Source organism: Grus americana, chromosome 15, assembly GCF_028858705.1.
Source record: "Grus americana isolate bGruAme1 chromosome 15, bGruAme1.mat, whole genome shotgun sequence".
Taxonomy (NCBI): Eukaryota; Metazoa; Chordata; class Aves; order Gruiformes; family Gruidae; genus Grus; species Grus americana.
In genome coordinates this window covers 15,451,859-15,695,651 of record NC_072866.1, presented here as the reverse complement: position 1 = coordinate 15,695,651, position 243,793 = coordinate 15,451,859, and the positions used below count along the sequence as shown (strand labels likewise).

The following is a 243,793-nucleotide window of genomic DNA, read 5'->3' as shown; positions in this document are numbered from 1 at the left end:
AACTGCACACTGGGCAACTATGATGGTGATGCTCTCCTTCAGATTTAGGGATTCAGGACTGCAAAGAGGCAGCACGCTAGCTCGCAAAGCCTTATTGTTGCAAGGAATAATTACTTCTTTTTTTTTTTCTTGGAAGATTTGCATACTCTCTTGGGCTACTAACCATGAATCAAGTCAATTGCTCGTTTTCACAAAACATGACAATAGCTATTAAATATCAACTGCTCAACTAGCCCAACGTCTGATGGCAGAATTACACGGCAATTTCTCTCTCCCATTCATTCTGGGCGCTTGTTCCAGTGACAGCCGTCTGCCTGGCGCTGGGGCCGGGAGGTGCTGCCGGCAGGAGCCGCTCCTGGCTGCACAGCTCTGCTTCCTGCCAGTTAACAATCAGTCTCCAATGTATTCATCTAAAAGGTGCTTCTGAAGAGTTTAAGGCAAAAAAGGGACTGTGGCCTACTCCGCCCTGGCTGCCGGCCACCCTGCGCGGGACCCGAGGCGAGGACTTCACTCCTCAGGGCCCGGCGGAGAGCCAGGCCCCGCCGACCCTGGGCCCAGCCCTGCCAGGTCCGAGCCCGGGCCGCTCCCCTCGCAGCGCCGGGGGTAGGAGGGCTGCGGGAGGCTGGAGGGCCCTGTGGGTCCCCCCATCGCCCAGGGCCGGGGCTCGCCCCAGGGCTCACCATTCCGCGACCCCCGCCGGGAGGCGGTGCGGCCCCAGCGGCGAAGGGGCGGGGCCGCTCCCTCCCGTTTCCCAGGGTGCACCGGGCGCGGTGGCTGTCTGGCCACGTCCCCGGGCCACGTCGCTCGGTGCCCGCTGAGCTTACGCCATCTTCGCTCCCCGGCTCCGGGCTGCGCTGCCGCCTCTGCCGCCGCCATGAACATCTTCCGCCTCACCGGGGACTTGTCCCACCTGGCGGCCATTATCATCCTGCTGCTCAAGATCTGGAAGAGCCGCTCCTGCGCGGGTGCGTGCGGAAGGCCGCTAGGCGAGCGAGGGGAGGGCGGCGGGACCGGCCCGGGCAGCTCCGGGCCGCGGTGCCTGAGGGGAGCCTCGCTGGAGGCTGGGCGCCATGGCTGCCTTCTCAACGCGGCGGGAGGTGCTGCGATCGCCTTTGCCGCCCTTTAGAGACCGCTCCCTGAGGAGAGATCAGCCGAGCCGGGGGGGGGGGGGGGCTGGGGGGCAGCGCGGGGGGGTCCCGTCTGCCCGGGAAGCGGCTGTGGTAAAGCAGGGAGAGGCGGGGGCGGGGGATCGTCGTCGTCCCCCCGAGGTGCCCCTGGGGCGGGAGGGCAGAACTCGCCCCGGGCAGGTGAAAAGGGACGATCGCTCCCTTCAGTGCAGGGGAAAGGGGACTCGTCCTGACCGACCTCCCTCCTAACTCGGCCCCCTCCAAAACCAGGGTGTGGAGAAGCGGGTGAGCAGCCGCGGGTGGAGTGGTAGGGGGAACCGCATCCCTCCCCTCCGGGGTGGGGGTGCACTCGTGGGAGCTGCGGTTCAGGTTTAGCGGTTGCCATTATTTGTACTTTTAATTCCTGAGCACCAGTACTCCGACTGTCCCCGGGAGGGTCGCTCCTTATGTAACTGCCCGGCGGCGGGCGAATGAATGGGGAGGCAGGTTTGGAGGTGGGGGAGGAGGAGGAATGCGTCCCCCGCGGGGCGGACAGCCTCCCCCCCCCCCCCCCCGTGCGCCCGGCTGCTGTCGGGAAAGGAGACAGAGCTTATTTTCTCGCCTTTCCTGACAGTGCACAGCCTTCTGTCTGCGTGTTTTCTTGGCAGCTTTAAGCGCCGCTCTAGTGCGTGAAAGGAGGTTTTGGTGCAGCGTTAGGAGTAGCTGACTTGCACTTTGCAGATCCTGAAGTTTCCCTCGCTCTCTCCCTTTCCCTCCGCGCCCTGGTTTGCATTGACGGCTGACTAACGCGCCCTCTCCTTCCCTTTTGTTTAAGAATTAAACTGTGATTCGTGACGTTTATAAGGCTGCTGGGGTGTTTGCATGACCGGCTGCCTTGGAAGGCTGTAGGAAAGAAGCTCCAGGCTGGATGAATAGGCTTTCGGTCGAGATCCTGGCCTGGTCTGACGTGGCAGCGGGAGAGGTGTGGCGGGGAGGGAGCTGGGTCCCGGCCGCCCCGCGGGTTGGGCGCCGGGGAGAAGCCCCGCTCCCGCCGCTCCTCTGCCAGCCCGGATAAGAAAAGCTGGAGCTTCCTCCCGTGTTTTGTACGTGCTTGTTCGGATTCCTTGTGATGTGGTTTGCTTTTTCGCTTCTAGTCTACGGTGTGGTGGTTGGAGGGAATTGCAAGCAGTTCGAACTGCAGCATAGCTGATTTCTTTCAGAAAACTAGGAGTTGTAATACACAGAGCAGCGAAATGCCCATTTTGAATTACGTGGATCAGGCCACTGACCCTAGAAATAGCGTTTTTGGTGTGGACTGGGGTTTGACTGTGAGCTTCACTTTGGCTTCTCTCTGCTGAGCTTCTCCTTTGTCAGTAACAGTGATTATTCTTGAAATTGGTTTGCCATGTGTCGACATGAAATATCGTTCAAATACTGAGTTAACACTGTTGAACGGATGTGTCTGTAAAGTCTTCAGTTAAGAGCGTGAAGAGTTAGTTGAAGCTGCAACATGAAAGAGCTGAGAATGGGGAAATGAAAGGGATTTGTGCTACAGGTAAGAGGAAGTACAGGTTCTGTATGTTTTCATGTCAAGTCACTTTTTGCTAATCAGTTGATAGTGCAAAAGAAAAAAAACAGTAAATTAATAACTTTGGTTTTAAACACACATAAAGTAAAAACTGTTCTTAACTTTACAAAAGAGCTTAAGCAAATGACTCCGTGGTCCAAATGCAGTGGTAGCACAGAACTATTGTTTCTGAGGTCATGGAGTGCAAGAACTCCTTCCTAATGAACTTTCCTAGCTCAGGCTCTAGTGGATCACGAATTCTGTCTGGATCTGGCAGGAGAGGGCCTGGGCTTCTCCAGCTCTTCTGTAGAGTTCCATCTCTGCCTTACTTGAGAAATGCAGTCAAGATTACAAACAACAACAGAGTTAATCTAAAAACTAAGTATCTCTTGCTGTCTAAAGAAGGAAAATGAGACATTCTAGTGCAAGGCTAAAATTCAAATAGGGTTTTAGCCAAGAGATTGTGACCTTTGGACGTGAGGTTATTTACCTGGTATAGTACAATGTAACCTAGTCCCATCTTTGTGCTTAAAAAGTGATCTAATGTTGTCTTAAGTCAGTTGTGATGGAGGATCTCTGTTACTAGGGATTTATTCATAAGAAAGCAGACTCATAGCAATCATTCTCTTTGGTACTGCTTTCTCCAACACAGAAGAGTAAATGGGCCTGTATTACATAGGGCCCTCTACTCTTGCCTTTACCAAATGAGCCAGCATCCCTGAACACAAACATATATGTGTGGGCTCTTTCAGTAGAAAACATCTGCTTCATTCATTTTGCTGAGGAAAAAACATGAAATGGGGATGCATTTGTCTGGGTTGGGGTTGTGTGTGTGTCTTCCAGTTCTGCCTGAGTCTTCAGGAGTAAATCCAGATTCCTGTTACTTCTATGAGATTAGTGTCTGAGGCCTAACAAGTTTATGTAGAATGAGAAGAGCACCTCAAAGGAGCGTGGGATTTTATTTTTGGGGCTCTGTCCTGTTCCTTGTAGTGGTTCATTGTTCTCAGTTGTGGTTTCTACTAATAAAAACTTCATAAATACATATTCGCATAAAATACGTTTGTAAAGTCTACACAACAATAACCCCCAAATAGTTACCAGTTAGTGTTGAACAGCTGCTAAATGCCTCTTATTAGAGGGCTTTATGCAATTCCTTTATATTGTGTGGTTATTAGAGCAGTTTATAAATTAAATAAACTTATACCTCATGGTTATTGGTGACTAAGGAAACGTGGGGAAACCAGCTGCTGCTTTAACTGTGCACTTTTGTAGCAGTAGAAGCTTAGAAAATAAATAAAAGGCTTCTCACTGATTGCTGAGCTGTACACTGTGATCCATGAAGAGCTGGCAAACCACATGGTGCCGACTCCTCTCTTCTGGTTGCATCTGTGTGTGTCTGAAGCCTTTGTTCCAAGAGGAGCTCAGAGGCCTGTAAAAGCAGCTGGAAAGAAGAGGGAGACAGCCTGTGTACCTCTGCTGCAACCTGCTGTTTTCTGGAGACACATCAGTCCCCATTTTGTTTCCTGAGAAGTGACTCCTCTAATTGAGGAAAATAGGTGAGGCTAGGATAATCTGCATTAGGAAGCAGTGTGTGTTTTCAGTGTTTGAAAAACTTAATTATTTTTTTCCTAATTTAGTCAATATGTTAAAAAGAGAACAAGGGGAAGGGAAATCCAGTCGTGATTTCAGAGCTGGCAGGGAAACAATTTTTTGCATGACTGGTTATTTGAGTTTCCAAATTTAGAATTTGGAAAAATGTTTGCCATTCCAAATAACAGCTCCAAAATAATTACTGCGAGCCGTGGAGGATGTAGCAGGTAACTCCATTATTGACTTCATGTCATAATTAGGAAATCCATGAGACTTGAAGAATCCTGTGCTTTCAAACATTGTCATGTTCAGACTGTGTTTTTTTAATCAATTCCAAGTCAAATTAGATTGTTTGCACTGCAAATTACTGCCTGAAAATAGATTTGCTTTTCTCAGTGTCATTTGTCAAGTGTTAAAGGTGACCTGCAATTGCAAGGCTGTCAAATTATATGCTGAATACTGTAAAAAAGTAGTGGACAGTAAATATGTAGTACTTTTGCTAGGTGATGTAGCTGTCTCATAATTTTGTTTATGTATCATCTACTGTGGACCAGATCACACGCTATGTTGAAGACTTCGGATGGTACTTTGCCGTAGGCTGTTGCCAATTTGTCCATGTTTTCTCAAAAAATGCAGCTTTAGGTAGGTTTGGAATTTCTTCTCTGAAGGAAAATTTTGCCTTTCTCAATTGACAAATTTGCGTTTAGAGTTAGGCTGGGTTTTTCTAATTGAAAGTACAGGATTCTTAATGTTAATATTTTACTAGCAAAACCAAAGAAGTTGTGGTTCTGTGGCTGATATGGACTTCATACTGAACAAAAGTACTTGATTAGTAGTAGTAAATACCTCAAAAAGCCTGTGAAGTTTCCATGACAAAGTATGGATTGACTTTCCTTAGAAAAACTTTGGTTTGTAGATTGTATGGTTGTGATATGCAATTTGTAGTCAGTCAGTCATGTACACACTCCACAGCCTGGCTGACTGAATGCCGCCGCTGCTGCCTATTGCTCTTTACCTAACTCACAACAGCAATGTGAAGTTGATGAGAAAGTACTACAATTTTGGCTCTGCTGTCCTCCGTGGCTGTGAAAATCAGCTGAGGTCTTGAATTAAAGTTTCATGCTATTGCTTTTAGCCAAGCTGGAGTGCAGAAGTTGAAGGAGTTTTTCCATGTGTGAGGATGAAACAAAAATGAGAGGTTTGATGCTTTGGAATTTGAGCCTGGAGCTTGGCAAGAAATAAAAAATGTGTTTGTTTAGTTCAAGAACTAAGCAATGTTTGTGGGTGTAAAAGGAGGGGGGAGAAGGGTGAGAATAATGGCAGTGTAGTCTCAATATATTGCAGTTGCCAACCGTGAGCCAAGGTCAGTGCTGTGGCAGGTATATTGATATCTCTCCTATGATCCTATCCTATTGATATCTCCTTTGAAATGCATCAAATTCATACAACAGAGTGTTTACGTGTTTCCTCCTCCTGTTTTTGCTAGTGGTATAGATCTTACTTTCTCCCAGTTTGCCTGTGTCTCTGCAAGTCTTTGGTTTAAACGTTGAACCTTGCCTAGTCTAGCCTACCTAACTTGAAAATTACTTTAAACTTGGCTTTAGGATGTGTTTCAGGAACATTTGACTATTCTAAAGATTCAAAATACATATTATATGCTTTTTTGCTGTTCACGGTTATTTACTAAAACAAAATCGGATGCTAAATAATATAACATAACTATATGCTGTAGCGGGATGCTGTACTGTAATCCATCCAGGTGGATTTCTTTGTCCTGTGGGTTCTGACCTTAGGACAGCATTGCTTGCTGAGAGGTTTTAGTGGCATGAGAGCAGCGCTCTGTCAAGAGTGGTAACGTCAGCAAGCACACCTGGGATGCAACTGAGTGCTGCTTCAGCTGTCTTTGCAATGTAGTTCTAGTTCAAGAAATGTCAATTTTATTTTTTTTTCCCCAAACTTTGGGAAGTGGTCTGTGTGTGTGGTTTTGGTTTGTTTGTTTAGCTGCTGGGGTTTTTAATACTTACAGCTTTTGTTTTATAGCTTTACAGTCTGCATAACTGTAGGTTTTGAGGCATTTGCTGTTTCCTGTAGTACAGTTGCTTATGAGCAGTTATGTTGTTCTGCAGGTAGTACGTTAATTAGGCTCACCTCATAGATAATTCACATATGAAAGTTCCAAACAGAACCCCTTTTTAATTGTTACTATTTCAGCCTTTCCTGTAATTTAGGTATAAACATGAAGTCCCTTCATCTGGGGCAGCTTATTCAGTGTTTCTTAAGCCTGAGTGAAAAAGGAGTTCTATAACCATAGCAGATAGCTTTTCTTTTAATTGCTTTATGGTACTGTTAGTAAAAGCCTTTCTCAGACATATCCCTCTATAAAGGGACAAGGATTTTCAGCCTTGCATCGTAACCCTCTCCTAGAGCATATTTTCCCCACTTGTCTTTCGAACAATATTTGCATGCTTAGCTGAACAGATTGAAGTATTTTCACCCTGGATGACTGAAAACAAGAGTAATTGGAATAACAAGATAGAGGCACAGGCTAGGTTGTTTTGTCCCCCTGCTGTGACGGACCACTACATCAGTATTACGGAGCGATGCTTCACCTCAGTTTCTGAAGCTTTTAGTGACCAATTGTGCAAAGGTTGTGTGATTCTAACTGATCTAGTGGCTGAAGTTAAGTACAAGCAAATGTATTGATGTTGGGGCTTTGGCTTAAAATCGAAAGTTACATTGAAGATGCAATGTAGACATCTGTCACTTTAGCTTGCTTCTCTCATTTTATTTTGTTATAGTACATAGTAACATCTGGTTTTGACTGATTCTGCACGCCCACCCCTGCCATGTGGTCAGTTAAGTTCCTGAATTGAATTAAAATCAGGTTATTGGTGCTAGCATACTTTCTGATTATCACTGGATCTGTAGTATCTATTGCCCTTGTACCTTTCCAGCTATTCAACATCTAAAGAAGGTACTGAGGCATGTGACAGCAGTCTGAGAATTGAAACCTAATGCAGCCTTGCTCCATAATGCCCAATGATAATGCAGAACAGATAGCGTAATCTCCAAAAATATTACCTGCAAGCTATCTGTTCTGAGTAGATTCTAAATCTTGTGTAGTGCTAACACCTTTTCCAGTACAATGGTGTATAGGTAACTTACATTCACACTACTGAGATATATGAACTTACAGTTCTGTTTGTATGGCATAGTTCTGGAAGCCTGGATTTTGTCCTAATTTTGTAATCAACTTGCTTAGAAATAAAGGATTATATCCTTTCTCATCCTTGGCATCAAGTGTTTTAAAGCACATTATCACTTTTTGAATAATTAATTATTTCCTTTATCACTTTAGGTATTTCTGGGAAAAGCCAGCTTCTGTTTGCACTGGTCTTCACTACCCGTTATCTGGACCTCTTCACTTCATTCATTTCATTGTATAACACATCTATGAAGGTAGAGTATACTGAAGAGTTAGAAGAGCTAGTAATGTTGTATGCAGAGTGCATAATTTCATTAATAAAAGCCTCTTTAAATGGCCCACTGCACAGTTATTACAGAATAAGTTCTAGATGGGCTTTGGATAAAGAATGTGGAAAAAGGACTCAAAACCCTACTTCTTTCTACACTCTACATGCAATTTTTAAAAACTGTTTGTATGGGGACTGACATTTAGAACAAATGCCATTTTGGTTATTGAAAATAAAAGCTTTTGGAAGAATGGTTCAAATAAATTATATTCCTCAATTGAAACATTAGAGCTTAAGTAAATCTCTTTTTAGCCACTACAAGGTAAATTAGTATTCAAAATGCATTGCCAGAATTGTAGCTAGTGTCTGGTCAGAGGCTGATCAAAAACTGACAGAAGTATGCTTTTAGGAATGTAGCTTCCATCAGATTATACCCCGTTTGCTTGCCCACTGAATGTTACTGAGCCCAAAATTGTTTTTGTTATTTATTCCTGCAATTTCTGGTGCTGAGTGCAAGAAAATAAAGCAGTGGCCTGGGAGAGTGCAGTGTGTTTGTGGCACCAGTACAAATTGGTGCATTTGTGGCACTGGAGCAGGCACCTTTTTAATTCAGTTCCTTTATTCTTGGATTTTCTTGATGCTCTTCAGCTTTGTTCGGAGGATAGTATAACATTGCCAAGAAGAAAGACTAGATAGTCAATAACACAAAACCTACTGAAGAATTAGGGGAATAATACTGTAAAGTAAAATTTTAGATTTTTAAACCCACTCACACTGTTGTTTTCTGACAAGCCAAACATGTATACTTAAGTTTTAATATTGACAGTCTAGATGAAGAACTGTGGATTAAGTAAAATATTCTTGAGACACAAGCTTTTTTTCTATGTAATTTCAGAGAATATTGAAAGCTACTGTTGGATGCACTAAAGGAGCAGCTAGGGTTTTTGCAATTTATTTACTGGTTGTGATTCAGGGTCATGACCATGTCTTTGTTCTGCAGCCCTCCTACCCAGAAAAAGAATTAATATGGGAAATGACACTTGTGATACTCAACATCATACTAAACTGAGTCTTTCCAGGAATGAAACGAGTGGTCCTCTGTTCAAATCCAATATTAACTTGCAAAATGGAAGCCTCTGTTATGGTTTCAAAGATTACTGCTTAGAGAGACTGTTAGATGTAATTGGCTTTTCAGCCCGTTATTGTAGTGCCAAGACAAAGCTGTGTGTGTCCCAACACAGCTTCTTGGTCTATCTACATATATTTGGGAGTATATAACATTACACAGTTGTAGAGAACATGAACTACTATACAAATAAGCTTACCCAGAGTGTAACTAAATGAACTTTCTAATCTGAGGAAAATGCTGTAATTGGCAGCAAAAAAAAAAGTTTTTAATTTCTGTAGAGTTAGGATTTTCTTTGGTATTTTTGAAGAAATATTAATTAAACTACAGGTGCCAACTTGCTGTATTTGTCTGGCAGTGATCATTCGATATTTAGGAAAATTAGTTTCTTCTGTGTTCAAGGAATATATACAGAAATACACAGATTGGCACTATCTGTCTTTCCTAATGACCTGCAGACTTTAACTTTTGTGATTCGTAGCATTCCATATCTTACAGTTTCTTTTTCCTGGTACCTGTATCTGAGTATTGGATGCATTTCTGCTTGTGCACTCTGCAGTCATTTTTCCACCATTATTCTTTTATTTGTGTATCTTTAAAAATGAAAACTTTTTGAGTGTCCTAAAGCACACTATAATTCTCATGAACAAATCTTTAACAAGAAGTTGTGGTTCATTCACACTTTCTTAGTGTCTTGTATGACCATACCAGTTACAATTAGTTTACACCTGTGGTAGAGATTCCCTATATCTGATACCCTGTCCTGTTGTCCTCCATCTCCAGTCAGCTGGGGTGCTCGTGTAGTAAAGAGTCTTTGGATTCTGAGCTCCTCAATATAGTGTTTGTAGCATTTTCTATCTGTGAATAGTGCTTAGTAGCATCTGCAAACAATGGGTTTTGAGATCGGTTACTTTTCAAGTGTACAGAACCCATATTTAATGTGATAAATGGTTTGGAATATTTAATCTTTGCGATGAAGCTGAGGCAGAAGCTAAACTATTTGTATAGTCTGCTGTACTATGTTGTCTCCAGGACAATGCGAACTCTGGCCTGATGATGGCAAATTGACCTTTAGAAAGTCGTGTATTCGATTCTGTTTTCTCATTTGTAGAATAAGCTGTTCCCTGTGGAATACGCAAATAGCCTGTGAAGTCTACTGTACCATAACAATTAAAACCAGTAACGTTAGACATCAACTGAAATTGCAACTGAATTCTGGTTCAGTGCTTCTAGCAGTCTGTTAGTTTTACAGGTTTTATGTTTAAAGCTCTAAATCAAATCAGCTAATTTGTGATATGTTAAATGCCTGAGTCCGAATGGGGCTTATTGAATAGGTTTTTAATTACCACATAGGCCACACCACTCCCAGTCTTTTTGAGTGTAAAAAGACCCCTTCCATCACTATCGCATGTATGCACGTGCACATTTTTAAGGTAAATGTTTTGGGCCAGCGCTTTCCCTGCAGTAGGAGAAGGGGTATTTCTTCTCCAGTCAGTTCTTCAGTTCTGTCTACTCAGGAAAGGATCTTTAAAGAATCTTGGGACAGTCACTTCCACCAGAGGCAAGGGGATGCTTTTAAAGCAACAAAACCAGTAGAGTCCAGAGTCATTGGTTTTGAATTATTACTGTGCTGAGAAAAGTTAAATACCACCACACAGCCTCGAACTGCAAAAGCATGCAAACAAACAATACAACCAAAAAAGACAGCGCTTATTCCTCTTAGTGCCTGGGAATATCTCTTCAGTGAGTTTGATCTAACCCTGCAACCTCTGTGGGTTGTTTTGTTTTTTGTTTTTTCTTTCCTTGCTTTTTAGCTTATCTACATTGCTTGCTCGTATGCCACTGTGTATCTGATCTACATGAAATTTAAGGCCACCTATGATGGAAACCATGATACATTCAGAGTGGAGTTTCTGATAGTTCCTGTTGGCGGACTCTCGTTTCTTGTCAATCATGACTTCTCTCCTCTGGAGGTGAGTTGGTTGTGGGCAGGAGGTTATACTTTTTTTCTCTAAAATATTTAGAACATGAAGACGAGCACATTTAGGCTGATTGAGGAGTGCTTGGAATATGCCTGTGTTTAGCAGGTTCAGGCTAGCCCTGTTTCCTTAATGCATCTTCACGGTGTAGATTTCTGTGAAAATTTAAGACACTTCAGGAAACTAGCATTATTATCAACATTGATTATTTTATTAAGCAGAAGACTCTCTTTTTCCCAGTATACTCTGATGGTTATATTAATTCAAAAATATCCTTCCTTTTGTTATGTTTGTTAAATAAACGCCCCAGAATGCAGTTTGTGATTAATTGGTGCCACCCGCTGAGAACAAAAGTAATTATAATACTTCTTAAATTTTGTAGAATTGCAAATGGTCTAGAGTATTAGAAAGAATTGCATTTGTATTTGAAATGCAACTATGCATTTTCCTATCCAAAAAATTATAGTTAGAATGTAATTACAGAGAGTTCAAACAGGTGATTTTTCCCACGAAATGGAGAATAACTTTGGATGTTTATTTTAAGTGGACTGAGCTGCATTTTTATATTTATTGGAGTTAAATGATTTTATTAGAGAGTAAAGGAATTTTTATTGCAGCACTTTGAGATGTTATTTTAAATTTTGTTCTGTATTAACTCATTCTTCAAACCGATAGATTAAAAAAGAACATGGGGAAAAAGGACTTCATCTTCCCTGCAGCTTTTCACAGCACCAGCTCTGTAAGCTGTAGTTCATGGTACTGTGAATCCTGAACTGCCGGATGCACATAAGTTTCCTTAGGAGTACACCTATGCCTGCCAGCTCATGAGACGGCTGGTTTGGAGAGTCTGTTGTCCGCCACGAGAGTTGTTCCTTTGTACCATCGCGTGGTGGATTATGAAGCTTTCACTTAGTGTTTCCTGTACCAAGAATAGTTTGCCAGAATACTGTACCTGTTCATCACATCGTTAGAGAGTGAAAAGTCAATCCAAGTCAAATACCTTCTGTGCTTCTGGTATCAGTAAGACAGTTGAATATACCTGTGGCTTTTTTACTTTCAGATACTGTGGACCTTCTCCATCTATCTTGAATCAGTTGCTATCCTCCCTCAACTTTTTATGATCAGCAAAACTGGGGAAGCAGAGACCATCACTACTCACTATCTTTTCTTCTTGGGTCTGTACCGTGCCTTGTACTTAGTCAACTGGATTTGGCGCTACTACTTTGAGGGATTTTTTGACCTCATAGCTGTCGTTGCTGGTGTGGTCCAGACCGTTCTTTACTGTGACTTCTTCTATTTGTATGTTACAAAAGGTAAGTAGGGCAATAACTCTAAGCTTCAGGCTGCAGAATGTAGCAATTAACATGTTCATAGGGATCTGCTATATCGACATTGCTAGGTTGTTAATTTTGTGTGCAAATTATTGCTGAAATCTCCTTGATAGATTTACCAAGTACACTTTCCGCTAGTGTGGGGCACTGTGGATCGTTTTGAGTATGGATAAAATATAAATGTATAAATGATCTGATGAACTTAATTGACAAATTTTAAATAAGTACGGCCAAATACATGTTGCTGTTGTCTTTCATTGATAAGCATGATCCTCATGCTTCTCCTGACAACGTACACTGCTTTGTGCAGATTCCACACTTAAGCCTTTCTCAGCATTTAAATGCCTTAAGAGTCCAAAGGATTGTGGATGTTTCTGTTTCTGCTGAGCGCAGAAGCAGTCGTTTCTGCTGGGTGCATTAGTAACTCTGCCCTTACTCACATTCCAACCTCCATTGTATAACTATAGAGCTGTGCGGGGCTGTGTTATTTTAGTCATAAGTCTAAAGAAACTAATGCTCACAGGCTAGTATATCCTGAGGGTGAGAAGTGAGAATTCCAGGGTGCCACAAGAGGGCAGGATTGGAACAGTTGTTATTTCATCATATTTTACCAGGATGTATTGAAGAGCAAGAGGCAAGCTTGGGAGGACTGTTTCCAGTGCCCCCATTTTGTAACGAGGTGACTCTGTGTGAAAGGTTTTGGTCCCTTTGAAGTTTTAACAGTGTGTGCTTCTCCTAGGTCACATCTTTGTTTTGCTAACTATTTTCTTTCCTACTTTTCCTTACAGTACTCAAGGGAAAGAAGCTCAGTTTGCCAGCGTAAGTGCCAAAAACACCATCACCAGCATCTGTCCTTCTGGATGCTTGGACAGAACAATCCTTATCACAAGCAAAGGCGAAGATGCTTGAGACAGAAAGTCAGAAACACAGCTCTTTATAGTGCAGGTAGTCATCAGCGGCTCTGTAAGAACGGAGGAAAAACAACCAGCAGATTTCTGTTTGATGCATCTTGCCTTTATCTTTTTTATTACTATGTATAAAGATTTTTTACATAAAGAAACTTATACTGTATTAATAAATTCAGTGTATGGTTTCAATTGGAATAGTTCCAAAAGTGAGATTTTTGTGAGATTGTTTATGACCAGGAACAAGTGCAAACTTTTTTTTTTAATTTTCAAGAATTTCTTTGAAATGACTGATTTTTTTCTTTTTTTTTTTTTTAGTGCACAGATATGTGCATCCTTGATGGATGGTAGTCATCTGTTCTTTCCCTTTGATCCAATTTTCATTCCACTATATTTATTTTTTTCCAAAAGGTGAATATTTGTCAACTCTAAATCTGAAACCACCGATGTTTGATGTGATGTGCTGGTGCCCAGTCTTTGTGCCATCTGCTGACATGGAGTTCCTTATTTAAAATAATGTTGGTGCCAGAGGGGGAACAGTCACATTTTGTAGTTGTTCCCTTTCTAAACCAGGCTGATGGCAAGAGGACAGTGAGGAAATCTCGAGGCCGCAGGGATGGGCCCTTTCCTGTTTTGCCATGATGTTTGGGAAGGAAATCCCAATAACGAAAGCACTTGGCAGCGCAGGTTGTGAAGGGTAAGAGATGCGATTGTGTTGCTTAGTGGCAAATGTTGGTGACTGTATTCTTTGTTCAGGAAAAGAAGGTTAAATATCTGGGATGTACAGCCCTGCTACACCATTGCAGCTATAGAAATGGGAGACTTGTAAGTTGTTGATTACAGTAACCTGTAGGTGATCATTTTAAACGGTATCTACATTTTCTTTTTAATGAATGCTTTATAAGCAACTTCCATGTTCAGCTTCAAGTGGTTTTTGATGTCACTTTTGGACAATTAATTTTTTTTATAAACTTTTCAAAATCAGCAGCACCAGTTTACCATTCTTTATCCTTTAAATGATTCCCTTTTTTTACTGAGCTGTTGCATGATTTATCCTGTGTTACCATCCTCAATAAACACTTTATGAAATGGTGAAAATGTTTTTAATTTTTTTATTACTGAATTAAAAGTTTTCTGTTAGCCTGAAACCAGATGAAAGGTTGTAGTAAGAGTGAGTTGCTTAATGTCATTGTTTGCTCTGTTGAAATACAAACTTTTTAAGGCTACGAGGGGCATTATTGCTGAATGAAGGCGATGGTGACGTAGTTCTGCTGGTTTTGTCAGAGGTCCATCTCCAGCCTAGTGCAGATGAGGGTTTGGTGCTTGTGTATGTTTTATCTTCATGAAATCATTTATCTTCTCTAACTTTGTTTACAGTCATTATCTCCCTAGTAGTGTTGGTTATCGTTCCTAACCCCAAAGGTAGAGAGTTGATTTTTATTTGCTGCATGTATGCTAAGATGCTGCAGTCTCCGCTACTCCGCCGAGTATCCCGTTGCTGCCAGAGTTGCCTGAAACCAGGGTCAGTCCCCCTAACGAAATACAGAACCCTGGTGCTACGGGTAGCCGTAGGGCTAAGAGAGAACACTCTTCAGCATCTGGGTGGGTTATTTGCTTCCGTGTTGTCAGCTTTGTCCTCTTAACTCGGTTGCAGCGTCCCTCTTGGATGCGCTGTCTCAGTGTGAGCTCAGAACTGTGCTGGAGGAGCACGGGGCCTGTGGGAGAAGGTAGCAGGGCTGCTGTACCAAAAGCCAGCAGCTGTGGCTGAGTGAGAGCAGCCGTAACGCCTCCCACCTCGAGGACGTGCGCCGATGTGCCGACTTCTCTTTTGACGCAGCTGTTAGGCCGTTTGCCGGTTTTCTGGTGCGCGCCTGTGATGGTGGCCGAGCTGCCATCCTTCGGGTGCACCGGGACGGACGGGGTGCTGGGATCCGCAGGTATTTGGCACAGGGTTTGTTCCTTACCCCCGACCCTCCCGCGCGCATCCCCCTCGCTCTCTGCCTCCTCCTTAGGCAGCTGGCGACGTAACGGGCGGTGTGGCCGTGCCCGGCCATCGCCCCCGCCCCGCCCGGGGCGCATGCGCAGGGTGCCCGAGCGGGGCAAGGCGGGCTTCCCGCCTCCCTGTGGCCGCCGCGCGCGCCTGGGTGCAAAGCCCCGCCCCGCCCAACCGTCTGCGCGCGGGGCGGCGGGAAGGCCGGGGTCAGCCAGGGCGCGTGCGCGGGGCGGCCCAATCGGGGTTGGGGGAGGGGGGGCGTATGGCCGCAGGGCAATTTGGGGCGCTGCGTCGTCACGTCGCCTTCCCGTGACGTAGCGCCTGCCCCCGGGTAGGCGGTGTGGCCTGCGGGAGCGGGCGGGCCGGGGGCTGGCGGCGCTGCCCGCGGGCGAGTGGCCGGCGCAGGTGCTCGGGCGCCCGTGACGGAGCGGCGGCTGCGCGGCCCGCAGGATGCCGGGGCTGGTGGTGTTCGGCCGGCGCTGGGCTATCGGCAGCGACGACTTCGTCCTCCCGGGGGCCTTTGAGCTCTTCGTCAGGCTGGTGTGGTAAGGCGGCGCGCCGGGCCGTTACCTCCGCGGGGACGCTCGCCGCCTCGCCTCGGGGGCCGCTTCCTCCTGCGGCTGGCGGGCTTTGGCGGCCGCGAGCTGCGGCGTTACCTCCCTCAGCTGAGGCGTTGCATCACCGGGGAGGAAAGCGGCGGTTTTGCGATAGAGCCCCTTGCCTCCTGTAATCACGTAACGCAGCAGAATCACCGCGCTGCCTGTGGTACGCACGGAACCGCAATCGCTTGGTTGTGTTTAATCGCTGACTAGTGCTAATGTGGTCTCGTTGCTTCAGGAGTTAACGTGATGGATCGGCCTGGGCTCTGTGGAAATGAGTAGCGCCTGTTGCTCGGTCTGCAAACGACTTTGTTGTAATGACTGCTGAGCACTCGGAGAGTCGTTTCGTTCTGACGAATTCCTTACATAACAGCTCCATTTGTACTAATCTTTGTGGAATGCTTTCATTAAGAGGAAAACTGTTCATCGGGCGATCGCTCTGCAGTATGCGCTTTTCCCTTCCAGCTCTAACCGTTGTTATCTCGCTCCCCTGTAGGTGGATTGGGATTCTTGCTCTTTACACAGTTCATAAGGGGCAGTTCAGCTGTCCCGGGGGAGGATTACTGCACAGCTACTTGCTTGTCCTCCTCATTCTCCTGGCTTTTATCATATGTGCATTATCTGCTCTTGTATACGTCAGTATGCAAGGTAAATAGTTAATATTTTATATTTATCTGGTAGGATTGTAATATATATGTATTGTAATATATATGATTGTAATAACCTGAAGTTGACATTAAAAAAATGCAAAAAAAAAAAAAATCAAGTGCTTTAATGGTAGTCAAACTTGAGAAACTGTCAGCATTAGTGTATTTGCTTTGATAGTATTGCTTCTGTTAGCCAGGAATCTAAAATAATAGATGGACACAATAGCTTAGTGCAACTAACTGCAATATGTTCATTGCTGTCAGAGCATCTTGAAAACTTCCTCTGTGTTCACCATCAGTACATGACCTCGAATGGAACATCGCTCAGCCTCTCTGACAGGAATTTAGGGGAATTTATCCAAAATCAAGTTCTCATCTGCAGTGTCATGTTAGCTTTGCATTGCATAGGCAGATTTAGTCGTATCTTGCGAAAGTTCATTAACTGCAGTGGGTTACTTGAGGGGAAAACCCACATAGGAACGTGATCCATGTAAATGTCATAGTAAAACTAACACAGGAAGTACTGTTAAATACAACAGGACGTAGAGTTTGAAGTGAATGGCTAAACAGAAGTAAGGAACCAAGGCAACTTCTAGTCATTCATAGAAATGCTTCTATGATTTGGGATTAAGTAAAAGAGTATTTAAGTTATTTAAGTAGAAAGAAGCATAAAGACTGCAAGAAGAGAAAGTCTGACAGAGCAGAGATGTGGATGATAATCCTGGCCTTGAATCTAACCACTGGTTTTCCTCCAGTTTCTGGAGAAGGGAAGGTTAGCCAAGTTATGCTATTAATCAAAGTTGAGGAGGTGAGAGATGTAACGGTAAATAGCAGAGAGAAAAGAGCCTTGTTCAGTATAAAAGTACAGCTACGAGGCTGTTGTAACTGAAAATTGGAAGAATTCTGAGACTGAATTTCCAAGAAAATTAATGGTGAGATGTCTTGGACTGTGGTTTTCATGTGTGGATTTGGGAGCAGTGGTTCTTGCATCACCCCTTGCACTGTACTGACGTGAGCATTAATGATGCCAGCAGTGAACCTGACTGGAGAACTCGTACACTGGGTTGTGGTGCTGGGGAAGGGAAGAAGTTGTTTTCAGGAGCCACAGTTCCAGCTGATTGTGTCTGTGTAAGCAACTGTGCTGCTGCGGTACAGGCTACAACCTGGGAATGGGACTAAGCGACCACTGGATCAAAGGCTTTTTAAACAGCTCTGTCACTGGACGTGAACCACAGCTTTACAATTGGAAAATCGTTTCCAAAGTTGTTGTTGCTCTGCAGGGTTTTAAGCCTTTACAAATTATCCTGCCTACACGTGAGCACGCCCACTGCACCACCTCATTACCCTGTGATCAACAAACTGGTTTCAGGAGCTAAGCTGGCCAAAAATTACTCCCTTTTTTTATTGCCTAAGAGTGCTAAGATGGTCCTACTTTTGTTCTCCTAAATAAAAATGTGAATGAATGTATTATTTAGTGACCCAGTATGCAGAACTTCATTGTAGCCCAGCAAAGTACCATCTAAAAATGAAGTATGCGGCCAACTAAAAGCTAAATAGAATAATAATAAAAGCAGGCACCAGAAGTTATAAGGAACTGTAGTAAGCCAACACTCCAGTCTGCAGCTTTGCCTTAGGCCGGGCACAGCGCTACAGCCTCAAGTTCACTGCAGAACTGTTTCTGACTGGAGAGTGATTTTGGGTGTTAGTAGAGTACATTCTAAGAATCACTGCTATAAACCCATCGTTGTTTTTCTTTTCTCAGCTTCAGCGATAGCTTTCCATTAGTATGAAAATATTTCATAGTGTCAGTTAAGTTTCTTACTTTCTGTAAAGCTCAGTTCATATAGCCAGGGAGGATTTTACATACTTAAGATGCATTCATAAGCAGTTCTTATGAATTTCAATTTCTCCCTGTAATTGCAGGAACAATTTCTAATCCAGGCCCAAGAAAATCAATTCCCAAGCTACTTTATACTCGCCTACTTCTGTATTTGCCTGAATTCATCTGGGCTGTTGTAGGAGCTGTGTGGGTGTCAGACAGCAGTGTGCACTGCGAGAAGACTGTGATAAATGTCGTCATTGGGACAGTTATTGCAAGGTAAAGGTGTTTACCTCCAAATCTAAGCTTGGTTGTGTATGTGAAATGGAAAACACTTCTTATGTAGGTTTTGTATGTGTTTATTGAAGGCTTTTCCAGCGGTTGGAGACTTAGGTATTTCTTATAAATTATTGTGGTTTCTCACAGAAGGAATTTCATTGTGAAAGGAGAAGAATTTTTAAATCTAGACAGCTAGAATGAGTTGGTATCCTTTCCTAAACAAGCTTGAGCTACTTGCTTTGAGAGAGCACATGGTAGAGCGAAGGAAAGGAGGTGAAGATCAGAAAGGGTAAGAAGGGTAGATGGGAAGGTAGAAAACTGGATAAATGTGAAGAGGGTAATAAGTAGATCACTTAACTGGTAGTGAAAAATGGAGCCTTTGCACATCTGGGCTTCTATTTCCGAAGCACAGAGCTGTGATTTTGAGTTTGGTGCCTTATGTGAAATGAGCTGACAGCCTTGTTCTTGTGCCTAGCGGATTGAAAGCCCGATAACAAAACATGCACCCTTAAGACAGAAACAGATGGTGTTCATGCAGTATTTCATACCTAACTGTTTTCTGTCTGTCAAGATCTATAGTTGTGTTTTCTTGCATACTTGTCAGAAGTATCTGGTTTTGCGGTCTTTTTATCCCACTTTCCTTCTGTTTTGCAGCTGGGTTATCATCATCTTTACCATCATTGGAGTTGTAATCGTCTTTGATCCGCTTGGGGGGAAAAAGACGTTTTACCTCACCGATAGCGTAAATCGTAACCTGGAAAGCAGTCAGTCAGGACAATTGCTGTATAACGTGAAGAACACTGCCACCAGAGTCTGGGAGAAAAGAATCCGGTTACTGTGTTGTTGTATTGTGCAAGATGATGACCATCGAGTGGCTTTTACGAGTATCGCAGAGCTTTTCCGCAACTACTTTTCAGTAAGATGGAAAGCTTTTACGTTCTGTTTTGACTAACTCTGAATTTGCAGGTGTTGTAACACACACGTACCTTTGTTCAGGCAGAGCTCCCTGCTACCCTGTGCCTTGAAATCAGTTTTTGAATATGCCAGTTTCAAAATTAAAGATGATTCTCATGCATGGTATACAACCCTGATTTTTTCCCTCCCTCTAACAAAGGTTTTTGTCCCTTTGCAAGCATGAAGGGCTGTGAGAAAACAGTATTCTTTCTCCTTAGGTGAGTATCTAGTCAGAAAAAAGGGTGAGTTTCTTCTTGATATGTGAGGATTCAGGCGTTTTTCCTACTGATGAAGAGTAAGAAGTCATACCCCCAGCAAAGAATCAGACTAGTTTCTGACTGTTAAAAAAAAAAAAAAGAGCCCCAGAGTACATTAAGGCAGTCTTCCCACTTCTGAGCACGTACCAGACTAGAGTATGCGCGTGCAGGAAGTTGCTTTTTGCAAACAGAGAGCGTCTGCCAAACCGGAGCCAGCAGAGTGTTAATTTAGCTCGAATTTATGTCACCTACTGCTTGGGCAGTCGTAGTTCTATGTTGACTTTGAAATCTGCTCATGATTTCAAGATGAGTAGTTCTTGTTTATTAAGTGTACTTGGACATGCTGATTTATAGCTACGGCCTACTCAGTGCTTTATAGGGTAAAGGGTGTAAGTCATACGGAGAGATGTCTGCCCCAGATAGCTGAATAAAAACCCTTCAGCCTTCTCTTGTGTAAAATCCTTCTTAGTTGTTCTCCATGTGGTGTTCTACATAGTGGTGTAGAACAGTGACCAATAATGTCTAGGTCATTATTTGCCGTATGGCTGAGCAGGTCCTCTGTCGGGTATTTTGTTAAGTGATGAAATCCATGTGTAGAATTGTCATCGGTCTTATCGAAGAAAACATTCAGTATGTACAAAAGGGATGGGAGGTTTGATGCTGCTGTGACCTGTTTCTCCAATGCATGTTTCTCTGAGTGAGATGTATTTATATAAACTGAAAAAAATACAATTCCCTGTGTATTTTCTTATGAGGTAGCTTTACCGTGTTGAGGTGTGGGATGGTTTTAAGTGCTCTTTCGTTTCTTTGTACAGGACACTGATCTGGTGCCAAGTGACATAGCAGCTGGTTTGACTCTGCTCCATCAAGAGCAAGATAAAATGGAAAGTTGCCCAAAAGAGCCTGAAGAAGTCCTGTGTCATTCTCCATCATCCCTCGTGGTAAGATAGGGTTGTTGCAGCCTCTGGTGCAATTAATCTGGGAGGTCATGCCAGATCAAATTGAAATGCAGTGCTTTGTGCAAGGAGTTTCTGGGTTTGGTTTTTTAACAAAATTAAACAGGACTATAAAAATTCACAACAATTTAAATTATTAGTAAATGCAGTGAAAATATCTTGATGAGTTTGCAGTCAAAACCTTTGCCTGCTTTTGTGTACGTAGAACTTGTATATGAATGGAGAATTAAGTGCAAAAAGGAACCATTTAGGACATTTGATTGTTGTTGAAGAGCTGGGAGAGAAAGGGAACAGGGGGAAAATTAATATTTAGTACTATTTGCATAGAACTGAAAAGTTAGTCTTTTAATATTGTGGTCTGTTTAAATTATGTCTGCTGCAAATATCCAGAAAAGGTAAGAAGCAAAAAAAGCATCTTTTAAATGCTTGCAGATGATGGGTTACAGTTTGCTAATTGACTTTTGCTAGTCTTCTGTAGTAAAATGCCTTTGTAAATTATTTTACCTTCTTTTGGTCTCTGTTTCATAGAAGTATGTAATTCTACTTCAGTGCCTTTCTGTCAACTTCCTTTTGAATCCAGCCAGTATGATGGGGTCATGCTTTAAAAGTCTCTACCAGAGAGATCTGCTACATCTTGGCTACTTCAGCCATTCCTTTGACACCCTTAGTAATGTATTTGGAGTGAGTGGTGTTTTCGGTATTGAGCTTATCAGTGTATAAGTCTTGGAAGAAACTGATTTAATGAGAAATTCTTGAGCTGTGTAGTTATGTAAATAAACACGGGGTTTTTCCTGGAATACGAGTGGCTATTTTTAGTTCCTCTTAGACATTGAGGTTTTCCTTTGGATAGTGCGTATTTCATCATGCCTTGATTTTCACAAGTCTGTGTTCAGGTTTCATTCTGGGGCTGCCTGACGCACCTTTCTTCCTCTCTCTCCTTTCTTTTCTTTCCCTGTGTCCTTTCAGACAGACGATTTGGATATCGAAGTGGAGAATGCTGCTCACTATATGCTGTTTGCTGCAGCTGCTTATGGCTGGCCCTACTACATATACACCAACCCATTTACTGCACTCTGTAAGCTCAATGGTGACTGGTAGGTTTTTGATCAAGAGCTTAAAACCACATAGCTTCCTTTTATTTAACTAGCATTAGCAGAAATAAAGTAGTTTCAATAGCAGTATTTTTGTTGCATTAAATTATATCACTCTTGGGATATGTGAGCTTGACTGGTAGAGTTATCTTTCACAAATTCAGTAGAAACAAAATTCCAGTGTCTTTCCACCCTCAGAAACAGATTAGCTTTTTTTCCTTAAGAAAAGTTTGTCACTGAGAGAAATAAAATTAATTTAGCAAAACGACAAAGGAAGAATTGGAATTAAACCAAACGTGTTTTAAAATGAGGCTTTTTAGAGCGACTTTTTGGGCACGTACATACAGAAATAAAAGTGTATCAACAGTTTTCCCTGTTTTAAAGGAATTAGCAAAAGTTAACCTGTCCCTCCAGCCTCCGTTTTAATCCCTTTGCTCAAAAAAAAATAATGTTTGCAGTCAGTACTGAAGTATGCATAATGCTGTGTAGGATTGCTGTATATCAAAGTGACCACTGACATTTGTGACTGTAACAGTGATTTTCTTAATTAGTAATGTGAAATATAAATAGAACCTACTGAAATATAAATGACTTTAAATTATCACATAATACAATGGATAAAACATGAGATAAGCCTGCTGTACAGAATTTGTTTTGAATTTCCTTTTTGCTTGTTTGTATTTTCTGTCATTGGCCTGTAGTCTTAAGAATTCTCTTCTTACTGCATTGTTTGCTCTGCTGATAGTCCTGTAGCAGTGGTGTATTTGCCAGTCCTTGAACTGAAAATGTATGGCACACTGCTCAGGCAAAACCAGGTTTGTGGGCAGAGGAAACATCTTGTATCAGACTACTGGTACTATTGCAAAAAAAAAAAAAAAAAAAAATTAAAGAGCTTTTGATTCCTTGAAAGGAAACCTAAAAAATTGGAACATGAAAGTTTTTCTCTTCTGTGTTTGTTAGTTGCGGAAATAGACCAACAGATTCTGATATAACTGGCAGTGATCGTCATAACTTTCACTTTGGATCCATCCTAAAAATAACAGGACTGCAGTACAGAGACTTCATTCATATCAGTTTTCATAACAAGGTAAACAATCTGGACAGGCATTCAGCAAAAACCCTTAGTGATTAATTCAGTGAAAGCAAGGGGTGAAGTTTCTAGTTTGCCTTCAGCATTTATAAAGTGCAAGATGCAAAGCCAAATGAAACAGGCCCCGAAACATTCAGTTCTGATTTTTTTTTTTTCTAATCTGAAGGAACAGTCACAAAACCATTGACATAAATCTGTCTCAGTATTGCAAAAAAGGCACTTATAATAACTTCATAAGAAAATAATTCAGCTTCTTTCCATAATACAATAGAGAGCTCAATAAGAGAGCTTTCAGAAGGTGAGAACAAATGCTTATTCTTATAAAAAGTTGTTGTCTACTGATTACATTTTTCCCCTCCAGATCTATGAGATTCCATTTTTTGTTGCTTTGGATCACAAAAAAGAAGCTATTGTGGTTGCAGTGAGAGGAACCTTGTCTTTTGAGGTATCATCCATCTGGTAGAAATAATTAGCTTTATGGAAATGGGTGAACTCCTGGTATCTAGAGGAAGTTGTGTTAACACTGGCACATGTAAAAATAACTCATTCGTGGGTATGAGTCTTCCAGGCTTCAGTTGTAAGCCCTCCTGTCCTTGGATGGGCAATATTCCTGTGCCCTTGGAAGAGAGCAGCAGGGCGGGCAGTGGTAATTCCTTTCCACGCGAGTGGAGTGTGTTTGTAACACATGTGTTTGCAGCTTGGAAGTAGTTGCTGAAATCAGAATTGTGCTTGCTCTGTGTATTTGGGTGGGTGGTGGTTTGTTGCTTACACGCAGTGTGTTGATGTCCCTGTGACAGTGTTGAGTAGCAGAGCGTGACCCGTGATGCACGAAGCTGCAGAGACGTCTCACAAAAGCTGTCTTGTTTACAGGACATTCTCACTGATCTGTCAGCAGATTGTGAGGACTTGACGCTGGAGGATGTTCTAGAGAATGGCTTTGTGCATAAGGTGCGTGCAGTCTGTGGCTGTTTACAAATCTCAGTGGTAAGAAAGCTATGAACTCCTGGCGTCCTTTAGATAAACAGAAGAGTTATTCTTGTGAGATGGCTTGCACAAATTATTTTAGTGACTTGGTTGTTGCATCAAATACTGCCTCTGGAACTGCAAGGTAGAATTTGTAATCCTCTTGTCAGACTTTTTGGAATATTTAATTAAAGGACATAAACTTGTTAACCATTATGTACAAGAACACTTGGTTATAACTCCACCTCTGTCAGGAGCATGTTAAAAGAGAAGACCAGCTTTGCAAAAGGAAAGTTGTTCTGTGATGGTGTCGAGTTTAAAGTATACATGTATCACACTTCAGATTAGATACACCCTTCTCTTCTAACTTTAATTGCTGTCTTGCAGGGGATAACTCAAGCTGCAAATTACATCTATCGAAAGCTAATAAATGATGGAATTTTAAACCAGGCTTTCACAATTGCTCCAGTAAGTTACCTTCTGAATAATTTGGTTTGCCAGAAGAATTACACAAAGCTTTTCCTGTGTCTGTCTATGCTTCAGTCTTCTGTTTCTGTCTATAGGAATATAAACTTGTGATAGTTGGTCACAGTTTGGGTGGTGGAACAGCTTCTATACTGGCGATCATGCTCAGGAACTCTTTCCCAACATTAAGGTGTTATGCCTTTTCTCCTCCAGGAGGACTTTTAAGGTAAGAGGCTTCTGTTGTTTGGTTCCATGTCTAAGATGTAAAAATCTTCAAGGTAGTTGAAGAATAATGTTAGATGGTAACTCTGGGCTTGACTGTGTTCAGAGCTTGTTTATACGTTCTCCACTAGAATTAAATTTGCTCCATCTTGAGTTACAGTCGAGTTCTTGTGGGAATATTACAGAATGAAATATAGTGAATATTGTCAGATACTATAATTAGAGTTTAAAATAAATGTTTTTCGGAAGTAAAATGCTCACCTGACTAGTCTAGCTTGGCCTGTTTGACATCTACACATACCATTATAATCAGCATTGAAATTACTCTGTCATCTGTAGCAAGGGGGCCTGAAAGCCAGCTGAAGAGCTGACTGCAAACGCTGCTGCTGTTGCCACATATTTGTATTTTTATTGAATGATAATGATCATCATAAAACTAAAGCATGCCTGTCTCTTTAGTGTATCTAAAGAGTGTCTTTTTTTTTTTTAAAGCAAATCACTTGCAGATTACACTAAGCACTTCATTGTTTCAGTCATTGTTGGAAAGGACCTTGTTGCAAGGTGAGATGGAAATATTTTTAAACTGTTCTTTCAGGGACGGGTTAGATTGCAGGGAATAGGAGGCTTTGCTTTACTTTGTTCTCTGTGTTTAAACAGGTTAAGTATGCCCAACATGGAGGATTTAAAGAGGAGAATAGTGAGAATTGTGGCAAACTGCAACAGACCCAAGGTAACTAAACGCAGTTCCTGGTTAACAGTCAGTGGAATCATTAGCTGGGTTAAGCCCCAGCTTTAATGAGGTGACAATTGGTGTGTGTGTATTTTTGATCTTAATAATGAGAGTTAGAATTGTGTCTTGGAACAAAAGTGTTTGGTTTTAATTCAGCGACATTCATGTTAGTCTCTTATCCTATAAAGCTGTCTTGTTGGAAATTAAGATTCAAGAAGACCTGGAAGATACCAGTGCACGGCATCCAAGACCTGCAATGATCTGTTTGCTAGTTTTGCTGAGAAAGGAAACTGAAGTTTTAAAAGTGCTGGAACAGTGTGGTGTCAGGCAAGGCGATACTGGAGGTGTAGAGGAATGGCTTAAAGACTCAGAACTGCTATTTCTGAACATCTGAAGTTAAATCTGCCATACCCACAAGATTTCCATGTAGTCCCAGGATCAGGGGTCATGTAGAGGGCCTGGGTGACATTGTAAATACAGAATATGATGATGGACAGTTAGAGGTGCAAGAAAACTTCAGTCTGCAGAGCAGAATCCACACAGAATAATTCAACTGGTAAAAATTGTAATCTTTTCTGTAGCGTTACTGGTGGCTTGGGTTAGATATTGGGGAAATAGATACTACTGTGGGGGAAATTCAGTAAAGAGATCGTACCAAACGAAAAGTTTATGGAGCATGTGCATACAGTCATATGTAATCTTTTAGTTGTAGTTTCAGATTACGTGCATGCAAGCACACAACTAGAATAAGTTACTTGAAGAGACGTCAGCCCTCAATTTGACTGCTTTTCTTTCTGAATTCAGTACCAGATTTTGCTGCGTGGGTGTTGGTACGAAGTATTTGGAGGAGATCCAGATAACTTCCCAACTGAGCTGGATGGCAGAAACCAAGATGCCCTCACCCAGCCACTTCTGGCTGAGGAGAGTTTAATGGTTCGTCGGTCACCTTCGTACAATGCCCTTGATGATGAATCGCACTTAAATTCACCACCTCAGTATCCTCGTCTGTATCTTCCTGGAAAGATTATCCATATTGTAGAAGAATCCAGCTCTAGGAAGTAAGTAGAACAATGAATACTGCTGTCCTGTTTTCCTAAAATCTACTTCAAGCTCCTTCTCCCTTTCGCAGTACGTGTTTCCAGCTCTGCTGCTCATCTGCATCTCCAGTACCCATCCTTGGCTGTTAGGCGTTGGCCAGCTTTTCAGTTTTTATTCTCTGCCTCCCTGCTGCTTTCTGTGTCGCTTTGAGCCCTGGAAACTGTTTCTCTTTATGCCGGTGTAGCTGATTCTGCCTGTATATTGCGTGTGCTCAGGGGATGATTTTAAATCCCAAGATTTGAGTTCAGCTTTGGTATGCTGCAGTTCCTGCCCAGACTGCAGATCCTGCAGCCTTTTGTCCCGGTAGTAGTGAGGTGATAACAAAGTACCTAGTTATTGCGTAGTCATGTGAATATTGATGATGAGAAAGAGGCAAAATATTGGCCCCAATACCAGCCCAGCCAGACTGAGAAGTCCGGTTGCCCCAGCGTGCGCGTGCAGCCTCTCGTTTCCTGTCCTCTGCTGCTTTTTTGTGGTCGCAAGATGGTGAGACAAAGAACAGAAAAGCTGAAACTGCTGGAAGGGTGGGGATGGTGCTTTTGTTGGGGCAGTGTTGTGTTCAAGGGGGTTTTGTTTGTGGTTGGTTGATGTTGGGTTTTTTTCAGTCAAAACAACCTGAAACAGCCCGCAGGCTGGACAGTACTTGATATCCTCCCTTCTTTCATTCTGAAACAGAAATAAGAACATCTGTAACTTGCACAAGACCATCTTACAGATGAAAATAAAATCTTTAACTTACAGAAGAGGGAAGAAAAGGGCTGGAGAAGAAATCCACTTTGTTCCCTCCCATTCAGTAGATTACTATCTTATTTAAGCTTCACATCTTTTTAACGTTTAATGATTTTAATACTGGGTTTTACAAGTTAGATACTTCAACCCCTGTGACCTGGTCAGGTTTTCTCGATGGCTGCTCTTCTACTTTACTTTGAGTTCATTTCTTTTCTTTCATTTACTCTGCAGCACAGCAGTTAATCATGTTTTTTTCTTGACTAGCACAGGGGCCCCCATCATGTACCGTTCTGTAAAATAAAATCTTTAATGCATCATATGTGCAGCATTAAATCTAGTGTCTAGTCTCCTACTGCTACCACTGTGTCTTCTTCCCTAAATTTGACTGTTTGAAGGTGCAGTGCTTAACCCCTCACCTCACCCCCTTTGCCCTGACTGTATCCGTGTTTCTTTGAGCAGGTTATTTGATTGCTCCTTAGCAGTGGCAGCATTGTCAGCTTCCAGTCCAGGTCAGGGCTGTAGCACTTTGGGAGGTCACCTTCCTGCTGGGAGAAGGGTCCAAGGTCAGAGGTGTTCAGGTTGTGTGTTCCAGGCTTGGCATTGAGCACCAGTTCTGACAGTCTGAGCTGTTGTATTTGTGGTGTTTTGTTGTTTTGGTTTTTTTTTTTTAGGTTGTGCTCTTCAGATATTAAATACATGGCAAGATGGTCAAATGAAACAGTCTTCAGCAGCATTTTAATAAGTCCCAAGATGATAACAGACCACATGCCAGATGTTGTGCTCAAAGCTCTGAACAGTTTGTCTCAAGAACGTGGATCATGTATTTCTTGTCAAACACGAGAATGTAACACCAATGTAGTATAACCACAGCTCGGAGACGAGGTGTGGGGTTTTTATTGCAGGTTGCAAGTATTCAGGACACATTCCACTGTCATACCTAAGTGGATTTCAGTACTGCTCTCACATTGCATAAAATAAAGGAGGGTCTTTGGCCCTTCCTTGCCTCTGCAGCGAGCTCGAGTAACATTATGCTGGTGAAAGCACAGATTCTGCACTTACACTGAAGGCTGAGCTTTTACAAAACCGGAGCAGTATGAGAAGACCTAACTCAGCCTGACCCTGGCGCACGAGAGCTGAGGCATCAACTGTGTACTTGACCAAAGGGAGTGTGTGAGGCCAGCCTGGTGGGCATGTTAGAGCAGAACAGTGGCAGACCTCAGAAAAAAAAAATAAAATTAAAAAAAATCTCGGTCTGCTTCAAAGTCCCTTTGGTGTCTTAGTGCCCCACGACCCATCTCTGCAAAGCCTGGAGGGCACCGTGTGAAGGGAGCGCTAGGACAGCAATGCTGCAGTGTGTGGGGGCTGTGCCAGCGCCTGGAGGCGGGTAAGTGCTGGGGCCAGGTGCTGCCCAGGCTGGGTTCCACCAGCCCCCTCTGCCTGATTGCACTGTTTGTCTTACGGAGGGTGGGAGGTGGGGGGGACAGTGTGGGTTAAATGCTGCTTGGATGTACATGTGCAATATTTCTTTATCTACCTGTCTTTTGTATCTGTTGATCCACATGATTACTGTTATTGATTTTTAAACTAACCTAATACCAGAACTGCTTAATGGGGGGGGGGGGGGAGGAATGTTCATGCCCTGGTATCATTTTAGTCACGAGCTCTGACTACTGTCAGCAATGAGCTAATAATTCTGGCCAAAAAAAAAAAAAAAAGTATAACCACTCATACTGATTTTAAAAAAGTCAAATCCTTGTTTCTGGTGTGCAGCTATTTAACTTTTTTTTTTTTTAAGGCTCAGCAGCATTTCTTATTTTAAAAAAAAAATTATAGAATTAAGTACAAGTAAGATGATGTGGTTAAGAATAACTGTGTGGATGTTCTTGCTGTGATACTTAATATGGAGCCAAAATAAACTGTGCTCAAAAACCTGTCTCAGGGTGTCGGGGTGCTCAGTGAGACACAAGTCACAGGTTCAGAGCTGCTGGAATGGCTGGGGCCCTGTGCCCAGCAGCAGTGAGGGCCCAGCTGGGGCTTCCTCCTCTCAGATATCTGTTTCACTGTCTGGTATGTATTTCTTTCCCTGGTTGGCAGCAGCTTTAACCCATTAAGCAGCAGCAGGAAGCAAGCAAGCAAGCGAAAACACCAATGATGAGCAGCCTTACATTAAGAGATGTTGCCAAGCACCATATTTAATTCTGGTTCAGAGCATCGCTGAAAGAGGCTGTGGGTAGCACACAGGAGAGAACACCCCCACACTGCTTGAGAACAGCTTAGCAGTATAAGAAACTCAAACATTACCACACATGTGATTCAAGGATTTATTAAGTCATACATGCAAAACATATTGCTAATTGCATTAGCAAAAGATCAATGTAAAAACTTCACAACTTTGCGACTTTTATTTTTAAATTTTGCTTTAGTGGTTGAAAGGGTGTCATTCACCATTGGATTCCTGCCAGTTTAGGATGTACAGAACATTAGCACTAATTTACAGAACCTCACAGACCCAAGTTACCATTACTCAATCTATGCTGCATGTGTACACGTAGTGACATAAAAGAACACTTGTCTGCATTAGTCATGTTACACTGCTGGGGAGAGCTGGCAAACAGTGATATTTGAGAAGGTTCATAGTTTATAGAGGTTTAAAATACAAAAATTACTAAAATGTGTAAAGCTGCTTCACATGATTTTTACACCTAGTTAATATAGACTAAGAGCTCCTCAGAAAGCATATAACTTACTGGGTCAGAAATAACAGGAAAATAAGGAGCAGATGCTTGAACATTCTACACTACAAAAAAAAAAAACTTCTCAGGTTTTAAAATACAAGTTATATTGCTCAGTAAGAAAAGATTCTAAGAGAAAAGCGTTTACTACACAACAGTTGTGGGAATGACTGGTTGAGAGTTGTACCTCGCTGAATGCCCCCCACAGAAGTCAGAGGAATGTCCCTGTGAACACCAACCTCTCCCTGCCGCACCCCTGGGAACTGGTCGCTGGTTTTAACCTGTGCCAAACACCAATTCAGTTCCAGCGACCCTGGCAGTGTAGTGTCAGTCATCCGTACAGTGAGAAAATACTGTCTGGCACTATCGTTTCATCCAACCCGCTATCTCCTTATCCATCACCGTACAATGCTGTCAAAAGGACTAGATACACTTCGGTAAGAATAGTTATTTATTTATTTTTTTTAAATCACAGCAGCAAGAACTAGATTGCAACCAAGCCCTTACCAACGATAAAGCATTTTACACTGTGACTCGAGGGTGTCAGTCATCATCAAAGATTTAGGTTCAATATACAACGCTACGCAATGACTGGGGGGGGATTTTGAGAAAACACATAATAGTAAAACACAGAGTGCAGTGTTTTGCTAATTATACGGTACTGTTACTTACTGTGAAAAACTAGAAAGTGTTTTTGACTTTCCTACCAGAAATTAGAGTCATCTTCACAAAGAATCTTTAAAAAACAGTTTAGTGCTTAGTGTCCGTAGCACAACAATGCAACTTAGTTTGGCAACACTTAATTGAGCAAGAATAGGATTTTAAAAATAAGGCTTTACATAGGTTTGTCTTGTCAGGAGTTTGCTTTTTAGAAGAATGCAAGATAACTTTCATACTTTAAACAAAGGATACCGTGAAATTGTTGATTGGTTCAAGAATTTATGGAAGAGAACTAATTTATAACAGGAAAACTTGGCATTGAGTGTGAATGCTCCATTGTTCTGAGCAAAGCACAGGGCTTGGACCAGGAGGGGGAGGGTAACATTTACAGCAGCAGACATTTTCTCTTCCTCTTCTTTACAGGAGGGGGGCACAGAACTGCTCGAATAGCTTCATCGAACACTGTCTTGAGGCCTCGCTGCGTAAGTGCTGAGCATTCTAGGTATTTCACTGCACCTGTGGAAAGCAAAACAGCAATTACAAAGCAGTCTTCCACAATTACAGCAGCGCTGCTTCTAGCAAACTCCACAAGAAAAGCCAGGCATTTCTTTGAATTCAGGTACATCTTCCACAAACCACATTTAGCTCAACAATAAATAACCTCGCTGCCATCATACCAATCTCTTTTGCCATGGCAAGGCCCTGTGGGTAGGTGATAGGAGTCAGCTTCTTCTCCTTCAGTTTTTCAATAGTGTCCTTGTCATCCCGGAGATCGAGTTTGGTCCCCACTAAAATGATGGGGGTGTTGGGGCAATGGTGCCGCACCTCTGGATACCACTGCAAAAAAAAGAGCGTAGGTTGTATGGGGGCAGATTTCCACCAAGGCTCTCGAACTTTGGGACCAAAAGGCTCACAGTCCTTCACGGCACTTCCAAGAGTCATCAGGGCGTAGAGGGGAGAACATCAGACCCCGTTAAGGGGTTTACAAAACATTTCTAATGAAGTCACCAGGTATTTTTATTATATATACACACCTTAAAAATTTACCCTATTAAGGGCTGCATTTTCTCCACATACCAGAAAACCCTGATCTGTGCTTCCCTCACCTATGGAGACCACCTCTCATCTGAGGTCTCCCCAGTACCACACTGCAGAGTTGTCCAAGGACATGAAAGACTGTAACAGTAGCAGAGCATGTGCTGGAATGCTGGCTGATGCAAACACAGCCATATTTTTACACACATTTATTTTTTAATACTTTCCTTTAAATTGCCTTAAAAGGAAAGTTCCTGTTTGTGGTCTTAGCACCTTGTTGGCTGAACGCTCTCCAGCTACTGCTATCCTATCGCTGCATCAGGGAACAATTCATACTCAGGGCGCTTCACCTGCCCTGAACTTCCCTGACTTACAAGTTAGGCAAGTGGATTTCTGCCTTTTCAAATTACATTTCACATTGCCAGCCAAAAAAAAAAAAAAAATCCCCTAATATTTTCCAGCCACTGCTGTAAAGTGACCAGTATGTTAAACACTCAGCAATAAAACCATACCAGCTTGTACTTACCTTAGCACGGACATTTTCAAAGGAAGCGGGACTCACAAGGGAAAAGCAGATTAAGAAGACATCCTACAAAATAAGTTGTTAGAAGTTAGCCCAGTAGAGCAAAACAGCTCATGAAAAGGCCGATATCGCCAGCACCTGTATCACACTGTCACCTGTATCACACTTGTGAAAGGCCAGGTCAGTGCTACAGCTGCATGTGACAAGTAGAGGTAGCTTTCCCGGGGGGGGGGGGAATCATTCCCAGGCAGCTACAAGGAGACACAAAGGGAGGGGGAAACCAACAACAAATAGACTGCAGTCAAGTTTAAAATCAACTATTGCAGTAGCCAGCAACCAAGATGCTAATACTGTTGCATTACAAGCTTTTTTCCCCCCTAAATGTCATTTCTTCTCCCTCACTGACATTCAGAAAACAGCAAAAAAAAAAAGCACCACACTTCAGATCCTTGATGAACATGAAGCAACAAAGAGTCATCAAGACTGGCTTCAGAACTGGGGTGGAGGCTCTTTGCAGACCTCTAAGTCATTTAAGCCTTGAAAGACATGGAACTCATCAGCATAGGATGTTGCAAAGGGTTAACTGTTGGCACTAATTTTTTTTAAATCCAAATATACTATTAATGTAGTACTGTAAAGTAGTCTTAAATTGCAAAGGCAAAGTATACAGTATGGAATAAAAAAAAAAACCCATACAACGATGATTTCTACAATTATTACTTCCATGCCCAAGTCAGAAGAATCTTGTAGAGCTGTCACTTCTGCTGAATGTCAGTATAAAAAGATTTCAGAATTTCTCTATAACCAAATTAGGATTGAGAAGGGTATTAAAAACATCAAAGCTCCGTCCTTACCTTTCTAAATTATGAGAAAGCAGAGAGAAAAGGGGATGTTTTCAGGGATCTTACACACCTCGCTTTTCAATTGCGGGCAAAAAAAATTGTAAGTAAGAGCAGGTAAAAATATTTTAGAGCAAACGCTTACACTAACTGCCATACAGCATACACTTCAAAAAAAGAGTGAGCTTCATACATGACACACTGTAGCCTACAAGCATTCAGAATAACCACAAAATTAATTTTTGCAGTCTAACCAGATGAAGATTGTAATCTTGCTGTATGACCCAAAACTCAGTAAACATCTCTCCAACAAGCCCAACTTTCCCCAACCTACCTCTGCATCCGTACTTATTCCAGTATCAAATGTGTTAAAGAATCAGGCATTTCAGAATGTTAGTTGATTGTGCTGCATTTCAAGGCATTTTGTTAGGTCAGCATCTGACATCTGCACTGCTAAGCACTTGCAACCCAGTTGTTCATGCATCACCCCAACGAGTTTCCGTAGCAGCGTCCCAGAAGAAGAAAGAAACAACATCAAATAATGTGATACTATGGCCACTACTTCTGTTTTCCAATTCTGCAGGTTTGTGGTGACTGAAGTTCTGCATGTTACGCAGACTCTCTCCTTTACTAGCTCCAGAGATCAAAAAAAAAATCAGTGTAACCATGAGGAATTATCTGAAGATTTCAGGTGTCTTGCACACTACTAATCTTAGTAAGTAGGAGGAAAAGCTATTTGCAAGAAAAGGTTTAGTCTTAGCAACTCATATAAAGAGATTTGGTAACAGAGTTCTCAGATCTAGCAATTTGATAGTTCCAAGAAAAGTAGTTGTTTAAAAAAATAGGGGCCAATTTATCACTATGGTAAGCAAGACAAGATGACAGAACTTGGAACTGAAGTTTATTTAAAGTTTTACATACGGCAATAGGTTGATCTGTCAGACTGGATGATATATTCTTACCATTGGTTCCTCCAACCTAATAACAGTAGGAGATAAAGTTACTCCTAAAATGGATTTAAGGGAGAACATTCTCTCAGTCAGCGATGTGTGCTCACAAATATTGACAACATGGCTTTTCTTCTGGAGAGAGACACACAGCCCTGGAGTTCAGCACAACCAGCTACCTGCATCCAGAACAGAGCACCAGACCTCCCCATAAACGTCCGTCTGCATTGTCAGGGGAGGCTTCCAAAAGCAAACCTCTATGAAAAGCATCCTCCTAACTTAATTTTCTTTTTGGTTTGGTCTCCTGAGGAAACAAGGTTAAACATCTTTTCTGAACTAACTTCTTCCTTCCCCAAATATTTAAAAATAATGGTAGATTTCAAATATATTCAGGAGAAGGCATTAAATTCCTGTATATTTTAAGGAAGAAAAAAATATGAATAAGGGAGAGAGACAAATTAATGCCTCTGCTATGGCAAAGTTCTTACTGTGAAGTTCTTAACTGTTGAACTGCTGGGTGGCAGATAATTTTGTGGGTTTTTTTGTCCCTCAAGTGATGATGAATCTACATGTTGCACAAGTCTAAAATCTGAAGACTGCTTCATAAGAAGTTCCAGACTTACCACCCTGTCTCATTTTCTGCTGTAAAAACCCATCCAAATACCTGGGAGCACTTCAAACCTTTACTTAACAGTTATACATGCTTGTACAGAAGAGATTTTTTCCCCAAAGTTATGCTTAGACTGACGTGGAATTCTTTTGCAGTCTGTCAGAAAGCCACAGCTATTTTAGCAGGCTGAAGACATGCACATGCATTCTGTCCCTCTGTCACAGGGGAGGAACAATATTCTCCCTTACACACTTTCTCACACTACTGAGTGATCTTTCAACATACCTTTTTCTACCCCGAGATAGTTTTTTTTGAAAATATTTTTATATGAAGCAAAGCCTAAGTTCTCCTAAGTATCCTACAAATATCTAAATATTAGTGAAAAACAGGTTTCCATTGTCTCTCTTCCTAGAAAAGGCAGACAGTTCTGGCATTTCTACTAGAGTTGCCTACAACTGGCAAGTCCATATCCATCTTGGGTATCGTAACTGATGGGAAAGCCTAATTGTAAGAGTTAGTGAGCAGTGAATTAAGGAAAACTGTGAATTAAGGCAGTTTACAAAAAAAAAACCAAAGCACCAGAGTTCATTAAGTAAGATTCACAGTATTGAAGAGAACAGTTATGCTGTAGAATAACTGGAAGTTTTGCATTTTACATTATTAGCATTGAATATATATATTCGACAGTTAACAACAGTAATCAACGCCAAACCCCCCTGCAAATTACCACCTTTCTTTACTTATAGCACAGCTCCACCAGATCAAAGTAACTGCTCTAAGGAGACTAGAAAACCAGTCTCTACAAAGATTAACTGCAGCTGCCGTCGCACTGGGAAGAGCAGAGCGGATTACTTCAGCATTTTCCTTCTAGAAGGAAGGATGCAGCACACGGACAGGACTTAACCAGTTGCAAGCATGAAAGACAGAAGCACGTTCGTATTGATGTTATAGCACAAACTACAGTAAGTAATAAAATAGCCACAGGCTTAAGTATATTTGAAAGCTCCGACCCAGCCTCTGTCAACACCAAGAATATCTTCATTCAGGACTGCCTCTTTCACGTTTAGAACATCTTCAGGGAGACTAAACAATATCAAGTGCTTAGCAGTGACAGTGTCAGGTTGCAGCCAAACATCACGCCTCAAAACAAAAACAAGCCCTGCTTTTGGCAGGCATGCTGACCTTAAAATCAATGGACTAGCTGATGGGACTATTCACCAAGGGGTTCTTTTTGATTTGTTTTGGGGTTTCGTTTTGGTTTTTTCTTCTTGTTTTAAATCAAGCATTCTAGTTGATTCTCAGGCTACAAGTACACAAAAGCCAACGTGTATCAGGCATGCAAATACACAAGCATGCAAATTTTAACATTTGTACAACTGTAGACCCATTTAAGATTATAATATTACAGCTACAGCACGTAGGATGAAGGAAGGTAGCTTGCAACAAGTCACTGTTACTAATAAATACAACTCCAGATGTGACAACGTTGGCCATATGTTCAAAAAGAAAAAAACCTCTATGTTAGACAAAGCTGTACAGATTCTTTCTAGTTTCACGCTGTAGTTCTTACTGTTTGCGGATAGGAGAGTGGACGTAGTCTGTCATAGTCCTCTTGACCAGCTGTATCCCACAAACCCAGATTGACCGGTTTTCCATCAACCATTACATTAGCAGAGTAGTTGTCGAAACTAAAAAATAAAGTTAGCTGCATTAGCTTGCAGTAAAATAGGGCACCCAAGGACTTTCCTATAGGGTCCTACCTGGGAACACTACAAAAGGAAACATTTTTATTGCATCCTTCTGCTCCCCAGAAACAGTGAAGTTGTTCTTTAAATAGAATGGAAAGAAAAAGTATGCACAACAGACTTGGTCCAGTCTGACAGAAGTCATCTTTTTCATTGCTCTTCCAAAGGACGTGTTAATCTCAGTAAGTACAGGAAAGCAATGCACTTAGCAAGCACGTTCTGGTCTTAGTGGGATGTTCAGCAAGTTAATCTGTCTCATTTTGTAAGACTTGGAATAGAAGACACATGAGCAACAACCAAGGAATCCTTAATGAAACAGAAGGTGAGGAAAAAAAGCCTTATTAATCCTGCTAATCAAAAACCCCTCCAATGAAATAGCAAAGTTAATAACCAGGGGCCAGGAGAGGCATGATTTTTATCTCATCACTACTGTAGGTGCAAAGGTTTTAATGACTTGGTTAAAGTAAGTTCACTGGGAACAAAAGCATACTGTAACACAAAAAATCTGAATTTAAGACCCAAAAAAGGAAACAGGAGTAATTAAGACAACAAGGTCTTGCAAGGGTAACTAACATCATCTGTAAATCACATTAGAAAGTATTTTGTTATCTGAAACTCATCAATACTTACAGAGAGCCAGATAAATATAGACACATCCACTAAGGGCAAAGCAGCTGCTTGTGTATAGAACACCTCCCCACAACAAGCCCTCAAAAAGAGAACTACACTAATACTGATACTGCCAAATCCTTACATGCAAGAAAACGGGAAGCACCAAATAAATGAATCCCCACAATCACGCCTGAGGAGCTATAGAGCCATGGCTGGCTTAGCACAGGATTGACAATAGCACAAAAAGGGGAAGGGAAAACAACCAAAAAATCTCTAGCCACATAAACCAACTATTTCTGACTACTATACGATGTTTTACAAGCTGGTCAGTCTCAGGACTGCTTATTATGAATCATATTAAAGATAGAAATAATACATTATTTTAAAAGAGAACAGCATCTGATAAAACGTTAGTAATAATAAGCTAGGCCTTGTGAGCAGAGAGGCACAAATCAGACGGAGCATGAATGCACACAGGTACAACTGTGCTAAGCAGTAAAAGCCCAAGGTGCTTCTCCTTACACACCCCCAGATACTCAGTTAAACATTTCAGATCAAGCTGAGGGGTGCCTGCAGCCAGTTCAAACCATTCAAGTAAGGAATCTGGAATGGAGTAAGAACAGAGAAGTTGACATAAATGAGTTTTTAGGATTTTATAAAAGTACTTACACAGTGGGTATATATTCTCCAGGAAATGCATTGGTTGTGTAACTGATGAGTAGGCATGTTTTACCTACAGCACTGTAAAAAGAGAAAGTTCACATGTAAAAACCATTCATCTTGAATAATGAGAAAAATTATTCCTTTTAGGGAAGAAAATTGATTACATCTAGTCACCTAAGGAACAATTGAGTGTCAGTAGTCAGTGCTGTGCAGGAAAACAGCTGATACACTGTAGCCTTAAGATTACTGGCAATGAAAACACACCTAATATAAACACCCACTTTGTGAAGTGGTAAATTACCAAATTGTGTTCATCTTTAGACAAAAACCCCACAAGTATTAATAAGACTAGTAACATCTGCTAGTCACCTGACTGAATACTCATCAAGACCACCTTATTCCAACTCTCTGAAGTTAAAAAAAAAAAACAAACCAAAAAAACCTGATAATTATTTCCAGATATCCATTACACAAATCCAAAATTCTTTTTTTTTTTTCAGAAACTGGTAAACTTTCACATAAGTAAAGTTTGAAAAAGCTTGAAAAGTATAATTTGTCAACACATCATTACTTTTGAGTATTTGAGGAAAAATTACAAATTATAACCCTGACAGTATTTACTGCTATTGCAAAATGACTCCCCACGTGCATTTGTCAACTATTCAAACATATCACAAACTGATTTATAGATAAATTACATTCCAATATTGGAGAACTTGGAACACCAAACCTTCCCCCACAGACCTAATTCTGAACAGCCTGAAACAGGGGCAGGACAAGGTTCTGTTCCAGGTTTCCTTCAAAACTCTGGCAGCCAGCTCCTTCCCTCTCCACATCTTATCTAGAGTCAAACATTAGATTAATGACACCATTGAATTTTTGTTACAGTTTCAATTAAAGGGTTGAAAAACTTTAAATTGGACCATATTTCTTTTTTAAAATAGACTCTGCAAAGAGTGGTTCCAACACTGCTGCAGACTGGTTCCCATGCCAGCTTCTCACTTGAGGTGCATAATCCTTTAACAATGTGAGAGATTCCAGAGGTGAGCGTGCAACTAGTTCCTCAAAGCGGTAGTATTAGCCCAGACAGCCTTACAGTCTTCCCAACCACTCTTCTCAAACAGACACACTTCCACGCAAGGAAAACTGTTGTCTTGCAGATGTTTTATCACTACAATGATTTGCTCAAAGCGAGTCAGCAGTAACTTTGAAACCTTACTGTACTTACACATATAATCTTACTGTTAGGTTTGACTCATGAGCCTCCTGAACTAAATCTTTCACAAGCTGAAGGAACTCATTAAAGTTTTAGTCTGGAACTACAGTTAATATTGAAAAACAAAACACCAAACCACAAACCCAACCCAAGAACTAAATGCTATTGCTAAAAATATCCTATTATCCTTTAACTTTTGCAGAAGAAAAAACCCAAAACAACTCACAGAAACAAGCTTTAGTCAGGGGCTTACTAGCTCCCCAGCTGCAAACAACTGGAGGCATTTGTATCTGAATTTTACTATGTACCTTTTAAATCATTGCATTTCTTCTCTTGATTTCGAAGCACACGGACTGTCCCTTCGCTTAACAAAGACCATATTCAAAACGTTATTCAAAATGATTTAACACTCAACAGTAACCAACCAGCCTTATCTAGTGACTCACAGTTTAAGGTAAGTTAAGTAGATTTGAGCTTTGTCACAACCGTAAGTTACTGTGTATGTTGTAGCTCAATCTGTAGCAAGTCTCTCCATTAAACTTTACGCAGTTCCATACTGCAGTAGCCGAAGAAGTTATGTGATAGCAGCCTCTGACAACATCACCTTAAATGCCTGAGCTATGAAAGAGTTGCTTCAGTGTGCAAAATTATCTAGTATTTTATCCTACGTGCCCATTTTTAATTGTAATTTTATGTTTGAGCTGACACCTAGCATAATTTCCCATTTGCTGCAACTCTCTCAAATCATACCATGCAGTTTTCCACACTACTTTTCACACCTGCTTCTAAGGAAACAAGATGCCAGCTCCTTGCACAGTCTGAGATTTTTTTTTTTTCCTTTCAGCATGCACACTCTCTTACCAATTACAACAAAGGGGACATTTAATTCTATTCTTGATAAGTGCAATCTCTGAACGTTTTCCTGCAGTAACAGGCTTGAGATCTACTTTTGGGCACAAAAGTAGAAGAGGTATTTACCATTCAAAAACTTCCATGGGAAAGAACCAGGGAGCAGTATGACAACACAGCTAAGCTAATTTAACAGCTGTCAAAAGAGGAGATCCCATCTTATCTCTTGCAGTGGCATTCACTGAGTCTGTAACAAGCCAGAACAAGGAGTCAAGGAAAGCTATTCACTCTGCCACCCCCATAAGGGCCACTTGCTATTTCAGCTCCCTGAGCTATTAGTTAGATCAGCTTGAATATACTGCTGAATTGCACTCACAACACAATCGAGCAGGCTTTAAAGGACAAACGTGAAAACCTTCAAAATACCAAGAGGAGCAAAAGCCAGATTCTTTGGGAAACTTCTTGAGGCAGAGGCTACGTGTTCTCATGCTTCTAAAAACCTGTTTGGTCTGATGTTTCATTTTCCAGTAAGTTCATTACAGGGAATTTAAGCTTCTAACAAATTAATGTTGAACTCAACATTTTCAGCAGCGATCAAGAACTTTGCACCCAGGCTCCCTCACTCACCTTGCACTGAAACTGGTGAGTCTGCTCTGGCTAATCAAAACAGCGCAGGAAGGAGGTGGTGAGAGATTTCATTCCAAGCTTAGAACTGCCTGTAGTGTGTTTCTGCAGCACCAATCAGCCAGAGTCATTTAAACAAGAAAAAACACGTTCCACAACCCTGTTTCAGACTTGCTCCATCTAGGTTTCCTGCTTTCCTTGCCTTTTGGCTCACTGCCCTACAAATCAGATCATTATGGTCACCAGTCTTAAAAATAAACACTAATGTCTACTTTGATTTATAAAGTACATTCTCTAAGTACTTTATCAACTTTTTTAGACTTCTAACTTCTGTATTAAAGCGAGTCCCCTAAAGAGAATTCCAACTGTTTGGCAAAATATAAATCCTTGTACATAAAGGCTGAGACTAAGAAACTAAAATAATACCAAACCAAGATTAGTCATAACAAGATTTCTAGCAACTACTTAATCATAGCTCTGTCCACCCACTGTTACATAAATGAAACTACTAACATTTCACTGTAATTAAAAATATGGCCTACAGAAATCCAGCATTTTAACCACTTAACAATAAATGAAAGATTTACAAAAGACAGCACCGAGTCCCTTATTGCATCTGGGTACCATCCAGGAATCAATGTATGTCTATAACCACATACGTATTAATTCCTGAAAACTAAACGTGTCATCTCTTTCCTGGCCTTATTTACACTAACAAGTTTTATGAAGTTTCCACACTGCATTAGAGCTGCTTGGAGCCATGTTATGTGACATGCACTGAAAATTCCGTTGGAGGACCTGCACCAGCATTTCTTTCACTCTAAAGGCACTGGAGCTGCACAGATGGTTGAGAGTCTCCTGCTTTCCTGCAGCTAAAAATTAATTGTGATAATTTAGCTCCCATTTGCAGGCATGGTAGTGGAGGCCAGCAGAAGTACTTGCTGGTTTAATTCTGGAAGCACTGGTATCTGCAAACAGGTGGCAGCCTTTACAAAAAGCTTTGATTATATCATTTCTTTCTCTCTCTGATCCACATGAACAACTTCCCTAGCAGATATGATGCACAGCAGCCCAGGTCTTCACTCAGACATTTAAGAGTAGCTGAGATTTCCATAGCACCATCCTCAGATCAAAAGTTCAGTATTTTTGCTATAGTAGGTTTAGTCACATACGTTTCTGCCAGATAAGCTGTTTTACTTGCTATGACACACCCTCTCCCAAATATGCTGTTCAGTACCTACAATACTACTACATTTTTTAAACTTTAAAAAAGTTCAGTAACACAAGTTACTAAATTTCAAGTCACTGCACTCCCTACAGATTGCATTGGAGAGATCCAAGGTGTTCAGCATCTTACGCGAACACTGCACTACACTCAGTAAGCAGCCAATTACGCTCCCCCCTTCTCAACAAGCTATCAAATCAAATATAGCATGGCTTTAGCAGACAAGGTCTCAAATTAATCAGAATTCCAAACAGGGACTCTTAATTTACTGCTCTTGTTCTTACAATATTTCTACAATTAAAAAAATGCCTACAGAAGAGCATGAAGTTTGACCATTTCTGTGGCATCTAGTAATCATTTCTCCAAAACGCAGAACTTCTCCTAACATTACACAACATCACTGGAGATTTCATACCACTTAACAGCTGCCTTTTTAGAGTGAAAACAAAAGCCGCTAAAAATAACTGACACCAATGCTTTTTCCTCAAGTGTCAATCAACAGCAATTCTTGCAGTTACTCAAGTGGAGTGCTCTTCATCTGTCCTGCACATTCCTCCTGCTCTATATCATCAAGAAATCAAGGCAACAGTTGCCATTTTCCCCCAAACAATCCTCACAGTGAAGGAAAAAAAAAAGGGCAAAATATGATAGCACAACTAGCATACACGCCATGTTTTTCTTGTCAAATTAGTTGTCTAAACAGATACTAGTCAAAGCTCAAAGAACTGAGTTGCATATGAGAAACAGCCTACTCATTTATACCTTAAAAAAATAATCTCACACATACTTCTAGAGCTTTGTTTGTTTTGCTCCTAATAGATCTTTGCTCAAGGTACATAAAACAATACCCAAGTTTTATATTACATAAGCAAATCTTTAACTTGCATTGTTTTACAGAAACACTAAAGCTTTAACCTTATCTAAGCCAAACATTACACATTTCCTAGAATACCTGTAATGCCTGAACTTTTGAAGCAGCAGCACAGAGAAACACAAATAGTTAAAAGATTTTTTTAAAAACACTGAATGGAGAATGATGCAAAGCTACCAAAAATGAGCAATAGTAGCTGAATGGAACCTTAGGAGAGATTTGCTTCTAACTAAGGAGGAAGGAAAACAAGCTACTGTATTTTGTTCACACAAAACTCAGGTAGAGTTACACCACTTCCATTTCCAAGACAAAGAGCAATAAATATGTTCAGAAGTGGGGTGGTTTACAAAGCAAATTATGAACTGTTTTGTTGAATGAATTCCTGAACATTATACAGTTTGTGCTGAGTTCTCAAGGAGGAAATAGACTGAACTTTTCTCCCCACCCAAACATGATGCATCACATTTATTTACAGCAGTCACAGACAACAGTTCAGTTGAATTAAAAAATCTGATATAATAGAAAAGCAAATTTGTTGGGTTTACAATCAATATAACCAAAGGAACAGTCCATAGTTATCCTATTTAGCATCAAAGAATTACTTTGAATTACTATGAAAAGTCTTCATTTGTTATGATGCCACTTTCGTGTTCATACTACTCAGAATCTTACACAGTAAGTGAAAACAAATTTGTTATACAGAGTAAGTTTATCTTTAAACCATACTTAGCTGCCTTTTTAGGGATTCTACATCTTAAAAATCAAACCAACAAAAAAAAAACCCCACACAAATAACTTGAAAATTAAGGCACCACATGAAATTACAGACAGTGGCTGGACCATTTAGCTACACTTCACTCCTCTGTCATCAACAGAAGTTAGCTGTGATACCAATTATGCTCAGCCTACACTGGGATTTTTGTTTCTCCTAAGGGAAAAAAACCCTCTCAAACTGCATAAGACAAGTCTTGTTTTCCAGCTGGCCTGTGATGTTCCCCTGAGCTCTGACATCCAGTAAGAGAAAGAATGCCTCCAAGTTGATGGGAACAGCATCACGGAGAATATTCAACAGTACCAAACACACAACTTTTTCCCCACCACAATACCGGCATTCCTCACATTGAAATCCAATAGCTAAACTTAAGAGTTAACTCGATTCTAGAAAGCATCCTCAAGTTGTTTCACTTATAAGTGATGCCATATTAGAATGCTGTGGGCGTAACAGTTCTTTACAGACAAGTATATCCTTAATTATTTGTATTTCAAGTGGTTTATCAGTCTCCTTTAGACAGGAGCCTTACAAGCCTAGATGTACGCATGCAGAAAAACAGTTTCTGCTCACAAGCAGTTATGATCTGCTTAGAATTCAGCACATTTCACTTAGTTTTACTGCAAGAATCAGATGTCGAAAATCAAGCTACAAACAGTAATAAGTTTGTTACTTTCACAAAAGATATTTCAAATCAATATTAAATTTCTCATATAGTTAAAAGCATTATAATTTTTTTAATACACTTTGATTACTTCGGTGTGTCTAGCGATAGATGAAACACCAGAAGCGGGAGAGAGCTGCACGGTGAGCCGGGAGAAGCGGCCCACCCTGCCAGAACCAACCCGGGGCGCACCCCCTCCCCTGCCACGGCAGGCGAAGCCACTTCTGTCAGCACGAACAGGGAGGGATTCCTCGGCCCCCACACCGCACCAACCCCCGGAGCACCTTCCCCCCGCAATCCAGGGCTGGGGGAAGCAGGCAGCACCGAGACCCCCCCCCCCCCCGCCGCTGAGGAACACCCCAGCGGGAACCTCGCTCTCCCGTTCCCCGCTCCCGAGGCAGCCACCATTTGCTCGCAGCAGTCATCGCCTTGCCCCACGCTTCCCTCCCCTCCCCCGCCACCAGCAGGAAGCCGCGGCCGCCACCCACCCGCCCACCCCACCGCCTCGGCGCGAACACCCCCAGCCCCGGCGAGCCCCCGCACCCCTCAGCGCCGGCAAGGCCGCGCCTGGGCCCCGCGGCGGGGGCGCCCACAACTTGCGGCAGGGCCCGGGCGGCCCGCGCCGCTCCCCGCCCCACGGGCGGACACCCTTTCCCCTCCCCTCCCCCCCCCCCGGGTGCCGGCGGAGCTCCCTACGGCGAGGGCCCGACCGAGGGGTCCCCTCAGACTTACCCGTCGCCCACCACCACACACTTGATGGCCTGCATCGGGGCTGCGCCGCGGCGGCGGGTCCTGCTGCTGAGCGGGGCGGGGAGGACCGCGCAAGAAGGGAGCCGGCGGCGGTCTCCGCACCGGGTCGCGGCCGCCTCCGCCCTGTGCCTGGGAGCAGGGACGAGGCAGCGGCCACCACCCAAAGCGGGGAGAGGGAGGACTGCGGGGAAACAGGAAGCGGCCGCTCCACTCACATCCGGCCAGGCTGCGCTCGGCCCCCGCGGCCCCGCCTTCGGGCCCGCTCGGCGACACCCCGCCCTCACGGGGAGCCGCTTCGGCGCCGCCGCTTCGGGCCTCTTCGGCCAGACGGCGCGCGGAACCGAACGGGCTTCGGGCCGTTTCGGCACCGCTCGGATTTCTCCGTCGCGGCGGGATGGCTTCGGGCGCGTTCGGCTGCGCTTACCTCCGAGCAGGAGCGGCCGCCATGCTTGTGCTACTAGCCCAGTCGGGGAACCGGGGTCCACCCTCCGCTCCCTCCACCTCAGGACCAGGGAGGCCCCCAGGGTGATCCTTTTTTTTTTTTTTTCCCCCCCCCTTGATCAGTCAGGGCCTTACTGAAATGTGATGTCATGTGCTGGCACTGCTGAGATAAGCAAGCGGCCTCATACTGTGAGCCGGGCTGGCAGCGGTGTGCAGGCCGCAGGAGAGCAGCTCGCCCAGCGGGGAGGCCGTGCTGCCGTCTCCAGCCAGCATCTGGTCCTGGACACGAGTCAGGACATCATCCCACACCAGCCCTGTCCACCTCCTCACTGGCGACGTATCGACCTGCCGCCACGCTGTCATGTCGTGACGAACCTGTCAAACACAAAGCTGTCTTGACACCACCTGGGATCCTGTCTTTCACTCCTGACACGGTCTTAACACAACCCTAGCAGCCATCCACTATTGGGACATCATGCACCAATCTGATTCTTTGCATCTCAGGAAGCATGTTAATGTGACATTACGTTTGCCCTGTAGGTTGACTGAGCGGATATAACTCAAGTTACCAGAGACGTTCCCGATGTGCTGCTGGGGGTAGGTGCCCATTTTCCCCAGCCAGCCACCCGCCGTGGGACAGGACTCTCACTTGGTGTGCCAGCACAGTGCAGAGCCAGAACATTTCCCTTCATTGATGGATCCTCACACCGCCCGCCCTCCTCCTCAGCTGCTATGGCATTAATTAGCTGCTTGCAAGTTTTAGAGCAGATCAGCGCAGAGCCTTTGTAGGATGGGACAGCCCAGGGACTGTCAGGCTACGCAGAGCCTCGGGTTCCTTTTTTCCCCAAGCAAACCAGTTATTTTTAGGCACTGTTGAAGTAAAAGTCAAGTAGAGCAGGTCCAGTGATCCCAGGAGTCTTTTAATTTCTGCAATTAGTTCTTGCCATAATTCTACTTGGCAGAGAAGCTTCTGGCTGGACTGGTGTGTATGAGTGCTATTCCCTTTGCATTGCCATCCATTCCTCAAAGTATGGGGAAAGGGCCTATGCACATGCTGCTTCTGCAAAGTGATGATGAATTCACTGAAAACAATACAGTGCACCACCATGGGTTTTCCAGTCCTTCTATTAATTTTGGAACATTTCTAAATTATTTTGATACCACACAACGCAACCCCATCAGTGGACAGAGCATTCTGTGATATTTATTCTGTTCCATTTTTCTTTCGCTGAGCGAAGATAATTCTCAGATATTTCACATTAGTGGGGAAAACATCATAACTATCTCTGTGAACTGGAAGGCTATTTTTGCAACACTTGTACGTCCATGTTCCCTCATACAGATGGAAACTGAAATGACTTGTCATTTAAGCTAAATATCCTTAAAGCCAAGACTCTGCTGCTGCCAATGACCTGGCAACTGTTCTCTACCCAGCAGCCCGGAGCTGCGGAAGAGAGGTGTGGGCAGTATCGCAGTGCTCCTGCTGTTCTTGGCTGCTACAACAGGTTTTGGGGCCGTTGACATACTGCACAGAAACAGAGCAGACATGAAGACCGTCTAATTTATGTCATGGTCTTGGGGAGACCCAGAACATGAGAAGATTCAAGTGACATGTAAAACTGCTTCTGATTTTCCCACCACCTACCTATTCCTCCACTGGTTCTTTTTTATCCAGTGTAGAACAGATGGATGACTAGAGTTTTTTACATGAAAAAGAGGTACAACAAAATTTACAATATTATTACAAAATAGCTTTCAAAGACAAGGATCAAGGCTATAATAGAGAAAACACATTAGCACAAATTGTTTTTATGATCCTGTCATGAGACAAGCAATATCTTTTTATGTATGTTCTTTTCAGTGCTCCTCCATCCTATTCTTTTGGGATCAATTGTTTTGCATTGTCAAAAAACTACTTAAGTTAAAACACAGGGTATGCTTTGAATATGTTTTAAATTGACAATTTTATACCCAATTTGGTATCTAATTGCCGACATTAGAAAATACCTAGATAAATATTTACTGTTAGTCATTAAAAACAATATTATGATTTGGATAGATGATGATGGTAACAGATTTATACGATTTTTTCCCCACACATTTGTAAATCTTTGTTTCCTCAAAGATGATAAAAAGGAGCCTTTTGGAATTGTTCAAAAATTTGCATTTGAAATCCTAGTTGATATCTCCCTTAAGATAACTTTCCTTATTTGCCTTGGAAGACAAATTGTTGTGTGTATGCTCCTTAGAATACATGATGTGTTAATTATTCTGTTATTAAACTTTACTATATTTCAGCTACATTTTACTTTATTCTGGCATCCTTTTTTGTTTAACAAGCATGTACTGTATTTGTCTTTAAAGAGCAACAAATAACTTACGTGGTGCTACAAATGCTTAACACTCTCTGCAGGTATGTTTTTTTCCCTGACAATGAGAGGAGAGACCAACACAGGGAGCATACTGAAACATTAGTTTGACCAAAGAAAAGAAACTTAGAAAACAGTGTGAAAGACAGGGCAAAGGAGTGAGAAGTTACTAACAACTTAATAAAAAAGTTATCAGTTTGATAGATATGACTGCAGTGCTGAGTTGTATAGAGAATAGTAACAAATGTGCTACACAGAGGAGCATGTAAAAAGAAAATAATGAATGGCAGTAACAATAACCAATTATAAATATTTCCATGATTCTGATAAGATCATGAATCATAAAGCTGAAGCTTAGATCAGTCCTAATATTGTTCCACACTCTATCACCTTATCTTCTCTCATCCATTACAATTGTTGAAAGTCTTTTTCTTAGACATCGAGAGGAAATCATTGTTTAAAATTGTTTCGGATACTGTCTGAATGTGAGTATTGTGTATGTGCTGGCACTGAAGGAGGATTATTCTCCTTTGTGGATGGGGAGTGGCAGGGTAATCACGCTGATGCAATACTGGAAAGTTCTACTCACCATGACACAGACTATCAGCATTACAGAGACAATAATTATTTGCACTTTTACAGTATCTTTCATCCCAAACTATTACTGTGTTCTTTAACATGTTAGTTCATTAATAAAGCCACAAACAAATGCACAGAGAAATAGAGAAGTACCAGTATACACACTGTGCATACAGGGAAACACGTCAGTGAAACAAACACAACACCTAAGAATGATTCATAGATGTATTCTCTTACTCCTGGGTGACACTTCCTGCTGACACCAGTTCTGTTCAATTGCCCTCAGGAAACAGCACGCTTCGATATCTAGGTAAAAAAAAACCCACCCAAAACAACTGAAGAGAGATTTCTCTTATGGGAGAAAAACAGCATTTCCAGATGGTTTTTCATCTTAAAATAGCTGAAAGAATTTTCTTTAAAAATTGTACTTAAGGCTTGATTTTATCTTGATTTGAGTTGGTGGTAAAAGTCAGGTGATTGATGATGTAGTATTAGGGATATAGTAACTGGTAGAAAGAAATTGTAATGCACAGCAGCCAGCAGCCAGAATTCTTTCCTGGACTCTAGTTCCACCTGTGGTGTTATCTGCCTTTGTGGCCTGCACTCTCTGCCTTACCACTTTGAAATCAGGATAGTAGTACTTACTCAAGCTGTTTGGATAGTAGCTAGCACTTAAAGATTCACACCTAATCCAGTTGCCTGAGATTCTGAATTTTTATGCTTAATGATCTTTGAATTCTTTAGTTACATGTCTTCATCAAGCTAACAGAGCCACAGTTTTAATTAGGAAAGTGACACTATCACTGTGGAGGAAATTCAGAGTATCTTCACTGAAATTGGGGAGATACCATGACATAAAATTAATGTTAGAAAATAATATAATCCACAAGTAGTGGTCCACAATTTCTAGATATTCCAGGCAGACATTTTTGGCAAGATTAGTTGCCAGAATGTTGAAAAAACCCATGTACTAGCATGTGATATGTTTGCTGTTCAAATATAGTACTCAGTCTGCTCTAGAGGAACCAAAGCCAGCAATGAAAAGGGAACCACAACTTTTAAATGTCAGCATTTGCTGCATAAGAGAGAACAGATTAAAGGAGCATGAAAATAAAAGCTTAGTATATAAATCTCTGTATTAATAGTAAAGCATTGTAAAAGAAATGCATCACATTCATGTGATATTAGTATAGATGATTTAGCTTGTATATGTATACAACAGAAACAAGCCCTGTATTTTCTTTAGGTAGCTTCTGATAAATATCTCTTCTGTCAAGAATTTCAGTTATAAAACCCACATAAGGCTTTGCATTCACTTCTGCCTACCCTCACGTTTAGCAAGCAGTAACAGACAGGGCTCACTACAGTGAGAACTGTTGTTGGAGGCAGTGGGACTATATACAGTAATCCTTGTATATGACTGCAAGCTTTTTGGAATAGAGACATCATTATATATTTATAAGCAAGGACCTGAGACTTCTCTGTGTCCTGTCAGTTCTTTTATCGCTGTAACTCCCTCAGCAGAAATATGGGAATAGGCCTTTTTGTAACCGTAAGCATCGCATTATGCCCTGAGGCAAGGCGTTTCTCAAGTACACAGATGTATAAGGTGCAACTTCCCCTCAACTTACACCTATCTTGATATCAAGCATTTCACAGAAATGAACCTTAAAATATTAAGAAAAAGGATAAAGGTTTAACCATTATGTAAGCCCATTCACTATTACTAGTTTTACTGCCTTCCACTGTCCAGTCATTTTTCACATGAATAAAGACCGAAGGCTACAAGCTTTGACCTCGCCACTTATTTTAGAAATAATTAATGTTTCTTTTGCTCAAGGCGTGCAGACGTGCTTACGGACTTTAGCAGAGCTGGGACCTAAAAGGACCAAGTTTTCTGCGGTCAGTTTGCCTGAGGACAGATGGAGTGGTAAGAAGCCTACTTCCCTCTGTCATGCCACACAGCTGTGACTCACATCCCAACTCACAGCTTCTCTTGGAGTGGAAAGCAAAACAATAACCAGGCAGCTTCAAAAAACACATTAGATCAAAGCCAGAAATTAAAATCAGTGGTTCCTCATATAGCATGGTCAGCATTCAGAACAGAAATGTACATTTATTACAGAAATAAGACAATTGTCAAAAAGTCATGATATATTCTAGAATCTATTCCTCACTGGAACCATTTGTAGAAATTCTGAAGAACTTACAAGAGGAATAAATATCATAAAGAAGTACAAAATAGCTTATTTTAGCATAAATAGAATATAGTATGAAAAAAATTACATTTTTTTCACTAATGATTGTATACTGATAAGCTGTTAAGTAACAATTTCTGTGAGGAGGAAGACTTCCCAAAATAGGATATTTGATTTATTCTCTGTTTCCTAAATATAAAAATTATAAAATTGTCCTGTCTGCAAAACAATCTAGGTAAATGGTGACATAGGTCAGTCACCTTCTTTCTGTTTTACCAAGAGATGCAGTTTGGTGACTGGTGTTTCTGCTTACTTCGGGCAGCTAGGTATTTTGATTTAGTGTTAGACCCTGCCTTTATTAAACTGATGAAAAATACCTGTTCCAGTGAGGTCTTGTGCCATTTTAATATTGCCTGTGTTGGAGTGCCAACGCTCCTCTGTGCAAGCTGTGTGCAACACTGTGTTGTAATACCACAGCTTCTGCAAGAGTTGCTCGTACTGTTGGTAGCATCACATGTATCTAATTATAGCTTGCCAACACTGGGTTGTTAGAATCCACAGTGTGTTGTACACTTAATTTTCTGAAAGGTTTTGGAGAGAGGGGGCCGTAAGCTCAATGTCATCACAAACCAAGAGAGCAAACTGAACGCTTTTGTCACCAGGGACAATCAACTCTCTGAGGGGCCCCTGGGATTCCAGAATGCCAAGGCAGATGACTGCTGGGGAAGGAGTCAGCAGACAGGCTACTGTAGCTGATGACAAGTTTCCTCACAGTCCTAAAAAACCCACTCACAAGAAGGGGTTTGTTAGGAGCCATCTGGCTTTTTTTAAACTGAACTTTCAGTCCAAAAAAGTACAGAAGATCACAGGAACTGAAAAGAACAAAATGTTTTATTGTTTAAAATATTTGACTTTTCCCCCTTTTCAAGTTTCTGTTACAATCTCGGTCTTTTGCAATCATTTTATCAATCATTTTATGATTTTTTTTGCATACATAGCAGTGGATATAAAAAGCCACCAGAAGGAAAGAACTGTAAGCAAAAATAACCATAAACTCTGTCTCATTTCAACTAAGTGTCCGTAGTTTCTCTGTGTTGTTATCAATTCTTACAGAGAGCCCTGGAGACCTGATCTCAAGCCTAAGGATTGCTCTGTGTCACGCTCCAGGGCGGAGAGAGGTCCCTTCCCAAAAGAGGCCTATCCCAAGCAGGGGACAGGCAGACATTGGTAACCAGTCTAGAAAATATTGGTCTATGTGGTAGGCACATCGAGGGCCTAATTTTTCATTCTTTTGGAAATACGGGAACTTCAGAGCCATGAAGGAGAATGGAGGAATCTTTGCATAAACCTATGAGGAACTACTTCTAAATATAATGGATATATGTTGAGTGTAAAAGGACATTCTGAAAAATTAACAAGTTGGTAATGTTGACTAACAGCATTTTTTCTTTGAATAGAGGAATATTTTCATACTTGAGAAGAAATTTTAGGTAAAATGAAAAAAAACATGCAAAGACTTGAAAAAGTAAGGATGTGCTTGTCTGATGCAACAGAGAAAGACAAGTCAGGGTTAGGAAGCAAAAATGGGATGATGGCATTAAAGTGATGGAAAATGATCTCTGCAGCCATCAGCCACAAATTGCATGTCAATAATTTTGAACTTCTGCATATTAAAGTAATCAGTGTTCTAGCTAAATTGAGAAGGATTTTACCACCATGACAGAGCTGAAATCAGAGGAAGTGTAGGATGGTTTTGAGGTTTAGTTTCACTGTCAAAATAATTAGCTGATTTCCAAATCTTGATGTGACAAAATCTGGTGAATCTCTTCAATTGCATTATCCGCTACATTCTTTGTTGGAAAGCTAAAGAGTGTTTTATCCATCTCACTATTTAATTTAATAATTAGATCCAAATCAATACTGATGTTAACTTGTTATTATGAACTAATTTATTAATTATCTTGCCTGTTTTAGTGTAAAAGTAATTTACAGTTAATCAAGATTTTAAAATTGATACTGTTTCAATGAGCAACATGAGCCAGAACTAATGAGAATCTGGTAGATATCTACCAATAAATATAAAAGTTAATCAGCTTTCTGATTTAACCTTTGTGTATCACATTGCATTCCAGTTTAATCATGGAAAGCTGCTAAATGTCCCATGGCAGCTAAATCACATTTGTGCTTAGCTGTTGGGAAGATGGTCTCAGTACATGTAACGGCAAAGGGGACAGCGACGATAAGGAATTCAAATTACCTTGGAACTCCATAGTAGGGCCTGGACACATCTCAGTTCCAGTGCCGCCAGCACTAATAGGGTTATCAAAACCATCAGATGAGTGGGGAAAAAGATAAACAACTGTTTTCTCCAACTAGACATGCTGAGCTGGCAGAGAAGGGAGGATGGGGATACCCCACACCACACAGCCGTAAAACCACTGCTGTCTGCATTACTTTCCTGCTGGCAGAAGCACTATACCTGTCTTTGGAAGACTTTGTGATGGAGGTTAAGACAATGTGGAATCAGAAGCTATTGCATGAACTTTATGGATAACGTACACAACTTCAGGCTCCTGCCTTTTTTCTTTTTTTTTTTTTTTTTCCCCCCACAGCTTGTTGTAATAATAACCTGAAGAATACTTTTTGAATGAACTGCTGGGGAGAGTGAGGGCTGTTATTTCAAGTTCTCCAAAATGAAAACAGTGCAGATAACAAGTCCTTTGACATTTTCCATCTTTGGAATAGTACAGGTAGGCTCAAGACAGGCAGGCACAGGGAAGAGACGAAATCATACATCAATCCCGGCCTCAGAGAGGATCGTTCATCTTTGATTAATGACCTGACAGAAGTCTGTGGCTAAAGAGGCATCTGAAGAGCATTGAATCTGCTAGGATGCCCTGTGGAAGATAGACAAGTTCCTGAGAAAGCAGGTTTTAAGACACATTTTCTCTGAGACCTTTTTGATCTGAACAAGTGGTGTTTTGCTTTGTAAGAGTCAGTAGGATAATCTTAACTCTGAGACATTTAACTCCACAGCCTGAAATTCAGTCAGACCTGCTTAGAAGACAGCAGTGACCTGCAGCTGTCCAGAGTTGGAGAGCTGGGTCTGAAGGAAGTAGATCAAGGATTTCCATGCTAAGGGGCCAGCTAAAGGCTGAGATCCAAATGAGTTCTTCAGGTCTGCTCAGAGCCTGGGCAGGGTTAAAAATCGCATTAAGGACAGCTCCACTCACTGGTTCTGCCATTAAAACCATGGTGTACCCCTGCTGAGGCCTGCACTCACTCCTAACACCCACAGCTCTCCACACTCCCGCTCCTGAGAGCACAAGCTAGTGCCTGTCATTTCCTTAATCGAACCGTTTGTGGTTTCCAGACACACACAAGTGTTTCCAGGTTTTCCACCCTGTTATGTAATGGATTACAAACAAAGGGATTGCAGATAAACCTGGGAAAGTGTCCGGTTCTGTTCTGGAATTATTTTTCTGCACCAGCATGATTCTGTGGCAATAAAATAGCATTTTACAAGGAGGCTAGATCAAGATATTGATTTTTCTGTTTCATTGAATGGAAACTGTATAGAAGAATTCTGAGGGGAAAAAAAGAGCCCTCTTCATGAGTGGTATTGTTCATCTGTTCATCTTTTGAGGCATTTTGGATTGAGAACAGCCCTGAGAAGAACTTGGGATTATTGATGAGAAACTCAACATGATCAGGCAATGTGTGCTTGCAGCCCAGAAAGCCAACTGTGTCCCTGGCATGTAGTGATGGGACAAGGGGAAATGGCCTTAAGCTGAAAGAGGGTAGATTTAGATACTATGTAGAAATTCTTCCCTGTGAGCCCCTGTGGCTGCCCCTGGATCCCTGGAAGTGTTCCAAGGCCAGGTTGGACGGGGCTTTGGGCAACCTGGGCTAGTGGAGGGTGTCCCTGCCCATGGCAGGGGGTTGGAACCACATGGGCTCTGAGGTCCCTTCCAACCCAAACCAGTCTGGGATTCTGTGATTTTCCCCTATCTGCAAAGCAAGCGATCGATATTGCTGGCCCATGCATTTTTTATCGGGAAGGCTAGAGCGCACTCCCGGCTCAAGCCCTCAGGGTTCTCCTCCCCAGCTGAGAGGGCCTAGCTCGACTGGAAACGGACTTTAGGAATCACAGCAGCTCCCCGTGGGCTCCCGGTGCGGTTTCAACCCCCGGGGAACTCGGCAGCCAGCCGGGCCGCTGCGGGGTCGAGGGACGTGAGGGGAGGCACAACCTTCCCGCTCGCGCCCGCCCAACGGTCGCCCCTTCCCGCGCTCCGCCCTCGGGCGGGCCGTGCCGCGCGCCCGCCTCGGGACGGCCCCCACCCGGCGGGAGGGGGCGGAGCCCGCCGACGGCCGCTGCCCCGCCCTTCCCCGTGGGCATGCGCAGCGGGGAGAGGCCAAAGGGGCGGTCTCGCGCGTCAGCGCGCTGCGGCACTGCAACGGTAGCCGCCCTGACGTAACGGCGTCAGGGTTACGCGCGCCCGCACGTCGCCGGCGGAGGGCTCCTCCCCGCTGGCGACACCCACCGCCGGGCGCGGGGAGGGGGCGGCCGCGGGGCCCGGGCGGCGCGGCGGGGCCGCGGGCGGGGGTATATGGCGGCGGTTCTGTCCGCCCTGGCTGCCAGGCTCTCCCAGTCGGCCGCGGCCAGATCCTACGGGGTGTTCTGCAAGGGGCTGACCAGGACCCTTCTCATCTTCTTCGACCTGGCCTGGAAGCTCCGCATCAACTTCCCCTACCTCTACATCGTCGCCTCCATGATGCTCAACGTGCGGCTGCAGGTGGGCGGCGGGGCGGGGCTCGGGGGAGGGCTCCCGTCCCGGGGTTCAGCCCGGTGGCCCCGCCGCGGGGCCCGCCCGTTGCCGGCGGCTCGGCTGTCCCTTCCCCTGCCTAGCGGTAAGCGCCCCGGGACGCGTCCCCTTCCCCGCGCTGGGCGGGGCAGGCCGCTGCGCTCCCTCGTGTCACCAGGGTCCCTCAGGTCCCGGCGGGTGCAGCCAGCTCTGGGGGCTTGTGTGAGAGGAGTGTGTGTGTGTGTGCCCCCTTGTACCGCTTGAGCTCGGTGTGAGCTGCGAGCGTGCCGCTCCCTCAGCTCACGTTTGTTCACGTAACTAAGCCATAGTGAACTTAAAGACAGGCGATACATTGCGAATGTGTGCATTTTGATGGTGCATTCCTGACACCCTGTAAGGAGCTAATAAAATAATTTCCTACATCAGTTTGGTTTTGTTTTGTTTGTTTGGGTTTTTTTTTAAGTCAAGAGCAAATGTAGCAAGGAAAATGTAGAGGTAGTTTTAAATAATAATGTCATTGCATGAAAATGACAGTTTGGATTTAATTTGCATCTCTCCTGTCTGAAGCCTGTTTCTACAAAACGTGGAACTCCCTAAACCAGCTTTGACCTAAAGACATCAGGAGCTCTCACTCTTTGTAGGGCTGAAGTTTCACTGGTTTTGTGAAAATTAAAGCTTTACTTTTAACTTAACTGACAACAGAAGCAGGCTACGGACTATCACAACAAACATCTGCTCTATCTAGCCAAAGACTGGACGCTTTCTTTCTCCTCATAAACATAGCTGTAACGAAAGTTTTGGCATCTGGCTAGTGGCCAAGTGCTGAAAGACAAGTCTGGTTGCAGTTTGTGACTTGTAAAAGGTAAGTTGAAATGGGAAAAGGTCAAAATGTGGCGTCTCATATTCTTATTTTTGGGAATCATCCTGCAGTTCTGAAGCTTGAAATTGAGCCACACTGCCAGGAGCTGTACATGTAACCTTGGTGGCTAAAAATGTCTTGCCTTTGCTTGTTATCTGTGTTAGTACGTAATCATTCTCTTGTAACAACATCAGCTTGTCATTTGACTACAATATAAGGAATACCCTCTAACTGTGCTGGTGCAGCCAGTCTGACCAGTTCCCGTTGGGAAGCTGTGCATGGCACGTTGTTATTGCCAGCGTTGTGTGTCTGATTTCCACATGTGCTCCTGTTTACACTAAGATTACTTTAATATTTGCCTTTAATGTTAAGCCTCTAACCAGTTATGGTCTGCATTTGTATTGGTTAAGGGAAACGGTACTGTTACACCCTGAACCTCTCCAGCTGCTCCTTTGCTGACTCACTTTGGTGCCTGTTACCAAAAGAGTTTGTAGCAGATTAAACTGAAACTACAGAAGAAACTTTACATTTGAGTGTACTTCCTACCCTTTTGGATGTATGTGCTCAAGCAGGAGACTTGTCTGTTTGGGCTACTGTTACTTTCTGCTGTTGGGTTATTCTTTTTCTTTACATTAAAAATTTCTTTTAGTTTTTCTATATACTGGCCATCAGAAAACTGGGATGTTAGTGTAATAACTTTCTGCCTTCTTTCTCTTTAGGTCCATATTGAGATCCACTGACTTGCGGTTTCGTGTGCTGCTTGTACTGTATGCTGCAATTAGAGTCAATCACACTCTTCTTCAAATTCAGCCTGTCGTGAAACAGCAAAGCTATGCTGGTCTTCTTTAGGACTATGAAGAAAGAAGATTTAAACCAGAAACAAGTATGTGGCAGTGGGCCAGATCATCGCAAGGCAGCAGCTCACCTGACGCACATACGTTCTGTGTTGAACAATTCTCAAAATCATAGTAGCAGTTTACAAGAATTTTATTTTAACACCAGGAATTGTTCTCTCTTTAATACTATACCTCTGCCTTCTATTGGCAAGGAAATGCCTCTGAGTTTGAGTGAATCAGCAGGGAGGAACTCGAGTGCAGCTGCTCCTTGGAAGGATTCATTTCATCTGTGTTTTTCTTCTGGGAAAGACAGTTGTGATAGGGTTTTTCACTGCATTAATAGTATTTCAGTAATGGGCTGGCTGGAGAAAGCTTGTAGTTTTGCTGGAGACTTTAGCTCACGCTGTCCAGGAGACAACTTTGTACATTTTGCACACTTCTGGCTGGGAAACTTGCTGTATAATCAAAAACTGCAGTTTCTGGAATTAGAAGTGAGCAGGAGCAAAAAGCATGAATTGCAGCTTGCATTTCTTAAAGAGTTGGAGCTTGGTGGACTTCCTGATCTCTATTCTATTCCAGTTGCCTCACTGAATGAATATGCTATGGGACTCTTAAACAACCAGAAACCATATTTTTTTCTTTGTTACTTAAGTCTTGTATCTTCAGAGCACACGCTTGGAGACAAGAAAATGCTTTCAAATATACAAGATGTGACTAGTAAATTTTACATCATACAGCTAGTAATTTCTATGCTAGCTTTTGCACTAGCAGGTCTCTGGTATGCAGTAGTGAAGGTAAAAGGGTACTAAGATTTTAATAATTACTATTTTTAACATTAAACTTAATTGACTAAACCGAGACAAGGTTACAGTTCAGGTTTTAGTGAGAAGCAGACAGCTAAAGTAAAAGTTATACTTGTGTAATAGCTAGTAAAACTGGCTGTTAGAATAATAACAACTTTTTTGGTAAGGAATATCTGCCTCTGAGTGGAAAGAACTTCTTAATCTCAAAACTCTTTGGGACTTCTGCAGCTCTGCCATTAACACTAGACTAGAACCCAGTGTGATTGTTTAGCACAGATCCTTTGTTTTTTTTAGGGTTTGTATTAGCTGAGTGTTCTGGCTACTGTTTACAACCATTTCCAGTGAACCTATTTCTTGTAGAATTGAATTCCTGCTCTGAATCCAACAGTAACTAATGTATCAGGCCTTAAAACACTTTGAACTGGAAAGCTGTTGGGAGGGTCGTCTTCAATACAGCGTAATTCTCAGCATTGTTCCTTTTCAAGGATGGTACTGCTCTAATTGAAACAATATCTCATGAGCTTTATTGAGCTACAATAGACACTATAAACAATTTTCTAAAAGAATGTTTTCTTTCCTTGAAAAAGTGATTATTATCACTGAAGTGTAGTAATCATTTCTGGGCCTGTTGACTTTGGCTTTGGGACAGACTCCTGACAGCAGGGTTTGGCAAACAACGGAGTGAGCATGTTGGAATCAGTAGAGCTGCTTGTGAATGAAGATTTGCAGGAATATGCTCCCGTGGGCACTTAAATGGAGAAACTCATTGTGCAATGGGTCAGAATTTGAACTCGGTGTCCAAAATTCCTCGCAAGGGAGTTGGTGTAGGTGGGCTTAGTGTGCTCAAGGGGCTTACCTGAAGAGAGAGGTATTGATGTGGTCGGTTAGGATGTGTTCTCAGCTCACTCCTCACTCTGAGTTAAAAGTGAGGACTTAATGCAGTGTAAAGTCAGGCCGGTGATTCACACACACCAAGTATCTTTTTTCCTAGCTAGCTTACCTCATTTTGGAAACAGAGTAAGTGTTGTTGCATTTAGTTTGAACTGAATTCACCTGGAAAGCCAGTAGAGTTTCTAATGGGATGTTTCTTTGGGTGTTAGCATAATTGTGTAGAGATATCCTTGATTATGAAGATGAGATGCTGGTTATCAGTGTTATGGGGAGAAATGTTGGAATTTTTTAACCTTATTTGAGTGCTGAAAGTACGATATACTACTCCTTATGTTAAATGAGATGTTGTGTTTTTATCATCCCCACGGGTTGGCTATTTCTTTTGGATGTTAGAAGAGATAAAAAGGCATTTACTTTAATTTAGAAACTAATTTTTCCCCTGGTGTGTACTTCTATTAATTGTTTAACTTCTAGACTTTTGACCACATGATTACCTGTTACAAAATTACCAAAACCCTCAAAATAATAATGGATTATGTATTGTAACTGATTATTTTGACAGCAACAGTTTCCTCTCGGTCAAACCATTCATACTATTCACTCCCACCTCCACTGCTGCAATTTATCACCCTTGCAGTGGTATTAACACGAGTGTTTGTGGATCAAGATTGCTGAAGCGATGTGGATCTGAAATCCCAAAGCACCAGAAACAAAGACACTTCTCCAAAAGTCTGTGGCTTATTTGAGTTATGGTGTTAGGCTCTTGTCTGCATACAGCTTGACCCAAAAAACCACTTGGCAGAGCTGAAGGTAGAGGAATGAAGGTGGGGAGGGGTTGGAGCCTGTTTAAGCTGGCTTGATTGCTAAAGAAAGCATTGTGCAACTGCATCTTAATCTCTATAACTAGCTACATAGGTAAAGAAATGATCTTCTCCTGTATGACGAGCTTTTTTTAAGTTGCACATAAACACAATCCTGCATCTGCAATGAAGTGCTTGAACTTCTTAGATAAAGAATCGATTGCCATAGCTGTACCTGTAGTTGTTACTTGAGACCTCCTCTGTTCAGCTGAACAGTTTGGCCTGGAAGATTCTCTGCTCTGCTGTACATCATTTGGGAATGTGTTTAGGGAACCATAGTTACATACAACAAAAACTTGTAGGTGATATTATCAGGTTAATAGAAAAGAGGTGTAGCTAAGGACATAAAAGCATTAATTCAGTTTTTAATGCATCTGTTCTTTGTGGTGATTTTAAAGGGGTGGGGGGAAGGGGGGGGAAATGAAACATGAAAAACCAGCTGTAAATTAGAATTTAAATCTGTGTACAGTGGAGTGCTAAGGGTTGTCTCTCTATTGATGACAACCTATGCAGGAGGGGATCTTGGAACTTTGGATCATGTTATGTATCACAGTCCAGCTAATACAGTCCCATTTTAAGCAAAATTTGCTTTAAGTGGCCTTTAATCACTTCCTACAGGATCACCTTAAATACATATACAATACAGCTAAATGAAATGATGGATTTCTTTGTGTATAATATGTATATTGAACATAAGGTATAAAGAATATGTCTTAAGTGAGTGGATTTAATCCATTTTAAGATAGTTTATGTACATTGCCTTGGATTTTGTTGCTTAAAACCCAAAAGGTAAACTTCTAACTTGAACATTCCTTCTGAAATTCAAATAAAGGATAGTTTGGTATGTTAAAATCTCACGTACTATACTGCACTTTAAGCTTGGGGAGGCCATAAATTGAAAGCGCTGTTCTTGCACTAATAGAACTGCTTGACTGGCAGTGACAATGCCCAAATGGGTTTTACTATCTGGTGGAGAATAAGAAACCAGAAGGATGGCGATCCTTTGATCCTATATATATAAATCAAACACTGTATGGTTTAGGCCACTGTTCTCTTTGTACAAATGTTTTGATATTAACTCATCTCAAAAGATGGAAGGTGTCTCAGCCAAGAACCAGTTTGTATGGTGTTTCGTGGCTTCAGTAAGTCAGATGTGGAAACTGCTTTTCTGAGTAAATGTGCTGTTAGGGCCGAGACGGATGATTATTGTAGTACAGAAAAATAACATTTTTAGTAGGGGTAAGGGACCTTTATACTGAACCAGGAGTTGCCTTCTTATTTCCAGTTCCTCTCTCGTCTTGCTATTCTGTTGGTGTTGGAAAGATGTATTTCTAAGCAAAATGTCAGTGTTCTTCTAAACTCATGCTTTCTAAAACGTCATTGATCAATGTCCAGATCCTTCCCGCACTACATAGCGGAGAGTTCTATTTCTGCTGTTAGAAAACAAATTAAGTAAGAAAATACTCAATATTTAGAGAATTGCCTAGTAGCTTCCCATAAATGTACACTTGAGTGGAAATTTACTATATGGTGTACTGCTTTGAAAAAGAAAATACACTTTTAAATGTGCACGGAGCTCTGCATGTAGATAAAAAGTGTTTTATCACAGTATGATGTTGGAATGCTTATGCAAACGCTTATTTACTTCCTGACATTGCAGTGCAAAATGCAGTAGAGATGGTGGTGTGATGTTAGCTAGTGCAATCTTAGAGATCATTGGTGTGCATCACCATGCACCATGAGACAGTTTTATCTGCAAATGTTTTTTAGCCTTTTGCTTTTTCAGTGTTGGGTTGTGTGGGGTTTTTTTGTGTGGTTTTTTTGTTGTTGTTTGAGGTTTAGTGTGTCGTTGTTTGGGGTTTTTTGGTGGTTTTGAGATTTTTTTTTTTTTCAGGACTGCAAAGACTGCACTTTCTTAAACTTTGCCAAAGTTTGCTTTCTTTCTCCTTTTCTCCTTCCTTGCCCCTCCTTATAGCTACACACACTTCTGATTTTTGGAAGAACCAAGCCTGTATGTACTCTCCTAATGTATCATCTTACTGTCAAGCTGTTCCTTTCGTTTTTACGGCCTGATCTTACCTATATTTTCCTTCTCTCCCCATCACTTCTCAGCATAAGGTGATACACTGTTCCACCAGAAACACTCCCTGTAATTAATTATGCATAACAAATTGACAGAAGCCATGTAGAGATGTAAGTATCCATAGTCAGTCATTAGGGTGTATGACAAGTGGTATATCTGACAGAGCAATAGGTAGTCAATGTGACATATTTCTGCTTTTCCCCTGCAAAACAGCTGCTTTGATTAAAATCTAATATTTAATTCAAATTTGTAGTACCTCTAGCAGCTGAGAATGCAGCTGGAATTTGGGGCTTATCAAATACATTGAGGTCAAAACTTAAGAAAGTTACGCTAACTTCAATGGTCTTCACGTTTTTAAGTCATTAGTATAACTTTCTGAAAAAAAGTGCACTCTTACTATTTTGAAACCTTTTTTTTTTCTTAAAAGTGCATAGAGTAAAACCTGTTCTGACACTTGTTTCTGTGATGCACAGTCAATAACTGGGGAAAAAAACTTCTTAGAATTTAAAAAAAAATCTTTGTGATGAATCCCCTTTCAATATCTCAGACTACAAAGCCTCTAATCCTCAAGGAAGAGCTGCATTTGATAGAACTTTCAAATAAACAACTTCTTGCCTATGAAATTATTAATATTTATGATCAGTTCACGTACTTAAATAGGACATTGATATCTATCTGCTGATGGTGTGAAAACAAGAATAATATGGAAGTGCTTGAACGATGCCATCCCTTACACCCTGCACTAAGTAAATCCAATTGGTGTGTAGTTTGAAATTAATCCTGTATTGTATTCCCAAATCTCAATTCTCTTGGTCTTTTTGGAATTGGTGATGCAACATTCAGACCAAGTAGATGGTTATTTCATTATTAATGATGAAATCAATTTAAAAGTGAAAACATTTTAGATTGTGGCCTGAGGGAATTCCAGAAAGAAAATCTGCCTTGAAAAAGTCCAGTTTATTTCTGTGATCTCAATATATTTATACTGTTTTGCAAATCTCTTTTCTTCTCTCTTCTCTGTGGAAGATCTGTGTAAACCTGATAGCAAACATGGTCAAACCCCAAACTTGTAAAAGTATCAGTGTTCTTCAAGTTTCTGGTTGTAGTCAATTTACCTATTATCAGATATAAAAATACCTAGAAGAATACCTTTGTTCTTAAAAGTAGGTAAATCTAATGCTTAGTGCCTGATTCATCACTTGAAGTTGGTGAGTGTTCCAGGAACTTTCTTGAAAATGGGTTCTGCTACCTGCTGGTGACTAACACTAATTTTAAATGCTGACACTTACAATACTTCCTGTGAACTGTGATGTTTTTATGAACAATTTTAGTGTACGGCCTTGGTCTTTGGCCCTCTTTTTTTTTTTTTTTAATTTTTTTTATTGCAATGTGGGAGATGGAGAAGGCTGGCACAAACCACTTCTGTTTGTACCGGAGAAAGATGTTTACAACTTTGTATGTGTATTAGAAATTTATTGTAACACTTTTTTTTACCTTGTGAGAGGAGTTTCTATAGTAAACTTGAAATCTGTTGTCCTAATGAGGTGAATACAGACTTTTGAATAATAGAGTGCTATCTAAGCTTCCAGAAGCTGTTGATTGTGATGCTGCTTGCTTACACCACAGGAGGGAGTTAAACAGCAGTCTTTTAAATATTTTCAGTTACAGTATCCTTTTTTCTTCGTACAATGCATTTCAGTTTATAAATATGCTGACTTTGACTTGTCTTATGGATTGTCACTGCAAATAGGTTAATGTACAAAATCAATACACAGCAGTAATGTATTGTAACTGTTTACAATTGAACTCTGAATATCAATTGATGGGTTTTATCAAGTTATTTAAAAACAGAAATAAAAATCTTTTAAAAAATTATCTTTTTGTCTGTGCTCAACAAAAGAGCTAGTTTAGGTGATTCTCTTTCAAACTTTTCACTGTATAAATTGTACAGATGTACTCGAGATCATGTTTCTGACAATAGAAAGACAGTGAGTGTCTCTGAGATACAATTTGAGATGTATGTTTACTGCATACCAAATACATTTAAAACCTGTGTGAGAATAAAAGGGCATTTACGCTTGGCCTTGGCAATTTGGTATCTGAGCTCTAGGCTAGCTTCGTCACGTTAGCCACCAATAGGCATTCTTTTTACATACTTTTTTTAATGACACACCTTAACAAACCAGTTAGATTGAATCTAATTCCAAGGTATTTCCTAAGTAGCTCTAATCTTGCAACATAGTTTAATTTTAGAAGGGGAAAGCAAGCCATGCTAAATATGTGGAACAGCCACAGCAACTCTTGCTTAAGTCAGGGTAACAGTGCTGGATGTTTCTCTTCAGGGTTAAAAATTACCTTAGTATTTACAGAGATGTCAGATCTCTTGGTTTTGCTGAATAAAAATTCACATTACATTTCATGTACCTTCTGCTTAATGTTGAACACTAAAAAAAATATTTAAAAAAAAAAACCCCACAACAGTCACCAACCCCAGCAACCCCTCACTTTTCAGATCTCTTCTGAAAGTTGCTATCAGATGACTTTTTGATTCTAGACTCACAAGCCATAATTAGCTTACAGTTTTTGTTTGATGCCCAAGTGATAGGTTTTGAGGAAGGGGGGTGGGGAGGAAAATTAATGTAATAATCTAATAAGGGCCATGAAGTGTTGGGATGTGGTTGGACATCCACAGTTCAGAAAGTGCCACCACCGCCCTCTCTGCGTGTCATCGTAATTCCTTGTTGCTTCAGGAACTGGCATGGTACATATTGAAGTAATAGTTTCTGACCTCCTTTGCTGCCCATGATGTTCCAGCCACCCTACTGTGACAGTGATGTGATGGGATCTAGCCTTAATTACTCATGTTGTCATCACTTTTAGATGATTTATTGGTAGTTTTGCACAAATGGGCAAGATACCTGCGGTACATCAGGAACTTCAGGGAACTCAGAATTCTTTTGCCAATAAACTGGGGAACAGACATGCTACCATGTGTGTATCCAAATCTCTTCCTATTGGGATTTGAAATGTTTTGAAGTCAGATTTAAGTTGGTGGCCTGTGACTTTGCAGTAGTCTGTGTCTTTGTTCATCTCATACTATAGAATTCTGAGAGCAGCTTATCTGCAGAGGAGCTTAGCTTTCCTCCATGCAAATCTGAGATTGCCAGAGGAACCTTTTAGCAGTCTCAACCCATCACGACATTTACCTCTTCAGTATATTTCTTAGCTCTTGCCTTTTCTGGCAGATATGACAGCAGCTTAAAATTAAAATAAACAAAACCTCAAACCAAACACAAATACCAAAGATTCTGCTGAAGATACTTACGTTTCTTCAGGAGATTATTTTTTTTAAAAGTGGATGGAGTGCCTTACCTTCCATTAAAAAAGGAAATACTGGATGGGGTCTTGTTATCAAGAACTGTGGTGTGCTTGTAAAAAGCACATTAGAAGTCTCTTGAAGCACTAGGAAGCGCTATTTCTATTTGTTATCCCAAACATTTTCTAGGTATACCAAAATACTCCTTTATTTATCTTTAACCTCATAGTTCAAAGAAAAAAAAAAAGAAACAATTTTGAAATTCTTTCAAGTATTATGCATTGTTAAAAGTATCGCCAAGGGCGAAGGACCAAAACCAACGCAGAAGTCAAGCGCTCACCTCTTGCTTATTAAACAAAAAGCCAGCAGCAATGACAAGCAGGATGTTTTGAGTGCTCTTTCTTTTGGGCTAGCGGCTGGAGCCCTTAATCACTTCAGCTGGAAGTTATTCATGAACAACCCTTCTGAGCTCAGTAATCCTGTTGTGCCTTGTATGATAAAAAAAATCTTTTCTACAGCAGAGATTCCTAAATCGCCTTTCAGATCTTGGCCTTGCATTCCAAGTAGTGCACGCTGACTGCCCCAGAGTTAAGAGTAGTTACAACATTTATAATTTCTGGTCTCTGCTCCCCTCCTTTGATAGAAAAGCATTTAAGATTAAAAAAAAAAAGAAAACAACCAACAAAAAAATATTTTAATGATACTGTATAGAACCTTCCTAAGGGCTTGCTTTTACACCTTCAGGTGTCTGTCATTTTAGGTCAGGTTTGTAAATGTTGAATTTTCTATCAGGCTGAAAATCAGAGACTACCACAAAAACTAGATTTACTTGTCAAGGCAGACTGAAAATTTTAACCTTTTTCAGAGTTGGACAGCCGCCTTTTATCTTCTGTTCCCTCTAGCTGCTTTCTGAGTGAGAACATCTGTACAGACAATAGCAGGTTACAAGTCCATCACTTTGATGTATGGTGTGTGTTCCCAGCAACCTGCTGGTTAAAGTAAAAGCTGTCTGGTCCGTGTTGTCACTGTCAAACATGATTTTCAGAGCTCTTCCTCACATTTTCTTTCTGGTTTATAATAATTCTTTTGCAGTTGATAACTGTACCTTCTGATTTCTTTCTATTTAGGTAAACTACTTGCCAATGTCAGCAAGCTAGAAGTCTGTAGATATTTTCATCACTGGATGTTTTATTGTGGTCAGTTCATCAAGCTTCTTCGCTACTTGCTCAATTTACAATTCATTGTAATACATTTTCATAAACGTAATCATAAGGCATTGTAGCTGTTCCTGAATGGATTATTTAGGAGTTTCTCATTCCTCCACATAGGAAGTGTTTTTTTGGAAGGCCCCTACCAAAACAGCATTGTCCAAAGGTTTGATTCCATTTTGCATATTGCTATTGTTACTATAGTTACTATAAAAGAATGCTTTTATCAGTGAAAATACCTCTGGTAAATCTTTCTTACTCATATATGCTTGTTAAATCCAGAAGCTGATCTGCCTGGGAAGGAACAGCACTTCTGCCTCCTATCAGATATTCTATCTGTGATAGATCATGACATAGACAAAATGACTCTTCTCAACCTAACATACAAAACCTGAGAGGTAACAAATACACTCGGGGGGGAGGGGGGGGAAGACTAACCAAGAAAAAAAAAAGCTTTAGACAAATTCTTGGTTTAATTTTGATAGGTCATTTTGGCAGAAACACAGGATGAGAAGATGTGAGTGACAACATGAGACAAGAGGCAACATAGATACAATCTGATTGTCCTTTGTAACAGGAACTCTGTCAAATAGTTCAGATCCCACGGAGGGGGTGGGGTTAAATAAGGACTGGAAATGGGCTCAGAGGAAATAAAAAAGCACAAGTATTTCACATCCATTTTATGGAAAAGGAAAATTACACTTCTACTGTTTTCTCCCAGAGTTATTATTTCTGTTGTCCTTCCAGTCCTACATACACCTCATGATAATGCAGAACTTAGAAGGTGAAGTAGTCCATTAAAAATGTGGAGAAAGTAAGCAAGGTTTTGGGTTAGGTTCTTTTTGCATTTCAGAAAGTGTAATCAATAAGAAAAGAAATCTGCTGGTAAGATTTATCTATTTAAGTAACTTAAAGTGGTTTTAGTAGGCCAAAGCACAGCTTCAATCCTGTAATCCAATCACACAAGATCAGTACTGATGTCTAGCCTTGTTGACTTCATCAGAGCTCTGTAAGCATGAGGAGCTCCCCATGTGAAGCGAACTACAAGGTCTGGACTTGTGTGTTTTATGGGAATATCCTCACATTTCAGAGATCTTTTTCTTTTCACAGTTTAAATCAAAACAAATTCTAGTTTCAAATTAATCTGACAAACACTGTTATGTTGTAATAATTTCTTGTTATTGTGAGGAAGAATCCACAGTCATTTTCTCCCAGTTACTCTAAAGGGTGTTGCAACTGACACAGGCATCGGCAGAGTGTCTCCTTGCAACTTCCACTTAAAACAGAAGATACCTCAACTAACAGTAAATTCAATAATTCAGGGAGAATTTTACATGACATGTTTTTAATTTGCTGTTATTAGTGGTGGCTTTATTAAAGAAGTACTACAGAGGTGTTAAACAATTGCCGATTGTTAGCAGAAGGGGAGGAGAAATTATTTTAATCAGGCAGACTCCAAACTCAGGTGCAGTCTACCTCTAAACTTTTGCTAATGGGCTCTGTAAGGAAATCAGAAAAGAGTTCCCGTTATTCAATTAATTATTGAACGTGTGCGGACATGCCTCTGTTCAAAACTAGACTGAGAACAATGTCGTATATTCACAACAGCTTTGTAAGAGCCTTCTGAGAGTCTTTTCCTCATCATACTCCCAGCATACCTCTAATCTTGTGATCTAGAGATAAAAGACCATTTCCTTAGCATAAAATATGAAACTGTAGTTTTCTGACTGCATGTATATAACCATATATAAATATTTACATATAAACACACACATGCATGAATATCTTTGCTTCTTTAGCTCAAGAATAAATTTCTGCTTAAGTGCTTTCCATAAATGATAAGAAGTCCAGTAGCAAAGAATAGAAACACATCCCTAAGTGCTAATTTAAGCATGGTAAAAGCTTACCTTTCTTTTCTATTATTCTGGAATTAACATGGATCTTCCAAAATCCCAGTGTGATAAAGATGCTGCTTTACTTCTTCCTATTGCCTATGGTCAACATTCTGGAATAACATCTTTAATTGACTAGCAGTTTAGGTTTCTGAGAAGACTGCTTTATCTGCATTTATCTGTCATTACTTGCAGTTTCATAATCTAATAAAACCAATATTATCTCCTTTCTAATAGTTTCAAGAGAGCCTTTCATTATTTTAGCTGAATAACTGAAAGAATTTCTCTCTCTAACTCATATCTGTGTATCTCAGCTTTACTAAACCAGAAAGAAATACAACATTTATAGAAAGGAGACCTTTGTACAAATTATGCAGAAAGTCCAGACCATTTCAAGAAAAAGCAGCAGCTAGAAAAAAACCTGCCAGGTGACTGTTCTTCATAAAGAATAAATCTGGAAATTCCATAGAAGCATTCAGGACACTGAAGATTCAAATACAAGAAATGCCTAAAAATACTTCATGGCATGATTTAATCTATGAAGGAGATAACTATTTTTGTTGACAAGTTAAAAAAGTTTTCACTGTGAGACAACAAAACATTATTGAAGAATATAAATAGTACGCAGATAACAGTCTATTTATCTTGCAAATATGATGAAGATATTGAAAAAATTATGTTTGTTTTAATTGTAGTTATCCGCCATCTTGTTTTTCAGGTTTGCAGTCTTCCACACATGCTGAGTTCTGGAAAAAACCTTACAGATGAGAATAAAGAGCAAAGGCCATGATTTTGTTAGTCATGAGACCTTAGCTGTGTTCATTGTTCATCTTCTAGCTGGAACACCAGAATGCATGCCTTACCAGGCCAGAGAGGAGAAAACATCCTTCCAGAAAAGAATTAATTTGTTCTCAGCTGGTACAATAACTGAAGTAAACATCCCAGATTCTCATGCTTTTGAAGTGCTCACTTTTACGTGAAAAGTCTTCCAGGTATAAATGTACTGTTACTTCCTAAAGCTTTCAATTTTCCTCCACAAACATGTAAGGAAATGGAGAAGATACTCTGTTTAAAAAAAAAATTCTTTATCCAGTGTGAAGGATGTCGAGCAGTACACATTTACTTGAATAGCTTTGTGGATTAAAATCATGCAGTAGATATTTTAAATATGTGATCATTTTTCTGTGAAACATGCTTTAATAGTTCTGCCATTCTGAAAGCAAAAAAATTGCTTCCAAAATATATCTCCACCATCCTTAATTTTGGATATTTGGAAATTGAATGGCACGATGCAAACATCCTTAGAGGAGAGCTTGCATCTGTACAACTGAGATTTCTGGTATTTGAAAATATAATGAAGTTTTTAAAGATACACACAAAAAAAGGAAACAAAAAAGTTTAATTGAATTACTTTGTAAGACATTAGTTTTTCAAACCTATCTATTGTATTTTACGTACTAAGTCAAATCTATGTTTACATTACATTGCTAGTTTTATCTGAAGCGTGGCAATTTTCCAACCGTAGCTTTTAGTGATAAATTCTGCTATACAAAGCAAGTTTTTATATCTGAGGCCACTTCCTTCTGCTATTTTATCATCTTCCTGGTTTTGTCTGTTTTCAATAAACGTCTTTGTATTTTCACATCTTTTATATGCACGTATACACAGATCCTTTCCTCTGTATTAAAACTGATAGTTGCAAGTTGGTAAGGATAAAAAAGACAGACTGTTGACTTCCATTTCATTGCAGTAATATACTACATGGATGCCTTTGTATTACCCTATTAAAAGATCTTAACATATTGATATTAAAAGTATTTCCTGAATTTGGGAGTGGGGTGGGAAGGCAGGGGTTGATGTTTCGTAACAAGCTTTTGAAATGGAAATAATCTCTGGGTACAGCTATATTCGAGTACTACAGATTGACACATGGGGGCTGGATTCTCACAGTGAAAATGCGTTATTTTAAAGCATCTCAAATTTAAGCATATTGAAATTTAAAATCTCAAAAGAAATTATAGTGGAGGCCAAACATCTCTCCTTTATCTGTCCCAAGATGTCAAATATATCTGTCTGAAGAGAAAAACCTAGAAACTGCAGCAGTAAGGAGAAGCCACAGAGATCCCTGCACACACAGTGGGACCCAAAGAAACTTCAGAGAAAGGAGAACTGAAACAGACGTGGTCAGGGGAGAAGAATGAGATCAGAGGAAAAAAGTTAAAGTTGCAATGCAGCAAACTGAAGAAAAGCTGTCCCTGATGTCACTGCCCATTTTACAGTCTGTCATGAATTCCTCTTTCCCACAAAAAACCTGTTACTAAGGATGTAAGCTGCAAGTCATCATGTACTAATCTTTTTATGAAGCCGTTTTTGTTGTTGTTCTGTAGACCTATTGTTCTTTTACAATTATATTAATAGACTAAAAATAACACGGGCAGTTCTATCAGACTTAAATTACAATTTTGTTTCTTAAGAATGATTATTTTATACGGTATTGACTGAAATCACAGAAATCCTTTTCTGACCACAGAGGAATAAGGTACCAAATTCATCCTTCGTGTAACTGCACTGAGGTAAATGGAGTTACATAAGGAATTAATTTGACCTGTCTCCTCCATTTCCTTGGAAAAATTCTTTGTTTTAGTGCTTGCCAAGTTTTAGCTTTGACTCTCCCTTACCATCTTCTTGTACTTAGAGACAGTTTTTCTGTCTTTGAGACTATAAAGAGAAATAAAGCAGGAGAAAGACAATTAAGGTGAAGATCTGCTTTTTAAATTGAAAGTAGACTTTTTATGGTAAGAAAATACCAAAACCTTTTTGTTTTGGTATAGAAGTGTATGGGATTATTCTTACATCCATGAGGATATGAAAGGAATAAAATAGTATGTATAGCCATGAGAGGGAAAGGATTTAAGTGATGTTTTTCTGCCTCATACCCTGTGTGTTTCTTTCTAACCCAGACTCAACAGGAACTATGTATTCAAAAATAACCTACATGAGAAGCTGAAGGCATACTCTCACCAGTATACAACTGCAATTTCATGATACAATAAACTTAGATGGTGACATGGCACAAAATTCTTTGCACAAATTCAACACACCAGTAAAAAGTTATTTAAAAAAGCAAACCCCTCACAAAACAAGGAGTGGAGAGTGGTTTTACTCCTGATGATTTTACATTAGAGTTGGTATCATTTGTCTTCCTGCTGCTGGTATAAATCTAGGATAACGCTTTGTCTAAACACTGTAACTCATAGCTGGCTAATCTTGACAGGAATGCAATTACATGCTCATCTTTGACCTTGAACAATTTATTACCATTAGATGATCTAGCATTGAACAGATCAGACATCAAAAAGCATATAAGTCTGACTATAGGCACAGTTTGAGAAGGGCGTAGCATGAGGGATCAGAAAGTGAAATCGATGAAGAGTCTGTGGTTCAGAATAAGGTTAGAATTATGCAGGGATATCGTCCTCACTGACAAAACAACCATCCAGCAGCCTGCCTTCCTTCTTTCCACACCATCTGTGTGGCACACTCTACCAATGCTGCAATTGTGCCAATGCAACTGTTTGTGGGACCAGAGTGGGAACTTAAAAAATGGAATAATTCTGGTTAAAAATTATTGGTTTAGACAGAACTTTTAAAATCTGGAACGAGTGATCTGATTTGCAGCATAGCTTCACAAATGGTTGCATGAACAGCTGAGAGGGCACTAAAAGTCACAATCATTAGTTGCCAGTTCCTGCTCCTCTCTAAATTTATGGTTCCATATTTATTAAAGCCAGATTTGTGCACTGCTGACTAGCCAGCAGCAGGGTTTGAGCCAGCTCATGTGGAGATATGGAATTGCATTTCAGATGCTCACTGGTGAATCAACAAGAGCACCTGGTCTAACCCTTCTAACACTGTATGTCACCAGCAAGGCCAGCTCGTCACTTGGCTGCCATATGTACCGTGGGATGTCAGCCCTGCTACACTGCGGAGTTGTTTAAGAAGGCTTCTGTGGGGGGGGAGGAGGATGGAACTGCGGGGACCTTCCCTGTTATCAGCACTACTACAATAAACCTCTCAACTGCTGCCATATGCATGCAACTAGAGCAGGACTCATTTATGCTTTGCAGCCCAGCTACAGCTCCCAGTGTAGGATGAATTAGGAATTTCAAATTCCCAGGCCTTGGTGAGACTGGAGAGTGGTAGGTGATAACACATTTAATCCTCCCAAGCTGGAGATAGCCAGCAGAGATGAATTCACAGACTGTGGCTACTTCTCAGGGTGGGAACAGAGTCTGGCCTTCATTGGTGCACTTTCCTTTAGAGAATTATTTTACATCAAGCTCTTTCGTTTTTCTGAGATAGATAGAAAAACCCTCTCCAGCTTCATGCAAAATTCCACTCATGATCTGTTTCAGCCCATGTCATTTGAATCCAAGTCTTCTTTTTTCTGTTATTTTAGGCACAGCTTTCATGCTAGAAAGCATCCTGTTTGTGTCTAGTACTATGCATAATTAATACAGGTAGAACAAGTTCTAATGCAAAGTATATTTCAGATCATAAGCATTACAGAGTTGGTGGACCTCCACAGTTTTTAATGCATTTAGTTTTCCTCACCAAACATTCTGGTGTTCTTTACTCAATGACTCACCAGTGGCCCTATCAGTCTTACACAATGGAAACAAGCACTGACTTCCAAAACCAGTAATATTTGATGCTAGGAGTAGATTAAGCTCATTTAGAAGTCTTAAAAAACCCCAACAACCTCCAAATATGTCAAGAATTGGAATTTGAAATAAGCAGCAAATAAAATTCAGGATATGGTTTAAAAGTTCATGTGGAGAAAAACCCATGCAAAATTCTTAGTAGAGAGGCATCTTTAACTTTGGGGGTTTTAACTACTTTAAGGGAATGAGCTTCCTATCCATACAAAAAAGCACCATTCATAAAAGATGTATGACTTGCTAAGCTTCAGCTTTGATGTTCCCCAAAGCAACATAAAATACTTATGTGTAAAATTTTTTTGGACTAAATGAAAGGTGCAAGCACTTTTGAAACCGTTAAGCCAACCAGCAAACAGGATTTTCAATAAATATATTTTTCCAGCTGAGACAAATATGATATGTATGACAGTGTAAACATTTTAAGAAACAATGCATGGCTAAAACCAGTCTGCCAGACAGAGAGGAAGTCAAAGAGTTTGCCTTAGGGGTTTAAGAATACCAGATTATTCAAGTACTGATAAATTAATAAAAAATAGAGGAAAAAAAGACATGATGATGGACTAAGACCTTCCTGCCTGGAAACTATTAGGCAATGCTTCTTAAAAAATAAAAATTGTTTCATCATCTAGATTTAAAACAAAAGTATTCTTCAATACAATGGCTGAGTATTGATGGTAATGATTCTGACTATCAACAAGATACTGCCTTAGGAAATGTAATGCTTGCACCATTTTTCTAAAAATGCGAGCATCTAAGTGAGCAAGTAGTAAAATCAACCAAATAATTCTAATTTACAAAATGTTGCACAACATCTATATTCTTTAAGATGTATCTATATTCTTTGAGATATATTGTATTGGGTTTGTCTGGCAAGGTTTTGGTAGTGGGGGGCTACAGGGGTGGCTTGTGCGAGAAGCTCCTGGAAGCTTCCCCCATGTCTGATAGAGCCAATGCCAGCTGGCTCCAAGATGGACCTGCTGCTGGCCAAGGCTGAGCCCATCAGCGATGGTGGTAGCACCTCTGGGGTAACAGAGTTAAGAAGGTAAAAAAAAAAAACCCACACAAAGAGCAAGTGTAGCCAGAGAGAGGAGTGAGAAGATGTGAGAGGAACAACTGTGCAGACACCAAAGTCAGTGCAGAAGAAGGGACAGGAGGTGCTCCAGGTGCTGGAGCAGAGATTCCCCTGCAGCCTGTGGAGAAGACTATGGTGAGGCACGCTGTCTCCCTGCAGCCCGTGGAGGACTCCGTGCTGGAGCAGGTAGATGCCCAAAGGAGGCTGTGACCCTGTGGGAAGCCCATGCTGGAGCAGGTTTGCTGGTAGGACTTGTGACCGCATGGAGGACCCATGCTAGAGCAGTTCGTGAAGAATTGCACCCTGTGAGAGGGATCCATACTGGAGCAGTTCATGAAAACTGCAGCCTGTGGGAAGGACTCACGCTGCAGCAGGGGAACAGTATGACGAGTCCTCCCCCTGAGGGGGAAGGAGTGGCAGAGACAACGTGTGATGAACTGGCCACAATCCCCATTCCCCGTCCCCCTGTGCCACTGAGGGAGGAGGTAGAGAAATTGGGAGTGAAGTTGAGCTCAGGAAGAAGGGAGGGGTGGGGGGAAGGTGTTTTTAAGATTTGGGTTTATTTTCTCATTACTCTACTCTGATTTGATTGGTAATAAATTAAACTAATTTTCCCCCAGTCGAGTCTGTTTTGCCTGTGAAGGTAATTACCGAGTGATCTCCCTGTCCTTGTCTCGACCCACGAGCCGTTCATTCTATTTTCTCTCCCCTGTCCAGCTGAGGAGGGCAGTGACAGAATGGCTTTGGGGGGCACCTGGCGTCCAGCCAGAGTCAACCCACTACATATATCTATATTCTTTATCTATGTTCTTTAAGAACGTATTCTTAAGACTGTACAGATGTTCGTGCCTTTAACCGTTCTCCTTAAGGATAACTATAAAATCCTTCTTATCAAATCTAACAGAAGTCACAATAAGCCAGACTTGCAAATCAGCGATGTCTTGACTGAACGTGTGAAATGGGGATACCTGCATGTAGGGTGACTGCCTCCCTAAATAAGGTTTCAAAGATTTTCTTCCTTCCAACAGTATGGCACGCTATTCCATCTTCCCGTGTCTGATACTGGCGTCTAGTCTCATGGCACAATGGTAGTTACTTTATTTCTTTCTGCATTGAGAAAATTCAGAATTGTATTTCTTATCTTTGAATACAATGTTACTATCTACTTTCTAATTACTATCCAAGTAACGAACGTGATCATAGCTCATGCTTCTAATCAGAAATAAAAGGTTTATTAAATCTATCATCATAAAATGGAATTTTACATCACTGAAACATTTACATCATTGAAAGAGGAAACTTACCAAGGTAAGATTAAGCTTATTTCTTTCGATAAGTAAATTTAAGATTAATAATGAAGATGTTTTTCAGAATTTCCACTAACCAATAAAAAGCAATCCAGAAGAAAAGGAATCCACTCTTGCTGAGGAAAGGATGTGAAAACCAACAGGGCTTTCCTACTCCTGAATTATTTGATTATAAGGGTAGAAAAAATAAAAAGGGGGGGTAAAGAGTAATTTTAATTTTCAATCACTACTACTTGGAATCTGGTTCAAATTGAAATCCATAGAAATGGATTAATATTTAATGAGCATTTTAGAGCACAAAAATATGACGTAAGGGATTCAGCTGTCTTCACCGACTCTCTGTGTAGGGACAAATGTTGTAACAGATGCGCTCCTGACCCCTTAAAATGAAAAACAACATGACAAATTACTACTTAGTGGAAACTGAATCAAAATGGATACTAAACTATCCAAAGAGGGAAAAAAAGGACAAAGTGTATTACCTGAAAATTCAGCAAATAACCACATTTATCATTAAGGAATCAACCCTGTCAAGAGCAGTTTTTGGAGAAAGCCCAATTTCCCCCTAAAAATAATTTCAACAGACCAGCTATTAGACTATTATTTTACACGAATGACAGACTATGAAGTTCTTCCAACACAGAAGGTTAGACTTGTGGATATAAAACTGGCAAAACATACTTGTGGTAAAAATAGTGCTATGACTACAGAAGGGACTGCAAGAAAGAAAAAAAGATCAAACAATCTTTAGAAAACTGTTGATTGAAACCCTTACTAATATGGAGAGAAAAATAAAATTCTTATGTATTTCAAAAAAGAAGAATGATCAAAATTCCAGAAAACAATGTACATGTGAGAGAATTATTCACATGAGTAGGAAATAGTTTATTGTTGAATTACCAAAAACTATAGAGTAGTTCTGCTGGGGAAGAACTACTATAGCAGCGATGTAGAACTATGACTGTAATTCTTTAGTTGATTTTGTACATTTTCAAAAAAATCTATTCCTGACCTAGTGAGGTTTATAGCCAGACATGAGACAATGAGGTAACAGGCTTGATCTTAAAAGCTTCTATCACACATCTCACCTGAAGATTAAACAGCTTTGTCCAGTAAGTGCCTTCTAGGCAGAACTAATGGGTTTATGTCTAGAACACTTATAGGATCAGGTCCATGTAAAAGTAAGTCTATTTATAATATATACAATATGAATATTATGTGTATATATACATATACACACACACATATATAATGTGTATATGGATGAAAATTCAAGTTTTAAGGAATATCTGCCATCATTTCAGAGACATACAGCCTTGAAGAAGACACTATAATTTCAATACTCTTTTGTACTATGTATCATTAATAAGTTAAGTAATCTTAATAAAATGGGACTAGAAAGAACAGATTTTCCTCGACAGGATATTGAATGACATGTATTTCAAAGTTACAACAGAGTAAGCTACACATTCAATAAGCAAAATACTGAAAATTTAACCGTTTCCTCAAGTTAATAACGAAGTCACAATAAAGAACATTTTGCTTATTTCACAAGTTTGGAATTGTCTGATTTCACTACAAAGTTTATGTAAAATATCCCATCTGATCAATTATAACTAGGACAACCTGTTTTTCATATCTTGGTTGCATCACAAAAGCATTTTTATCTCTGCTATTAACTTGGAGAATTTTAAAACCTGGTATTGCTTCCATGAAGTCAACAGGAATTTTGCCCTGAATTGGTGGGAGAAGGACTGTTCTCCACAGCTCACTCTTCTCTGCTATTAGAGTTAGTGATTGGGCTATTTTTTATTTTGTACTAGAATTTTTCTTATAGCAAATGTATGGGAAGGAAGGCAGGAAGGAAGGAAGGATACCGACAAACAAATGCAACAAAAGAAAGGAATATATATAAAGGTGTAAAACAACACAGATGGAATGAAAGCAAACAATCTGTGATCAATTATAAAATTAGAATTTTTCTCATGAACCAGATTCCCCTCTAAATTAAGTTTGCTCAGTGAGCAAAAATATTCAAAGCCCACTGTCAGTTCATCTGCATTCAGACTTATTTTAAAACTGCAATTGTACTTTACAGACACACATTTCGAAATAAATCTCTTACCAAGGTAATGCTTCTGTTTTATGTAACAATAACCTTTTGATACACTAGCTTACTAAACTCATAACAATGTTTAATTTAAAATATGAAATACAGAGGAGTATTTTAAAGGTTTGTAATGTTTATGATTTCTAGATGAGGTAAAACACTTTATCGCCAGAGCAGCTGTCAGAGCCAAACCTCAGGTCTCAGCAAAATGGGCTGTAATAACCACCTATTAGCAGCGGTGTCAGGAGGTGAGTGCTCCCGACACAGCTTCCTCTATGGTGCTCTGTCCCATGCCAGCCTACAAGAGGAAAATGAAAAACCTGATATTTTCCTGTTGGCTGACCCTTTCCTCCCACAGCTTCCTATCCGAATGAAATTTTGACACCAAAGGTTTTAAAAAAATAAAGAGGGGTGGTGCCTGAGAAGGAAGGAAGGAAGGAAGGAAGAGTGGTGTGTGCCAGCACACTTCTGCTTACCTTTACAGACTTTGGAGGCTGCCAATATCCCAACTCCTGTGGTATCTCACTGAAGATCTTTACTGAAGACTTAAGAAATCCCACAGATACTTTAACTCCTAGGGCAGTAAGTAGGCAAATCCTTTCTGTTACCAACACAAACAATACACACCAACACAAAACCCTGCACTGCATATGGGGAACTTATATGCACTTAAACGCAAGGCTCTTCATGACGCCTGCGGCAGGGGAAGCACCCAGTGCCCCTTCAGCATCGCGCTGGACCCAAGAATGAGGAGCAAGCAAGAATCCCCAGAAAACATGCAGAAATGTCATATGCCTCAGACCCCTTTTCAGAGACTTCGACCCACCTCATCCTCCTTCACGATGCAGCTTCAGGCCAACGGGCCCTCGCCTTCCTGTCACCTCCCGCCCTTTTCCCTCCCTTGACCCCTTCCAAAAGAGTCAGCGGCTCTGTAGACATTTTCTGGCTACCGCAGACCCCAAGAGACAGCCCAAATCGACAGGAAACCCAACCGACTCCCCCCGCCAACTCTCAGCCCCTCCCGCCATCGCCCTCAGGCTGCTCCCCAGCGAGTGCCCCGCAAACCAGGCTCCTCCTGCTCCCCGACCGCCGCTCTCGCCCCCTTCCCGCCGCGGCCACCCCCTGCCCGCCCTAACGGCCCCTGACAACCCCCGGGAAAGTTGTTTTAGGGGCCTCAACGCTGCCAGGCCGCGCCGTGCGAAACCTGCCGGGGAGGGGAGGAGAGGCGGGAAGACGGGAGGGGGAGCTCCCCGCTACGCCACAGGGTACGGCCAGGGAGCTGCCGCCCCCTGAGAGGAGGAGGCAGCACGGCGGCGGCCGGCGACCCTGTGGCGGCGGGGGTGGCGGCGCAGGGCCGGCCGTGCCTGCCTTCCCCCCTCCGCCCCTTCGCAGGTCACATGAGAGGGGCGGGCGGCTGGGCCGAGGCGGCGGCTGCCGCCGGGACTGAGGGAGGGCTGGTCGGGGAGGGACGGGGCGGAGGAGCGCGGCAGCAGAGCGCGGCGGTGGTGGAGGAGAAGCAGAAGCGGCCGCGAGGCGCCGAGCGCCGCGGAGGGGGCGCAGAGCGAGTGGAGCGAGTGGAGCGAGCCCCGGGCCTTCCTCAGCCGCAGCCGTTGCGGAGCGCCCTGCCTGCGGCCCCAACATGGACGAAGAGGGCGGCGGAGGTGGCGGCGGTGAGTGGCGGGGATTGTGCGGGGGCTGCGCGGGGTGAGGGACCCGGCCCCTCACCTGGCCGCCGCGGGCTTGAAGAACGCGCACTCGCGGCCAGGGCGCCCGGCGGCTCGTCCGCCTCTGAGGCCGTGACATTTGCTGCGGCCGCGCCGCGCCCTTCCCTCTGCGCGGAGCTGCTCGCCGGTGCCGTGCCCCCGTCCTGCCTGGCATCCCCCCGGGCGCTGAGGGGCCGACCCGAGCGGAGCGACTGTAACAGCGAGTACCGGGAGCGGGGGAACGTCGCGGCGGGGGTTGGCCCTTTCGTCGTCGGCCACAATGGGGGCTCTGTGCCCCGCGGCGGGCGCCCAGGAAGGGTCAGGCGGGGGCGGAGGGGGGTGAGGCGGGTTTGCGCCGGCTCGGCGGGGTTCGGGCACGAAGGGGGGCGGCAGGGCAGGGCAGGCGGTGGGTCCCCGTCCCCCCGCCGCGGTGACAGCCCCGCGACATCGCTGCGCTCCGTGCGTGCGGCTGCTTGTCCGCTGGGCGGGGGGGGGGGGGGAAGAAAAGTCTGTGTTTTGCAGTGTACGAGCAGTGAAAAGAATAATTAAGCTCTGCGAGGGCTCTGTTTGTGTGTGTCATCTTAATGGAGGCTCGGTGATAATGACGGGGTGGTTCATCCAGTTTAAACAAGGTGAACTGTTTTTAAAGGCAGCGGAGTTAATGTTGCCAGGTACTACTTTTAGAAAATCCGGACTCGCATCTTGGGGGAGCTTTTATTTTTAATTTTTGTCTTTCGGAGACCGGCTTGCGCGCCGTCCCAGTTTAAGGCATTACAGACTTGCAACACGCTTCCCTCCTTTAATTTATAATGTGTTTTGTGAGTGAGCGTGTAAAGCTGCTGCCTGAAATAACCAGTTCTTGTGTATCATCAGCGATAATGGTGGCTGCGGTGGCTCAGGAGCAGCTGATCCTGCCTTGGGGCAGAGGATTGACTGAATGGACTGCCCTATATTCACTGTGTCTGTCGGTGGTGGTGGTACAGAATGAAATGATGAGGATATCTCTTAAATAAAATGCTAAACAGACTGCATTTGAATGCACTGGCTTATTTCTGAATAGGTAAAGGAAGGGCTAAACCTTGTATGATTAATAGTTGCACAGTGCTTGCTAATTCTAAATATAATTACCCAGAACTCGGAAATCAAGTGGGTGTGGTATTTGTTTTGACAACTTGAAAAAAAAAAGCTATGATGAATCAGAAAAATAATTCTTCAAGCAGTCGTCTGGAAATGTGGCCATTTCTCAGCAGGCACTTCTCCTGCTTGTTTTGTCAGTGATAGACCTAACTCTTTAAAAAAAAATCTGAAAAAGGAAAACAAAAGACAAAACAAGCCAGTCCTGAAAAGTTATTATTCAAAACAGTTGAACACTGTAATTGTAAAGAGCAGAAAGCTTATTCAACTCAAAAGATGTTATTTTCACAGTACTATGGACTTGCATCTGTAGTTAAGGGAAATGAATGTACTTGTTATTGGCACTAACCCAGCATAATGTAGTACCTGATCACATGCAAGATGTAAACTAGAAAGTGGACGTATTGCTGAATCAATCTTTCATAAGGTGTTAAGCATTTCAAAGTTGAATTTTCATGAGAGGAAAAATACTCAGGACCTGGGGAGGAGACGGTCTGTATTTAGCTAAAGGCTGGTTCTATAGGGGAAGTCAAATTTTCAGCTAGCTTGCAAGTGAAACTATTATTTATAACTTCATATCGCATTAATAAACATGTTAGGTTTTTTGGGTCAAACTACAGTATAGTTTGTGTTCCTTCTTCCTTGGCTTCATTGTAAAACAACTGTAGACTAATGACACTGGAAATTTTTTTGCAATCAGTGTATTTGATGTTTTACACTGGCTTCTTGTGACTATTACACTTTTTTATTGAACAGAGATCCAGTCTGGCTCTTTCTTATGAACTGCTGTCAATTTGGAACACCAGGATTAGTTAGGTCATTTCCAGCTAATGAATTGGTATTTTGAATTGAAAGGGATTTTTTGTGTGTTTGTTTTGTTGTTTATTTGTTTTAACAATAGAAAGCATGTGGAAAGTGTGGATTTGACAGCCAGTTTAAAAATCCTTCAGTGCCACTGAGTAGTAGGACTGTGGGGTACCAAGGGAGTCTGACCAGGGCAGTCCAGTGTTTGGAACCTCTGTAGGACATTTGCGATCCTCAAAAATTTGACATTCTTGAGTGGGAAACTCATAGAGATAAGCATATTGCTGTGCACAGGTACTTTAGGAAGTATGCAGAATTATTTGAGGACTGCACAGAATCACCCTAATTAGAGACTTGAACTAGATGAGCATCTAAATATCTAGGACATTAAACTGTGATTCAGAAGGCAAACTGCTATTCCCAGTTCAGTTCTGCCTGCTGCCCTGCTCTTCAATTTAATTTGCATCCTATGCTTCAGTTCCCTTATTTGTCAGATGAGGTCAGTTTTTTACCACCTCTGGTAAAAGCTGTGAATGAAAACAGAGCTATGTAAGGTTAGGATTTATTATTTTAGAAGCACTTGATGGAACAGAAATGTTAATTAAGGGAATTGTTCTTACTACCACTTTCTCTTTTGTATGTGGAGCCCTGAATAGGGGCATGCGTTTGTATTATACAATCCACTTATGCACAAGCTTCCCATTGATTTCAGCAGAGGCTCTGTGCATGGATTATTGATGCGATATGATCCGAGTCAGTTGGTGTTTGTCTCAACCTTCTTTTGTGTTCTGATTAAAATATCTCTGTGGTTCACTTAATCCAGGAAATTTCTCCTTCTCCCTCTCCTCACTTGGTTTAAAACCGCATCTTTTGTGATTTGGCTGAGGCTTTTCTTACGTGCTTACTGTTGCGTGGTGGTGGTACCAGTGAACTGAGATCTTCACATTGAGTAGTGCTGTTGGCAGCAGGTGGTATAGTTGCGTACTGCTAAACAGTAAGCAATCTGTATAACGTCGAGATATATCAACAGTCAGCGTGGGTCACTTTGTGCCGGAGGTGCAGAATAGTACTTCTCTTTGTTTTTCTGAATTTGAGTCTAGTTGTGCAGTGGCTTTGTATTCCCCCAAATTCATCTCTGTGCCATTCCTCTTGGAAATGACTGTAAGATTGAGTACTTACCAAGTTCACGCCAAAAGGTTTAAATCCTGCTTCTACTTGATAAAAAGGCAAAATTATAGCACTAATTATGGCAGTGAGGTTTCCCTACTGTTCCCCAAACTCTCTGCTTTATTTCTGAATTTTGAAGCTTTTTTGGAGGGTGAGAGAGCATCTCAGTTGCCAAGCTCTGTTAGTTGTTGGCCGTACTTGCCAGTGATGGTGCCAGGTAGCACGTTGATTCTGTTATGTAGACAGCCGTTCATGACAAACTAGACTGAGAGACCAGATCGTCTCGCAGAGGACTCAGAAGAGTGGATTTGCTGCCAAACCAGATTTAGCAAGATGACTTCTGTTCTTCTGCAGGGCAAAGCAGTTATCCATTTATAGGTAAAAGCTGTTAAATGTAACAAACCCCACAGATTTTTCTTAGAAAAAATGTTTTAAAATTGATTATATATATATCTATCACTTTCAGACATGAGCAGCATGATCTCTTCTGTTCTTTTCACAGTGTAGTATCTTTCAAATGTAGACGTTAAAGATAGGAGAGTCCATGTGGCCGCCTTGTGGTTATAGACATTTGCTCTGCATTTAAGACTAAATCTGCATGTTTTATTTATCATAAAAGAAGCTCATAAAATAAGAAATGTATTTTGACACAGAAGAATGTTAAATATGTTTTGCTCTCTACCCATCAAAGTGGATAACTTGTACTGGTAGTTTTAAAAAGTTGTCCCAAAAGTTCTTTAGAGGATGGTTTGTAGTTTTAAATAACACTCTAGGGAAATGCCAAGAATATAAAAATGCACCTGAGTGTTAGACTAACCACCCAGATTGATTCTAGGGAGAGAAAAAGAGCAGATACTGAGATAGAACACAAAAACCTAAATGACATTAATACAACTGCTATCAGCCAGCAGAACTTCATGCTAAGTCTCTTTTTGCTGAATAAATATTTCTTCATGCTAAACTAATCTTACATTTGTAGATATTACCTGTCAGCTCAGTAGTATGTTAATTGTTAGCCCAAAACACATTTAATCTGTTATCACTGTAATAAAAAATGCCATAGCAAAAATATTAATAATTGTGTTGTAAATATTAGTTTTTGGATGGTATCAGAAAATAGGCTTGTTAATTGCAGTAACACTTTTAAGTTTTTTTTCTTAGCCTTATGTTCAGTATTTTTAGCTGTGACTTGAAAGAAAACATGAAATTTTTGCTGATAAAATTTGCAGAGGTTGTTGGTTGCCAAACTTGATGTATTGTTATGTAATGGTACTTGGTGACTTGTGCTCAGCAGTATAAGCATGCTGTGGATTTAGTGGAACAGTATGCCTATAACATAGCATCTGTGCGCGCTGTTACATCTAGGAAAGAAAGCTGTAGGATTTACTTACGGGAACAGAGTGTACTTTGCAGAACAATGTCTGGGAATCATAGTAATAGCCACGTGAAAGTGGGCTCCCCATGTGCTGCTGTTGCTGAATGGATATTGCAGTCTTGTAATATCGATGGAATTATAAGAGCTTTTACCAGTTGAGGGGCTGCAGATCGTGAGGCAGCACACTTTTCCAAGATACATTCTGCAGTTCGCATTGAATTTCTTAATTCTGTCATATTTATTGCCTCCCCTTCTTTCTTTATAGGATTTTGAACACTTTTTCAAGGGAAAATGAATGAAATAATGTCATGGCTTTCCTCTGGTTTCTTCTGCTTGCCATCTTTTGTTCTATAAGTCTCTCCTTTCCTAGCACAACAGAAAGGTTTTTAAAAGCTTTAAACTGTTTCGCTGATACTGTAGCTCCATCTTATCTGCTGCTATCTTTTGCTTGCTTCCTTTCCCTCCCAATGCAAGCGTGCTTTAGTCTGTTTCTTTTTACACCCCATCTTTGGCCCCATTTACTTTTTGAACTGCCAACCCATCTCCTTTTCATGTTGAAAGTCATCAAGTGAGCTGTTCGCAGTCACTGTCTGAAGAGTATCTCCTCCAGGTTCATCCCAGGTCCCTTCCACACTTGTCCTGACCCCTTGTACTCGGTACATTCCCTTCCTCCTCTTTGTCCTGCCAGCTGCCTCTAGTACTGTTTACTGCGCTTTTCTTTTTGAAATCTTGCTCTTTCTTGGCTTCTTTGACTGTTCTCTCCTCGTTCCCCTCCAATCTTGTTAATCGCTTTTTCATTTGGAGGATGATCTTTCTGCTTCCAACTTTTTGTGAAGATTTGCAGGACCCTGTGCTTGGTTTAATGCTCTCTTCTACATCTCTTTTCTAGGTAATCAAATTTGCAAATAAAAATTGAACTATGGTATTTAAACTGGTGACTCACAGCATATACTGTGTGCTCTGGATCCAGTACCATCTGTCCCGGCTAAAATGTTGGCTTGTTTGACATCTGAAGATTGCGTAATTGTAATCTTAAGCTTAATGAGTCTAAAACAGAGCTCTTAATGTTGTTTCTACCCACTGCCTTTTTTTTTTTTTTTTTTGAAGTTTGTGGACACACACTGACATCCTGAGTGGTTATTGACAAGTAAATAGTTAGATGATAATTTAGTCTTCCTTAAAAAATAGTCTGTAGGAAGTTGTAATAAAAATGGCTGTGAAAGGGCAATCCAAACGTATGGGAACACTTTTGCAATCTCAGTGTTATGAAATAAGTTATGTTCTCCTATGCAATATTAATTTTCCTGTTCGAATGCACAAATAGATTTAATCGGTTATGGGATCGCACACGACACTTTCTGTGGGCTTCTGCGTGGGACTAGTCGGCGTGTAGGATAGTGTTTTGTGATAACTGAATGAATCTATATGAATTTTTTCCTTCTTTTTAAAGTAAAGTGATAGTTAATGATGTCTGCTTCACTTTGTCTCCGTGTAGTTCCTGAGTACTTAAGTATGTACTGAAGGATTGCACTTATTTTAATGAAGAGTTTGGACACATTGACCATGTACTTCATTCACAGAGGATAAAAATAGCTACTTAGCAGCTGGTTTATTAGAAAAACCTGTCAACCTATAGAGCTGTAAGGCAGGAATCCCATGGAAGTGAAGAACACACAGTATTTTACTTCAAGATTTACAGAAGCAAAGGAAAAAATATGTGAGCAGCCATAATGTTGGCATTTCTGACTTCTTCACTGTGTATTCTTTATAGCAAGATGTAGTATAGGAAAGGTATGTGACTTAGGTAGTAAAAGTGTATTTAATTATACCAGTTGTATAACATCTAGCAAATTGTTTTTAATTGCATATGACTTCCTTCTTTTAATTCCAACAATTTCATGGGAAAACTTAGTATTGCAAATTTTTTGGACAGCAGTATTTCCTCTTAGTGGGATAGACACAAAATCCACTAGAAAACCATGTGTTTTGTGGTCCTCTGAGATTTGCCTGAAGAAGGAAATGGCTTGACCTATTTGGTTGCTATGAAGTAAAAACATTCTTTGGTTTTTTTTTTTTTTTGTGAACATCTGTGTCACATTTATTTCATTACTTTCTGAGGTTCTTTAAACCCATTATTTGGTAATATAAAGTTTTATTTAAGGAAAATAAAGTGATACATAGCTGCTTCCACAATTTCATTGAAGTTCTGATATCTGCTTACACATAGGTATGATATAAGTGGGTAGGTTTTCCAATAAAAGTTGACATGATAAAAGGCAAACACAAACATTACCTAGTATTTCCTAGGAAAAAAAGTATTTGACAAATTCAATAGGATCTCATGGAGTTAACAGGAAATGTCGTATGCTGGAAGCTTGCAAAATCCAAATCAGAATCTCATCCAGGATATGGAGTACTAAAGATCTTTGATCTAATTTTTCAACAGGTCGGGCTTCTTGGCATGGTTTTACTAACAAGCCTCATTTTCAGATGTTCTGTTTATTATAAGAAGAAATAGTTACCTTACGGCAGGTATGTGGAAGAACTGTGGACCTCATACTGTTATTTAGCAACCCAATGGAAATTGTACCAATAAGGATAGATTTTACTGCAAGGCTATTAATTAATAATTCTTCTGAATTCCATTAAAAAATTCTTCAAGAATTGAAAATCAGTTAATTTGTGAAAGCTGAATCTGATTTGAAGTCTGGCTTTCGCTATGATATCCAAGGGCTTGGTTGGATTTTGAGGAGCTGCTGCTGTTCTTTGCAGATGTGGGACTTTAATACAAAAGGAGAAACCATTGTTGATTTTTAGATTAAATACCTTGAATTTCTTAACCAAGCAAAAAATGCTGTGTGAAAATGATGAAATGCAAGTCTGCTGACTCTCAGGGTATGGAAGAGGCTGAACAATAACTGTGGGAATTAATTTTAGTGGCTCTTCTACCCAGCTACTGGTTCTCACACAGCTCGTAGGAATATACTCCTCAGTCAAATTAGATTGAAATTGAGTGCTACGCTAGGCACACTTTGGCAGAAGGAGTTGATGGGTAGGAAAAGAAATATGTCCAATCTCTCTTGTGCTCTCTCTCATTCTCACAGACGTGCATGCACAAAAAAAGGCTGAAAAAATTGGCATGTGCAAATAGGGGAACTGCCTCTTACTGTTTTCTCTAAGAGGAACTGTGAGATGTAATCATTCAATGAGTCACCTCTAAGTTTTTATACAACTGCGTCATTAATAGTCGGTGTAACTTCTAGCACAGAGATGTGTGTTTTTACTTATTTATTTATTACTATCTGATTCATATTGCAAAATACTATTCAGGTTGTTTTCTTGTTTAATTCCAAGTATTCAAGAGTCTTTATTTGCTGCTACATTTTTGCTTTCATGTACTGTAGATATCGTGTTCCTTAATAAGATCCTTGTTTATCTCATAGGCAGTGTTGTCTGTAGGGTCAAATTCTGACATAAACAGATCCTGTTGCCTTACTACAAGAGAGGGGGAATTGTCAAAAGGGACATTTGTAATTGCATTGCATATTATAAAATAAGGAATTGTTGTTGCTTGAAGCAGTATTTCTTGTATTCAGTAGTCAGATTCCAAATACGTTTTTTTTCTTTCTTGCTCATGTAAGTTTGGACTAATGAACTTCCTGCCTAGTCATTCTAATACACTGAGGAGGAATTTTCCCACCAGGCTGTGTAGTCTGTCTGAGTACAACTTCGACCACTTGCAAATGCAATTTTTGAATTTGTAAAGCTGCTGCATATTTAGTTGAGGTTAAACCAAGTGGCTGTAAGAAGAGATGGTGTCTCTGTTAGGGAGAAACTCCGTTCCTTGGGAAGAACCCTGCAAGTGAAATGCTTTCTCTGACCATGAAAGTCCTAATGTGTACAGGACAGGGTCTTGGCTCCAGTCCTCCCTGAGAAGACCAAATGGACCTGACCCACGTGTTTGTTGTACGTATAAAGTGCTCAACTGTTTCCGATTGCCCATGCAGGAGCTGCTGGGTACAAGCAGCTGATGATCCATTAGAATAGATCTATGGATGTTATTGCATGGGGTAGGTGAATGTATGTCTATATACTGTTTTGTGGTTCTCCCTTTTTTCTTATTTTTGTTTCCAATTTTTAATTTTTTTCCTTTTCTTTTAACAGAAAAGGTTCTGTTTGGGATCCATCCAAACCAAATCGTTAATATTCAGGCATATACCTTCAAGAGCCTCTATCAGGCTGAAGTAATCCTTGGTTTAGTCTTGCATTTTGTAACCCCGGTATATACTAATTGGGGAAAACTCATTTTGCATGTGGTATCTGTCACATAAATGTGTAAATGGTTAGTCTGTATTATGGAAGTATATATTTATGGTCTCAAAAGTAACTTTTTTGTTTTATAGAACTTTATTATAATTTAACTTGCTCTTCTGCAAGTCAGTTTTGACCTACTGTACCACCATTTCAGTTATTAAAATTATCGTGTCACGTACTTACAACATTTTTAAGCAGTGTCCAACATTCATCAGGGGACAAGGAGAATATCTGTGCTTGTTTTCCCACCATCTCTTATCATTTCTGCTGCTATTCCTGAATTGCGGTTTGTATAGAAACTGTTTCCTAAGTGGAAGTTGAAACTGGTAGCCAAGGTTAGTCAGAGGCAAAGTTTAGAGAAATGCCTGTTGTGTCGTTTGCAGTCACAGAAGGGAGAGATTAAAAGGTTTCAGGTATGTGACTAGTTTGTTCTTCATGTAGGTGTTGCTGATTAATTCTGTAATCTGGGAATCTCAGAAGGCAGGCAGGCTTAAGACCCAGTCTATGTATTACACGAGGTCAACCCTTCTAGGCAGCTTGTGACATTTCAGTTTGCTGTAGATACTTTAGTGAGGACAGATAAATGGAGCATATGGAGTTGATTATTTTTTTGGCTATAGGAAGTGGATTTTTGTGCATTAAATATAGTAACTTTCTTTTTTAAAATATCTGCAAGGAAGCTTCCCCACCCCCAATGATTTTTTTTTTTTAAATCAAAATACATGTAACTCTCTTCACTCTCATTTTGTGCAATGTAAGTTGGAAAGACTGCAATGTTTAGTTTTTGTCTTATACCAATAAATGACATAGCATCACATGAATGTTTTAAAAGATTAGATGATATTTTATAAGAGCAAACATAAAAAGATGACTAGTTTAAGTCCTTCCACTGTGAATTCACTGATATCCAAAGTACAGAGAGTTTATGTTATGTTATTGTTCTTATTTTGCTGAAAACTTATTTTCGTTCTGTATTTTCTACCTGTGTTGTAAGCCTGGAAAAGTAACATGTGTTACGAAGGGGAAAGGTTGGGTGAAATTGGTAATCCAAATTAAATACAAATAATACTCTAAAGTTTATGGAGCCTGTGGGTGGGTGGACTTGGCAGATATATCCATTGTGGTATGTTAGACTTGAAAGGCCATATGGAGATGATTATTTTCTGGCATTTTGTAGTAAAGGTTTTTGAAGAAGGAATTTTTATTTTTTTGTAATTTTTTTTTAGAAAAGAGATGAAAAGTAGGAAGAATAACTTCAGTTTGCATTGAGTAGTAAAATAGTTTGTTGTAGTAGCATATGGAAAAACAATTTATTCAAAGGTAAGCTGCTAAAAGAAGTTCTCCTACTGTTTTCCTATTGGCTCCCTTGTTTTCTGAAGGCAGCCAAAGATCCTGTGCAGCTGGGACTAATACAGGATCCAGCTGTAACTTTTTTTATTGTTGTTCAGATGTCCGGTGATGGTCAAATCTAAGTTATTGTGTGGAAATTCAGTAAAGGAAAAGGGTAGGGTGGGAAAAAAGTGACTCTCTATAAAAATATTCCAGTAAAAGCAACAGGAACTAGGAGTATCCATTTCAGAACTCTGCCATAAATCCCATCCTGAAATACTTAAACGCCTTCAGATTTTGCTGTAGACTTCAAGTCATCTAAGAGTTCTTAGTTTATTTTTTTAAACAGAAATGAAGTTAACCAATTGGAGTGGGAAGGTGGCTGTTCTTTTAGATTACTTATGGAAGAAGATACCAGTTTCTCATTCATGGTACAAAGTTTTAGTTAAAATTATTTACTGTCTTTAAAGTATTGGTACAATATATAGTGCAACAATGTGGAGTGTATCTAACAGTTTTGTTTTTACTAATTTCATTTATGCTGTGTTTCGCTAGCCTTTGTTTTACAGAGCCGAAGTATGTTAAGGAGGGGAGAAGCCTTATGTTTTTCTGCAGACTTTGGTTTACCTTTGCTATATTTGGTGCTTCCAATTCTGTAGATGATGCTTTGGACTGAGGTTAAATAAAATAAGTGAGCAATACAGCAGGTATACGGAATGGTGAGAATACTTAACGGTGATCAAAATAATGCATTCTTTTTTCTTTCAAAGCAGTTTTGGTTTTTTTCCATGTAAAAAAAGGTCATGTTTCTCAAGTTTCTTTATAGTTGTACCAGTCATCGTGTTTCTTAGTTACCCGAGACCAGTGATGCCAGTGTGGAAATGCACTGTCCTTTAGATATCTGCTTCCTTTCCAAACCTTCCTTCCAAACTTAACTTGCCGATGAAGTCCATCCAATAGCTACCTGAATTTCAGAATTCTTTTACTATTATTCCAAGTTTTTTGAATGTCGTTACTCAATCAGTTTGTAATTATGCCAGTCTAATTTAATAAGTTTAATAACAATAGAATACAAATTACAAGTCCTAATTGACTGGAAGAGCTAGCTTGAAATACTGTAAGTTATGCCCATTACTAGTTACAGTGAAAGGAATTTTAAAACATAACTACTGTCTCAAGCATAATCCTGGACAGTATTAATGCATTCCTTTCCATATGCCTTAATTGGTTGTTGATATTAATTCTTTTATTGGGGAAAGAAAAGGAAAAAAAAAAAAAAGATTTGTGGTTGGTCTGTTGGCTGCCGGACAGCCTGGCATTTTGCCCCACAGTGCTAGAACATAACAGCCACAACAATTTATTTTCCTTCCTGAGCTAGTAGGAGCTGATCTGTGACTTCAAAGTGGATGTGAAATGTGGACAAAACAGTGTGCTTTGAAGGCAAAACACTTCCAATACAAATCAATTACAATGCAAAAATATTGATGATGTCCATATAGCAATGTAAAATGTAATAATTTCTAGAGTTCTTGAGTGTGGTCACCAATGCCAGTTGTAAGAATGAGGAAGTTTTGTTTCAGTGGCAGGACTGCCGCAGTCTATGACATAATAGTTGATACTGTTTGAATGGTGACTGAATTAATTCACTGTCAATGTGTTTTGTAAACCTGCAACCAATTTTTTTTTTAAATTGGCATATGTTTCTTCTTCTTCTTAATTAAGCAAATGATGGCACTTATTTTCCTCTATTACTGCGTTGGGTGATGTGTATTTTGTACCTGTGTTCAGGCTTTGGTCAGATTGTTTCCTCTCCCAAAGAGTCTTTTATTTTACCTTCTTTTTATCTTCTTTATTAATATAGTATTATAAATTAATGCAAGGCAAATAATTTGCTTTCCCTCTTTTTTTTTTTGACATTGCAGTGATTAAATAAGCAGTACTACTTCATTTTATCCTTGTCTTGCAAGAATGGTAATCAAAGTTCTTTTCTGCCAATTTTTAAGGGTTATGATCTTCATTTGAATTGTGAAGAGCCTAAAGGAATCTCTTTCAGTTTAATTGTCGTCTTGAAGTACAGGTCAACTTACAGTGCATTTTGCAAAATCGGTTGTATGTAGACTCTACCAATGTCAAAGACTGTTAAAATAGAGCAGCTAGAATAAGAAACTTTGCTTACAGTTTTGCTTCAAGGTGCTTTGGCTGTATTCATGATGTAAGGAAAATTCAGAAAATATTCATGGCTTGAGAATAACGCTGCCAGCTAAATTGAAGAAAGTAGTATAATAATGTCTTGTGTCTGAGAGAGAGAACGTTGCTTTTCAACTGTTACTGCATTGTATTTTTCTCTGGAGCTCATATGGACGTAAGAGATGATTTTTCTAACGTGAGGGGAGAACATCAAAAGTTCCTTCTCACATATGAGAAATAATAGTATGACGATTCTAGCAAAGTTTTGGCTTTTCTCTACCTCATTTTACATTTTGAAGAAAGGGTTTCCTGCTGAACAAACACATGTTAGCCTGATAGCATTTTCCTGTATTTGAATTGTGAACAGTCAAATGACTCAAAAAAAATTATGTTATAGTAGATACAGGGTTTTAACATAGCATATGTGCATACAATAAATCTATTCAATTAATCAGCCTGCTTCCTTTCCCTCCACCCCCTTGCAGCTGGAAGTTCATCAGCTTCTGCTACTATATCTAGCTTCCTCTTGAGACTTTCTGGAATAGAGTTAACAGTGGTGGCAGGCATTAATGAACAATGTCGTGATTGTATTCTGCGGGTCTGTATAAGTTGTCATTTTCCATTGCTACTAATTCTTATGGAAACTATGTCATCTGTTTAGCATGAGCACATTATACGTGCCATACAAAGTTGCATGCTGCAGTATTTAGTGAAAACATGTGCATCATCATTAAATCAGTAGAAAATATTTTTCAGTTTCATTAGTGACCGATCTGGCATTTAAAATGGAAAATTTATGGTAAGATTTTATTTTCAGAAGCTCTTAGCTAGGATAATGCAGGATAGTTAGACTTCCATTGATAGATAGTTTGTAATTAATTATGTGTTGAGGTTCTTTGGCATATGACAAGACCTTTTTTAAGGTACAACTGTGGAAGAATTCAGGAAAAAGAAAAAACTAGATGCTTCCATTGGTTTTAGCAGTTGGAAACCTTCATGATAAAATACTTGCAGTCAGATCTAATGGAATCTAACAGCCTGATTAAAAACTTGTGTAACGGTGATTTTTGTTGACTTTTTTTTTTTCTTTAAAGGATCAAAATGTAATCTTTCAGGACTAGCTTCTGGCCGTTTAGAGATACTGGCAGCTTCACCTGGGTGTGGCACTCAGGTGTTTTGGTCGAGCTTCAAGTACTCCAACAAAGTTTTAAGGTCCAATTCATTAAGACATTAAAGAGATGGTAGGACAGGTGCTGTATTGAAGAATCTTTTAGAACTTGTTTTTGTATAATTTTGAAGTGGACTGTAGACTGCTGCCTGTCTAGATGTATGCTGTCAGGATTAGATGATTGTTGGTGACAAAAATCATTGCTTAATAGTGCCACCACTTTTATCACCAACCATTTTTCTCAGTGGTTGAGAACTACTTAAAAAAATAAAGTGTTTATCTGTGAATGATATTCTCCAGGTGTTTTGTAGTCACTGCTGTGTTGTCCATGTTCGTGAAATAGAGAAGAATCTCTAAACTGCATTAACAAGTTTTCTCACTAACTTTTTGTGCGGGCTGTTTCGGCAGAGTTGTAGACGCTGTTGCTACAGACTGCCTAACAGAAGTTACAACCTGGTATTTCTGGTTGCCCTAAGGCAAATTTAGGATGGTTGCAAGTATGTTAATATGAGTCAGATTTTTTTCAGCCTTATACAAAGTTTCTTTGTATAGTGAAAACTCATGCCAGGTAGAGCGCTGCCCTGAAGAAGAGACTAACTCCTTGGGAACGTGCTTAGCAGAGGCTACATATAACCACATTGTCTATGAACCTGGTAATCTGCAAGTGAAAAAATAATGATTTGCTATAGGTTTTACTCATTTAGGAAGTGATATCTTTTATTGTTACCTTTTGTGTCATGTTGAGGGGTGGTAGAACTAAAGCATTTGGTCCCACTCAATTGTTTCCCAGTCCACAAAAATGTTTCCTATTTGAGCATGGCAGGATGAAGTGGAAATCTGAGAAAGAATGTTTATTAATAGGAGCAGCATGAGCTGGTGGATTTAAAAAGAGGTTGAGGGTTGAATGCCAGTTAGTTGCTTAAAGTTTTTAAATCTCCCTTCATTTCAGGGATAATGCTCAATTTTGTATGGTTTAAGTCAGAGACAGCGAGAGTAATAAAACTAAATTGCTTAGATCTTTGAAGTTGTAGGGATATGGGTTTTTTCTTGTTTTTAGCTGAGAAAAAATATTATTTGAAAATAAAGTACAAAAGATTGTATGTTCAGATTATTTTTCACTGATCTCTGGAAGGAATGCAGTGATTTTGCCAGCATCAGGCAGAAAAAACAGCTTAGAAAGGGCAATGTAATATTTTAGCAGATCTGGCTGAAACTGTTAGGGAAAGTTTAAATAGGAAGAATGTATTTATTCAAATGAGTTTTTGATCAGAATGCCAGAAGGTCTGCTTGGAGTATGAAAAATCTTTCTTTTTGTAACATAGAACTTGTGTCTGCACTTAGAAGGATTCAAGCGTATGTTGAATGTGCTCTATTTTGGAAGTACGGTGAGCCAGATTTGCTGTGAACTGCCGATGGTCTTTTGCCAAGCAAAGAATGGGAGACCAGGGGTTTGACCTTCCAGTAAGTGGATCCATCCAGCAAACTTCTTATCAGTGGACTAGATAAAAAGCTCTTTTATATCTGGATTAGTGACCTGTCAAGCTAATTGTTTCATGGTGCGATGGCAACCAACACTTCACAAAAGCTAAATATACCCTTTCCTAAGGAATCTGAAAATACTTTACAATCTTAAACTAAGCCTTACTACTCCTTCACTAACAAATCTTTGAATAAATGTGACCTCCCTTAGTGCCCTCTCAGGCTCCAGGGCACGTGGCCAATGGGCCTGTTGATGTAATAGCAAGAAGCTGGAGCAATTCAAGCCTGAGATGGCCAAGAAGCAAAATACTCTATTACCTACAGTGCATTTCTCTCCAAGTACTGCAGCTCAACGGTTTCCATGGCAGGGATCAGGGTTACTTCTTTGACGGAGACTGCGGGGACTTTGAAGGCTTTCACAGTGTTGGGCATCACATTGTGTACAATGTTGTGTATCCTGGAATTCGTCTTGTTCTGGGGGAAAGTAAATGCTACCTGAGCAGTTATTTGGTAGGTGAGCAGTCCTATACGGCACACTGTGGCTGCCTTTTGGACACGTTCTTCATGGAACGAAGATTGCTTTCAAATCCAGCAGTTGCTCCACATCTTTCAGTGTGCAACTGATCTTGGAAAATGAATAGGAAGCTTCTGCAATAAATATTGCTTCTGAAATCTAACTCCAGAACTGCGTCAGGCAGTGGTGAGGGAAGGGGAAAGATGAACTTTGCCTTGCTTTTTCTGAAAATTGGATTTGTGTGCTTAGAAACAGCCACCAATCCTAAGTAATGGGCTAATGCTCTCCACTAATGACTGAAGTACAGTGAGCAGCTCCCTTATTGCCAAGAGTAAATGTTACTGGAAATTTGTGACAGAAAGACTGTCTGAGCCCCACGTGTTTTGCTGGGAACACGATAGGTCTGATGAGCTTTGCCTGAATCTTGGGCTGGATTTGAAGGTATTGCTGGCGGCCAGCCGCAGGGGCTGGGCTCTGGGACCCCCCTGCAGCTGCTCAGCGACATTCCTCTCAATTTTCCATGCTGCTACTTGAAATGGATCTGACAGGAATGTCTGCTACTACTCTGGTGTGTTTGCTTTTTGAGTCTTTTTTCCAGGGTCTATCCTAGGAAAAAATGTAGGTACACGCCGCCAACCATTTCCCCAGTAACTGGGGGTGCTGTGGGAAACACAGCTGTTTTCTAAGGGCAAAGCTGAAACACATTGCTATAATTTTGTTTTTTCCTTCTCATAACATTTCAAAAGCTGAAGGGATCAGTGTGTTCTTGTTTGCCTCTTCCTCACCCAAGAGATGATGAAATGATCTCTGCTTTCAAAAAGAGTTGTCCCATCCTTGGTCCAAGATGCTTGGATCCTGGAGCTGAAAGCCGTCTAGATTGGCAGTATGACATCTGTGGTTAGTCCAGTTGTTCACAGGCACTACTGGGAGTTATGTGCCAGCATGAGATGGAGTATCCCTGCTTTCCTTTTCATCCACACATACTCCTTGGGATTGTTGGGAGAGAGAGAGTTGTGTCCTGGTTGACAAGGAAAAGGAGTCGACAGAGGGGAATTTGCCCTCCTGTCAGTAGTTTAAATTTTGTCTCTCACTCTGCAGAGTTGCTAGGAATCATCCCGACCCTCTGCAGTGAACACGGAGCCAAATCCTGGTCAGTGGCAGCAGTAGTTCAAGCAATCCAGCTTCCCCATCTGTATGGGCTTCCACTTGTTCGACCTGCTTTCCATCAGCCGATCACTCTCCCATGCTGGTCAGCTGAAGAGTACATACAGGATCACTTTTGTTCCCTTAGAGTAGAGTGCCTTTGGTGATGGTTGATGGACTGGAGGTAGTCCAGTGCTAACCATTTTCCATTTTACATGAAAAGGGAATATAGTATAACTTGCAAAGGTGGATATTCTTTGCCAATTTTCTGATCTGGATTTGAACTGGGTGTCTTCATATTATATAACAATATCAGTCTGCTGAAGACTTGGTGGAAATCCATTAAAGCTTGCTTACCTGAAGTTTTGTCATCTTGCAGTTGTTTAAACTGTCAGCATTGCCTGTATGCTTGGCTCAATCAGAAACGAACAGCACCGTTGTAGAAATTAGTCATGGGACCATCCAGTCCCTTTCCATCCCATTCTTTGTGTAATTCTGTGTAGTAATACATTACACTTCTAGTGGGCAAAATTGTAAATGCCTCAAGTTAAAAGGTACGTGCTGCTTCTATTCTACGGCTTAAAAGATCTTACTCTTGGAAAGCTGTTCCATCTGCACTTTTTAATTTCAGAATTTTCTCTTCCTGCTGCAGGCAAGCAAAATCACTGCTCTTTTGCTACCCTTTCTTTGCACTGGAATGAATGAAGGGTTTCAATTAAGTACATGATATCTTTAATGTGTCACTTAGCTATGCTGTGCATACTTGGCATGGTGATCTGTTCCTTTCACCCCCTAGATAATGCTGAGGGGGAACCTTGATTTCCTTCCCAAGACTCCCACTTAAAAAGGGGCTGTTGGTTCTGCATTGCAAGTGGATATATTATTTGCCATCAGCTGTTACCTGTGGTCTCTCCTGGCATTATTGCTGGATCATTCTCTCAGTCTGGGATGCTAAAATTTCTTGTCACCTGGATCTTGCTATGAAAATGAAAAAAAAAAAAATTCAGAATTTGCAGGCTTTTACTCTATAAAGAATAAATTTTGTGTTTATGGTTACGGTAATATACTATGAGGAAAGGCTTTCAAATGCAAACATCAGAGAAAATTTATTTGATTTTTAGCTGTAGCATCAAGTAACCTACCTATTTGTTTCACCAGTTTTGCATGCATGAGTGCTCCATAGGGAGAAAATTAATACTGAGTTCTCCCAAAATTATTTATCTGTGAGACTCTGCCTTGCAGCATACATGGGGGGGGCAGAAAATTTGATTCTGTTTGACAGTGTTTTGTTGATCTGATGTAGTGTGAAGAAAAGGCTTGAGGCCTTTTATTTTTGGAAGGGTAATATCTGTATATACACTGGTGATGTTACTGCACAAAGCTGAGTCTGATCACCCCTCCCCATTATTTGCTGTAGGGAAAAGAAATCAGATGCAATGATTTTGTGAAAAAGCTGAAAGCCAAGTAAGAAAATTTTAACGCAGTATAAATGCACCACTGTCCCTAAACCAGCAAGACAATGCAAGACTGTGCATTTTTGCTTGTCGTGCTTGGCACTGTGAAGTATTACATTTGTCCTACATTACTGCGATGTTACTGTTTTCCTTGTTGAAAGAGAGCTATAACGTTAAGATGATAGTATAAGTGACAGCGTATCACTATTAAGCTGTAATCAGAATGGTGATTCACCAGATTTCTTGAACAATAATTGGTAACTGATGCTAATGAAGGCACATGTTACCTTAGATAGTATTTGCTGTATCTGTGCTCATCTGTTCATAACCCCCTCCAAAACACATACCACTGTGGTGTGGCCAGCATCTCCCTTTATCATTTCCACATTAGCTTGCATAAAATTTTTCTGCACTTCTTAAATATGCATGGCCATGCATATTTTAACGCTTTATATTATTAATGTGAGTATTAATGTATTTGGGTAAGAGACTTAGAATGTTAAGTTAAATGCAGCTTTCTTTTCATATTCAGTAATTTGTATTTACATATTTTAAAAAGAAAAGTTGGCCTAGAAGCATCTTCTGATCTTGAAGCAAGAGTAGAGACTTCAAAAGAAAAATGCTCCTAAAAGGAAATCCACACTTATCTATTTTTAATATCAGGTTGAACTACTTTCAGGATTTAGAGAATAAAGCCTGTAAGGGTGAGGTTTGGGGGCTGAGCTAAGCTGGTTTTAGGGCTGGCTGACGGTAAGGGGGTTGCTGCCCCCTGTACCTCCCTGCTGCCAGGGGTTTCTGCTCCGCCTGTTACGCTGGCTTGGGCCAGTTCTGTGGTCCCTCGGTGAAACCGTTTGGCCTACTAAAGTGGCAAAAAACAACCCAGAAAAAACGGGATCCGGGCAGGATCGTATATCCAGGAGCAGCAAGTGGCAAAGCAGTGAAGGAACATACGGGAGCCGGTACCAACTCGCGACCTGTGACGCTCAGAGCTGGTCCCTGTGTGATTTTTCTTGTTTCTCCCCAAGCGATGCTCCTTTATTTGCTTGAAGGTGGTTCTTTTACTTGGTTGTTGCAAAACACTTGGCTTCCTAATGGAAATACATCCAAGTGATGAAATAATATACGTTATTGAATATACCATGTAAAGGAGGTAAATAAAATGTAATTGTGGCCTTCAGTACTGCCTGTTCATAAAAATAGTAGAGCATGGACAGTAAAAAAGAAAAACTCGTTAACTTAAACAAACACTGCTTTCAAATGGCAAATTTCTGTGTCAATGGCGTAATTAGGAACCAAGGTAGGTGTCTCCAGTTCTTCCTATGGGCATATCTATATAACAAGGTGAAGATCAAGTATCTATTTGTGTTTCAGTGCCATTAAGAAGGGCAAGTAATAGCTAGCAGCAAGGGTTAGGCAGCTCATGTGAGAGCTATGGAAAGCCTTTGTACTCTTTTCTTCCACTTCACGGCTGTTGTTGCTCACGTTATCTACACACACAGTTTGTACAGATACATGCACTATAGTTTACTGTAAACTCCTGTTCCGTCAGGTTCAAGAAATGCATTTACTGTTGTTTATACTTCGTAGACAGAAGCATATTTGCAGGTACTGTGGCGAGGCAGCACTCTTCTGTGTGTGAGAGCTGAAACCAAATGGTTTTTTTGGAGGCAGGTGAAATGCATGGACTGGATTCCTCCTCCCACCCCAAATCAGTGTTACCTGGACCCTGATTTTGCACAATTTTGGAACTGCCTACTTTCTGCTTGACTAGGGATGTTAACACTAATTAAATTATACATGGCTATTTCTGACCAGGTCAAAAACATAATCTTGCCTTATTTGAAGTAATTCTTATGGATTATAATAAATACTGTTTATTTTTTACAAGAAATGATTTCAGACTTGGTTGTGCAGTTACCATGCTGTTTCTTTTCTGTATAGAATAGAAATGTATTTCATATTTCCAATTTTTTATACTTTTGTTTGTTCTTTCAAAAGAAAAAGATGATGAATGTGAATCACCATGTAATTAAACCTACCTTGCAGTGGAAGTAAAAAACCCCCCAAAACTTAAAGATTTAGTGGTTCATGTCAGAGGGAAACTGTTCCTCTAAATTCCTGAAAACATATTTTCATGTGGTAATAGGATTTATATTGTTAGGCTTCCTCTTCCCCCCCCCCCCCGCCATTATTAGAAGCCCAAAAGGACAATATCTTAACTATAACTTCCCTGTAAAGTATCTCCTTATCCTAGAGTGAAAAATGTTTTCAGGAACATCTTGTAATGGTGGGATTTCCAGCAGCTAAACAACGAGAACAATGGATGTGAGTTTGAGATTCTCTTCTGGGTTTCACCATTACTGTGCTTTCTGGCCACACTGTCCCTCGTGTCTGAAAACTCGCAGAATGGCTCTGCAAGCCGTGGACTCAGTCCTAAATTCCTGATACCACTGGCTGGTAATTTTTGTATGTGAAAGGGTATTGTGTACAGGGTTATTTTCCCTCTTAATGCGAAGTGTGATCGCTCCTACGCTAGAACATATTCAGCAGTGACTAAATAGCAAAGATTAATGCGGTAAGGTAGTTAAAAGAAGGAAGCAACCTAATCCAGCTCGTTGTACTGATTGAATTTAATGCAGATACAGTTTGGTTTTGCACTGTGAAATAAATCTATTCAGGAGGATGTCCTCCTACAAAAACTTCTATGGAATTTTTAATAGCCGCAAGTGGTCACAGCTTTGTTTATACATCTTGTCTGAAAGCTGGAAAATGTTCCTATAATTAAGTTTAAAAAAAGGGAGCATGTAGGGGGAAAGGAAGAGAGAATAGCCTGAGAATATCCGTTGAGGCAAATGTCCTGAGACAATCAGATTTGTTCTCAGAGATGAATGTGTATTATTTTAAAGGCCAGAAGAAACATGTCTACCCGTTCTGTGTCTGGGTGAGGATAGGTTTGTTTAATTTTAAGCCATGCATTGTATAAATATCTTTACACTTGCAAGATGTTTCAGTTGCAGCGAAATTAAATTTCATCTAATTGTTCTTTGCTTGGAATGGAAATACTTAAGACCACCAATTTGGGGCTGACATGGAAGAAGGAAAATATTTATCTTTGTGAAACCAAAAAGTTAGTTGAGCAATGAGAGTCAGGGAGTTGTGTTGCTTCATAAGTGGAGTTACAAAATTAGTGTTTTATCTATTGTTAGATATTACTAGATGTTTGCTTTCTGCTGGCTATGGATTATTTTACTGTGTCCTCCTGAGAGACTGAGCTCTGAAGAGATGGAGTGAGATTGCTTTACACCTTGGCCAGTGACTGCTGATAGAAAGGCTAATAAGTAAAAAAAATGTAATTTAAACACATGAGTTTTGGTTCATGTAATACCACTGGAGGGCTGGAAAGGATTTAATTTTTGCATCTGAAAAAGGTGAAGGTATCGGGGATATGGACTTGGAAAGTACTAGACTTCTGTCTCCTATTATGGGATTTGCTTCCTATTTTCATTAACCTGTGGGACTTTCTTTGCAAGTTGATCCGTTGCAGTTCTTTCTCAATTTGGAGAAGACCTTTCTTTTTTTGGTACCTGCTTGCTCAAAAATGCTTCTTATGCCTTCATAAATGTCAGAGTTCTGGGCTAATGCTCCTGTTTGGATACTGTACTTGGGTTGTCAGTAGTGGAAAATTACTCAACAAAGTGACATTACAACTGCAGGACAATACGCTGATTACTGTGGCAAGCTACAGTTTGGGTTTTGTTTCTTTGCTTTTTTTTCTAACACATTTAGAGTAAACAAACCTGTATTAAAAGTGTGTGTTCCAGTAAGTGTTTGTTTACAGGAAATTCATTTAAGTACATTTACATTGTTACAGTAATTGAACAGAGATAGGCCAAATCAGAATATATATTTTTTTCTTTTTTCTTTTCTGTTGGTAGTAGGAGTAGCGACATATATGGTGATGTGTTTTAATCTCTCTTACTACTTGGCCAAGAAGATAATTTATACTTTCAACAACTTTGTTCCTCTTAAGTAAAGTATCAGTAGGTATATGACTTCCTATTTAGAAGTAGCTGAAACTCTGAAGTTTTAGCAAAAGGAAATGCTCTCCCTGTAAGCGAAAAGGTTTTCACACAAATGCCTTACATTAAAACGTTGTCTTTATTTAAAGATTAGAAGATAGCATGAAAGCATGCTGCAGCTGCAGTTTGTTCACTATACTGAGAAGCTTTTGTTCTTAGTATTTAAATGTTCACGCTAACTCCTCCCATCCTGTCTCCTTTGTGTTTAGATTGGTGAGAGACAAAAAAACTTGGAAATGACTGAGGACAGCTAGAAAATTTGTCATACAGAACAAATACATAACACGCATTCTATGAACTCTTCTGTGTGGAGGCTTTTGTGAACACAAGGTTAGAAAAAGCAGAAGTGTTCTAGCTGCTGAAGTCAAAAAGGTAGCTTGTGGAAGGAGTCCTGCCAGGGCAGATCATCACTTGTCATGTATCTGCAATATTTGCTTAGGACTGTAAAGATGTTTTAATGCACCATTGTTATTCGTCGGCCAGCTTTGATCTCCCGTTTGCTTGCCATGAGTCTAACATCAGCCTTGATGCCAAACATCTCAACTGTGGTTTTCAAATTTTTTGTGTAAATAAAATGAATATTTTTCTTTTCAAACTGGAAATATTCAAAGTGTTTTTTCCAATGTCTAAGTACACCTGGGCACCACAGCTCTACAGGTTTGCTTTCCAAAGAAAATTATTTTCAGGCTCTCTCTGTGGTCCCTGGATCGGAGGTTGCATAAGGCACCTCGTGCTCAAGTTAGATGGACTGATTGCCATTTGAGTCTGCCACTGAGGAAACGTTTTATCCATTTAGAAGTAGGATGTAGGGGGTCTTAATGTTTTCTAGGTGGTTTTGAATCATTATGGATCATTGAAAAGCGAAGAATATTTGATGTGAAAAACGCAGAGTAGATCCTTCCTTTTCCTTACTTGTAAGGAAAAGGTTTAACTAATGGTGGGTGCCTTTTTGTGTTAGTGGTTTTTTTGTTTGGTTGGTTTTAGCTGCAGTTTGATATGTATGGCAGGGGGTTGGAACTAGATGATCTTTGAGGTCCCTTCCAACCCAAACCATTCTGTGATTCTGTATCTTCCACTCTTTCTTTCCTGTCAGTTAAGGTAGGCACATCCTCCAATGTTAATATTTCAAAAGCCTTCATTGAAATACAGAAGTATTGTTAAATTTTATTTTAAGACAGAGAATCGGAATCAGGGACAATAGACAAAAGTCGCATAGCCTCCTGGAGCAGACACCTTCAGCCTCTGATGTTGCAGGCTGTAATGCCACATATAGTCTCTTAAGAACCTTTTTTTTTTTTTTTTTTTGTGAGTTCATTTTTCCATTGATAAGTTTTCTCATCAGCATGAACAGCAGCACTGGAGAAGGGAGGCAGTGATGATATATAACCGATAGAAGGGTGAGAATAAGGCAAACATCTTCAATATCTTGCCAATTTATGGTGACGATAGGACAGTGCACTTAGGAGTCATCCTGACAAGTCAATCATCCCTTCTCTGTGCTGGTACTGTTGAGTGGGAGTAAAATATTGACTATGCCAATAGTTTCTGGAAGCTGAGCAGTACTGTAACCCCCACTCAGTCATATCCTGGTTCTTTTATTCTTATCAAAAGATACTGGAATCCTTTGGCTCTGATATTAATACCGTTATTTAAAGATGTTGCATTAATGTGCAGTTTTCTCTAAGTGCTGTCTTCTAAGTGCTCTCCAAGTGCAGAATCTTCTTTTCCAGCATACTTTTCTTGTCTTGCATCTGGCAGATAGATACTTGATGTTATTTCCTAATGCAAAAGGCAGTCTGACTCCATTTAGTTTCTTTCCTTTTTGTCTAACAGCATCATTAATTATCCTGTGAGGGTTGTCTCTCTGCTGTGGCTGTGATCAGAGGAAAGGAGAAAACACAGCAGACAGTCTTTGGGTGCTGTAGGAGGATTGAGGTGTTTGATTTCTTTTCTTTGGTGGGTTGCTTGAGCACAGAAAACTGTCATAATGTGTGTTGACTCCAAATAGCAATTTCAGTTGTTCTAGATATTCCAAACCTGTCCCAAGGAGCTTTCACTGTGCAATGATGTAAGGGAGAAGAAACTGCAGTACCACTCACTGACATTCTGCTTTGGGAATAGCTTGTGATAGCAGCTAATCCATAGATTTTTTTTTTTTTTTTAAACACAGCTTGAACAAAAATCAAGCACCATCTATGAGTTCTAAATATTTAATGCTTAAAGATTATTTTCTGTTTGGGTTCTGATTAGTATTTCCAGTTGTCAGTGAAGGTGAGAGCTACCAAAACATCTGCTGTGGCAAAAAGTTAAAAAATTAAGGACTCTTACTAATACTAGTACTGCAAAATTTGAATCTAATTTCATCTACCGATGTAATACTGCAAAAACGCTTTAAGCATACTTGAGCGTACTTCCTAGCTAAGAGAGTGATTGTTTATACACAGTTTGCCTCTTTAATAATCAGCATTGGGTAATGGTCGTCTTTTTTTTTTTTTTTTTGTCAGTCCTCAGTTAACTGATTGGAGTATTTGTGGTATGTGTATGTACGTAGTGTGTGTATGGTCATAAAATCTCTTGGGTTTTGATGGTTTAAGATCTTACAGTATACGTGTATTTATAAGGTTTGCTGTGAAAAGAATCTTACGGTATTTGCATGTAAGGAATTTTTAGGAGGGGGTGGTTTTCTGGTGAGGTGAAGGGAAAAAGCAGGTAAACATACTGAAGTCTGGTATTCGTTCAACAGAAGACTGTCATTTCCTAAACTGGAACTAATTTAGTCATGTCTGTATCTGGAGTAGTTAAATGAGTTCATTTGCCATAATTACTTCATGTCTAACAAGATCTGTTGCCATTTGGATTTTATGTTATGATTTGGATCCTAAAAAGAAAGGAGCTTAACCACTGGATGTTGAAAATGATCAATATATTTCATTATTAAGATTTGAACAGAGGCTATGTTTCAAATGTGTCTTTAAAAATTTCCGGTCAAGCTGAACCTTTGCTTGTGATCTTGTTGCTACAGTCTGTTACATGCATATATGACATAAAGAAACAGCTTTGACCATCCCAAATGACTGCGTTTGTTGTGTGTTGCTGTTGGGATGGAACCATTTAAATATCTTAATAATTATTTTACTGAGCTAGAAGGAAAAGCTGTTCTATAATTAAGAAGCTATTTCCAAGAAAGCGTGTAGCATTAAAACTGTTATTATAGGATCATTGCAAAGGAGGTGAATATTTGTGGTTGATGTCTAGTGCTCTACAAGCGAGCGAGAGAAATCTCTGTCCAAAGAAGTTTCTTGCTAGGGAAAATCTAATTGTTCAAGAAAAACAGAGGTTTTCTGCAAATAACTTCTCACGTTTGCTGGTTGTCCGGCAGAGGGTAAAGGCTGCTGCCAGAGTGGGTGACAGCCGTAGCTGTTCACAGAAACACCTTTGCATCTTGCGTAGCAAGCAATTTGCGTCAATGGGGTAACATATTTGGTTTAGCATCGCCAAGGAGAGACCTAAAATTGACTTAAACACTTCAGACTCACTTAAGTTATGTTATGCAAAGCATAAGTTTATGATACACCGTGTTAAATAACTGATTCTGCCTGTGTATTTATTTGTATATCCTACTGATGGAAAGTATTTGCTGTTAAGGATATTGATAGTATTGTACTTATCTGCATCTCTGCTCTGCAAAGCAGCCAAATGAAGGGGTACTGCTAAAATTATGATGTCATCTGAAATCAGCACCAGGATACGTCTTGTATCTAGGTTTGGCCATTCTTTGACTTTTTTCCCTGAAAGATAGTTATGTTTTTTGAATCATAATTCATTCACATGCAGAATTTTGTTCTGTTACTGAAATAATTGGAATGGTATCAGACTTGAATTTGGCAGTTAAGCCGTAGAGCTGAATCTTACCCAATATTATATAGTAACAAGTTTCCTTTGATTGTCTAGGTTTCTTTTGAAAGACAGATTCTATCCATAGTCATTCATTTAATTACCTTACTTATGATTTTATAAAGTAGAATTCAATAAATTAGGTTTGGGTTTTGGTTGTGTTTTATTTTCTGAAAATGATCCTAGCTACAAAAAAACCCCCAAAACTAAAAGCCCTGATGTTTCATGTAAACTTACTTTTCTTAATCAGGTTTATTTAGTTTTCTGTGATGAGGTATGTTTGCGAATGCTAAAAGACTGTATATTTTGGTCTATTCCAGTGCCTGATGACCTTTCCCTGGAAGAAAGAGAAGAGCTTTTAAATATTCGTCGCAGGAAAAAAGAACTGATTGATGATATTGAGGTAATTGATTTATCTTGAAAGATTCTTAGAAGACTGCTTCAGTGGATTAAGTTACAGTCTAGGTTTTAAAAGCATATAAATAGCTTAAGTTAAAATATTGCTAATAGTGAACAGGATTTATGCATCATTTGTGTGCTTTCAAAAATGGTAACTTCAGTATTTATGTAATGCAATATGTGCACGTGTGCACATTTGATTTGTGTAATTAAGAACTTATTAAACAGCAGATTTGCATACAGGATAGGAGTGAGTGAGAAATCTGGATAAAGAAATCTTATACTGAAATTGGTAATCGCAATTTGGTCTTGATGCTCTGACATGAGCGTGCACTGGGAGTTCAGGTCCATGTGTTTAACAGTCATTCAGTTGTGGTAAAATCTTTAAGCTAAATATCTAAGAAAGCCATAAGGTTCATCACTTTTCTTTAGGTGACTATCAAATATTAGAAAATAAAACCCAATTGATCATAATAATATATGGCAGATAATTTCAAAAAGTGTTTCAATGTAGATTTACATATTGTCCTTCCTTCTTTTGGCAGAGATTAAAATTTGAAATTGCTGAGGTTATGACAGAAATTGATAATCTGACTAGTGTAGAAGAAAGGTAAGTAATGCTAACATATGGACATGATTCAATAAGACCTTGGAACAGGCCTTCCAGGAATAGAAAATAAAAATAGTTTTATCATGGTAAACAAACATAGGATCACCTTTATTCAGTCTGTTATAAAGTCTTTAAAGCCTTGCTTCATCCTGTTTGGGTGTGTCATTCTTTTGCATAGAGAATGTGTTGGATAGAATGTAGTATTTTAGACTGTCCTATTGATAATGATACAGTTCTCTGAAGCTGCAGTCGCTTGCAGGAATCGAAAATAGTAACATAATTTCCCCCCCTATAAAAAGTTAATATCTTGTTTTTGTAATAGAAAATACAAAGTAGCCAAAACACAAATTAAAAGAAGCTCATCCAGAAGTTGTTGTTTTTTTAAAAGAGCAACTGATAACTGCTTGTTCTTTCTTTTTCTCCATGTGTAGCAAAACTACACAAAGAAATAAGCAAATAGCCATGGGAAGGAAGAAATTCAACATGGACCCTAAGAAGGTAGAGAATTTTTTCCCCACTTGTCAGGAATCAAGTTCCTGCTTGTAATATGATCTATGACAAATACAGTCGTATTTTCTTAATAAAACGTTTCTGATAAGATAAGTTCACAGGCTTTATTTGTGTATCCTGTAACACACTGAGCAGAGGGTTAAATTAGAAGCAGTCATCTAATCATTTGCCAGTCACGTGTGCTTTTTTCACTTAAACCTTTTTTGATAATGGAGGTTTTTTATCAACAGTCAAATATGCCAGGTATTGACTGAGCTGACGTGCAGAAAGATTATTTGTACCTGATAGAGGTGTTCTATGTTGATATGTCCAATATAATTCTAAAAATATTCTGAAGTTTTGGTTATTAGTGAGGCCATAAGAAGTCTACCGTGCATTTAGTCAAGCAGTATAGTTAATTTCTCTGGAGTGCCTCTACTTTTCTTAAATAATTGTTAATTTTCTGGAAAATTCAGGGACCTGCAGATTCTCTTACAGACCTCCCCTGATTATATTTAAAAGAGCCACTTTGACATATTTGACCTTTAGCCTCACTTTTCATTTTACATCTTCCTTGCTTTGCTTTACTGCCTTCTGTTGTTTCTAATTGAGATTCCATTTTGAATTTGTGAAGAGTCTTCTTTAAGGTCTTTTGGAAATTGTTTAGCATTTGTTTTTTCTGTGTTTGTCCTTGACATGTTTTCTTTCCAATTGTACTGAATTCAGTTACATTTTGGTGGCTTGTCTGCAATGTTTTCTGCAATGTTCCAAGTACAGTGATGGCTGCTGTTCTTCAGGCTGTTTTCAATTTACCAGAAGCACTCAAGCACTTTGAGCTGTAGAACACTTTTTAAGCTACTGACGATGTCTTTTATTTTTATTTTCCATTTTGGTGACTGTCTAACTTCATTTCTGTTGAAGGCAGAATACCCCCAAATATTCTCATAGCTTGCTGTTGTCCTCCAGCTCTTTCGCATCCCAGAAGTTTGTGGCAAAGTCACAGGATGATATCAGATGCTTTCATTCCAATGTTAACTATTTTTTGTTACTGTTCTTGTTGGGTGAAATTGTTTCTATAAATAGATGCTGTAGCCGCATTGCTACTGTAACATAATTTAAATGTGGTAAACAGACTTACAGTAGTAATTTCTTAATAATGTCTATGAATCAGTGGTGGCCTGCAGTAGCTGGCTGCTTTAAAGCTAGATCATCTTGTTTGCAGCTGCTACTTTAAATTACGGGCAGCTAAAATATACGTCCTTCTAATGTTGAGAGAATTAACTTGGGGTCACTGTGAAAAGGATGTTTTTCTTTCATAAGTGGGAGGGAAGATGGTCTCTGGAGTTAGGAATGTGAAAGAACCGGGGTAATAATACGTGCACTGAATCCCCCAAGTTTTCTTCTTTAAAACCAAATAACAGAGATGTAATGTTTTCATATTAGCAGGAACACAGTGAGGTAATTTTCTTTATTTGAAAACCTTTACATGTTCTAGTGTGTATGTAGAGCAATTCTCCCTGCCCCACACAGGAAGTCCTCATTCCAGATAGCTGTGCTTAATGCCATTACGTGATGTAATATCACATATGTTGCTGTTTGGATTGAGTTAGCTGCCGTGGGAAGGGCTGTATTGGTAAAGTTTGTAAAACACTTCAAGAATCCCTGTGCGGAGGACTTAAAGCTGTGCTTGAGATTTGCAGCACTGGAAGTCAGTACTGCCTGTGCTGGGTCCAGAAAAGGAATTCTCTATGACAAAGGCAGGGTTTAAACAACTGCAAAATTTGTAGTTAAGTTATTGTAAAAGCTATGAAATTCAAAGCAGATTTCATTGCACTGACTTTAAAAAAAGTCTATGCAATATTTGTAGTGAATATTGAATATTTCTGTAGCTGTGAATTTTGTGTGGGGAGGTCAAACTAGTACAGCTGTCTTCCGTCTCCTGTCAGTCTACAGAAAGAAAATTTGCATCGAGACAAAAGATAGTGTAGGAGTTGATGGGGATTTGGCTGACCTATTTTACCATTTATTCCAGACGCTGGAGTTGTTGTCTCCAGACAAATTCCTTTTCCTGTCTATTTGACTTCTGGTTCTTCAACATCTTAAAAATAATTTAAAAAGAAGGATAAAAATATCCAGAAAAAGGAAAATTAGATTGATTTTTGTAGTATGTTAAAGTATCTGCTTCCGTGCGCAGGAATTCTAGTCATCTCCATTATCTTTTTCAGTAACTTGTACAACTTTTAAAAAATGATTCTGGTCAGTCTGTTTACACTAAGCACAAATAATCTGGTCCAGGTGTTGAACAAGGGAATCTGCAACTGCCGTTTCTGATGTTTGTTAGAAGGAAGGTTCTCTGCTGTTTGACAGAGCTGAGACAGCTTTTTGAATAACTTGGTATGGGAAAAAACATTATGTTTCATAGTCAAATGAATTTTTTGTGCAAATAGTTATCAAATAAGATTTGAAGGGATCATTTTTGAGAAAAGCTCAGCTATTTCTGCTTCAAGATAAAACAGATATATTCTTTGCCACACAATCATGTCTGTTCTGAAGTGACTTATATTAAGTTGTCAGAGTCAGAATACCAGCCTGTCATTGAAATTGTTTTCAGATGATGATAAAATTGTTTTGAGAGAATTGCATTCCGGACTTTTTAAAAAAATCTCTGAGCCTTATAATATCACAGTTCATTTTCTTTGTTAAATTAGGTCAGAAAATTGACTTTTTTTTGTCAGGCAGGTAATCATTTCATTATAAAAAGAACAGAATCAACCAAACAGAAGGATAATTACTTTTTTGAATGTTACTGCAGGGCCTCCTATGCTATATCAAAAAATAATGGAAACTTTCCAAGTTGTAATGAAATAAAAAAGAAATATATTCCACTTGCAGAAATTGAAAAACTTCTAATATTTCTGAAATTATGAATTATTCTAGTAGGAAAGATTTGGAATAATTTATTAAGCTCTTCTGTACATATTTGGAATCCAAAACATGAAGGTTACTTACAGCTGCCACTCCTACTTCCTTTCGTCTTTTTTTGGGTGTGTGGTGGGGGGAAAAAAAGAGCGCTATATCTTCATGACCTGCTGAGCGTTGGAATAACATCCCTTCCATCCTTTACATAATCTTCATATAACTCTTAGTCTTCTTTCTTTACTGCTTTGCAGAAAGTTCTCTGGCCATCCCTAGAGTGTGCCAGTTATAGGGCCAGTAATGTATGGAGGCATAGGAGTCCAGGGGCTTGGTCAAGTACCCACTGAGGGACAGGGTAAGACTCTCCTCCTGGCTTTGATAGAAGCTCCGTGGTAGAAGCTTGACTGGTTCGTGAAGAGTCCTTTGTGAATAGTCTAGTTCAAGTCCTTTGTGAATAGTTTAGTTCCAGCACAACTAGCAGTCACCGATAATCCCAGTGTCAGCATAAACTCTTTTAAACTGGTTTCAGTATCTTCAGCCGGGACTTCCACTGCAAGTAGTGGCTTGATGTATTGGGTTGCAGTTTGTAGGTTATAACAGATGTTTTATTTTGTGTCACGGTGGTAATTAAGTTATTCCTACGTAGCTCTTCATTATATGATTTTACAGATTATGTCTCTGGAGACATTTATGCAATATTTTGAAGAGGCTAACTCACATTAACTCCAAAGAGCAACATGGAATCATTATTCAATTAATATTTGATATTTCTATTGTTGAGGGATTCAAACTGCCACCTAGTACTTCCAGCCTTAAAAACGTGTTCTCGTTTTAATCTTTAAACCAGTACTAAATATTGCCTATCTAACTGAAAAACATTTGTTTACCATTTCATTAAAAAAAAAATCTATCTGTAGGCTAATGTAATTCTTAATGTGCTATGTATATGTCTGTGTCAGTATTTTAATACCAAATGTTATGAGTGGTATTTACATAAATGCTTGTGGAAAAAACCCATAACATTCCTTTTCCTCTGGAATTGCTCTTCCTAGGGAATACAGTTTCTGATAGAAAATGACCTCCTGCAGAACACTGCAGAAGACATTGCACAGTTCCTTTATAAAGGAGAAGGATTAAATAAAACGGTAATTGGAGATTACCTCGGTGAAAGGTAAAATGAAATTATTGAAACTTTGCTCTCGAGTTTACAAAGCATACTTATGGATTTTGGTAGTTACCTTCCTCTTCACAGGCTGCATGAGAGCGCTGCTCTACTACTCTGAGATCTATAAAAGCTACAGCAGGAAGTAAAACTACTATGGTGTTGTGAAAGGGGTTTTTTTCTGTTAGGTTGTTCTTTTTAAATGGGTACGTTGTGGAGTAACATTTATTTCATCGTACCTTACTATTTTGAGAAAATACCCTTAATTTGGCTATAGTGCAGAATTTAATACCGTAAGCTTTTGGAATGTCTGAGAGTTGTATTGCAACAGTTCTGGTAACTCTTGATACTGTGCCCAGACAAGGAGTGATTTACAATCACTAATAATTGGATGGTAAAGAAATTACTTGTTAAAATGAGTAGTTCCTGGGACAGTAGTTACAAGCAGGTTTCGGTGTTGTCTTCTTCCCTGCACACAGACTTCCCATAAGTAAGTAGGCGTCTCAAAGGGCAGCCACACCGTATCTTTATCAGTCCTAGTACAATAAACACGCAACACGCGTATTTATGCGTACTATTGCAAAACACAATCAAAATGCAAATTACTTCCATTGCTGTGCAACCCAGGAATTGATTTTGAAAAAGGCAGCAGAAAGAGACAGAAGTCAAGAGTGGGTCGGAGTATGAGTCTCTACGTGCTTGCACATGTTCCAGCTCAGGTGCCAGTTACAGAGGTTGGGAAGTTGACTCATTTAGGATATGCTCCTGTAGCGATATGTTCTGGCAGATCCCTTTTGAGGCACCCGTAATCTGTTTACAGCATCAATGGCTTAGTTTGTGCTCAGCAATTTCCTCCTGACTTCAATAAAAACTTTCATTAAACCTATTAAAATATGTATATTTTGAGAACAGATCTTCGCTATGAAGTTTCTGTGCAGTATTTGTAGACATTTCAACAATTTTTATACAACAGCATTATGTTGCTTCTCTTGAATATTTGGGTAATCAGTATTATAAAATCACTTACATGTTAATGTCCATAATTGCAAAACTGTAACAAAGCTTGTATAAAGCAGTCTGTCTTCATTTTTGAGAGCTGCTTTCTACCTTGGTATTGTCTTCTGAAATATTTCCAGTTTTTCTAGCCCTGTTCCCAGAACCCCTGTACTCATACAGAAAGGTCTTGCCAATATATCCAGGCCCACTGGAATCATCAGTAGTATTTGTGTGGTTATATACGGGTTCATATTTAAAATACAAAAACCAAACTATTGCTCATTCTTTTGCATCCTTAGCATGGATGCTGCTGGGCAGCACTGTGGTCTAATCTGAAAATACAGGGCAACCTTTCTCAATATTGAGCATGTATACAGATAAATATGCAATTCAATACAAAGTAGCCCCATTGAGTGCTGTCTTTTATTATACTATCATGCCACTTTATTTCACTGCACTGGAAAGCAGTCATGCAGTTGAATTGTGCATCACTAAATTTGATGAGAAATGCTTTGTTTTGCTTGACAGAGCTGATGTGTTTTTCTGTAAACAATATGGGGATGTCCTAATGAATGTATAGTTCATTTTAAGGTATTTACTCATGAGTGTTACAGGTTAGTCTGACTATGCAGTTGGTCAGTAATGCAACAGATAACTCTTGGTGGGTGCACACCTTTCTATTTTCGGGTGGAGGCTGATACGCAACATTCTGTCTCGATGATGTATTTAAAGCACACCCTGAGGATTATAAACCTTTACGCTACTGGCATATGAACTCAGTGGTGGTGTAGACTAAGTTCTGTCTGCATCCAAATAGTTTTGTGTTCATTAATGTTCAAGTGCTACTTTTGCATTTAAACACCTTTGTATCAAAGCATAATTTGGCTCATGATTTATGTAGCAATAGAAAAGGTAGGTGAGAGGAAGCCAGTTCAAAACCTATTCTGATTTTAGTAAACGTTCATTGTAACAGTTTTTGAGAATGGAGTAAGAATATAGTACGTACTAAGTGGCTTTTTTGAAAAGCTGTTCTTTTTCTTAGGTACAATCAGTTGAAACATTTCTGTTCCTCATCTTTGTACATAAATTAATATACTATTTTAATATTTTCTGTTCTTAGAGGAAAAAAATGGGATAGTTTGTTTTTCATGTGTTGTATGGCTAAAGAAATTAATCTTACATTAACCATTTTTTAAGAGTTGATCACAATTTCTGCAAAAGACTTTTTACTGGATAAATTTATCAGGTATCATCCCATATCAAGGCAGGTGCAGTAATAATAACGGTGAAGCAAAAAAGGCCAGGCCGTTTTTGGGTCATTTAAATAAGCATTGCTAAAATCAATTCAAGTGTACTTGCTCTTGCTAACGTACTTTTTTAATGCAAGCAAAAATGGGCAAAATATTAGCGTTAAATATTAAAATACCTCTCAAATGTGTAAACAATTTCTGATGACTTGATCAGTATGATAATTTATTTCCTTATTCTCAGAAGCAAATAAAGATAACTAACAAGCCTTTAAAGTTCAGAACCGTAATTGTCCATTTCCATTTTTGTCTTCCATAGAGATGAATTTAATATTAAAGTTCTTCAGGCTTTTGTTGAACTCCATGAGTTCGCTGATCTCAATCTTGTACAAGCCTTAAGGTGAGTAAAGTCTGTCTTTTTTCTGACCTGAGCTTCCTTTATTGAATTGCACGTTCATATGAGTCACTGTGTTATTTGTCAGAAAGCTGATCTACAGCTCAGCACGATGTGCGTGTCACTGTGCAAGTTAGCAGAGACAGCTCTGGTTTAACCCTTCCCATTGCTTGTGTGTGTGCTGCCTTTGAAGGTGAAAACTTTTATTTCAGTCAAATACAAACAACTAAAACAGCCATAAGCCTTTGGTGTGCCTGCCATATGTGGACATTTGAAGATCTGTTTTCTGTCTTAGCACAATGATAGGGAGAAAACAAACAAACCCCTAACCCCAGCAAATAAATGATTTCCTTTGCTGCCGTCTTCTTTCTCCTTTCCTTCCACCTTAACTTGTTCCTCTGGGCAGGGAGGAGGGGAATCCTGCTGACTGTAATCAGTGATTATGTTCAATTACAGGGAGGTAAACTTTGAATCGAGTAATTTCCTTCTACTTTCCTCAGTTTCCCACTTGTCATGTGAAAGAAAGTGTAATATCTTACTATGCTTTTTTCCTTTGCTGAGTGTACAGTTTACTTCATTGCTCTGGGATGCCAGCATACAGTGACCTTGTGGAGTGGAGTCCCTTCTTGTCTTGGTAGAAATCCGTAATAGATCTAGCAAATTAAGTTGATTTAGACAGTTCTGCCAGTTTCGTTGCCACAAGTGACTCCCTCCTGACACCAGATAAATTGAAATGTCTGTGTGCTCTTTGTCTCTGGTGCAGTGCCTTGTGATGTGGAGTCAGAACAGCTTTGCTATGGTTGAGTGGTGTGGTGATGATAACTTGAGCTGCCTGAGGCTTCAGCTAAGGAAGCCTTTTCTCTGGCTGCTGAAGCTTGTCTGGGAGGCTTCATATTCCTATCTCTTTTACCCAAATTAACGTTAGGTTTGACTTTATTCTTTCTAAGCAGCTGCTACTATTAAATGTTTGTATTTTGGTAGCTTACAAAATTCGTGATCTGGGTTGGAACCTTGCACGAGGTGAGTAAAAGACAGTATATAGAGCTGGCAAACTAAAGATGGCCTGTGACACTTTAATACGATGTTCTAAAATGAATACTGATGAAGACAGGAATAAATCCTTGTTATATTGGCACCTGGTGTACAGGGAATATCGAGAACTCGTTTTGCATGGCAGAGCATGTAACTTTGCTGATTTAGATCCTGGTTTAATTTAGATATTTCTTTTGCTAAGAAAGAAAAGAATAAGTGATTAAATTCGTTGGAGCTTTTTTGCGCCACAGTATGCCAAAAGTGAATTTGTGAAGACTTCCGTCCTGTATGCATTCCAGTGTACCTATATGTAGAAATAGTAAGTTATGAATGTAAAAATGTAAAAACTGTATTTCAGTTCATGCTGCTAAACAGGAGCACAGCCCTCCTGCATATATTACAAAACTACTGAGGTGATATCATGAGTCTTTCTTTTTAAGATCTGGGCCTGATTCTTGTAGGGTGAATTTACACTAGACAGGCAGCACTTCTCCAAGCGCTGGGGGTTTTCTTGCTGTTGTTACTATTTTTTAAATGTTTTCAATGAGTTCAAGTAAAGATGTTAAGTGTTTTTGTATTCCTTGTTTCTCTCCCCTACCAGAAATACTTTATGTAATACATCTTTTTACATTGTAAGTAAAGTCTAGCTCAGTGTTTATTGCTTTTAGTAGCCAGGAAACCTAGGGATGATTGAACTGATTGTTTCCCCATAGCATTCTCATGGCAAAAATGGGATGCATACAGAAAATTGTTTACTAGTCTGGAAAAAGGAGAGAGTCTCAGAACATGAACTGCCATATTATCTTGCCTGATAGCATGCAGTGTTGCTGGCTGAATTACTGGGCTAGCCATCTGTGCATGTTGCTTTATAATAGCTCCTGACTTGTGTGTTGAGAGATTGAGAACATATTTCTAGGACGTTTTATATAGACATTGCTGATTTGTGTTTGTTTGTTTCTGATTATTAGTAATATATGTGTAGTATATAAATACCGGTATGAGTCTAACAGCTATTCTTCCCGTCTGTAGGCAGTTTCTGTGGAGCTTCAGACTCCCAGGAGAGGCTCAAAAAATTGATCGTATGATGGAAGCTTTCGCTTCACGCTATTGCCTTTGTAATCCAGGAGTCTTCCAGTCTACAGGTTAGTCACAGGAAACAATAGGAGTTCTTAAGTGTGTGTATATACTTTTTTGGATCATATATGTTCTCCTACATCTGATGAAGGAGATGGTGGGACATTTTGAAATTCCAAATAAAATAGTATGTGAAATGAGAAAATTCTGAGAACTGAGAAAAGGCAATTGTCCTATCCTACACTCTGTTTCCAGGAGGTGCAAGATTATGGTCAGAATGCATTCCCATTATTAAAACTTAAGTATTAATATATATCTAAGCCAATTAAAGTACGAAACACACTTTAGAAATGTCACCAAAAAATGGTGAATTGGAAAAGTAAGGTTCTTGGGGACTTAAAGACAGAAGAGACCAATAGGTTGGGTAGTCTCATCTGTCAGTTATAAGGACTTTATCCTGATTATCTCTGTACCAAGTCCACTTGGCTATACGTGGCTATAGTGTATTATCTAGAAAGGCATCCATCTTTGTTATGGGGACTGTATCCTTTCTCTTCAGCAGTCTGTTCAGCAATAGTTTATCTCAGCTCTCCATTGAATTACTTGGTTTAGAATTACTCAAGTCATAAAAGCTAACAAAGCTTTGTGATACTGCACAGAACACCCTAGCGTTCTGGCGTTGTAGGTCTGTTTGGTTATATACACACGTGGCTTGCTGTTGGTTGCTTAGATTGAGGAACAAATAGGCTAGGAAAAGGTTAATGTAAAGCAAGTCTGCAACAGCTAGAGAGGAAAATACTTATTGAAAACAAAACGCTGAAGATGCAAACGCGTTTTTCCTCTGTGTAGCAGAGAGATTTCCATCCTGCTTTTTCTTATACTTTATGTTGTATTTGAATTCTGGGAGAATTTACCATAATCCTAACCATGTCAAGACGCATAATAAGATCTCCTTTGTGATCTTTTAATATTATTCAGTTGTGCTAGCCACCTCGTGTATGCCAAGACATTGAATCAATGTCATTTTTAGCCTGTTTAAATGCAGTTCAAGTATTATTTTGGAGAGACTGTTCTTTCTCTTTGGAGAAAACATTGGAAGTACTTTGAGTAGGAGTCTGATTGACCAAGTCTATTATAGGCGCTACCAATGTGATCTAGGCAAGATCTGCGTACAGAGAATGTTTTGCCCAAGAACACTTCAGTGTTTCAAGTGAAATGCTAATTTAAAGTGATAGCAATGATTTCAAAGAGTTAAAATATTTTTTTTTATTCTCTTGTACTGTTTTTCTCATACTGGCTTTTAATTTGAATTGTTATGTATTTTTTTTCTTAGGCTTACTTCAACACTTTAAAGAAAGATTTGAGACTTTGCTTTCATGTATAGTGTTCAGGATTTTTTGACTACCTGTTTCTTTTTCTTTATCAGTCAGGATGAGCTGTATATACTCATTTTACAGGTTTGTGCCACAACACAGATAATTTTTCAAATTAAATATTTTTTTCAAATCTTATTTTAGATACATGCTATGTGCTTTCATTTGCGATCATTATGTTAAATACCAGTCTGCACAACCACAATGTAAGAGATAAACCAACAGTGGAGAGGTTTATTTCTATGAATCGTGGAATTAATGAAGGTGGAGACCTTCCAGAGGAATTACTACGGGTAAGTTAGACTGGGTAAGACAAGGCATTGCTTTGTGTTTTTAGTAGGAAACTTAGAAGTGTGTACAACAGTTCTCAGGCAAATTTGTCAAGGGAAAGTAAGAACATAATCTTCTAGCATGCATAACCATTTGAGTAGCTGAAAGAAGCATTTTCTGATACTCACAGCTGCTTTAAGCTAGTTCTCCCTATATTGAATCTTTTGTTGAGGAGAGGAGATTCCAGCGAAAGCGCTCCATATGTCTCTCAGTAATGTACTGATGGCAAAATTCTTGTGGAATTGACTTCTTACAAAAAACGTAGTATTTCTGGGTAAGTCAGAGAAAGCCAGGAAAAAAAAGAGCAAAAATCATTGTTTTGCTATTGCCTCTCATTTCTTTCCATGTGTGTTGTGGAGCTTCCTCCTGTCCCTTGAGATATCAGTAAAAATACTTCTCTAAGACAGTGTGATGGTCTAAACCATTTTCTGAAACCCCAGATTCATTTGGCAAAACTTGTACTAAATTAGACCTGAAGCTGAAACCTTGGAAATAGTGAATGCTGAAGTTAAAGAAAAAATGTCTTTGCTAGGAATACTTGTAAAGTCTGTAAAAAGAGACACTTGTTTATGGATGAATTAGTTTAAAATCAAACTTAATCATTAAGTAGTAAACAAAGATTGAGAAGGGATGGTCCAGAATTTTATGGACAGTATTTCCTATGCTTTTTACACAAATAGTCTGAGAAGTAGTAAGATGTCCTGGTTGCACTTTCTGTTAGACATTTATTAATGAGGTCTTTTTCCTCTTTTTTTATTCTTCTAGAATTTATATGAAAGTATTAAGAATGAGCCGTTTAAAATTCCGGAGGATGATGGAAATGATCTAACGCATACATTTTTTAATCCAGATAGAGAAGGTTGGCTGCTGAAATTAGGTTAGTTATAAGGGCAGTTTTGCTGCTATATGTTTGTTTGTTGTTAGCATGTTTGCTGCTTCTGTGTCTTATCTGCTTTCTTGTGAAGGTAATAGGATTAACTTTGTAATTTGTATTTAAAAATGTATGAACCAAAAATAAGTAACTCCTTTACATCTGAAGGTTGTTACTTCTTATTTTACATATCCAAATTAACAATCTTGTTTCAAACTTTGGAGTTTTATTTCTGACATATGAGAAATAAAAACTCGGCGACAAAAAGGAAACTCCATATGGTATTTACCACATGCCGTGAGTGATAAACAACAACAAAATCTCCATAAGATGGTTTCAGAAAACTGTGTGATATTTCAACTCAGTTTTCTGTGTACAGAAGAAGGATTTCTCTTCAAATAGTTATTTTTGTATGTCTTTATTTTTCCATATTATTTGTGAGTTTCTCTTGGTTTGGTTTTGGCTATGATTTTTTAATGAGTGGTTTAAATGTGCCTTCTTGTTTTCCTTATGGCCTATGACCTATCACCTTTCTGTTCTGTGACTGGCTGTCTCTGCTTATTCTGCATTAGGAGGTACGTATTTGATTGCTTTCCAGTCCCCTCTTCTTCAGTTGCTCATTCTTTTGTTTTCTTCCTCCTTCCTCCTGTTTTTTTCTTTTCTTTTTTTTTTTCCAATCAAATTTATTGTAGCATTTTGCTTTTTCACTCAGCGTCACTAACAGTATCATCAGTGGTACTCTGAAAGACTGGCATGTCAGTGTCTAGCTCACATGCAAGTGTCTTCTGCAAAAGAAGAAAGTGTTTAAATGTAAAGCAGAAAAGTAAAGATGACTATTCAGCATACTTTTCTTCTTCCCTGAAGCACATAATAAGGGAAAAATAATTTCTACTGAGAGAAAACGTCGTCTTACTCTTGTAATGAAGTTCCAGAGTGATTTTGTTACTTGCATCAATTCTATTAGATTATTGAAAGATTGATTACATTTGAACCATGCATTTGTAAAAGCTGTTCTTTTTCCTGCTTATTTTCTTTTGTAAGTAGTATATTTAGCTTACTTAACAGAATCTTAAATGAGCACCAAATGTAGGGTTGTGGAAACCTGTGTTAAGTAGCAGTCTCCTGGCACTGCAAGATACCCTTGTGTACAGGCTTTTAAAACTGATGGGATTTACTTTTTCACTTGGGCTTAGGGAATTTATTTACTATATAAAGGAGACTGAAATTTTATTTTAACATTTGTTTTTCAATGAAATAAACCTTTTTTTTTTAATCTATAAAACACCAGTACATGCTCCAATAGAGTCAGTTGTTGGCCATTTTAATGTGTAACCGCTTGTTAAAGTAGAGCGAACTTTGCACTTGGAGAATGGTGACTCAAGTGTGAAAAGGGATGTGTGCTGGGGAGTGCCCGTGGAGGTGGGTATGGTGAAAGTAGAGCCTGGTTAGAGCCATGGGCCCGCTCTACTGATTGCACCTGGAAATTAGCGGTCACGCTAGTGCTGGAAAGAAATAGACGTGAAAAGGAAGCATTTGGAATTCATTCACGTGCTCTCCAATGTCTCATTTTGACCTCTGTGCTACAGATGCTATAGAGCTCTTTGTTTAACTACAAAAAAGCAAAGCTCTTGCTTTTTGATGTGCGTTGGCTCAGCTGGCACAATTTCAAAGATGACTTTGCAGCTTTTCTCCATTTTGTAGCATGAGACAATGGCTATCTCAACAGAAGAGGCTTTCAAGATGATGTAGATAAAATGTCCTTTCTGGAGAAGAGGTTGGGTATAAGCCCATGCTGTGCACCTTTCTGTTGCCAGTGCGCTCTCATATACTGAGAGTGCAAGCAAGAGCGTGAGTGTGTGTAGAGGAGTGACAACATCCCTTGTGGAAGGAACTGTCAATAAAAGACACATAAGAGATCTAATAAAAAATAGACAAACACAGAAATTGAAGAAAAAGGGTGGCGGAAGGTCAGTGAGAGCTGCCAGATACTTCTACACAGTCCGACTCTGGCTCTGGCACAAGGTCAATAAACCCAGCGTTTCATTGCGTACAGTGCAGATGAGAGACAGTGAGCAGAAAACCCAGTAGTAAAAACATGTGTGAAACGGAAGGGTGTTGCAAGTAACACTCCCACAGTGTGAGGGTTATTTGAATAAAGAAATGAAACATGTCCAGAAGCCTCCGGTGAATCAGCCTGTAAATGCGTGAAGCTGCGCTTCCATGAAAGACTGCATTTTTTTCAGCAGACACAGACTGGAACAGACAAACACATTTTGCTAGTTTAGATGCATTGACCAGAAATAAACCTGGCAATCTTTTTTTAGTTTTCTTTCTTTCCTCTCCCTTGAGTTTCCTATTTGCTAGGAGGCTTAAACTGTCCATTGAGAGTGCTGTCTTGCTCCACCTTGTTTGCATTTTTACAGTCCTTTCTGTTGGGAAACGCTGCTTGTGAAATGGGTAAGGTTTCCTTCAGTTCTGGAAGATGCTGATATTAAAAGTTTTGGTATTGCTGAAACGCTAAGGAGGCTCTCTTCCTGCGTGAGAGTTTAAGTGCTTAGTTGTGATAATACTTAAAGGCTGAAACAGAAAGTTTTGTATAAAACTATAAATATGACTAAGACAACTCTCAAACCCTGAGTATATCAAGACAGTGTTTTGTATTTGGTATTTCTTACAGTCAACTCTTCCCATTTATCTACTTGTGCCCCTCTTTTTAGTATTCCAGCTCACCGTATTGATTATCCTCTGGGCAGGAGATGGATATGGTGAACCTTTCGTAAATTGTAAAATTCACCTGTCCTAAAGAGCACCCTAGTTCTCTAGCCTGGCATTGGGTTTTAGGAAGCTGGATTTTAGAAAGCTGGGAGGGTGCAAAATGCTTTTGGAGAGTTTGCTGCTCTGAATTGTTCAGAGATGACTTTGTGCAAGTCCGAGTGCCAAACCTGGCAGCCAGACAGCAATTCTGGTTTTATCTGTCTAGACTCAGCTGGTGCCTTTATATAGACATCTTTATCTTGGTAAACTGAATTATCATTCAGTTCTACATCGTTTGAAGCATGGTGTAATGAAAATGAATGCTACAAGTAAAAAACTGGAAGCTGCTGAGCGCTAATGAATCCTTGCTTAGAGCAGCTTGAGACATTATGAGCTTTTAGATTTTTCTACATTCTAGTGATGTTGGTACCATGAAATTTTCTGCCATCTATTTTAAGGTATTTTGAAATTGTTGTCTGTGCTCTCTGTCCTAATGCCCAAGTTACAATCGTTTTGCACAGGGAGGCGTTTCCTTGCCTAAGCCAGCTTGGTTTGCGTAATATTTTCTTCTAATTAGAGGGAAACTGTGACATTATTCCACCAAACTGGAGAGGAAATGATTCAAGCCAGACACATGATCATGTTAATTTTTTCTGCCAGTCAGGCAGTTACTGAGAGCTTGGAGATTGTCCAAAAGCTTCGCATCCGGGCCCACCAGCGGTGCTTATCCCAATGGATCTGTCCTTGAGAGGATGTCCTTTCTCTTCCCTAATCCGGGGCGAGAGAATAGCGGTGGTCGGTCAGGAAACCGGTGCCTTCCGATACCTGCCTGGCCAGTTGCTTGTGGTGCTCTTCTAGGTTGAGGCAGTTAACGTTGGGGTTAAGGTAAACTTCTTTTTCAAAGAAACCCAAACTTTGATCCAATCATCTGTGTAACTGTAAATTTCTGAGTCCGTTACGCCTAGTGGTATCTAAATGGACTGAGAAGGAAAAAACATTCTTGGTGTGTGCGTGTCTCTTTCCCCTCTAAAACTTCATATAAACGTGCTGAAGATTTGGGTAGTTTTCTAACTTTTTAGATACGTTGCTGCCTTTAGTCTTACGGCCTTTTTAAATTTTGAATTTGGTGTTTCCTAAGTCATTGCCAATTGTTTTTTCCTTTAGTACAGGTGGCTGCTTTTACCTTGTTTTCTAGTTTGTACTTTGCCCAGAGTTAAAAAATAAAATAAAATCCTATCTGGGTTACAGAGGTGAAGAGGGTTTCTGTTCCTCTTTCTGTACATTTTGCCCTGTTGTGGCGGCTTCTTGTAGTTTCCTTAGATTTCTGCCTACAAGATATTGTGCTTCTTTATTTTGTTGTTTGAGATGTCTCTACGTTTTAGTTAATCAGGTAGATCTTTGAGAAGTACATCACTTGTATCTCTTAGTTTCTGTAGAAGTTTATGAATTCATACTATGATTTTCTTGATCCTCTTCTGCTAATTTAATCCCTTCCAGTTTTAATCTTTAAAAGGCTGGGAGCTGGCATAAGATATGAAGTACGATACTAAACCCCTTTGTTGCTGTTTTGTGGGCCTACAGCAATCTCGGCCAAGGAAAAGAATGTTTTGTTATCACAAGCCCTTACCCATTAATCTCGCGTGCGGTGTTTACGGGCCGCAAAGCCTTATCAACCGGCTTCTTGGGTTTTAGCCCATTGCAAAGGCGTATTAAATGCATGTTGTATGGTGACCCCTGCAAACTCGAGTAGATTAGATTGCCTTTTGAGCTTTATTAGAGTTTCTGTGCTGTTGACAGCTGCAACTAAGTAATGGGGTGGGGAGACAGAGACTTATATGTGAGAATAGCTCCTTATCCTTGCTGCTTTTTCTTGGAAGAGAAGAGTAACTCATAGCTTGGTGGAGCAGGGACTTGGGGTCTATTTCTGCGTCTCACAGGAGTGCTGTAACCCGGTGAGCTACTGGCTGGTTTAGGGAGAAGGGAGCAGCAAGAGGGATGTCGTTGGACATATGTAATCGTCTTTCTGGCTTCAACATCAGTACTGTCCTGGAGCTGGGAAATGTTTCATGACAAAGCTTCATCAAAGCTGCAGCACAATTACAAAAAGTTTCAGGCTTGAGAAATCTGGCTTTTCCAAAGAGAAAGGATGTTGTCAGGAAAAACTTCAGCAAACTCAGCTGTCATTTACTATTCGACACTTCGTATTGTTCCTGGAGGTGTGTGTTTTAAGTCCGTTGTTTCTGCCTTAAATTATAAGCAGGCCTTCTTTTAAATATATGGTTATTACTTGATTTTTTTGTATTATGTTTTGACATGATATCACAGTTTGAGAAATACCTTTGTTCAATTTAGGCTGCCTCTGTGATGGTAACCTGTTTGCCTGTTTCTTTCATCCTCTCTCCTGCCGAGTTGTTCTGCTGGAACTGGGCAAGCCATGATATTTCATGCTAGCTGATGTTACCCGTTAGCCTGAAAAACGTGGTGACGTTTTTGTGCCGTAAGAATGTTAAACAATGCTAACCCGTTAACCTTAGAGAGCAGGATGTGCCTTAAAACCATGGCAACCAACGTTGGGTTGTATGAAAAAACGCCCTGTTATGGCGATGGCAAGGACTGCCCTGGCAGTCGTCTTGACTCGGCTGCTGCTTATTCATTGATCTGGAAGTGAGTCAAGCTAAAGTTTGTCAGCTTTCCATTCCTAGCCCAAATACTTCCTGATACTTGAACTAGCTCTTAGTCAAGGTGATGGGAATTTTTCTAGTGACTTACGTGCCAGTTTGAATGTTTCTACAATGCTTTATTTAAGGATCTGTCACAGTGGTTGTACTAAAATGCCACCAGTTCTTCCCTCACTGTCTCCAGTTCACTCAACCATTCATTCTGTCACGGCTTCTGCATCTTGCACTATTTTGCCTTCTCTTATTTCACCGCACCTGCTTGCAGATTAAATTTTTCTTAAGAAGTGTCTGTGTGTAGTGGAAACACAAAGTTTGTTGAGTGCGTTGAACATTGCAGTGTGTTAGCACTGGGTTTCCATGTTGGTGATGAAACCAAGCAAAAGGAGGATACAACATGCAACATACTCGTCTGCAATGCAAACACGTAGTAGGCTGGTATCAAGAAATTTCATTATATTCCTAGAATTGTTCTTTAATATGATTTGGATTTCTGTATTAAATAAAAACCCAGCTATCTCAAGTAGAACAAAAAGATTAACAAATTAAGCACGTCTTAGATTTTAGTTATATGACTTGGATTAAGTTGGAGGTATTGTGTGTATTAACGGTACTCCTTTATGCACGAGTGTTCAATGGCAAGATCAACTATTTTGAGATGTTGGGTTAATGAGATTAAATCACTGCTGAATGGATGATGCACAGGTGGTGACATAATCCTGAAGTCAGATAACTATGGTGGAACTAAGCCTGTATATTCATAACACGTGATTGCTTTATCTACAATTGTCTTTCCTGGAAATGGATTTTAAAAATAATGTAATTGTGGAATGCTAGCCATGTCCTGAAGTAGCCAACAACAGACAACCAGCTGAAAGGGCCGAGGCAATAATGCGTGTTTCTAAAAGGAACTGTTCCCTGCAGCGTGACGTTAGCAGACGTAAGAAAGAGGAGCTCTGTGGTTGCTGTTGTCTAAACTGTTAATGCAGGAAAAATTGGCGTTTTTGGAGTAGTAGCTATTTCTTCTCTCTGGTATACTCAATGATATATTAACCCATACAGAGCATGTGTTTTTAAAATACTAAATGATGAAAAGTGACTAAAAATGGTACATTTTGGTATAGGATTTGCTCCTAATTTCTTACACATCATATTTGCTCTGCTAATAATGTTGGTAAGCATCTTATGCACTTGATGTTAAATCTGCAAGTAGCAATGGGTTCTTAATCACACATATGCTTACGAGTGGAGTGAAAGAAAGGTGATAAAATGCCCTTAATTTTATCGATGGGACCCTTTCCTCGTACGAGACAGGCCATGGAGAGGGTCGGTCCTGTTGCTGGAACCCAGTTATGGTTTTGCTGGTGACTGGCCTCCCTCTGCCGTAGCAGCGCTGACTGCATTTCTGAGGGCTCTGTACTGTTAGTGGTTTTGATGCAGTGAAAAACTGTGATGGCATGGGCAGAGGGAGCAGGTCTGACTGCTAAACTGTCCCATCCATCCTCTGTAAGAGAGGAGACGTTTGCAATTTCAGAGCGTACAGTTTTTGTGGTTGCTCCGCGACACCATAGTTAATGCTGGCTCAGGAGTTTGATCTTAGTACAAGAGTTACGGTAACGTGTTCCTTTAACCTCAGCTCATCTGTGCCTGATCCATTTATGATTAAGTAATTAAGCCATATTTTGAAAAACAACAAAATTAAATTACTTTGTCATCCTTTGTTGAAGCTTTGACAGCAGCACAGGTTTAATTCAGCCGTACCTTTTGATTGTAGGGGGAAGAGTAAAAACGTGGAAAAGGAGATGGTTCATTCTGACTGATAATTGCCTGTATTACTTTGAATACACAACAGTGAGTATATATTACAGTGAACTTCCTTTGTAATCAAGATATTTAAGTGGCTAATAATGTGGTATTTTCCTAATTTTTTAGGACAAAGAACCTAGAGGAATTATTCCGTTAGAAAATCTTAGCATAAGAGAAGTTGAAGACCCCAGAAAACCAGTAAGATATTTTCATAATGTTTTTTTTAAACAAAAATAAGTAAACGATATAGAAATTAGATGTAACATTAAATGAAGCTGTTTGTCAGTTTTGTTTTGTTCTTTAAATTTATTTCTTCATTTCTACCCTCCAGAACTGCTTTGAGCTCTATAACCCCAGTCATAAAGGTCAAGTAATTAAAGCGTGTAAAACTGAAGCTGATGGTAGAGTGGTGGAAGGCAACCACGTAGTGTATAGGATATCTGCTCCCACCCCAGAGGAAAAGGAAGAGTGGATTAAATCTATCAAGTGAGTTTAAAGTCTTAAATGTCTTTCAGAAATTAATCGTAAGCTCTTTTCAGAGTAAGATACTAAGAGAATTTGTATTCTAACTTGTTTGAAGAATTCTGATGCGGCAACGTCCTCTAGGATTAATGACAAGCTACGCAGAGTTGACGGATCAAGACATGAGTCTTGTTACTGTCTGGTCCTAAGGAAACAGTGCTACTAACTCAAATGGGGAATTTTTTTGTTTGTTTTGTTTTGTTTTGTTTTGTTTTAAGCAAATGTAAAGCCTTGTGTGAATCGTCTTTAACCCTAATTTTATTAGATTCTTACTTCACCTAATAATTAACTTCAGTGACATCTATCTTAAGCACGTTCACAGTGCAGCTTTAAACTTTCACAGCTTGATTTTATCTTATGGGTCTGCTTTATAAACCTTACACTTAAAGAAATAAATAATGGTCAAGATGAAGGTATGAACTCTTTAACAAATCACAGCTGAATAACATCTTTTTCTAAAGAAATATTTGTGATACTCAGAAGTCAACCATCCATTATCTTATTAAGAGTGTGGAGTCATCCACAGGGAAGAGAGAACAAAATAACTTTCAGTTTTCAAAACCAGATATTTGTTAACCAAACTGATGATTCCTTTTTTTCTCCTCTAGAGCAAGTATCAGCAGGGATCCCTTTTATGATATGCTGGCAACAAGGAAACGAAGAATTGCAAATAAGAAATAGAACATGATCAGCAACTTGTATACCTGCATCAACCTATAAATGAGCATACAGTTGAGTGATAATGTAAAAATTGGACAAACTAAATGAAGACAGTAACTGTAAATTTTATATATACACACTTTACTATGACACAAAAACTTGGCAAGACCTTTCAGGGTAAATAGTTATTGGCATATAATTTGCAGTAAGCTTCAAATCCCCAAGGACGATCATATTTGAACTTAATTCAACTGAAAACATGGAAGCCTTGTTTTCACTTACATTAGTTACAACTCCAGTTTACTTCTGTTGGGAGGGAAGAAATTCGAGGTGAAGAGTAAAATGCCCTATACCTATTACTTGAGCGCATTTCCCATCAGAGGAGGAGTGATCCTAAGACTTTCGTCTCTCACTAACCTGCAGCACCAAAAGTGGAGTACAGCGTGATCTAGCACTTAATTTTTCTGTAAGCAGGAACCCCACAATCTCAGTATCAGTTTTCAAGTCCTGTGTGTGTTGCCGTAAATGAACAGCTGAGTGAAGCTTTCATTTAGGGCGTGCTCTCTGACCTTTCTGGAACTAGCTTTTCTTCTTCTTCAGAAATGCAGCTCAGGAGTAGCCTGGCAGCTACGTAGTTAACTAGTTGTGCCAAAGCGTTTGGTTGACGTGCGCTGACATATATGCAGGTCCCAACAGCAAAGGTTTGAGCCTGTGGCCGTGACACTAAGTACAGATGTGGTTTGATATTTGCCAGTAGGCCAAAACTCATTCCTGTCTGCTCATAATAAGCAGTATGATTTAATGACTGGTTTAATCTGCTTTTTATATAGTAACATCCTTATGTTTTAGATATGTTGTAGTTTAATTAACACTAAGTTACTACTAAAGGAGTAAGATGACAGGGCTTGCATGAGTTTAGGTGTTGCATGTGAAAACACCCCCAAATAATTTCACATGGATTTAGTGTTTTTAAAGGGAAAAACCAGGGAGGTGGAAACCTTTCTGTAAGATACAGCCCTAGATAGTTAAGCAAGCGGGATTCATTCTTCTGCTTGGTAACAAACTTAGGACATACAGAGAAGTTCAGTATTTTCATTGCATTCTTAAAGGCGATTTTTCAGATCTGTGCTTCAGCAGTTGAAATTGAACAAATGAAGGCACATCCTTATTTTTACTTAAAAAATAAAATATTTCATATGGATTACCTAGTGCAACTAAGCCCCCCCCTCCCCCCCAGCACATTTTGCGGTTGTTTTTTTCTGTTTTATTTTTTGGCCTTTTTTTGTAATTTGTGGAAGATCTTTCTGTGGTCCTACTGATATTCTGTCAGTAACATGTAAACTGCAATGGCTGATTTTACTACAACGCTTTTCTATTGATAGCACCCATACCATTCTTAAGGTAAAGCCCCTAATTCCAGGATGGGGGAAAAGTGGTTTTTTTGGACCTTGCTGCTTCTGTTAGTACTCAGTTTTTCACAAACTTGTTGAACCTGAGCCGTGCATACTGTGCCAGCGGAAGCTTTGGAGACCTGATACTTTGTCAAAGCAATTTTGGTTGTTGGAGTTACAGAAGCATCTCTGGCCACGTGATAGGGAAACGCGCTGCACTGGCACGACCACAGACTTACTGTTTCAAATCTCCTTTTAACTGTAAGGGAGAGTCTGGTTCATTGTTCCCGTCGTACTAATTTGCCTTGCTTTGCATGGGGTGTCAGCTTGTGAATGTTTTGCTTTATTGCATGTTTGCCAAAAAGGCTGAGAGGAAAAGAACAAAGGAAACTTTCCTATACCTTAGATTTCCCCCAGTGTGTGTGGAATTGCAGTCTGCTTGGATGGATGTTCAATTCCGAGTACTTTCAAGGGAGTAAAACTCAACCAAAGGAGGTGGAATCCTCAAATAAGTACCAGTGTGGGGACATCTTCACTTAATGGAACACATTTAAACTCTTTAGAGAAACAAATTAAGTTGTATGTCCTATGTTTGCAAAGCAGCGTGGTTATAGAGCTGCTAACGTCGCTTGTTTTGAACCTTCTGTGCCGCAGCTTCAAGTTTTGTTTTCAGGCAATGCATACATTGGGTTTAGCTTTGGACAACTAGGTTGGTAGTGCGAATAGTGATAAGCCAGAGTCAGTGGTACTAATGAGTGTAAAGGTGAAAAAGCAGCAAATAAAGTATTTCTGGAGAAATGTGAGATTACAGAAGCATTAATAAGCCATGAAGCACTTTTGTATCAATTCTTATCTTCTGAAATATCACCTTCAAGAGAATCTATTTATTGAACCAGGTGAGGATTTCTGCCTATAAGCATGAAGGAAATGCCTTGAGAGTTCATTTGCTGTATTTAGTTTGAAGTTCTTATATCCAGCAGAAATAATTATTTAGAGTAACATGTAACTGAGGATATTATAGCAGGGAATATATTATTTCTTAGCATTAAACCGCGACATCTTAAACAGCTATTTGTGGTGCTCAATATATCTATTTAATTTACCAAAGCTAATGGAATAGCATTCTTGTGTGTGATAATATTTGATTTCAGATGTTCTTTGTAACAGTATTAACAGGGAGTGAAACTGGCCCAAAATTTCCACTGGCCACGAGGCCAGTAAAACAAAGTGGCTTGTGAAAATTTTGGCCAAATCCGGTACTATCCATGAGGGTGATGAAAAAATCTCTCAACCTTTCCCTTTTTTTTTATTGGGCTTCAAGTCCAGGGGTAGCTACTAAGAGTAGCTGCTCGGTGGCCTAAAGCAATACCTGTGACGGTTTGGCCATGCTGAGGAAAAGTCCTCTGGGGACAACAGGCTTCTCCCTTCCTCTTGCACTGAAACTCGGGTAATTCTTCAGCTCGTCATTCTTAATGTTGCCCTTTACAACTCCAGGGGCCAGCGAGAGCCGCTCCTGCTTCTGCTTCGTGCCGTGCCTAAACCATTTGGCCACCACCATCAGCCACGCTGCCAGTGCAATCTAGGGAGAGAACTGTATATAATACTTAAGCTCAGCTGGACTGACTTAAATTTTACAATATTCTGACAAGATAAGCTCTACGTCACGTAACATTTTTTTCAATGGTGTTAAACTGGTACAAAATGGAACCTTTGTAAAACTGAGCAGCATTTATAATGCTTCATATATAAAAACAATGCATATTTTTAAGATTTATTACATATCTATGTAGATATGCTTGCTGGAAAAGCTGGGTCTGTTGTAGACCAAACGCTACAAATTAAGACTTGTGGCTTACCAGTTTCATTTCTATATTTTCTTGGAAAATGTTTCTAGCTAGAGTTTAAATATAAAATGTAAATACTGTACAGATATGTATTGATATAAGTATTACTTGGTGTACACAAGAGATCTGCATGGCAAGTACCCTGTATCAATCATTGTTAAAAATGTGATGTTCTATGTAAATCCACTGCAATATTAATGTTTTCATTTATCATTAAGACCTGTTGCTTAAATCTGGAGATTTTCTCAAAAATAAAGTATGAAACTATACTATTCTAGAGCTCCTCATTTACCAAGAATACATGGGAGGCAATCACTGATTTATTTTAGAGATTACAATTCAATTTTACAGCACGTGTTGTAACTGCTCTTGTAAAAGGCCTCTTTTCCCTACCTGTAGGCATGCTAATTTAAATTGCCAGGTTTAAATTTTCAGGGAGAAAAACCTTCAACTGCAAAATAGACTGTTACAGTAAAGTATGCTACAACTACGAGTGTTACACCATTAAGAGCTGGTTTCCCTTGAGAGCCACCAAAATTAAGGAGGTATTTTGTCAGTTCTCTTCCACCAGTTTCAGTCACATGCGTGTGTTTGTGTGTGGGAATCGGATCTCTGCTCCTCAGGTCGATTAATTAGACCTCCCCCAATTAGAACTTGCTAATGCTGCTGCCGTTGCCCAGTCTGCTGCTCCGTGGCTCTAATCCGAAGCGGTCAGGAACTGCCCTCCCTCCATTTACTGCGTATTGGCCAGTTCAGGCAGTTCTTGCTTCTGGAGCTCTGAATCGAGTCTCCTTCTATACATTTACGCTGGAGTTATTCATCAGATAAAGACAAGACACCAAATCTTGGAGCCAAAGGACAAGAGGAATAAAAAGCCAGATACAGGAGAGGTATGTGGTTTCTTTGTCATGTTACTTTATGTAACTTCACATAACTGTTGCCATAGGAACATTATGCAGGGTACACTTATGGTTTGGCTTTATGGTGTTCTCCATGTACCAAAATATTACTTTAAGTATTTAGTAAAACATTAAGCTTGCTCCTTGGTTTTGGGGTTTTTTTGTTTGGTTGGTTTTTTTTTTTTTTTAGTGTCTCACACAGTAAAAAGCTACTGCTGAGCTTCCAACCTGTTGCCTGGTTTTGGAAGCTTTTAACTTCAAAGGAGAAAGCCTTCTGCATTCTTGTCTAGGCAGCTGAAGTCCCAAGTTACTTATCTTCTCTGGGTCACACCAACAGCATCTTCTCCCCTACCACTGAAAGGAAGATCTGATTTCTTGAGTATCAAACACACTCTGAAAGCTGTCAATTCACATGACATATTGCATGTTAAATAACTCAAGTAAAACTCAAGTAAAAATCCATTTTAACTTTGCTGTATTTATATACTATATAAATTTTACATGCTATATATTTACAGTGGGGCAAGTGCTTTTTATCTTTAAAAAAACAAAGATCAAACTTTAGACATCTCTGAACAACACAGCTTGTATAAACCAGACAGATTATTCAGATGAACTGTATTTAATACAGGTTCCCCACTCATCTCCTGATGCAGGACCAGTGAATAATAAGTGCATCACAGTTTGATAGCATTTAATAATAAAAATAAAAATCACAGTATGAATTTGTCTGTAACTAGACACTTTAGAGAGACAAAACAGACAACTGAGACTTAAGACAAGTGACAGTATATTAAGAAAATGTAATAAAAACATATGGAAGAGTATACAAATAGTCTTGAGAGATACATTCAGAACTGCATATTCGTTGTTTCACAATGCTGAAAACCAGAAGATTTTCTTCAGATCTTGAATATAACTCAAATGTGACGTAAATTAGTTTCTAGTGTCAGACATCACAGAAAAAAGATGCAGCTCTTGCAAACTCTAGTTATTTGAGAGCTTGTGAAATTTTAAATAAGTCTTTAAATTAAATATACAGACTGTCAGTTGCAATTTTTATAATTCCTGGTCGCTCTTGCACCAGATGTCTAACTTGGAGTAACGTTACATGAATAACATAAAGTCAACCTGAGTCTGTAATTAAGCAGCATTTGAGATGGTCTATTCCAGGGCATTATCTCACATCAGCGAGATATTTATGTGGTAATTTACAATGTTCAGCAGTTGTAAAAAGTTTCCACCCTTTTGGATTAGAAGTATATTTTAAAAAAGAAAGTCTCAAGTTAAAAACTAAAAAAAAGTTCTTTCATGGTAAAATTCTGTACAGAAATGTTAAGCACCACTTATGACTGGATTTTGTCTTGATGGTAATTGTTTTGATAATAAATTTTAAGTTGTGATGGTCAATATCGGTAAGGTTGAGTTTGATGATCAATATTGGTAAGGTCGGGTCTGATGGTAAACAGTTGTTGGTTTTGATGGTAAAAAGTTGTTGGGTTTAATGGTAGGTTTAGTTTGAGCATTGAAGGCTTCCATCAGTCAACTCCGCATCTGAAAGACAAAAGAAAACAACGTCACTCCCTGCCACGACATTCCGTGTGAAACTGTGTCTCGGGGGTTTGATTTCTGAAGGAGACGTCTCAGCTCTGCATGTGCTCCCTCTGCTCTGGGACTCCTGGGCTCGAGCAAGTGCCATGCTCACATTTAAACTGACTGCACTTCCATTCTACGCTAACGGTGGTCAACTGTGTCCTAACAGTCTGTCAAGATACCCGCTTTAATAGCAAACAGTAGACCTTGGGTAAATTACATTTACTTGACATTCTGCCTTGGCAGCATCCTTGTTTCACTACTCATCTTGTGGTCAGGCTGGCCAAATCCTACCCACAAAACCGGACGCCTTCAGCAACTCGCTGGCGAGAACACGTAGGAATGTAGGAAAGCAACTGCTTTACAGCTGCTCCTTCTTCCATGCTACCTGGATTTTTCTTAACTCACAAGTTACCACTAGCTATTTTCATCCTTATTAATTTATTCAAAGTAACATGAGTCCTGGTGAAAAGGCACCTGGGGAAAATTCCTTCTCTGTTGTTCCTGCTCTGTCTCTGGCTGGTTGGTGAGGTTCAATACTCTAAATACACACTGAAGGCCAAAATGGCCTTTTCTGAGATTACATTCCATCATCCGGAAAGTACAACTTGAGACCTGTTTTTTTTCCAGAAAGACTGCCCTTCCGCAAGACGACGCCAATTAACAGCCATGGACTTGATGAAATACTAAAATTCTCAAGACTGAAAAAAAATGGCTTTTCACAGCCTTCCCGGCCCACTTGTGTTGCAAGCAGAGTATCAAGGTGGGGCACTGTCGTCATATTTATCAATGAACATCTCTTTCACCTACGTAGCCCAGTAATCTTAATGCCCCTCACTTAGGTAATGAGATGTAAGACATTTAATTTTTTACTATACTTTTGGCTGGTTTAGTAAAAACCGAGTTTGCCATCTGCTGGCTGGAGAATTCACTAAAGCCAAATGAGTATTAGAGCAGATGCATCTCCTGTTCAGTTTGTGATTTATTGGCTAGAACAGAGACACTTTTAGTGAAGAAGGATTATTTTGACATTAGTATCATAAAAAAGTCTATTTTTTACAGCACTAGGATTTGAAAGGCCTCAATTCAGTCCTGCTTCTTAAACTTGCCTTGTTAAAGACAGAAATATATTACATTTTACAAGAATGTCTGAACAATCAGGTTTCCCTCCATACTGTATTTTCAGAATAAAACTTTTCATTGTCTATGTCCTAAAATCTTCCTCCCCCTCCCCCAAATGCATTTCCTCTTTGCCTTAAGCAAACTTTTCAGTGCAAGAATCTACTGACTGTGGCAATGTGGAAACCACATGAAATTTTTGAAAATTAAGATCTCTTCTAAGATTAAACCTCTCCAAATTATGAAATGCATTCAGCTGTAATGCAAGAGGAGGAATTCTTTTGGGTTTTATGCCAGAATGACATTTTCCACACTGAGCTATTAAGGATTGGGTTAATAGTGGCAATCTTGTTCGTTAAATTGTGGGTAGGTATAAAATGTAGAAAATTTAAAAATAAAACTTGTTTTTGGATAGTGAGCTGTCTGCTTCAGGGATTACTTCAGTTATAAGAGTAAAATAGATGTTTGGGGGGGTGTTTATTAAAATATCTAACTGGGACTGGCTTTATGTCACTTCATAGGCATTTAAGAAGGTTTTATTTTTATAATAAACACTTTTGTTCAGAAAAAATCATGGGAAATATTAAATTTTATTTTAGATGTTGAATTTGTTGTAGTGTACAATCTTCTTCATTGCATAATTCCAGAGCTAATTAATTTAAACTCTTTTGTCTACTGAGAGTCCAAGTCAGGACTATGAGAAGCAACAGCAGAGAGTTCAGTGTAAATTCAATCAGGCACTCAAGTTTGTATTTAGTTTTTTATAAGCACCGAACTGACTTTTTTAATACTAAAAATTGGGAAAGAGCTGTTTCATCAGCCCACTTCTCTGTATTTTTAAGCCTATACTAACAGAAAAAAACCCCACAAGTAAATAAAACAATAGCAGGAATTTAAGATACTCTCCAGGTGCTAAATTGTGAAGCATCCTCTGGCAGGTTAACAACTGTGAATTCAGTGTGCTTAGGAGGAGGCAGATCTACATCTGCAACAACAATATTTCAGTATTATCACCAACTTATGTTACTCTGAATAAGCAGTCAGCACTGTTTCTATGTTATAAAATAGCCAAATATAGTATTTTATTTAAATAAATTACTGTGGCAGTCTTTTTTTAGGAAGATGGTGTTTCACTACATTACTAGCCTGGAAGTCTCATGTCATCACCTTCCACCTTGATTACCAAACCTCCTAGATTCCACCTACTAGATTCTTTGTCAAGATACAGCTGCCCAAGGGGTTTTTTTTCTAGTTAGTTGAACTGAATTTCATAAGGCATCTTGCCTGTCTCCCGCTTGTTCACCACTTAAACCATCACATCAAATGGAAATTACTTGCCCTTCAAGCCCTTTGCAGTTTTATTTAAGACTTACTTTCCTAGCAGTCATTTAAAAATGGGGGGAAAAAAAAAGCACCTATCAATTTTTTTTTATATTAATGCAGACTGTTCATAAGCCAGGATGTAAAGCAGAGATTTCACCACACAAGCATTTAAAGATTTTTTAAATAATAATGTCAACGTGAAGAAAAAGGAATCCTGCAAACATTCTGTGACCCCTTACCTTTAATGTACTCATTGGATGCGATGGAGCTGTATTTCTTGCTTTCACCTGCACCGGAAGGCTTCCCTTCCTTGTAGGGTTGCTTACTGCCCTGGTTTCTGTATTGCTCACATAAATAGCTGCCTGGAGGACAGGATTCTTCCTTCTTCTCCCGTGTTTTCTTCTGGAAACGCGGATCTAAATATTCCAAGAAGCCTTTCAGTTTCCTGATGTGTTTCTTCTTTTTCTTCTTTTTCTTACGTTTGCGATTGTCATTGTCAAAGCGGAGCACAGAGAAATCCAAATCATAAAGTCTGAAGGAAACATGCAAGTTAAAATAGAAACACAGATGTGGCACTCGATGCATATATGAAACGTTATTTATTTTACCACAGGTGATGACTTGCAGCGTGTCAGCTATTTTGTGGTAATTTCTGCACATCTAACTTACTTTAGATGCAGCAAACTTAAGCCCTCAGATTGAAGGACAATAGGTCCTGGTTTGTACACAAATCATTAACAGTGGCTAGTTGTAGAATATGTGGAATTAAAAAAAAAATGTTGTAAATCTAATCAAGAACGGTGTGCAGATGTGATTCTAACTACGTGGTCCAGATCTAGTCTTCTAACACAATTCAGCAATATCTCTCCTATCTTCACTTGACCAACCTAATGCCATGATCCCCAGCCAGATTATGCTATATAAATAACTTAGAAACAATGAAAAAAAGGCAGACATGAGAAACACCCAGAAAATAATTAGGAAAAATTGCTGATTATGCTGGAATCCTTGCTTACTTGTAATCCTTCTCTCGATGTTTATCTTTGGACTTCTTTTTCTTCTTGACCTTCTTGTATTTTTTCATTCTTTGGTCACCTATCTTTCGGCATTTCTTTTCTATTTCGCTTCCGCTTCCTTCTGTGTGGGTGTATTTCCTTTTGCTATTTCTTAGTTTTTCTTTCTCATTTTCCCGGGAAGAGTCCTCAAGATTTGAATGAGCTGACACGGGTGGAAGCGCATGCCTTTCGCGAGGGTATTTTTCAGATTGCTGCTGAGGTACTGAACAATGGTGGAAGTTTGCTCTGTGGCTGCTGAAGTGATGTACGTCTTCCTCTCTAGAGAGCGTGTTGTGAGGCCATCTGCTTTTGCAATGATAATCCTTATGTGACCTGTTGTTGTAAGCTTGACTTGATTTGTCAAAGTCTTTATCACAATAAGAGGACTTTCTCTCTCTACCGTCTCTTGTTCCATGAGAGGAATAATAATCGTTGTAGTATCTGCATTTTTCCCATCTCCGTGGTTCATCTTGGTAGTACCTTTCCCTGCTCCAAGTTCTCTCTCCTTTGGAATGATAATACCTATTCCTGTCTTGTTCTGTTCTTTCTCTGCTTCGGGATCTATAACGAGAATATTTTCCTGAGCTTTTGCCGTTATTTGGGCTGTTTCTTTCATTATGGGAAGATCTGTACTTGCTTTCATTGCAATATTCCTGCTTATGACGATTTTGCTTATTCGTTTCCACGCTGCGAGAGCACCTCCTCTTGTGGGCATGATCATCTGGTTTGCTTCTGGTTTGCTTCTCCTTCTCCCTCTCTTCAGTGTCTGAGTTTTCTCTCTTCTTTCGGTAGTGCTCTTTGTCAGTTTTTTTAGAGTCGTATATTTTTTTCTTATATTTTTTCCTATGTTTATCTTCTTCACATTTTTTATTACTCAGTCCCTCACTTTCCCTAGAAAATTGACTCTCCAAAACTTTATCCAGCTTTGTAATAGAAGAGTCATTAACAGGTGGTACCTCTACGTAGTTATTAGAAATGTCCTTTGTATCTTGGCATTTCTCCGTAATACCTAGCGATGCAAGTTTTTTAGAACTACATTCAATGTCAGACTTTAGAGAGGAAGTTTGCCCTAATTTCTCTTCGCTCTCAGGAGACCCTTTGATGTACAAAGGATTTTCTTTTGAAATGAGTTCAGGTTCTTTTGATCTTCTTGATTTGTCTTTGTCTCTCCCTTCTTCAGACTCACACTGCCCCAGGAATTCATCTTCAGCGTCCAAGGATTTTTTCCTGACCTTGTGCTGACCATTGATATTGGGATGTGCATTATCAGCTTTTGTTATAATACTTTCGGCATCATCTTCTTTGGTAGAAATGTTTTCAGAATCTGATTGTGTAAAAAGATTCTCAACCTCACAGCTAAAGTTGGAAGGAACTTTTCTGGATTCTTCATATGCAAACAGTGCTTCCATCACTACAGTTTCCATAAGAGCATCGTTCTCAGACGATTTCTGAGGTCCAGGGACACTGCACAAAATAAAAACAAGTTTTTCACTTGAAAAAGTCCATTTAAAAGATGAATGTTAGGAGTAAAATCCCCTGAAGTAAAAAAATTGGTGGCTACTGGAAAACTCTGAAAGACATTCCCTTTTGAAACCTATTCTTACACCTTCCTCAGCTCCCAGAGGTGTTTTTTTCTCTTGATTCTGCAAGAATTGCATTTAAAAAAACCCAACACACCCAACACATCTGTCTCCCTCCACTTGCTGCTCTGAATCACATCAATAGTAAAACCCATGATATCTGCTCTCCCCCCAACTAGAAAAAAGTGAACACATGGATTTCCCTCTCTCCCCCAAATGGGAGAGCAGATGGTGGGAATTTACATTTACACATCCTAGGATGGAAAAAAAGGGAAAGAGGAATAGAAGAAGTATTCCAGACAATGGAAAAAAATGGAAAAATATTCTATGAAGAAACAAAAGTTTTCCAAGAGGCATCCGCCTATATTTAATATCGGAATAATATATGCTCAGTGCAGATGTTTGCAATGCTAGATGTACAGCATGGAATTCTCTGTACTGATTTCAATCTTGCTATTAAATAGTATTAGTAAACAGGTAAAACAACAATAAACTTGTATGAAATCTTGTTTTAATCAGAGTGTACTCATTTTACCTTATTTCCTCTGACAAGCTGTTCAACTGGCTGTATGTGAGAGATTCTAAGATTATTTCTTGAGGAACCGGCGACAAAGATATAGGCATCTACAATTAAAACATAGAGGTTAACAGACAGAAAAAAATACTATCTTTAGTAGAAAACTACCGTTTGCAAAATTTCTACATTAAACAAGATCACTTTGAGTTATATGCGCTATCCCCATTTTACATATCACCCCACTCACTCCCCCAAACATAAATTTATGAAACTTATCAAGTATTATCTCAGCTGAACTTCTCTTAAGCCGACATGTTCTCATGTGTCAGCTCAGCTCTGCAAATTCTCATGGGATAATAGCCCAAAGTGTTATGATGAAATTTGTGCTGTGCGTTTTCTCGGTATTTCACATGAATTAGGAACATTATAATGCTCCTGAATACATCATAGGTGAGAAATTCTAGATGGAATAAACATAACTCACTGTTTCAAGCAATCCATTTGTTTTAGAAAAGAAAATCTCAGAAGGTTTAACAGGTTGGACTTGGCAAGTGGAATCATCAAGTTTCAGTCCATTTTCTTTAGATTCATTATCTAAACTAATAGCACCATTTAGTGAATCATTTTTTGGCAGCTCATGCTGGGATCTTTCTTCTTCAGCATTCTGACAGGAAGAATGGGAATTCTGCAATGTACGGACCACCTTTCCAATCAAAATTCCATTAGAAGCTATTATGTTGCAATTCCTTTTAAACAAGCCCTTCGACTCCTCAGATTTTCCTGAAGATTCTGCACCGTAAGGGACTGCGTTATCAGAGCTAAGTTTAGGATTTCCATTCACTGCCGGCTCAACAAAAATTTCATCAGGAACTTCCTGTTTGGAAATGTTAGTAGCAACTGACATTGTAGATGCATTTGAGGTAGACTCTGCTGCAGAAGAATTTGTAATTGTGGATGAAGGAACAGGCTTGCTTAGATCCTCATCCTCCGCAGCACTGCTAAGACAGTCAGGTTGCGACACAGTCTGACGCGCAGGCAATTTGTTATGAATACTGATAGTGATCTTCTGGTTTTTGGATGGATCGGTAATTGAAGGCCTGGTAATTGCCCAGTTTTGAACGCAAGCTGTTGGCGGAGCTGAAGACGGCCTTTTTAGGGTGACACCAACGGTATTTGGATCCTCTTTTAGCGGTCCGTTTCCATTTAAACGACTTGAATTCTGTATTTCAAAAGAAGAGATTGCAAGATGGATATGTGCAAGCACACAGCATTTTCAAGTTTTAAAACACAAAGTATTCCTACTAAATACTTCTACAAATTGCCTCAACACCTAAGAAGAAAAAACACCCCCCTTCAAATATAAATGTAAGTCCAACAAGTGTGTTTAATTCCTGCTTTTGGTTTACTGCATATTGGTATCAAAAGAGCATCATTTCTGAAACCCACGCAAACAACTTGACATTGACTAAAGCTATTCCCAAATATATTTATTTTCCCCTTTAAACATTCCCTGAAAACATCGGAATAATTGTTCTGATAGTCAGGAACAAGACAATTTGTTTTCATTGCCTCAGTAAAGATTCCCACCCCAACCCCATCAGTATCACTTCAGCTTTTTTTTTTTAATCATTTAAGCATTAATAGACTACTTAAACTGTCTCAAGAGCATAGTTCTCAGTGCTTTAGAAAGTTGAGTTGGAAGTGTAAAGTAACGAAGTAGCATGGCTGCACAATTTAGAATTAACCACTGTTTGAATAATTCTGGCTGTAGCACGACGGCTGTAAAGAATGCTGCAGCGTGGGAGGGAAAATAAAACTCAGATGCTAAAAAACAACAGCAAAGCCCCATACCAAAACAAAAACCCACTATCAATTTGGTGCCATTATCTGCCCCCCTCAAATTACCTTAATCATATGAGGAGGAAGTCGTGGTCCCATAAATCCAGCCTGTTTACTATTAGCCCCCCGCTGACCAAGGAATGAACGGGGATAAGACGGTGCTGGTAAGTAAAAAGCACGTTCTCCGAGTGTCAAATCATAGCGCCTTGGGAAAAGAGCAGTAATCTTAGTTTAGAGTTTTTCTTTCACCCTATTCTTGGATTAAACCCCATCCTGTAATTTTACAGGAACAGTTTATATGACACAGAAGACATACATGGAAGACTTAACCAAGACAACAAACTGAAAATTAGATAATGGTCTTCCTACAATGACTAGCCTTTTCAGAGCAATAACTCTTCCTTACACCATCTATGGCTTTAATTTCTCCTCTTTTCTAAATTAGCCAACTACAGAGAGCAGATCTATAGCAATGTACACAAGCGCAGCTGTTTATGGCCAAGCAATGAAAGATAAATGACATGGGGAATTTCAGGTTAGAACTGAATTATACAAATAGTAATCTTTCCCTAGGACAGAAAGAAAAACACTTGAAAAGAAGTAAAGTATCAATAACAGGAAAGTAAATATATTCTGAACACATTTAGTAGTAGTTGTTACCTGATATAAAAAAGTACATAAGCTTGCTGATTGAGAACTGTTTTGATATCAGAAAGGTCTACTGAGGCATCATTCATTCGATACCAAAGTCCATTACCCGCCTGCAAATAAAGACAATGGTATTTTTAGATGAATTGTGTGTTTTCCAAATGACATCACACATAGAACACTACAGAACAAAACATACCAAAACAAATCAAACAAAACATATAATGCAACCTTTTCCCCTAAAAACAGTGGTTACCGGTAACATTTTAATTTCTTTGTCAGCACAGATTTTACCCTGTTAGAAATCAAGCTGATATCTACCTTTATGAAGCAGAGATAGTGTCCTGCGTTACAGTTGAAACCACTATGTACAAGAACTGCATATAAAGCATAGATGAGTGGTTCTCCAATTGATTGGGACATATATGCTCGAAGATCCAAATATTCAGGGTATTTTACATCCTAAACACAGACCAAGAAGATGCAAAAATTATCCTGAAATACTCCATGGAATAGCCTGAGAAAAACACTTCTAAAAACACAGACTAGGATTATACAAATATATTTTCCGATTAATTTAAAAATACCCATTCTCATAAACAACATTTAATAATTTAAGTTGCAGAGAACTGTTTTCTACAGAATTAGCTTTTTAAGAGTAAGGTATATTCTTATGGCCAGACGAGAACTTCATCGTTATTAAAAAAGAAGCAGCCATAGTTGTTATATCGACTTTTCTTAGACTACAGTTATTAGTCTATTGTGATTGCCTGCAAACGTTAACTTTTAAACAAGTATTCATCTTTGGGAAATCTCCCATTCTGATAAGACAAAGTTGCATTACAGCTGTAAATGTACCTTGTTGATCTTTCCACCTGTAAAATTTGCAAATCTTTTCAGTGATATTGTGAGAACGTTGGAAGAACGATGTATCGTGTACCTCTTTGATGCAGGAACCATCTTTTTACACCTTAAAAACAAGCACAGACAAATGTTTAACAGCATATTCTTTTCCCCAGCCAAAGTCAAACAAGTTTGCATCTCTCACACATGCTTATGCTATTTGAATGATATTTACTTGCATAATATGTTTTTTCTTTTCATAAATCCATACACTGCATTTCAGGTTTGTTAATAGAGAGAAGATAGCAGGATATAAGAGGGCAGCTCTACAGAACAAAGAATAAAGGATTTAGAACATGATCTTTTGATAGCCAAACAAATGTCTGAGTATGCATCTTTGTTATGGCAAAAAAGTAAGGCTTCCCAACGACTCGGTGTGAAGCAGGAGCAGGACTCACTAGAGCTCAGCACCGGAATGCAAGGCAAGGTACCATTTCTTGTTGTGCCAAAGTGGCTATTTTGAACACATGTCCTTGATACGTTCTTTCAAGCTTTCTGCTGGAAAGCAAATATTAAAAGTGGAACAAGAGAGTCTTGGTCCTCGGGACTAGAAACTGCAAATCATTTCTGAAATGGATCATGTATCAATGTAAAAAAATACAATGGAAGGAAACAGTCATTGTGCAGGAGGGAGACACTGGACAGCAGCAAGTCTTCATGTACTGAGCTTGCCTGGAAAGACTCCGAAACCACCTGCAGTCCTTTGAAACAAAATTGTTAATTGTGAGTTTGTTGCATTGCACACTCAAAGACAGGACCTAGGGGGTAAGTCCTGAAATTCAACCAATAGCACAGAGAAAGACTGCAATGTCAGTTTACATCATCAAGAAAAGTACTGCTGATAGTTAACAAATAGAAAGAATTAAATATAAAAAGAATTAAATAGTCTCTTTTCAAATTCTGATGTCAAAATACAAGGCAGAGAATTCCAAAGCGATGAAGAATGCCTACTAACAAAAGAAGAGACACCCCCAGAACAAGCCAAAAAAAAAAAAGAGAAAAAGAAAAAAAGTGTTTTATAAATTCTATGAAATTGTAATTAGATACAAAGTTTTGTGGCAGTAATCTTTATTAGAAAAATTCATGTAGAAAAGGAAAACATCAATTAGGAAAAACTTAAAAGTAATAGTTTACCAGCAATGGAAAAGATACTGTACGTAAGGTAATCCTTTCTTTTTAAACTCACAAAAAGACTGAAACTTCCGGGTTTATGCGTGACTAAACTGATCACACCCCACATTAATGAAGGGTCAGGCAATTCAGATGTGAGGTGCTTATCACAGTTAACTTCCTCAGCCATACTCCGTAAACTATGAGAATTCTTCATACATTACATGTTCTTTACTAGAATCCAGAGACTAAAACGAACCTGAGATTAAACTGTTGTAATAGCCTACTGGATGCTCTTTATTCAACATCTGCATTCAAATGTACTAATTAACTTACAGTTCTCCAAGACCAAAAATCAGGTATTGCATTTTTCATTTACAAGGATCAGACAGGAATGTTATAGAACCGAGCATGGCAGTCTTTGCTTTTTGAGTTTATGTTCGAGTAACAACTTGTTTTGCCAAAATATCTTATACAAACGTTCAATGCTCTTACGTATGTAGAAATATTGTACATAGCGATCAGCATATAGGACATCTTAACTCCACATGCTTTCACTAAGCACAGGTTAGGTTTAGGGTGGCTCATTTCGAACAGTAGTCCATAGGCTTTACGACTCAAGAACTGTGCAAGACGTTGCTCGATGAGCCAGCAGAGGTTGTGAATGTTAATTATCACTGAATCTGTTCACTGACATCCAGATGCAATCTCACCTTGTTTCACAGTAAACACTAAGACCTTCAGGAAGCCGATGTTGCCTCCCACCCCAAATTGTTGTCCCTAGCTCTGTGTCAGCTCACCACTACCTATCGGGCATGCCTTTTAACTTCTGGCCGTATGGATATTTCAGTGTGCAACTTCATACTTATGAAGGCTGGCAAGCCCCAGTGTAGACAATAATAGGAATAAAAGTCTAACGTGAGCTAATGGCCACAATTCTTATAATATATTTCCAAATATTCAAACAGAAACACAAAAATTACTCTCTTAGAAACAAATGTACTATTTTCCAAGCTGTGAATGATTTCAGTGTATTAGTTGTATAAACAAAACTAAATGAAAGAACAACAAAGCTGTATCTCATTATCTTATTTCTAAATGAAGTCAAAAGATAACTTATGTTCCAAGTCATGCAATACATTAAACACATATCTTGTATTAAGATGTAATTAGTAATAATCTTACTTGCTACACTTATAGCTATTTTCACCGTCCAGTTGTTCCGGTTTCACAAATTGTTCTAGAGCTCTGGTGACAGATGTAACTGCCTGGATGAATAAGAAAGTAGAGCACTAAGTCACTAGAAATGCAAAATTTCAAACACTTACTAGTAGTTTATGAGACAACCTTGCTAGTTCATACTTAAGTGACCTACTGTGAACCAGCAAACGCTGTCAAGGAGGAGGCAGAAACAGAGTATGCTGAGCATTTAGCTCATTTGAAAGTTATTCTACTTCAAAATAAATAAATTTTGCAATGCCACAGACAACTTCTGTGGCATGCCTTGGCATCAATAATGAGAACCACCAAACCCATCAGGCTAACAACAGAAGTATGATAGTATCATTCTTCATGTAGACATTATTATTATTTTTCCAGCTTAAATCCAATACAAACATGGAGACCATTTATATGGCTTCCACAGAAGAACAAAGTCCAATCCACTCCCATCCACCACCAAGTTCCTTTTTTTTAACAGTATGTTTTTAAGTAAAATGACTTTTAATTTAGAAAGCTCTACAAGTCTTAACACATCTCGACCCATATTCACAAAACATCTTACCTTTATATCCAAAGTAATATCGAGGAATGGCTCGTACGTATCCGAAACTGCTTTGCAGTTCAAGCATTTTACTGGAATCAAAATACAAATGCTTAACAATATGTGAAGGAGACTAACTGTGCAAATTTAAATTATTAATACATATTACTTTAGTCAAACTACAAACTCCTTTACTACAGACAGACAAAAAGACACAGACCAGTTCAAAGGACAGTAAGATGTTTAAAAAGTACCTCGGGATCTTAGATATCCTCCAAATATTTGATAAATAAGTGTGGTGGCTTGCGAAGATCTGTCCAATCTGGAAATAAATTGTAATCAGACATCAGAAGATTTAAGGCACAGAGTTAACTCTTCAAACAGTTTTTATGAAAACCAATGACATAGATTTTTAATGTATTACAGTAAATAAAGGAGTAAGAGGGGCTAGAGGAGATGTAAAAGTTAATTTGTTTATGCTTACTTGGTGCTTCCATTCAAGCAAGCTTTCTGCAAAGCATCAACAGTGAAGCATAAGAATTCATGTGCATCCTCTTGACTGCCAAAATGGAAATGTTTTCCTATTCCTAATAAATAAGAAGGTTATTATATTTATCTCATATAAAATGAAAGAAAACTTGTATTTCTAAAAATCTCTCTTCTTTACAGAAATCATTTATATCCATCAAATAATTCTTTGAAAAGTTAAAAAATACAAAAAACCCCTCAAACATCTGAAATTACTTACTTTTAAGGCCATTGATAACAGAAGTAGGTTTGATGGCATTATTAGAGCAACACAGGACCTGGTTAATGTGAGTTTCCATTGTGCACATCATACAGAAGCCTTCTTCATGACCTGAAGAGTGGAAGAAGAAAGCATCCCAGTCTACTCAAATATACCTTGCTACAAAAAAACCCTAAAAAAATTAATAATCTTTAAGTTATAGGTACAATGTCCATTCTCCATGTTACAATCTCTTCTCCTAAGGTGTCAATATCCCAAGAGTTTTGTGACATTTTGTTACACAGAACTGTACAGAATAAAAATGTCGATTAAGTCTGTATTAAAGTGCATTTTCCGATGAGAAATCTAAGTAACTATTGCAATGTCTGTCTTTTTTGCAGGCTGACAGGAATGTGAACTCTACTGCAGAATATATGAGGAAACTATCGACATTGATGATACAGCACTAAGAGAGAATGTGTGTTATTTTCAGCACACTGCTGTTAGGTGAGCTACGTGACACAGAGCTAAGAATCCTCTGGGAGAAGGAAAGATTAAAGTCATGTATGTATTAGTATTTCTGCCCTCCTTTTTTCAACAGGCTTCTTAACTGAAATCATTTTTATATATGGTAAGAAAACACAGTTACCTTTCTAGGAATAAATACTAAGATACCAGACTAGAAAACATACAGGTGCCTTTGTAAAAATACACATATATCAATATGAAAAGAGGCTCCTAGGCTTAAATAAATTCAAATATAAAAATTAAATTCAAAGAACACAAATTCAAGGGTTTAAAAAATACAAGATTTTAGTTAGAATAAAATCAGTCTAAATTTTAATACAGTCGCACACAAATGTCTATTTGAGTTCATAAGAGATTAGCTCACAGTGCTTTCTAGGATGGGGAGGTTTTGGTTTGTTTTTTTTTTAATGGGTCAACAGTCAACATACCATTTATCACAGTATTAGTGCATTACAGCATCTAGGCTGCAAAGACTAAGAACCTACAATGCCAACATCCTAAATTTCATCACCTTTCTACCAGCAGGAAACCCAAATGCCAAATGCTCGTCAAACGCCTTACTTTACAATGCACTTCATTATTCACATGAAGCAAGAAATGATCTTTTTCTGAAGTTTTACCATGGTGTGCTAAATGAACAAATGCACTTTATATGCTATTCTGAGCATCCTGTTAATATACTGTTCAAAGCCAGCTTCTACAGATCCAGTTGGACAACTAGGAGTTTTCTTCACAGAACCACTGTTGTTCTTTGACCTTCTGAGCAGTCCAACAGATTTATAAGAATGGTAGAAAGTACTCACACGACTGGGTGTGTTCAAGAGAAAGCATGTAATTGGCAAGAGGAGGTGTGTAGGTCAAACATTGTAGAGTAGAATTAAGGAAACACGTGTTGCCGAGATTCTGCAGTCCAACTCCAACACTTTGTGTTTGTTGCCAATCCATACAAATTTTCTCAGGTGGAAAAAGAATCCTTTGTGGCGGGGCAATTCCGTCATTAACAACTGCAAGAAAATTATATTTTAAGAGAGATTTATTGGTTTTGTTTGAAAAAGGATATTTAAAAAGTAGCATACTGCAGGAGCACCCAGAAGAACCAGCTTTACACCAAAAGACAGAAACATAGGATGCACAGCTTTAACGCTGCCACTCGAATTTGCTGGTTGACACACTCTTCTGGACGATAGTTTATTCATCTGTTTTAATTCTTCTAGCAAGACAAACTACCGCTCTAATTTTAGTAACTTTTGCCAGGTTTCTTTCCACCTGTAGTCTTTAATCTGATTATTCTTCCCCCCCCCCTTATTCTAACTTAAACCACAAACTTGTAATTATATGGTAATAAATACAACAACTAAGACAGAAGAATAAGCAAGGTAGGTATCTACAGAAGGTAACCCTGTAGATATGAGATCTCTTCCTGAGCAGTGTTATCATTCAAAGACTTGTGAATGATGGAAGCCATGAATAGCAATGGTAAAATGTACTTTTCTCTGCATAACAGAAAAGACCTGGATAACCCTGTGTATCGTAAAAAGCTCCCCGTAATTGACTGTAAATAGATCAAAACTAAGTTACAAATAGATTGTAAGTAGATAAAACTAAGTTTTGCAACACATGTCATTTCAGTTGCCTTAGGAGATTCACAAAACTGGAGTCTACCGCTGAAGCCTTTATTCGTTGTAGTCCCATTTTATAGCAGTGCAACAAATAAGAACTGCATTTTCTACTTTTGTTTTGTTTTGAAGATAACACACAACACGACACAAAAGACACACTTACCTAGATCTCTTTGGGCAAAAGGCTTAGATTTTTGAGATGATCTACAATAAATAGCACCTCCGGGTCCTTTGTCCACAGAGACTTTGTTTGGATCTTCTGCAGGTGGTACCCGGCCCAAATTTGCGGTGCGTGACGTCATTTTTTTAGTACGGGGTTTCTTAGATTTGTCAGACCGCCTCGATGACGATTTTTTAGATTTTGAAGATTTTGGCTTGTTAACTATGGTCATTGTTCATATCTGTAACAGAGGTAAAAGTTCTGGTTGACAGAAGAACGTCAAGAAGCATTCCAGAAAGAAAAGAATAGGAGAAATCCTGTCACTCAGTCTCAAAGAAGTAACTTGAAGAACTAAATAGCTGATAAGGCCAATTAAAAAAAACCCCAGCCAACAACAACAAACCCCAACCCAAAACTAAACACACAAAACAGAATTTGCCATCAAAACAGCATCAATATTGCTTTTAACTTCTGCAGAGCTAATGACTGATGATATTTCTTACACTTTCATGGGATTTTAATTTATTACAGTCACAAAGACCTTTTTTTTTTTTTTAAAAGGAGCTGTGAGCAGTGGCACATTCAAGTGCTGGCCTGCTGAGATCCAGGAGGAGCTGTCTGGCCCATCTTTTCACTCCTGGGAGCCACATACCTCTGAGACACAGAGGATGGGATATAGCTCTAAGAAATCTTGGGAAAAGAGAGCAAGAAAACACTTGCAAATTTACTTTCGCCTGGGCTGCTTCTGCCTCTCCAAGAAATATTTGTTTAGATACAGTTTTGGCAGCAGTACTTGCGGTATTTTGCACCTATCGCATTCACAACTCTTACTATCCAAAAAGTTGAACCAAAAAGCCTCTTTTTCAGTTCTACTGATGTAAAGTTGTACATTTTTCCCTGGCAAAACAACAGAGGAATGTAAGCTATAAAAAAGGAAACACTGAACGTAAAAGCAAGCAAAACAAACCCTCAGCCCTCAAGGACAAAGGCAATAACTGATATTAAGTCCTTTTTAAAATGCTGATTAGGTTTCAAGATGATACCTCTTTAAATATGGGTAATTGTGTGTGCATAGTAAGATGCTGAATAATTACATGATCAGTTATCAATTTCGATATGTAAATTTTTGCTACTGTCTTACTATAGCACATAGGGCCTTTTTAAGTTTAGGGAAACTATAAACTTAACTGAGGGTTTAAAGCATAAGCTTCTTTGTTACATTGAAATAACTGAGAGAACAAAACATAAAGCAGTTTCAGATTTATGGCACAACTTGATTGCTGCTGATAAAACTTAAGGTAGATTAAACGAAGCACAGTAAATTAGAGAACTTCTAGTCCCACAATAATTACGTGCAAAGCCTGTAATTAGACCTTTTTCCCTTTAAACTTTCAATTTTAAATCCACTCTATACACATTTTCCATTTCTGAGAATACACAAAACTGGAAAATTCCCTCTCGTTTTATTAAGAAATGAAGACATCCTTGTCCATTTGAAAGACTAAGATGACAGTTCTTGGGCTCAGTGATTTTCAGATAAGATCCAGTCTTCAAACTGCAGATACCAGTGCCATCTCCCTTCTCCCCAGATGAAAGGGAAAGTGTTTTCAACAACACATTTGAAGCATATTTGTGGGACAAAAACCAGAATCAAGACTGCAGTGAAAGGCGAACAGAAGAATATTATCACAAAAAAGCCTGAGCATTACATTGACCAACAAGGTAAACCTTACATAATTTTTAATTTATTTTTGACAACTGAGTGGCACATTACCAGACATCAAGTGCTATACAACAGCAAATACCAACGCTACTAAGAATAAATCAGATCCACCACTTTTTCAAAATATGTCAATAAAATTCCTAATTTGGACATAACATCTCTTTGACAAAAAAGTACAAAACCTATAAACACTGATTTTTCCCCCCCTCTCCCATCCTTCAACACACATGGAAATTCTGTTCCTATACCACTGCTGAACATAAGTTGACATTGTCATGCGTACCGAGTGCTATCTCCCTGTGCAGATGTCATAATAGACTTTTCCCAGTGTGATACCGAAAAGTAAAACAGACAAAACAGTTACTTTTCCCCCATTTGAGGTTTTGCATCAGCCTCCTTTAGATTTTTTTCAGCAGTCTCATTACAAAACACATCAGTTATGACTTGGATCTAAATATTTATATTTGGTCTCCACTTTGCATACAATAAATCACAGCTCAAGAATTTATACAAGATCCCATTCACGAAACTGCGCTTAACCAGGGAGTAGTGATTATGCATTTATCTCATCACAAAACAAACATTTTCAGCAGTGATTGTAAAAAAAGAACATACACCAAAATGCCTAGGTAGAAATAAGGAGCAATAGAAAACTACTATAGCACAGATACGAAGACCAAGCACGTTTATATCTCTAAATTACAAACCACACTTCCACACTGACGCTACTGCGAGCAAAAAAAAAACCCAACCAAAAAAAACCCAACCCAAAGGAAATGAAGAAACACCCCAAACACACACACGCCGCACTAGTTTTACTTTCATTAAAAAATACTCCAGCCACCAAGCCAGGAAACGCGAAATTAATTATCACTTTACCCTTAATTGGAAGCCAATTAGGCAGGCGAAGCACAGCCTGAGTTTCAGCGCCGTGCCCCAGCTCTCGGACCCGGCAGTCAGCTCCCGGCGCGGGCGTTTCGTGTGGCGGCACCGGGGCTGGAGACCGCGGGCAGCCCCGGCGTTCGCTCCGCTCCTCATCCCGGGCCACAACGCCTCCAGACCGGCTCCGAACCACGTCCTTTAACGCCTCATAATAGCCCTGTTTAAAATTAAACCCTCCGCCTCCGACGTCTTTTTATTACCAGCGCTAAGCTCGCAGCACCGACTCGGTCCCCCCCCCCGCTCTGCCTTTCTGAAGGGCCGTGGTTCCTGAAAACGTTTTGACACCGGCAGATAAAAGGCTGCTTTCACGGACGGGCACAGCACGCCCGCACGCAACATGTCCGCACTCGGGAGCGGCAAGAGCCCAAAGACACACAAAACAAAACCGACCCCGACAGGCAGGCGAGGGGGGCCGGGAAGCGGCTCTGAGAGAACCCCCGCTTCACCTCACCTCGCCCCTTCACCCTCCGACTCGCACACGGCCCCCGCCGGGCCATCGTGCACCTCAGCCCCGCGGCTCCCTGCCCAGCTGGGGGCAGGCCCAGCGGCGTGCCGTGCCGCCTCAGCGCCCGCCCTCCCCGCCCCGTCTTTACCTTTCCGGGCCCGCGCCTCACACACCGTCCGGAGGCAGGACCGCGGCAGGCATCGCCCAACGGCGACTCCGTGCCCATGGCAACGCGGCGGGGGGGGGGGCGGAGGGAGCCGGCGCCGGGAGCGCGGGGGGGGGGGGGGCGGGAAGGGGAGACGAATCGAACCCGGACCCTCTGAGCGGGAGGCGGCAGGCCCCGCGGGGAGCCGCCGCCTCGCCGAGCGGGGAACAACGCCGTTCACGCCGCGGGACTCGCGATAAGGGGATCCCGGCCGCCCTCCCGCCGGCACCAGGACGCGGGGAAGCAATGCCGAGTCCCCGCGCCGGCAGCAGGAGGAAGAGGAGGGAGAGGCAGGCGGCGGGCGGGCGCCGGCGGGACACGGGCGCCTAACGGAGGAGGCGGTGCGCGGAGCGAAGGCATAGCGCCGGGCACCGCCACCCCGCGCCGCGCCGGGAGGGGGCCGGTCCCGCCGGCCCAGGGGGTGGTGGCGGCGGCGGGGCTGGGTCCCTCCGCCGCGTGCTGGGGACGGCGCCCCGCCCCGCCCGGGGGTCCCACCCCCTCCGGCTGCCCGCCAGCCAGGAGGGCAGCGGCCGAGTGCCCGGCCGGCGCCCCGGCGGGCTGGGCTGGGCTGGGCAGAGCCGGCTGCTCCCGCCGGTCGCTTTCCCTTCCTTCTCCCGGGCCGGCCCCTCCCCCCCGGCCCATTGATTTCCAGGCGGGGAGACGCACGCGGCGCTGCCGGGCTTTGCCAGGCCGCCGCCAGGCCCGACTCTCCCCCCCAGCCCCATTACCTGGCTCGGCCCCGCTTGACTCGGCGCTGCCGGGTCCCCCTCGCCGCAGCCCCCGCCTCAGCCCGGCCCGCTCCGCCTACTGTTACAGCCCGTCGGGGAACAATGACGTCCCTCCGCCGGCCTCTTGCATCCGGGGCCCGGCGCCGGCCGGGCAAGCGGGCGGGGGGAGGAAAGGAGGCGGCGGCGGCGGCGGCGGGGAGAAGCGAGCTCCTCCGGGTCACACGGGGACCAGCACCGCCCCTGTGCCGCTGCCGGGAGCCGCTAGAGGGGGCTCGGCGACCCCCAGTCAGGGGCGAGGGGCCGAGGACGCCGCGACGAGGGGGCTCCCGCGGGGCTGAGGGGGCGGCGCGGGCCCGGGGGCCCCGCCGGGCGCTTGGCGGGCGATGCGGCGAGCCGCAGCCCCGCGCGGAAGTAAGGGGTCTCCGCCAGCCCCGCTGCTTGAGGGGACGCCTCGGCTCTGCACCGCGAAGCTTCGGTACGAGCCCCTTCCTCGGCCGTAGCCTTCCCGCCCGTCCCTGCCTTCCGGGCCGTATTTACCTCTCTCCCATTTATTCCTCCAGTTAATGTTTTATTGTTCTGCGCTCAAAGAGCGGCCATAAACGCTGGCTCGGCCCCCGCGGCCACCCACAAGGAGTCGGGCAGGCCCCGCCGGCCGGAGCGAAGGCCGGGACCCCAGTGCCCGGCATGTGGCGGGGCGGGCTCCCGCCGAGGGCCGCGGCCCTCCGAGCGCCGCCGCCAGCCATCGAGTTTCCTGAGGAGAGCCCGGAGCCGCGCTTTGACGGTAAGCGGGGCGCGGGGGCGGCCCTGGGGTAGTGTGGGGGAGCAGGGAGGTCCCCCCTTCCCACGGGTGGCGGCGAGGACCCCAGCTCTCCCCGGTTGGCAGGGTGGGAAGGAAGGTAGAACCGCCGCCATCCGCCTTCCCTTCCTTCCCCATCGCCTCGAGGAAGCGCAGCCGCGGCGGTGATGCAAGAGCGGGCAGGCCCTTGGCGGCCGGCCCCTGCCCTGCGGCCGCCGTGGGATCTCCCCCTCCCTCGGGGACAGCCTCGTCCTCTCCAGTTAGCTTTTTTTTTATATGCACTTATAAAAATTAATTATAATTGGGTTCGTAATTACTGTCTTAAGCTTCTCGCTCGGTGGCAGCTCGTGCGCTGTCTTTTTGTGAGCCAGGGTTGTGTTGAAGCTGTGGGTTCGTATGTGGTTCTGATGTTTTGGTAAATAGGCATATACTGAGACCTAAATTCATTCGTCTGACTGTCCTTTTCCAGAATCGGATGTGCCGGCGGAGCTGCGAGTTGCCAACGGGTCGCAAAAGTTTGTGAATTTTACTTCAACCATCCAAAACCAGCTGCTGCTTGTGTCGCTGCTGGAGCATCTCTGCCACATGTACACACACAACCCTGTGCATTCAAGGTGTTTGTTCCGAAGTTAGTAAGAGTAGTTCTTTCCTGTCTCTTAAACTGCCTTACTGCAATATGTACCAGATTCTTCCGTGCAGAATTACTGTGTAATATCACTACAAAGCTGTCAGTCTCATCTTGTCGAGAGTAGCTCTGAGGAGAGGATGACTACCCTGAATCAGCTTAATTGGGAATGAGGACCTGTCTTATTTTTAAAAACAGTAACAGAATATTGTTGTAGATGCAAGGGTCAGACAGTCCTGTTCTAGCCAAATCACGTGAGTTGCATCATGAGAAGGGTAGCAGGGTAAATTATCTAGCTGTTAGGTCTGATCTAAAAACACAGATAGAAGAGGAATTTAATAAAAATATTTATTAAGAAATAGCTGTAGCATAGTCTTCACTAAATCTTTCAAAATTATGGTCTCTGAAAATCAGAGTAAATAGCTTTGTAAGTTTACTTACTTTAAACTTTGTATTTTAAAGTCTTTCAATATAATTTAGAGAACTCGCATTTTTAGGTGTGAAGTGTTTCTTTTGAAATCTGTCTTTTTGGTATATGACTTATCTTAGGTATTTTGTTCATTTATGTGCATACTTAATGCATTTGAGAAACAATCTCCAAGGTTTTTCTCCTTACTATACATGATTGTAGGAAATAAAATCTAATATATTGCTCATACTTAAAGTTGAAGCCATTTATAGCATCTGGTAACAACAGTGCAGACAACTGTAATGTTTTCGTTCTTAAAGTCTGATGTGGATGTTTGGCCCTGGGTCTTATTTTTGATTTTGATAGAGATAATAGTATCAGGGGAAAAATCCCAACCAAATTTCCTCCTTTTTGGAGAGGAACAAAAAAACCCAACCTGGGCATCTTCCAAGTATGTAGCTGCTTGGCTTCCCAGTGTACTTCGATGGAAAATGACGTTCCTCCATTGGTATAATTTAAACCAGTTTCCCAAGTGGAATAAACCTGATGAATGAAAGAAAAACATACTGCAGTAATCATATCTGTTTTGTGGTTTTGGCTGGTATTTTGATGTTGGCAAGGATGAGTAGGCTTGTGTAGCAAAATTCCTGATTTCTTGTAGGTTCACTTTCAATAAATTTTACCTCCTTTAAAAGATAAAGTAATAGCTAATTTTTTTAAATACTGGTACCAAAGAAATATCTTAAAAACTCTTATGAGCAAGTTAGTTTTAAGACCTTGGAACTCCTAAAACTTTTAAGTACATTTTGTAGCATCTTCAGTTGCACCCATCTCCAGTATTTCCTAGTTTTTTGTCTGCCACAGCGTTGTTTTACTCCAGCTGAGAAGGATGTGGTGCTTTGTGGGGGATGGAAGGGAGTGACTTTGTTCTTTTCTATGAGTATGTGCACAAATGTGTGAGTTTGTACGTGAATTAGAAAATCTTGACATTACCACTTTTATTATAAACATGTTCTCATAATTGTGAACATGCTTTGAATTTCTCTTTACTGATCAAAATTAGTCCAAGGGTAACAAGTAAGTGAATGGGTGGATGTTTGTATAATTCATCTGCTGAGATAAGGAAGAAGAGGAGATGCAGTTGTGACCATGAAGGGCATGGCAATTAACTGTATTATGCAAAGGGATTCCCACAGAGCAGCTCTAGTTTGGAGGTAATTAGTTTTTATTGCTAAGACTATGGGGGAAAGCATTAGAGTAGGAGTGACTGTTCATTTTTTCAGATGCACTATATTTCAAATAAAGTTTCTCATTTAAAAAACAACAGCTGTTTACATGGTCTTATTGGCAGGCTTTATTTAATGTGACCTTTCTCTGTTCCTTTGTACAGTACTTCGTCAGGCTTTCACAAGAACAGGGTTGCTCTCTCCTTTTGCCTTCTGTGATGAATTTAGTACTGTAAGACTGCAGCATAATAGAGCTATTACTGAACTAATGAAAGCAGCTAATCGACAAATACTTAATGGGGTAAGATTTGTTAAAATTCTTTGGCAACCTCTGTGTTAAGGAATTGACACATCATTGCACCCAAAGAAGCTTTTGGTTGGGGGTTCTTTTAATATTGGATTGGATCTTTTCAGTAATTATACAAAATGGTACTCCTGTCCTACCTTAGCTGTTTGGGATGGCATATTCTGGTTCTATAGGTACAAACCAAAGCTTTTGAAGTCAGCAATAATTTGTTCTTTATTAAATAATAATAAAAAAAAATTTTAAAAATATTTATAAACGCAGGCAAGGTGTTTTAAGTATTGCTGCAGCTTTTTTTGACAATGGACGGATCCATTTTCAACTTCTAACTGTTCCAGTTGATTATGTTAACATCCTGGTATTTATATTAGCAGAGGGCATAATTCATATACGGCATAATGTGCTTCAGGCTGAATCAGACTTGTTTGCTTATCTCGCTGCTTGAACTAAGCTAGTTAATTTTGTCTTAAGCACATTTTAGAGCCCTCATTTTATCCTGTTTGCCAGCAGAACTGTAAAAGGGCAGTAATCTCTCCAGCAGATTACTGGTGGGATAATAATACTTTAATTTGGTGAAGCTCTCTGCAGAACGTCAATGGCTATCAGTAACCTCATTTTCTTCTGAGAACATAGTTGTAGTTCCTATTTTGATTAAGCTGTCCATGCCAATGGCATGGTAGACCTGTTATTCTGTGTGGCATGTCTTTATGTTGGATATTGTTGTTTCACAGGAACTTGATAATGGAGATTCTCATGCAATTGGGTATGTATTCAACACATTTAGAAATATTAAACTTTATTCCCTCCCTAAAGTTCTGTCCTACACTCTGAATTTAATTAATATTGTGTTTCATATTTTGGCTCTGAAACATAGAAAAAAAAAAAGTGAAAATTTCTCCAAACTTTTAAAACAATCTGGTGAAAATTCCTTCTTCAGTACAGCTCTCACAGTTAATGTCACCATTCAGGTAAACAAGATTTATCAGGCATAAACTTAAGAAATCATCTTAATGCTTATGTTAACGCCGAGTGTGGATTTGTAGCACACGTGCATGCTGTTGCACTCTGCTGGTTTTCAGTATTCACTATGGTAATGTCAAATATTTTCTTCTTTTCATAACATAAATAGTATGTGTAGATTGTGTACGCATGTAACCTATATAATACTTTACTTATAAGTTGTAATCTATTTTAATGCAGCCTAACTTTTTTGATTAGGGAAAAAGAAGTTCTGTTTGAAGCGCAGACATCACGATACTTGAATGAATTTGATGAGGTTGCAAGGCTAGGAAAAGGAGGATATGGTAAAGTATACAAGGTATTCTTTACCTTCCATTTATAATTGGTCAGTTTATATCTAGCTTTTCTTTGAAATTTAGAGTTACTGTTTTGGCTGTTTTGTTTATTTTTCTCATGGAAAACCAAAAATATTAATTTTCCAATAGAACAGGTGCAAACCTGCACATGTGAAGCATGTTGGCATTTCATTTCAAAAAATGCCTAGCTGTGGTTTCTGTTTTCTGTTTGTTGGAAGCAGAATGTATCAGATGTTTTACGTTGTGTATTTTGACCCTTTTAAACTGAATGAAAACTTGTTATTTCTCATGTGAAGTATTGTTATATAGTGACAGCCACAGAAATTGATTAGTCAGCACACCGCAATGTTCCAGTTGTGGCTGCTCAAAAAAAAGCAGCCTTAATATGAATGTACACTGTCCAACCCAACGTTGAATTTTATTAAATACTTGTAGCATATGGCCAGCCTAAGGTTGGTACATGTGGTATGTGCCATATGTAAATGACAGTTGTGGTCTCACAGATTTATTGAGAACCTGTTTAAGCAGTTACCAGGACCTATCAGCACTTTTTTGTTGGTGGAAAGATGGCTGTAAAGCTATGTGTTTCACAAAGATTGGATTAGATGTTTGCAGTCCTGAAAGAAAGCAAAAGTAGAGTGTCCTTATCTTAGACAGCTGGGGCCTAATCCCAGCTTCAGTCTCTGATATGTGCGAGAGGTTACCTGAATGGAGCGCAGAAGTTAATTTTTAGAAAATAGTTGGTTCTAAAGGATGTAATAATGCATTAATCTAAACACATTAACATCTAATTTTGTCCTATTGCAATTGTTTTCAGGTCAGAAACAAGTTAGATGGTCAATTCTATGCGATTAAAAAAATTAACATTAAGAAGGCTACAAGAAGAGATTGCATGAAGGTATTATTTTTTCCTGTGTTTCATCTCTATTTAAACTCCCTGGCTGCTCTAGCTGATTCTGATTTAATTTAGTAATGCAGTTAATATTTCCCAAAACACAAAAAACATTAGTAATGTTTTTTATGCATTCTAAGTTTCTAAAGATTTGACCCTATCAATACCTAGTAAAAAAAAGTAACTGAGAGATATTTAAGTCCATTAAAAGCAGCATATTATTAACTTGAATTTGATCATTTCTGCAACTGTGAAAATCATAATTTGTTTTAAAGCTTCCAAATTTTCTCCATTACTGTAGTAATTTTATCTGTTCTTTCTGTCAGAAACTGTTATTTTTTGTTATCTTTTGGGTTTACTAAGCACTCAGAATAAAGGACAGTCATACTGTTTCTTTTTGGTATTTTTAGGTGCTACGAGAAGTTAAAGTGCTGGCTGGGCTGCAGCATCCTAATATTGTGGGCTATCACACTGCTTGGATGGAACAAGTTCAAACAGTACGCCCAAAAGGAAAGTACAGTGTATTGTGTAATTCTTGCTTGCATCCTGCTTATAACCTCTGTACTATTATTTGCAGGACAGTATTATTTCTCTGGGAAAATAACTATTTTTTCCCTCCTTTAAGCAACCAATAAAAAGCAAACAACAGGTGACCACCAGGTCTTCATGTCCCTCTGTGCACTTCAGTCTCTTGCCCAATAACTTGTCTGTTACTTAATGATGAAATTGGAACTGTGGAATTATTAGCTTCACATCTGGTAATACATGAGGAGGATTTTAAAGTTGTGTGAAGTTCAGTAGAATGCAATGAAAACCTTTTAATGCAAAAAGTAGTGAGTTGACAAGGAGAAGAATGAATATTGGGGAATGAGCCATTTCAGATATTGGGGGGAAAAGTGATGAATAGGAGAAAAACCCCTAGAAATTTGCTACCGTGTTTTGAAATCTAAGAGTAGTAGCAAAACTAGAATAAATTTCCCATTATGCTTCTCTTCCTATCTGTAAAAGAGTTTAGAAAAACTGAAAGAACTGAAAAAAAGATTCCCTCTTACTTTGCTTTCCGCAGGAGAGTCTGTATAATATTCATTTTACACCTTCTTCCCTGCCCCCTTTTTTTCCTTTTCAGTTTCTCTGTTCTCAACTCTTCCCACTCTTTGTCCTTTGGTCACTTTGTAAGCCATATCCATTGGTCTCTTCCTTTCTTGTCCTTTTCCAGAATGCCTGTAGCAGTTAAATCTTTTGACCCTCTCGTAGTGGGAGGTTTGCTTATGCTCTATGAGACTTTATTGCTTTCCAAGTCAGTGACTTGATGCCTGGTCAGCTATAAGAAAAGAAAATGCATGGGAAGTAACAGTATAGTAAAAAAACCAAGACTTTTTAACCGATGATACTGAGACTCTTGAAGGATGCAACTTTTTAGTGCTAGGAGTACTTCACGAGTATTTAATAGTGATAATATAAGTACATAAGTAGATCTATAGGTAGGTCCTGTGGTACTTAATGGTTTTCCTTGGCCTATGAGATTGGTGTTTCATATTTGCTTCTATGTGCTAAAACAAACTGCTTTTTCACATAAGTATGCAATTTTAATGAAAATTATTTCCAAAATATCAAGTGTCTTCAAAACAGCAGCAGAGTGATGCAAAGGATGATGCCTTGTGGAGTTGCTTCTTTAACTGTGTATTATCATATACATTATAAGCCCTAATTTTGAACAGACTAACTTCTTAAAGGTGAAATCTAGGTGAATGTCTAAGAGAGCCCAGTACAACCCTTTCAGTGACCTTGTACAACATGTATTTTCATTTAAAGAAAAATGAAAAACAGTTGAGGGTTGCTTCTTAGTAGACTAACAAGCACCTTTTGCAGCAGCAGAAATAGAGAAAAAGATATCTACAGGTAATTAAGTTAAATTCAGTAAGACGCTGTAGCTTAAATATTAATTTATAGTAAATATATGCATGCTTTGTTTTGTAAAATACTGTATTTATTTTTTCATCCAATAGATAAAACAATAATGGAGCTGCAGCCATTATCTTTTGAGCAAGAGAATAGCAAGTAAGTATTATAAATCTCAATGATAACATTTATTTGGCTTTAACATAAGGTGCTTTTTAAAGTAACATTAAAAGTGCTTTTTGCTTCCAAATCATAACCCAAAAAAAGTCTTAATTGTCCTTGTCATTGTTTCTCTTCTTGTTGCGTAAGCTGAAGAATATTAATGGATACTTCTGCCTTCCTTGGATCTCTGTTTCTGAGTGCCTGAATGTAGTACTGGGCTTCAAGTTTACTTCCAAAGTTCTGTGCCAACACTGATTAGTACTATGGAGTCTTATTAGAGTGATGGGGCCTTCTGTTTCTCAGAAGTATTGATTAGCCCTTTCAATAAGGAGATGGAGTCCTGTGAGTAATACAGTGTAACTTCCTAAGTTTAAAGGAATGGAGGCATCATACTTTGACCTAGGACTGTATGCATCTGTGAGCTGTCTGGGTCAGCTCTCAGAAATCCCTGCTGGGGGAAGGTATTAAAAAGGCTGCAGCCTCCACTGCCAGTTATGGAATCCTAAGGTTTTATGTGGGGAAGCAACTGAACTCTTACTCTGGAATGCAGTTTGGAACTGGAGGGGGAAAAAAAAGTTTTCAGAATGGCGTATCACCAATAAATGGTATAAAACTGTACATATTTTGATTTCTCTCCCCTACTTTATTATTTTTCAGTGATCACTGTCATGTCCAGAGTGTGGAAAGTGGTAGTTCAATTATCTTTGCTGACCTTACTTCACAAGAAAAGAAGTCCTGTGACAGTACCAGTCTTAGGAATCTGGGTAGTGAATCAGCACATAATATGGACTTAAGGAATGATTTTACAAACAGCAATAGTAAAGAGTGTATGAAACAAAATAAATGTGAATTATCGATAGAATTACAAGAAGACTCTGTAAGTAGTGTTAGCAGTAGATCAACTGATGAGAAAAATCATTCAGCACTGGGATCTCATTCCAGTCTGGATCAAGATGCTAGCACTGGAACTAAGTCCTGCACTGAAGAATGCTCCAAGAGTGATGTAGCTCTCTGTGGAGAGTTTGAGGTAAATACAGTTCTCTTTAAATATACTTAACTGCTGTCTAATTTAATGAGGCTTGTAAAGTAGAGTTTGGTAGACTGAGGAATGATTTATAATGATAAATTTTTAAAAAAATGAAAAGACTGTGATTACAGCCAAAAATGCAGACAATTTTTACTGAAGTGGGTAGCACATTACAAGGAAGCTGACCGGAGGAACTGGCAAAACTCATCATACAAGAAAGTTTCCATGTATTAGTCATCTCGGGTCCTTTCAAAGTACCTACATGTATAAAAAGTACTACTCCTGCATTAAAAAATACACACATCAAACCTGAAAATCTTCAGCATTCAGTAATGATGGCTAATTCAGATGTTATTGAAAGGGTCTAGGTATATAACGTGGTGCCTATACAGTGTAGGATTACATGTGAAAAAGAGAAGCAGATTTGGGCAGGGAATCACCACTCTGCTTATGCTTCTAAAGCTTTGTTGGCGTTTGTACCACTTGTATAACACAGCCAGCTCTGGAATGCTTCAAGCTTTTGCTATCATTTGGAATTCCCTCTTGCAAGAAATCCAAGATTTTAAAGGCGTTTGCTTGAATTGTCCAGGTTATCAAATGAACCAGTACGTTATCAGAAACTGAATATGACGTTACATATTCATGTTAAATCATAAAATTCCGTATCCAAGAGGTTGAGGTTTTTTGCTGTTTTATGTTAATTTACACTATTGTCTTAAGCCAGAATGAACCTCTGTTCAGTTTCTGTCTAGAAGCTTTTAAACTCTGATTTAAATGTTAAGGTATGTAGCTGGCTGTTTTGTTAGCTTTTATCATATAATAATTGTTAAAATTTGAGTAACAAGCAAAAAATATCCCAAAACTAGATAGTGTTGTTGCATCTGCTTCTCGAATACAGTAGATTAGTAATACTGTATTTGATGTAATTTTGGTATCTAACTTTTTTTAGTTTAATAAATTTTGTTTTTATTAGAATATTATTTTTATTTTAAAGAAAATAACTAAGGAAATAATGTTCATATTACAGTGGCAAAATCACAGACAATTATTTTTCTGTTAGGTGGAGTATCATTTGATGCTTTATATACAAATGCAACTGTGTGAAATATCCTTGTGGGATTGGATCGTTGACCGTAATAAAAGATGCAATGAGAGAACAGAGGAAGCTTCCAGTAAGATTCATTACTGTCTTCAGTAGCTTATCATATAGATCTTTTTAATTGGATTCTTTATTCAGTTAATCAAATACCATCTAGTGTTGAATCCTTGCATGATAGATGTTGGTAAGATTTAAGTTCATGAGTTTTAGACAACTCTTCAAAAAAAGAGTGCCTCAGGCATACATTCATAGTTGTTACCTGGAGAGATCTGTGTCTGGGTAATAGTACTTATTTGGAAAACAATCTGCTTTTTCTCAGTAAGCTGTTTAAATAATTGAAATTTTGTTTTGGTAGTATTGCTGCTATAAAAATAGAGCTCTTCACAGGCTAATTTATCTGCTGTGGAAAATATAAATACATCTCTTGTTCCAGACAGGTTGCAACATACTTAAAAGCTTCTAAGTTTCTTAAGAATCAAAGCTTCTACGCAGGCTAATTTGTCATTGGTCTAAAGAATCTAACATTTACTTTGCTTGAGTGGCCAGAGGAATTCTCACGCCTTGATACCAAGCTGTCTTCAGTAATTGTTGACATTTGGAAGAACAAGTCTAATGCTCTTAAAGCATTAGAGACACGTTCCTTTCTCTGGGGTGGTTGTATAAAAAAAGCATATGCTTAACAGATTGTAAGACATAAACTATATGATTAATGTTTAATCTGAGTTTTAATCACTATTAAGATAAACCTGTTGTTCTCTTCAGTCACAGAGTAAGGTTTACCAGCTAACTATCAGCTGACTTCCGCTAATCTCTCCTGTAATCATAGTCTTTTTAGCTTTCATAAGCTAAAAGGTGACATTCCTGGTCAAGGAATGACAGAATTATTCGGGTGTTTGACCTTGCAAAACACCGTTTTCACACATTTTCACAGGCAACGGGAGAGGAAAGGTGAATGCTGTTGTAAGTTAGACATTCAGAAACAGAAACCCAAGTAGGAGTAAATGGTGAATGTTCAAAGTGGCAACAGATGTGTTAGATCTGGATCATTAGAGTAGGAAGACAATGTAGTTTAATAAAATAATAATGTGGGAAATAGTAAAAACAATGAGATGGTATTAAATAATTCAGTAAAGTTAGCTGAAATAATCTAGATTTTAAATTGTTTTAAGGTCCATATCATCTTGTGGATGTCCATTGGACAATGAAAATTTTTCAAGAGTTATTAGAAGGAGTATGCTATATCCATAGCATGGGAGTGATGCATCGAGACATTAAAGTAAGTTCTTCGAATTACCACTTGAGGTTGAAGAAAACAAAGATAACTTGCATTATGGGAGAATTATGATGAGGTTCTGGAAATGTTTTCTCCTTTGTGAATTCATTTTCTTGTTCTAAACAGGGATGGTCAGCTTGGCTTTGTTTTGTCTTGGTCTTTCCTTAACCAGGGTAGAACCTAAATTACCTAATTAGCTTAAAAATAAATAAATACATATTTTCTTTTGGTAATTATAAAAATAAGCAAAGCCCCTTGACTACCCCTCAATTTGCTAACAGCATATGTTAGCTTTTGAAAATACGTTCAAGTTATAGTTACTGGCTTTCTTAAAAAAAATAAACCAGTTGCAAATAATTGCTGTCTTTCAAAATGGTTGCTGTCTTCTCTAAGGGACTGAAATTGTATGTGACGTTAGTGACTGAAGGAAAAGTTTTGGTTTCATTCCTATTACAAGAGACGAAGAGCAAACTTAAATAACACTGAATGATTAGAATAGGATGCTCTTTCTGTGTTCCTGTGAAGTTTGTTTGGAACTCTAATCATAATAATAGTTTCGACTTCCTGGCTGGCTTAAATGCGAAGCATATATAGATGTTTCACGTTCACTTTCTTGGTTTTCAAGTCCATTAGTTTAAGGCGGGGAGCAGGATACATAGAACCACAGAATCCCAGACTGGTTTGGGTTGGAAGGGACCTCAAAGCCCATGCAGTTCCATCCCCTGCCATGGGCAGAGACATCCTCCACCAGAACAGGTTGCCCAAAGCCCCATCCAACCTGGCCTTGGGATCCAGGTGCATCCACAGCTTCTCTGGGCAACCTGTTACTGCAAATTTCCCGTTTTCTGCTGAAAAAAAACCCAAAAGTACTTTATGTTTCCACTAAATCTTTGTTTTTCCTGTTTTGCTTTTCTTCCTTTTTTCTAGATCCTTCATATGTGGTCTTTCTGTCCAAATGGTGTTGCTAACACATAATTTGCTATCAGCAATGACTATTTTTTTCTCTCTCACTGATAGAAGTGTTAAATTATTATCTTATACCTGTGAAACACTGGCTTTTAGAGACTTTGAAACAGCTGAAATTTCATAATTCTTTATACAGATATATTTTAAATTTTATACTATGTCTTGTTTTGTAGCCCAGAAATATCTTTCTACATGGATCAGATCATCAAGTAAAAATAGGAGACTTTGGATTAGCCTGCAAAGACATTCTTTGGGATGATGCAGACCACTGGTTTAAGACAGAAAGGATAAATGGTAAGGGCGGGGGGGGAAAGGTTTCAGTATTTAAGTTTCTATGATATTAAAACAATTAAATATCAAATTCTTAAGTGAAATGGTAACAATGTAACACTAGCCAATTAAGTTGAAATTGCCTTTTTAAAGGATTGACGCATACTTCAGGAGTGGGGACTTGCCTCTATGCCTCACCAGAACAATTGCAAGGATCTCACTATGATTTCAAGGTAGGGAGTTGTGGGGTTTTTTTCTATTAAAAAATGATGATAGATAATAGGAATAAAACAAGCCTTTCAGTAGGGAAATACATATTTGGTAATTACATAAATATTCCTCCTACTGTTACTCCTGGTTTTGTTGAAACATGGATTTCAGCTTTGCCTTCTCATTTGCTACTAATGCAAATATTATTTGTGTTTCTAAGATCATCTTGAGGAATTGATATAGATTTGAATGTGTCCCTTTAGTAGTGTCATGATACTTTTCATATTATATGAAACTTCATTGTTGTGAAACTTTCATGTCGTGATCTTTAAATGAGAAAAATCTAGTAATTAAAAATAGCACTTATCTAGAACTTTTTCTTCACTCCACTACCAGTCAGACATGTACAGTATGGGTGTTATCCTGCTAGAACTCTTCCAACCATTTGGAACAGAAATGGAAAGAACAGAAGTTCTTACACATTTAAGGAATGGACATATTCCTCATACTTTCTACAAAAAATGGCCTATTCAAGCCAAGTACGTTAAACTCCTCACCAGTCAGAGATCGACAGAAAGACCCACTGCTGCTCAGCTTCGTGAAAGCGAACTGTTTCATAGCACAGAACATGTAAGTTATGCCAGTAACCTCAACCTTTACAGGATAAAGAAATATAAAAAGATGTCCTTTGTTTTCCCTGCCTGTATTTGGGGGGGGGGGGGGTTGTTGCTTTGTCTTTAACTTAAGAGGAGTGTGTGATTGAGACTATTTATTTATTTTCTGATTACAGTATTTAGGCCACTGTATTAATGTTTCTGGTGCCTTTGCAATGAGATAAATGGTCATTAATTATAGGTAACTTTATGAACACTGTAAAGTTGATTTACATACAGCTTGAGGTGTTTTTATAGATCAGAAAAGCTTTTGAAGCTTTTCATCAGCTGTGCAGAATCTTTATAAATTTTCCCTTTCCTTGCCATGCTTTTTTGTTTGTGGATTAAGTTGTAGTATCAAATACACATAATAGTCGTGTGGCTGTAGTGGACTGCGAACACAACTCACGGAGGTTACTAAGGTTTTATCCTTGCCTGTCTATAACTGAAGTAAACTGACTCTCATTTCCAGGTTATTTCTAACCTACAACAGAAGGTGAGACAGCAAGAGGAAGAAATAGAAAAACTGAGAGAGAGGATAAGACTGCTTTCTGGAGAAGAAGATGAACACATGAGACTAGGTTCTCCCGTTTAAGTACAGGAAGAACTAACTGCTATTGTATGCTAAGTTATATAAAATGTTTCTTTTTTTACATAAAAATCTTTTGATGCATTTTGATTTTTCTGGCTGTTCATTAGAGGTATTCGTCTTTTTGTTGTAGTTCAGCAGCCTCCAATCAACAGAAAGGATTCACGTTGCACTTAAATTGTACTAAGGTTAAATTATGTAAATAAGCATTTGGGTTACAGGGAAAAATTAAAAGTGCAGCTTGTACGACTACTGTAGATACCTTTTAATCATTAAAAAAACATGCATGTTATGCATCAGTTACAAAAAAGGAAGGTCACACCCAGAAGGTAGCTGTAATGTTTTTATTGGTTTTAGGAGTAGTACTTGAATACATCTCAGAAAGGACTCAAACCACTACAGCAAGCGTGAGGTGGAGTAAGATTAAAATAACGCCATTACAAAGAGGACAGGCTTACTTTAGTAGCTTCATAACAGAGCTGAAAGGTGCCAAGTTCTCACATGACTTCATCCATTTTTGCACGTTGGCTGGGGCAGCATTTGCGCTACCTGTCTGCTGAAGCGCACACCACGCAACAATGTCTGCTACGGTGAGTTCGTTTCCCACCAACCATGCTGTCTTGCCCAGGGCAGCATTCATAGAGCGCAAGACTGCTCCTTTTTCCTTACTGCTGCCTTCTTTCAGCTGGAAGATGGCTGTATCAACCCAGCTGTCAATCAGAGTTGAAGTAACTGCGTTGTACTTCTGGCCAAACAGGGAGAAGAGAAATCTAGCGATGTTCCCCTCTCCTTCGATAGGGCACATTGTTTGAATGCTAAACTTCATCTGGGGTTTTGGAACTGAAATTAAGAAAAGAAAAAGTGAACACCACATGGTAGAAAAGTTAAATGTAATGATAATTGTTCACAGCTATAAAGACAGCAAAAGTGTTACCTGCAGTACATATCTGTTGTGCCTCAGTACAAAGACACCAAAGCAGCTGTTGTCAAAGTTTTATAGCACAAGTTTCATTTTCTCACCTACTGTATAATACTGATCTACAAGATAACTTCATTCTTACCATCCTTCCAAATAAGAGTAAAGCCCAACTGATACTCGTGACGCGGTTGCTTCTTCGTCTGCTCTCCAAAGCATTTCAAGAGGCTTTCTGGTACGCTTTTCACCGATGAATGTGTGTGAACAGCCGACAGTATTTTATAGCGCTCACAAAGCAGACTATGTAGTACTAACAATGACAGCGGAGGTAGAGAAGGGTTTGCATTGATTACAATATCTTTCAGGGCACCATAATCCTGAATGGAAAGTAAAACATTTGGGAGGTAAGACACATTCCAGATCAGACTTTGAAGTAGCAGTTTTCATTTGGCACCAAAATGTACGTAGCCATGCATGTGTATAGCTGAAATTCTAATGATATTCAAAGAAATCGATTCAAGTTTGGACATTTAAAACTTGTTTTAACATGTAAACATCTTGTAAGAGCATGATTGAGGTAAATTCTAATCCAATCTGAAGCCAAAGCTAAAATTTGCAGTGGTAACACACAAGAAACCAACTGTCATAATTTCAAAATTAATCATTCTAGCTTGGAATTATATCCAAATGACAATATATAGGGTTTAGTATTTATAAATGCTTGTATCTATAATCTGGATGTCCAAAATGAAATGGTAGTTGTAGGTTATTTGTAAGGATGCAAGACTTGTATATTGAGTTCTGAGCGTCCCAGGTTTTAACGCCACCCTTCCAACCCTGAAAATCTGAGAGCAAAGAAAGTATCTATCTATTTATGCTGAAGGAGGGTTGATTTAGATTAGATGTTAGAAAGAAATTCTTTACTGTTAGAGTGGTGAGGCACTGGAACAGGTTGCCCAAAGAGGTTGTGGATGCCCCATCCCTGGAAGTGTTTAAGACCAGGTTGGATGAGGCTTTGGGCAACGTGGTCTAGTGGAGGGTGTCCCTGCCCGCAGCCGGGGGGTTGGAACTAGATGATCTTTAAGGTGCCTTCCAACCCCAACCATTCTATGATTCTATCAATGTATATGCTCAACCAAACTTGCCTTTCCAAGCATCAAATCTAAATCTGCTCCAGTTGTTGTCAAAGGAGAACACTCATCAGTTTGAATGATATTCGTTACATCAAAGTCAGCATCCGGGGTTTGTATCATCTTTGAGAGACCATCAACAGCACTCTTCAGTTCATACAAGCGTTTTAGAATCTCTTCCTGGTGGGATTCAAGCGCTTGAAGTGATGGGTCAACCTCTTCCTATAGAAAGAGAGGAAATAATAAGGTCACATAAATGTTCACTCAGTGTCACTTCACAGTAAGTTTTGAAAGACTTGAAACACATTCAAATAACTGGAACGTCATGGAATGTCACGGTCTTAGGTCTACTAGTTGTCTCTCTTCTTCTGTCTGTATGAGAGTGGTGAGAGATGGGTTATTTAACCAAATCTCTGAAATCTTCCCACTTAGCATATTTTTTTAAACCACTAGCTACAGCAAACTCTGTAACGTAGTAAAAATCAGACCACAACCGCAGAAACTTAGAGCTGGCAGTGAAGTGCTGAATTAAAACCTGAAACCAAAGTTACCTTGTCAGGATTCTCTTCAGCCCAGAGCAGCAGACTGACAGTTTGTGTTGAGGCTGCCAAACTAGGAAACTTTTTGACAAATCAGGTAGTTAATAAAAGTAAAAAGACCTGCAGGTTTAGGTGGATGGTATATCATATGAAATCACTCTTTGTAGTCATTCTTTGTTTCAGAGAATATAGAGAAAAAAAGACCACAGGCTTTGTTACATGTTAATCCCCAACGCATCTTCTTGTTACCTCCATTATCTTAAAAGTCTCTTATCTTACAATGCTATTTCTTTTAAAAGATGAAAAATATATTCCTGTGGGAGGTTTTAAGTCTAGAAACTTAAAATAAAGAAAAATCTTTATATAGATAACCCATTTCTAAGCATCCTGAATAACTATTAACAAAACCCACCCTATCAGCCAAACTGCCTTTTTTCAGTCTAATGGATAAAGAGAGAACAAGCAAGGTATCCAAGTGAAAACTTGATACCCACTTACACAATGTTCTCAAAGACAAGACACAGAAACCGTGACCGTTATTTGGCTAGTACACAATTCCGGGAAATAATAGCTATTCTCAGAGGAGACTGGTAGTTCATACTTTGCTGTTGTGATGGGAGAGAGGGCACAGCAATCGCTCGCTGAAAAGATGTGATGGCATCAAGCTACAGCCGGCCACAAGCAGCCTGGAAGAACGCAAGGCATTGCTGACACTGGAGGGAGGCTGAAGTCAACTCGAGTAGCGCAACGTGGTATTTTCCGGTTTTGCCTTATTGAAGAAAGAAGTAACTGAGACTGGAAACAGAGAGTGTGTAGCGGGCTAGTTCCTATCTCACCAGCCAAAAAGGAATCGGACCCGAGCCAGAGTGACGCTGCAGCAAGAAGGGACACAGCCCGTGGGCACGGCACCGCAAATGCGGCCGTTTCAAGATACAAACTGAGACACACACACGAGAGCCCAGAAAAGCCAAGTCGAGAATTACGGAAGGCTTTAAAAATATCACAGGGAAATTCCCGGAAAAGCTGAGCTTATTCAGCCCTCGAACGAGCCCCTGCTGAGCGAGGAGGGGCCAGCGCTGCCCTCCTGCGGGCTAAGGCGCTCGATCGCGGGGACCGGACCCCTCTGAGCTCCCCGGCGCCGGAGGCTTCTCCCAGCGCCCGAAAGCACGTCCCGCCCGGAGCAAACACCGACCCAGCGCGGCCCCAGGCGCCGGCCCGCTGCCCACGGCCGAGGCCGCTGTGGCGAGCGCTGCGGGCCGCGGCCAGAGCAGGCCTCACCCCTCCCTCCCCGGCCGGCCAGGCGGGCCCATTCGTCGCTCTCTCGCTCCTACCTGCTGCGGTGGCGAGGGATGGCGGTGCAGGTTGGGCAGACGGTACATGCAGGTGGGCAGCTGCTCCGCCAGCACCTCCCCGCCGACCCTGTGGAAGGGCCTCACCTTGTACATGGGCATGGCGGCACCCGCCCGCACAGCGCGCCGGCCGCACAGCGCACCCGCTCCCGGACCGACGGTGGGCCCGCCCATCCGCTGCACCCATTGGGCCAGACGGGAGCACGGCGCCTTACTGACTCAACCGCGATCCAATGTACTCTGGCGGCTGCCGCACCGCCTCTTTGTCTTCTTTCTATTGGTCAGCGTAAGATATTGATTCGTTAAGCGAGTCTCCATAGGGCAAGAGGTGCAGCTTCCAGCTCTGACTGGATAACCCTATTGACCAATTGGTATCAAGGGAGTTGAAAAATTTGCTTAGGACTGGCGGGCTCTTTTCTACAGCGGCCAATGACGAGCGGGGGCGGAGCGTGGGGGAAGGGACATCCTGAGGGAAGGGGATCCTGAGGAGAGCGCGGCGCGTCCCGCCCAGGTTCCGATGGAGGCGGCGGCGCCGCCGCCGCCCTGGTGAGCGCTAGACCTGGGCTGGGCTGGAGCGGGCCCCGGCCCTACCTGCGGCGGTGGGGGCCGTCCCTGGCTCGCACTCCCCTGCCCAGGCCGCCTCTCCTCACGGGAGGCTCGGGGCCTCGCTCCCCCGCAGCGGGCCGTGCCCTGGCCGCTGGCGCGGTTGCGGCCTCCTCGGCCGCCTCTGCTCCTCGGTTCCCGCCTCCCCTCCCGACTTCCCCCTCGGGGAAGCCTGTGGGGTTTCTCGGGCGCTCCGCGTTTGGATGCGGCCACATGGGGTATGGGTGTTTTACCCCCCGCCTCGCCCTTGGGTGCCGGTTCCTCTCGCTTCAGAGGAGCGGACGAACGAGGCGGGGCGAGCCTGTACTGCCTGCTTTACCCCACCATGTCTTTTCCTGTCCTCCCTTTCAAGCCTGCAGCCTGCCAAAGCCATCAAGCCCATCGACCGTAAGTCCGTTCATCGGATCTGTTCGGGACAGGTTGTGCTGAATCTCGGCACTGCCGTGAAAGAGTTGGTGGAAAACAGCCTGGATGCTGGAGCTACCAGCATTGGTAACCTTCTTTTCATCGTAATTTCATCGAATTTCATAGACTTCTAAAGTACTTCTTTTTCTTCAAAACAGAGTGCATATTAACAAATCTGTGCAAATACTTTGTTTGGGCCCAGCATGTTTGCAGTGATTTTACACCTCAGATAAATAAAGCATTTTGATTCCCAGGCTCCAACTGGGCTCCTAGAAGCATGTGATTTTTGTCTGTGTGATTTTATTTGTAGCCCTTTTTGCCACTAAATAAGGTACATAGCCTATACAGCAGTGATTAGGATCCACTAGCCCCCGGCCTCCAGCTAGCAGAAGTTAAGGCAGGGTTGCAGTATCCAGAGCTGCTGGGATGATAGCTGTCATAATTGGGAAAACTTTTGTTCAGGCAAAAGTGGGATGAAGCTGAACTATCTGCAAGTGCAGGCTGCTTTGCATTAGAGTGCCCTAACTTTTGACAGCTATGAGGATTTTTTTGTTGTTCAAACTTGACGTGGAAAACTATTATCTGGTAAAGTTACTTCAAGTACAGAATTAATACTGAATACTGCGTATAAACATGCAGAATTAAAAGACTTTATTACTCACTTTTGTAGATATAAAACTTAAAGATCATGGAGCAGAACTGATTGAGGTTTCAGATAATGGAGGTGGAGTGGAAGAGGAAAACTTTGAAGGCTTGAGTAAGTTGCACCTTTTTCATAATTTATATTTGGACACTTTGAAAGCATATTTTCAGTGAGAAAGCTACTTTTTTTTTTAAACAAGTTCCTAAGTTTAATCACTTTTAATGGATACTCGGTTTTTACATAATGCATGTGTGACCTGCAAGACTTGGGCAAAACTAGCCCAAGTTAATTAAATTGATTTAATTGCTTATTTAAGTGATACGAAGAATAGAAATAATTATAGAAGAGAAAGTCCTATAAGTGTTCATTTATACATTCATACATTAAACATTCATACATGTTGAGTCATCAGTCATTGTTGAAGGAGTCAAGCTTTGTGAAAGCGACGGCTTTTCAGAGGTGAATTATAAACTTGAATATTTGCTCCAATTGAACTGACATTGCATGCCTGATTCTCAAACTTTCCATGTGCTAGTTTAAATTGCACAAAATGGGAGCAGAAACAATACTGTATGATAAATGTAACTAGCCATTCTTGCATTTCTTTTTTCATATAATAACTAGGCATCTCTTTCACCATAAGTTATTACTCAGTAACTTTCTTTGTGTGGTACATCAGAAACTCTTTCTCCTACTGTTCCAGGACAATGAAAGTTCAGGGGTGCTGCTACTAACTCAGTTTGTTACCTGGTGAGTAGTGCTGCGCTGATTGTGTAGATTGAGCCCTCCTCAGCTGCGGTCATAGTGGAACAGGCTTATGCCTGTCTGCTATATACCATGCACAGCACAGCACTGCAGTCATCCTCTTGCAGGGCAAAATCTGTGGCAGGTACATCAGTAGCAGAGGCAGGTACTGTGTACTGCTCAGAGGCATCTTGTAATGCCATATGAATTTTGGGTGTCAGTATGGAATAACAGGTGTATCTGAGGATTTTAGAGATCTTGCTTATAGTAAAAGGGAAAAGGAAACATTAAGTATTCAATTATTTTGTCTCTAATGAATAATACAGAAGTTTTTTTGCTTGTTGATATGCATGCAAAATCTTACTTGCATAGACCAGTGTCACTTTGAAATGAAATATATATTTTAAATATCTTTTTCCAGCTCTGAAACATTATACATCAAAGATACAAGATTTTTCTGATCTAACACATGTTGAAACATTTGGCTTTCGAGGTGAAGCTCTGAGTTCACTGTGTGCACTAAGGTATTAATATTAAACTTCCTATTTTTGTGCATATAGTAACTTTCTACTGATAACTGAAGCCAACTTTTCAGTTTACCATTTTTGATAAAATGAGGCTTTGGAAACTTCCATTTCCTTAATGTTGAGTCAATTTTGAGCAGTAAGTTGCATGACATCCTGAGTCCTTTCCAACCAAAATTATTCTATAATTCTAAGCACCTGATCAGTCCTTTTATGTACAAAACTTAGTGTTACTTAAGTATGCAGATCTTTGCAGGACGGAACTGTGTACTTGTGTGTTTGATTCTCTGATTTAAAGCACTGTAATATCTAAGTGCTGTGTTTGCTAGGCTGTAACTCAATAAAACTGTATTTAAACTCCTCCCAGACAAAGTATAAATTTGAACTAGCACAGCTACTCTTCAGGTATATTTTTTGTTGTGTGTGGTGAAGAGTTAGTTTTAATTACGTGAATAGTTTCTATGCCTGATTGGGTTGTGAGGAATGGATAAGAAAATACAGTGCTCAGTGAGTAATTCTGTTGCCTCTTCTCCTCCATTAGTGATGTTACCATTTTTACCTGTCATAAGTCTGCAAAGGTTGGGACTCGTTTGGTATTCGATCACAATGGTAAAATTACTCAGAAAACGCCTTTTCCACGACAACAAGGAACGACCGTAAACATACAGCAGTTATTTTATACTTTGCCAGTGCGGCATAAGGAATTTCAAAGAAACATTAAAAAGGTAGGTTAGATCAGAAAATACTAATTCAAAGGAGTGTCATACCCCAGAATTTATTCACTGCTGAATGATATTCAGTTCTCTGGAGAATATGTCGATTATGTCAGACTATTTCATGCCTGTCTTATATCTTCATCAAACAAGGAAACAGTCTTCCTGTGTGGTTTCTTCTTCTGTCTTGCAGTGATTGGTTTTAGAGGTACATTCTCAAATTTTCAGATTTTGAAAAGAATCAATATCATGATCACTTTTGTATATTTGAAAATCTGGGACTGCTGTGTTACGGCTAAATATCAATCCTGTAAACATGCTGGTTGTTTTTAAAGCGCTATTTTTCACATTTTTTTTAAGTTTAGCTTGTGAAGATTTAAGAAAATAGTAAACTCACTTCCCTTACCCCCTTTTTGTGTTACCTGCAAATAGTGAATGTTTTGTTTATACATTTTTGTTTTAAAAAGAGACATTTCATATAAATGTGAACTTTCTTTTTTTCTTTAATAGGAATATGCAAAAATGGTCCAGCTATTGCAGGCATACTGTATTGTTTCAAAAGGAGTGCGAATTAACTGCACTAATCAAGTTGGCCAAGGGAAAAAAAGCTCTGTGGTATCCACTACTGGAAGCCCCAGTTTGAGGGAAAACATTGGAGCAGTATTTGGGCAAAAACAGGTATTACTTTTATTATTGAAAAGAGAGATAATATAGCTGTATTATTAGAGAGATTTTTAATATCTAACAAATAGAGGGGATGTAGGAAACCTTTAAAAATCGTAAGAGTATGGAGCATGTGTTGACTTCTAGCACACCCTACAGGTTGAAAAAAGGAGAAACTTTGAAGCCTCCACAGATTCCCTTGAAGTTTCTAAATCTACTTGGAGATGTTTTGATGTAAGAGAAATTATTTAGGAGATAGGGTTACTGCTTAATACCTCTCTGAAGCCAGTTTTATGAGCTGTTGTGCCAGCAAGCCTCTGAAGGTTTGTGCTTTTGAAAAACAGTATGGACACCAAGGTCTGTATGTCACAAGAACAAGCAATTTAAAAAGTCCTAAAAATGTGATGTGAAGTCTTAATGGGGGAACAGAAAATTGAGGTGTTTCTAGCTTTTGCAACCTCTTTCTGTGAAAGTAAGTTTCATTAGTGTTCTGGTTAACCTATTTAAATAGGATTGCAGTCAGTCCCTGTAGAGGTGTGAACTGTGACGCTTTCTAAATAATAGCTGTAAAAGTAATTGTTATTCTCTAGAAGAAAGCAAAGATGAAAGAAGAAAGCATAAAAACATCCTTCCTACAACCGTATATTACAACCACCAGGAATATTGCGTGGTTGATAGCTGCAGGTTGTTGCTAAGCACTTCCTCCCTTCAGAGTGCCCTTGATTTCAAAGCCTGTTCATGCTGTGGCTGAAAGACTAGGTGAAAGATGTAACTTTGTCGTGTCACATAGCAACAAGCATAGCTGAAAATTCAGTGTAACCTGAATAGATGGTTAGCTTATACCCTGCTTATATAATATCAAATACTTAAATGTAACGTCAGTAGAAGATGCTCAAATGACAGAAGAATAGTAGTGGCATGACTGGGAAAATGTTTGTGGTAAACATCTGTACTTAGGCAGCTTGTGATTCAAATAACATATCTTTTCTAATAGTTGTATTGTTCTTTCAAAAGAAACTTCTATTATTCTTTTTGCCTTTTGTTTTTGCATAAAACTTGATTAGGTCATATCTATGTAGCTGGAGAGTCCAAACTGTGTCAATCATTTCGTTGTTCTGTCTATGTACATTTTAAAGTAAGGGTTTGTGAAATAACTAAGGCAAAAGTAGTGATACCAAAGGATGAGCACAGCCATTTGTTAAGGTATTGCTTCTGTTTCTCAGTAAGCAGTGCTACTGTCTTCTAGTAGGTTTGGGTATTTTAAGTATTTGACTTGGTCAGCCAACTTGAAAAAACCCACCATTTTATAAGGTAGATGGTAAGGCTAATAAACAACAATAAAATAGAAGGAAAAAATCTATACGTGTTTAATGTTTCACTTCCTTTTTTTTTTTCCTTTTAAGTTGCAAAGCCTCATTCCTTTTGTTCAGCTACCTCCTAACGAAGCTGTTTGTGAAGAATATGGACTCAACGCTACTGACATGCCACAAAATCTTTATAGGTAATTAGAAAAGTACAAATCAGTGTTGGCAGTGGCATTTTACCATAACACCAGAAAAAAACCCCACGGTGGTTAATAGTATTAAAAATAACTAAGAACAGCATAGTAGATGTTGGTTTTTCCCAAACTGTATACTATCACTTCATTTAAAAAGTTAATTCAGGACTAAGATGTTGCTAGTCAGATGAGTGGGACAAGCAAAACTGCTATTCCTTGTGTCCTAGTTATATATTACTGTCATCTTCTGCTGAATGTCACCTTTGTCAGTGCTCTGAGTAATTGGATGGATGAATTGTATCTGTTGGTTATACCCGTATTTCTTCAGTAGCGTTACTGAGAAATGTTATGAGATGAATGTGAATCAGTTTGTGTAAGTAAATTGCCCTTTACTTTCCTAAAATGTACTTTTTTTATCTCTCACTATACATGAGATCAGCAAATAGATGCATCAGTATCTGACCAATGACAGACCTCTATTCTTCTGCTCTCACAGCAGAAAAGTTACAAATGCCACTTCTTCTGAAATCAGAGCAAGCTACCTTTTCAATTATCTGATGCCTTTTTGGAGCTGAACATCTAGCCTTTGTCAGATAAGGAATTGGGAGAAGAAATACATATGTATATTTACTGATGCTGGATAGTAGTATTTCTTTTAGCCCCTTATAAAATACTTTTCCATTAAATATGCTCAGAGTCAGAAAAATTTCTTTTGCTTTGCTCCTCCATTTTACATTACTGTTATATTTTTACTATTCAACAGTATTACAGGCTTCATTTCTCGTTGTGATCATGGTGTCGGGAGGAGTACAACAGACAGACAGTATTTCTTTATCAACCAACGTCCGTGTGATCCAGCAAAGGTGAGGTTTTTATTTTTCTAACATCACCAGTGCTAACTTGTTCCATATTCTCTGAAAACCACTGTTTTAGTAGCTGGTATGTATATTTGTGGCTTGATGCTACAGGTTCCTGTGACTCAAGTTTTTGTCTTGTGTCTATCTGTGTGAACAAAAGCTCAATCATACAAAATATGATTTAGTACATTAATTGTTTTGAAGGGGGATAAATAACACATACTGTTGGGAAATAGAAGATAATAGTACTGACATTTATTGTTTTTTCACCTTCTCTGCAGGTTGTCAAGCTTGTGAATGAAGTGTATCACTTATACAATAAACACCAATATCCATTTGTTGTCCTTAACATTTGTGTAGATTCTGGTAAGTTATGAATAATTTTCAGTAACTTCAGTGAAGGCTGTGACTTAATTGAAGAATAAATTGTATTTGTTTAGAGAATATGGTAACTTTTATCTGTATGAGTTCCTGCACTGTGGCAACTTTTTGATCTACAGCTAGTGAGGGGGGTCGAGCTCTGGTTCCACTTTTTTCCCCCTCTTTCTATACTCAAAAGTAACTTCTTACCTCAAGTAATGAGAAAAAAGCAATCTTGTGGTTAAGTTAAATACAGGAAAACTTGTATCATGTTACTGCACAGAATTAGCTTCTGTTTTGTTTGCTGGAATGTTGAGAAAGTTAGAAGTTTAATTTGCAGACATACTGTGAATGTTAACTGTGCCTTTGGTTTTAATGCTGTGAAATAAAAATGGAGGGTGAAAGGGCAGAAAACTTTGATCCAAAGGTGGACTTTTTAAATTTTTTTACTTATAATGCGGTTGCTTTTCTTTTTTCTTTAGAGTGTGTTGACATCAATGTTACTCCAGACAAAAGGCAAATTTTGCTTCAGGAGGAAAAGCTTTTATTAGCAATTTTAAAAACTTCTCTGATGGAGCTGTTTGGTAGTGATGTTAACAAACTGAATGTCAATCAGAAACTTCTGGACATTGCAGGTAGGACACAAATGTGAAAGTTTTGTGTATGATATATGGTAGAGAATTGGAAAATGGAATAATGTGTTTTTAAAAACCCAAAGAAGAAATGAAAAAAAAAAAGTCTGGCTGTTAATTGATACACCTTTCAGGACAGATTATTCGTGTATTGCTTACATTGAAAGATTGTTATCGACAGCAAATAATAAAGGAAGGACTTAAGTTATTAAGTGATTGGTGTGGAAATTACGCATGCCAGCAGAATGTGATTTACAGTCAACTTTATGGAGAAAAAATAACAGAAAATTAGTTTATAATGCTTGAAAAAGATTTCTCTCAAGATATTGGAAGAGATCTGTGTTCCCTTTATTTAAATGTCCTTGAGAAAGAATGATTAAGGTCTCATAAATCTGAAATTTGAGTACGAGTTTATTGGATTTTGAACTTTGATTCTTTTATGATAACTACAGAAATTGCTGATTCTCTTGTGACTGTATAATCTTTCAAAACTGCTTTTCTATGTTAACACCACCTCATCCTCCTCATTTCTTTCAATTTCTTTTTTTACTGACATATAGAATCAGTTGCAGCCTGATTCTTACTGTTATTTAAAATTAATCTTTAGTAAAATACATGTTGGACTGACAATTTGTGAGGTTGAAGTCCTCTAATTATCTACATATCACATATACTGCAAGTATCTATTGTGCCAGTTCCTTAACACCTTGCCAAAGGACTTTTATAGTGACCATTAAAGTGTAAGAGCAATTCACTTTTCCTTGTCACTCAGTCATTAAACTCTTTTGATAATATAAACATACTGATTGCAGTTCAGTTTAAAAACAGATTAGAAATTCATTCACACGAGTACCATTAAGTTTCTTAAAGATGTAACTGCTTCTCTGTTGAATATTAATGCATTTCAGCCCCATATTCAGTCATTGTCTGAGGCTTAAGGGCTCCTTTGAGGAGTTTGCTGTTTTTCTACCTCTCTCTTCATTCCCCTAACTAAAGCACATCATTTAATTAATGTTTCCAACGAATTTAGAATCTTGAAATATTCTTTATTCTGGTTTTATTAGGCAACTTGAAGAAGACTTTTCCTGAAGAGACAGAAAAGCCTCAGGTAGAAATGCTGCCTGACTGTGAGACTAAAAATCCAAGTGGTGAAGGAAAAAGAATAATGACTCTTGCCAGATTAAGGGAGTCATTCTCTCTCCATCAAACGACAGAGAGTAATTTTCGAAGCCCTAAAACAGTAAAACAGCAGCACAGCTCCCTTAGACAAATGTCACTTGATACCACTTTGAGTACTGCAAAGACTCAAAAGGCTGCCTTGACTAAGGAGTCTGAGCATTGTCGTAAGATGGACTCAAAGATGTCAACTCCAAGCAGATATTTGAGAAAATTAGAAGATAATGTAGATTCTGGATTCTGTAGCACTTCTGAGTCAGATGCTGGATGTAGTACACCAGAAGCTGGGAGCTGCGTCAATAGTGAAAGTGTAATTAATCCTCCTGAAGAAGAATTCTGTAGCTCAGAACAACTTCAAAATGAATATCCCAAAACTGTTAGATGTAGTGAGAAATCATTGGAATGCGATGTTCAGGTCTTGGGTGCTGAACATAAGTTAAATCAAGTGAATGACTGTACTAAACAAGATAAGTCATCTCAAAAAGCCAGTAGTTCTTCCTCAAGAGTAAAATGTTTTAAAAGCAGAAGCTTTAAAAGTGAAGCAGATGACTTCAAGGCAGATAAATGTCCTGAAGTGAAGAATACTAGGAACTATATGCCAAGTGTTGATGTGCTGGTGGAAGTTAAAAAGAAAACTGTGCCGCTTGAATTCTCTATGAAGGTTTTAGCAGAAAAGGTGAAAAAAGTAATACAGCAACAACAGAAAAGTACAGAAACACAAAATTACAGAAGATTCAAAGCAAAAATTAGTCCTGGAGAAAATAAAGTAGCAGAAGATGAATTAAGAAAAGAGATCAGGTATTTTCACCTTCTTAACATACTGTATTCCTCAATGAATAAAAATAGTTAAGGAAAAATACAAAACTTGTCTTGGGGGGTGGACAGGAGGCTTACATCTACCTGTTACTTTTGGATATATCTTTTATTTAATTCATGCCACTGAAATGTCCATTTGACAAGTTATTTTACCTGACAGAGCAGCTGTTTGAACTAAGTGCAAACGGAATGTGTAAAAGACACTAGAAAGAAAGCCACAAACATCATCAATTTGGCTTACTTCAGACTTGTAATTTGCAGTGTAGTCAGAGAAACATGGCTGTGAAAATAAGTTACATTCAGGTGGTCACTGGACAGTAAAAGCGTATAATTTATTAATTTTGGATTATAAAACGTGTTAGGAAAGCCGCCTAATTGCAAAAAGAAGGCAAGTATGTCAGCTTCCTTACTTCAAAACTGTGATGCTGCTTTCAGTGTTGATCACTTGGACTATTGCCATACTGCCCATTTCTAATTTTGTCACCACCAGTGGCTCTATTTAAAATGGGAGAATCCCGAACAAGTTCTGTCTTAGTGATGGATTGTGTTCTGCCAGAAATGGCCTCATCAGTCAGTGGCAGATTCCAGATAACTGTGCTTTTTCACATTCATATCCTGCTTAAATGATTTTTTTTTTTAAATTGTGTTCTGCAGAGGAGAAAAAGATGTTTTTAAGTTTTACAGTCTAACCTGAAAACTGATGAGGTGTAATTTATAATCTGTTTATATTTTCTACATACAGTAAAGAAATGTTTGCAAAAATGGAAATAATTGGCCAGTTCAATTTAGGGTTTATAATAGTCAAGTTGAATTCTGATCTTTTCATAATTGACCAACATGCTACTGATGAGAAATACAACTTTGAGATGCTACAACAACACACTGTTCTTCAAGGTCAGAAGCTGATAGTGTAAGTATTTTCAGTGTTTTAACACTAATAATTTTTAAGTTTAATTCAATGTTGCACGAGGATATCTATGATTATATATATTTATGTAGCATTTCACACATTCGAAAGACTTAAGACAAAAGTTGTTTTTATATTCTGTGTTTCAAAGAGTCAATCTTCACATGAAAAATAAATTGCACAGATAACAGTTGTAGCCATGCAGCAAGTCAGTGGTCAGACAGATTTCACAGTGGGTGTACACGGCCACCCACGGTTATTCATTGGGGATATCGGAGGCTGCTACTGCAACAGGGAGTGCTGCCCAACCGTCTTAACTCTTGGAGAAATGCTTGAAAGAGATCTGTTCAGTAATGAGATTTTGGTTTTTTTTAACAAAGTGAAATGTTTTAATAGAGCTCTGTATTAGTATCTCTAGATTGCTTCTGAAACCTGTCTTAAGTGGCCTGCACTGTATACCTATGCAATACCATATTTTTCTGTCTTTCAGGCCTCAAAATCTCAATTTAACAGCTGTAAATGAAACTGTATTGATTGAAAACCTGGAAATATTCAGAAAAAATGGGTTTGATTTTGTCATAAATGAAAATGGTGAGTTTGGGCCAGAAATACTGGAAGTAAAAAGTTCAATGGTTTCATCTCATTTATTATGTAAAAATCTCTTTTGGTAGTTAGCAGAAACTTTGAAATAACGTGCATTATAGTATTTGGTTTTTAAGAGTTACAATTCTGTGGTCTCTTTGCACTATTTAACAGAATGTTGTAGAGTATTTCTCTCACCATCTTTTTATAGAAGTTTCTGAAGACTCTTTGGAGTCACTGACTGTGTGGCTAGATGTGTCTTTTCTGGACGTTTTACACAAAAATCCTTTTGTTATATTGGTACACTTGCAGGTCCCAGTAGGGTTAGGTGCAGGCAAATAAGTCTAGTAACTTTAAATTAATAGATACCATTGGTAAATAATGTTCTCTAGGTTTCCTTATGGCTTTAGCATTGACTTGCTGTGTACTTTTGAGCAAATTGTGTTACCTGCAGGCTCCTTACTGTTTTCCTTATACAGCAACAATAATGAAAGTGCTGTGTGTTACCACTTTGGTATTTGTGAAGTCACTACAGCCTTTTTCCATATGCTTCATTCCAGAATCTCCAATTTTTGCCTAAAATGCTATTAATTATCAATCTTTTACCAACAAAAATCCTCAATTATTTTGTAGTCACATAATTGCAAAATAGCTTCATAAACCATTTGTTCTTTGAAATTGAAGGGTTCATCAGAAATTAGATCTGAGTTCACAAGCAATTTTTTTTTGTTAAAGTTAAAAGGATACCTGCCATAGTTACCACTGTGGTTAGTTAATAACATCCATCAAAAGACTAAATTTAAACATTTGTATATATGCAGGCCACACCATAATAATATATCAAAGTAGTTTCTCAATTTTTCTCTCAAAGAGGTAATTTTGTGTAATGCTCTGGTTTTTTTATTAATTATTGCAAATGTTTCAGCTCCCGTAACTCAAAGAGTTAAATTAATATCGTTGCCGACAAGCAAAAACTGGACTTTTGGTCCACAAGACATAGATGAGCTGATCTTCATGTTAAGTGACTGCCCCGGAGTCATGTGTAGGCCCTCCAGGGTCAGACAGATGTTTGCTTCTCGAGCTTGCAGAAAGTCTGTAAGTATAGCACTTGATGCTTGTTTTCAAATAAATACCATATTTTCTGTTGTGTTATGGGTGGCTGTATCTATATATATTGCAGGGGAAGTTTATTTACTACTGAGTGTCAACAGCTACTATCTGTCATTTTGTTCCTTGTGTTTTTGTCTACTGTAACTTGGGAAAAATTTATGTTAGTTTTTGATTTTGTTTCAAACTAGTGCACATACAAACATGCTTAGCTGTATTTTGTCTTCTGGTCATCTTGTCTTTCTGCTTTTAATGCCTTGTGCAATATTTATGTGCTGTAGTAGCCAAAGTACTGCTCTTATCTGTGTCAGTTGTCAGTCTGGAGAAAGGAAATAATAATAGTTTTGTGGGGTTTTTTCCCTTGTAGGTGATGATTGGAACAGCACTGAATGTGCAGGAAATGAGAAAACTGGTCACCCACATGGGTGAGATTGAGCATCCCTGGAACTGCCCCCATGGAAGGCCTACTATGAGACACATAGTCAGTTTAGACTTGATTTCACCAGAATAAGTCAGTTTCTGTTTGTTAACAGTTTTGATTTTAATTCTTGGTGATATTTTGAGCTTTTATCATGACTCTCTTATTTTGAGTATAAAAATTTTAGCCCACTTCAAATTTGAAGACAATAACACTTAAAGGCATTCAGCAGGGTTTTGTCATTATCTCTATCAAGTCAACAATATCAACATACTGGAATTAATGTGTAAATAACATTTATTTTATTGTGATTTACTGTGTTTATTATTTTTGTAATCAAGACTTTTAAAAAATAAATGTTTATATATAAAGATCCAGAGTAGGTGAATGTCACTCATAGCAAATATACTAATTCTTAAAGTGGAATGTGAATTTAACACTCAAGTAATGCCATAAAACAAATACTAACTTTCTATGTTTATACATCCTGTATACGATAATTTTAAAGAAAATGTAAATGATACACAAGTGAAATTTTTTTTTCCTTATAGTAAAGCTGGGTTTCATTAGAAAGTTACTTCAAGCATTAATATTGCATTTAATGATTAATTTACTGGCATCCATGTTCAGTGCTTGACTAGAATAATTCATCTGGCATATTTACTTTTAATTAGCATTGTTCCCATCCATATTCCAAACATTTTATTTTTTTTTAAGAACTGGGATTCCTTCTCTGAGAATGAATGGAAAAAAGCTGTCTCACCAGGCATTGCTGATCAGGTCAGTCCAAATTCTATCTGAGTAGAACCACAATAGTTAGAAAATTGTCTTTTTGAATCACAAATCCCTTAAAACAAATAGCTAACCTCTTCCCTTTCTGTAAGACCAAGATCTGACCTAAGAGATCTTTGTTTTTATTGATCCCTTTTCCTTAGCAGCTCTATTTACCGCTCATGGAGCTGTGCGGCTGTGATGCTGCTGCCCTGTGCCTGGCACTTCACTTCTCTGGGCTGTGGGGCTGATGCGGTGGGCTTAGACAGAACCGTATACGCATTGTCTGTAACTGTCACACGTGTGAACGGGCCAAATACCACGAATAAATTGTCTGTATTCTGTCTGGAACACGTGCAATCGTCCATCCATGGTTCTACTGTATTAAAACGAACCCAGACAAGGCTGGTTCCCTCTGGGCCAGGGTAAGGCAGAAAGACTCTCCTGACTTGAAGCAAGCCCGAGGACCGGCTCTCCTCAGGGGTGGGCTAGCCTGGCTACTACCGCAGTGCCCTCCTCGAGCGTGGGGCGTCCCGGGCACCGCGGAGGGGACGCCCGGAGGGATTTACCCCCGGTGGGGCTGTTCCTCCCCGGCCTGTGGGGTGGTGGGGACGGGCCCGGTGCCGCCGGCAGCGCGGTTGGTATGGTAACGGCAGCCATCGCCGCACTGCGGCTGCGCGGCGCGGGGACCGCGGCGGTTGTGAGGCGAGGGGCGGCGGCCTGGGGCGGTGGGGAGCTCCGTGGGCTGGTGGGGCTCCCTTGCGGGCGGGAAAGGCTTCCAGCACCAGTCTGCCCTCGCTCTCCCACTCGGGCCCTTCGCGCAGTTGACCTGATACTGTAATTGCCCGAGTGGAACGAGGCGGCGGCTGGAAGCAAACAGTGGTGAGAACATGGCGGTTGCTTGAGGCTGTCCCTGTCAGCCCTCACCACTGCAGCACGCGGATTTGATTCTTGTGTTACAAAACAGTGATGATCAGTCTGTGAAACGAGTGGGAATTATGATTGCAGCTGTTCAAGCAGTCCTGTAACCTTCGGGTTGCTCTTAATTAGCTTAGGAAAAGTTATTTTGCCATACTGGTTATTCTCTGTTGTGGTTCAATCTGCAACTCATAGCGTTAAAGGCAAGTTAAATCAATAATGCCAATGCTGTAACTTTCAAGAAACTCACCAGACTCGTATCTTTTTCAACTTTTCCACATGATTATATCTAGACACCTAAAAATCTTCTAGTAAAGACGGAGACTGCTGTGTAGCAGAAGTAATTCTATTTACAACAGAAGTGTTGTCGTGGTTTTGATGGACTTCTTAGAGGTAATTCACAGGCATCGCTTCCTGTTAGCCCTGTGGTCTGCCTACCACAAACTTGAAACCACTACATTCAGGAACCGTTACGGCAGAAATAACTTAAAATACATGCATGTATAATTAAGAAAAGGTTAATAATTTTTCATGTAGTTAGCTCTTTTGTTGTTGCTGGTTTGTTTTTTTTTATCAAATAGATTATAGGGGGAAAAATCTTTACACAAGACAGTAAACGTTCAGGAGGAAAATACATGTTGAAACGATTAAGTAGTTATGGCAAAGGATAAGAAGAAAGATGGCAAGAAGGCAGAAAGATCTGTACGTCCTCCTATTCCTGTACAAGATGTTACAGCTGAGAGTAGTTCAACAAAGCTGACAGATTTGGAGACCTCAGTGAATGGAGTGGAAGAAACACAGGCAAATCCACCAGTGATAGCGGATAAAGAACCAGAGGAGGTAGAGGAACCTCCAGCCCAAGATGTTCCTCAGTACTACGAGGTGCCTGTTCTTACTCAAGTTATTGTGAAAAGGTATGCTTGTTACATTAGTGAAGTCAAGAATTCTCATTTAAGTATCTCTGGTGTACCCAATGTCATTCAAACACAGATTTGACTCTTGATTTGAGGCAGTGAATTGGGTTATTCAGACCTAGTTGCGTGGTTGTAAGCCAGTAAATGCTAGCAATGTGCTTGTTTTCTTAATTGAAAGAAATATGGGTGAGAGGCAAAACAACAATTATGCGAAATATTACAAGGAAGGTGCAAAAAATTTGAAGTCTTGTAGCTCATTTTTCTATGCAAGATGCAACAACTGGCCTGTGTGTAGACCATGGTAAATCAACGGTCAGTTATTGTACGTCTGTAGAGATTTAGGTCTACTGGCAGTGACTTGAAATCTTCATCTTTAGTTTGTTTTCCTTGTAGCTATGAAGGTGAAAAAGTCCATGGATTGTATGAGGGTGAAGGATTTGCATCTTTTGAGGGGGGAAATACATATAAGGTGAGTGTTTAAATTTAAAAAAAAAAAGTTGATCAAGGTCTTTCTCTAGAACAGGCAGGCTATTTCTTTTAAAATAGGTGGAGGTAGAGCATGTGTAAGCATTGAAAGCTCTGTTGGTTTCTGGTATTAAAACTGCATTTGAAACTAGTAGTTGGAGGGCAATTAACGTCATTATTTTGAAGTCTTACAAAGTCACTCTAGGCTTCAGTTGTAAGAATAAATTTGCAAACAATGCTGTTCTCTTCATTTTGAAGGGCATGTTTTCTGGAGGGCTTATGCACGGACAAGGGACTTACACGTGGGCTGATGGAGTGAAGTATGAGGTAACATGCAATTTGACTTATAACTGAACACAATTACAGCCAATTAGCTGTGCAAATTCAACGAAAGTAGATAAGTTGCAATAATTGGTACAGCATGGGTGGCAACTGCAGAACTACGGCAGTGATTTCAATCACAAGCCTGACTTCTCTCAGATAGTTGGGGAACAGTGAGTCTTAGTTTTTTAAATGTTGTAATTTAATCTTTTAGGGAACATTTGTTAAGAATGTGCTGATGTTTAGTGGCCGTTATACGTGGAATGATGGCAGCATTTATGAAGGATCAATCAAGAATGGAGTTAGGCATGGATTTGGATTTTTCAGGAGTGGTACTTGTCCTGTTTCTTACATTGGCTATTGGTGTAAAGGCAAAAGACACGGTAAGGTAAGTAAGAACACTAAATGAGAGCATGATCTTGGGTGACTACCTTCTAGAACAGCAAGCACGCTTGTGGAAAGATTTTCCAAACATATTTTGTGCCATTACGTGGTCTTACGCTGTGTAGAGATTTGTTTTTCCTAAGGATCTTCTCTGAAGTCATGAATGCTAATTGAAACAATTGGGATGGGATCTTGTTTGTAGTGGAAGAGATGAATGATATCCTAAAAGAATAATTGGGCTACTATGGGGTTTGTCCTTGATGCTGCTCCAAGTACGTGATGACAAAGTCAAAACTGATGACTGCATCAGTAGCCACGTAACAATGACAGAACAATTAGCTTCCCAGTAATGACAAAGTGATCCCGCCTCCCAAATGTTAAGCAGACCAGGTATGATAATTACAATTAAGACTGCCTTATCTAGTGTAAGTAACATCTAGTTGCAACTTTTTAAAGGCAAGTAGTGCTTTTATCTGTCTCAGGTTTTTTGTGCATCCGGATTGAAACACTCTTCTGGGCCTGACATTTTGAAGGCATTGCTCAGCATGTGAGGAAAATCCATTCTAATCACATGGGGTTTGGTCTGTGTCACTAATGAGACACTAAAATCACACAGGCTGCTGTGAATGATCAGCAGTGCAATGGTCTGTCCAGTTTGTTCTGAGAGGAAGCTATCAGAGAAAGACAGAACAATTAATGCTGTAGACCTGCTCTTAAAAGTTGAATTCTGAATGACCCAGAAAACTGATCTACCTCAGAGTGACTACTGTGATTAAGTTGCCAAAGTTAGCTCTCTGAAGAGTATTTCCAAGTGGTTTGAAAAGCATGGTAGACTTTGCCATTGTGTAATATGATTATGGTTTTTTTGAACACTTGGTCTTTTTTAAATTCTTCGCTAGTATTCATCGAAAGAGGCTACTTTTTTATTTAATTTTATATCTTCAGTTGCTTTCAATACAATGTCTCAAAGTGACTATAAGTAAGAGCATGATTATGTGTGTCTTACCTAATTTGTATGCCATGTTTTATTAATGAGGATGAATAGGTATTTAAATTGACTGTACTGTTTGTTTCAGGGTACTGTTTATTATGATCAGGAACGTACCTCTTGGTATTCAGGTGACTGGGTAAATAACATCAAAGAAGGATGGGGGATGAGATGGTAAACATGATAACACTTGTTCTTATTTTCATTTTTTTTTATTTTACATATATTATTTTACCATTTCTCCTACTGTTTAAAATGGATACAAATGCTACCATTTCATAGTAGTGTGTACTTTCTGCAGTGGAATAAATAATTGTACAAAGTGCTTTATAATAATAAAATAGACCACCTCTATAGCTTACATTTTTATGTTGGTATATTTATGCTGATCATTCCCACAAAAAAATGTCTAAAGACAAAATCCAAAATCAGCTTTGGTAAACCACAAATCAACATTTAAAAACAAATAAACTCAATTGATTTAAACAGCTTTCATGAATAAATGAATTATTTGTGGAATTATATATAAAAGAATATTTTTATTAGCTATGGCAAAGACTCTTTGGAAAAAAAGAACTAGTTAATGTTTTTACAGTGATTTGTAAGGAGGTAAACAGTGGGTACAATCAAACCTCTGTATCCATGTCACAGTGAGCCAATTTTCAAATTAATGCTTATATTTAGCATTAATAAATGCTAAATTTATTAGCAATGAAGTTTTGCATAAACCTCGCTTTCGTAAGATCCACTCAGAATTTACTATGAATGAGTCATTAACTTTTTTTGTTTTCTTGCAGCTACAAGTCTGGAAATATCTATGAAGGTCAGTGGGAGAAAAATGTACGTCATGGAAAAGGAAGAATGAGATGGTTTACAGCTAATCAAGAGTATATGGGACAGTGGGTGTATGGCATACAGGTATTAATTTCTTCCCCAGCAACCTCTTGAGTTCAGCATCTGTCCATTACTCTAGTAAAACTAGATGGGGAGCTTTGTGCAATATTGAAGGGGCTTTGTATGATTTTTGCCAGCTGAGATAGCGGAAATATGCTGTTTATTGTAAGTTGATTCTAATGTCAGCAATATCCAAATTTTTAAAAGGCTTTTGACTTAGACTTACAAAATGATAATTTAATTCTCTAATGGAAAATCTAAACATTTTTCATTTAAAAAAAAAAGTTTAAAAGGTTAAATGTTACTTAGCTTGAGATACGACTTCAGCAGTCAGTATAAGTGGCAATTTGCTTCTGTGTCACCTGTAAAATATTAGACAACACTGTTCCCTATTGTGAAAATTTTATGATGGAAGATGATGATTTCTGGCATTTTCTGTTCCTTCCATTTGTTATTCTGTTGGAAAAAATAATGTGAGCTACCTCCTCTGTCTTTTCACTCTATAAAATTGTCAAGGAGTCCAGCTTTTGGAACATCGTGGCGCTCTGTCTGGCATAATGTTCCTCACCTGGCTGTTCCACATAACAGTCAAAAGGATTCAGGCAGGAAGAAAGTCTTTAGGAGTCCTGTTAGTAGAGCTTGCTTAAGTATGTGTTGATTCGGTGTGAACTCTGAGCGCTTCTCCCATGCACCTTTGTAGAATGTAGTTCTATGGATGGTGTGAAGTACTGCAGCTATCAACTGGCTGCTTTCATTTGAGAGATTTGCCAACAGTGACTCTTAAAGATGCCTAGGTGGTTCTCCTTTTTAAAAGTCTGGACCTGTAGCAATAGTAGCTCTTCTGGAGACTTTATTTTTTAAACACACAATTTTTTTTCAGCATGGATATGGCACCCACATATGGTTTTTGAAGAGAATGCCTGTGTCTCAGTATCCTTTAAGGAATGAATACATAGGTGATTTTGTAAATGGGGAACGACACGGACATGGGAAGTTCATATTTGCCAGTGGAGCAGTGTACGATGGTGAATGGGTTTGTAATAAGAAGCACGGCAAGGTAAGTATTGACAAGTCATAAGACAAAACTACAGACAACACCAGAGGAGACTGTTCTGCTCTGTATAGTGGATCTCTAGATTTCTGTATGGAAAACTACATTCAATTTGCATTGTGGGTGGAATCCCAACATAAAGGGCAGAGTCCACTGAAAGCAGTAGGAGTCCTTCCAAGGACCTTGCTGGACCACAGATTTGACTCTGTGGTTAGATGTGTGTTGTGTGTGTAAAGAAACACGTTTTACTGTGGAGATTTTTGGTGCAATAGGTGCATCTTGATTTTTGCAGCGAGTGGTCAGTAGCGTCACTCTTACAGTACGAGCTAATGGATTTCAAGCTATCCATGCAGAGAGATGCTCTCGCATTAACAGACTGTTTTAAAAAAACAAACAAGTGTGAGCGGAGTGCCACATATGCAAAGTAAAGATTGCAAACAAGTTTTCTATATGAAAAGGGGAATGTTTTTTCCTCAAAATATTTTTCAAAATCAGATATATAGGCAATTTTTCATCCCAGCAGTGTGCTTTATTTAACAGATGACAAAGTACTTTATATAAGAGGGTAGGAGAAATTATTTTGCTTTATTTTATCTCATATATTGCATTTTAGCCAGGATTCTTAAAAGGAAATTTGATTGAGAGCATTAGGTTTATTTTTTCTGATCTTTGATTTATGTTGAAATTAATCAAATTAATCTGTCTGTAGGGCAAGTTTGTTTTCAAGAATGGTCGTGTTTATGAAGGAGAGTTTATAGATGATCATATAGTAGAATATCCTGCTTTTCAAGTAGATGCAATGAATGCGGAAGAGCTAAATGCCATTTGCACAGGAAGTCATCTTGGCACTGGTAAGCAGCTTAAGAAAACAAATTCTACACAGTTCACATTTTGTTGTTCCTTTTTTCTGTAATGTGAATTTGTTCATACTTACTCAAGAGCCAGACATATTTCTTCAAAGAACTTTGATAAAGATGGGAATTATCTTAATAATTAATGACTTTTGCTTCCATGCTTCTTGTTTCCTGTGCATGACACTTTGAGTGATTCATCCACGCTACATCTTGTAATGCTTCTGAAACACTGTTGTCTGAAAGTTTCATAACATATATAATATCTGCATTTCATTTGGGCTAGGGGTTGGATTTGAAAAAAAAGCTCTTCAGTTATGTTGATTATTAAATCTCTGCTCCTCACTATAAAGGAGTCTCTATTATTCTCAGTTTGAAGTCAGTAAGATAAGAAGGAATAATATATGTTTTATTTTCCCTCTGTGTGTGTATTTAACTTCATTTTAATTTGTTGTATTTGCATAGTAGAAAACATCACAATTATTAATTGCTCAGAAAATACTTCTGTTCTGGGATCAGATATTGAGTTGGATATATCTTCACTGCTTGACTTGTTGCCAAGGGAAGAGAGACATGAAGAAGTGAAACAAGTACGAGTCTACTGTTTGATATTTTCAGTTTTCCCTCGCAGTGTTTCATATTATTTTATTTCTGGTTTATCTGTATTAAAGTAACCCTTTCCATTAAAGAATTATTTGAAAATCTGAAGGCCATGGGAACAGAAAAGCAAAAAAGAATAAATAGACAGTATTGCCTCTTCCTGAGCATCCACTAGAAAACAATAAAAAAATATGTTAGCCTATCTGGAGGGGCATTCAGCAGCTACCTTTAGCTACTGTGAGGTTTGTCTGCTGACAGAGACTAATGTATTTTTATCAGTCACCAAAAAATATGTATTACGACTACATTTGAGTAATGCTCTCATGAACACTTAAGCAGTATGCTCTTCGAAGTTGTAAGATCAAAAGCATTATATGCCCAGTTACAGGATGAATGCAAGCTGATCCGTACTTGCTGTGAGACGATGCTGAAAACATATCCTATTTTATTTAGGTAGAATTTGCTGTGTTGAGGCATATTACAGAACTGAGAAGAGTTTACACCTTCTACAGCAGCTTAGGCTGCGATCATTCTCTTGACAACACCTTCCTCATGACTAAGTTCCAATTCTGGAGACTTCTGAAGGACTGCCATTTTCATCACTCCAACATAACTCTTGCTGAAATGGATCGGATATTGAGCGGTTTGTATTTCTGTTGATTGGGATCTAGAATGTAGGAATTTTAATAGTAAGCTGTGGAGAGTTGGAGTGGCAAGTTCTACTGGTAGCTCAACACTGGTATGAAGTAGCCCTGAGTAAGTACCTCTGTGCCTGTGAGTTCTCAGCAGATGCATTAACACTTCTCCAGGCACTTCAGGTGCTTAGATGAGAAAATGCAAAATTAAAATACCACTTAAAAAAATGTTCTAAAGAGCTATCTGTTAAAAAGTTGTTTTCACCCCTGATCTTGCCATTACTATTACAGGTAGTTTTAGGAGGTCTGAGAAAGAGAAATAGAAGAAACAGATTTTTTTTTTTTTTTAACACTTTCTCCCCCCGCCCCTCATGCTCTTAACTTTGGTATGCATGTAATTTTTTTTTTAATTTTTTTTACTTCCACAGAGCCAGTTAATAGGTTCCATTTAGACCAGCAGTGGGATGCACTGCAGCATCCCTAGTATGTGAAGGGCTTAAATCCAACTTTGCTTCTTTCATTCCTATATGCTGAGTGGATGCATTTCTAGAAAGAGAGAATTTGCTAAGATTCAGATATAGGTGGACGCTTCTCCCCTGACCTGCTTGTTTGGAACTGGTGCTGTGCCTGGTCTGATTCTTCCAGGAGTGTTATTACACTGTGATAGGTGGAGATGGGGAGGATAAGAAAGGTTGGCAAGTCACTATGCCTGTAAGCATTTTAATGTACATGATAGCAATTGAGATTTATTTTGTCAAATTTTTTTAGGTGATAAAACACCTCTTGAGGAGATACATTGTCCACATGAGACTTTACTGTTCAGAACATTTTTATCTTACCTTATTCGTCTAGCATTTCATATCTATCATGAACAGCACAAGTAAGTTTCATCTTTTAGTGAAATTTGTTTCAGTGCAATCAGTTTGAGTCTTCCCAGGCAAGAGTATTTTTGTTTCAACTATAGGGAGAAAGGTCCTTATCTGCGTAAGTGTTTCTTAGAAGTGATGTCCAGGAATGTTATTCCCGCTGCCTGTCGTATCCAAGGTAAGTAATGGTATTTCTTCTGTGCTGTGCAGAATTCATCAATTAGTACCACGTACATCACAGTTTTATTGTAACTGTTATTTTTTCCCAATTAATTTTTAAAGGTATCTTATTTTCTGAAGAACGACGTACCATTTTTGCCATGAGCTACATCAACAAATGCTGGGAAATATATAGAGCTTTTTGTAGACCAAGTACCAGACCTCCATTTGAACTCACAATGAAAATGAGGAACTTCCTTTGGATGTTGAATGTAATAATCTAAATTTTTTGTGTGTGATTAGATGTGCTTTATTTGTTCAGTTTATATGGGCATTTTAAAATACTGTGTGTGGTTTCTGCACAGTTGAAAAGGTAGGAGTGCTGTTACTCGTACAAACTGTCCAACAAACACGAAAGGGACAGTTGTTCTATGCATATAGTTTATGTACTTTTGCAGGATTGAATTCTGATTTCATAATCATTTCAAAGAATCAAATCTTAGACAAATGTGTTTTAAGGGAATATAAATATTTTTGCTGGCTTTTTTTCTTTTTTTCTTCCATCCTGTAAAATGTATATACAAAAATGTCTTACTGGTGGAACTCAAAGACTAGCAGCTTTTGAAATAACACAGTAGACCATTTTAATAATGCATTGATTTAATATACTGCATGATGAACATGAGATTCTTTACTAAAATTCAGTAATTCAGGGACAGGTCAAGGTTGCACTGAAGCTAGGGAGCAATTCCCATTGATATGCCTGAGTTTTGGGTCACTGTCAGTGTTTTAAATCCAAGCCTTTTTTTAATGAAAAAAATTAATAAAAATATCAGATGGCAAAACTCACTTAACACTGTTTTTGCAGTCTAGGAAAAATTCCCATTGACTTCAGTAGGGTCAGAATTCACTCTGTCATTAATTACATATGTGGAAGTATCACTTGAAACCCCTGGAAATGTTGACACAGGCTTTAAGATCAGGTCCACATGGGAATGCCTTAAGTGCTGTTAACATGTAACATTTAATCTTACCCAGGATTTTAAGCTTCTCAGCAAACAATTAACTGCTTCAAGACTTGTGGAAATACTTGTCAAAGGTGGTCCCTCTCTACATGACAGCAGCAGTGCCAACCTGGAGCAGGAGGTGTGTATGGAAAAAAACCCATCATAGTTCATTGCTACAGGAACAATTAAAATTACTTTTAAAAAATGCTGCAAATACTGTTCTATATGCTAGAACAGGAGGAGAATGAATTAATTTATTAAAAAAAAAAGCATCCAAACCTGAGCCTCTATTTTTTGTCTTCCTTTGTTCTGCCTATATCTTCTGGTTTAGCTCATGTACTTCCATGTTTTTCTTATTATCTTGCCCTTCTTAGTACAGTCTCAGCATACCTGACCATGCAGATAACTTCTTGAGAGTGCTGTAACCCAGAAGGTGAAATACTATTTCTAGGAGACTGCTGCTAATAATAGTTCTGTCTGTGGGGCAGTTGCCTGACAATAGGTGCATGCAGTGATTACACAGGGATGAATCCCAGCACTTCCAGCTGCTGAGGCAAGCACTGGAAATGTTAAGATGGGTCAAGAATTAAGATGTGAACCCATTGATCCTGAAAATCTGGTGATCCAAGAAACCGTGTTAGTGATGTGTGAAGTGCTGCCATCTCAATGAGGCAGAGCAGTGACTGTGGAAGACTTGTGCTATGCAACATCTTGGCCTGCTATAGAAGGCCTTCACCCTTAAAGAATTAGCTCTTACTTAGTGATGGTCTATTGTAAATGACATAATTGAATGTATTGTTTTCAACAGTATCTAATAAACTGAACACACAGTGTAAGTCTTACTAAGGGATTAATTATGCACCCATGTTTGGGGCTTCCGGAAGCATTGTATGATATTAAACGTTTTAGGTAATAGCAGTAGTTGTGTATTATTTGTTAGAGAAATTTCACATAGCTCCAGATACAGCAAAAATCTATGCAATAGTTTATTTCAATATGACTTGTATAAGTCATAACACAGTATGTCACCACTTGAATTTGTTTAAGTTTTGGCAGTTTTCAGTTTTTCTTCAGAAGAAGGGATGTTTGAGTAGATAAATGAGGCCAGCGAGGCTGCACAAACAACCACTTTTGAGTTCTTTGCTTGCTCAGGTACATATGCCCATTACTGAAAGGATTTTGCAAAAATGAATGAATCACTGTGTGTGTTTTACTCTAGCTGGTTTTTCTTGAATTTGTTGAAGCTCTTCTTGATTGTGCATCAGTGTACGTTACCAGTGATATGATTAAGGAGCACATAGATCGTGATAATCAGACAAGAAGTAGCTTTAGAATCAAGGGTGTCTCCGAGGGAATCACAAATGTGTCTCTGTATCCAGAATATTCTCTGTCCCAGGTAAAGTTAATGCAAACCTGTTAAGTATTACTGTATGTCCACTTGGAGGGCTAAGTCAGGCCTGCCAATTTTCTGTGTTTCCTGATCATAGAAACCAGTTTCCTCTTTTGGCATAAACAGTCATTTGATTGGGCCCTTCTGCTTTTTCTGTTTGTTGCTACCTTAGATTGTAACATCAGTATAGAGAGTTTTAACACACTTGAGCATTTTCCTAGATAACTATAAATACACATGAAGTCTTCTGGTTTTCGAAGGGGAATTGACAAATTGGTTGACTGATGGAAGATATGCCTCTCCTCTATAAGTTGAATGTCTACATTGCCGTGTAAAAATGGCAGTGCAGTTGTATGTAGCAAACCTTGCTGTTTCCCAGCAGTTAAGCTATGTTCTGTTTTTGCTGAAGTTTTGAATAAGGATTTTGTGGGTTGTAAGACGCTGCCTGTGATACTGGTGCAATTTAGCTGCACAGGGTAGTTGAAGGCAGGGCTTAGAATTGGGATTATTTGGAATTATGCACAAGATGAAAGTATTTTTATTAATTCAAAGAGCATTCACAAACACCTAATTTCAATCTCTGTAAGCCAGTAGAGCCACTTCCCATTCTCTGGCCAATTGTTCCCATCCTATAGAATCCATTCCCTTGCATCACTGCAAGCATTAATACAGTTGCACAGTGAAATGGTCCAGTTAAAATAGTCAGATTTTCCAAGACTAAAAGAAAATCTTAATTTAAAATGTATCGAATGTAGAATTCTTCTTGTGTTTACTTCTTATTAGTGCAATTACAGCAGAAGTCTAATTGGTCCACACACAAACGATGACATTTCTGAGGCAACTGATCTTTACATTTGTTCGCGGTCATCTTCAAGCAAAAATGTCGTATCACAAGATGAAATGAAACATGAGGTATGTAAAAAGCCCACACTGAAAGATGGAGCAGAGGGCTGCAATTCATGGGTGACAGAGTACCCATGGTAGGTTTAAGTTTTGAAAGGGACTAGAATTTCATCTAAAATAAATACAATGTGTTCCCGTGCCTGGATCCACGTACTAGCCTAGAAGTGAAGTGGTGCGTTTCCATTGCTAACAAAGTATTTGTTCCCACACATACCCCAAGCTATTGTTAATTAGAATTTTGAGTGGTATCTTCTACATTAATTAAAACAGTGGTGAGTAAAGCTACAGTTTTACCTTTATTTGTAAGGTGGGGATTGAGAGGCTGAGAAGTGGGCAGAGAGATTTAGAAGCATTGGGGAAGGTAACTGTAATACAATTCCTAAAACACTTTTCAGAAGTCTTCCAGCAAACTTTTCCCCTTCACTGCCTTTACAATTTTGTACCCAGTGTATGACTAGAATGAGATTGTTGATATTCCAAGACCAAAAATGGATTGGTTTACTCCTGTGATTTCAAGGTAAGATAGTAAGGGTTACTGTTCTGTACTGGAATCGTGGAAATCAGAGAATTTGGAAACTTCCTGACTTTTAGAAAATATACCAACACTTAGAATTGTGTTTGACCTGAGCTTTTGTGAGACTTTTACTGTGACTTGTCTGAAAAGAGTGGCATCATCAGGCTGCAGGACGTGCCTGGGATGACAGTTGAAAAGATTTCAAAGCATCCTTCTCGGATAGATACACTCTTGAATGTTGTTCTCTCCTTTTAACTCAGTACAATTCCTGCAGAATATTCTATAGTCAGGAATAGAAATTCATGATTGTTTCCTCAGGAGCAGATAAGTAATAGTCTGTAGAGCAACATGTAAGAACAGAGGGACATGTCTAAGAACAGGAGCTTTCACTCTCTGTGCTTCAATCTTTCCCTAGCTCTGAAATAGGATAATCCTACTTCCCTGGCTGGTATCAAAGGTAAAGTGTTACAACTGATTTGCTAATACTTGAAAGTGTGAAACACTATTGCGATTTAAATGTTTTGAAATAGGCATAATTGCAGAATGTATTTGGTTGGCAGAATGCTTTAGCGGTAGGAATTTGCATGACTCAAATGGACATGTGATGTAACTTTTTAATTTGAACACAAGTCCAGGCATTCAGTAACTGAATTTAAAACTTCTTGCCAGTCACTGAGACCTTGTGAAGACAGAGAGCATCTTCCTCAAGAATTTCTACTGGGTGAGTACTGTAGTTACCATAGGCATCTATAAGCAGTGGTGCTAGAGGAGATTCACTCTTTCTGCAACTTTAAAAATGATTAAAATAGTAGCTGATTATTGAAACAGCTCAATGTATTGCAATTACAGAGGGTAGCTGCATTCAGTTTGGCAGTTATGACAAGGTTTATGTTTAGTTTTCCACACCTCCTATACACAGACAGCTGGGCAAGTTTGAATCGCTGAACTTCTGGAGCTTTTTAATCAGAAGTTATCACATTTTCCTTAAAAATAATTTAAAGGCTTTTTAAAACTAAATTCTTCCTGTTCTGTCCCACTCATTTGGGCATGGAAACAGGAGATTGAACTCTGCATTGTGCCTTCATTATAAACAAACTTTTAATCCCTACAGAAGTATTTCAGCCACAGGTCTAGCTGTAAGGTCAGATGACAATGCGTATTTGTTTGTGTGGAAGATCAAACCTGATATAAAGTCAGATGACAATGCGTATTTGTTTGTGTGGAAGATCAAACCTGATATAAAGTCAGATGACAATGCGTATTTGTTTGTGTGGAAGATCAAACCTGATATAAAGTCAGATGACAATGCGTATTTGTTTGTGTGGAAGATCAAACCTGATATTTAATGCACAGAGATACAGACAGAGTAATTTTAATTTTCTTTCTTTGCAATATCAGATACTGCTCTCTCATTTCACACAACTCATGGAGATATCAAAGATGTTCCATCATTGTTCAGCTGGGATGCAGAAGAAGAAGAAGATTTCTGTCCAGCAAAGGATTTGACAGGTAAAGCAGTCCTACTGTTTTAAGACTTAACACCAAAAAAAAAAATCCCTCACAGCTCTTGAATTGTGAAATTTTAATTGTATATGCAGATTTCAGCTTGACACAAGAGGGCAGTAAATGAACATTAGTTCTGGAGCAAGATTTTAAAAGAAAATTTTTTAAAGAAAATGAAACTTAATAATTGAAATGTTTAAGTACTGACTTAAATGTTTTCCTCAATTTTAAAATGCCACATTTTATTTGTAGGGCCTCTATAAGCTGTAATTTGTACTTACTTTGTGAGAAGCTCAATCTGCAAGCCTGCCCATTTTTTAATGTCTTAGACAAATGAAATATATTATTGCTATGTCTTGCTTCTCTTACTTAATATAAGAATTATTATTAATGGTGTGCCACCATTGGTTGGGATGTCTTATGTTATGACAGGCCAGCATTCATGCAGAAATCAGTAAGAGCATTTTTATATGATGATGCTAGTAACCTTTTTACACCATCTCCCTTCTGGCTGATTAGCAGATCTCATCTGGATATTTTTTCTTTTGTGCTTGTTAAATCTTTTCTACAGATAAAGAACCCAAATCCAAGACCATAGGTAGACAGGAATCTTTGTGTAGTCGTGAGCTCTTTCACTGAAATCTGATGACTGACAAGTTACAGATCTGAAAAAACATTGTTTCTTAAAGAACCAGCAGCTGGGCCCAGCCTCTTTTTCTGACAGTCACGACATTTGGACCCTTGCATGCAATTCTGTTCTTTCAGGTAGACATGTTCGTTCCCCCAGACACAGGAGTCACGGATACTGAAATGTCATCAGATTACTGCACAAGCCATTTATCACAGGATTAAAAGGGAAAGTTCATATTCTGTTGATGCCATTCCCAGGGAGAAGACACTCTGAAGACCCACCCCCTTTCACATGTATCAGTTAAAAGTTTCTCACAGCTGTCATCTTCTGTACCATGCAGCAGCCAGGCTTTCTCATTGCAGTGTATCAGATCTGAAATGCTGTAGGCCAAAACTATTGTAGTCCCTTAGAAATAAAAGTGCCCTGCTAAATAAACATGTTTAATTTACATGTTGCAGATGAACCAAAAGAAGCCAAAACTGAACAAGAGGAGGAATTTAGTTTGTGGATGTGTCAGCTGCAAATCTTTTTTACAACTAAGTTCTTTCCTGCCTACCAGCATGAAAAAGTGCTGAGGGAAAAAATACAAGAAAATAGAATACGAGATGCTGAATTAGCTGAGCTGAGAAAGATCAAAGATGAGGAGCTGGCAAAGTGAGTGGTGTCTCTTAAGTACTGTTATCTCTTCTACTAACAAAATTATTGAAAAGAAGTGTGCTTTAATATAGTAGTATAGCATACTGCAACTGGGAAAACAAATCCAGGTATAAACAACATACAGAATGTAACTCGTGACTTCTGTTACTGTCAGGAGTGACAAATACAGGCTGCTTTCAGGTTACAGAACTCTTATTTCCTGGCACTTGAGCCCTCTCTGTGTAAAGGCAGTTAAGACTTTTTTTTTTTTTTTTTTTTTACCTATTGCGAGTCTGACTCGAAGTGGTAACTAGACAGATTTTTCTGCTTCTCTGCAATATGACAGTTTATACTGTGAGCATAGATGCAGTTGCTTAGCCAGTATAAATCTGTCTCCCCTCTTTTGCAGTATATTAAATTCAAACTTTGTTCACTCAGACTTATTGCTGAAAGAGAAGAGGCAAAAAGGCAAGAAGCAGCTGCAGCAGAAAAAACATCTGACTCCAAGAGTGCAGATTTTAAGGAGTTAGAGGAGCTGGTCACACAGTTAGTACCCCCTCTGAAGGAAGACACCCCCATTGTAGCACCCCCAGTTGTTACCAAGGTGCCTGCTGGCAAAAAGAGAAAGAAGAAATAAATCTTCTGATGAGAAATACTGAAGCTTCAAGTAAGTATGTACTCTTTGAATAAGAAACCAAACCAACAGCAAAGAACCACACATGCAGTAAGGTCTAAAATACAAGTATGATAAAACTGTTTCAGAGGGAAACTGTCTGCTCTTACACCAAAGATCTTGGGAGAGAGAATACAGTCATTTACACCTGTAACCCTTTAAACAACATTATTCCAGAAGTCAATATTTGACTTCCTCCTAAAAATTTCCTCAGTGTTAAGTTGATACAAGAACTGGTATCTTGTCACGATCATATTATGTTCCAATGAAATGGTTTCTGCTTAAAACATGGTTTGACTGTAATACTGCATATGAACAAGTATGTAGGAATTTGACAAAAAATGTAAATTGGTCTGAAGCAGGAGCTGCAAGGAACAAGTCAACCTAGAGAGTTCATTGGTCTTTTGTTGCCAGTCTAGTTTTACGTTGTAGAAAATTAGCAGAAAGTCACACGATGATGCAAATGAACACAGGAAAACAAAAAAATGCCCTTAAAAGTGTAACAATTATTAATTTTATTTTCCAGTAAAATATTCACATAACGATATTGGAATGGAATGGTACAGATGAATTTGGACTGGTTTTTAATTAGTTTGCACATAAACATTTTTAAAATCTAAAAATTTTATGATCAGAGTTTACAGATTTTAGTATAAATTTTGATTCTTACAAAGCAAGTATTGCTTTACTATTGTCATTATTCCAGTCAATAATATGACTAATAACTTTTCGTGTTGAACAAGTGTCTGACATTGACATCTTCAATAAATCAGCCCTTTGCAGATCAATCCAAGAAGAAAATATTATTAAACTGTGTTGCACAAAGTTTCTTCACTTCTTCTGTAAAAAATAAAAATAAGGTATTTCAGTATGGTATTTTACAGGAACCTCTGCAAGAAGAACCCTGGGGATCATCGAGGAGAATGTAATTAAATTCAAACAGAAAAAAACCTAGGAGTTGCTAATGTAGAAATACTGAAGACAGAATCAAATTCAGTGTAAGAGAAAGTTGAGTCAAGTCCAACATTTCACACTGTCTGAAAGATGAGTTGGATTTTAAGTGGCTAAAGTGTAAATGGCAGTTTGAGTTTGCTGCTGGGCCATTCATCTTGTCAAACTTTTACACTGCAACAGCAGAACGCTTAGCTTCAACACAAGGAAGTATATTGTAACCCCTTTTCAGGGGAAGGAGGGATTAGTGTCAAGTCAAAAAACTTTAGCTTTGTGCTATTTGGCAGACAACACTTTGGGGGTAGCAGTACATCCTAAGTTTATCAAGCACAGAAACACTCATTTACTGTTTCTGTAGAGCAGGTTTGATCCTGAAAGACAATTAGAAATTACTAAGTCATACAACTCATTCCTCTTTTTAAAATTTAGGTTGTTAGGCTTTGGTCTTGGAAAAGCATTAATTCTTTCCCATCATCCAAGCAAGCACATTGCCTCCTATTAAAACAGAGAGCCCTAACATTGCTGCAAGACTCAAACTGCCATTTCTCTTAAAGTCTGTTTAAAAGCTTTCTGCATCTTAACATTAATTTGCACTCTTAGTCATAGTAAATCATTCTCACAGGAGCATTAGAAGCAAGAGAGGATAGACATTGTCTTAAGTAACCTACCCATGGATCACTGACAAATAAAACCTAACTCGGATGTAAATATGTCAATCTCTCACCTGTCATACACTTCATTAATTACTCCTCAACTAAGTTCACAGAGCTGTCCTCTATTATTTGAAGGAGGAAGGATGACTGATTAATAATTAAGAATATCTACTGAATATTTATGCTTTTCTTCCACAGCTGGTAGAAAGGAGACTAAAACCTTATGCAAACTTACCTGGTCTATCATAGATCAATCCCTCTCTAGATTTCTTGTGAGATGGATTTTATTACTTCTCCAGGGACATACATTTTAGTAGTAACTGTATTTAAAGGTAATAAAAAACAATCCTTACCATTAACTTCAATCAGATTTGCATTTTTTTGATTCAAAATAACATACAGTTCTCGCTGGTCAGACTTTTTCCCAACTACCCAGTAATCACTCATTGCCTTCACAATAATTTCCTCGTCTTCATCAACTCTGAAAATTTTAGAAAGTAAAGAAGGTGGCAGCAAGTTCATCTTCAACAATTTTATTTGTAACCATTAGGACAGCTTAATGTCATAAGTTGTTGTGGTTGTACAGCATCAAATAGGGACTACCAATACTAACTTTGACATAATTCAACAATCCAGGAGGAAGGCTTCATAAATGGCTGCTCAGGACAATTGCATACCCAGATGAATACATCGTTAATTTATCCATCAGCCGAACACTCCAGTGCTCTGAAGAAAACACCTATCCCCCATACTCTTAAGGACACACTTCAGAGAATTATGATGTGACCAAATAATGACAGTTGGAGATGATACGGTGACAGTGAGCTTTCACGTATCTAATTGTTAAGCCTACAGCTAAACCATGCTCAAACAACTACATATATTATATAAAGCTGTTGCTAACCCAGTACTCCTACAATATGAAGAAACTTTTTTTTTTAATTTATAGAAAAAATGGAAACCTTGTCCTCAAGCAGAGTGGGAAAATTGCTAGTTGCTAATTAGAGTTAGACATCACACTCATTCAGCATTTTCATGTTCTTTATTAGTTTTTATAGTGACAGAGGGTCTCTGCCACCTTGAAGCACGATACCCACTGACGAGAAGCCAGTTGTCTTCAGTTATCAGCATTATTGTAGTAACTGCAAGGTTTGCATTGCGTATATTGTCTAATCCCTAAAAACAGCCAGCTGTTTCAGAGGAGGGGATAACATAGGCAGAAGCAGGTTTCCCTGTCCTTTATACTACTTACCCAGAGATCAGAGAGACTTAAGTGCAAAAGCACAAGGCTTCACATCCCTTCTAAGTTTGTTATAGTTACTCTGAAGCTTCAAATAGATGAGATATTTTCTTGGATATTGGCCCTGGCCCTTCTTTAAATTATTTTTTTAAAAGGACAGGAGAAGTTTTGTTTAAGACAGACTATTTCTAAACCAACACAGAATACCAAATATGACCCATGTTACACCATTTATCTCACAGAGCTATGAATAGCCATCCATGAACAGAGAGACACGAAAGCTTCACTCATTTGGGAAAAAAAAAAAAATCTACTTGACAGGAGGAGTTACAGACTATTAATAGTTAAGCATTACCTGGAGAAGTCACTGTTGATGTCACCGAGAATCTTCATGAGGTCAGGGTGAACAGATGCAAGTGATACACTGGGTGTTTTCCTCATGTGAATGGTACTTTTCTCTGCCAGGTTCATGTGATTGAAATAGATAAACTTAAACTGAGGCTCCTTCTCAGCCCTAGGAAGATTTAAAAAAAAAAAAAAAAAAAGCAACTTGTGAATACTGACTTGTTCTGCAAGCACAGGCTTCACAGAGAACAAGTAACTACCCAGTCATCCTGAAGTTATCTTCCCATTGAAGAGACCAAGTACTTCAAGACTTGTGGCATGATCAAACCTCATTTTAACACTTAAAAAGCCACAAAAAACCCCCAACAAAACAAACCACAAGCCTGCAAAACGAACCAGTTTTTCCCCTTCTGCTGCTTAGGCTGCTAGTAAATAGACAGAGGGGAGTTTAAAGGCCTTATCCCACTTCCCAGTAGTAGTCTGCATTTTTCTAGTGAGCTGTTTATAAATCTGTCCCCCATTTTGTTTCTTTGCTCCCCTATACCAGTCCAATCTGGTTTGAATGGATGCTAGGTCTTTAATTTGATTAATAAGTAACCTTCCACTCACGTCTTTGTTACAATCAAAAGAAAGAACTTTTCCCCCTATCATTTGTGTGGGCCAAGCAAGAGACTGTTTTCAAACTCTTGCCTTGGTAGTCTTCCTCCATCTCCTCTTTTATTAAGTTCATATAAAATCTGTCACTTAGAGCTGTAGTTTTGGTAGAAGTCACAACAAATTCAGACTGGCAAGAACTGGCTGTAGCAGTTGGTACTTGAGGCTATGTATTATTTAGAAGCAGGGAGATACTGCGATGACACCACTCACCTCAGCAAACCACTAGATACCCTTGCTGTCTGTCACCCAGATGCATTAGTGTCGAGAAACTATCATGTTTTCAGGACACCACGGCATTAAACTTTAAAAGAGTTAAAGCTGCCAAAGCCAGTCCCAGATGACATTAAAACCCCCCAAGTTTAATAATTTAGTAGATTGGCACAATTTCAAGCACATCCTATTCTATACTCTGCGATTTTGCTGATTTGGCCTGCTACCACTAAATAAGTTCAGTCACACACCTATCTTTGGTTTAATTCCTCTTTTGTTGTTATATGCAATGCTGTTCTTGCTTCCCCAACTAACAAGTCTATCTAAAAATAAATACAATTTTATGGAAAGTCAGCTATAGTTCTAAGTGAAGTATATATTCCAAAGCATTAACGTCCTTTTTCATTTGACTATTTTTTTTGCCCCTCAAGTTGTTAGTTACCTTAGTCCTGCAAAACAGAAAAAATAATAGGTATTTTCCTCACCTACTACTATACACGGCAACACTTCAAGAAGCAGTAATTCTGGAATAAAGTACTCAACTGTAAAGCGTGCATTGTAACCAAATAATAACACTTACTAAAATCCCCATTTCAAACTGTTAAACAAAAGTTGTTCTAGTATCTAGACCTTCATTTTCCTTTTGGATTTGTAACAGAGCTAAGAATTACACTCCATCCAAGCTGTTAAGTGCTTGTGTCTAAGGCAATACTCACACAGTGGTGTCAGTGACCACTCCATGTGAAAAATACAGGGGTTTTTTTAACGTTATACAAAATAGCAGAAAGTCAAAAGGAAATCAGCACAAAGAAGGATGTGGGCATGAAGAGAGTGGTATTTTTCAATTTTTTTTTTAGTTTTAAGTCAAATGTTCTACTAGCCCAAGGGCTATTTGTGAACATTACAAGATTCTGTTTTCCTCAAGAAAAGTTAGAGAGTATAAGCTGAAGTTAAGATTTTGCAGGAATTGCTACTTCTCTACATCAACATGGGGCGGTGACAGAAGACTACCACTTCAGTTGGCATTTTGGCCATCTTGGATGTATTTCTGCAAGCACAGTAATCTGTAGAACTCATCATCTCCATGGGTCAGCTAGTTTCAGTTTACGTATGAAATAAGCAAAACCTAGAAGTTCCACCTCTTCTATCTGAATAATCTCCTGACAGCTGGGGGATGAGGAGGCAGAATCTCAATTGATAACAATGAAATTTATCTTAATATTTACATCATTTTTCTCTGCAACAGTTACGCACATAGAGGAAAAAGGTTTCAGCAGCCACACAATAAACATTTGTTCCTAAATTAATCACATGTATGTTGTCTTCAGGAAGACCTAAATATGCAACTTTATAAATGCTAAAGATGCAGAAAGGTAGATAAACATCATTTAAAGTACAAGGTTCACTCAATGCTTTCAACATTTGGGCTCACGTTACCATTATTTAAGCAGTTCATTAAACCTACTTTTTAACCAACTAACGAGGGACTGCACCAGGAACAGAAGTGTGGTACAAACCCTGATATTCTCTTGTTGATGTTGTATTGTTCACATATGTCCGACGCTAAGACGGTGAGTTGAGGCCCAACAATGCTGTCCAGTTTACGGCAAAACTCCAGCGTAGGTGGAATTGAAGCTAAGTGGTGGGTAAAGAAAAGAGAGAGTTGAGGTTCTCTTCCCACAGCTGAAGGTACAGTTTCTGCAGCTGTTTTCTTTAAACATCAGTGAGAGTCCGGAACAAATTTCTCTCTCAATTATAACCCTATGGATGATTTTGAAAGTCATAGCTAACTCAAGCAACGTTTAGTCATTTTATTGTGACAGTTTAGTTACTTACACCACTGGAACAAAAATCAAAAGACTGATAAAAGCACTCATGAAGAACAGACTCAAATAAATTAACGTGAGTATTTTTCACGAGTAAAACTGCACGGAATAGCATTTCGTACTAACTATGTCTTGCCAAATAATGCTAATAGGTACTTACCATCAATCATAAAGCAGACAGCTGCACTCATGGCCTGGAACAAAAAAGTTAAAGCAAAAAAAACATTTACAACAGGTTACCTCAACTACCTCAAATAAATGACAATACTTCAGTGAAGTCACACACAGGTAAACCAGTTAAATAAAAATGAAAAGAATACCTAGTTTAAAGGTAACACTTCAGTAGGGTAATCTCTTTGCAATCCTGCACAACACAGGATAAATTCAGCCCAGTTTTTAAGTTGTAGGGGAAAGGTAAAATTTGCTAAAAATGCATTTTATGCAAGGATATATGTCTGCAAGAAACTTGCATTTTTTGTTTTATTGATTAATGCTACATAAAGCCAGGTATGAAACCACTTAGCGTAACTGAAGGCTGGTATTCAGTTTTAATAAAACAACTGTTTGTTTTGGGGAGGGTACAGGAGGGGAAAAGAGGATTCAGGCTTTAAAGCTTGTTGCTAGAAGCACCAGAGAGTTTTCTGTTACTTTGCCTTAACCTGCTCACATCAATGCATCTGTCTACACAATTCATAAGTACTTCACATGAGTGTCATCTTCATTGTATATAGATTCCTAATTCTGTGGAATAATTGCAGGGAAAAGTGTAATACCTTATAAACAATTAAGTGAAGCTCTTCGTAAGTGTCATCAGTGTTAACAAAAATTTTGGGGAAACGGCATTTTGCTTCCGGATCATTAAGATTTAAAGGTCCAGTAAGAAACCTGGAAAATAATTCAATAGGTCAGATGCAAGGAATTCTTGTATTTCAGTTTTTCCTATTTAACAGATGTTTTTGAACCTAGCAATTACTTGCGTTATGAATATATTTGAATACAATGAGTTTTCAGCTATCCAGACAGGTGTAGAGCCCTTACTATATTATCTCAGCACTCTTCATTTTCAAAGTATTATCTGCATATACGCTCCAAAGAGTTACTGAAACAGGATCAGAAAGCCAGAATGACGCCAAGGAAATAAACTGTGCACATCATAAAAGAAACAACAACAAATCTCTTTTCACATTCAAGTTGTGAGTGTCTTTAAAAACTATTTTTTTGTTGCTACTGGGGAAGTAGTCTTCCTTTGGGTTCCAACAGTACATTTAAATTAGTTCTATATAGGACAGTGGTGTATTAGAAGCACCTAAACTTGGGTGAGGACAGGGTGGGGGATGACAGGGAGTGTTTGCCAGTGCCTTGATCCCGAAAGAATACAATAAATCAGGCAACAGGAATTATTGTGATTAAAGATGTCCAAACACACAATTATTCAAAATATTGCTGCCCAGCTGCTCTAAGTACAGAATTCCCCACTCTGACGTGCTGAGTACAGAGGAAAAATAGATAAATCCTTAGATTAAATCTGCACCTTTGTCTGAAGTGCCTGACTGAAGTGACCAAGCACTTCCAAATTTTTTTTCATGCAGTGCCTTAAGAATGGTGGGGAAGAAAAATAAATATGCAGTAATGTTAATGAAGCCTTTTTCCTTTTTTTCCAGAGATCAAGATTTACATTGCACCAACTACTGTGTGGCCCTCTGGAATGAACTGTGTGTGGAATATGTACTCCAAATACACGTACTCCTCCCAAATGTTTTGCCCTTGAGGGAAAGGCCAGTAGATGGTGACAGTAAACAAGAGCTACCTTCCATAGTGTTGTAGATTTCCTGGCATTTCAGCACGTATAGGAGAATCTCTTCCTGCTAACTGAAATAAAAAAGAACACACACAAGAAAAAACAACTTAAAGGTATCTTCTGGGGTTTTTTTGTGGACTGTCCTTAAATGAAATCAAACCGTTGCAGAAATTACCACTCATAAAGATACATACTCTGTGTAACATGAAGGAGGTAAAGCTGAAGTGTAAGAGATGCTGATAGAACAGGGCATTCTGATTTTACATTTATTAATTTTAAAACTTAGCTTATAGAGCTTTTTGATGGGGGGAGGGATAACTAACTCCATGTGATCTTAGGGCACTCCATGCTGCATTTAGCCATTACGTTGAAGTGATTGATCTGCAGTACTAGCAGTCATCAGGTATCAACATTTAGTCAACTCCTTATCACCATCCCATATTCAAATTATCTGCACAATTCATATTGTAAGTATTAGGTGCAAATACTACTGAGTTTAGTAAAGTGCCCCGGAAGCAATAAATCTCAGAATTCCTGAACTAAAATTTAAGAGGGGAGGGAAAGAGAGGTACTCCTCTGGTATTTTAGCCCTTAGCAGTACCAGATAAACAGAAAGAGAAAAGAACCCTAAACCACGAACAAACAAGCAAACAAAAAAAAAAAACCAAACCCCCACACAAAAAACAACCAACCACCAAACACAGAAACAAAACCCAACAACCCTCACCCCCAAAAAACCCAACTACCATACCTCAGGCTCCATGTGCCGTGGAAAGAGAGATGTCGTGAGATATTTGTACAAAATTCTCATGTCATCTTGTTCCAGTCCACTCCTAGAACATCAAGGAGAAAAAGAAATGCGAGTGGCGTTTGTGCTGCAGTTCAGATTGCACATTTTCCTCTCAACAAAACTCAGGCAAAGCACATACCAAACTAGGGTAGCAACATTTCTTTGTCTCAGTAGATTCAATCCCAGAACATTAATTTTTAATAAAATGTTAGTTTATTTGCTAAATACAAAACACATCTAAATTAGCCATAAACCAAAAGAGAAATAGAAACAGTATTTAAACAAAGATCAAGTTTGCTATTCTTAAGTCCATGTTTCAGTAGAACTCTTCACAAGCATTGCAGCTTTCTGGTTCAGAACCATGTAAAGAACAATCCTGTAATTAACCTTCTCTACTAAAAGGTCCTACAGAGGAACTTGTGTATGCGTGCAGAGGCTCTGTGCGATGGAAATGACAAGGACACTTCTCTACCTGCTCCTCAGGCCAACTTGGAAGTAATCATTTAGTACAAGTTAGAGATTTTAAAGCCAAAGAGCAATGCTCTTCTGACGTATCACTCATGCTATCATTCAGTTTTCTCATTTTCACGCAACTCTTTCACTGATCCAGGAGCTTTGCTATTGTGGCACTTATTTATAGGATCCGAAATTGAAGACCCACAAAAGAACTATTGAAGTACCTACCAGATAAGCTGATCATTGTAGAGAAATGCAGTATACTTGACTATGTTCAGGCTTTCTTCCATCCTATTAATAAATGACTGAATTTTCAAGTAAGTCATTTTATCCAGTGGAAAGAAGCTGATCCCACAAAACACATCCAACAGATCGCAAGACTGTAAATGCAGTGTCTGCAAGTACTAAGAGAATAATGACAGAAAAATGACAGGTTTTAGAATTCAGAAAACTTCCCATGTGTAGATTTAAATGACAAATTTGAGTCTAATCCCCAGTAATCTACACTAACGATCCAAACAAACCCCTTCCAGTTCTGCTTGTATGACATACTCCTTCATGTGGGGGTGGACTTTTTTATTAGGGCCTGTAGCAATAGGACAAGGGGTAACTAAAAGAAGGAATATTCAGACTAGAAATAAGGAAGAATTTTTTATTATGAGGGTGGTGGAACACTGGCACAGGTTGCCCCGAGAGGTGGATGTGCCATCCATGGAGACATTGAAGGTCAGGCTGGACAGGGCTCTGAGCAACCTGATCTGGTTGAAGATGTCCCTGCCCACGGCAGGGCGTTGGACTAGATGGTCTTTAAAGGTCCCTTCCAACCCAAACCAGTCTGTGATTCTGTGTGAATATGATTCCAGATGTCAACTTGCTATTATGTAATCACAGTGACAACAGCTTTTAAGGCTAGATCAAGATCTTTTGAGATAATAAAAAAGCACAGCCTATATTACTAATATGTAATTTCAGAACTAACTCCGTAGAAATATTAGCAGATAAATCCATTAGTTTCAACATGCAAAGGAAAAGATAATTTCTATTATTCTCTTTCTTGATAGACTGTAACCTCTACCGAGAGATTTCACATGCTCTGCTCTGTGAAAGATGAGTTATCCAATGGCTCCCTCTACAGTCATTTCACATTACCAAAAAAACCAAGTAAAATACAAATAGCATGACAGATCTCTGTCACAGTTTATAATCTAAGTCTCATTTCCTTTCAGAGTTTCAGTGCAAGCCACGCCTGCCAGCAACACATAGCCAATTCGTTCAATAGGGTTATAATAGAACAACTTGCATGACCAAGCTTTCTAAGCATTTCTAATTCCCCAGCGAAAAAGATAATTTCTTTCTGCTATACAAATCTACAGCGATTACTGTTTCATCTGCAGTAGCAACTGCAAAGAAAAAAAAAATGTTTTAAAGATAAAAATATCCAACAGCTAAGCTGTTCCATCGAGCCATAACCCTGCTTGTGGCTCAACTCCATTTAAAGAACCTACCATGTTAGTAGGAAGCATTCGAAAAAAATGAGTAACCAGACTTTTTGCATTGCCACTACACCTTTTCCACTGCCTATGTTTTATAGTCACACTGCAGCCACTCAGAGAAGATTTTTTGCATTTTATTTCCAATGCAGAATCACACTGTATGTGCCTGAAAAATAAGGTCTTACCCGATGGAAGAATTTCTCTAGTCTCTCCTTTAGAACTTTTACACCTCCATCTTCCATGGCTTTCAGGAATGTGCCATTGAAAAGCTAATAGTTAAAAAAAAAAAATCAGTTGGGTAATCATTTACAGTGATTTTTTACACCTTGGCCATGAATATAGCTAGATTACAATACAGCTCCTGTTCCTTAGTATTTGGACTCCACATAGATCCAAATGTACTCCTCCTTCATTGAAAAAACCTCTCAGATTTGCAGAGTCCAGGTATATATGGCAGCAGAGGCTGAATTAGCTAGAAAATGAAACTAAATTCTTTAATGGTAGAGAAATTATTTATCTGTGTGGCTTAAGTATCTTATGCTCTTACTTTGTAAAAGCCAGATCGATGGCCTTTATCCAGCATTGTTTCTCCAACAGATAATATCTAACACCATCAAAATCAAACAATACTGTAACTGTCCATGAAGGAAAAAATCTGGATGTCACAGAAATTAGAAGGGCCTTATTTTTACAATAAGCTAATGAACTAGCACAGGTAACTGTAAAAGCTTTATTTTTCTCTTCCACCAACATCATTACAGCTTCAGGAAGAGAGCAGACCATAGTAATGAGACAAGAATGTCAGAGCAATGATGAGCTTGCACATCCAAATGGTACCACGAGGATCTCTTCCTCTGCCCAGAAGAGGAGCCTCTAGTATTAACTCTACCTTGTACATGCTGTAGCACTGCTGTAGGACAGAACTATAGACCTTGTCCTGCAGAAAAGAGAGCAGCACATTAGTATCAGCAGGGGCAGAATTTCAGTTATTTTGGTTAAGCTATACATAACATGTTTTCAAAGAGCCAGCAAATACAGAAATTAGAGAAATCAATCTCTGAAGAGTTAAATAGCATTTTCAATCTAGAAATTTCTTTGTAAAATACTATTTCAATAAAGGGAGTCCCTTCCCTCCCCTTACATTGAATACCAAAAGCACCTTATTAACTCATGCACAAGACCCCAGTTAGAAACAGTGCCCTTCCCTAAGGCCAGTGAAAGTGAACTTATTTCTGACTAGTTTTCTCTTCATCCAGGTCAAAGGCCAAAGGAGGTGGGACACCACAGCAGGCTTTTATTGGGCTAGGATCTTAACCCAGATGAAAAAAAGACTATTTTATTGTTTGGCAAATAGAGTATCTATGACACCAATCCTTTTCTTAGAACACAACGAGGAAAAGAACTAACGCACGCTGTAATGAACGGAGGCAGCATACGCAACTAGCTTTTAAAATATTATCCCACCCAGCCAAATATCCTTCCTGTATACAATTAAACTGACCTAATGATACTTCAGTTTGGACAAGAAATCCCATAATAGTTATGAGCTGTTTGTTTTTCCAGATTATTAGTAAAAGATTACTAGCAGTCTTAAGAAAGTAGTAACATGTACACTTAAACCTAATAAAAATACAGATCTAAAATCTTGCAAGAACTTTATTAAACAAACAGATCCTAAGAAATATTCACCTATTCCAAGCTAAAAGTCTCACAGCTGTACGTTTCACTCATGTTTATTGGATGATCTTGAACTGCTGTCTGAGTAATTCACTATCTTGCTCTCTGCTTTAAACTTTTCAATAAAGTACTTTGCCCTTTTTCCACTTATGGAGAAATATATATAAAATCAGTTCGGCAGCAGTTCAAGAAGCATCAAAGATATTTCTGGAGGTACTCTTAAAATACAATATAATGCATTTAAAAAAAAAAAGTTCGGTATTACCAGTAATTCTTCTTCCTGATATTCATAGACTGGCTTTCCATCTTTGTGTTTTTCTATTATGGGATTCCGTACAACCTAGAAAGTGGAACAGGCTGGTATTAGACAATGCAGAATGCATTGAGAACATTGCGAGATGATGTTTTAGAAATATGCATATCACATGCATAAGTACCATGACCATCCAGAAGTTTTCTTCAGGTTCATGGAAAAATTGTCTATTCTTCTGCGTATGTAGGGATTTTGCAGGTTTTGTTGGACTAAAGGTCCTGGAAAGAAAACATGTATGTAGACAGAGATATTTATACACACTCACAAAAAGAAAACAAACGATTGGGAAATTTAAAATACAGTGCTTGTGCTAACACAGCGAGCCTCACAGTTGGACCTCATACCTTGTGAATTGTACTATAGCTTCACATAGTCCCACATTTCTAATTTTTTCATTCTTTTCTACTTCGTTTGGGTGATAGAAGAGAATCTTCTTTTCTTCCTAAAATTTGAAAAACGAATCAAAGCAAATGCATTTTAACAGAATCAGAGTGAAAGAATACCGAGTTCATGGTTTGCTTGTTTTTTTAACTTTAATCTCTTAATTTCCTAGGCAGAATTTTATCTTGTACCTAAATGGGCTTCTGTAATGACTGATAAAAGGCATATTTAAGCACACTTAAGCAGTCAGTCATCCCAAGATATCTCAAAATGATTTCTAAATTGAAGGCTATTGAAATCATAGGCCCACGTCACTTCACAGCCAGTTCAAAGCCAGATCAAAGCATGGCTAGCTTCAAAGCCAGCTCGGATTGCTCAAGGCCTTGTCCAGTCAAGTTCTGAGTTATCTCCAAAGATAGAGATTCCACAACCTTTCCAGGCTCTGTTCTGCTGTTTGACCACTTCACTGTGAAGGATTTTTTACTTCTATCTCATCAGAATTTCCCTTGCTGGAACTTCTTCCATTCCCCCTCATCCTTTCACTTCAAGGAGAACCTGATTCCACCCTCTATAGCCACCCTTTTTGCAGATGAACACAGTCATCAGACCCCCTTCCACATCATCTCTTCTTCAGGGAGAAGATAGACCTAACTGTCTCTCTTCAGAGAGAAGACAGATTGCACAAATCTAGTTATCTAAGGCTGTCCTGGTACATCACAGACCGGCTCAGGGGCCCTTCACTAGGCTTGCTTCAGCTGGTCAGTATTTTTCCTACCCCAGACAAAGCCAGTGCCCACCAGCAGCCTCACAAGTGCTGAGCCAAGGGGAAGCGATCACTTCATTTGACCCACCCATGCACACTCACACACACACCTGGTACCCTGTTAGTTTTCACCACCACAAGGGCACAATGCTGATTCACATACAACCTGTTGTTCACTAGGACTCCCCGGTCCTGTTTCACAAAGCTGCTTTCTAACCAGTCAACCCCCGGCCTGCCATCGTGCACAAGATTATTTCATCCCACAGGTGGGACTCTGCATCTGCCTTCACTGAGCTCCAGGAGGCTTCTGCTAGCCCATTTCCCTCTGAATGGCAGCCCTGTCCTCCGGTCTGTCAACAGCTCCCCCAGTTCAGAGTCACCCATGCACTGGCTGAGGGTGCACTCAGTCTCACCACCCTGGTCGTTAATAACTATACTGCCCTGCTCAAAAACTATTAAAACTGAAGATTATCGCATGAACCATACAATAGGCTGTTATCTAAAAATAGAGACTATAGCTTCTTGAATTTACTTATTAAAAATCACAATAGCAAGAAAACACTAACAATAACTTGAATTTAACAAAGTTAGATCCTAAGCTTTCTACCACGTTGTATCTACCTGGAGAAAGCTGTTTTTAGAAAGAGTTACTGCATCAGTAAAAGCTAGTTACTAACCGACCAGCTCCCCATCTACAACATTTTACGTGCTACCGTTGAAAACACTCTCGGTTGCTGTTCCTTTTTACTCCGAAGCAGACGGGTCTGGACGTGGGCGGCAGGTGTCCTGCCCCACTGCAGAGAGCGATACAGTGGTGCTGGGTGCTGACAAGGCGGCCCGGGCCGCGGGCAGAGAAAGCCGCGGCTCCCTCCTCCTCAGCGCCGCTCCGCGCCCCGAGGCCGCCTTTGTTCGGGGATGCTCCGCGGGGGGAAGCAGTAATCCCGCGGGCACCTGCCGAGGCCCAGGCCCCGGGAGGGACGGCGGAGCCGAGGCAGCCGCTCCCGGGCCCCCTGCGGCACCGGAGGCCGGGACAGAGCTGGGGGGGGGGGTGCCCTTCTCTCCCCACTGCCCCCCGGGACGCGACGCCCCCCGTCCGGTACCTCTCCCTCTTTGGGGCCCAGTTTGGGGTTGTAGATGAAGAAACTGAGCAGGGTCGGAGCGAGCTGTTTCTCCTGGCCGGCTCCCCCCGCCGCCGCCGTCGCCATAGTGAGCCTGAAGCAAGCGCGCCTGGGGCCAGCAGCCGCCACACACCATCAGGGAGCAGCCCAGGGCCCTCCGCCGGCACCGGCTCCACAGCACTTCCGCCTTCTCCCCCTCGTCCCGGAAGCGCACGGTGCGGGCAGGAAGTGCTCCCCGGGGCCGGCGGGGGCCTGGCGCTCCGCAGCGTCCCCGCCGGCGGGGAGAGGAACGGCAGGTGCCGGGCAGGAGAGAGGGCCTGCCGGCGCAGCCGGCTCCAGTCACGGCCTGGTGATCTAGGAGGGCTCTCAGGAGGTTGAGGGGCCCCGGTCTTCCCTCAGGGATCCGTGAGCCTTGCCGGAGGTTCCTAGCAGTCCCTCCGGACAGCCCCTCCGCAGCAAGCGGCGTGGCCGGCCGGTGCTGCAGTGCCAAATCACCACCTAGCCAAAACACCCCTTTTTTGAAGGGCAAACGTAGCGCAGTTCAGTTCCCTTCTCATTCCATCACAGCTGCCTGGCAGCTGAAAAAAGTAGAAAGGCTTTATTTTTAGAGGTAAAATCCGAGATTTGAAAGATAGAGATCTACAAGTTTGAATATGTTGAAGGAAGTGTCATCCAGCATCACTTAGTGCAGGTAATGCTTTCTCCATAAATAGATACATGATATTTATTCTGATTATTTTTCACTTCTTTGTCTGGCACTTTTAAGATAATGGCATTTAACTAAGAAAATACTCAGCTTTTATGTTAGTTTTAATTTCCAATTTTAATCAAAATTCAGTGTGATGTAAATACAAAAACCAGCTACATGGTAAGAGATGTATCACTTCTTTTTAGGAGTATGAAGTTTAGGAATCTAAATAAAGTTACATAATTGCTTAAATAAACAGCTAGGTAAGGTATAATAGACACAATTGAACATCTCATTCCACCAGGTTGTTTAGAAAAATGTACTGGTAAGCTTTCTTAAAAGTTGTGCCAGATTAAATCTGAAAGAAAACAGTATTTTTTGAGGTTTTTGTTTTCACTTTTGTTAGTATTTCGGTTCCTGTCATCACTCTTAGTTTACTTTCAGTGCTAGTCGTGTCATTCTGGATAGTCCCCATGAGCCTCAGCAGTTGATGACTTCCTTGAGAAGCCAATTCAGCGCTGTAAGAGCACTGTGTGGAATAAAGATGCTGTAAGACTGCAGTAATTTAATATTTAATGTCTGTACTCAAAAAGTGAGTGGCATAAGCAAGAGATGGCCACTGTTTTGCCCTAGGCTGGTAGAGTCAGCACGCAGCAGTCCCACATCCCTACTACCCTGCCATAGCTGCAAACCCCCCTGGTACCTGGCCTGAGGAAGGCAGCTGCCTCCTGTGAGGGAGGTGAGGCACAAATGGAGAGAGATGCTTCTTATGAGGAAGGGGAGGCACAAAATGGAGGGAGCTGCCTCCCATGAGGCACAAAATAAAGGGGGCTGCTTCTTGTGAGGGAGGGGAAGCACAAAAATGGAGGGGGCTGCCTCTTGTGAGGGAGGGGAGGCACAAAATGGAGGGAGCTGCCTCCCATGAGGCACAAAATAAAGGGGGCTGCTTCTTGTGAGGGAGGGGAAGCACAAAAATGGAGGGGGCTGCCTCTTGTGAGGGAGGGGAGGCACAAAATGGAGGGAGCTGCCTCCTGTGAGGCACAAAATGGAGGTGCTGCCTGGCTGTGAGGCCTAGTGGGCAGCCATGCTGAGGCCCTCTCAGGCTGGTTCAACATGGAGTTTTAATATGTGAATCCATGTATACATAGTATGTGTGCAGATTCCCTTTCTGTGGGTGTGGAGCTCATCACCACCTGGGGTGTCACCTTTCCTACCTGCAGATACGGCATTTAACCCAAACCTCTCAAGAGCTGAGCAGCTCCTCATGTCCTGTCCAACAGGCTGAACCATAGCAGCAGACAAATCATTTCCAGTCAGTGCCAGCCAGGTCTCAAACAGCTGTAGGAAATGTTTCCAGAGCTGCAGAGAGAATGTGATTTATAATTTAATGCAGCTGTTTTCAGAGAGGCTACAGCAAAAGGTGGCTCCTGCCTCTTGCCAGCACCAGCAGGCAGGATGGGGGAAGGTCTTGCTGTGCCCAGCTCCACAGGGTTTCACTGAGCTGGGGCTGAGTAAGGATCAGGACAAATGTGTCAGGATGAGGCATCCAAATACAGTAATTCTTGCTTCCTACCCTACAGCTGTGAGTTAAAATTCAGCAGTGTGTGCAGATCAGCATGTTAGAGTTATGGTCTGTCTGTTTGAAGGCTGCAACACAGATGAAACAATTTCTGGGAACATCCAGTCAGGATTGAATATATCAAATGAAAAAAAACCAAAGTCACCCCCTCCCCTCCTACTTGTGCTATACTACGGGAGGGGTGGTGATCTGCAGGCCATAGGGGAAGTTAATTTCTTTATACTACTCACTTAATGCAAAACATGGAAATTCTTAAAATTGGTGGTATTGATAGTCAATTAATTTCTTGCCAAAGAAATTACAAAACTGCAGTGACTGTGGATTTTGGCTTGCATTGGGTTAAACCTTTAGAAGTGTGTTTGTTCAGGACTTAGCACAGTGGAGAACCTGGTGTCTATTTACTGCTGTAATACAAACATTGTTGCAAGGGATATATTGTGGAGGCATATATGGCTGGACAGTGGATACTTGCTGTAATTGGTGATTGCGAAGGAAGGTGTTTCCATGCCAGACTTTCCCTAGGAAGGGAATTAATGTATGTGTAGTGATTGCTAAAATATAATTCTGCTCAGTGCAATGTCATCTGTAACTTGACATTGCTTTTGCTGCAAGTATTTGTGAGAATCTACAAAGAGTAAGTGATAACAGATTCAATTAACTTAAATGATTACATTTCTAATGTACAAATTAACAGGGCAGGAAGAAACTTCGATTGTGGTTCCAGTTTCATCCCATCTTCTTAATTGTATGTGCAGTAACACCACACCTTGACATTTGCAAAGTGGCATCAGATCACCCCGAGTTTGAAATGTGATTCCTAGCCCATGATTATGTAAAATTAAACTGCTGCATAAATACATTGGGAATTTGACAGGACAACTCCTGCATCAAGAGACAAATAATTAACAACTTTATGAGTGATGTCCAATTTATTAATAAAATTATGTAGGAGTAAGAAATAGTATCATCAGCATTGTGTAGTCATACTTTTGGGTTTGTTGAGCCTGTTTCTAGGTACTATTTTGAGCATTTCTGTTAGCTGCATAGTAGCAGACTTAACAAAAAGGTATACTATAAATCACTCTGGGTGTTAGAGCTGACAGCTGTAAATAAATACAGCTGACAGCTCAAATAGCTGTTCCATTGACAGTATGTGGTCTAAATGTGTTAACAAATGTGTAGGCTCAGCAGTTTGGGATTAGTTTAGCAAATAAATTACAAAATAGTGCTGTGATCCAGCAAAAAGCACAATGCCTGTGTATCCCTGCTCTGCACACTTTGTTAATACTGTAACAGGCCTTTGTAGCTCTGTGTGAAAATACAACACCGCAGCTAGAGGTAGGGGTCCTGCTAAGAGTATCATTCATCTCTCCCAGATTTTTTCTTAGTGTGATGTCCAGGAAAGTGAGCAACTGAGTGTCATGGTGAGTAAAGATGGTTTAATAATGGATGCATTTCCTTTGCAGGATCAGAGATTTCATAAAGGAGGGTAGTAACTTTACATTACCTTTGGATACAAAGTCACTGAATAACGATAGAAAGCTACTTTCATGCAAAACTTGAGATATTTAAATGTTTTGATTTGTTTAATGTGTTTAACAGGAATGCCTAGGTGTTGTTACTAGCCTGGATCTGTAGTACATGTGAAAGAACAGCTGGGAAAAAGAGCATGAGGAACGGGCTAGATAGTTAAAAGAATTTCAGCTCTGAAGATGAGTTATAGTAATATGTTAATTATATCCCTGATCACAGCAAGAAATGAGAGACAGTTACATGAAGAATTATGTCATAGTTTGACATATTGAAGGCATGGTGGGTTTTATGCTTAGAGATTGAATAAAGTCACTGTTTATTCTTTTATATTTTAACTATTCACAGACAGGGTAATGTGGCATGAGGTACTACGGGGTAAATAATTTGAACATGAAGTGGAACTCTGGAGAATGGTATTTTAATGGCATCACAAGTATTCTGGTATTTTCTAAAAATGTGGTTTTATAGTTGTGTCTGGTGAAATGGACAAGTGGTAATTCTGATAACTAGTTGCAACGTTTTTTGTAATCTCTGAGCATGATTGTCAGTAGTAGCTAATTTCTGAATGCTGCCTCTCATGTCAAGTCTTTGTAGTGAATGCAGTTTATTAATGCAGTCCTTATTTCCATCCCATTCATTAAATATATGATTATAGAAAGTGGCTGCTCATTCCCTTCAGTGAGCACCCATAGCACCCATATCCACATGTTAAATGATGGCTAAATATGGTAAATATCTTTAGTTTTTCCTTCCTTGTCAGTCAATAAAGCCCTGCGCAGGAGCTTTCTCAATTACAAGTCCCTACTTGAAACAACTGAAATTCTGCATACCACGTCTCTAGAAGGAGGCTTGCCGATAGCATTTTGGTTTAGGCCATGGAGCAGACAGGTATCTCTGTCAGTGAGTAAATCCAGTTTGAGTTATCACGTGTTTTACAAAGGCATTCAAAAGTATAATTTAGCATTTCAAGGATTCCAGGGAAGTGATAAGTTGTTTTAACTTTTTAAAGTTTCTTCCACTTCAGACATCCTACAAGTCAACAAATTTTCCTTTACTTAAAATGTTGTCCCACAGAGAACACTAATCTGCTGGACTAGCTGCTGTACTATTAAGTTTTTTTAAGGTACTTTTTTCCTGATGGAAAGGTTCCTTTAACTGCAGTACTTTGGATGTTAGATCTCAAAATATCTCAAGTACAGTTAAGCGGGTAGTATTTTTTTCTGTTCAGTGCTGTAGTGCACAACTTGTATACAATAATAAGCTATAAACAAACAATTGAGACATGTTTTAAGTTAGTAATGATGAACAAGATTTTTTTTCTAAAGCCTTTACATATGAACTAGTTAAAAGGATACATGTCAGGCCAGGAAGTGCTTCCCTAGTCTTTTGTTCCTTGCCTTTTGGCAAGGCCTAAGTACATTTTGTAGTTCAGATGTTTTACAGGAACTTCAGATGCAAACAGCTGTGATATATTCTTCTTTCTGGGAAATGAAGAAAGTTCTAATTTCACTCACAAATTTGTTGTGGGCCAGGGTACTGCACAAATCTCCTGCCAGCCCTCTGTCCAGTGACCCGCTCCAGCAATGTGTTACATCTTAGTGGAGAATAACAGAATTTGTGCTTTGCCTCTGGGTATCTTTGGCTAGGTCCGTGGTGCAAAGGCTGAGATACTGAGAGGAGCTAGAGTTCAGAGTGCAACAGCAACTGGAAAATTCTTTATTTTACTTGCATTTGCCTGCCTGATGTAATAAGATTAGTCAAGGTCATGACACTTCATTGTAAATGAAATGGAGAGCAATTTGTTTGTTACTTACGTGTGAACTAGTCCAAGACCCTTCTGTCATCAGACTGGTTTAGCTGCCAAGAACACACTTTGCTTCTTGTGAATATCCTGTGACATCCATCTTACGCTGTGAGAATCTCCGTGGGTCAGATCCTCAGCTTGTGTAAATCTGAGTAGCTCTGTTTAAGTCAGTGACTTATGCCAGGAGAGCATCTTTCATAAGGTTAAGAAATATTAAAATTCTATGTTCATTTTTTATCTGTTTGTATTATTTTTGCACTATAAAAGGAAAAATGTGATGACCATATTAAAATCTCGCATGTACTGAGTGTACCAGTTTACAAGCAACTTGTACGCCAAATTAAGCTGCTTGAAAACATTTTGAAATGGGACTGAAATTCTGTTTTCAGGCATCAACGGTTAAGAATTGTAGATTAATATATAATTTTTTTAAAAAAAAAAGGCAGTAGAGGTTTCTTGGCTGGCTCTCCAGCACTTGGCTCCCAAAAGAGTAGATGGCTGCAGAGAAGACGTAGAGGTGAGTACTCAGGGATGAATCGTTCTGGAATTTGTATTGGTGCAGCTGTCTAGGGTGTCTTGGAGAATGACACTCTGTGAACTTTTTTTTCACATAAAGGAGAAATTTAATTTGTGTAACTGCTTTTGCTTCAATGATGAACATATTTGAGGCCAACAGGGTTTTTTCAGTGACTGTTTTGTTAGGTTTGCAAAATTCAGGTTAGGACAGAGAAAAGGGCCTAGCCCATCAAAGCATTAGCCATATGGACTCTGTGACTCCATTGCTCTGAAAGATATATAGCCTTTCTCACAAGCACATTCAAATTCTTTAGTCTCTTCCCCAGCCATAGCTGGTTATCTCATAAACAATTCAGCTCTGGTTTTGGTGTTTTTCTACACAATTACTAGTATTTATAGAGATTTTTGAAAAGAAAAGGATGCAGTTAATTTTATATGTAGTCATTTACAGCAAAGGAAGAAATGCATTGAAACTGCAGTGATTCTAAACAATTTGCTTTCCTGAAAAGGCTTCTGTTGTGTTCTAGTGACTCCTACAAGCTGCATGTCCATGAACTGCAGTATATAGCACTGGTTAATGTTGAGAAAACAAGTGAATATATAAACACTCCATCAGAGCATCTGAACATCTCTCTTTTCTAATGACCAAATTGTTTGTTTGTAAAAAGACACTTCTTCAGCATCCCCAGAGATGGATGCTTTTGTGAAAGACGCTTTTAATACGGCAGGCATAGCCCGGAAATACCGGGTAGAGTATGTTGGAGCTTTCTCAACATGCATTTCTACAAATTCTTCCTTCACACTTTTAGTCCTCCCTATTGAGAAAGCTAGAAAATGCCACCAAGAAGATACCTTTTGCTTCCCCTCTTCTTTTTAAAGCCTCACAGTTATCTGAAATCTCAAGTTCACGTGGACTTTCCTTTTAAATCTTACTGCAGGCAGGCATGTGGTTTTTCCTTTCTTGTTCTCTTAACTGGCTAATGTAAGAAGAACGGTTTGAAACTGCAACATTCTTAATCAAAAGTGTATGACTGCTTTTCACTTGGAAGTCAGTCAGAGATTTTATCCTCACCTGCCTCACAAGTATATCTAAGCTGCTAGTCTTTGACAAAGTTCTGAGTGTTTTGAGAACTTCAGGCTTAATCTAGAAGGCCTATTGTAAACAGAACTCCCACTGATTTCAAAAGGTATTCCATATCTGAAGGTCTGATAAGATCAAGATCTTGGAGGGATTAACACTTTTAGTTTAAGAATTCACACATTTCAGTTTAGCAGTCAGAAAAACAGACAAAAGCTACTGTATATGATTAATTTTTATTGGATATTTTTAAGGGAAGTGTCTGCTAAAGTGTAGTTTAGAACATGGTAAATGGTCCACACAATGAAAAAAAAATCATTAATCAGTGTTTCATTATGTTGCTAATGCAATGAACAAATAACAGACACTGTCAAGATAAATCAGGGACTCATGATTTTCAAGGTTTTGGAGTGTCTTGTGCAGATGCATCCCAATTCTATCTTGTTTGATCCTTTTGAACCTCTAAGACTGCACCATTTCCTGGAATTCTGCGAAAGATCAGAGAATATTTACAGTAGAAATATTAAAATTAAGTGATTAGGAGTAAAAGATTAGTGGCTTATCAAGAGATTTATAAAAGGAATGAACAGAAAACAATTACCTGATAGATGACCAGAGGAGAAGAAATGCGTATGGAAGAGAGACATTGTCTAAACTTCCTTTTCTAAACAACAGATGGAAAGGCAGTGTTTTGCTGACATTTACAAGGAATAATAAAATGTCGAGGATTGTTTTAGCCTTCTCTCTGCATAATACTGATCTTGGGCAAAAATAATGGAATGGCTAATACAGAATTTGAGTAAGAAGTTAAGAGTTGAAGTAAAAGAATGAAAAGCGAGTCCATGTGTCTTATTAGCTGTTTGTAATGCTTCAGCAGTTGAGAAGTGTTGATTTAGAGCACAGTCTAAAGCCAAAAGCATTGTGCAGTTCCATGTGGTACGATACTGAAGCATTGTGTTCTACAATAAGATATTATTTGGAAGATCTTTTAAATGTTTGGCATCTGTGAGTTAGAGTATCTGATCAGTCCTGTCCCTGAACAACTGTATCAGTATATAGATTGCTTCATAAATCATGTGTGTTTATACTGGCACATTTCCTAAGGAACTGGATTTAATTCTTTCCAAAGAAACAAACAGAAGAGTTCTGTCCTCCTAGCACAGTGAGCTAGGGAATCTGCACAGCAGCACATTCCCTGCATGCTATTCCCTAAGCCCCTTTCATGCTCGTCCAGGCAGCTTGCTTCTGTCATGGGGCAAGTTGCCATTGGCTGCAAGCCTTTTGTGTGAGTGTGTGTTTCCTGTTCAACATGGGTCACAGAAATATGGAATTATGAGATCGGGAGGCTTCTGCACTGAGCAGCCATTAAATCACACTGGCATTTCCATGGGGTGAGTGCAATATGCTGCTTCCTAAGACAGCTGCTCCTTCCTATCTGGTTCCTAACCTGCCACTGAAGATAAAGAGCATCCATCCCCATGCACAGAGCCTGTTGTGGGATCTTGTGTCGGGGTAGTGACACTTGATCATTCTGTTCTTATTATGCAAAACAAATATTGAACAATGTACTGCTAGCTCTTGCATATTGTGAATGATTTCACTGACTAGTGGAATTTCTGTTGGGAGATAACTGCTGTAGATGAGCCAATGTATGTGCTATTGATTCTCCTGTGTAGAGCTGGTTCTTTTGTCTTTGATTTTACATTTGTGTGTTAGAAGTGATGCTAGTGCTGCTTTACATCAGAGTAAGTGGGAGGAGGAATAAGGGGCTGTTCCCTTCAAAACAACTGGAAATTTGTGAGTGAGTGGTAATGAGAAAGTTCCTTAGGGCAGTCTGGGAGGGTTTTTTTTTACTTGCATAAGGAATTGCAGAGATAAACCTGTACGATCAGGGACCATTTCCACCCTTAAACAGGTTGTTACTGCAAGGGTTTCAGTAAAATTGCTCAAAGTACATTAATGTACTATCAACATAAAAGAAAGGAGAATCACACATCATTTACAACACATCCTGAGGAACCTTATTCTGTATATAAATAAGTTAATACCTTCAGCCCCAATTTTACCATCCCCATCATGATCTGCAGCTGCCAAGAAGGTCTTGGTTTCTGAGGTGGTTAACACTCTGGCTCCACACTCAAACCTCTGAAGGAAATACCTAGGAAGAAAAAGCTTTGATTATGAGTTTCACAGAATATTATTCTTTTATGCTGAGTATATAATCAAACTGATAGCTATCTATAAATAAATTATTTACCACAATAGCCACGTCCTCCAAACATTGCTTTGTTTGACAAGCTAAATACATTTCTGCTTTGTAAGTCCAGCCCTGATACAGTTGATTCTGCCCACTACCAAAATCCAGCCCCAGGGAGGGTGTTTTTTTTTTCCTATACTGAGCATTAAAGGCAGGTATTTACTAATTTGTTTTTCTCTGTAGGGGTTATCTACTTAAATACACCTTTCACATTCTGCTGAAGGTTTTATCAATGTTTAGCATAGCTTGTGCTCACATTTACAGAACAGTTCTAGGAATAAAAAAGTGCTGATTTTTGGATAGCCTCTAACTAGTTAACACAGAAAATCCTTACTTGAGCTCATCTTCCTCAATAAAGCCACTTTGATCATTGTCGAGAATCCGGAAGATCTCCTTGAGCTGGCTGCTACTCTTTTTAGACATCCCACTGATCTGAAAGAATTTTTTGGGACTAAAGGAATCTGGAGCTGAAAATAAATTAATAAATAAATTAACCCCAGACCACTGTGTTCACTGCTCCTAAATGGTCTGAGGATGCTGCCTTGTTATATTTTAATTGTTCTAAACATGCTGATAGATAAAGCCTGTCAAAGAATGAATTTTGCCCTCCTAAACATCAGAAAAAAATCACATGGGGATAAGTTACGAACTGACAATATAAACCAGTCATGAGCAAATACACTGTGACAGCTAAGTAAAGAGATTACAGAAATCTGTTTACAGTATGTGCTTGTTCAGTATTCCTTTGGGACTGAATTAAACTTGCCATGTCTTACATAAAATAATAGATTTTTAGAGTTTTAATTTTCTCACCTTGGCAGTCCCGCAGAGCAGCAGCAATATCAGAAGAGCTTAGAATGTCTGTAAGGCTCATTTTAAACCTGTGCAAAATAGTATATTGCAAACAGATTTATGACATGCAAATGCATCTTACAACAAATTGTTTTTTCTGTGTTTCGAAGAATACTATACGGCTAACAAGACTTCTAAGGGTAGATGAATCTAATTGATCAAACTGACGTTGCTATTCCTAAACAAATTAGAAGTTTTAGTACATTACTTCCTTAAAAATAACAGTGCTGAAATAATACTTTTTAATGAGATGGATTACATAAATGATGTTGTGAGTTGATGATCAATTTTATGTCATTTACCTGTATCCTATTTAAGTACAGCGCATTTCTAAACTCTATGTAACCATTAACCTAATAATTAGTCTTACTGGAATGCATGGCATCTGGCAATACAAATAGGAGTATAGGCAGTGGAAAAAAGAAAGTCAAGAAGGTTTGCTTCTGTTTTCTCCCCCAACAGCTCTGAAGAATAAAAAGAAAACTGATACTTATCTATATAAGGTCCATCCATATGAAATTCCAGCAATTAAAATAAAAATCTTAGAACAAGGGTTATTGTACTTACTACTGATGCAGCTCTGCACAGTAATTTAATTTAATTAATCTCAGGTCAGCTGCTCACCTTTATAGTTTTCTCAGCTAGGTAAAGGGAAAATAGCTGAGGAGATACCAGGCAAAATAGTAATGTTGGCTCTGGCTTGCCACTCTGGCTTATAAAGGATTCAAAAGGTGACAATAACGACGACTTAGGTTACTGTTTCATGGATCAAATGTTTGATTTGAGACCTAGCTCAAATTTCTTCCTTAACTAATTAAACTTTTCTTTCTATTTATGTCCTAAGATAATATGGACAAGAAGAACAGTTTTTTTAATAAATCCACTTGCACTTAACTAAGTACAACTCTGCCATCCGAACATAGCCTTTCAATGTCCGAGTATGCTAAAGATTTGCAGTTAACCTCTGGACCTTAAAGTCTCTCATCGGAAGATGATTCCAGCGGTCAAATCCTTATGAAAAGAAACTAGTTTGGTTTCCTGAAGTGTGTTGATCCTTTGGAATGTATAAAGGAAGTTGGAGATGAAAGATCAGAGGTGACAATGTGTCATTCTGACAAAGATAGCTTGTCACTAGGATAGAGGAAAGCATGTTATAATTTGGGGTGGTCTTTCTACAGTAAGCTTCATTTCGTATTTCCTGACCATTTTCTAAATTACAGTGCTGTCCCTCATCATGCCTTCAGTGACAGCAAAACTCTGAAATGAGGTAAAGCTGAATATGCTGATCTTGTTGTCTGAATTCCTTGGAAGATTATGTATAATCAGATGGCCTATTCAATAATCTATTTTGAATATTTTAAATTACATTAAATCAATAAAAAAACTTACTTGAAGTTGTAGGAACTGGACTTTGTTAGTATGGAGATAGATTTGTATACATTTTACAACACACACTCTCACAATCTGTTTCCTTAATATGAAATTGAAATTAGGTATAAATAAGTGGGGGTTTATTATATATTTCAAGAGCATTCATTTAACACAAAAAAGCAGACATCATTTAATGATACTCTTACCTTTTTTGCTCTCTCTTTTGTATGCAAAAGAAGGTGGCATAAATCACAAATAATCAGATTTACCTTTAATCTCAAATATCAGCTTTCTAGTAATGAAAGAATGCTCTCTGCTATCTCTTTCAGTAGGAAAATTGTTTATAGTAATTGGGAAGAACACTTTCCTATTAAACCTAAGAACTGTTTGTACAAGTTGAAGATCTGATCTCAGGTCTTCTGGTGTTCTTCCCGTTTTTTTGTTCAGTACTATATCTTTTTTGTTCAGTACTATATATTCATACTGCTTTCTGTCTGAGATTTGCATGATACTATGATCTATCAGACAGTGGCAGTGGGAATGAAGCACATGCTGTGCTTTCTACAGAATCATCCTAACACAGGATTTTGCACTCTGTTGTGAATTTTTTATGATCATCTTTATGATCATCTCAAGTTGATCTGAGTTTTAACAGAAGGTTTCTTTACAGCTTCCTCTTGACATTTTTACTGCCAAGATGTTTCTAGAGAAAAGGTTTTTTTTAGACCTCTCTGATAGTGCCATAGATGTTACTTTATAGTAGGCTTCCTTTATTTCTGCTTGCCTCTACACACTGCTCATTGAACTGCTTGCTTTGTTTAAATTTTTTACTTGACACTAATTATTAAAAGATAACGAGAATGAGGAAATTGAAACGAAGTAGAGGAAAATGACAAGATCAAGGCAAGCATATAATACTCAAGCTCAAAATATGTCTGCAGGTAATTCAGGCATTGTACTAAAATATAAGCACCGAATGCTCAAAGAATGGCATCTGGTTACCTCATACGCTCTGCCATGGCACACAGGGTGCTGAGCTGTTTTTACATGTATTCAGCAATAGTAAAGTAGACAGAATTAGTATTATATTAAAATATGATCTCAAATAAAAGTGAGGTAGTTGCTACAGTAAGTTCACTATTATTGCTTACGAAGGGATCTTTTAATGTTTGAAATTCAACACTGACAACAGAAGTGATGCTAATCCTGGCTGAAAGATGGTTTACAAAAGCCTGAAAGAGCTGAATTTCAGAATCAAGTTGATGTCACTGTATGTTGATACAGGTGGGAATCTAGGGTTACTGGGTTTTATTTATTTATTAATGACACTTCATCTGAAGTACAGGTTTCCCTCCACTACAATTAGAATGAAATAATCAGGGATGAGTATATTATATAAAGTGATGCTTTAATTAGATAATCTATTTTACAGCTAAATTGTCTGCCTGTTTTCCTTACCTCTAGGGTATGTGTCAGCTTAGGTGATTGTAATCACTTTAGGGGTTCAAAAACCGAGATCCATAACAGGAATTATCTGAAAGATACTATGCAAGCAATGCAATGCTATAAAGAAAACACCTAATAATTCAACCAGAAAAACAGCTGCTAGGTAATGTGCAGTTAACAACAGTGCAAAATCTGGTACAGGATCTGAGTATTGCACAGTTTCCAGGAATGTATAGCACTTGTTCCTATGAAATTCAAGAAAAATTATTAAATTTTTTGTTTGTTTATTTGTTTTTGGATTTTTGATCTGCTCAGGACATCTGAAAATGCTATTGAGTTGTTCATCTGAAGATTTATGTACTTGTATAACTTTACTTCTGTTGTTTTCCCCCAAGGTGTCTTTATGTGCAGTATATACAGGAAGATTAAAGCCTTTTTTTTTCCCCCCAGACTTCCAGAATTAAACTTGAAAGTATAGTTCTGAAGAAATACAGAACATTCATATTGATAAGTTCTTGCTAGAAATCTAAACATATAAAATAACTTTTTTCAAATCAAGTACGATTCACTTGTCTAATAAGCAGACAAAAGTTGTGTTTTGGTAAATGATGGACAGGTTGTGGACTAGTCTTGTACTCTTTGTGTTCTGTTTGGTATAAAGTAGAGCGTTAATTAGCAGTGGCAACCAACCAAAGACATGACTTCCAGCAGATGCAAAGGAAACATCAGCAGTTGTCTCAGGTGAGATCAGAGGAGAGGTGTTAACCTGAGACCAACTACAGGAGTGTAAAGAGATGCTGTAGCAGCTGTTCTAAACCCCATACAACTCCCATCTTTCAGCCCTGGTTGTGTTAGGGCCAGAACAATTGTATCATGATCCTGGATAACAGATTCTGCCTTTGTAATGAGTTTGGAAGTAACTAAAATAGATTCTCAGCAACCTGTGTGGTTGGTCATTAATGTTGAAGTCTCAATGGTGATGGCAGAGAATCGTAGTGTGAATATAGCTGTAATCATTGAAAAGGGCCTTTACAACAAAATGAGTTATATCCTGCCACTTCAGATTGTCTCTTAAGGCACACGCTTTAATCATATAGAAGTAATTACAGAATCTGATTTGAATGGTTGCTTGAGCCATAGTTGTCTACCATATTTAACAGGGAAGTTTAAGAACATGGTTTAGTATTTGACTTTTTTGGTACTGTGCATTATTACAATGAAGGATGAAATGCAGGCCTTGGAAGCCTCAGTAACAAAGCTTTCTTTCCCTGCAGCAAGTAGAGGATATTGCCCAGAGCACTGAGCAGAGATCTGCACTGTAGAATCCAAGGTACAAGATACATCCTGCAGCACTGTGAGTCTGGAGCTAAACGAGGACAGGTATTTCTCTCGCGTTAGGAGAAATGTCTTGTGTACTTTCCCCAGCTTAAATTATGTCCTTAGCATTCTGTGTAAAGGGGAATGATTTCTGTTTGAAAATGATAGCAGAATAGACTTACGCAAGTGATTAATGGCATAACTAATTCATAAATTGCTCTGATCAGGATATTTTTTCACTTAAAAAGCTGTCCCGGAAGATCTCTGCTAGCATTTGATGTGCTATGTGTTTGACTTTAAATGCATTTGCAAGTGCTTCTGTGACTCAGTAACACAATTTTCTGTCTCTGGCCCTAAATGCAATTGTCTAAGATGTTTCTGTCTGCTGTCAGCATTACAGACAGTGTCAGATGGAGTGATCTCTAAAAGTCTAAATTGTTCAGGTTTTCTGTGTATTTTAAAAATAACCATGCCCTAAGGTTGGAAGCTGTGAAATAGTCTGGATGCTGCCTTTTGTGACATGTAAAAGATATGTACAGTGTTACTATACTGTTACCAAAGGCTTTTTGCACAGAGCTAATTTCACTATGACCCACAGTGTAAGAAGCCATGGTAGAATAAAGCAAATAGCACAGAAGTGGTTCCAGCTACTTCTGTATTCACTGCCTGTCCTCATTGATGTCAGTGGGATTTCTGCCATTAATTTCAGCAGTAGGAAGATGTATAACCTTTAGTGAGGTATAAAGTAAAAATACCCTATAATTAGAGTTAACCTTATAATAAGTAATCATCAAAAGTCACTTGTTTAACAGAAATGGCCTTCTAAATAAAAGAGAAGCAGGTGTCTAGATTCAGACAAGCACTGAAAATGCATAGAGCACGTGACAAAATTCTGTTGACAAAAAGCAACCACATATTAAGAGACTCTGGTGGAAAGGGTTGGGTAGAAACATTTGCAGAATACAGGCCATGGTCTCAGACCTCCAAATTTGTGATTCCAGGAGAGTGTTCTTCACTTTAAGGGAGCTGTGTGGGGATGTATGTTTATGATCATGCAGCAGTCTTTCCAGCTGTTGCCTTACAGGCACAATTTCAAGAGCTTGCTTAAAGCACATGATAAGCAGTCACAGAAATGTCACAGTACTTGACAGCCTGTGTGAGTGAGAGACAGAGAGGAAAAGAAAGAAAGTGTATTCTTGTAAACAGAAAACAGCATTTTTTCCACCAATCTGCTTAGGGATAATACTGAAAGAACGAAAGGTCTAAACCCGTCTCTAGTCACAAGCTCTTCTTAACTTTCTGGAGCGATCACTGAAGCTGATATCAGACTTACCTGGTCATTAATTTTTTACTGTTCTTAATGGAATGGTAAGTGGTGAAATTGTCTTAGATTTGTAGACCTAGCAGGCTAATCAGTGTGGAAGTAAGTGTGGTTAAATAAAGGAGCAGCCTGCTAACTCAAAAGTTACTTGAGCTGTCTGTCCCTTTCTCTCTCATTTAGCCATTAATATTGGTATGATGTACCATATAATATATGGTGGAAATACAAAACATAACATCGGCTGAGAAACATAGCATTTTCTGACGATAATGAGAGCTTTTAGCCCTGCAGTCAGACTGTAGTTACTAATCCCTCAGAATTTCCTTTGTTTATTGCTCTCCTGAGATGACATTGAAATCATAAATGTGAATTTGATGGATAATTATTTTTTTCACTGTTAAGGAAAATTCTACAATATTAAGGCCTGATTAATTCATTAGAGTTAATGGAAATACATTTTTGGCTAACATATAACGCATGAACACATTATTGAGTGTTCATTAAAGTCTTGTAGATTGCTTTAATTTTGTGCAATAAGATGATTTCCCCAACATTGTATTGATGTTTCCTTCCTTCTCCATAGTGTCTTATCATAAACGTGTTATATATCAGAACCACTATAGCATTAGCAGATAATTTTGAAATGAAGATTTTTGATCTGCAAATACTGACACATCTTAAACAACAACAATATACAGTATGAGATAGTTGTTGTACAGATTTTTGCAAGACTAAAACCCAAGAACAGACTTTTCAAGAGTTGCAGATTTTTCAAAAAGAGTACATAAGAGTAACTGTCATGTTGGAAGTATAAATTTCTGGATGGTTAAAGCCATCTAGATTTTTTAAAAGGCTATTTGGATGTCTGTTTATTTTTATCACATATGTAAGCCTAAAAAAAGCCATGTACCGTAGTGTCTCTTTAGGTACTGTTAACAATTAGTTCATTTTTGTAACCTAATTTGATTGCTGTGTGTGTTTGTATTATGACAAAATCGTGATGACATCATCTTCTCACTTTTTAACCAGAACCCTAACTTAGTGCACAAGCTGGATGAACTTTAGTTAATGAGCAACTCTTCAGAATTTTGCATTTGCCTTATTCCTTATTTCTGACTTTCTATTTCAATCTGTCTGTAAAGAAAAATAGATTAATTTCTTAGCAATTTTTTATGGTGCTCTTCATTTTATTTTACTTTCCTCACAAAGATTTATGCATTTACTTTTACAACCCTGTGAGATGTGGGCATTATGTTATTCTCAGTTTTGAGATGGAGAAAAGCAGCACAATGTTGATTATTGGGGCACCGTGCCCCAATTTGTCATTATGGAGCACCAGGGACTTGATTTTTCAAAGTGCTTTTCACCTAGTTGTCTCCGAAACACAGCTCCCTTTGCCTTCAGTTGCATTTGTGAGGGTTGTAAAAACAAATCTCTAACTAGACTTCCATGCAAAATAAACAACTTAGAATTGTGGTAACAATTAATACTCTTTACAGTGGTCTTGCAAGAACCCATGTTAGCATAAATGGTGTTGGTATGATTAAAGGATATTGACTCTGTGCGCAGAGCTTCTGGTCAGATGTGGGGAGAGAGGGGAACCCTGGGCTCCCGACTCCTACCTCTGTGCAGGTGGACCTGTATCTCGCTCCTTTGTGTATCTGTGCCGTGGCGTGCAACTTGCCAGCTCCAACTGGTATGCTGGATATTTAGTGCCACATGGATGGCACTAAAGGGCGTTCAGTGTGCGAAGCGGACCCAACAAAAGGTGTTTATTCCCCAACCGCAAACTAGCACCACAGAGCTTTCCCGAGACCTCCATCCTGCTCCCAAGATCTGACGCATAGGGTCCTCTCCTTTTGAAAACAAAATGTTAGCATTCTATGTTCAGAGGTGATTTAATGTGGCAAAACTGAGTCACCAACAGAAGCGGGCAGGTGGGATACTAGAAGTGTTCTGACTCGAATTAAATCGAGCAGACAGAATACTGTTTTAACTTCGTGTAAGTGGAACAATAGTGCCATCAGGTGGGCACGAAGGTGAGTGACTCGGAGGATTTTGAATGTATTGCTATTTCAGTAATCTAGATTCATCTTGGATCCAGTTGATCTTGTATTAAAATTGACAGCTTAATTAGTGCTAAGTACTGCCATTTAATTAGTGTATGCAACATAACCAGTTACATAAAAATGACATAAAAATGTGCAGACCATTAAATACATGTCTTGATTAAATTAAATATGACTGCTACCAGTTACCATAACCAGGTTTTATACCTGGACATTTTATTAATTCTAGTTTTTTACAACAGGAGCTGGCTATTTATGCAAATATTGCAAATTAAATGGCCCGCAGAGATGCTTTTAATTTCCCCATCTCTTAATATTTTTACTAGTGTCTTTAATGCACAAAATTCAGATGAACAGAGTGGATTCCCATTCAGTCTCCCAGTGGTATAAAGCCCTTCTGCTTAAAACATTGAGGAACATGGTTTAAGTTGTGCTTGCACTACTTCAAATGTTTTCCAGCAATATGAAATCACTTGCCAGCAATTGTTCATGACCTTCCAGGGTACAAAATATGTAAATTAATAGTTAGGCTTGCAATAAGAAAGATTGTTTATGGCACAGATATCTTGGTCTTTATCTTGACTGCTTGTTAAGATTTGCCCAGAGCTTGAAACTCTGAAAAATAAATAAAAGAATAGTAAAATGGGACCACATTTTGTAATCGCACAGTCAAAATAGTACTTTCTTAATTTTTAGAGTTAAAATGGGGACTAATGATACTTCCTCTGATAATCATTCCTTAAAGGTAGCACATCGTACACTCATAATAATAGAGACTTAAGACAAAGGAGGCGTTGCATTTAAGTGTCGCATTGTGCCATAGTTCAATAGTAAAAAGCAGTGAAATTATATACTGAAATAAAAATATCAGTTTAGGTTCCAGTCCTGAAAAAAATCTCTATAGATAGAAAAAGGGACTGACCACCTGTAGCCAAGGGCAGAATATAGACCGGCTCCTGTATTAGATGCTGTCTACAATACACAGCAGATCTGAGCACCTCGGAATCAGATCCGTAACATCCAATGTATGGAGCAGGGCAGCTGCCTAGAACTAGCCATTAGGAAGTCTCAAAGGCAGATATTACTCCATTTAATAAAAGGCAGTCTTACCATCCATTCCAGTTTTACCATCTCCATCACTATCATCTCCTGCCAGGAATGCCTTGGTGTCAGCATCCGTCAAAGCTCTGGCACTGGCTGAGAAATTCTGGAGGAAAAGTCTGCTAAAGGTGAGAGGACAAGTAAGTGAGACATACTCAGTACTGAAAGCATTTAGAGTTTGTTATTGGTAATAGCTGTAAAATTCCAAGCCTGATTCAATTCTTGAGATTATTTCAAATACTCTTTGTAAATAAATTTGAATTCAATGCCAAAACTTCCTCTAACTTCAGTGAGAATAAGGGTGAGAAAGTAAGAGGATGTTGCATCACAACATGTAAAAATCCTTGATGACATTTTGGTTTCATTGGATTAAAAAGGCAGAATAAAAACTAACTCTGTAGTGGCAGGATTCATCTTCCTTCCTTCTTTTCTCCTAAGATGTAGACTCTTAAGAGTGGCAAGAATTTTTCTAACCTCACTTTTTAACTTCAAAGTCAGATGAATATGATCTGGAAGATAGAATTCATGTGACAGAAAGAAAGATGAGAGAAAAATAGCCCTTTGAACTCAGTTTAGTAAAAAAATCTTGCAATAATAAAAAGCAAACTCTAGCAGAACTGCTATTTTTGTCTTCACAGGCTGTCAGTTATCCCTACATGAAACAAGTCTTTTGAGTGCTATCAGAGTGTTTTCTCATTGTGATCCAGCCCTTCCTTCATTGTCTGTCTTGCAGCTCCTTCAGCACAAGCACGCGTGCGCGCGCACACACACGTGTGCCCACGTGCGCACACACACGCACACATAATTGTCTCTCATCCAAAGAGACAGGCGGAAAGGGAATATTTCTGATCTTATCCTGCATTTTTTAGACAATAAAACACAAGCCTATTGGTAACTCATTTTTTAATTTACTTACTTCAGTTGATCTTCCTCAGTAAAGCCACTCTTGTCCTGGTCAAGAATTCTGAAGACTTTGGTGAGCTGCTCTTTGAACTTGGAGTTGAGACCCACTTTGACAAAAAAAAATTCTGTAATCGAATGAATCAGCAGCTGAAATAAGCAGGAAGAGATGAAGAAAAGTAGTTGAAGATCTGGAATAATAAAAAAAAATTAGTTTTTTGGTCAAAAAGCAGCAAGCTGGTCTGCAGTACAGTGAAGGGCATTACAAATCCCAATCAAGAGTCTTTGATTTTCCTGAGTTTATTTCAGATTAATGGGATTTTTCCATCAATGGAAGATAAATATTGACCACGGTCTTCCTCATGCAAGAACATACATTTGTAAACAGGCACTTCACTCAAACGTAAATTCACAGAACTTGATGATAAATATTGTGCTTGTGTTGTATTCTCTGAAAAAAACCAGGATTTCAGCCTCTGGATTTTTTCATACTTAAAATTGCTAAAATGCACAAGTGATGGTGGATGCCTGTACCTTGGCTGGCAAAGATTAACACTTGCATCTGTTCCATTACCTTGCCTCCGTTTTCTCTTTTTGATGAAACAATTGAAGCTGTAATTAGCAAGCAAACATAACAAGAACATCTTACCATGTACCCTGGAGAGGAAATCAACGTTATAGTGTCTAGTTCATACTTTCAGCCTTTTCTATTTCCATTGGAATTGGGACGTTGGTGTAGTGAAGACAAAGGAATTTGATAGATAAACTGGAAAGCCAAATTTAAAACATAAATGTTACCTTGACAGCTCTGTAGGCCAGCAGCAATTTCAGCTTTTGTCAGGATACCAGAAAGAGCCATGTCAAAGCTACTGTACAATGAAAAATAATATTGGGTACAGTTCATATTGATCTTGCTCTCTCAGTCTTTGATTCTGCCTGTCCTGGTTTTGGCTGGGATAGAGTTAATATTCTTCCTAGTAGCGGATATAGTGCTGTGTTTTGGATTTAGGATGAGAATAATGTTGAAAACACACTGATATTTTGGTTATTGCTGGGCAATGTTTACACCAAGTCAGGGACTTTTCGGCTTCTCACATTGCCCTGCCAACAAGGAAGCTGGGAGTGCACAAGAAGCTGGGAGGGGACACAGCTCGGACAGCTGACCCCAACTGCCCAAAGGGATATTCCATACCATAGGATGTCATGATCAGTATATAGCATGGGAGAAGCTGACCAGGGGGTGTGAACTAGCTGGGCATTGGTCAGCAAGTGGGGAGCAATTGCGCTGTTCATCACTTGTTTGGTATATTCCTTTATAATTGTTGTTGTTATTATTATCATCATATTCCTTTTCTGTCCTATTAAACTGCTGTTATCTCAACCCAGGAGTTTTACCTTTTTTTCCCAGTTCTCTTCCCCCATCCCACCAGAGGGGCAGTGAGCGAAGGGCTGCGTGGTGGTTTTAGCTGCCGGTGGGGTTAAACCACAGCACTGCCCCATGAGGACAGCCAGGTTTGATTAGTGGGGCAGTTCCAACCTAGGTCCCAGGGCAAACCAGGGGAGCTGCCTTGCAGCAGCTGGCTGTTCCATCCTTTAGTTCAGATACATGTAGTGCATCTGGCTTGCTGTTATCTCCAGTTAAGTCTTCAGCTGCACAAGCTGAGGACAAAATCAAACATATTTATAGAACTGCATGGCATTTGGGGATCTGTGGTTATTTCCATGCATTTTTTGTATGGATTATTGTGATGTCTTCAAAACCTCCAGAGGAAAGATTGAACTCATCTTGCCACTTAGTTTTCCCCAAGCCAAGAACAGAAAAAACTGTAAAGTAAAAGATCTGCAGAGTCCTCTTGACTTAATTCTTTTTCAAATGACAGAGATAATGACTTATATAGACCTTAGTTAAGTCCTCTTGACCTTTTACAGAAGTCCTAGAGCCATGTGATGGCTCAGATGCCCCAGGGGATAAGTTACTGTGGCTGACAAGTCCTGCTAGCTAATCAGATTGATATTTATATCCCAAAGGAATGTGCATGGTGTTTTAGACAATATATAAGGTTTAGTGCCATATGAAGTAAATCCTCTCAGCTTGTGCCTATTTTTAGTGTAGTGAATGATTTTTGATCTGTGAATGGAAAATATATATTTTTTATTGCTTAATGATAGCAACAAATTAACATCTTCATGGTAGACTTTGACTTTTAACGGCCTGATTCTGATAGGAATTACCCATGAAACATTACTCCTGCAATTGCCCTAATAGTCTTCAAATAATACTAATATTGATTCGTTTGTAATAGATATATCTGACATACAAGTAGAGTCCCACAGATAAAACTTTTAATTTTAAATCAGTGCAAAGTGTTTTTAATAAGCTGATATATAAGCTTTGGTTACCCAATTACTGAAATATGTACTTTAGACTATAAAAGTTCAATATTGAAGACATCTGCTCAGTATTAATTCATTGCATGTTGCACATTTTAAATCATCATAATAAATGCATCTGTTTATAGAATGAGGGTTGTCAGTTCAGCAGCACACAGGACTATGCATCAATTAATGGTAAGGAGTGAAACTGAGCAGTGAAATCTGTGATATTTGGTTCTTTCTTTCTGTACTGAAAAAATAAACTTCTGTCAGGATTCATACAGTAGCTAAGCTCAAGCTGCAGCTTTTCTCTTACCACTTATTACTAGGATCCTACACTTGGTTATCTCATGAAATCTGCTGGAACTTAATGACTTCGAGAATGGCTGAAATTGGCCAATGGTGTAAAAAGCCAATGGGAGAACATTTCACACCCACACATACATAAACGTGCATGTATTATCATTGTAGATTTAAATAATATTTGAGTAATGCCATTACATTTAAAGTAAAGCCTAACACTTGGTCAATATAACATAAAGCTGCTGTCTTTTCTTTCAAAAATTATATACGGACAAAAAATACAGACAAAACCTCACCTTGCGCATCTTAAGTTTCCCTTGATCATTTCTTCAAGAGAAGAATGCTTAGGAGAAGCACTAACTATATTATTCTAAACCCATGCTCTGTTGTAAATTGAACGTTGTGAAAGCAAGGTTTTCTGGACTATGTAAGATCAACTGAGCAAGTTACTTTTAAAGGCATTTTATCCTGAACTGGTGGATATATAAACTAGATTATCCAGCCTTTGCATTTCGGAATCTAGCTTTGCTTTTGTTTCACATTCCTAGGAAATAATTGAGAGTATGGTCTGGGATCCGAGAGGATCTGATAATTGTGTCGGAATTACTGAACATTCAAGAAATAATCCTTGTGAGAAGACCACATTGAGATTACAAAGCGTTTATCCATAAAAGATAACTTGCCTGTAGAGGGCACCAAAGACAGTCAAGTCCAGCCGTGAAATCTCTCCGGGACTGCTTTGGGCGAGAGAAAACCAAGGAACTGAGAATGAGAACAGGTCGACAAGTGGGCAGTCATGAGCAAGGCAGAGAAGAGGAAGGAACAGGTTTTTAAAAGAAAAGAAGCCTAGTCTACCAAATCATTCGAAAGACTGGGATATAAACAGACTAAATTGAAAACTCAGAAATAATTCCAGAGTCAAGTATTTGTGTATTCTACTTTGACGTAAGTTCCCCTTTGAATTTAGGGTCAGTAATATCTTTATAACTGCAAGGGAAGGCATTGTCTAGGGGTACCATCTGCTCATATTGTAACCAATGTGGTGATCTGATTTTCTTTCCCGGACCTTGATCTACAAAACCTCTCATTTTCTTGTTTTCATGAAAGTAGGACATGCTGATAAGCAAATCAAAAGTTACAGAGCAGCTGTATCCCAGCTGCTAGATTGTGTGCTCTGTAGGCCTTCAGCACAGAAGGTGTACCAGAAAGGCCATACCGATGTCATGGTATCTCTCTGTGCTTGCAAGCAAAAGTATTATGGAAATAAAGTTTCATAAAATGTGAACACTTTAGATTAGTTCATATCCACAGCATCCGCTTATTAAAATGTTTTAAAATATATGAACAATTAAGCATGAAAATGTTCGGTACATGTCTGTTCAGGGATTTAATCAAGATGTATCTATTTCAGTAACCCATTCCAGGAAATGAATCCAGCCTTGGCCCCCTCTGCCCACACTGTTTGTGTGAAGAGCTCCAGGCGCCTCTGATGATGCTGCATCAAACATTTTCCACATGGGCTGGCTGCTAACTCAAAGAAGAAACTTTACCAGTCTATGTGTGCAATGAATATTCTGACATCCCCTTGCCCTTTCTGTGCTCTCTTACTTGTTAGAAGATGACTGTGAGATTTCGAACAGTTGGAGAGCTGAAATTGAATCTGAAGGTTACAAATGGCTCTAGGTTGGGATTTCCAAAGGAACATGAAGTTAGGACGCAGCCTGCTTCCACTAAATACCAGGAGATTTTATCTTATGTATGATTCTGCTCCTTTATCAGGACACGATAAGACAGATGATAAGAGAGATGATGGATTCAGTGGTGAGAGCACTAGGGTGGGTTTGGGATATTGGGTTCAACACCCCAGTCCTCTACAGCCTTTGTCTAAGAGTTGTGTAGGACAATCAATGTCTTTGTGTTTGGTTCCCACTTAAAAGAGATCACAGTATGACTTTATTTCACAAGAAGTATTGGGAGGATTAGAGATTAAATTGCTCATACAGGGTAATGAGGGGACTGAGGTGTGTCTGAGAATTCACGGTCTTTGGACTCAGTGGAATTCAGATCTGCCACTCACATTTTGAGTTGCTCTTTAATTGTCTGAAGTAAAGGTAAAACATAAACAACATTTCCTTTAACCTGGGAATTATGAAACAGTATTATACTGAGTAGGGCAGTCTTACTCCAAACCTCAGAACAGGTTGTCAGCATGATAATACAGGGTGTTGTTAGATCCTTTCTGATTTGATGTAGCATAAACAATTTTAATAAGATTTAAAACTCATCTCCTTGCCATGCATTACTGTTTAAGAATAGATTTTCTCACAAACAAAATTCTCTAAGTTTTCTGTAAAGTTGCAACATAGACAGGAATTGCCTGATTCTCAGAAGTACTTAATTCCCCCTTGTGGCAACAGAAGGCGGCGACGTGCAGTTGTTTAGCATCTCTGAAATACAGGATAGGCCACTATGTAGTCTTGCATTTCTTGCATTCCACATGAGACGTTCAGATGTGCAAGGAGTCTCAGGTCTGTCACTTATGGTATTGTGTGTGCCATATGCTTGTGAACTAGTGACATGATATTTTAGTGATTAGCAGTGTGAAGAGCTAATGTATATATTACATCTGTATATTGCTGCAGGTCTGGGTTGCTCTGGGTATTTTTCTTCAGCAGATTGGAAAATGAATAAAGTAAAAGGAACCAACAGAGTCTCATCATTATGCACAATATTTCAGTGTTGCAATTAACAGCAGCTATAATTTAAGCCCAGATTTAACATCAAAGGCAGCAGGGATAGAATTAGGATGTATATTCATTGTAATTCTGCCAAGGCTTCAGTGAGTGTGATTGCTAGAATTCCTCTTTTGCATTAGCCGTCTTAAATCTGCCAAACAGTTCTCTTACGTGCCTGGGTACGAGTGAGCTGTACTTGCCTCACATAATCATCTCGCAATTCATGGAAATGCCAACATTGAATGTTACATAAAAGTTCCAGAAGGCTTTGTTTCTCCTCTTCTTCGAAACAGCTGCCAAATTATGTTATAATTATCATCCATTTTCAGCAGGGAGTATTAAAACGACAGTCTACTTGTGAGCTGGAACCACGTCATGGTAGATGGGAAAGGAGACAACTAAATATTGGTGGGGAAATTTCCAACCCACTCAGCCAGAAATACACAACATCCACTCAGTCTATTGAGCTCTGCATTTAACCATGAGCATTATTTACTTTGTCCATTAGTGAAAACAATGCTATAACCAGCTCTAAATCCTGTAAGACACTTATCAAAGGAAATACTAGTTCTTAGTAATTTTTAGACTGAAGAAAATTGCTAATATTATGGATTATATAGATAATTATTCATATAATAAATGAAAGAATTGAGTAATGGCCAATATTTAGCAATGTAACAGAGCTTTAAGGTAATCAAACATCAAGACTGGCTGTTGTTTCATCTGTAGGAAACACAGAAATTCACAAATGTGGCAAAGTATTATTGTTTTGTACATATTAAGAGATAATAAGCAACATGTTCGTGATTCACAGAAAAACCTCCAGGCCTGTGGCCCATGTTGACAGGGGATTGTGACTTGTGACAGTGTCAGAGATGGGATTAGACCCTTCTCCTCTATCTCACAGCTGCCTTAGATTTCATGAAAGATAAATCTTCTTAAGGGAGAGTTACATTTTAGACCATGAACACTTTCTGATGATACATGCTGTAGCCTAGTACTTAATTTTGTAAAATTACCCACAAACTTATTCCATACTTTGAGATTTTGTCTCAACTCCTCTTCAATTTTTTTCTCTTATTCTCAGTGTTGGGACTTCATATGAATTAGTTTTAGCTATCTTGTTAGCATTGCTTTTGCTCAAAGATCAGAGAATTAAGCAGAAATAAAACTCAATGAAGTCAGTACAATTAAGCCTTAAAGATGTCATATTGTTTAAGATCATCAAAACTGTGTCTGGTAGGTCAGCATGGTCAAGTATGAGGATGGAAAACCTAAACACAATTTAAAAAGCATCTTTTTTCCCCCAAGTTGTTTGTTTGTTTGAAGGTGTGTGTTTGGGTTTTTTTACCCATCTTACAGCCACATTTTCAACATTATGAATGGTTGAAAATCAAAAAGTGCCTTCTTTACTATGGAAATGTAATAATACCACATGACCAAAACATCTGTACATTGCTAGATTTCTTAGCAATCCGGTGTGTGAACTTGATACAGGGGGAATTGTTAACACCTGAAACAATATAAAAATGTACAAACACATGCTGAGTGTGAAGTGCTTGTTGGACGAGGTAATTGGAAGAGTCAGTCCAAGGTTGCCTTTGGTCTAATGCTGTTTATGCCTGCACCAGAGACTGGAATTCTGTCAAGAAAGAAAATGAGAAAGGCAGGGAATAACACTAGATGAAAGTGGTTTTTAACATCTTTAGAAAAGATAGATAAAAATTACTTAAACTCTGAGCCATGGAGGGCTCCCAAAGTTATTATAACACTGCACAAGCTACTGCTAAACTGAGATTCTGGGGGCGTAACAGATTTTTCACTCCTTAAAAAGAGTAAGTGCAGAGAGGAGGAGTGCGTCTGTAAATTCATATTTGTGGGAAATCCTGAGTTAAAGGTAAACTATCTTTAACCCATTACAAACTCTGATAATAGTCAAGGAAGCAGAGAGTGAATTAGGTCGAGCCTGCAACTTTCAATATGAGAGATTTTTTGGTTTTGTTATCCCAAAGAAAAAATATCAGTGATGTAATTTCAGAATGGGAGATTCAATGGTTAAGGGCTAAGATCTGCCTAATATAATGCCCTATTTGGGGCTCATAAACAGAAGCTGCAAAAGCTGCTGCTAAAGCAAATTCCTCCAACAGTGTATCTCTCCTCCCAAACTCTGGCTAAGATTAGCACGTGTGTCTGTTAGAGTTATTGCCACCTGTCCTAGTTCAGCTGAGACAGCCCTGTTTTCAGTGACTTCATCTCTAATATATGATGCATAATGTCCTATTTTCCTTTGCTGCAATTTCTAAAAGAAATATCCTGGCCAGTTCACATCATCCCTGTGAGGTTTTCTTTAGGAATTTGATTTAGTTTCCTGTAGAAGGACTGCCCAGTGAAATTTGCGCTTACCAGATAACTCTCCAGCACAAAATTCTGTGCTGCATTGCAGCAGTTCTAGCCTTGAAAGACAATACCAGCCTTACTTTACATTACTGAATTAACCACTCAGTAATATTGGCCAATGTTTGATAGTGGTAGATGAAGAAATAAGTTTATGTAGTGGAAGTGTGTTTAAAAATGGAAGTGTCATATGGGCAGAAGTGCAGAGCATCCACTGCCAAAATAGAAATTCAAAGAATGAATAAGTGTTCAGGATGTCTTAAAAATCTGGTGTGTTGAGTGTATGGATCAGACACATGGCAGAGTTAACCCCAAAGCTGTTGTTATTGATTGGAAGAAAGAGGCTCTACGTTGGGCCTAAATGTGCTGTTGCTGCAACAGAGACCAAATGGGAATAAAGCTGGGAAATAAAGGAGTATTCACTAGTATAAAAATTGTGGCAGAAAGTACTTGACATACTCTTCATGCCACAGTTTAAATGCAGCCCTAAATGCATGCATTTTAAAGCACAAATTTGACGAAGTTTCCAAAAGTCTTACCGTCCACTCCAATTTTGCCATCACCATCACTGTCACCCGCAGCCAGAAAAGCCTTGGTCTCCGCAGAGGTGAGAACTCTGGCATTTGAAGAGAAGTTCTTCAGAAAGAGCCTGAAATAGAACAGGGTAGAGTACTGAGCTTGAGTTTTACTCTCTGAAATGTCCTTGGCGTATTGGTATTTCTGGTTTTCTTAAACCCATGCCAGGAAACTCATAAGGCAATGCCTGCTCTTATTATCTGAGCAGATCCACACAGATTCAAGGAAAGACCAGGAGTTGTGTTTTATTTTTAAAATAACAGCAAGTTTCTTCTAAGACACCAAGCAAGCTCAAAGGCTAATGTTTAAAGAAATAACAGCAGCTGAACAGTACTTACTGCAGCTCTTCTTCTTCGATGAAACCACTCTTGTCCTGATCAAGGATTCCAAAAACTTTCTTTATCTGATCAGGAGTTTTGCTGGATAAACCAACCGTGGAGAAGAAAGACTTGTAATTGAAGGAATCATCAGCTGGAAGAAACAGAAGTTGTTTAAATATTTTTCCTGGAAGTTGCTACAACTGTATATATTCCTTGGGAATGTGTATGTCTTTTCTTAAGCATCAGCCTGCTCCTCGAAGATACAGTGGATAATTTCCCTTTTTAATCACTCTGTGCCTGTGGTCATATATCCTTTCAGCCAGTTTGGAGTTTTCTGCTCCAATGCACATTCTGCTAAATCAGGATTTATTCAATGTGTCACATGCAATTAATAAGAAATATTTAGAGGGTGCTACTGTGGTTTACAGACCAACTCTTATAATTCCTACGTCATTTTCACTTAGTCCTTACTTTGGTGAAGAATTTGGTAGAAAAGTGATTCATTCACAGTCAAACCAGCTCTTTGAGCATTTGGAAAATTGGCGAGGTCTTGGTGGGGAACTCATAAGAGAACTGAGACTGGTCATTGCCTCACAAATGACACTTTGATTCTGCAAGGTGAGGCTTTTTTTGACATTTTGAAGGAGAAGACTAACTATTTAAATATGAGTCTTTAGCAGATTTAAAAATCGACAGAGTTTAGAGTTAAGCCAGCCCTAATTGAAACTGTGGCCCTTTAATTGCTGCTCTGTTTTGGGGAATGTTACCCACCAAATAACCACTTGGGAGACTTTCTGAATTCAAGGGGCTATACTGTAATGCAGCTAGAAAAGGATCTCACGGGGAAGGAATCTAAGGGGAAAATGATAGGCATGTCATCTTAAGACATAAAAATGACATGCATCTTCTGGCTGCAGAGAGACCATTCCTTACCCTGGCAGCTGGAGAGAGCAGATTCAATATCTTTAGCAGAAAGGATGTCAGTGATGGCCATTGTTGAACTGTAAAATAAATTAAATGTGAGCTACTTAGTCATTAAAATGACTTCTCTACCTCTTTCATGGCTCTATTTGAAGTTGCTGCTGTGACAGTATATGATAGGGGCGACATTATTCATCTAATTGTGAGCGAAGCGTACTGTAACAGATGTCTGCAGCAGGTGCTTCCACTTAAAGCTGGGTAATGAGGGAGGAATTCTGCATGCGGGAGTGTGGGGCTTCAGGAAGATCTGATGCCTGTACTGTGCTGGGAGAGTGAATCAAAGGTGTCTAGCACCACAAAACTTCATAACTTCTGTGTGGGTTTGCCTGGAGGTGGATTATTACTCAATTAAAATTGGCATACATTTACAACACACATAAAAGATAAGGCTTGGTATCTCCTGTAGAACTACATCTGGAATAAATATAATTGGAATTTAAAAAAATCTGGTATTATTCTCAAAAAAATGTAGTGATCTTTTCAAAGAATTAAAATAAAAATATAGAATAATAATAATTTTACTGTTTTCAAGGAAATTAAATTTGGAGAGTAAGTTCCTCCTCTGTTTAGTTGCAACAGTAAATGTAATTACAGTATAAATTTCACCTGCTGGGCTGCTGCATCATTAAGACTACATTTCATGATAGCTTTATAGAAAAGTTTTCTTAACTATGTTGTCAGGGGTTTTTTTGATTCCACATAGGTGATAATAAACTAGATTTTTACCCAGATTTTGGCATTTCAGTATATTGATGTGCTTAGAACAGAGGTTCTAATAAATGTTGAGACTTAATATTCATTCCTAATAGGCATTTTCTTCTGATACAGCAGCATTTGACAAAAGATATTCTTTGTCCTATTCAGCCACCAACAGCTGCAATAGTTTGCCAACGTAATATATATCACTTAAGAAAATGCTAGAAGACCTGAATTTCTAGTCAATATTTTACTGTGAACGTGGCATCGATGCACTGACAGTTTGATAAACTGCACACATCAGTGCGGACTGGCTATAATTTAAAACTCGTGATGTTACTGTAAAGTAGCATCACGTTAATGAAGGAAGGGGAACTAAGGCATGGAAAAGTTATTCTTGAAAGCCACAAGAGAACAGAAATATCTTTTCATGAATCCCTAACTGATCTTCAACAACATCATTCTTTCTGGCTAAGCATGGAAAGCAGCATTCATGAGAAGGAAACCAGTGCTGGTAACCACTTATAGTCTGTGCACTGGTTTGAGATCTACATGCAGGCTTAAACTGCCTAAAATATGAAATGGTTGCCTCCGTACCTGTTGGTTTGCAGCAGAGGAAATTGCCAATCATTTCAGTCCCTTTCTGAGTGTCTCAGAAGGTGCAAGAAGGCAATGGGACAAATTCACGCTGATGCCAATGGGTACTTCTCCAGCTAAGGCAGATGAGTTACTTTTGGTTTGCTAGCAATTATTTTGTCCCAGTGGCTTCTTGTGCAAAGTACTTCCCCCTCTCAGCACTAGGCGAGATCATTTGGAGCTCTGCCATTCACCTAATTCTTACTGCTGACAGGATTAAAAACGGGGAAGAGTTGAAGGAAAACCTAAAAATTGCAGCTTTTTTTACAAGGGGCATCATTCCTGTCTTCTTCCATCCTGTGATCTGAATGCTGATTCTGTTCTATGTTAGCTTGTTAAGATACGATATACAGGAAGCTGTTATAAGAACAGGTATTTTAATTGCATAGGTGCTTTCCATTTAGGGAGCATTTTGCTTTTACGTTTCTTTTTCTGAAAGCAGAGGATCTAATCAGCTTACCTTTGTGGTCTTCTTGACTGGATAAGGAAGCAATCTGGTTGGGAGGAACGTACTTGCTGTGTGTCTCCAGCAGAGCT

General features: G+C 39.4%; 14 protein-coding genes and 1 long non-coding RNA gene across 28 annotated transcripts in view; 7 read left to right on the top strand and 8 right to left on the bottom strand.

Moving 5' to 3' along the window:
- Positions 1–730: 730 nt before the first annotated feature.
- On the top strand, positions 731–14,175 carry KDELR2 (KDEL endoplasmic reticulum protein retention receptor 2). The gene is made up of 5 exons (XM_054842819.1): positions 731–965; positions 7,622–7,722; positions 10,677–10,835; positions 11,902–12,154; positions 12,961–14,175. The coding sequence occupies exons 1-5, from the start codon at positions 875–877 to the stop codon at positions 12,993–12,995; spliced, it is 639 nt and encodes a 212-aa protein (XP_054698794.1). The 5' UTR covers positions 731–874; the 3' UTR covers positions 12,996–14,175.
- Positions 14,176–15,311: 1,136 nt separating this feature from the next.
- On the top strand, positions 15,312–28,979 carry DAGLB (diacylglycerol lipase beta). 4 transcript variants are annotated; one of them, XM_054842437.1, is made up of 15 exons: positions 15,312–15,615; positions 16,166–16,317; positions 18,240–18,414; positions 19,069–19,330; positions 20,441–20,566; positions 21,548–21,675; positions 22,633–22,759; positions 23,124–23,207; positions 23,633–23,710; positions 24,113–24,193; positions 24,289–24,416; positions 24,905–24,973; positions 25,070–25,142; positions 25,947–26,200; positions 27,641–28,976. In XM_054842437.1, the coding sequence occupies exons 1-15, from the start codon at positions 15,521–15,523 to the stop codon at positions 27,831–27,833; spliced, it is 2,025 nt and encodes a 674-aa protein (XP_054698412.1). In that variant the 5' UTR covers positions 15,312–15,520; the 3' UTR covers positions 27,834–28,976. The 4 variants fall into 4 exon arrangements, 3 of the variants coding, with proteins under 3 accessions (XP_054698412.1, XP_054698413.1, XP_054698411.1); XR_008579349.1 differs by lacking the exon at positions 27,641–28,976 and adding an exon at positions 25,331–25,698 and having other exon boundaries at positions 15,499–15,615; positions 15,908–16,317; positions 25,947–26,084; XM_054842438.1 differs by lacking the exon at positions 16,166–16,317 and adding an exon at positions 15,908–16,113 and having other exon boundaries at positions 15,499–15,615; positions 27,641–28,979.
- A 297-nt stretch (positions 28,980–29,276) lies between these two features.
- Positions 29,277–44,613, bottom strand: RAC1 (Rac family small GTPase 1). 2 transcript variants are annotated; one of them, XM_054842440.1, is made up of 7 exons: positions 44,286–44,555; positions 37,342–37,413; positions 35,886–36,003; positions 33,680–33,736; positions 31,923–31,985; positions 31,039–31,198; positions 29,277–30,877 (listed from the first exon to the last, which is right to left on the bottom strand). In XM_054842440.1, the coding sequence occupies exons 1-7, from the start codon at positions 44,318–44,320 to the stop codon at positions 30,747–30,749; spliced, it is 636 nt and encodes a 211-aa protein (XP_054698415.1). In that variant the 5' UTR covers positions 44,321–44,555; the 3' UTR covers positions 29,277–30,746. The 2 variants fall into 2 exon arrangements, with proteins under 2 accessions (XP_054698415.1, XP_054698414.1); XM_054842439.1 differs by lacking the exon at positions 33,680–33,736 and having other exon boundaries at positions 44,286–44,613.
- Positions 44,614–54,370: 9,757 nt separating this feature from the next.
- LOC129213242 (small integral membrane protein 10-like protein 2A) lies at positions 54,371–58,445 on the top strand. Its single transcript, XM_054842935.1, has 2 exons — positions 54,371–54,686; positions 56,274–58,445. The coding sequence occupies exons 1-2, from the start codon at positions 54,501–54,503 to the stop codon at positions 56,292–56,294; spliced, it is 207 nt and encodes a 68-aa protein (XP_054698910.1). The 5' UTR covers positions 54,371–54,500; the 3' UTR covers positions 56,295–58,445.
- Positions 58,446–74,461: 16,016 nt separating this feature from the next.
- On the bottom strand, positions 74,462–77,547 carry LOC129213321 (uncharacterized). Its single transcript, XR_008579418.1, has 3 exons — positions 77,480–77,547; positions 77,130–77,227; positions 74,462–74,923 (listed from the first exon to the last, which is right to left on the bottom strand). It is a non-coding gene; the product is annotated as an uncharacterized LOC129213321 (long non-coding RNA).
- A 510-nt stretch (positions 77,548–78,057) lies between these two features.
- On the top strand, positions 78,058–129,211 carry CYTH3 (cytohesin 3). Of its 3 annotated transcripts, none has more exons than XM_054842971.1 (13): positions 78,058–78,323; positions 104,718–104,800; positions 105,342–105,406; positions 105,838–105,904; positions 109,864–109,982; positions 112,536–112,616; positions 114,672–114,784; positions 116,234–116,382; positions 117,185–117,296; positions 124,494–124,570; positions 124,652–124,723; positions 124,857–125,011; positions 125,656–129,211. In XM_054842971.1, exons 1-13 carry the CDS (start codon positions 78,293–78,295, stop codon positions 125,726–125,728), a joined length of 1,197 nt encoding a protein of 398 aa, XP_054698946.1. In that variant the 5' UTR covers positions 78,058–78,292; the 3' UTR covers positions 125,729–129,211. The 3 variants fall into 3 exon arrangements, with proteins under 3 accessions (XP_054698946.1, XP_054698947.1, XP_054698945.1); XM_054842972.1 differs by lacking the exon at positions 78,058–78,323 and adding an exon at positions 88,777–88,910; XM_054842970.1 differs by lacking the exon at positions 78,058–78,323 and having other exon boundaries at positions 104,684–104,800.
- Positions 129,212–130,068: 857 nt separating this feature from the next.
- Positions 130,069–150,492, bottom strand: USP42 (ubiquitin specific peptidase 42). 2 transcript variants are annotated; one of them, XM_054842920.1, is made up of 17 exons: positions 150,368–150,492; positions 146,328–146,565; positions 145,349–145,549; positions 144,039–144,149; positions 143,775–143,877; positions 143,545–143,612; positions 143,312–143,382; positions 142,714–142,796; positions 140,374–140,485; positions 139,837–139,977; positions 139,528–139,628; positions 138,934–139,072; positions 137,513–138,247; positions 137,047–137,135; positions 134,893–136,395; positions 134,116–134,408; positions 130,069–131,395 (listed from the first exon to the last, which is right to left on the bottom strand). In XM_054842920.1, exons 2-17 carry the CDS (start codon positions 146,554–146,556, stop codon positions 131,355–131,357), a joined length of 4,020 nt encoding a protein of 1,339 aa, XP_054698895.1. In that variant the 5' UTR covers positions 146,557–146,565; positions 150,368–150,492; the 3' UTR covers positions 130,069–131,354. The 2 variants fall into 2 exon arrangements, with proteins under 2 accessions (XP_054698895.1, XP_054698897.1); XM_054842922.1 differs by lacking the exon at positions 150,368–150,492 and adding an exon at positions 148,927–149,439.
- EIF2AK1 (eukaryotic translation initiation factor 2 alpha kinase 1) lies at positions 150,154–164,239 on the top strand. Its single transcript, XM_054842923.1, is given in 15 exon segments — positions 150,154–151,148; positions 151,633–151,791; positions 153,588–153,724; positions 154,459–154,490; positions 154,946–155,045; positions 155,861–155,941; positions 156,346–156,445; positions 157,942–157,993; positions 158,654–159,023; positions 160,084–160,195; positions 161,292–161,398; positions 162,535–162,655; positions 162,785–162,864; positions 163,238–163,471; positions 163,967–164,239. Coding segments are annotated over 15 exon segments (2,487 nt in total). The 5' UTR covers positions 150,154–150,469; the 3' UTR covers positions 164,090–164,239.
- Positions 164,240–164,412: 173 nt separating this feature from the next.
- On the bottom strand, positions 164,413–168,178 carry AIMP2 (aminoacyl tRNA synthetase complex interacting multifunctional protein 2). 2 transcript variants are annotated; one of them, XM_054843615.1, is made up of 5 exons: positions 168,000–168,137; positions 167,270–167,437; positions 166,145–166,351; positions 165,145–165,376; positions 164,413–164,923 (listed from the first exon to the last, which is right to left on the bottom strand). In XM_054843615.1, the coding sequence occupies exons 2-5, from the start codon at positions 167,327–167,329 to the stop codon at positions 164,538–164,540; spliced, it is 885 nt and encodes a 294-aa protein (XP_054699590.1). In that variant the 5' UTR covers positions 167,330–167,437; positions 168,000–168,137; the 3' UTR covers positions 164,413–164,537. The 2 variants fall into 2 exon arrangements, with proteins under 2 accessions (XP_054699590.1, XP_054699589.1); XM_054843614.1 differs by lacking the exon at positions 167,270–167,437 and having other exon boundaries at positions 168,000–168,178.
- A 294-nt stretch (positions 168,179–168,472) lies between these two features.
- PMS2 (PMS1 homolog 2, mismatch repair system component) lies at positions 168,473–181,781 on the top strand. Of its 4 annotated transcripts, none has more exons than XR_008579360.1 (17): positions 168,478–168,563; positions 168,973–169,112; positions 169,696–169,782; positions 170,834–170,936; positions 171,478–171,661; positions 172,160–172,327; positions 173,716–173,813; positions 174,574–174,673; positions 174,949–175,033; positions 175,510–175,662; positions 176,724–177,633; positions 178,394–178,561; positions 179,049–179,149; positions 180,066–180,235; positions 180,615–180,758; positions 181,383–181,445; positions 181,604–181,646. XR_008579360.1 is itself a non-coding variant. In XM_054842583.1 (17 exons), exons 1-17 carry the CDS (start codon positions 168,535–168,537, stop codon positions 181,685–181,687), a joined length of 2,757 nt encoding a protein of 918 aa, XP_054698558.1. In that variant the 5' UTR covers positions 168,478–168,534; the 3' UTR covers positions 181,688–181,781. The 4 variants fall into 4 exon arrangements, 3 of the variants coding, with proteins under 3 accessions (XP_054698559.1, XP_054698558.1, XP_054698557.1); XM_054842583.1 differs by having other exon boundaries at positions 180,615–180,728; positions 181,604–181,781; XM_054842582.1 differs by having other exon boundaries at positions 180,615–180,728; positions 181,601–181,781.
- A 352-nt stretch (positions 181,782–182,133) lies between these two features.
- On the top strand, positions 182,134–205,422 carry LOC129213115 (radial spoke head 10 homolog B2-like). 2 transcript variants are annotated; one of them, XM_054842580.1, is made up of 21 exons: positions 182,134–183,268; positions 183,662–183,737; positions 183,992–184,060; positions 184,269–184,442; positions 185,515–185,600; positions 186,224–186,344; positions 187,201–187,377; positions 188,081–188,222; positions 188,688–188,812; positions 189,276–189,465; positions 190,226–190,337; positions 190,422–190,501; positions 190,606–190,754; positions 191,521–191,628; positions 192,709–192,885; positions 193,663–193,791; positions 194,927–195,017; positions 195,695–195,805; positions 196,889–197,084; positions 197,505–197,733; positions 205,283–205,422. In XM_054842580.1, exons 1-20 carry the CDS (start codon positions 183,012–183,014, stop codon positions 197,701–197,703), a joined length of 2,769 nt encoding a protein of 922 aa, XP_054698555.1. In that variant the 5' UTR covers positions 182,134–183,011; the 3' UTR covers positions 197,704–197,733; positions 205,283–205,422. The 2 variants fall into 2 exon arrangements, with proteins under 2 accessions (XP_054698555.1, XP_054698556.1); XM_054842581.1 differs by lacking the exon at positions 205,283–205,422 and having other exon boundaries at positions 194,966–195,017; positions 197,505–198,154.
- Positions 198,226–212,624, bottom strand: CCZ1 (CCZ1 homolog, vacuolar protein trafficking and biogenesis associated). Of its 2 annotated transcripts, none has more exons than XM_054842586.1 (15): positions 212,393–212,624; positions 210,493–210,590; positions 210,273–210,366; positions 210,101–210,175; positions 209,048–209,095; positions 208,344–208,427; positions 206,894–207,069; positions 206,171–206,252; positions 205,429–205,490; positions 204,395–204,506; positions 203,782–203,815; positions 203,313–203,430; positions 200,939–201,097; positions 199,697–199,824; positions 198,226–198,579 (listed from the first exon to the last, which is right to left on the bottom strand). In XM_054842586.1, the coding sequence occupies exons 1-15, from the start codon at positions 212,495–212,497 to the stop codon at positions 198,524–198,526; spliced, it is 1,431 nt and encodes a 476-aa protein (XP_054698561.1). In that variant the 5' UTR covers positions 212,498–212,624; the 3' UTR covers positions 198,226–198,523. The 2 variants fall into 2 exon arrangements, with proteins under 2 accessions (XP_054698561.1, XP_054698560.1); XM_054842585.1 differs by having other exon boundaries at positions 199,579–199,824; positions 212,393–212,614.
- A 7,373-nt stretch (positions 212,625–219,997) lies between these two features.
- LOC129213266 (parvalbumin, thymic CPV3) lies at positions 219,998–222,739 on the bottom strand. The gene is made up of 4 exons (XM_054843008.1): positions 222,679–222,739; positions 222,200–222,332; positions 221,657–221,766; positions 219,998–220,096 (listed from the first exon to the last, which is right to left on the bottom strand). Exons 1-4 carry the CDS (start codon positions 222,737–222,739, stop codon positions 220,071–220,073), a joined length of 330 nt encoding a protein of 109 aa, XP_054698983.1. The 3' UTR covers positions 219,998–220,070.
- Positions 222,740–230,830: 8,091 nt separating this feature from the next.
- On the bottom strand, positions 230,831–233,101 carry LOC129213312 (parvalbumin beta-like). Its single transcript, XM_054843105.1, is given in 5 exon segments — positions 230,831–230,856; positions 231,352–231,461; positions 232,259–232,356; positions 232,358–232,392; positions 233,041–233,101. Coding segments are annotated over 5 exon segments (330 nt in total).
- Positions 233,102–238,905: 5,804 nt separating this feature from the next.
- LOC129213264 (parvalbumin, thymic-like) overlaps positions 238,906–243,793 on the bottom strand; it is a 4,923-nt gene continuing 35 nt past the window's right edge. Inside the window, 6 exon segments of the mRNA XM_054843004.1 lie at positions 238,906–239,295; positions 240,587–240,696; positions 240,962–241,094; positions 241,877–241,944; positions 243,717–243,751; positions 243,753–243,793. The exon segment at positions 243,753–243,793 is cut by the window's right edge and continues 5 nt beyond it. Coding sequence (XP_054698979.1) covers positions 239,270–239,295; positions 240,587–240,696; positions 240,962–241,094; positions 241,877–241,944; positions 243,717–243,751; positions 243,753–243,793 — 413 coding nt within the window. The 3' untranslated portion in view covers positions 238,906–239,269.

Coding starts and splice junctions, on each gene's coding strand:
- CYTH3 (XM_054842970.1), top strand. CDS start 104,684: ATGCTAAAAGACTGTATATTTTGGTCTATTCCAGTGCCTGATGACCTT. Junction 114,785..116,233: donor AGGAGTCTTCCAGTCTACAG/GTTAGTCACAGG, acceptor ATCTTATTTTAG/ATACATGCTATGTGCTTTCA. Junction 125,012..125,655: donor GAGTGGATTAAATCTATCAA/GTGAGTTTAAAG, acceptor TTTCTCCTCTAG/AGCAAGTATCAGCAGGGATC.
- KDELR2 (XM_054842819.1), top strand. CDS start 875: ATGAACATCTTCCGCCTCACCGGGGACTTGTCCCACCTGGCGGCCATT. Junction 966..7,621: donor GAAGAGCCGCTCCTGCGCGG/GTGCGTGCGGAA, acceptor TTATCACTTTAG/GTATTTCTGGGAAAAGCCAG. Junction 7,723..10,676: donor TGTATAACACATCTATGAAG/GTAGAGTATACT, acceptor CTTGCTTTTTAG/CTTATCTACATTGCTTGCTC.
- LOC129213242 (XM_054842935.1), top strand. CDS start 54,501: ATGGCGGCGGTTCTGTCCGCCCTGGCTGCCAGGCTCTCCCAGTCGGCC. Junction 54,687..56,273: donor TGCTCAACGTGCGGCTGCAG/GTGGGCGGCGGG, acceptor CTTTCTCTTTAG/GTCCATATTGAGATCCACTG.
- LOC129213266 (XM_054843008.1), bottom strand. CDS start 222,739: ATGAGCCTTACAGACATTCTAAGCTCTTCTGATATTGCTGCTGCTCTG. Junction 222,333..222,678: donor TGCTCTGCGGGACTGCCAAG/GTGAGAAAATTA, acceptor ATTTATTTTCAG/CTCCAGATTCCTTTAGTCCC. Junction 220,097..221,656: donor TGGTAAAATTGGGGCTGAAG/GTATTAACTTAT, acceptor GATCTTTCGCAG/AATTCCAGGAAATGGTGCAG.
- DAGLB (XM_054842436.1), top strand. CDS start 15,987: ATGACTGCTGAGCACTCGGAGAGTCGTTTCGTTCTGACGAATTCCTTA. Junction 18,415..19,068: donor ATTGGGACAGTTATTGCAAG/GTAAAGGTGTTT, acceptor TCTGTTTTGCAG/CTGGGTTATCATCATCTTTA. Junction 23,711..24,112: donor AGAATGGCTTTGTGCATAAG/GTGCGTGCAGTC, acceptor GCTGTCTTGCAG/GGGATAACTCAAGCTGCAAA.
- CCZ1 (XM_054842585.1), bottom strand. CDS start 212,497: ATGGCGACGGCGGCGGCGGGGGGAGCCGGCCAGGAGAAACAGCTCGCT. Junction 210,591..212,392: donor TGGGCCCCAAAGAGGGAGAG/GTACCGGACGGG, acceptor TTCAAATTTTAG/GAAGAAAAGAAGATTCTCTT. Junction 210,367..210,492: donor GCTATAGTACAATTCACAAG/GTATGAGGTCCA, acceptor TTTTCTTTCCAG/GACCTTTAGTCCAACAAAAC.
- USP42 (XM_054842920.1), bottom strand. CDS start 146,556: ATGACCATAGTTAACAAGCCAAAATCTTCAAAATCTAAAAAATCGTCA. Junction 139,073..139,527: donor TATGTACTTTTTTATATCAG/GTAACAACTACT, acceptor TCTTTTCCCAAG/GCGCTATGATTTGACACTCG. Junction 137,136..137,512: donor CAAATGGATTGCTTGAAACA/GTGAGTTATGTT, acceptor TTTTAATTGTAG/ATGCCTATATCTTTGTCGCC.
- PMS2 (XM_054842582.1), top strand. CDS start 168,535: ATGGAGGCGGCGGCGCCGCCGCCGCCCTG. Junction 172,328..173,715: donor CAGTATTTGGGCAAAAACAG/GTATTACTTTTA, acceptor TTTCCTTTTAAG/TTGCAAAGCCTCATTCCTTT. Junction 179,150..180,065: donor TTTTGTCATAAATGAAAATG/GTGAGTTTGGGC, acceptor CAAATGTTTCAG/CTCCCGTAACTCAAAGAGTT.
- AIMP2 (XM_054843614.1), bottom strand. CDS start 168,119: ATGCCCATGTACAAGGTGAGGCCCTTCCACAGGGTCGGCGGGGAGGTG. Junction 166,352..167,999: donor ATCCCTCGCCACCGCAGCAG/GTAGGAGCGAGA, acceptor CTCTTTCTATAG/GAAGAGGTTGACCCATCACT. Junction 164,924..165,144: donor TACTCTTATTTGGAAGGATG/GTAAGAATGAAG, acceptor TCTTAATTTCAG/TTCCAAAACCCCAGATGAAG.
- RAC1 (XM_054842440.1), bottom strand. CDS start 44,320: ATGCAGGCCATCAAGTGTGTGGTGGTGGGCGACGG. Junction 33,737..35,885: donor CACTCTCCTATCCGCAAACA/GTAAGAACTACA, acceptor TACTGTTATTAG/GTTGGAGGAACCAATGGTAA. Junction 31,199..31,922: donor TTGAAAATGTCCGTGCTAAG/GTAAGTACAAGC, acceptor TTTTTTTTGCAG/TGGTATCCAGAGGTGCGGCA.
- LOC129213115 (XM_054842580.1), top strand. CDS start 183,012: ATGGCAAAGGATAAGAAGAAAGATGGCAAGAAGGCAGAAAGATCTGTA. Junction 184,443..185,514: donor AAGGCAAAAGACACGGTAAG/GTAAGTAAGAAC, acceptor TGTTTGTTTCAG/GGTACTGTTTATTATGATCA. Junction 190,502..190,605: donor CGCTGCCTGTCGTATCCAAG/GTAAGTAATGGT, acceptor TAATTTTTAAAG/GTATCTTATTTTCTGAAGAA.